General features: G+C 43.1%; 3 protein-coding genes across 3 annotated transcripts; all 3 read left to right on the forward strand.

Moving 5' to 3' along the window:
* The first annotated feature begins 10,748 nt into the window (after positions 1 to 10,748).
* LOC132566419 (pepsin B-like) lies at positions 10,749 to 18,049 on the forward strand. Its single transcript, XM_060231431.1, has 9 exons — positions 10,749 to 10,849; positions 12,947 to 13,100; positions 13,218 to 13,335; positions 13,785 to 13,903; positions 14,840 to 15,036; positions 15,875 to 15,997; positions 16,101 to 16,245; positions 17,087 to 17,185; positions 17,796 to 18,049. Exons 1-9 carry the CDS (start codon positions 10,794 to 10,796, stop codon positions 17,946 to 17,948), a joined length of 1,164 nt encoding a protein of 387 aa, XP_060087414.1. The 5' UTR covers positions 10,749 to 10,793; the 3' UTR covers positions 17,949 to 18,049.
* A 10,409-nt stretch (positions 18,050 to 28,458) lies between these two features.
* On the forward strand, positions 28,459 to 39,908 carry LOC132567597 (gastricsin-like). Its single transcript, XM_060233274.1, has 9 exons — positions 28,459 to 28,603; positions 30,105 to 30,255; positions 31,749 to 31,866; positions 32,251 to 32,369; positions 33,419 to 33,618; positions 35,235 to 35,357; positions 38,315 to 38,462; positions 39,262 to 39,360; positions 39,556 to 39,908. The coding sequence occupies exons 1-9, from the start codon at positions 28,527 to 28,529 to the stop codon at positions 39,706 to 39,708; spliced, it is 1,188 nt and encodes a 395-aa protein (XP_060089257.1). The 5' UTR covers positions 28,459 to 28,526; the 3' UTR covers positions 39,709 to 39,908.
* A 14,324-nt stretch (positions 39,909 to 54,232) lies between these two features.
* On the forward strand, positions 54,233 to 175,619 carry TFEB (transcription factor EB). Its single transcript, XM_060231432.1, has 9 exons — positions 54,233 to 54,481; positions 159,234 to 159,470; positions 159,727 to 159,975; positions 160,868 to 160,948; positions 165,815 to 165,935; positions 166,064 to 166,120; positions 169,256 to 169,331; positions 171,285 to 171,432; positions 174,138 to 175,619. The coding sequence occupies exons 2-9, from the start codon at positions 159,273 to 159,275 to the stop codon at positions 174,585 to 174,587; spliced, it is 1,380 nt and encodes a 459-aa protein (XP_060087415.1). The 5' UTR covers positions 54,233 to 54,481; positions 159,234 to 159,272; the 3' UTR covers positions 174,588 to 175,619.
* Positions 175,620 to 288,358: the final 112,739 nt, after the last annotated feature.

A 288,358-nucleotide genomic window follows, 5' to 3' on the forward strand; every position in this document is an offset into this window, starting at 1 on the left:
CAAGGATCAAAATAAAAATCTTTACAGATGCAAAAGTGGGAGGAGGATACCAATTACCAGATTTAAAATTATATCATGAAGCAGTTTGTCTAGTGTGGATAAAAGAATGGGTGATGCTGATAAACAAAAAACTTTTAGCGTTGGAAGGTCATGGAAATAAATTTGGCTGGCACGCTTATATGTACTATGGGGGAAAAAAGATGGATTTTTTTTCTCTCACCATTATATAAGAAATAATTTGCTAAATACTTGGATTAAATATAAGAAGTATGGGGATGAGAGAAAACCATTATGGATAGTGCCAGCAGAAGTAATAAAAATAACAGCTGAGACAGGTGAAGAAAAGTGGTTGTCATATAATCAACTATTAAAAATACAAAGTGGCAAAATAGAACTGAAAACTGCTGAAGAGTTGAATAATAAATATGATTGGTTCCAAATGCAACAAATAAAGAGCTTGGTGGATAACGATATCAAAACTGAAGGAATAAGAAGAGAGAAAACAGAAATGGAAAAAGTTCTTCTTGAAGACAATGAAAAATTAATCTCAAAATTATATAAATTACTTTTAAAATGGTCTACGGAAGATGAAGTAGTGAAATCTCAAATAATTAAGTGGGCAATTAATGTAAATAAAGAAATACAGATGGAAACTTGGGAATATTTGTGGAAGTATTCTATAAAGCTTTTGACGTGTCATAGTATTAAAGAGAACTGTTTTAAAATTATGTATAGGTGGTATATGACTCCTAAATAGTTGGCAAAGATGAATTATAAGATGCCAGATAGATGTTGGAAATGGAAAAAAACATGAAGGTTCTTTCTACCATATGTGGTGGACTTGTGAAAGAGCAAAAAAGTATTGGCAGATGATTTAACAAGAAATTTCTAGGATCTTGGGATACAGATTTAAGAAAGTTGCAGAGACTTTTCTGTTGGGATTACAAATGGAAAAATTTCCAAAAGAAGATAGAACTATAATCTGGTACTTGCTTTCAGCTGCTAGGACACTGTATGCGCAGTTGTGGAAGCAAGAAAAAATACCAGAAAAATGGGATTGGATTGTAAAAGTTATGACATGGAGTGGAATGGACAAATCAACAATAATGTTAAGAAACTATGACTCAGAAGTTTTTAAGATGGAGTGGAAAAAGTTTAGAAGATATGTAGAAAAAGAGTGGGAAATAAAAGGACATTGGACAATTTTTGATAATGATTAAGTCTTAGAAGGAAGAAGAATATTAATCTTTGTTTTTATTAGTTAAAGGTACCTTTAAATATTAGTATTTTAAGTAAATAACACCGGTGGGGGTGAAGTAATGGGGGGAGCGGTGGTTAGAAAGTAATATATGGGATAGATAAAAAGAAGTTATTAACGATGCAAGAAAGAGATATTGTTACCATATATTACTAAATAAAATTGTTTTAAACCTAGACTTTATCAGCCATCTTCAGGTTGGTAATCCTCACACAGCAGGTGAATTGATGATGAAATTGGCTAAGGAAAATTCTAATTTGGATTCAGATAGAGCCCCGTGGCACAGAGTGTTAAAGCTGCAGTATTGCAGTCTTAAGCTCTGCTTACGGCCTGAGATTGATCTTGGTGGAAGCTGATTTCAGGTAGCTGCCTCAAGGTTACTCAGCCTTCCATCATTCCTAGGTTGGTCGAATGAGTACCCAGTTTGCTGGGGGGGAAATGCAAAAGATACACTTTACTTTGCAACAGCGCTCAATGCAGCAGGCTTAAACAGCTGCTATAAGAATGGCTTTTCAGCTCTATTCACAAAGGTCTTTCAACTTAATAGTTGACACTTTATATGCATTAAATTTGATTCATCAACTTCCTGGTGCATGTATCACTTTACAAATTGACTCAAATTTGATTGGCTATATTTTTAACCTTGCAGTTTTTAATTTCTTGCTGTGAGTTACTTTTTTCATTGCTCACTATTCGAAGCCATTCTAGTCTTCCTGGCTTAAGAACATAAGAACATAAGAGAAGCCATGTTGGATCAGGCCAACGGCCCATCAAGTCCAACACTCTGTGTCACACAGTGGCAAAAATTTTTATATACACACATACACTGTGGCTAATAGCCACTGATGGACCTGTGCTCCATATTTTTATCTAAACCCTTCTTGAAGGTGGCTATACTTGTGGCCGCCACCACCTCCTGTGGCAGTGAATTCCACATGTTAATCACCCTTTGGGTGAAGAAGTACTTCCTTTTATCCGTTTTAACCTTTCTGCTCAGCAATTTCATCGAATGCCCACGAGTTCTTGTATTGTGAGAAAGGGAGAAAAGTACTTCTTTCTCTACTTTCTCCATCCCATGCATTATCTTGTAAACCTCTATCATGTCACCCCGCAGTCGACGTTTCTCCAAGCTAAAGAGTTCCAAGCGTTTTAACCTTTCTTCATAGGGAAAGTAATCCAGCCCTTTAATCATTCTAGTTGCCCTTCTCTGGACTTTCTCCAATGCTATAATATCCTTTTTGAGGTGCGGCGACCAGAACTGCACACAGTACTCCAAATGAGACCGCGCCATCGATTTATACAGGGGCATTATGATACTGGCTGATTTGTTTTCAATTCCCTTCCTAATAATTCCCAGCATGGCGTTAGCCTTTTTTATTGCAAACGCACACTGTCTTGACATTTTCAGTGAGTTATCTACCACGACCCCAAGATCTCTCTCTTGGTCAGTCTCTGCCAGTTCACACCCCATCAACTTGTATTTGTAGCTGGGATTCTTGGCCCCAATGTGCATTACTTTGCACTTGGCCACATTGAACCGCATCTGCCACGTTGACGCCCACTCACCCAGCCTCAACAGATCCCTTTGGAGTTCCTCACAATCCTCTCTGGTTCTCACCACCCTGAACAATTTAGTGTCATCCGCAAACTTGGCCACTTCACTGCTCACTCCCAACTCTAAATCATTTATGAACAAGTTAAAGAGCATGGGACCCAGTACCGAGCCCTGCGGCACCCCACTGCTTACCGTCCTCCACTGCGAAGACTGCCCATTTATACTCACTCTCTGCTTCCTATTACTCAGCCAGTTTTTGATCCACAAGAGGACCTGTCCTTTTACTCCATGACTCTCAAGCTTTCTAAGGAGCCTTTGATGAGGAACTTTATCAAAAGCTTTCTGGAAGTCAAGGTAAACATCTATCGGGTCTCCTTTGTCAACATATTTGTTCACCCCCTCAAAGAATTGTAACAGGTTAGTGAGGCAAGATCTTCCCTTGCAGAACCCATGCTGAGTCTTCCTCAATAACCCGTGTTCATCAATGTGCCTACTCATTCTGTCCTTGATAATGGTTTCTACCAACTTTCCCGGTAGAGCCAGTTTGGTGTAGTGGTTAAGTGTGCGGACTCTTATCTGGGAGAACCGGGTTTGATTCCCCACTCCTCCACTTACACCTGCTAGCATGGCCTTGGGTCAGCCATAGCTCTGGCAGAGGTTGTCCTTGAAAGGGCAGCTGCGGTGAGAGCCCTCTCCAGCCCCACCCACCTCACAGGGTGTCTGTTGTGGGGGAGGAAGGTAAAGGAGATTGTGAGCCGCTCTGAGACTCTTCGGAGTGGAGGGCGGGATAGAAATCCAATATCTATCTATCTTCTTCTTCTTCTTCTTCTTCTATTGAAGTCAGACTGACTGGCCTGTAATTTCCCGGGTCTCCTCTGGAACCTTTTTTAAAGATGGGGGTGACATTTGCTACCTTCCAGTCCTCAGGAACGGAGGCAGATTTCAATGAAAGATTACAGATTTTTGTTAGAAGATCCACAAGTTCAACTTTGAGTTCTTTCAGAACTCTCGGATGTATGCCATCCGGACCCGGTGACTTATTAGTTTTTAATTTGTCTATCAGTTGTAGGACCTCCTCTTTTGTCACCTCAATCTGACTCAGGTCTTTCAATACCCCTTCCAAAATTAGTGGTTCTGGGGCGGGCAAAAAGTTCTCATCTTCCACAGTGAAGACGGAGGCAAAAAATTCATTTAGCTTCTCAGCCATTTCCCTATCCTCCTTCAGTAATCCTTTTACCCCATGGTCATCCAAGGGCCCCACTGCCTCCCTGGCTGGTTTCCTACTTCTAATATATTTGAAGAAAGTTTTATTGTTGGTCTTTATGTTTTTGCAATATGCTCCTCATAGTCCCTTTTTGCCTGCCTGATCACAGTCTTGCATTTGATTTGCCACAGCCTGTGTTCCCTTTTACTAATCTCACTTGGACTGGTTTTCCACCGCTTAAAGGAGTCCTTCTTACCTTTTACAGCTTCCATTACTTTGTTTGTTAACCACGCAGGCCTTTTCTTATGCCTGTTTGTGCCTTTCCTAACTTGTGGTATGTATTTTATCTGAGCTTCTAGGATTATAGTTTTAAATAGTCTCCAAGCTTCCCCAAGGGTTTTGACCGTATGTACCTTTCCTTTCAGTTTCCTCCTCACACGCCTCCTCATCTCAGTGTATTTACCCCTTTTAAAGTTAAACGTGGTTGTGGTGGTCTTTTTGGACAACTCCCTATTTATACAAACGGTGAAATCAATAACATTATGGTCACTGCTCCCACGTGGTGCAATCACTTTTACATCTCTCACCAAGTCTTGGGAATTACTTAGGACCAAATCCAGGATCGCCCCACCCCTGGTAGGTTCTGAGACCATCTGCTCCATAGCACAGTCATTGAGAGCATCAAGAAACTCAATCTCTTTCTCTCAACCAGAACACATATTGACCCAATCAATCTGTGGGTAGTTAAAATCACCTATTACGACACAGTTTTTATGTTTAGCTGCTATCTTTAAACCTTCCATCATAGTATAACCGTCCTCTCTCTTTTGATTTGGTGGGCGATAACAAACTCCCATAGTTAAATTTCCTTTTGGGCCCTCTATTTCAACCCAAAGCATTTCTAAAAGTGAATCTAATTCTCTGACCTCAGTCTTACTGGACCATATATCCTCTCTGACATACAGAGCCACCCCACCTCCAACCCTTCCCTCCCTATCCTTCCGATATAGCTTATATCCAGAAATCACCGTGTCCCACTGATTCTCCTCATTCCACCAAGTTTCTGAAATTCCCACAATGTCTATGTTTTCTCCCAACACTAAACATTCCAATTCACCAATTTTACTTCGAACACTTCTAGCATTTGCATACAAACATCTATAATTTCCCAGGCGAGCTAGGCCCGCCACCTTCCTCCTGCCACCTCGAGACTCTGGCAGACAGCCCATATTGTTTGTCACCTTCACAGTGGACAACTCTGGTCCGTTACCCGGTAGAAAAATAGCAGCTAACCCTTCATCTCTTTGAGACGAGTCCTCCCGAACCAGAGACATTTCATCTCCTGTCGGCTTTCCCCCAAGATTTAGTTTAAGAATATGTAAACCGTCAAGAGAAGAATATACCTTGCAAGCCAATCATGCATATGTATTAGTAAAGCAATTGGAACAACACACCCCTTTAATACAATCGATTCCAGAGAGTGATGGTGAGGGGTTAGAATGTTTTTGATACCCCTTAAAAACAGAAGATGAAGGAAGGGTCAACGGTCTGGCACACCAACCTCGATCCGACTTCATCTATAGACTCAGAAGGCAGTTTTTAAAAAAAAAAAAAACAGAAAAGAATGGGATGAAGGAAGGATCAACGGTCTGGCACACCAACCTTGATCCGGCTTCATCTATAGACTTAGAAGGCAGCCTTAAGCCTTTATGTACTTTGCCCTATGCAAGAGTGCTGAGGGCCTTGGAATATTCTGCCCTTTCACCTCATTCCTGGAATGCACATTTGGGGTAACAAGCTAAGGTAAACATCAGTCTCTTTGCTCTGCATGCTCCTAGTAAATGATTGTGCAAAGCAAATAGCAAATAGCAAGCCTTTATTGGCATAAAACAGATTTAGCAGTAAAATAGCAATATAAATAATATAAAATCCTAGATTATAAAGTACATAGGGAGCTAAAATACATAAAATAAGTAAAATATATGAGTCGAGTTTAGCCAAATTAAATAATTAAAAGATAAAATGTGGTCATTCCAGAACCATTCTCTGTCGTATTTCCATGGCCTGTTGGAGAAATCTAACCACCATTAAAGTTGCCTCAGCACAAGTGTCATTTAAAAGTTTGTGGACTTTGCCTGAATCAGCACAGCCCAACATATCTGCTAAGATATCTTTCAAGTATATACAACGAATATCATCATAAAGAGGACAGTTCAGTAGTACATGGGAAATAGTTTCAATACACTTGGAATTACAAAGACAGTGTCTATTAGAGTACTCAATCCTGTTAAATCTACCAAATAGGATAGCAGATGGTAATGCATTACATCTCGTTAACGAGAATGCACGCCGTTGCTGTGGAGCTTGCAAAGAGGAGAAATACTATGCTAATTTCCCTACTGAAAGAGAAAGTTCGAAATTCAGCAGGGAGCAGGACTTGTTGGCCAGGCTATATAACGTTTGCATTTCAATATCTAGAATTCTGAGCTTAAGTTCAAAAAAGCTTCTTTTAAGGATAGCATAAGAAGTGAATCTAAATCAATGCCCATAGATTTTATTTTCCTCTCAATAAATACTAGCCAATTTGACAAATTAGATTCTGAGAGCAGTTGATATAAAGGCTCTCTGAGTCAGAGTGGAAATGTAGCCGAAGCCAGTATTTAAGTGACATTAGCCATGCTTGTGTTTCCACATGATTCGTCCGTTTCTAAACACAAAACTGCATATGGTACGCACTTTGGGAATCTCAGAATTTTCCATAGGAATTTTGATTGGACACCTTCAATGTTATTATCCAAGGCTGTGATCCACACTGAGACCCCATATAAAAGCTGCGGTATCACTTTAGCCTTAAAGATTTTTAGCGCGGCTGGGATAAACTGATTGCCTTTGCTGTAAAAGAAGTGCTGGATAGCTGCAACACTAACATTGACTGACTTAATTATACAGTTACAAAGATTAGTCCAAAGTGTGTTATATTGAAAATGAATTCCTAAGTATTCATAGTATTTTACTTGTTCTATCTTTTTGCCGCCTATTGACCATTTAGTTGGTTTCCAAGATTTGGAAAAAACAACACTTTTAGATTTGTCATAGTTCAATAGGAGCTTATTGTTGTTAAGTAAGGTGATACAGCAAACAAGCAAACGCTTTAATCCAATTCTGGAACAAGATAGTAAGACTGTATCGTCCGCATATAACAGTAAGGGAACATGTCTGGCACCAAGTTTTGGACTATGATGGTCAGTATCTGACAAAAAGGAAACAAGATCATTAAGAAAGAGGTTAAACAAAAAGGGGGCCAACACACAACTCGATGCTTGTTCCCAGTAACAGAGGGTGCTTTTATCTTTCAGGTCAGCGCAAATTCCTCAGCTTCTGTTGTGATCAAAAAAATATCTCTCATCCAAAGGAATCTTCCCTACGTGCGTCTTCAAGAATGAAATCATTCTACCCCTGATTCATCGAAAGAAATATCTAAATGATTGTGTATAGAAGAATGTATAAAATAAACGACGACCACTGTCAGAGAGACACAGAGACAGACTGGTGCGATGAACCTCAACCCTGAGTGGTGTGACATTCCTACACCCTACGAAGGCATCCCCCAATGCTGCCCCTCAAAAATGCTGCTCCCATCTGCTCCCTGCTCCTCTGAGAAACTGACGCAGACCAGGGCAGACCCACAAAATGGCCTCCCCTCAAAATCCTTCTAAAATGGCCACCCTTCCTTGGAGAAGAAAGGGAACCAAATATGGCTGCCGCCCCACACAACAAGGAGGGGAAGGATCGGCACTGGTTCCCACTGGAGTTGTTGGTAAGGCCGGGGAAAACTGGCAGTCTTATGTGGGGCAAACTTGGCCATGGGGAACTTGGGGTCCTGCCTTGTCTGCTGGCCAGGGCATTCCTGCTATGAATGCTGGGGTGGCCGCCCCTTCTGGGTCAGGCTCATTCTCAAATTGGGCCTGGCGAAATGGACAATGTGGCCCTTGTGGGGCTTGGCTGGGTGCGGGGCAGCAAGGTATGGCAGGCTCCTTTATAGGTAACTGGGGCGCCCCTTCACCTTATGGGATGGTCCCTTTTACTGCATTGCCCTTCAGGGATGTAGCCTTGCCTTTGGGGGACCATCTGATCCCTGCAACTAGGGAAAAATTTTTAAAGAGGGAATACGTAGACATTTTTTCTCTCCTTTTCCTTTTCCTGGTTTGGCGCAGTGCGTGGGACCCTGAAGCTATTGAGAGGGCACGCTACAAGGCTAATAAGGAAATCAGGAAGGCATTGGAAAGGGGATTGGGCCACTATTTACCTCATCCGGACATTTCTATGGAATTTCCTGACCTTTACAGAGGGGATGGAGTACATCTCTCAGAAAAGGGTAATATGCTTTTCCTGAGAGATATTCGGCAAGGGTTGCAGGTGGCCTTGGATCTCCCGGTGGGTGCTAAGCCCTAAGTAGAGACTTGGCCTTAGTAGTGGCAGGTTTTTAGGGGTTTAGGGTACTATGTGGCTAGGGGAGGACCATAAAGCATCCCCCCCTTTTGGGGAATTAGGGGTCTGGCATGATCAACCTTGGGGTTTGGTGACCCGTGGTGGGGAGAATGCAGACTGTCCTGGAGGCTCGACTAGAGGGGGCCTTCCATTGAGACGTGCGTCTGGTGGTTGGACCCTCTGGGATGTGCCTCCCTGCTGGGTCAGCCTGTCGAGAGCTGTGGCACACAGCTCCAGCTGGGGGGCTGGGTCTCTCGCCTGTGAATGGCAGGGGAGCCATCTGTGAGACCCCCTAGCCCTAACCAGGCTGCAGTTTGGGTGCCCTTTCTGTTTGCTATAATGATTAATAAAGTGGCCCAGTATTTATACCAATGCTTGGTGTTCATCTCTTTATTCCAATTTGCGGGGCAATTGGACTCCTGCAACCTGCAGCAACGCTGCTAGGCTGCTTGGAGAGGTTTGCTGCCCTGGAGGGAAGAGATGGTGGTGGCCCATTGGGGCATGCTTTTTAGGGGGTGGGGCCTGTCCATCGTAATGGCCAGACCTCCGCTCCCTTTCAGTCCTGGATCTGATCGGCCCTCCCGCCTGCCCTGTTTGCTATGTGAGCGTTTGCTGGTTGCCTCATTTTGGGGGACCGGGTAGGAATTTTTTACTCCCCAGCTGATTGGCAGTTGCTGGGGTGTGTTTTTCTCCTACCCTACATAGCGGAGCAGTGGATTGTGGATTTGGCTATGGGAAGGTGCTGTTTAATAGGTGGTCACTTTAGTTGGCAAGTTTTTAGGAGCTTAGGGTACTATGCGGCTAGGGGAGGACCATGAAGCATTCCCCTTTTGGGGAATTAGGGGTCTGGCATCAACCTTGGGGTTTGGTGACCTGGGGTGGGGAGAATGCAGACCATCCTGAAGGCTTGACTAGAGGGGGCCTTCCATTGAGACGTGTGTCTGGGGTGTGCCTCCCTGCTGGGTCAGCCTGGCAGGAGCTGTGGCACCCAGCTCTGGCTGGGGGACTGGGTCTCTCACCTGCGAATGGCAGGGGAGCGGTCTGTGAGACCCCTAGCCCTGACCAGGCCACAGTTTGGGTGCCCTTGCCATTTGCTATAATGATTAATAAAGTGGCCCAGTATTTATACCAATGCTTGGTGTCCGTCTCTTTATTCCTCTACATGGGGCTGCCCCTGTGCCGAACCCGGAAGTTGCAGCTAGTGCAGAATGCTGTTGCCCAGCTGTTATTAGGGCTCCCCAGGTGGGAGCACATTCAGCTGGGGCTCTGGGGACTGCACTGGCTGCCAATAATATACCGGGTTCAGTACAAGGTGCTGGTTATTACCTTTAAAGCCCTATATGGCCTAGGACCTGCCTACCTTAGGGACCGTCTCTCCCCACATGTTCCCCAGAGAGTGCTTAGATCTGGTTCTCAAAATCTACCAACAATCCCCGGGCCGAAGAAGGCCCGTCTGAAGTCAACCAGGGACAGGGCCTTTTCGATTACAGCCCCTTGCTGGTGGAACCAGCTACCGGAAGAGGTGAGGGCCCGGCAGGACCTTGGGCAGTTCCGCAGGGCCTGTAAGACAGTCCTCTTCCGGTTGGCATATAACTGGCCGGTACCTGAAAAACCGCAAAGGAAGGTTGTAGGATAGCACATTGGTCGATCATTTTCTTGTTTTAACTGCTGTAAACTATTTAATGTATTTTAATATTAATTAATCTTATTGTTAGAATTTTATGTTGTGAATCGCCCTGAGCTGCCTCGGTGGGGAGGGAGGGATATAAATTGAATAAAATGAAATGAAAAAAATGAAAAATTCCGACTTGGGGGGCAAAGAGCAATCTGAGATGCTCATGATTTTATGTAGCACTTAGTGGAATCAGAGCAGAGGCTATCCAGCTTGACATAAAAACTCAACATAGCAAGTTATTTTTCATTTATTTTTGGAAAAGAAATAGGTTTTCTAGCAAACCTTACTGGTTTGGATCATTGACATTTACCACTGGTTTTCTTTGCTATTACCAAAGTTCTGTTCCCAAGCTAATCTGTATTTCTCCCTTTAAAAAATCAAGGGCAGAGATTACATTTAAAATGTTTTCTAACAAAAGAAATTGACTTTCTATGATCTATAAGAAAACAGAAGTGTAGATATTGGGTGTACATAATGATACGGAGATTAAAAGCAAACAGATATGGCAGCAGATAACAGTTGTCCTCATTATAAAAGCAAGAACGGCAGGCATAACTGTGGGCTGGATTTGTGGATTCTCTTGAAGATCACATTTGTGCTGACACCAACCACCATGAAGTGGCTCATCCTAGTGTTGGTTTCTCTACACCTGTCAGAGGGACTGGAGAGGTGACTATTGACATTATAGTTGTGAATGAGGTGGAAGTACCTCTGGTAGATAACTTAGGATGCACTTTGTCAGCCAATATTTTATGGTAAAACAATGTTATAGTAGTTCTTAGTACCTCTATACTATGTAGTCCTTTAATAAATGGGGGACAATTTGCTCCCAATTTATAGTGGTGGCTCTCTCTGTTTTATGGTGATGACATGGTTTTACTCGAACAAAACAGAACTGTGCTCCAGTAATTTCTGGGAAAATGTACATATGGTTTGCAAAGAGAAATTAAATGTAGGTCATGATTTAGGCTTCTTTATAAATGAAAAATGGATGGCCACAAAATTGATTTTGTGGGTCCCATCCCATGAGGGTCAATATTGGGGCTAGTGCAATTTAATTTGCTCATAAATGATCTGGAAATGGGGGTAAGCAATGGAGTGGCCAGGTTTGTAGATGATACAAAATTATTCAAGATGGTGAAAACTAAGGCTGACCATGAAGAGCTCTAAGGATCTCCACAGACTGAGTGGGCAACAACTGGGCAAATTGTAAGTGTAAACTAAGGTGCCTTGGAACCTCCCCCCCCCCTTAATATCAAATAGGGTTTGAACCTGCTGGGACTGAAAGGATAAGCAACCTTGGGGTTGTAGTAACTAGCTCAGTAAAACTGTCAATCCAGTGTGCTGTAGTAGTGAAGAAGGTAAACTTTGTGCTGAGATTATTAGGAAAGGAATTGAAAACAGAACAGCCAAAAGTATAATACCCTGTATAGATCTATGGGGTGGCCTTGTTTGGAATATTGTGTGCAGTTCTGATTACCATATCTCAAAAAGAATTTTACAGAGCTGGAAAAAGTACAGAAGATGGCAATCAGCATGATTAAGGGGTTTCTTATGAGGAAAGGCTAAAGAATCTGGGACTTTTTTGCTTACAAAAGAGACAACTAAGTGAGGAAATGATATAAAATAAAATTTCCTGTTTATAAAATTATGAATGGGGTAGAGAGAGCGAACAGAGAGAATGTTTTCACTTTGCATATTGTGCTTCTTCTCTAGTTTTTTTAAAAATGGACCTGGGCTGGATACTGAAAATTATCAACTATTTAAATGGTTCAAAATAAATTTTTAGATTATTAATGCTCTTGCTAAGAAAGGTGTCAGTGGCAATACATCTGAAATTAATTTCTATCATGATCAATGTTAGGCATATTGCAATATTCAATATGACATTATTAAGAATGTAGTTCACAGAGAATGAGAAGATGCCCAGGTTATGCCAGAAGGAAATTTATGTGTGTCCTATACCCTAATTGTGGCTGGCTTGGATCCAGAAAATGCTGGGTTTTTCCCCAGTGAATTTTTGTTGAACTAAATAATTTTTGAGAGCTAAAATTATTCTAAAAATTAAATTATTAATCTAAAATTTCAAGAATGAAAATTTCTGCTTTTTATTTTACATTTATGCAGCAACTTCCTCAGACAAACTATCATGCAAATCTGATATCTCTAATTCTCCAGAGAGCATTTAGTATAGACAGGCTTCAGAACAGGGTTCACAAATACAGTATTCCACGGAATGAAAGAATCTGGCCTAATATGCAAATGAGCTCCTTCTGGGCCTTTTCTACAAAAAAAAAAGCACTGATCACATGGTTGCAACACTAAGCAAAACGGTAAAAGTACATCAAAACCCCAAACATAATGAACAGGAGTACTGACAGACACTCACACAAGATTAAATATATACACACTTTAAAAACAAAAACAGCCATTTATTCTAAAAATGTTGATCTCCATTTATCCGTTTGTTCAGAACAGGAAGCTGAACTGCAGAGCTGATTTGAATGAAGTTTTCTTTTATTATATAGTTATTATATCATGCAATATCACTGCAATACACATTTATTGACTAACCCATATATTCAAGCTTTTTATATTTGTTACTTGGCTAGACATGTTCTTGACTCAAACAAAAAGTGATGTGCTGGGTTATTGACAGTGCTGGGTAATTAACAGAAAAGACAGACAACAAGACAGACATAGGCAACAGATGGAAAAGGCAACAAGGACGCTGATGATACCCTGAGCTCTCCTCAATTTTTGCAGAATCATTCTGAAAAAAGGGAAATCCATTCGGGAGAAGATGAAAGAGGAAGGTGTGCTAGAAGAATTTCTGAAGAACTACCATGTTGATCCGGCAGCAAAGTACCACCTCAATGAATATAATGTTGCTTATGAACCAATAACCAACTATTTGAATGTGAGTATTAAAACATTAAAAATGCTGAAATAGGTAGACTAATGGTCTGATTAGCTTTAAAGAACTTTCATGTGTTCATGTGAAATCGTTAATCTTACCAAATCTTTAATTTGCCAGTCATTCTACTTTGGAGAGATCAGTATTGGAACCCCTCCACAGAGCTTCCTGGTTCTCATGGACACTGGCTCTTCTAATCTCTGGGTTCCATCAGTATACTGTAATACTCAGGCTTGTGGTAAGTACTCCTCTCTGCTGAGATTTCTCTGTTTTGTTTTGTTTTGCTTTAGGGATCAGATTAATTGATTTTGTTTAGAAAAGTCTCAGCATTATAAAAATATAAACAAGAATGTAATAATAAAGTGCTTCAACTCGTGTTGAAACTCTGAAGGTACTCTTGTGGTCCAACAATGGCAACCTCCTGATCTAAACACAATTGAAAAGGAAACTTGCTGAGTTTTGTGTATGTGCACCACCATCTCTCCCTTCTTCTATCCTTCTACCAGTTCAGAGTGATCAAGTGTTGGTGTGCCTCACCAACAAAAACTTTGGAGTGAGAAGTTTGGACTATAGCAAAATCAGACCTGCTGTTAACTGAACATTGCAGTAGAGGGATATATACTGCACACTGTCTTTCATTGCCATATGGAGACCAATCTGTGGTACTTTTTTTCTATTTTATTCCAGGTAACCACCACAGGTTCAACCCTAGTCAGTCCTCTACATATTCCAACAATGGACAGACCTACACTTTGTCATATGGGAGTGGTAGCTTGACAGTTATGCTAGGCTACGACACAGTACAAGTAAGTGATCTTTGTACCACACAGTCACTCATCTTTAAATGTGTTGCATTCTGGACATCTTCAAACTTGTGATCAAGTTAAGTGTATCATGAATGTTTTGGGACACGAAGGCCCCTGTATACAGTCCAGCATTGCAGTTTGAACTCACTTGAGACAAAAGTAGAAATTCTAGGACGTAGAACACAAATTTGTGATGTGAGACTATGTATTGCCTAGAGAATAATAACCTAGATGCATTACCTAGAGACTGGTGTATTCCCCCCCCCCACACACACACACAGGTGTAAGAAAAGGAGTTCCAAAACAGGAGTGAAAAAGCAGCTTATTGAAGGTGATTTTTTTAAAAAGAACAGCAATAAAAGGGGAAATTATTTAAAAGCCTTTTCTCATCTGCTCCTCTTCAAAATTATGCATAGCCCCCAAAGCTGGTTTTGGCTTTTGTAAAAAACAGAAAAATAAGCAGGTATAATTTAAACCTGAGACATGCTGCTCAGAACCAGTTTTTCCAGCACACTCTCTTTAGGAATCTGTCACACTTACAAATCTCAGTTACGGCTGTACACAAGTAGCTCACAGTAGGTGAGAGGAAAATCTATACAATGACTTCAATCAAGCCCCTTACATGCCTGATAGTTAAGAAGAGTGGCCCCTAAACTTGGGGGAGCTGAAGTTCCATAGCTATTCTGTAAGCTCAGACATGCCATATGTTTTCAGTCCACTCAGCTGGGTCACAGTTGATGCATTCACACACACTAAATAATGTGCTTTGCAACCCAATTTTTACTGTATAAGAGCAGCAAAATCCACTTGCAACCAGTTGTCGTGTGAATGCACCCAGTGTTTCATTCAATGTTGTTTCTCAAGTCATGTGATGTTACTGATGTTTCATTATCAGGCTTCAAACTGCAGGTGAAATCCATGTTCTTCTTTTCCTAGGTCCAGAATATCATAGTCCAGAACCAGGAATTTGGCCTGAGTGAAAGTGAGCCCACCAGTCCATTTTACTATGCTAGTTTTGATGGGATTTTGGGGATGGCTTACCCTGCCATGTCTATGGGGGGCTACACTATCATGCAGCAGATGCTGAGACAAGGGCAGCTGTCTGAATCAATCTTCAGCTTCTACTTCTCCCGGTAAGATCCAGCAACCCATATTTTTTGCCCTTGGGTATATTCCAAATCATGTAAATTATTACTCTGTGGGTAACTCGGTGGTAGAGCACCTTCTAGGCATGCAGAAGGTCCCAGGTTCACTCCCCAGTATCTCCAGCTAAAAGGATCATGTGGCAGATGATGGGAAGGAGCTCTGCCTGCAACCCTGGAGAATATTATCTGAACAGACAATAACCACCCTCAATGACAAAGGGCCCGATAAGGCAGCTTCATGTGTTCTCTCTGGTTCCATCTTTACAATTACAAATATAATTTAGAATAATATTCCAGATGTGGATTGGAAAAACTCACTCCCTACATGTCAATAAAACTTGGTTGGTCTTAGTGCTACTGGACGCCAACTTTGTTCTATTGCTTCAGACCAACATGGCTGCCCACCTGTAATATTCACAACAGCAGGTAATTTCTAATAAAACAATGGTCTTAATATTTCTAATGAGTAAGAAAACCTTCGTTTGAACAGCTGAATAACTTGTTTAGGTCAGAGGGCTGTCTGTAAATGAGTCAAGGCTTGCCATTAAGATCAATGAGAGAAAAGGATGAGCTGAAGGTCATTAATAATAAGTTGGAGCAGATTGAGCTGGGAGCATTGGTCATTTTCTTTCTTTGGGCCTTGAAGTAGTTATTCCTGTGTACCAATATGGCCATGTCAATCTACTTCTTCACTTTATTGCTTTGGAATTGTAGTTTTTAGAATGTTTTACTTAAGTTTTAAGAATGTCCTTCAACTGTGAATGAGACTTCAATTAATAAAAAGCTGAATAAATAACCTTGCCTGTTTTTGACATTGTCTCCCCAGCCAACCCACTGTTCAGTATGGAGGGGAACTAATCTTGGGAGGTGTTGACACTAAACTGTTCTCTGGGCAAATTTCCTGGGCACCTGTTACCCGCGAGGTTTACTGGCAGATTGGTATTGAGGAGTAAGTGTATTAAAAATTCCCAACTTATCTATACTGGTCTGTGCTTTTGAGTGTTTGTCTCTTGTTGCTTGGTGACAGACATTCTTTGCTCTTGTTCCTATAGGTTTGCCATTGGAAACCAGGCTACTGGGTGGTGTAGCCAGGGCTGCCAGGCAATTGTGGACACTGGTACTTTTCTGCTTGCTGTCCCAAAGCAGTACATGGGGAATTTCCTGCAGGCTGTAGGAGCTCAACAATACAATGGGGAGGTAGGTGGCAGAAGAAATCCTGGAGGATTGCTGAGGGCACCTCTAAATAGTTTGGATCCAAAGCAGTACAAGCAGAGCTCAGCCAAAGGAAGCAAGCTTTCCCTCTGCTAGTGAACCCCCTCCCTCCAATGCTGCTGTCAAGGGATTCGTAGGAACGCTGCTGAGTGTGTTGTGAGGGTTCTATAATAAGAAATGAATATTAGTACCAGGGCTTTTTTTTGCGCAGGAACACACAGGAAAGCAGTTCTGGATGGAGTTGTGTGAGAGGTGTGATCTAATATGCAAATGAGTTCCTGCTGGGCTCTTCCCACAAGAACACCCTATGCAAAACAATGATACCATCTGAGGGTGTGACCTAATAAGCAAATGAGTTCCTGTTGGGCTTTTTCTACAAAAAAGAGCCCTGATTAGGATTCCCAGCTCCTCTGAGGGGAAAAAATATGGTCTGAATATAAGCTACTGTTTTTGCAGTTCAGATGAGGGAGAAAATCCCATCTGCAAGCTTAGCTGAGTGAAGTTACACCAAAGATAAAGGCTGTTTTCATCAACTGAATATAGGCATCATCATCATACTGTGTCCCCCCCCCCCCCGCCAATAATCATCTGACTGACTTCTTTTGGAAACACTGCTGTTCTGCTCTAACAGAAGTTCTAATGTTCCAATATCTATGGACAGGACATGGCACTGGGAAAAATAATAAGGCTCCTGATTTCAGAACTGCACTGAAATGAACTGAAAATGTTTCATCACTCTGTTTGCTGGTGAAGACATGATCTGGTTAACTTCTCCTCTAGCCCACTCATGGAGCTAACCTCATTTGTATATTTCTTTTCTCACTAGTATGTTGTCAACTGCAACAATGTACAGAGCATGCCCACCATCACCTTTGTCATTAATGGATCCCAGTTCCCACTACCTCCATCTGCCTATGTAGCCAACGTACGTATACAGTACTGGTTAATATTATTTTCCCAATGCATGCTTTATGCCAGGTTCTTTGAGGATCCAAATCTAGATTATAGCACCTTTACTTTAGGTAACCCAGTCCTGGATCATGAATCTTTTTGGAATCTGAATTATTCGTCTAGATCTGCAAGTACATAAGTCTTCTAGACACTTCTGTTCCAGCCTTTATTAGTAACACAACCTAGTATTTTAGTATTAATAATCACATGGTCAGGAATGGTGAAGCAAAGAAGAATCCCACAATATTATCACTTCTCAATGTGGAGATTCTTTTCAACGGACTGGCACCCTCTGTTGTTCCTATTTGCAGTACCCTGGTTTCTGGACCTGCACAGGCTGAAGATGAGCACCAAAGGGGGTTGTTGTCACATGCATGCTAATACAGGTTTAACTGCAACCAGTATATCCTTTCAGAGAGATCCTGGGCAGCTATAGTCACAGGCTATGGTGTTAGGGGAACTGCAGATAAACAGTTGCATTTCTGTCATGATTTAATCAGAACCTGATCCCAGACTTCTTACAAAAAGTTTTGTGTTTTCCTCCAGGAGAACTGCAACTTAAGCTGTTTTCTTTTCTTTCACAGAACAATGGCTATTGCTCCATTCAAATTGAGGCTACATATTTGCCTTCCCCAACAGGGCAGCCTCTATGGATCCTGGGTGATGTCTTCCTGAAGGAGTATTATTCTGTCTATGACATGGCCAATAATAGAGTGGGCTTTGCACCATCAGCCTAGATGGAACAAAACCTATTTTTTGCCAACACCCAATGCTGCTGTTCTTTTGGGCTTTGATAGAATCATTCAAAATTAATCTTTTAAAAAGGAAGCATTTTTTTCCAAATTCCTATACTGTATGCCTAGACTTATATGTAATCAATTTCCTATTGCTACAGATTAATAAAATTTAGTATGCCATGGTTGCTTGTGTGTGTTGGCATTGGCTGGGTGAAGACCTTGAGATTCATTTTAGGAAGTGACTAGGATTGACTGAGTTGGGTGATTTTATTCTGACCTCAGTGGGGTGCAATGCCATAGAGCCCGCTCTCCGAAGCATCCGTTTTCTCCAGGGGAAAGAAGCAAACATTCCATTTCAATGCACAGTGGGAGATATGTGCCAATGGGCTTTCTTGGGCACTACCTTTTTCTCAGCAAGCATCCTCTGTGTTAGATAAGGTTACATCTCATATATGCCTAAACAGCTCTCTCTCCTTAGGTCCTGGGAGCTAAGCAGGGTCGGCCACAGTTAGTACTTGGATTCCCATGGAGACCCCCAAGGAAGATGGGGGCTGCTTTGCAGAGGAAGGCAATGGCAAACCACCTCTGCTCATCTCTAGCCTTGAAAACCATATATTGTCTTGGGGTGGCCATTTGTTGGAGATGACTTGATGGCATACAATGATGATGATGATAGTTGTGGTGGTGGTTATGATGATGATGATGTTTGTTACCAAACTGCTGCATCCAACTGCCATGCCTCCAAGAACATTAGTTGCATTACCAAGTGTTGGAAATAATCTCTCCCACTGCACTAAAGGAGTCAGGAAGAAAGCACAGAGTGGTGCATTTTCTCAGGATTGCAGCCATTTGGTAATATCCCAATGTTCAAATTAAATAAGTTTAACATTGTCACCATTTTTTAAAAGTTACTAATCACCATAGTGTACACATCCTACAGGGAGATATGCTTTTGCACATTGTTCCAAAGTATAGGATGCAAAATCTATTTATCTTGGGGATATAGTTTAACTGGTTTACACTTCTTTGTGGGCACATCTCCCAAACATATACTATCCTACTTTCTGATCGGTTCAAACTAAGCCTGCTTCTAGCCCTGAACTTCTAAACAATGGCATGAACAGATAATTCACATAAATGCTATGCAGTCACCCAAGTTCTGGCTCCTCTGTTACAGCAGAAACAGTTGTTAATCTGATAATTAATTTGCACCTTACACAAGAAGCATATTCCTTTAAATAGACCCCTGTATATCAGAAGACCTTGGCAGCCAATTCATTATCCCTTTATTACTTTTGAGGTGCTCACCATTTTTTTTACAAAATATTGATACGATTTAAAGAAAGATGTTCTCAAAATATCCCCTCATATTTTAAAAGATTCCCCATACTTTCCCAAGATGTGTCTCAGAAATAGATGCATGTTGGAAATTAGCTCCACATCATCAGCTGCATGTAACACTACAAAAAATGTGCAATTCTTTTAAAATGATGGGGAAAAAGAGAAAGGGAGTTCTTTTTTTAATTTCAAAATTTTTATTAAACTTATAATCAATATAAACATGTTTATACAAACAATGCACTTATTCAAGGCTTCAAAAAGGAAAAGTAAACAAACTAAAATTAAGAACAATGTTATGCATTTTGCATTGCTTAACTTAAAGGTATACACATTTCAATACTTATTGCTTGATTACTAGTACTTTTGCTTATGCAACTTATAATTTCCTGTACTTAGGCAGTTAACATTGTACAAAACAGGCATTAAAAGTAAATCATTTTTTCAAATAAAGCATTTCTAGGCAGAATGTTTTCTTCTGAAAGATATGAAACTACTGGGTAGAAAGGGAGTTCTTTCACCACATTATTCACAGAGACACTGAAGGAAAAGTTGCCAACTTCGTAGCATTGTAGTCACTTCTCTGTTGGTTGGAATTTTCTTAGATATGTAGACTATATCTATCTTAGTGTACAAAGTTTTTAACAATGATACATTGATAATACAATATTGTTTAGACTAGCAGAAACAATTTCTATGCATTAAACTGAATGCTGCCATAACATCAATCGAAGGTATATCTAACAGTGGTTTAAAGGTTTTATATATAATCAGACAGAATAACATAAAACACTAACCTATTTGGCTGTTGGCTTTCTGGTAGCCAATCTGATCTTCTGTTACAATTTGATTATGGTCAGCCTAGTTTTCCAATTTATTGAGTGAGAATCAACAGTAGATTTTTGGGAAATTGAGGAATAAACTGAACATGCTAGTTGCAGTGGTGGTAATGGTGGTTCTACTGAAGAATGAGCCTCCTGTAGTACATAAGAAGAAATTATTATGTAGAGAAAAGAAAGAGAAAGCACTCTACTCTTCAAGAAACTGGGATCAGTGGAACCACCTGGCAGGGGAGTAGCTAGGGCTTTGGGGGCCTGGGGCCCAAGATTTATGTGGGCCCCCCTATGTGTGTGCACGCCGCCAGAAACAGGATATGATGTCACTTCCGGTGATGTCACTTCCGCAGGATGGCCACCACTTGCGAGGGAGCCCTGCTGGAAACAGGAAGTGATGGAGGTGGAGGTGGAAAGAAAGCAATTTCAACTTTAAATGCGTTCTCCGAGCTGGCCGATGGGGGGGGTGGCTTTAAGAGCCACGCAATGTGTGCGAAAGAGCCAACATATCATGTATATGTTTTAAACACCTGCAACGATGAAGGTTCCAGACCAAAATCCCGGCAGACTTGCGCAATGGCAGATCTACTGGCTGGCTGCGCCAGCGGGGCCAGAGAGACCGGCTCCGCGGTCGGGAGGCACCGGTGCCACGGCCACTCCCGCCCGGGCTCCCGCTCTATGACCTCGGCGGCCGGCAGCAGCGCAGGCCCCTTGCGTGCCGCGTGGAGCGCAGCAGCGTGCTCCCCAGGCTGCCTCACCGGAGGCAAGGACCAGCTCGCCCTAGCAACTGGCGGCGCCTCCTCGTGGCGCGCAGGGCAGGGAGGCCCTTGGGCTCGCAGGCGGGCGGAGAGAGCCCCCCTGTTGGAGCGGCGCAGCATGGCCCCGGCAGCCGCCCGCCTCGGCCCCGGCTGCCTCCGGCGCTAGGCGGCGGCGGCGCCCAGCTCCTCTCCTCGCCTATGATCGCCAGCATGAACGTGGCGCTCCAGTGCATTACACAATGTCCCATTATCTATCTATCTGTCTCTCTCACTCTCTCTATCACTCACTCTCTCACTCACACGCACACATCTAAACTGAAAAGACCAAAATGGTGCAGTCTTTTCTAGTAGGGAAAACTCTTTGGCTTAGGTGGGAAAAATGGACCTAGTACTGGGTTCTTTTTGAAAGGGAAACAATCTTCCTTTTTTGCAATGGCCAGGACTTCCTTCCGTCCAGAACATTTGATGTGGCTAGGGAAAGCTGACCCTCCCTTCCCTCTAACTCCATTCCAGCCTCTCTTTGGCTTCCTCTTCCCCCATTTTTCCCGTCCGGGGTGAAGGGGGAATTGACCCTGTCACTGCCGGGTAGGCATGAATCAAAGAGATTCAAAGAGCCGGTGGGAAGGGTAGCCTGACCCTTCCTACTGGGCGGCGTGCCCTGCCCCCCACTCGGTTGCCCCTGCTAAAGCTCAGCCATGTAATAGGCTTCTAATGAAGCGGGCGAGAGGGGGGGGGGAAGGAGGGCTAGAAGCGCGATCTGTTTGGTTTAAAGTCACACCTCCGGGAGGTTTCCTTCACTACCGGGTTGGGAGAGGGAAAGGGAGAATACGAGCATACGGTTTGTGTGTGTGTGTGTGTGCAGGGGACTAATGTTTCGATTGGTTCACAGGGAGAGAGGAGTCACAGATCATCTCGGTAGCAATGTGAGTGGCGGCGGCGGGGATGCCAGGTAGCCGGCTTCTGAGGGGTCCTTTGGCATTGCCAAGGGGCCCCCCAGACCCTCCAGACCTGGGGCGACCCGCCCCCCTCCGCCCCCCCTCCCTACACCACTGGCACCTGGGGATATACTGGGATTCTGCCTCTGAATCAATCACCTATTTTATGGAGAGCACAACTAATTTGACCTTAAATATATTGCTGTGAGTTTAGTGTCTGATCAATATGAACAGGTTTGGCCTAAATGACAGGAACTAGGGATTGACAAAAAATGTTAAGAATTTTATGTATTAACTATATAGTGTGTGAAGAAATACTGAAAGCTAAGGCAGAACAAGCACCACTTCAAACTGTAGAACCTTGAATCTCATTCAAAACAGTAGACTATAAATGAAAGTACATAGTGATCTGTGGCACTTAGCAAGAATACTTTGAAAATTTGTTTGCTTGTGCAGGCTATTGACTAATGCAGATTTGGATCAAAACTGCAGAATACAGATTAAAATAGTTTTCTCTTTTTCGCTGAAAGATTTTTGTCATTTTATTATGTGAGCATTATTGATTTACTGACAAGTGTACCTCACTTTTTAAAAGTTGAATAATGGATTATAAATATTTCATTTATTTATTTAAAGCATTTTAATGCCGCCTTTCCACCCAAATTAGGTTCCCCAAAGTGGCAAATGATCAAAAACATTAAACTAGTTTTAATACATAACTATTAAAAACAACAGTTAAACAATAAACAGGAAGGAGGGTCAGAAAACACCAGACAAATAGAGAAGTCTTCACACACCAGTGAAAGACAATGTTAGAGAGGGACAGGCAAATCTTCCTGGGGATGGGCATTTTGAAGGCCCTATATGGGGTTACCATGCATTCAGATGATGGGGGCGCCTGAAGCAGGACCCCTGAAGATGACCGTAGTGGTTGTGTAGGTTCATACAAGTGTCCCTTAAGGTATGCTGGTCCCAAGCCACACAGAGCATTAAAGGTCAACACCAGCATCTTGAAGCAGCAGCCAACATACATGGAATAAGACTATTGTGATATGGTTCCTATGACCCATTGCAGTGAACATTCTGGTTGCAGTATCTGAATCAGTTGCAGCTTCTGTACACTCTTCAAGCAGCCCCATACAGAGCAAAATGCAGTAGTCTGATCTAGATATTCTCAGGGCATGCACCACAGTGGAAAGATCTTTTTTACACAGGAAAGGGGATAATCACTTGATTATCAGACAGGTAACCTGGGCCCAGAAACACCCAAAGTGATTGACTTGTTTCTTCAGAGGAAGTGCAACCCCTTCCAGAACAAGAGACACCTCAATTCCTGGCTCAGTCCTTCCTAGGCTTCCCAACCCTCCCGCTCTGGCGGGAGTCCCCTGGGTTTGCAGTCTCATCTCCCAGTCTTCAAGGAGTGGGAAGCGGGGGGGGTGGGGGGTGGAGGGGGGGGGAGAACATACCTGTAGGCTTCATTATAGAGCTCCTGAGCCTTTTGTAAAATGTCTGCCCCTTTAAGGCTGGGCAGGGAGCAGGAAGGGCTTGGGAGAACAGCCCCGCCCTTTCTTTTGCTTTCACTTTCACAGCAAGAGTTCTCCGGAAGAAGATCTGGTAAGTGTGTGTGTGTGTGTGAGAGAGAGAGAGGGAGGGGGCAGGGGATTCCCTGGTTTGGAGGCCCTCCCCCCTTTTAGAAAGCGTGGGGGGGAGGGAAATGTCTACTGGGCATTCTATTATTCCCTATGGAGAACGATTCCCATAGGGAATAATAGGGGATTCATCTGTTGGTATTGGGGGCTCTGGGGGGGCTATTTTTTGAGGTAGAGGCACCAAATTTTTAGTATAACATCTAGTGCCTCTCCCCAAAATACCCCCCAAGTTTCAAAACGATTGGACCAGAGGGTCCAATTCTATGAGCCCCAAAAGATGGTGCCCCTATACTTCATTATTTCCTATGGAAGAAAGGAATTTTAAAAGGTGTGCTGTCCCTTTAAATGTGATGGCCAGAACTCCCTTGGAGTTCAATTATGCTTGTCACATCCTTGTTCTTGGCTCCACCCCCAATGTCTCCTGGCTCCACCCCAAAGTCTCCTGGCTCCACCCCCAAAGTCCCCAGATTTTTCTTTAATTGGACTTGGCAACCCTAGTCCTTCCACCCACCCACAGTACCTCCATTTTGTCAGGATTACGTTTCAGTTTCTTAGCCCTCACCTATTCCAGAAATCTTCTAGGCCCCAGTTCATCACAGTCTCTCTTAGATGTGCTGGAAGCATGAAATACAAGTGTGTATCAGCAACATATTGGTGACAACCCAACCAAAATCTCTGGATGCTATCTTTCTTTGGCTTCATGTAGATACTAAAAAGCATTTATTAAATAATGCATGTTCTAAGCAAATTATTGATGAATACAGTGTTTCTTCAACCATTTCTGCCACTTTAGTGTAAATAAATGGAGATTATAAATCAGGCAATGATGCAAATAATGGCTCACCAGCACTGTTTCTCTGATCAGGAAACTAGCCAGAGTGGGGGTGGAGAGATTAAGCTGCTTTTCCACACATACCACAGTCCTGTTGGCAGAGTAATTAACACAGCAACAGTGATTAAAGAGTAGATAAAGGTTTACTTAGGAACGAACATACTTGATAGGTAAGAGGAGATACAGAGATAGGTTCCTAACTACATCTCTAGCTGAAAGAGAGGAGACTGAAAAGTCAAACTTCTGAGGAGGAGGAAATTACCCTGAGTAGCAATCTGGAGACAAACAAGGAATTATACTTAATAGGAGATAAAAAGTGTTGTCCTCGCTATCCTACCTAATTGTCTTCTTGCTGCCCACTTCAGTATCTAGTTTTATTCTTTGTGTACCAGACATTGCATTTTCCAATCTGAATGGGGCCTCTCTGTGCCTGAAACTCAAAAATAATGTCTGTCAGCTTAACCTAGGAATGGAAATGGGGAATGCATTATGTGTTGTAGGCCTTCAGTTTCACATTTGCAAGAATTTTAACCTTCATCTTCCATATTCAAGCAAGAGAACTGGTGCAGAGGGAGAATGGCTTGTAATTCTTTCTAAGACCTCTATGCATTTCTCATAGCTTCATCAGAGACTATCATAGTCTAAATACCTCTGACAGCAACAGTGTTTGAGACAGTGTCTGATATTTTACAGATCTTCCTCATGCATATTATGTGAAACGCATAGAAGCCTCAGAATGAATTAAAATTAATTCTCCCACTATATCATTTTTTTCTCTTTCTCTGGTTTTGTTTTCTCCATGGTTTGTATGGTGCTCCTTTTCTTGCTTCCGTATTCAGACCTAGCACTTGAGCAGTGTGCTTTACACATGGAAAAAAAAGCAACAGAAGCCTCCCACGTATGAAACAGATGACCTTGAAGGAAGCAAACCAGAAAATTTTTGGTCAGACTTTTCTTCGAAAATCACAGGGAGGTCTTTCCATTGTTTATCCAGCTGATGACTGATAGTGTTCATTGCTTACTACAATGGATAACTCCCCCCTTTCCTTGGTTCTGTGTGACACTAGGATTGATAAGGACAATTTGCCAGAATTGATATACTCCATAATTATATAACAGGAAGGACTTATAATGGTGTTTCCTGCAGCACATACTTCTTAACAGTTTTCCCCTAATTTAATGGCTAAAAGCCATTGAAACTTTTTAAAAAGCTATCCAAATTTGCACAGCTATCTCCATTGTAGCAGTTAATTTCTTAAATTAAATGTGCACTGTGTTAAATAACATTTATTTTTGTCTCTTCTGAACCTACTGCTGACCAGTTTAATTTGGTGACCCTTTAGTTCTAGTGTTTTGAAAGATGGAGGGGGGAAATCTATTCACAACATTCATAATGTTATGATTAATTTCAGTTTTAATCTTCTTGTTCTAAACTTTCAGGATACACAACTTTTAGCTTTTCCTCATTGGAAGGTGCTCCAGTTCCTTTTTTTAAAAGTATCACACTATCCTTTTTGTGGTGACTAGAATTGTATTCCACATGCTTTTGCAATATAGATTTTATATTACGTCATTATGATACTGACATAATGATACATAATGATTTTATATTATGACATTATGATAATTTTATCTTAATCTATTTCCTGATAATTTGATTTCCAAGTTTGCCTTTTCACAGATGCTGCACACAGACTTGAACAGTGAGCTTCACCAGAACTCCAATTGACCCCATAGGTATAAATATGAAATTAGGGATTTTTGTTCCAATTTGGCTCTTTTTAGACTCACATTGGGTGCATTCACACCACACCAAATAACACTTTTTGCAACTGGATTTTTACTGTGTAAGAATAGCAAGGATCCAGTTACAAAACACATTATTTGGTGTAGTGTGAATGCATCCATTGTAAGGAAAGCCCCCTACTTTTCATACATATGGACATCGTGATCACCAGTATGGTTGCCAGGGTGCATGGAGTTTTGACTCTCACACATCTGCTCTAAGAAGTGGACTTTGCTTACAGTTTCTAAGGCTTATGTGGATACTATAAGCCTCAGCTTTGCAGCAGCATTCTACAAATGAGCTGCCAGCTACTCCTTGTGTGCCCAGTCTTGGCCACTGCAGTGGCAGAAGCCACACCACCATGAACTGTACAGGCAAGCAGTTTCTAGCCTGTTTTCCATGAACCAAGGGCTAACACCACTCGTAGCCATCTTCCTGCCAGACTGGACTTCATTCCTTCATAGTGGAAGGCTCACGTACGCACCCTGTGTCACCCTTGGCTCGCAAGCAACCCATCTGCCCCATGAATGGATTAACAGCTCAACTAATGTTCCTGATTGCCGGGCAATACCCTAAACAATAACTCCTGCCCAGAAGATGATGAGAAAAGAGGAAGAACATCTCCTCCATCAACCAAGTCTTTTGTCTTACCCGGGTGATACCTAGGTCAATATTTGATTCCCTATTGTCACCTTCCCAGATAAGCCCACTTAATCCCAAGTACCTAGCCATTTCCATACTGACACCCTTGGAGCCGCCTTAGGCCATATTGCAACTTGGAAATTTCCAGGTTCACAGGACCAAGGTGAAGTTCATTGGTTAAAGCTGACACCCAATTGGATGTCACCAAAGGACTCACCATTGGCTCTGCTAATGTCCAGCCTTCATGGTCATCACAGAGCCTCCCATCTCTCCTCCCCGTCACCTCCCATCCCCTAAGGGGTCTAAGGGAGTCTATTTAACCTCTGACCCAACTCCACTCATGTGTGCATCTAACAGTATCCCAGTTCCGCTGTCTAGATCCATCCCCAATTCTGGCCACAGTTTTGGGTCCATTTCCCCTGTCCTCTTATGTCGCCATTGGAACCTTCCTCGAAGACTACGATGGTAAATATTACCCTGTGTGTCTACCCTTATATGTTCCCCTATCAATCTATCTGTGTTTCTTAGACCTGTGTGAATGTGTGATTGTTTTGTATTTTTATCTTGTGTGGAAGAACTATTATTCTAAATAAATCACAATTGGTTTTATTAAATTAGAGTCCTTTTATTGAGCATTACCCTCTGGATGGTTGAGCCTGGTATATATTGGTAAAAAAGATTCCTAGTGAGCCAGGTGCCCACCTAACTAATTCCCCAACCTCGTTTTGAGGGCATTTTGGCTAACACCATATGCTCTTACTGGCTACTTTACTCGTCATTACTGATGTCAGATCATTTATGAATAAATAAAATAGAATGGGTTGCTATTTATTTATTATTTGTTTATTAAGTTAGATTTTTAAAGTGCCCTCCCCTGGGGAACAGGGCTCAGGGTGGTGTACATTCATATAAAACATATAATAAAATCATATTTAAAACCCACAGTATATTATACAGCAGTAATAACCTATAACCAGTAAGATGGCAATAGAACTGCCAGAATATGTGCTGCCTCATGGGGTGGGGGAGGCAGGAGGAGCAGGAGTGCCAGGCCAGATCTCTCAAATCCTTGAGATAACCCACTACTTATTCCCCTCCATTACAGCAAAACTTGAGTCCAGTTAAGACCAACGAAGTTTAATGCCAGCTTAGAATTAAACTTTGCTGTCTTAAGTTACCACTGGACTCAAACTTTGTTCTGTTGCTTCAGACCAACACAGCTACTCACCTGAATCCCCTCCATTAGGAAATCTGTCCATTTCATTCCTGCATTGTTCCCCCTCTTTTAACCATAGGGGGGGGGCTGTTTTGAGAACTATTCCTTCCAAGAATCCATGTATTCACAATGAACAAATTCCCCCCTCAATTATCTGCTGCTTAGGCTGGTACTACTAGACAGCAATAGCATGAAAGATCTACTGTAATATAGATTGTGGATATCACCCTTTTTGTTTAATGTTAAACAAAGCTGTGGTTTAATAGGTTTTTGTTCACTGGATTATTATTTTTTAAATAACTTTGGGGCTGAGGTGAAGAATAGTGTTTTTATCTTTCCATATCCTGATAATACCACTATGAGTACATTTATTATTCCTTATCAAATCTTAATAATCTCATATAAATAATTTTAATAAAAGGTCAATGGAATGATAAAACCTTTCTTAGCATACTTAAGAGCACTGATAATGTAATGTAAACTGATAAGGTTTGGGGTGCTAGCTTCTAAGGTATAAAAAGCAGGAGCTCCAAAAAAGAGACTACAGACCAGCTTCTGCTGTGGTATACAAAGCTCAGTCAGGTGCTGTATGCAGGGAAAACCAAGGACCATGCAGTGGTTGATCTTAGCATTGGTTTGCTTCCACCTCTCAGAGGGCCTAATAACGTGAGTAGTCTTCAGCAATGATGAGTATGATAGCTATTTAAACATATTAGCAACATGCAGCTATTTTAGTCACTGGCATGTCAGGATGCATCCTGACCAACTCTGGCAGGCCATTTCACAAAGTGGGAACCACAAGAGAGTGCACGTGTATGGGCAGTGGCAGATCTCTCCCATCTGCAGGCTCATTTTTTCAACTGTGGGCTTTCTGCTTTCTCATTTTACTGACTGCTAAGTTGCTGTTTCTTAGGGGCTTTGTTCTTCCTCCCTCTAGTGATCAATTCGATATCACACAGCTTTTTCCCCAGAATAAAAACCTGCAGTTTAAATCTGCAGGGAGATATGCTGGGGGAAAAGCTATGTGATATTGAATTGATCACTAGAGGGAGCCAAACATGTGTCAAACGGGGTGGGGGGGACGACCCAAGAAACAGGAATTTTGCAATGTGTAAAATGAGAATGTGGACAAGCCCATTAACAGAGACAGCATAGAAGAAAAAAGAAAGAGAAAGAATCCAGAATAGGATTAAGCAGGTTTGTACAACCAGCAAAATGTTTTGTTTCAGTTGGCATATAGTGAGATCTTCACAAAGTACAACATACAGCACACAGCCAAGTGAACCTCATTTTTGCAGCTTGTCAATTGTGTAGCTAGTCCAATAGACATGTCATCATGAATTGCTGCAATGAAATCATTGATCTATCAAGGCCAGTATCAGCTACATTGACTCGCACTGGCTGTCATCTGTCACATCATGTATTATATAATCCTTTTCACTAGATGTTGGGGATTGATTTTGGGATCCTCTGCATGCACTAAACCCTAGACACTAAAGCCATAACTCTTCCTTGTCCGGGAGAAAGATGCAGGAATAGATAATGTCACCAGTCACCTTTTACCTGCATTAGAAGACAAAACAATATCACTCTGTACATCTTCACACATATTGTAGTGCAATTTTGTTGAAGTGCCACAAATGTATCTTGGAAGGGGGAAAAGAGGGGGGATGACACTGGGAGAAATGCAAGAATGCAGTAGGTTGAGACTGTGTGAAGATATGGTATTTGCAAGAATTTATAGTGAATGCAAGACTAGTGTCTCCCCCCACCCAGTATGCCATTAAAAAGAAAGGGATCACCTTACATTCACATACAAGTTACATTTATGTCCAGTAATAATTTTTTTGTGTGTGTGTGTGTGTATAACATTTTTAGGTGTCATCTTACATTCTGGGTTGTTTTTCTTACAAATCAATATCAGAAAACTATCAGAAAAATCTAATTGATATACTAGAGTCATTTTGGAGAAAACAGCTAGTGTAGGACCCATTCTTCCTTTGCAAATTTGAAAAAAAAATGTTAGCCCTCAGTCACGAACCATTGGGTGCAAATATGAAAAAGACTGATTTTTGTCCCATTTGTGTGGTAATTGTTATTAACCAAGGGATATTTAAATGCTACTCTCTTTATAATTTACACTCTTCTCTCCCCCCATCCCATCTAGTTTACCTCTGAAGAAGGGAAAGTCCATTCGAGAGGTGATGAAGGAGAAGGGTGTGCTGGAAGATTACCTGAAGCATCACAAATTTGACCCAGCCAAGAAGTATCATTTCAATGAATACAATGTTGCTTTTGAACCAATGGCATACATGGATGTGAGGCTTTCTTCTTTTTCTTTCCCCTTACAAGTCTGTATTTTCTCCACCAAAAGAGAACTTTGATGCACTTTTTTCTTTGCTCTGCATGTAATCTAGGGTTGCCAAGCCCATTTCAAGAAATATCTGGGGACTTTGGGGGTGGCACCAGGAGACTTCGGGGGTGGAGCCAGGAGCAAGGTTGTGACAAGCATAATTGAACTCCAAAGGGAGTTTTGGCCATCACATTTAAAGGGACTGCACACCTTTTAAATGCCTTCCCTCCATTGCAAATAATGAAGGATAGGGGCACCTTCTTTTGGGACTCATAGAATTGGACCCCCTGGTTCAATCCTTTTGTAACTTGGTGGGTATTTTGGGGAGAGGCACTGGATGTTATGTTGAAGATTTGGTGCCCCTACGTCAAATAACAGCCCCCCTCCCAAACCCCAGATACCTGCAGATCAATTCTCCATTATACCCTATGGAAATTAGTCTCCATAGGGAATAATGGAGTGCCCAGCAAACATTCCCCCCCCGCTTTCTGATGACCCTGAAGTGGGGGGGGGAGGGCCTCCAAACCAGGGGATCCCCTGCCCCCATCTGGGGACTGGCAACCCTAATGTAGGGTGTTTTTACACTGACAGTTTGTGACTCTCTATCACCACATTTGAAACTCACTTTTTACATTACCTAATGTTCTCATAACTGTTTTGCATCATTGCTGCCTGAAGCATCTACATTTGTTTCGGTGAGATGTGTTTTGGAGCTGCTGTTGCAACGTTTTTCTCGACAGTTTTGATCTGGTCTTTTCTCTACAGGCATTTCAAACTTGTTTTGTAGAAGCTTTCAGGCGTTTTAAAAGACTCCTCCAAAAGCCACAAGGTGCAGTAATTTGCATGAGAACTGACAGCACTTGAAATTTTTGCATATCATTGCTTGCCTCATCTAGTAATTTAAATTTGTATTGTTTTTGCAGTGTTGACATGATTTCCAAGCAATCGTATACATTTAACTAAGCACTGGTATTCCGGCTTCCCTCTGATCAGAGACCCCCCCCCCCCCCAATTGAAACACTTAAATGTAAAAGGAAAATAATTAAAGCGGAACAGTGGCAGGCGATTTGAAGCCTCTAAAACTCTGGATCAAACTGAATGTAAAAACACCCGTAATCTTAAAAATCAGGACAATCTGGTTTGGGTCTTTCTGTGTATCCTTCTACATTCCTGACTCCAGGGCTTTTTTTGAGCAGGAATGCACAGGAACACAGTTCTGGCTGGCTTGGCATCAGGGGTGTGTGGCCTGATATGCAAATGAATTCCCGCTGGGCTTTTTCTACAGAAACGTCCTACATGAAACAATGGTGACATCAGGGTGTGTGGCCTAAAATGCAAATGAGTGCCTGCTGGCCTTTTTCTACCAAAAAAGCCCTGCCTGACTCAATTCTTTCAGATCCGTGGGTCAGCTTTCACTAACATCCTTCTAAAATTCAGATTGCAACATTCTTTTCCTAGGCATCATACTATGGCGAAATCAGCATTGGAACACCACCTCAGAATTTTTTGGTGCTATTTGATACTGGCTCTTCCAACTTGTGGGTACCATCTGTCTACTGCCAGAGCCAAGCTTGCAGTGAGTAATCACTTTCCAAGGGTTTAAGACTAGTTTAAATGGCAACTTTGCTGTGATTAGATGGAGACTGGGCTTCAAAAAAGCCCTGCTACAGAGAAACTGAATTTCTCTGCATTTTGCTATTTGCTTGCTTTAGAACAAAACAGGAAGTGTAGAGAGAAACAGGAAGTGCAGGAAAACCATACAGTTCAGTACAAAATTTTTGTATGATGAAAGAACTCTGTTTCCCATGTGACTTGCATCACCTACACAATTCTTCCTGTCTTTTCATTTGGACAAGCTTCTAAATGATCTTACATCTGCATTGTGACTTGCAGGGGTCAGTTGCACTAAATGAAATATCTGTGCAGACTTCACATTATTTGATATTATTTTCCTCCCTAGGCAACCATGCAAGATTCAACCCCAGCCAGTCTTCCACCTACTCCACCAATGGGCAGACATTCAGCCTGCAATATGGCAGTGGCAGCCTCACTGGATTCTTTGGCTATGACACTCTGACAGTAAGTGCTGCTTTGGTCTATATTGAGAATTAATTAATACCTCCAACTAATCATCACCAAGACCTTATTATCGGAAATTCCTTGTGAACAGTTCTTGGCTGGAACCCAAGTTGTTGCTTCTCTTGATTGTTTTGGCAGACACAAAACATGGAATCATATTATCTGCCATCTGTTGAAAGCTGTCAAATAACAAATGCATAGCATATCTATCACATACCAAACTGTGTTGATTGCCAGCCCTAAACTATTGCCAGCTATTAAATGCAATTGCATACCAACTCTCAGGGCTAGCAGGAACTCCTTTGCATATTAGGCCACACACCCCTGATGAAGCCAATCCTCCAAGATCTTACAGGGCTCTTACAGGGCCTACTGTAAGCTCCAGGAGGATTGGCTATGTCGGGAATATAGCCTAATATACAAAGGAGTTCCTGCTACAAAAAATACCATGCCAACTCTCAAATACCATATACTATTACATTTCACTACTAAAAGCTGCATATGAAGATCGTTTGTCTAAGTACCATTGCTTGGATGTAAGTCCAATTGAAGTCAGATGGATTCACTTGGAGTAAACACTGGTAGACTTGGATTGTAAATAACATCACTCATTAACAATCCAGTATAGCCCTGCACTAAATTCTATGGTTTTCATCTATCAAGTGCAATCAGATGTTAAATACCATTTCATGTCTGCTTTTAATGAAAACTTTCAAATGTTACAATATGCCAATAGTCAAATATCAAATATTTAAATCAAATATCATAAGATGTGAAACACATACACGCACACACAAATTCAGTAAATATTCATGCATTTACAGAATACCTTGTAACAACATTTGCAACTTTGAAGATAATTTGGGGAATCAAGATTGTTTTACACAAGCAAAGTACACAATGATTGTTTTACACAATGATTGTTTTACACAAGCAAAACCACAATGTTGGCAGCAAACTGTTGCCCGTATTCAGCATCTGGTATCAGTCTGTTGTTTTGTATCCTGTGTCCATTCTATGTGACAGACTATCTTCTTGGTCTCCTTTAGCTCCAGAACATTGTTGTCACAAACCAGGAGTTTGGCCTGAGTGAAAACGAGCCTGGCACCAACTTCATTTATGCCCAGTTTGATGGCATTCTGGGAATGGCCTACCCTTCTCTGGCAGTAGGGGGCGCTACCACTGCTTTGCAGGCAATGTTGCAGGAAAACTTGCTGACCCAGCCAGTCTTCAGCTTCTATCTGAGCAAGTAAGAGATTTAACTATGCTTTCCTCCAGCTTTATTGCTTCTCCCCTTGTTTCTCATATATCATAGTCACAAAAGTATCAGTATCATGTTATTTTTCTAATTCACTGTTTTCTATTTTATTTATTTAAAATGTTTCTTAGCCACCTTTCTACCTTACAGAATTCAAGGCAGCTTACAATGTAAACAAGCACAAAAATGCATTAAAACACAATTTAAAATCACAATGTAAGAACATAGCAGATAATTGAGAAGTCAAAGGTGTGACCATTCCATAATTAGAACAAGCAAGATCATCATCATCATCATCATCATCATCATCATCATCATCATCATCATCATCATCATCATCTTCTTCTTCTTCTCCTCCTCCTCTTCCTCCTCCTTCATCATCATCATCATCTGCGTGTGTGTGGGAGGGGGTTGTGTGTATGTCATGCATATGATTCTTTGCATCTGCACATACCTCTACCCCCATGCTATTGAAAATTGCAATAATTCCTTGAGCACAGAGATACCACAAATTAGCAGTAACTGATAATGCACAAAGTGCTGGTGGAAATCCTGTTTCACTGTTTCCTTTCTTAGCCCCTGTAACAGCACCCTTCTGTAAGGACAGGCACACACTCCTGGAGGAACACCACCAGCAATGGCTACTGACCTGCAGAGCATGAGCAAAGGGATGATATCCTATAGACAAGGACCTCCATTTAAATACTTGGGGTGGAGGCCAAGATCACTCAGCTCACTCTAGAACTCTTCCTAACTAGTGTGTCTGTGGCATAAAAAATCAGTATGGACCCCTATGCCTGTGCTTTTTTGTGCTGTGCAGCCCAGTCCAGCAATGGACAGCTGTTTCTCTTGGTATTCAGTTGATGAAGCAGGAATGACCTAGGGGATGTGGGAATGGATGCACTAACCTAATTCTGTGTTTAAAAACCCAGATTAACTTTTATTTAATTGACTCAAATGAGAATTTTAATCTACTGCTCTTTGTGTCAGATCAATAAGAAAACAGGCAACAATCCACAAATTTCATTATTATCAAAGTAAACTGTGAATAGCAAAATATTATCAATAGTATATCAAACTGCATTTTAATACATATGGAACAACGCATTCAGAATATTCAGTTTTTGTGAACACATGAAATTTATCAAGAGTTGATGTCTTTAAAAGATTGGAACAATAGAAGTGCCTGCTGAAAATTTCTCTCCAAGGTCAACTGGATGGCTTTGTATTTCTGAAACTTGGTCTACTTTCTTACTTTGTTTGTTTGTTTCCCACCCAAAGTAGCTTACAACATTCTCCCCTTCTCCTTGTAATAACCTTGTGAGGTAGGTTAGGCTGAGATTTGTAGTGACCCAAAGTCACCCAGCAAACTTCCCTGGTAGAATGGGGATTTGAATGAGATTCAATCTAGTTCAGCATTCTAACCACTACACACACTGGCTTTGTTTTAGCAATCACATGACAATGGGCTTTTTTTTGTATAAAAAGCCCAGTAGGAACTTATTTGCATATTGGGCCACATCCCCCTGACACCAAGACAGCTGGAACTGCGTTCCTGCTCAAAAAAAGCCCTATGTGAAATCTAATTCTCTCTCTTGTGTTTGCAGCCAACCAAGCTCTCAATATGGTGGTGAGGTTGTCTTTGGAGGAGTAGACACTCGCCTTTACTCTGGACAGATCTATTGGGCTCCTGTTACCCAAGAACTTTACTGGCAGATTGGAATTCAAGAGTAAGTTGCATTGTTGATAAATTTTTATGGAAACCCATTAAAACTGTTAAAGACTTTCCCAATCTACTCATAATCTCTGAACATCTGAACAAGGGGTCTGCTTCACTTTGGGGGTATCTGACAGATATCCTGCTTGGCAGGTTGGGTAGAGTAAAATCATTAAGTCTGGTGTAAGGAACACTTCTCCAATTTGTCTTCTAAATCAGGGGTGGCCAAACTGTGGCTCAGGAGCCATATATGGCTCTTTCACACATATTGTGTGGCTCTCAAAGCGGCTTGGAGAATGCATTTATAGTTAAAAGTTGCTTTTTTTTCCACCTCTCCAACCCTCCTCCATCTATTTGCCTTCCTTCCTTCCTCTCTCAAACATCTGACATTCATGTCTTGTGACTCTCAAACAGCTGACGTTTATCCTATGTGGCTCTTACGTTAAGCAAGTTTGGCCACCCCTGTTCTAAATTATTCCATTTTTCCTTGCAATTTTTCCAAAGTAGTCATACTTGGACCTTTGGATATTGAGGTCTGATAACATGTACTTCTCTGTGCACTGAGGATTTCTGAGAGTAATGGAGTGGGTAAAAAGCACATTGAGGTAGAGCTCTGGGCCCATATATCACACATGCACTGCCATTTGTAGTTACTATGCTAAGGATAGTGTGAACTGGCCAGCCAGCTATTACTGTACTGATAAATGTCTTATCTGGTTGGAAGGATGGAATGATCAGATCATTATCTGAATAAAACAGGCATGTAGAAGCATCTTAAAAGACTACCAAAAGGTATTCCAGCATAACTGCACACTCCAGTTCCTCCAATTCATGAAAGCTTGTGCTGGAATACATTTTTAAAGTCTTTTAAGTGCCACTGGCCCCCAGTTTTATTTTGCTGCTACAGAGTATCATGGCTACCAGTGGCGGACTGGGTCTAAAAATATTGGTTGCCAGGAGACAAAGGGGGCCCACCCACAACTCTAAGGTGATCATTTAATTTTTGTAAGAAATAAAATTTTCAAAAAAAAAAAAACAGAAGTGGGAAAAAGGTACAATTAAAACTTTTGTGAAATAAATGTATATATATATGTTTAGTAATTACAGTGTACACGTATTGTACATTTGACTGGCAATATGCAGCAGATATTAAATGTAAATACAGATTGCATTTTCTCCAGGGGAGCTGATCTCTGCCAGTTGGAGATCAGTTGGAAAAGTGGGAGGCTGGCAACCCTAAATACAATATAAATTTTAGTTGCATTACAGTAATAATATCAGAACTTCTATTATATTTTCAAGCTACTAAAAGGACGTTAATGTTTTTAACATATTGTCTATTGTTTAAGGGGGGGGGCACTTCATCAGGGACCCACTTGCCATTGGGCAAGCTGACACCCTGGCCAGTCCACCACTGATGGCTACCCATCTAGAAAGATCAGTATCTGCTGAATGCTGAATTGAGTCTAAAGTCCTCCTTCTTTAAGTATGGGGGCAGTCAAATTGGTCCACCTGACATTCTTTTCATATTTGCCAGTGTTCAAATAAATATATTAGCTACCAACATGCTTCTTGGCTTGGTTTAAAGTGCTGCATGGCCTAGGGGCCTCCAAGCGTCTCTCTGAATGAATCCAATTGCCAATTCTACTTGGTGTGACCATCACAAAAGACTGCTGCCAATCAACTTGAGAGCTTCTGTTGTTGTTGTCCCTGCCCTTGGAATGGAAATCCAGAGGCTGTGTGGAGGATTCCATCCCTTCCAGCCTTCTGGAAAGCATGTAAGGCTGCATTTCCTGAGAGGTTTTCTCTGATTCTTCATTTGGCTTGTTGAAATGGTCTAAAATAGATGTCTTGGGATTTGTACTGTGTACTGTTAGGATGTGTGCTATGGATGATGGATACATATACATGTCACTGGCCAATTTTATTGGCCTTTGTATTTGTTGATTTTTCTGTGTCAAGTTGCTTATTAGGATTGCCAGGTCTGTGTTGGAAAATACCTGGAGGCTTTGGGGGTGGAGCCAGGAGAGGCTGCCATTTGGGGAGAGAAGGAGCCTCAGCAGGACACAATGCCATAGAGTCCACCCTTCAAAGCAGCCATTTTCTCCAGGGGAGCTGATCTCTCCAGCTGGAGATCAGTTGTAAAAGCGGATCTCCAGGTCCCACCTGGAGGCTGGCAACCTGGCTGTTCCAAGGAAAGGTTAGAAAGTTTTAAATAGATGAATAAAATACCATCTGCAGTCTAAAACAAATGGGTGTCCCTCAGGGAAGCATTTCTTAGTATAAGTGTATAAAACCATATTGTAAAACCAAGAGGACAAACCATGGATTCCCTGTACAGTCTTAGGCTAGGCACCAAGTTCTTCCGTTTCCATGGCTTCTTGATCTCATGTCAGTGTTGCTGTGAATTTTAATAGGGCCAAGATAACATGTCCCCCAATAGCATAAAATAGCATTGGGGATTAGATCATTTAGTGTATGTTATATATATTTTTCTTGCATTCAGCTCAGTGAGAATTAAATAGATATTATTGTGCCTATGTCCTTACATTGTTAGTTGTATTCCCATGTTAGTTATATTTTGGCTTCAAATTGACACACTACTGTACTGTGCTACTAGTTACTCACTGAATGAATACTGATGTATGAGTAAACCATATTACCCAAATGGCAGATGGGGAAGATTAATAAGTGTGACTGGTTTGCATGAATCAGCACTAGGTTTGAAAGGGTGTCACCATTTAATAATCTCATACTTATGGGATATAATATCTATCACCTATCTATTAATCAATCATCTATCATCTTTATTTGGACTTCTGCCTGCATCACAGTGGAAGGTAGTGAGATGGAGACATCATCTTCATAGAGATAAGTCCTTAAAAACCACACTTGGACCCACTAAGTACCATGTCTTTTTCCATAGGGTTCAGTGAAAACCTTACACAAATTTTCTATGTTTCCCCTCAGGTTCTCTATTGGGGGACAAGCTACTGGGTGGTGCAGCCAAGGTTGCCAGGCTATTGTGGACACTGGAACATCCCTTCTCACTGTTCCTCAGCAGTTCATAAGTAGTTTCCTGAATGCTGTGGGTGGTCAGCAAGATCAGTATGGAGAGGTAAGTACCTGTAAAATCAGGGCTACCAAATCTTGTAGAGTATGTGAACACTTCTGGATTCTGAGAACAGGTAGTGGGCAGAACTATAAAATAGTTGTCAAATTGGGGCAAGGGCACGCTCAATCACAAAATGGCTGCCACAAGTTTATAAAATGGTTGGAGATCCTAAGCAAAGTGTTCTTCTGTGATGGAGGCAGCTGCTTCCAAATGCAGACACAAAGCAACTCCTGCTTAAACAATGTAGAAGAAAGCCAGGGTTGGCTCTTTGCTCTGGGAAGAAACACTTTGAGGAAAGAAGAAACTGGTACCAGGAAATAGTTTGTTTAGTTTCAGTTTGCCAGGAAATACATGAGGGTGTACCCAGATGCCCATGAGTGCCGTGTTGGGGATGACTGTTTAAAAGATAGCATGGTGAACTGGGGAAGACTGATACTGATGTGGCAGTGTGTACAGCTGGTCACAGAACCACAAACAACCCTGGAATTGATGACTCCTGAATACACTGTTGTGGTCAAATAATTAAATGAGCTCTATACAGTCCCAACTCTCTACTGCCCTGCGTAGAGTTGCTGACTCCAGGTTGGGAAATTCCTGGAAAACTGGTGGTGGTGGGGAGCCTGGGAAATGTTAATTTTTGAAGGGGATGGGGTAGGGATGTCATGCCACAGAGTCCACTCTTCAGAGCAGTCATTTACTCCAGCAGAACTGACCTCTGTGGCCTGGAGATCAGTTGAAATTCTAGGAGAACTCCAGAGCCCACCTGGAGGTTGACACCCCTAATCCTGACTTCTTTTTACAGTATATGGTTGACTGCAGCTCTGTCCAGAATCTGCCCACCATCTCCTTCACCATCAATGGAATTTCTTTCCCTCTGCCTCCCACTGCCTACATCCTCAATGTACGTATTATGGCTTTGAATATCATCAATCTGAATTCTTTCAGCATAAGAACTGTAGAGGGGAGAGCTAGAGTTATGAGAATATGAGAGAGAAAGAGACAGCAATATCCACATATGAATTTTACTGTAGTTTTTACCTCATTGTGTTTTCATCTTTCTGAGTACCACTCAACAGCCTTCTTTATTGTTTCACAGAACAATGGCTACTGCACAGTTGGGATTGAGCCCACTTATCTGCCCTCCCAAAATGGACAACCTCTCTGGATCCTGGGTGATGTCTTCCTCAGGCAGTACTATTCTGTCTATGACATGGGCAACAACAGAATTGGCTTTGCTACTGCTGCTTAAGCTGACAGGAATGGTTTAGTGCCTTCCCCTGTCCCCATTACAATTTGTCCCCACCTTTCTTTTAAGATTCTTGTGTCCCATTGATTTTGAACTCTCTGGTCTCTGGAACATGTTTTTTCTTCTCTAATTATTAGCTGGTGTTACAATGATGCTTGCTGTGGATTGGATAATAAATAATTACAACTGTGCCAAAGTCTCCTCAGTTGTTTTGCTATCAAAACAGGGCATTAAAGATTTGATGCTGGAATTTGTGCTCTTTAGGATACATAATAGTTAATTATTATTTGATTTTTAAACATTCTTTCTATGCTCCAGTGAGCTCAAAGCAGTGCACATAATTTGCTGTCTACCATGTTATCCTCATACTCTCTCTCTCTCTCTCTCTCTCTCTCTCTCTCTCTCGGCTTGGCTTCGCGAACGAAGATTTAAGAAGGGTGCAATAGTCCACGTCTGCTGCAAGCTCGCTGGTGGCTGACAAGACCAATGCGGGACAGGCAGGTCCGGCCACAGTGGCTGCAGGGAAAGAACCCTGAGAAATAACTGGCTAAGGGAATGACTAGCCTTTGGTCACCTAGCAAGTTTCATGGCAGAGTGGGGATCTGAATCACTGTCTCAGTTCAGCACTAGCAGTTACACAATAGCAGCTCTGTCTTTCATGATAGCTCAGAACAAAGGACATTCCTATTCCTTCCCCATTTTATTCTCAAAATACTGTGAGGCCATTAGGCTGAAAGAGAGTGACTAGCCCAAGATCACCTAGTGAGCTTCATGGCAGTCTAGATTTGTAGTCTGGTCTCAAATGTTTGTAGTTCAATAGTCTAAACCTTTGTATGGCCTAAGGAGAGATCTCTTAGTTGGAGCATAGTAACAAAAGGTGCAGGGGACCTATAAAAAGCAAAAGGGGAGAGAAAAGGTTTTCTCTTTCATTAGCAGAATAATTTAGAAAAAAGGTATCTTGGAGAAAAAAGGAGCCCCATGATGCAGGGTGGTAAAGCTGCAGTACTGCGGTCTGAACTCTCTGCTCACGACCTGAATTCGATTCCGGCGGAAGCTGGATTCAAGTAGCCAGCTCAAGGTTGACTCAGCCTTCCATTCTTCTGAGGTCGGTAAAATGAGTACCCAGCTTCCTGGGGGGAAAGTGTAGATGACTGGGGAAGGCAATGGCAAACCACCCTGTTAAAAAAGTCTGCTGTGAAAACGTCGTGATGCGACATCACCCCAGAATCGAAAACGACTGCTGCTTGCACAGGGGATCTTGGATCTATAGATAAGCCACATGGAGAAACTGCACAAGGGCACATGCTTTGATTTATGAATTTTCTGTTCTTCTGCGGCCAGTGAAGTTGTCAATGTGTGCAAGGCTGGCCCTAGACTGTCCTGCACCCTAGCAAAGCTAATTTCTGGCACCCCCCCCCCCACTGATAACGTCACTGAGTCACATGGGGGGTGCCCAATTTGGCACCCCAAAAGGCTGGCACCCTAGGCAGTTGCCTAGTTTGCCTACTGGCTGAGCTGGCCCTGAGTGTGTGTGTGTGTGTGAGAATTATTTTATAGAATCACAGAACTGGAAATGACCAAAAGCTTAATACACCAAGGGCAACCCCATCCATCTACTTTTATAGATAAACCTACACAATCCAGATTATAATAATGTCACAAATGAGAGACCACATCCACTGAAGATGTGCTGACAGAGCAATAGGGATATCTATTGTAAATGACCCAGATTACATAGTACAGATGACAGCATGCACACACCCTGGATCACCAGATAGCCTGGCCTGTTGTAGTCACTGTTTTCCCCACTCCCCTGGAAATTCACTGTTCAAGCATAAAGTTTACCTGGAGACTTAAAACCATGTGCACTTTTCCCTGTACATACATGTTTTAATGCTGGTTTTTTGACTAAGAAGATTGTGATGTGAAGATATTCCAGATTTTTTTTTTCTTGGATCAGCTCTCCCAAGTATAGGCTGTGGTGGAGTTTCCCTGGGGAGGGAAGAACAAGATCTACTCCAACAATGCTTTCACAGACAATGAAAAGGTTAGGAGTGTTAACTCAGTTTACATCCACATTCTGGATGGGCTTGCACATTTAAATGGAAATAAGAATATATGACTTACCAAAAACAATGCAATTTGATAGCATCTGAACATTATGTTTATGGTATCTTGAACCAGCAAATTATACATGTACCGGTTTGTGCGTGAATATATGCTTAGCTTGACTGTGAAGGGGAGGGGAGCAATTGGTAATCTTAACACATAAAATAACATGACGATCTGCATTGTAATATTGCCACCTAGTGGGTCTTGGTTTTTTTACCTGCACAGAAATGTGCATACATTCTAAAGATGATGCTGATACCAGGTCCAGCAAGTTGTGTCTGGTTATCTGGAACCTGTGGCCTAAACCCAAACATATTTCTTTCTTATCATGGCAAACAGCCAATTCAAGCTTTTGCAATGACTGGAATGTGTGTATGTATGTGTGTGCTGACCAGTGTTCCCTCTAAGCTGAGTTAGCGTAAGCTAGCTCACAGATTTTTTAGCCTCTAGCTCACACATTTTTGTCTTAGATCAAGAAAAATGGCCCCAGAACAAGCTAATTTATGCAGTGGCTCACAACTTTAATATCAGTAACTCAAAAAGTAGATTTTTTGCTCACAAGACTCTGCAGCTCAGAGGGAACATTGGTGCTGACTACAGTTATAAGGCATGGAGAAAAGCACATTCTCCTAATGTTGGCAGGCACATTCCTTTACTGCACATATTCCACAGCAGGATCCAGGACCTGCATTAACAGCATTCAACAGAAGCTCACAAAACTTCTGATTTAATGTACTAGTCTAAAATTACAGACATCATCCAAGAATTTCAGCCACCATTTTCAACAATTCTTACACATGGCAGGCTGCCAAAGTATGAATAAGCCTTCCATGAACATTCCTAGGCATTCCTACCCAATCATTTGAAATTTAAGAATTTAAACAATGCCATGATGCCTCTTAGGTGAAGGTTCTTCTGTGATTTCAGTAAGCAGTACTGAAGTTTTTATAGTTTATTATAGATTTATGTTCCTATTTGTGGATTTCATTAGAGACCTGTAAAAACTACTACACTTCTTGATTAGTCATTTGTTTTACTGGTACACACAGATATGATGTCCAAGGATAATGATTTGTTGAAATAGTCTGCCGGACCCATTACCCATTCAGAAATGAGGAGGTGCTTTATAACAACCTTGGAATTTACAACAGGATGCTTGCCTGCATCAAATAATTGTAAGTTGTCTGAAGGAAATCAGTGTTAACTGGCTGAACTGAGATTCTGACTTTTTGGGTCCCCACCATACATTTGATTTTTCTGAGCTTTTAACTGAGATGCTGTATACTGATATTGTATTTTAAAACAATGCAGCATATTTTCATATACTTTCATCAGCTTCTCAAAATATACATACCCTGGGCGTCTTGGTGGAGATTTGGACTATCATAGTAGGAATGCATGGGCCAACCTCAGGTGCAGCACTGCCAGTATTCTGACTTATATGCAGGGCAATTCTAACTTCTTAAGTAACCTACAGGCCACTGACAGAAGAAGAAGACTTATACCCCACCCTTCTCTCTGAATCAGAGACTCAGTGCGGCTTACAATCTCCTATATCTTCTCCCCACACAACATACACCCTGTGAGGTAGGTGGGGCTGAGAGGGCTCTTACAGCAGCTGCCCTGTCAAGGACAACTCCTGAGATAGCTATGGCTAACCCAAGGCCATTCCAGCAGCTTCAAGTGGAGGATTGGGGAATCAAACCCGGTTCTCCCAGATAACAGTCTGCACACTTAACCACTACACCAGACTGGCTCTCAAACAGACTCCAACAAAATACCACCCTGGTAGCAGCAATGCATAAGCTACACAGGAACATCCTGCTCAACACTAAAAAGGACTACAAGCCAACAGAAATATTATTCATGATGATACTACAGCACAGCTGGCCCCAAACGTTGCCACTTTGTCACCCACAATTACTTCTAATCTGGGGACACTGTGTTTTAATGTTAATAACACTGTTGTGGAGCTCCACATGTTCATGACTGATTTTGAAGCTGTTACCATTCTTCAGCACTGGGACTTCAAAGGAAAAGCTTCTGCACGAAATTGCTGAATTATAATTTAGTCAGAAGTATGTGTATGTTAACTAAGATTTGAACACTAATGTAACTAGTGTTAAATTAGATTAGGTGAAACAGGAAGAGTGTGTTATCACCAACTACAGCTATGATAAATGGTTACTCTGTTTAATTTGTCTAAACACAAGTTTTACATAGAAATTCTACAGGTGATATCTCCTGCATTTCAATTACTCTGTTCACCAGGCTTTCCCCTGTCCATATAATAGAGTCCAGTAGCACCTTTAAGACCAACGAAGTTTTATTCAAGGTGTAAGCTTTCCTATGTACACACACACTTCTTCAGATACAACGAAATGGGAGAAAACCATTGATACTTATAGACAGGGTTGCGGGGGACAAATTAGCATATAATATGATGTAGACATTTTGAGACAGAGACAACAAGCTAAGTGCACAGGGTCAACAGCTGTATGGATCCAAATAAGGGGAAAACATTTGAAGCAATAAGATATGTCAAAGTAGGAGATAAGTGTGTTTGAGAATATTTTTAATTGTGGGAAAGTTAACTTTATGATGCCCATCTGCCTCCCCTCAAACGTGAAGGTAGCAATTGCTATATGTTGTTGGGTCCAGTGATTGTGTTGTCTGGGTGTATGTGGCAGCAAAGTTGGCATCTGGGTTTATTGCAAGCTGTAGTACCAGTGTCCATGTTCAAATTAAATGTTGCATTATTGTGGGTGAGGAGTTGTTTGAGACTGGGGAGTTGCCTGTGTGCAAAAAAAAGTTTGCCCTCAGTACTTGTGAAAGAGTACTTTCACAATGACATTGTCCAGTGGAGGCTGTAAGTAACTGATTATGCATTGAACTATTTTGAGTTGAGAGCTGTATGTGACCACTAAAAAAAGGTAAAGGTAGTTCCCTGTGCAAGCACCAGTTGTTTCCAACTCTGTATTACAACGTTTTCACAGCAGACTTTTTACAGGGTGGGTACTCATTTTACCAGCCTCAGAAGGATGGAAGGCTAGCGGTGTTCTATTATTGTCTTTTTTTAGTCTGTCTTGTAATGGGTTTTCTCTGGGTAATAATAATAATAATAATAATAATAATAATAATAATAATAATAATAATAATAATAATAATAAGTTTTTATTTACACCCCGCCCTCCCCACCAAGGCAGGCTCAGAGCGGCTTACAAAGCATGATATAATATCATGATATAAAAATAAACAGATAATAAAATCAGTAAACAATGACATAAATACAATATATAAACTAATATAAAACAATACAGCGGTGCTACAATCTCTGTTTGTCCAAGATAGCTTAATATTAGTTCTGGTTCCATCTTAAAAGGCTAGTTGGAAGAGGGCGGTTTTGCAGATCCCATAGGGCCCGCACCTCCTCCGGCAGCTGATTCCATCATTGGGGTGCTTTTATAGAGAAGGCCTGCTCCCTAGTTGTTTTTAGTTTGGCCTCCTTAGGCCCAGGGATTTCCAAAATATTTTGTGAGCTGGAGCGCAGTGCTCTCTGGGGAACATATGGAGAGAGGCGGTCCCTAAGGTAGGCAGGTCCTCGGCCATATAGGGCTTTAAAGGTAATAACCAGCACCTTGTAATGAACCCGGTATACAATTGGCAGCCAGTGCAGTTCTCGCAGCCTAGGCCGCACATGTTCCCACCGAGGTAGTCTCACTAGCAGCCTGGCTGCTGCATTCTGACTAGCTGCAGTTTCCAAGTTCGGTAAAGGGGCAGCCCCATATAGAGGGCATTACAGTAGTCCAATCTTGAGGTGACCGTCGCATGAATCACTGTTGCCAGGTCGCCTTGTTCCAAGAAGGGGGCCAACTGCCTCGCCCGTCTAAGATGAAAAAAGGCGGATTTGGCAGTGGCAGCTATCTGGGCCTCCATTGTCAGGGAAGACTCCAGTAGCACTCCCAAGCTCCTGACCTCACGCACTGGTACCAATGGCACCCCGTCAAAAGCTGGAAGGGAGATCCCTCCTTCTGGACTGCTGCGACCTAGGCAAAGGACCTCTGTCTTCACTGGATTCAATTTCAGCCCGCTCAGCTTGATCCAATCAGCCACGGCTTGCAATGCCTGGTCCAGATTCTCAGGGACGTCGGCAGCTCGGCCGCCCATCAATAGATAGAGCTGGGTGTCATCGGCATACTGGTGACAACCCAGCCCATATCCCTGGCAATCTGCGCAAGGGGGTGCATGTAGATGTTAAATAACATCGGAGAGAGAACCGCCCCCTGGGGCACCCCACAATTAAGTGGGTGCCTCTGGGACAGCTCTCCCCCTATCGCCACCCTTTGTCCCCGACCTTCAAGGAAAGAGGAAAGCCACTGTATCCCTGAATCCCTGCGTCGGCGAGGCAGCAGGTCAGCAGCCGGTGAGCGACCATATCGAACGCCGCCGATAGGTCTAGCAACAGCAGTACCGCCACACCACCTCGATCCAGATGTCGCCGGAGATCATCCATGAGGGCGACCAGCACTGTCTCCGTCCCGTGGCCCGGGCGGAAGCCGGACTGAAAAGGATCTAAGGTGGAAGCGTCATCCAGAAAACTCTGCAACTGCAATGCCACAGCCCTCTCTATAACTTTGCCCCAAAAGGGCAAATTTGAGACCGGCCGGTAATGCGCCAATTTGGCCGGATCTGATGTAACCTTTTTCAGGGTACCATTCTGACTTTGTTAATCTTTTTCCTGACTTCATCAGGTGGATACTTTAGTTCAAAAAAAGGTTTGTTGTAGATTTCCCAGGTGCGAATCTCTGTCTATATGACTGGAGCAGACGCAGCTGTAGTGTAGAACCTGGCTGTATACAATGGATCATTTGGCATGTTTAGGATGGTGGCTGGAGGTATGTAGGTATATTTGTTGGCCAGTAAGTTTCCGGTATAAGGTAGTGTGTATGTGTTCATTGTGTATTTTTACAATAGTGTCCAGGGAATGTATTTCTTGCATAGATTGGTTCATATATCCATATAGTTCATGGATCTGATGAAGTGGACTCTGGCCCGTAGCAATTTATATGTAGAGCTTTGGGAATTTAAGCTGTTGGGCGGAGCAATGCAACTACTTAATTTGCATGTTGATAGAAGTATATATTGCTAGTTTGTTCATTATAATCTTGGTGGGTTGTGGAGTATGAAGGTTGGTCATTCCTGAATTGTGAGGGGGGGGAAGAGGGCAGGGGGAGGAAGTTTTTTAGAAATGCTTGTGTTTACTCCAAGTGACTGTGTTATTGCTGAAAAGCCTCAGCTGAAGAAGCAGTAGGTAGGAGCTGCAAAGAAAGCAAAAGGATTCTCATTCAGGAACTTGCTTCTCATCTGCTCCTTCCATATTGCTAAACTAATTTCTTCTAGTGTGGGCCTTCTGTCCTAGTCTCTGTTTGCTGGGATAACATCTGAGGGAGGAGGTTGGGCCCCAAACTGTCTCTTTGAATCAAAGATGATTTCTTTTAATGTGTTTCCTCCTACTCCCTGCTGGCTGAAATAATTTCCAGGGAGGTTAATGGTCCTCAGAACTTCACTTCAGGTTGGGGGCTTGGTTTCAAGAAACTGTGGTAGCCACCCCTGATTGTGCTGCATTCTACAAGAAAATAGCACTTACAGCACATTGACTACCAGACTGAGGGAACTATCATCTCCCAAAACAATTTTTTGCCAAGGACTGTACTTTCAAAACATTTGCTGAGAGCTGCAGTCTGAACTAAATCTCAACTTGATAGGCTATCACTTATCTTCAGCCTCTGGATATTTGGGTTGGGAAGGAAGTCTAGAGGTGGGAGCACCATATCCAACGGTGCACATGTATTTCTTTCTGTTACAATAAATACAGTATTTTTTAAATTTAAGCAGGGTGTTTGTGTAGAAGGGGGAGCAATAAGAAAATAGATCCTTGACCTTGAAGTTGCCCTTGGTTCCAACACCTGGATCACATACACCACAATAAATCTGTTAGGCTTTAAAGTGCCACAAGTCTCCTTCCTTTATTTTTCACTGTAGTTAGAAATATCACTTTTTATAATCATTTGACTTTAGCAGTTGGGGGGCGTATTACTGTGGTAACAATTCCTAATTCACACATGATCTCAATAATTACCTTCCTACCTCTTTGTGCTTAGTTCTCACATACAGGGGGAAACATCAAGAATCCAGTAGTACCTTAGACTAACAAAATATGTAGCAGGCAATGAGCTTTCATGAGTCACTGCTCATGTCTTCAGATAAAGTATGGAAATGGGTAGAAGAAGAAGATATTGGATTTATATCCTGCCCTCCACTCCGAAGAGTCTCAGAGCGGCTCACAATCTCCTTTACCTTCCTCCCTCACAACAGACACCCTGTGAGGTGGGTGGGACTGAGAGGGCTCTCACAGCAGCTGCCCTTTCAAGGACAACCTCTGCCAGAGCTATGGCTGACCCAAGGCCATGCTAGCAGGTGCAAGTGGAGGAGTGGGGAATCAAACCTGGTTCTCCCAGATAAGAGTCCACGCACTTAACCACTACACCAAACTGGGTAAAAATGTGTCATCCGTCTTCCCTTGTTTTCTTTTAGCATCTCCTCCATAACTTCAGCCATTCCTTTTTAAAGCCAGTTAGTAATGGCCATAGTGAAGCATTCTGTGTTTTCTTTTCATAAATGCTTGCATAGGTGCATTTGGTAACCTCATCCTATTCAAATGTTAAAGTAAGCTTTTAAAGAAATACAATTAATAGGGATGGCTCTTCTTTGAATGGTTTACATCTGTAACGTACTGAGACAGGAGACGTTGGTAGGGCAACATGCTTTAATGGAGGCACGTTACAAGAGAGAGAACACGCGGGCCGGGTCCCGCTTATATACAACTCCGGGAACCTCCTTCCAGACAGGCCAGTCCAATCCTGGCCTGTTGAACTTCCTGCCACAGCTGGTGATTGGCTGGGTGTTCGTGCCCTGCGCTGAGCCGCCCGGGGACAGCCCGGTCTCTCCGCGCAGGGTCGCGCTGGCTGGTTTTATGTCATTGCGTTATTGCGTTGTATCGTTATCTCGGTACACTACAACATCCTCAGGTTTTTAACTTAAAATTTGCCCAGCACTGTGTTTCACACAGCAGCCAACCAGTTGCCATAGAGGGCCAACAAATAGGGCATAGAGGCCAAGGCCCTCCCTTGAAGTTGCCTCTGAATGCCAATGCTGCCAGGCAGCAGCAGGGAAGGGCCTCAGCCTATATGCCCTGTTTGTTGGCCCTCCATGGTAACTGGTTGGCTGTACCAGATGGAGCAATAGACTGATCCAACTAGGCTATTCTTATATTTCTACCCACAGTGCATCCAGTCTTAACAGTTATAAACAGTAATTTCTAGGCCAGGCTTCCCTGTGGACACTTTTAGAATTCTCAGACCAGGGAGTAAGTGTTATCACAAAATGGCTACCCTGCAATGCAGGGAATAACTACAGAACTTTGGACAGTAGAAAGTCAAGCATCCTACAAGCAATGTAGCCATTTCCAAATGGTGCTTTCTGTTATGCACAAGGATGATGCCACCTGGGCTATTCTGAAGCAATACATCAATAAAGTGGGAAAAAAGTCAAGGATGTTCCTTTACTTTAAGTGAGATATATTTTGTTGAAGAAATAGGCGGGCACCAGGAAATCAACTGGAGAACACAATGGTTTAAGTCAGTTTGTAATGTTGTCCTAACACAAAATGCAGATAACTCCTTCTACCCATTTACATCTCATATTTTAAATTTGTTAGTTTTTAATCTCATAATCCATGCTTTTGGGACTTTCACATTAGCAACCCTTTCTGGGGGTGTGAGGCTGGTAATATAGTGATTTTTTAAAAGTAATCTTTGCATCAATAAGGCCTCAGATTTAGTGGGAGCTCACAGGAGTGCAGCTCCTGAACCTTTCTGAGAGTTCCTCCTTCTCCTCCTGAGAGTTCCACCTCCTTGTCCATTGACTAGTATGTGCAGCTGCATAACAATCCCTGGATGAGCTCCACCACCTATTTTTCTACAAAAGAAACCCTGGCATCAATTATATTCAAAAGTATCAATACATCTGTTTCTCAACATGGCAGATCTATGGATACTTAAGTCCAGAGATTGGAGCCACAGACTGACAAGTAGGGTTGCCAAGTCCAATTCAAGAAACATCTGGGGACTTTGGGGATGGAGCCAGGAGACACTGGGGACGGAGCCAGGAGCAAGGGTGTGACAAGCATAATTGAACTCCAAGGGAGTTCTGGCCATCACATTTAAAGGGACAGCACACCTTTTTAAATGCCTTCCTTCCATAGGAAATGAAGGATAGGGGCACCTTCTTTTGGGGCTCATAGAATTGAACCCCCTGGTCCAATCATTTTGAAACTTGGGGAGTATTTTGGGGAGAGGCACTAGATGCTATAGAGAAAATTTGATGCCTCTACCTAAAAAATCAGCCCCCCCCCCAGAGCCCCCGATACCTCCAGATTAATTCTCCACATAGGGAATAATGAAGTGCCCAGCAGACATTTCCTCCCCCCCACCTTTTCTGGAGAATCTGAAGTGAGGGATTGACATATCTACTCACGAGTTGCCAGCGGCGTCACTAGGGCGGGGCCAAGGGGGCCATCGGCCCTCCCCCAGAGCATTCTCATTGGCCCCAGGCACTGACCCATGACCCCCCCCCCCCAACAAGAAGGGGCTGGCCCTGGGACTAAAACGCTGCTGCTGTGTGGGCTGGCCGGGATTCTGAAACCGGGGCCGCGCTGCCGCCTCTACCACAAGGGGATCAGCATTCTGTTCAGCGGGGGTGAGTGGGCGGGCTGGCTGAGCTTCCCAGCTCACGCTGCCGCCGAGTTGCTTGCTTTCTGTGCATGGGGGGGGGGGGGGGGCTGGGCTTCCAAAACTCCAACGGTGCCTCTGCTGAGTGAGTCCTGCCTGTTTTCTGTGTGCCTGGGGGGTGGGGGGGCGGAGGGGCTTCCCAAACCGGTGCCGTGTTGCTGAGTTGCTTGCTTTCTGTGCATGGGGGGGGGGTGGGTGGGCTTCCAAAACTCCAACGGGGTTGGATTACGGGGGCTGGTCACGTGACCAGAGGTGGCTGGTCATGTGACCAGAGGGTGGATGAGGGAGGGGCCATGTGAAGTGGGTGGGGTTGTGTGCGGAGGGGGTGATGCAGCCCTCCAAAAGGGGTGATGCCCAATGGGGGGGTGACTTGAATCAGTTACACCCCAGGGTGCAACCCACCCTAGTGACGCCTCTGCGAGTTGCTGCCAACTTCTTCAAAGTAACACAAACACACCTTTCCAATCGGAGAGTGAAGCCTCCAGAGGTTGAAAGTCACATGGTGGCTGTGGGGGTGGGGCTTCCCCCTGCCAGCCAGCTGACTGGGGACGGGAAGGAGCCTGGGAAAGTGGAAGAACCCCTGCTGGGATCTGGGGATTGGCAAGCCTACTGACAAGATAGGTCTTTTTACACATCTAAAAAAAGTCTCAGGTTTTCAGGAAAATCTGAATATGTATATATAGGGGTGAAAAACCTCCAAAATAATAGAAGCACAGCCTGTGGCATTTTAATGTCACAGAGAGATTAAAATGTGGAATTTAGTGCTAGATGATGTAGTGATTGACTGCATGAATAGACAGCTTTAAAAGGATGATAGGTCTATCAGTGGCTTTAAAAGGATGATAGGTCTATCAGTGGCTACCAGTCATGGTGACTGAGGGGAACCTCCACATTCAGAGGCACTAAATCCCATAACTAGGAGATAACATCAGAGGAAGGTTTTGGCCTCTATGCCCTGCTGTTGGGCCTCCAGAGGAACTGGTTGATCATTGTATGAGACAGAGTGCTAGACTGGATATACCACTGATCTGGTCCAACAGGGCTCTTAGGTTTTTATGTAGATTTAAGATATAGATGCCCTCTGAGATATGGCTATTTGTTGCCAGGCCACCAAAATAGTACTCCCAGCTTTCAAAGTTTGGTTTCTGCCACTTTTCTTTCTGCTTTTCAGGGCTGTTTCAGCCCTTGAACGGGAACTCACTGGGGATGGCAGCAACCACCATGTGACTTGCTACAACTCACCTTGCATGACAGACTCACCTATGCCCAGCTAGTTGCTACTGTTCAACAGCAGCAAGGTACAGTGGTTAGAGTTTCAGACTAGGATTTGGGGGACCCTGGATCAAATCCAACTCTGCTATGAAGCTTGTAGTGTCCTGGGGACAGTTACACATTCTCAGCCCAGCCCAACCCACCTAACAGAGAGTTGTGTGCTGATAAAACGGAGGTGTACAGAATGGTGTAAGTTGCTTTGGGGCCCCACAGGGGAGAAAAGCAGGGTATAAATGAAGTAAATAACATAAATTAACCTAAAGCTGGGAAGGTGCAGATAAACGGTAGGTTGATTAGTGGAAAGGAGAGAAGGAAGCAAGGAAAAGTGATGATATGGAAGTTGCCAGGAGGAGGGCAAAAAGAAAAAGCATGGGGACAGATTTATTTATCATATTGCAGAGTTACACACGGGAAGCATAAAATACCTAATCAAGTTGATACAATGGGTATGCAGACCAATTCAGCAATGCCCTTAAATACAAATATATAAATCTTCAATCAATTGCCTCTGCGAGGTGCACCCTGGATGATGTTAACTTTTTGCCTGTAAGACAATTGTAGGATCTTCTGGCTATACTACACACATGGAAACAATAAAACAACCCAACAGTCCTTCTCAGGATTACTTGACAAGTCAGGGGTGTCGAACTCATTTGTTATGAGGGCCAGATCTGACATAAATGAGACCTTGTTGGGCCAGGCCATGTCAGGTTGGGTTGAGCCATGTCAGGCCAAGCCATGTGTGTACCTATTTAAGATTAGGCAGCAGAGATACAAATTTTATAGAGAACGCAGACAAACACAACTTAAAACATGCTTAAAACATTAGAAGATATTGGATTTATATCCCGCCCTCCACTCTGAAGAGTCTCAGAGCAGCTCACAATCTCCTTTACCTTCCTCCCCCACAACAGACACCCTGTGAGGTGGGTGCGGCTGGAGAGGGCTCTCACAGCAGCTGCCCTTTCAAGGACAACCTCTGCCAGAGCTATGGCTGACCCAAGGCCATTCCAGCAGGTGCAAGTGGAGGAGTGGGGAATCAAACCCGGTTCTCCCAGATAAGAGTCCGCACACTTAACCACTACACCAAACCGGCTCTTCGGTCTTAAAGATGCTTTCTTTGTATTTCTCTCATGGGAACCAGGGAACTGGGCAAAGGAAGCTCTGGGGGGGAGCCTCATCCAATAGAAGTAAAAGAGGCTTGGCTCAGCAGCTCTGCTGTGCGATTGAGAGAGCCTGGCGAAGCAAGCTATTCCTCCCCAAGGGAGCAGACTCAGCCAATGGAGAAAATAGAGAGTTTGCTCTGTAGTTCCTGCGCGATTAAGCAAGCCTTGCAAAGCAAACTATGACGCAGAAGGTAGCAAGAGAGAGGGAGAAAGAAACAGATGACAGCCAGTTGCTCGGGGGCCTGATAGGAGCCCTCTGGGTGCCTGATTCGGCCTCCAAACTGCATGTTTGACACCCCTGTGAAAATGGGTATAGGACACTGCACCCAAATCTGCCAAATGGTCACAGAGAAACAGGGAGCTTGAGCCCCCCCCCCCCCACAAGTCCTTGCAGGATGCCCAGTGCACAGCTTGACCCAGCCTAGTGACTTGCACCACACATCTGGGCCACAGTTTTCCCAGGTAGAGGCTGCTGGCGGAGGGAAGGAGATAAAGCTGAAGAATGGGAAGGTTGGTTGGTAGGTGGGAAGGAGCGAAAGAACCAGGAAAAGGGGAGAGGCTATTGGGACTTTCAGGGAACAGAAGAAAAAAAATGGAACCCCCTCCCCTCCGTCTCTCTTATTCCAAAAAAGGCAAGCAATGTGCTTTGATTTACACTTTAAAAAAACACCATATGTAGGATTGCCAACTGGAGATCTCGGGGTGGAGCCTGAGAAGGGTGGGGTTTGCGGACCTTTGGAGGGAATAATAATGTCACAGATCCCACTTTTCAAATAGGCTATTTCCTCCAGGGAACAGATCTTTTTTGTCTGGACATCAGGTCCCGACTTTACTGGAGGATGGCAACCCGTAGCGGATACTACAATATTTAAAACAAGACTAGAAAGGGAAAGATAAAAATCAGGGTAAAATATGGCAAAAGCAGAGGAATAGCAAAAACTGCAGCGCCCATAAATATCGACACTCTATGCGCCTTCCTGAAGTAACAGCTTCCAACCTGCTGGTGTGAGACGAGCCGCGACTAAACCGATGGGGCCCTTGGAACTACATTTCCCAGCAGACGAAATAGGCAAAGGAGAAGGGGTGTGGCTTGAAATAGTGGAGTGCTGCCCTCTTTTGGGTACACCTAGGAAGTTGAAGAGGGAGAAGGTGACAGTAAATGAGGGGGAGGTAGAGCTGTCCGTAGCTTACCAGGGGTTGGGGAAATAGACGCGCCCCAGGCAACGGACAGGGGAGTAAGTGTGACAAGTGGACTATCTGGTGACAAGAGACAGCGCGACAGGAAAAGGCGAGGCAAAGAGAGGTCACCGAAGTTGGATCAAGTTTACTAAGTGGCTTTGGTGGTTTCCCTCTAAGTGGTCTGACCTTCACGGGAGGGTAAGTACGGAAAGATCGGGGACACTCGCTTACAGTAGGCTTTGGGAGAACGGCACTGTCTCAAGACGACGCTTAGTAAAGCTGGTGGGTCTGTTCTACCGAGGGTAGCAACTCCTGTTTCGCGGGTGAAGAGGTGAGAGAAAGGCCGGGAGGGGACTACATGAGCGGAACCCCATTTAACGCGTAGGAGCTTCTACGCAAAGCAGGTGAAGGAGGGCAAGAAGAGCCAAGCCAGCGCGTATAGCCGCGGGGAGACAGCTATAAGAATTAGGCCCGGGGGCGGGGGGAGAGCACCGTGAGGTCAACTAACAAGGGATAGGAAAAACTCCGATCGCCAGAAAGATTTGTGCGCAAGACTTTTTGTTTGTTTGCTTGCAGCATAGTGAGGGGGGGGGGGGGTGGAATAGGAAAAACGCTGGATTCTGATTTAAATTTTCCCCGAAGAACGTTAGTGATCATAGGAAGGAAAGAAAAGAGGTGCGTTGCCTAAAGAACTCTCCGGGACCAGCAGCCAGGCGGCAAAACAACTGGGCGCACTGGGAAGACACAGGAGCGTTGTTGCGCTTGTGAGTTGCCGACGGGGTCTTTCTTGCCTTTCCTCCCTCCCTCCGCAGTCTCAGCAGTGCTGGTTAGCGATTAGAGGGGAGTCGAGGAGCGCTCTTATGTAACTGTTACTACTCTAGAGAGCGGGGAGGCTGAGCTGGGGAACTGCCGGGTCAAGCGGGGTTGCGCTGGGGTTAGATGTCCTGCGTTTTTTGCACCCGGCGGGGAGGTGTGTTTAGTCTTGTTTATGAAACCGTCGTCCTCACGTTTAGAACACGAGCCAGAGAATCCGAACTAGTGGTGCTCGCCTGCTGCCGCGGCAGGACGGAAGTTCCTGGTGACAAGCGGGCAAAAGATTCTCATTAGCTTTAATTGGTTATTGTTGTTGATTGGAGTCTCGGGGCGCTCCCACGTGCGTGCCATTAGGAGAGGGCGGAAAGAAATGCCGGTCGCGTTACCCAGCCGGCCCGCGGCGCTGTTTTGTAGTCAGGATTGAAATTCAGCACCCAAAGTGCAAGGGCGATGGCGTCACATGTCCGTCTTGGAGGCCTGAGACTAGCTCAGAGTTGAGGATGGACTGAACGCCTTTGCCCTTTACAGAAGAAAAGTTGAGTTTTTCCTGGTCCAGCTCTTATGTCTGTAAGAGCAGCCCAACACGAAGACCTTGAAGCCAATGAAGCTTTGCTTATCGTAGACAATGTAGTTGTACTAAAAGCGTCACTCGCAGGTTTCGTTTTTGTTTCAGTCAGGAAGACAGCAGGCGAGTCTGTTGAAAACTTTAAGAAAAGAAGCAGAGCAGCTGCAACTTTTCTCACCTCTGCAATGTTGTTGTTAACCATTCAGTTGTGTGTTCAACTCTTGGCGATTCCATGGGCCAGCTCTCTCCACATTTTCCAATAGTGTACTGTTTGTGTTGTTCCACGCTCAGGCTGGTATCAACTTTTATGGTGTCTAGCCGTCTTTGGTGGCCAATCAAGGCATAATTGCTTTTCCTTGTGAGTTCTTCTGCATGACATTGTCAAAATAAGTCAGTCGCAGTTTTGTGATTTTTCCTTCCAGTGCCATGTCTGGTTTTATGCACTTCAGTACTTGCTTATTTGTCACCTTTGCTTTCCAAGAATATGCAGGAGCTTTCTCCAGCCCCGCAGCTCAGTTGAGTCGATTTTTCTCCTGTCGTGCTGCTTTGTGGTCCAACTTTCACAGACATAGGTAACTATGGGGAACCCAATAGCACAAACTACCTAATCAGCTTTTGGTTGTTAGACTGATGTCTTTGTGCATCCATATTTGATTTATGCTCGACATTACTGTGCGACCCAGTGTTATTAGATGTTTTATTTCTGAACTGCACTTTGGTTGATCAGTGATCCTAAGGAAGTGAATTCTTCCACACATTCAATCTCTTCATTGTCATCTGTTATTTTGATGTTTTTATTCTTCTCAGTGTTCGTGATCCTGGTCTTTTTGATGTTTAGGAAGAGGCCAGACTTCTCGCTTTCTTTGATTTTCTTGATCAGATATTCCAGGCCTTCTTTAGTTTCCAAGAGGAAGGTTGTGTCGTCAGCATATCAAAGATAGTTGATATCCCTTCCTCCAATCTTTACCCCAGTTTGACTCTTCCAGCTCTAACTTCCTCATGATTGTTTCAGCATACGTTTTAAATAGGAATGGTGAAATAATGCAATACTTTGGTCTTAAGTACTATGATGTTAACAAGTTGTATCTCCTGAGATTCTACATAACTATTAAATGTTTACAGATTTGCACAACATAAATGCTTCAGCTATCAACCGGAGATGCCATAGTTTAGTATTCAGCAGACATGTCTTCATTTTAGGAATTCCATCTTTATGTTGACCTTGCTACTGCACCTTTAACAATCGGAGACCCAGCATGGTGTTGTGCACAGTATTGTACTAGGATCAGGGAGAGACAGGTTTGAATCCTCAGTTTATCAGGGAAGCTAACTGGTTGGCTTAAGGCCAGTTGCTGTCACCCTAACCCAGGGGTGTCAAACTCATTCTTTATGGGGTCTGGATCTGACATAAATGAGACCTTGTTGGGCCGGACCATGTGTGTTGTAAATTGTAATTCCAGGTAGCAGAGATATAAACTTTATAAAGGACATAGACAAACACAGACATTTAAAAAACTTCAAAATCATGATTAATACATTAGCACTTGTTGGTCTTAATGGTGCTTTCTTTGTATCTCTCCCGTACAATCCAGGGAACTGGGCAAAGAAAGCTCTGATTTGTTCCTTCCTTCCCCAGGGGTCCAGGAGGGGGAGGAGCCTTAGCTAATAGAAGGAAGAGAGGCTTGGATCAGTAACTGTTGTGCTGGGAAAACAAGCTATCCCTCCCCCTCCCTTCCTCCTCAAGGAAGGAGCCTCAGCCAATGGAGAAAATAGATTCTATGCTCTGTAGCTCCTGTGCAATTGAGCAAGCCTGGCAAAGCAAGCTGTGATGCAGAAGGAAGCAAGAGAGAGGGAGAAGGAAGCAAATGACAGTCAGTTGCCCATGGACCTTATTCTGTCCCCGGGCTGCATGTTTGAGACACCTCTGCCCTAACCTAACTGGTTGTTGTGAGAATAAAGAGGAGGTGGAGGATGATATAAATTCCTTTGGGTTCCAGCTGGAGAGCAAGGTGAGTTAAAAATACAGTTGCCATATCACTAGTAAAGGAAGCACTGCCAGGGTCAAGACTTAAAAGTTACAATCAGGGCTCTTTGTTTGAGCAGGAATGCACAGGAACACGGTTTCAACTAGCTTAATGTCATTTGCCTAATATGCAAATGAGTTCCTGCTGAGCTTTTCCTTCAAAAAAAGTCTTGGTTACAATGAAACTCAAACCGTGAGTGTGTGAGACAGTGAGAGAATGTAAGTGAGGTTGTACCTTAATGTTTCTTAAAAGACAAAATTATTTAATGTAGTTTCTCAGTTGTCACAATAGCTAGTGAGTCTGCAGCTGTTGTTTGCTGTACTATTCTTTAACAGAATTTTATCTCTGTTATTGAATCATATTACCTGTCAAATTCTTACAATGAGAAAATGTGAACAGAAGTGAGTCAAGAGAGATTTTCCTGGGTAGTTGAGGCTGCCTTCCCCCCTGGCTCTGTGCCTATAACAGCAGCCTAACGGGTGGAAGTTAAGCTGGTGAAACTTTTCCTGTGATGGACATAATGAGGGGAGAAAGCTCTCCCTGTTTAATTTCTGCTTCTTAGGATGTTGTTGGAGGCACAGAAGGAAGGCTAGTACAAACATGAAATTCCTAATCTTAAAACATGTTTACTGAATAAACCATAGCAGCTCCGGTGACAGCAGAAGTGTCTGTGCTGTGTAATCCTCCAATTCTGCAGACAACTACCTTGTTCTCTCTTTAATTGTTTGAAATGATTTTTGAGGACTTTTTTTTTTAAAGATGCTTTATCATTCTGGGTCCTGGTAATTTTTGTCATGGTTCGAGATAGAAAATGGAACAGGTAGCAGATGTGTGGACATTCCTTTTCTCGCTGTTAATTTCCTGTATGATATTTGTTTGGCTTCCTTTCATCTCCAGCAAAGGGGGCAGGGGTCTGAGTGGGGCTGTGCTGGCAGGTCCCTGCCTGCTTTTTCTCGGTCTTCTCTCTGTTTAAGTTGCTAGATATATTATTATGAGTGACTGGCAAGCAGATCTTGTAAATAATGGGAGCAGTCTGACCTTTCTCTGTAGCCTTTTTTCCTTAGACATGAACTCAAGCAGAGCTTTCTCCTTGAATTAGAAGTTACATTAACCTGGGTCTGTGCTGTAGACTAAAAGGACCTAAGTGCAAGTTTAAGGATTGCTAGGTCTGGATGTTGATAGCTGGGGCCTTTTTTGTTTTTTATTTACTTCATTTATGCCATGTCTTTATTCCCAGGGGGACCTAAAACAAGCTTCTATTGTTTTCTGTTCTTCATTTTATGGTTATAACAACCCTTTGAGCAGGCCTCAGATTCAGTGGGAGCTCACAGGAGCATAGCTCCTGAACCTTTCTGAGAGTTCCACTTCCTCCTTCTGAGAGTTCCACCTCATTGTCCATTGAATAGTATGTGCAGCTGCATAACAATCCCTGGATGAGCTCCACCACCTATTTTTCTACAAAATGGCCCCTGCCTATGAGGTAGGTTTACACTGAAGGCGTGTGACTGGCCCAAGGTCACCCAGCAAGCTTCTGTGGTAGAATGGGGATGTGATCTGAACCTGAGTCTCCCAAATCCTAGGCTGGCACTCTAGCCACTGTGCCCCACTGGCTCTCATATAAATCTTATATTTTGAATATATATTATAAAAACAATATTTTTTAAATGTGTGGGATTCCTGGTGCAGAATTTAGGAAAGCTTCAAAGAACATATGAATAGCCTTGCTGGGTCAGATAAAGGTTGGGATACATTGTTTCCCACAGTGTCCAACCAGATGTTTCCAGCAAGCCTGGCAAACTTGAAGGCAGCAGCCCTCTCCTATTGCTGTCCTCAAAACTGATATTCATAGATATACTATTCCTGAATATGAATGTTCTGTTTAATAATTCTACCTAAAAGCCCTTTTAAAGGTCTCCTAGCCTGGTAGGTATCACCCCATCTTGTGGCAGTGAGTTCCATACACTAATGATGTGTATTGCTTAAAAAAATTATTGTATCTTCTCTGAATTTATTGCCCATGTATTTCAGTTCCACATTTTAAAGAATTGTGCAGAAATGAAGTGTCAAAGGGTCCAGACAAATAGGTGTGAAAAAACCTCAGCTTGAGACCCTGGAGAGCCGCTGCCAGTTTGAGTAGACAGTACTGACTTTGATGGACTGAGGGTCTGATTCAGTATAAGCCAGCTTCATATGTTCATATGTCATTGGCTGTAGCTTTCCATGAAATTGTGCTGCAGTGGCTAGAAAAGCTGCACCTGATTTTTCAGGTGGCCTGATCGTTCTGTCCTTTCACCTTCACAGTGACCAGAAAGGTATCATAAGAAGGTGGTTTCCCTAAAATGTACAAGACTCTTTTGCCTTTTAAGCAATCAGGAAGTGCACGGTGTACAGGAAGGTTGTTCTATGAAATTTTAAGCAGCGACCCTTCCTCAGGTGAAGGCCAGTAGAAATAGCATAAAATACTCCTTGTGTGTGAACATTCCTTTAGGGAGTTTTCATAATTTTTTTTTTTAATTAGGCTCTGAATTTTGTACATCCTTAAAGAGAATGTAAGGCAGTCTGTAAGATGTTTAAAAATGCCACAGGCAATATTTTCCTGTATGTACACACAGTGCACAAGTGGTTCAAAGGCACTATTACAGTCATGTGACACATGCCATAATGATACAGGAACCCCATCAGTGAGTGGGTCTGCCAGTGCTAGAAATCTAGATGCATCTTGAGCTCATAAAAGCCATGAAAGCAGCTGAATAAACACATCTTATTGAGATGTCTGTGCATTCTCTCTTGTTGGCAGGAGGGAAGGAAAAAACATGTATGTGAGGTGACTGATTAGCAGAAAACATGTGACTGTGGCAGCCATTCATTCCGAGCTACTGCAAGTGGGGTGGGAAGGTGGGAGGAGGAAGAGAAGACGCTGAGTCATTCAGTTAAGTGAGATTGTTAGAGGTTCATTAGATGCTGTAAAATACCAATTTTCAGTGTCCAGGATATGGTTTTCAATTCAGTGCTAGGAAATTCCTGGAGATTCTTGGGGTGGAGACTGGGGAGGGAGCTCAGTGGAACATAGTGCCATGGAGCCCAGCCTTTAAAAGCAGGCATTTTCTCCAGGAGAACTGATCTCTGTGTCAGTTGTAATTCTGGGGAGAGTCCGGGCCCTACATGAAAGTTGGCAACCTTAGCCAAGAATATATTGTCAACCTTGGAGCTATTGACTCTGTAGCCCAATCTCCATTTTGATATAGTCAGAATAAATCAGTATGTGTCCACTTTATGCTGTGGGGATGTGAAGGCTACCATATATTGGAGAGCATGCCTTGATTCCATGCACAAAGCAATTCAAATGTTTCATGTTGGTCAGATTTTCACACTCATTGTGCTTCTGGAAGGGTTTTGTGTTTTTTGGTGGGGTAGGATTACAATGTTTGGGGATTGAAGTGAGCTCAGTTTACAGCTGAGCACACCAGCACTCAAACTATTTTCTAAAGTTTTGCGATGACCAAGGGAACATTTTTTTCCGGGTCTGATTAATCATGTATTGCAGATATGTCAAAATAGTGCCCTTTATCTGAGAAGATCACAGTTCCATAAAAGGCAATGGGGACTGTTTTGTTTCAGAATTTCTCAGTCCTGTGGAATATGAAACAGACAGCATAGTTTCCCGGTATCTGCAGATTTGATAGGCAGTCCTAGTATGTGCAGATACTTAATTGCTGTGCTGTATCAGGGATGCTTTCCAACTGATGTTGGACCAACCAGTGCCAAGAATTGTCCTTATCAGCAGGAAGTGGCAGGAGGGTGTGAATCTAGGGTTTTTTTTCCCCTTTCCACATGTCTTTGTTTTCAGTCTGTGGCAGTATGCAGTATGCAGCATGTGCAATGTGGTGTTTGAAACTGGGCCTTGCCTTCCATCCCAGGATTTATGGGGTAAACATGTATTGCTCTCTAGATAGGCTACAAAGAGAGAAATCCTCTCAACAATCCAAAGGCTCAAGAGCAAAGACATGCATGTTCATGTGTGAGCTGTACCTCTGGCTGCATTACTAAAAAAAATCTGTTAATGGCAGTAAGCTGTATTAGGAAAACATATTAAATACAGCAGGAAACACAAGGCAATGGGACTGCAACAAAAAGGGGGCATCCTCGGGGGGGGGATTATATGGTCTTCCCAACAGTGGCTGGAAGCAGTGTTCCCTCTAAGCTGAATTAGTGTGAGCTAGCTCACAGTTTTTTAGCTTCCAGCTCACACATTTTTGTCTTAACTCTGGAAGGATGGCCCCAGAGCAAACTAATTTATGCAGCAGCCAAATTGCTCACTCATAACTTCAATACCAGCAGCTCACAAAGTAGAACGTTTGCTCACAAGACTCCACTACTTAGAGGGTTGGAAACCTGATGTTCCTTTATCATTATGGTGGTGATGGAATGTGCCATTGAACTGCAACCAACTGATGACGACTCTATAGGGCTTTCAAGGCAAGACACATTCAGAGGTGGTTTGCCATTGAATGCCTCTGCATAGCGACCCTGGACTTCCTATTTATCATAGTGGTTGTGCCTAATTGGAACTGAAATATCAGAAGTGACCTTTGTGTAGCTCTGCACCCTGGCTTGAAATAATGGAGCACTATTATTATTCAATTGGCAGATGAATAACTTTTCTGATACCTGGCCTAGAGTGATGGTAGTCTGCCTTATAGAGAACTTCTTTGTGGCAATATTTTGGAATTCTGGAATATCATGGAATGCTATCTTAAGGAATGCATATGGGTGTGTTGTGACGTATATATAACAAACGGGGCTTAGTGTGTGACACATGCATTTGATCATTTGGAAAGATTATAGTTTTATGGGTAAATTGAGTTGTTTTAAAAACTGAACATGAGACCAGTGAGATGCAACACTTTCATCTACTGTATATATAGAGATGTGTGGTATTATTGCAGTGATTCAGACATGTAGCCCTTTTGAAGTCTGCTGTCATGGCAGTGGCCTCTGTGGTGCTGCAGTTGCACAAACTGTATGAACCTTCAATAACCGATGTTGTGCAGGCTTTGGTGCAGCCCTTCCTGGCCTTTGTTCATTGCTTTAATGGCATTAACTGAGTTTTCCAGAGTTGCCTAGCAGCTACGGCTGTGTGGAGTATGTTTGGCAAGAAGCCTATTAGGTAAACTGCTGACTGAGACATGAATGTTATGTTTTGAAGTAAGTGACTCTAAGCCCTGTTGTAAGACACTGAAACAGTAGCACACGACACACAGATGATGGCAGGACAAACTTTCTCTCAGGTGAGGCTTATTGATTGTTTATGAAGGCATTTGTAGAGGCACCACTGGTACATGTCACTGTTGACAAAGCAGGTGCATGTGGACCTCCCAATTATGATAGTAATCAGTATGAATTGGAGTGCCCATGCTTAGAGATTAATCTGAGGTCCACCTCAGATGAGCCACTAAAATGCTTGATTATGCAATCAAAATGTGGAGGTTATCAAAGGAATTTTATCCTGAGATGACAAAACTCTGCTTACCTGTGGAAAGAATTTCAGGGTGTGTTAGGTGCAGGCTAATGCTCTTGGATCCTAACAGGCCAGTGAGGGCCTCTTTACCTGTTTAAAAAGGCAGTAGAAGCATATCTGTCCTGCTTTGCACTGCTCTTTGTAATTTGCAAAAAGGGAACTTGCACATGCCTCCTGTGAGGAAATCTGCTTCAGATGCAGGTGGAGTATAGTCATCTCCCCAGTGGGGAGCTATAGTTTGACTTTCCTTCATGATGAAAGAGAGTTGAACAAAATACCTTTGATGACTAAGATGTTAATTGTAGGTGTATATAAATGGCCTCCCAACTATCAAATGAAAAGCAGATGTGAGCGACTGGTCATTTCATCACAGCGAGTGACACAGTTACAGTTGAGTCCAGTAATATCGTAAAGACCAATGAGTTTCAGGGTGTAAGCTTTCAAGAGTCAGAACTCCCTTTGTCAGACAAAGAAGTGTGCTCTAACTTTTGAAACTGCTGACTGAAACCCTTGGCCTGCTACTGGACTCCAGTCCAACTGTCTTACTGCAGACCAACACAGGTACCCTCTGAAACTATCAACAGTGTGTGGTGCTTAACCTTTTCACCATATATGATTTTGCCAAAGCTGGAAAAGATTTTCAAACAGGCAGTTTTTATTAGACAACGGTCCATGTGGAAAGGGCTAAGCATTCTCCCTCTGCCACTCCCAAATTAAATTTGCTGCTTATTGTGGTTGCTTTTTATTACCCAAAACAAAACTATCAATCTGAAGTATGTGCCCTAGGGTTGCCAATCTATAGGTGGGTCTTACAGATTTCCCAGAATTACAATTGATTTCCAGACTGTGGAGTTCAGTTCCCCTGGAGAAAATGGCTGCTTTGTAGGGTGGATTCCATAGCGCTACCCTGTTGAGATTCCCCACCTTCCCAGACTCTGCCCTCATCAGGTTTTACCCCCATGTCCCAAGGAATTTCCCAGTCTGGAATTGACAGCCCTAGCCATGAGACAATCTAGTTTGGCTTTTAGCTTTCCAGTGGTTAATTTTATTTTTGTTACACTTTCAACGTGCACAGTGTTTTACAATATCCCAGTTATGAGGCAGGCTGATTAGAGAGACTGACCCTTTGATAATTATAGCCGAGTAGACATTTGAACATGGGTTTCCCACATCCAGTCCAGCACTAGATTTATGCATTGTACTGGCTCCCAAAATGATGATTCTACTGTGACCATAAAATGAAGAACAGAGCAATAACACGTGAACTCTGCTCTATAAATAAGATTCCCAAGTGCATAGACAACTATTTCCCCATTCTTTTTCAGTAAAAACTCTGTGTCTCCTTTCTGACTTATAGCAAATGCAAGGGGTGGATGTTCTAGCACAACTGTGTTGATTGCCCCAAACTTGTCTGTTTCCTTACCATCTGCTGGAAGCAGAGCAGCCTCTTTGACTTACCTGATGGAGAGTGTTTGCAAACATTCAACAGTAGCCACTTTAACCAGCACCACTTAGTTACTGGATGTTTGTTTTGTTCTTTCAAGGAGCCCACTGTGGCAGATATAGATCATTTTTAAAATCCAGGCTTGTTGGAAGAAGGTAAGGATCAGAACAATAAATCATTGGTGACATACTTTTTATCTTAAGACACTGTCCAAGTGATTTACAGTACCATCACAAGTACAAGTCCACCCTTCTATGTCCATTGAATAGCATAACTCTGCTTAGGATGACACCTAGTTAAGGCATTTGCCTGATGTTCTGTATTAGTGGCACATCATTTGGCAGAGCTTGGACAACACAAGCTTTTTCTGTATCAGTGCAATCCACTGCACAGTACTTTCTTCTTGGGTGAGCGTATTGAGGATTTCTAGTCTTGTAAGGCTCCTTAATCCAAAAAGTGCAAGAGAATTGTCTGGCTGGTGGTGATTTCCTGAGCATGAGTCATTGAGTTTTGGTGGCCGCTTCTAGATAAGATCCCAGTGTGCTTTTGTGTTGGGAAATTCAAGGGGAACTTCACAGCTTCATACTACTTTGTGGTGTCCTTAAACATTTTTTTTAATGGCTGAGAGACAGAAATACATGCAGGGGTTCAAGCCAGCTGAGCTCTCTCAACTGAGTTGGGGGGCAAATTTAGACAGGCAGCATTATTGTACATAGAAGACTAATTGTTACCCGTCACCATATTTCGTCCTTAGTACCTGACTGTAATCAGATTGTAACAATCCACACAATTGAGATGCTGCAACAATTCCAGGAAGATGTTAGCAAAACAATCCAGACCAGTTACAGAAGAAATGATATGTGTGTATGTGCTACAGACATACAAGTTTATGAGATAGTAGGTCATGGATGAAAAATTATTCTTGACCGTATATATATGGTGATCAGCCAAACTGTGAAAGTAGAGTTCCATAGAACAAAGACAAGGAAAAACTTTCCAATTTCCCATTGCCACAGTCTCAAGTATCTCTGATTGGCAAAGGGGAGTAGAAACTTGGAAACCTCGGTATCGTTTGTTCCATTCTTTATTTCATTTGTATCTTACCTTTCTCTCTAGTGGGGATCCGAAGTGCCTTATACTGTTGTGTCCTCCATTATAACATCACAACAACCCTTTGAGGTAGGTTAGGCTGAGAGTTTGTGACTCACCCAAGGTCACCCAACAAGCTTCCATGGCAGGATGGGGATATGGACTTGGATTGTTTGACATTCTTAACTGCTGTGCCACACTAGCTCTTATTTGAACCTTGGTTTCTGGGATAGATAGCCTAGTGTTGTGGGAGGATCTTGTATTCCCTGACATAACTCATGCGCACCTGCTTTTTAGGAAGATTCCTAATTAGATATAAGGAGATTTATTTATTTGATTTCTATCCTGTCTTTCTCACCATTGGGGATGCAAAGCTGCTAACATCCTGTTCTTCTGCCCTGTTTTATCCTGACTGGCTAGGTTGAGAGTGTGTGATTGGCCCATGGTCACTCAGCAAGCTTCCATGGTAGAGCAAGGATTCAAACCTTGGTTCCCAGATACTAGTTTGATCCTCTAACCACTACATCATTCTGGTCCAAAATGCTGCAGCCAGTTTATTGTTGGGGCTGGGATATAGGCATCATATCATGTCTGTGCTGAAAGATCTGCACTGACTGTCCATTTGTTTTTGGGCACAAATCAGAGTGATAGTTCTTACCTTTTAAGGAATTATATGTCTTGGGGCTGGGGTGCTTGTTACAGTGTCTGGCCCACCAGTTATGGTCCTCTTCCCAATTCCTACTTCCTTTGCTCCTGTCTTCAAAGGTGACGTGAGTGGCTACCACAGACAGGGCTTCTTCAGCAGTGGCATATTACCTTTGGGATACTTACCACCTTGAGATTCTCCTGATGTCTAGTTTAGGCCCCAGGCCAAAATATCTCTCCTCATACAGGCTTTTACTTGGAGGATTTCAGCTGTTTCTGTGGCTTGTTTCTATCATTTTAGAGGAGGTGGTGGTGGCTACAAGCATAGCCAGCTTCAAGAGGGGGTTAGATAAAAATATGGAGCAAAGGTCCATCAGTGGCTCTTAGCCACAGTGTGTGTGTGTGTGTGTATGTGTGTGTGTGTGTGTGTATATATATATATATATATATATATATATATATATATATATATATATATATATATATATATATTTTTGGCCACTGTGTGACACAGAGTGTTGGACTGGATGGGCCATTGGCCTGATCCAGCATGGCTTCTCTTATGTTCTTATGTTCTTAGACTGCTTCTGTAATACTGATAGGTTTAATTTTTAATTATTTTATTGTATTTGCTTTGTGAGTTGTTTCAAACAGGTCTTTAGGGAAGGCTGCATGTGAATTTTCTGAATAAAGAGATTCCCACCATTTATTCTTACTTGATTCTCAGATAGAAGATTCTGTTCCACGTGGAGATATCCAAAGGGCTCAGCATTCCCGAGTCTATCCTATCAATGCAGAAACATAAGGTCTGATGTATCCTCTGTCACAAATCAACAGCAGAATAAGGTTTAGATATCTAAAGTTAGATATCTGAAGAAGTATGCTGTGATGGACTGGATAGAACTCTCAGTGAATGACGGCTGGAGAAACTCACTGTGATTGGCTGACAGTCCCTAGTTGTAACAACAGTAACAGTTGAGAGGGAAAGTAAGAGAGAAATCTCTTCACTCTGAGACAGAGCTGGAGTTGGAATTAGAGCTCTAGTCAGTGAGAGAGCTCTTGGGTGGTTTCACACAGAAGATTTGTCCCAATTTAGCCCTGCCTCCCATTCGGATTAAAAGTGCACAATCACACGAGCACATATGCCCTCCAAGCTACACCCATACTCACCCCCCTAGACACCTCCTATCCTCATTAAAAAGCTACCTAGATTTTCCCAGTAACATCCCCCTGAATCGGATGTAGGTCACATAATCAGCTGCTGTCTGAATGCCCTGGGGCCACTCATAAGCAGAAGAGCTGTGTGATTCTGCCAAGCCATTTCCAGCAGGATCAGGGTTCCCTCCCCTCACCCCTCCCTGAGGTGCACTTCTCCAATTGAGCGCACACAGGCCTTTTTTAAAGGGACAACCCTTTCCACAGTGGGCCCATGGTTGAACCAGGCTAGCAGTGTGAATGGACAACCACTGAACACTGCCAGGATCCTGCTGCTTCAGCAGCAGCTGTCTAATTGCCCAGAAATGGTGCAAACTTTAGAGGATTTTTTCTGAACGCGATACAATCGTGTCAATTTCACAGTGTGAAACCAGCCCTAGTCTGTGAGAGGAAATCTAAAGGAACTAGCAGGTGCTCTTTTGGGAAGCTCTTGAGTTTGTGGCAGAGAGTGTCACAAGGCAGAGCCAAGTTCAGAGGCTCTGCTGAGTGGTTCTGATCCCAAGACTAACGGGCAGACTCCATTTGTGTGAGAGAACAGAAACACACTGTGAGAGGGACTAAGGTCCCTGTCAGTTTGGAATCCCAGAAGACAGACTGATATCCCAGCAGAGAAAAGGGGACTTGGCAAAAGAGTTTGAGGTGCAAGAGTGAAGGGCCTTAAAGGTGCCAAAGTCCAAGGTTATGGCTCTTCCTGAGAAGAGGATAACTAGTCTCCCAGGGAGAAAGGGTCTGAGATGGGAGGTCTGACACAGCCGCAATCAGTTCCTCAGAGAGAGCTAGTGTGAATATCTAAAAATCAAAACCTTTACCAGCAAGGTTAATTTTAAGAAGTGTTGTCCAGTTGAGGAAAACACTGGGCATTTTATAAAATAACAACTTGCCTACAAAAGGTGTTCCTGTACTGTTTTTCTGCCTGCTCATAAATTCTAATCTTAAAAAACCCTTTATCCTCCCTTTCCAGCCAATCTGTTTAAAAATAAATCTTATTCTGTTTTTATTATATAAACAACAAAACCAGTGCCATTATTTTGTTTCTGACAAGTAAAATTTTGGTTCACCTGAGGTACTCGGCAAGGTGTGACAGGAATAAAAGTGCCCCCCTTTGCCCCTCTGGCCCTGGCTCATCACATATGCATGCACATGAAAGCTCTTACCTTGAATAAAAGTTTGTTGGTCTTAAAGGTGCCACTGGACTCTGAACTTTATTGTATTACTTCAGACCAACACAGCTGCCCACCTGGATCAACCCAGTAAATGGCAGTTTGAGTTAGGAAGCAGCCCCTGAATTACAAAATAGCGTTAATTTATTTCTTGGAGAAATGGGTTTCTGTAAATGTTATTGTTACAGGATTGGATTCTGTAACAAACATTTCAAATCCATTATGTAGGTGCCATTTGAGAATTATAGTGAGGGAGGTTGATTTCTTGCTTTATATAGCACAAAGTGCTATTTTTGGAGAAGAGAAACAACAGTAGAAGTTAAAAAATAGGAGATGGTCAGTCTCTCTCTCTCTCTTTCTTAAGCTGCAAAGAGATCAGGCTGCTTCTCTTAACTTGGTGTTTATTTCAGCTCCTGAAGATCTTACTGCAGTTAATGAAACTGCTAGCATCTTGTTTAGTGTTTGTCACCTTGGATTATATAAAAATATTTTTGGGATAATTCTCTCCCTCTCCCCCCCCCCCACACCAGTTTGGCCCCTGACTGACTTTTGTAATGTGTTCAAGTCATGTGAACAATAATCAGGTTTGTTTGGAAACTCTCCTGTGCTTTGCCTTGTTCGTTCTGTTTGTAATACTGGAATAATAGTACCTGCTTTGTAGTAATAATAATAATAATAATTTTTAATTTATATCCCGCCCTCCCCACCGAAGCAGGCTCAGGGTGGCTTTACTGTAAACATGACTGAATAGATTCAGGGATGCAGCATCATATGGTAGTCAGGTGGCTATCAGTCTACTTGTGTCTTGGTGGTTACCTGCAACCTGATTTAGAGGGGATTTCTCCTTTCTGTGGAGTGGTTTCCCCCTACAGTCTTCAAGCTGGATAATGAAGTATGGCAGGAGCATATGCACAATACAGTTTAAGAACATAAGAACATAAGAGAAGCCATGTTGGATCAGGCCAACGGCCCATCAAGTCCAACACTCTGTGTCACACAGTGGCAAAAAATGTTATATACACACATACACTGTGGCTAATAGCCACTGATGGACCTGTGCTCCATACACTGTGGCTAATAGCCACTGATGGACCTGTGCTCCATACACTGTGGCTAATAGCCACTGATGGACCTGTGCTCCATATTTTTATCTAAACCCCTCTTGAAGGTGGCTATACTTGTGGCCGCCACCACCTCCTGTGGCAGTGAATTCCACATGTTAATCACCCTTTGGGTGAAGAAGTACTTCCTTTTATCCGTCTTAACCTGTCTGCTCAGCAATTTCATCGAATGCCCACGAGTTCTTGTATTGTGAGAAAGGGAGAAAAGTACTTCTTTCTCTACTTTCTCCATTCCATGCATTATCTTGTAAACCTCTATCATGTCACCCCGCAGTCGACGTTTCTCCAAGCTAAAGAGTCCCAAGCGTTTCAACCTTTCTTCATAGGGAAAGTGCTCCAGCCCTTTAATCATTCTAGTTGCCCTTCTCTGCACCTTCTCTAAAGCTATAATATCCTTTTTGAGGTGCGGCGACCAGAACTGCACACAGTACTCCAAATGAGACCGCACCATCGATTTATACAGGGGCATTATGATACTGGCTGATTTGTTTTCAATTCCCTTCCTAATAATTCCCAGCATGGCATTGGCCTTTTTTATTGCAAACGCACACTGTCTTGACACTTTCAGTGAGTTATCTATCATGACCCCAAGATCTCTCTCTTGATCAGTCTCTGCCAGTTCACACCCCATCAACTTGTATTTGTAGCTGGGATTCTTAGCCCCAATGTGCATTACTTTGCACTTGGCCACATTGAACCGCATCTGCCACGTTGACGCCCACTCACCCAGCCTCAACAGATCCCTTTGGAGTTCCTCACAATCCTCTCTGGTTCTCACCACCCTGAACAATTTAGTGTCATCCGCAAACTTGGCCACTTCACTGCTCACTCCGAACTCTAAATCATTTATGAACAAGTTAAAAAGCATGGGACCCAGTACCGAGCCCTGCGGCACCCCACTGCTTACCGTCCTCCACTGCGAAGACTGCCCATTTATACTCACTCTCTGCTTCCTATTACTCAGCCAGTTTTTGATCCACAAGAGGACCTGTCCTTTTACTCCATGATTCTCAAGCTTTCTAAGGAGCCTTTGATGAGGAACTTTATCAAAAGCTTTCTGGAAGTCAAGGTAAACAACATCTATCGGGTCTCCTTTGTCCACATGTTTGTTCACCCCCTCAAAGAAATGCAACAGGTTAGTGAGGCAAGATCTTCCCTTGCAGAACCCATGCTGAGTCTTCCTCAATAACCCGTGTTCATCAATGTGCCTACTCATTCTGTCCTTGATAATGGTTTCTACCAACTTTCCCGGTATTGAAGTCAGACTGACTGGCCTGTAGTTTCCCGGATCTCCTCTGGAACCTTTTTTAAAGATGGGGGTGACATTTGCTACCTTCCAGTCCTCAGGAATGGAGGCAGATTTCAATGAAAGATTACAGATTTTTGTTAGAAGATCCACAAGTTCAACTTTGAGTTCCTTCAGAACTCTCGGATGTATGCCATCCGGACCCGGTGACTTATTAGTTTTTAATTTGTCTATCAGTTGTAGGACCTCCTCATTTGTCACCTCAATCTGACTCAGGTCTTTCAACACCCCTTCCAAAATTAGTGGTTCTGGGGCGGGCAAAAAGTTCTCATCTTCTACAGTGAAGACGGAGGCAAAAAATTCATTTAGCTTTTCAGCCATTTCCCTATCCTCCTTCAGTAATCCTTTTACCCCATGGTCATCCAAGGGCCCCACTGCCTCCCTGGCTGGTTTCCTACTTCTAATATATTTGAAGAAAGTTTTATTGTTGGTCTTTATGTTTTTTGCAATATGCTCCTCATAGTCCCTTTTTGCCTGCCTGATCACAGTCTTGCATTTGATTTGCCACTGCCTGTGTTCCCTTTTATTAATCTCACTTGGACTGGTTTTCCACCGCTTAAAGGAGTCCTTCTTACCTTTTACAGCTTCCATTACTTTATTTGTTAACCACGCAGGCCTTTTCTTATGCCTGTTTGTGCCTTTCCTAACTTGTGGTATGTATTTTATCTGAGCTTCTAGGATTATAGTTTTAAATAGCGTCCAAGCTTTCTCAAGGGTTTTGACCATATGTACCTTTCCTTTCAGTTTCTTCCTCACATGCCTCCTCATCTCAGTGTATTTACCCCTTTTAAAGTTAAACGTGGTTGTGGTGGTCTTTTGGGGCAACTCCCTATTTATACAAACGGTGAAATCAATAACATTATGGTCACTGCTCCCAAGCGGCGCAATCACTTTTACATCTCTCACCAAGTCTTGGGCATTACTTAGGACCAAATCCAGGATCGCCCCACCCCTGGTAGGTTCTGAGACCATCTGCTCCATAGCACAGTCATTGAGAGCATCAAGAAACTCAATCTCTTTCTCTCGACCAGAACACATATTGACCCAATCAATCTGCGGGTAGTTAAAATCACCTATTACAACACAGTTTTTACGTTTAGCCGCTATCTTTAAGCCTTCCATCATATTATAATCGTCCTCTCTCTTTTGATTTGGTGGGCGATAACAAACTCCCATAGTTAAATTTCCTTTTGGGCCCTCTATTTCAACCCAAAGCATTTCTAAAAGTGAATCTAATTCTCTGATCTCAGCCTTACTGGACCGTATATCCTCTCTGACATACAGAGCCACCCCACCTCCAACCCTTCCCTCCCTATCCTTCCGATATAGCTTATATCCAGGAATCACCGTGTCCCACTGATTCTCCTCATTCCACCAAGTTTTGTGCTGCACGTAGTATAAAGGAGCTGTAACACTGCACAATGGGAAATGGTATACATAATGGAAAGGTCATGCTGCGCATGGGCTGCATCACTCATAAGCCTGAAGCCTTTTCCTGAAATCATTCCAGTTTGTTTAATTTATAGTTTGCCCAGCAACATGGGAAGGAAGGTCAACAGATACACTCTTTATTGTAGTAGTTTATTCTCTCCATAGTTACCACCAAGTTTTCATGACTTAACACTGTAATCCTTTGCAAATTTGCTGTGGTCCAAGCCCACTGATTTCAGTAACCTGAGGCTGGAATACCCCTGCATAAGATTGCAGATAGTGGTCCACATTACATTTTTGGGTGTACATATTTGAGGGGTCATTAAAATAAGTGTGATAGTGAAAAACAGTTGTTTGAAAATACAGTATTGTTCAGAGGTCCAGAGATGCCCAGGCCACTTGCAGCTTTTGAGGCTTCTTCGCCTCAGAACTCCTGTGGAATTAACAAGGCCTGTTTTAAGAATATATATATTCTTAATATATATATATATGTGTGTGTGTGTGTGTTCCTAAAACAGGCCTTGTTAATTCCACATATACACCCCCACCCACATACTGTATGTTGCTTTACAGTAGGCACTGACTGTGTAAACCCCAAGAGAGATTATTGAAAGGCATATATTACAGTAAACAAAATTTTAAATACCATGTAGCATTTAAATGTGTTAATTCTCTGTTTTATGGCATTTGAGATCATTGGCCTGAATTCTCAGGAGCGGACCATAGACCTCATTGTGAAAGGTTTATTTAAAGCTACTTTAGAATGCAATCCTTTGCTATCTCCCACAGAAGTCAGTGGGAGTTATTCTGATGCAACAAGGGTGAGATTTCATCAGCAGAACAGAAGTTCCATATAGGAATTTGTGATATGATCTTTGAAAGGAAAGGGGGGGCTCTGTTAATAAAATTAGTTCTCTTTGCTGTACATTGAGAAATGAGATTGAAGCTCAGAACTGTAGCTTGAAGTCTGATTTTTTAAAAATAGTTACTAGGCATGCTCAATTAGCCCAAGAGCCCTGATTAATTTTTGGTTCCTAATGTTATGTTGTGAGAGAAGACCCACTAGGATTCTTAGGAGAAGGGAATCTGTTTCCTTGCTGCCTTACCTCTACCAGCCCCCCCCCCCCAACCAGTTGGGTTTCCCCTCACTTTTGTGGGTTCCTGCCCACCACCAGCCAGCTGACCAGTGTGTAGTTTATTCTCTCCATAAATACCCCAAAATGCAGTGTGATGATGATATCACTCTGTTGGGCAAAACTCTGTGGTAAATTTGGGCTCAAACAATATAAAAAGGTAATCCCCTGTGCAAGCACCAGTTGTTTCTGATGCTGGTGTGATATTGTTTTCACAACATTTTCAAACGGGGTGGTTTGACATTGACTTTCCCAGTCATCTACACTTTCCCCCCAGCAAGCTGGGTACTCATTTTACCAACTTCGGAGGGATGGAAGGCTGAGTCAGCCTTGAGCTGGCTACCTGAACCCAGCTTCCGCCGGGATTCAACTCAGGTCATGAGTAGAGCTTGGACTGCAGTACTGCAGTTTACCACTATAGTTTTGTCAAACAACTAGAGCACTGGTAGCTTGATGATATCACTTTGTTGCACATGTGGCACAATCCATTTTGCCACATGTTCAGCAAAAGCTCCTAGGAAGGTAAGGTAAGGTAAATTTATTTTTGTATCCCGCCCTCCCCTTCCAAAGGCAGGCTCAGGGCGGCTCACAGACATGGAACAACCATGATTTCAATAAAATACAATCAATACAATACAATAAGACAAATTAAAATACAATTAAATTACCATTATAAGTTAGGATAAAATTAGATAAAACAGCTGTTATATGTTAATAATTAATAATTAAGGTGCTACAATTCACAGTCACAGTAAGATGGTTAGATGGCTAGAAGTCAGTTTAGCCGGGTTCTATCTTGAAAGCGAGCTGAAAGAGGGTGGTTTTGCAAGCCCTGCGGAACTGGTTCAGGTCCCGCAGGGCTCGCACCACCTCTGGAAGTTGATTCCACCATCGGGGGGCCATTACTGAGAAGGCTTGCTCCCTCGTTGTTTTCAATCTAGCCTCTCTTGGACCAGGGATTTTTAAAAGATTTTGAGAACTAGATCTCAGTGCTCTCTGGGGAACATATGGGGCGAGGCGGTCCCTAAGGTAGGCAGGTCCTTGGCCATAAAGGGCTTTAAAGGTAATAACCAGCACCTTATAACGAACACGGTACACAACCGGCAGCCAGTGCAGCTCCTGTAGCCCAGGCTGCATGTGTTCCCACCGAGGTAGTCCCACTAACAGCCTGGCCGCCGCGTTCTGCACTAACTGCAGTTTCTGCGTTCGGTATAAGGGCAGCCCCATGTAGAGGGCGTTACAGTAGTCTAGCCTCGAGGTGACCATTGCGTGGATCACAGTTGCCAGGTCGCTACGCTCCAGGAAGGAAGGCCCGAAGATCCCCCCCACCAGGAAAAAGGTAGGATCTGGCAACCCTCCAGCCTTTCCCAGCTTTCTTCCCCTTTCTTTGGCTGACGTTCGCCACAACTTTATACATGATGCTTTGGGTTAGTATGCCAATATTTCAAAGGGTTGCTATTTAATTAGCGTTTTAAGTGATATCTCTCCCCTGCAAATCTGGTTTAAAGAACCACAAATTGCAGTAGTGGCTGTTGGTTTTTGTGGATTTTTCAGTTGGCACTCAGTTCAGCCATTCCCATGTCATCCTATTGTGAGAGCCAGTTTGGTGTAGTGGTTAAGTGTATGGACTCTTATCCATACACTCCTCTTATCCCCACTCCTCCACTTGCACCTGCTGGAATGGCCTTGGGTCAGCCATAGCTCTGGCAGAGGTTGTCCTTGAAAGGGCAGCTGCTGTGAGAGCCCTCTCAACCCCACCCACCTCACAAGGTGTCTGTTGTGGGGGGAAGATAAAGGAGATTGTGAGCCACTCTGAGATTCAGAGTGGAGGGCGGGATATAAATCCAATTTCATCATCATCATTTTTGTAGTAATGCATAGCTCAGTTTTGAGTCATTTTAAGATTCAAATCCCCATTCTGCCATGGAAACTTGTGCAGTGATCTTGGGCTAGTTACACGGTATCTCAGCCTAACCTACTTTACATGGTAGTTATGAAAATAAAAGGAAGACAAAGAGAATGATGTAGGCCACTTTGGATTCCCATTGGGGAGAAAGTATAAATAACTATATATTTAGTGAGTATAAATGAAGTATAAATTAATGTAAATAAATGTTTGCCTTTTTTTACTTATGTTGCAAGATTTTAAAATTATTATTGACCGGATTATTTAATGTAAGCTAATGTAAACCCAAGCATTAGGCCACAGTAGAAATTAGAAAACCTATAGAGTAAACCTTCTTAATACTAAATCCGTAGCACGTTACTTCAGAACTGTAAGTTTAGTAGCAGGTAATGGATGCTATTTCATAGGTTTAAAAATGTTGATGTGGATAGTTGTAGAGTAGGGTTACCGAGTCCAATTCAAGAAATATCTGGGGACTTTGGGGGTGGAGCCAGGAGCAAGGTTGTGACAAGCATAATTGAACTCCAAAGGGTGTTCTGGCCATCACATTTAAAAGGACTGCACACCTTTTAGATGCAGTCCCTCCACTGGAAATAGTGAAGAATAGGGGCATCTTCTTTTGGGGCTCATAGAATTGCACTCCCTGGTCCAATCCTTTTGAAACTTAGAGGGTATTTTGAGGAGAGATATTGGATGCTAAGCTGCAGATTTGGTGCCTTTTTCTCAAAGAACAGCTGCCCCCCCCCTTGAGCCCCAGATACCTGCAGATCAGTTCTCCATTATACCTGATGGGAATCAGTCTCCATAGGGAATAATGGAGTATCCCTCGGACATTTCCCTCCCTCCCTGCTTTCTAATGAGGGGACGGCCTCCAAACCAGGGTATCTCCTGCCCTCACCTTGGGATTGGTAACCCTATTGTAGAGCCCCCAGCTCTATTTCTTCAAATAAGTCTACATTCTCTTTTTCCCTGTCTCTGGAATTTGGCTCTCTTATTAGGAGTCAGCACAGTGAATGGTGTTGAGAAGTAATTAAGCCAAAATCATCATAATAACCACATGCCATGCAAGAGAGGAGAAGGAGATCCTGTTAGTAAATCTAGGCTACAAATTGTAGTGCCTAGATAGCATTAAGAATCAACATGCTTGAGGCCCCATAGAGGGGCCCTTCAGGCATGTCATTCTCCTGTCAGAAGGCTCTGTGGAGTTCAAAAACTTGCTTTGTGTTATCACCAAATCAATGTAGTCAAAGCTAACTCCCAGTCTGCTATTGTTTGGTTTTTATGGGCCAGGATAGCCTCAGTGCTGGAAAAGAAGCTAGGTCAAGTTTGCTTTGTTGGGTGAGAAAATTCCCCAGCTTCCTAAATCAACAAAAATAATGTAAGTGCAACTCTTTCCTCCCGTGACATAGGTACTATGTTTAACTGTTTCAGGAAGACATTTGACACAGGATGGATGAAGCTGTTTTTGGCATTGTGGGTGGCAAAAGGAAAACCATCCCTGTTTTTCCCTACAGCTGATTTTGGTTTTCCCTTGCAAATGGGAATGCCTATTTAAATATTATCTATAAACAGTAGTATCCTGAAAAAAAAAATTGCTGTTGCATTGATAGATGCAAGTATAAACTGGGAGTAGATTTGTTCTGTGGATGTGATGAAGTAATTTGTGGGGGTATGAAGTGTCCTTGGAAGCTTCATTCTCAGACAATTTTCTCTTTGCTTCTAGGAATAATTCTAATCTGCAAGGAATTTGGTGATTGCCTTGATTCTCTTTTTTACAATTGCTGTTGAGCCTCTTGGGCTATTAGATATACCAGGAGAGTTTGTGGTAGACTACTGCCCAGGGCTGATGATTAGGTAGGGCTGTCAAGCTCCTGCTGGGGGTGGGGGATACCCCAGTTTGGGGAACCACAACCCACCAGCACAGAGCAGGCTGCTGGGGAGATCCCCACCTCCAAAGGGCTCTGTTGTCACACAAAATGCCCTGCATGATGATGTCACCCGGAAGTGACGACATTGCTCCAGGCACGTCGTGCCAGGGATGCTCTAGAATTTATGTGGCTCCATAACGAAGTGACTCCATAAACAGCTCTCTAAAGACTTGAGAAGTAAAAAAGACTCTCTTAGGAATTGGAAGGAGGGCCTTATAACCAAGGATGAATATAAACAAATCACCAGTGCTTGTAGAGAAAAAGTTAGGAAAGCTAAAGCTCAGTATGAGCTTAGGCTGGCCAAAGGGTTCTTATGTTCAGAGTAAGAAAAAGAGCAAGGACATGGTAGGCTCATTGCGAGGGCAAGAAAGTGGAATTGTAATGAGAGGGCAGAACTGCTTAATTTCCTACTTTTCCTCAGTCTTCTCTTCTGAGGGAAATGGTGCTCAACGTGGCAAAAACAGAACATAAAAGGAGGGTATGAAGTTCCAACCTAGAATCAGCATAGGGGTAGGGTTGCCAAGTCCAATTAAAGAAAAATCTGGGGACTTTGGGGGCGGAGCCAGGAGACTTTGGGGGGTGGGGCCAGGAGACATTGGGGGTGGAGCCAGGAACAAGGATGTGACAAGCATAATTGAACTCCAAGGGAGTTCTGGCCATCACATTTAAAGGGACAGCTCACCTTTTTAAATGCCTTTCTTCCATAGGAAATAATTAAGGATAGGGGCACCGTCTTTTGGGGCTCATAGAATTGGACCCTCTGGTCCAATCATTTTGAAACTTGGGGGGCATTTTGGGGAGATGCACTAGATGCTATACTAAAAATCTGGTGCCTCTACCTCAAAAAATAGCCCCCCCAGAGCCCCCAATACCCACGGATCAATTCCCTATTATTCCCTATGGGAATCGTTCTCCATAGGGAATAACAGAGTGCCTAGTAGACATTTCCCTCCCCCCCACGCTTTCTAAAGGGGGGGAGGGCCTCCATACCAGGGAATCCCCCCTCCCTGCCCCCTCCCTCTCTCACACACACAAATACTTACTGGGTCTTCTTCCGGAGAACTCTACCTGCTGTGAAAACGAAAGCAAAGAAAGGGAGGGGCCGTTCTCCAAAGCCCTTCCTGTTTCCTGCTTCCTGCCCAGCCTTAAAGGGGAAGACATTTTACAAACTGCTCAGGAACTAACAGCATGAAGCCTACAGGTATGTTCTCCCCCCCTCCCCCCCCGCTTCCCAATTTTTGGAGAGCGGGAGATGAAGCTGGGAACCCAGAAGTCTCCCGCCAGAGCGGGCGGTTTGGGAAGCCTACATAGGGGTAGTACATAAACACCTAGTTTCTTTGAATGAAACCAAGTTCTCAGGGCAAGATAGAATCATAGAGTTGGAAGGGGCCTCCAGGGTCATCTAGTCCACCCCCCTGCACAATGCAGGAAACCCACAAATACCTACCCCAAATTCACAGGATCTTCATTGCTGTTAGATGGCCATCTAGCCTCTGTTTAAAAACCTCCAAGGAAGGGGAGCCCACCACTTCCCGAGGAAGCCTGTTCCACTGAGGAATCGCTCTAATGGTCAGGAAGTTCTTCCTAAAGTTGAGCCAGAAACTCTTCTGATTTAATTTCAACCCATTGGTTCTGGTCCTACCTTCCGGGGCCACAGAAAACAATTCCACACCATCCTCTATATATGACAGCCCTTCAAGTACTTGAAGATGGTGATCATATCACCTCTCAGCCGCCTCCTCTCCAGGCTAAACATCCCCATCTCCTTCAACTTTTCATCATAGGACTTGGTCTCCAGACCCCTCACCATCTTCGTTGTCCTCGTCTGGACGTGTTCCGGCTTGTCTATATCCTTCATAAAATGTGGTGCCCAAAATTGAACACAATTGTTTTTGAGAAATCTTGGAGAACAGGAGAGGTGCTGGAAGATTGGAGGTGGGTGAATGTTGTCTCCATCTTCAAGAAGGGGGGGGGGAAGGGATCTGGGTAACTACTGACCTGTCAGCTTGATGTCTATACCTGGAAAAGTTCTAGAACAAATCATTAAACAGTCGGTCCTGGAACATTTAGAAAGAATGGATGTGATTACTTAGAGCCAGCATGGGTTTCCCAAGAACAAGTCATGTCAGACTAACCTGATCTCTCTTTTTTGAGAAAGCGACTCCCTTGCTGGATCAGGGGAATGCTGTAGACGTCGTTTATATTGATTTCAGTAAGGCTTTTGATAAGGTTCCACATACTATTGTTGACAAGTTGGTAAAATGTGGTTTGGATCCTGTTACCGGTAGGTGAATCTGTAACTGGTTGAGAGATAGCACCTGAAGAGTGCTTGTGAATGGTTCCTCATCTTCTTGGAGAGGAGTGACAAGTGGAGTACCTCAAGGATTTGTCCTGGAACCTGTTTTGTTCAACATCTTTATAAATGATTTGAATGAAGGAATAGAGGGAATGCTTATTAAATTTGCAGAAGATACTAATTTGGGAGGGGTTGCAAACACAGAAGAAGACAAACAGGATACAGGATGACCTTGACAGGCTGGAAAACTGGGCTAAAATCAATAAAATGAATTTTAACAGGGATAAATGTAAAGTTCTGCATTTAGGTAAGAAAAATCCAATGCATGGGGGAGACTTGTCTTAGCAGTAGTATGTGCGGAAAGGATCTAGGGGTCTTAGTGGATCATAGGCTGAACGCAAGTCAAGAGTGTGATGCGGTGGCTAAAAAGGCAAATGCAATTTTGGACTGTATCAACAGAAGTATAGTGTCCAGATCACATGATATGATGGTATTGCTTTACTCTGCTCTGGAAAGACCTCACCTGTATTGTGTTCAGTTTTGGGCACCACATTTTCAAGATATAGACAAGCTGGAAGGGGTCCAGTCAGTCTGACTTCAATACCTGGAAAGTTGGTAGAAACCATTATCAAGGACAGAATGAGTAGGCACATTGATGAACACGGGTTATTGAAGAAGACTCAGCATGGGTTCTGCAAGGGAAGATCTTGCCTCGCTAACCTGTTACATTTCTTTGAGGGGGTGAACAAACATGTGGACAAAGGAGACCCGATAGATGTTGTTTACCTTGACTTCCAGAAAGCTTTTGATAAAGTTCCTCATCAAAGGCTCCTTAGAAAGCTTGAGAGTCATGGAATAAAAGGACAGGTCCTCTTGTGGATCAAAAACTGGCTGAGTAATAGGAAGCAGAGAGTGAGTATAAATGGGCAGTCTTCGCAGTGGAGGACGGTAAGCAGTGGGGTGCCGCAGGGCTCGGTACTGGGTCCCATGCTCTTTAACTTGTTCATAAATGATTTAGAGTTGGGAGTGAGCAGTGAAGTGGCCAAATTTGCGGATGACACTGAATTGTTCAGGGTGGTGAGAACCAGAAAGGATTGTGAGGAACTCCAAAGGGATCTGTTGAGGCTGGGTGAGTGGGCGTCAACGTGGCAGATGCGGTTCAATGTGGCCAAGTGCAAAGTAATGCACATTGGGGCCAAGAATCCCAGCTACAAATACAAGTTGATGGGGTGTGAACTGGCAGAGACTGACCAAGAGAGAGATCTTGGGATCGTGGTAGATAACTCACTGAAAATGTCAAGACAGTGTGCGTTTGCAATAAAAAAGGCCAGCGCAATGCTGGGAATTATTAGGAAGGGAATTGAAAACAAATCAGCCAGTATCATAATGCCCCTGTATAAATCGATGGTGCGGTCTCATTTGGAGTACTGTGTGCAGTTCTGGTCGCCGCACCTCAAAAAGGATATTATAGCATTGGAGAAAGTCCAGAGAAGGGCAACTAGAATGATTAAAGGGCTGGAGCACTTTCCCTATGAAGAAAGGTTGAAACGCTTGGGACTCTTTAGCTTGGAGAAACGTCGACTGCGGGGTGACATGATAGAGGTTTACAAGATAATGCATGGGATGGAGAAAGTAGAGAAAGAAGTACTTTTCTCCCTTTCTCACAATACAAGAACTCGTGGGCATTCGATGAAATTGCTGAGCAGACAGGTTAAAACGGATAAAAGGAAGTACTTCTTCACCCAAAGGGTGATTAACATGTGGAATTCACTGCCACAGGAGGTGGTGGCGGCCACAAGTATAGCCACCTTCAAGAGGGGTTTAGATAAAAATATGGAGCAGAGGTACATCAGTGGCTATTAGCCACAGTGTGTGTGTATATATAAAATTTTTTTGCCACTGTGTGACACAGAGTGTTGGACTGGATGGGCCGTTGGCCTGATCCAACATGGCTTCTCTTATGTTCTTATGGTGAGGGGTCTGGAGACCAAGTCCCATGAAGAAAGGTTGAATGAGCTGGGGATGTTTATCCTGGAGAGGAGGCGGCTGAAAGGTGATATGATCACCATCTTCAAGTACTTGAAGGGCTGTCATATAGAGGATGGTGTGGAATTGTTTTCTGTGGCCCCGAAATGTAGGACCAGAACCAATGGGTTGAAATTAAATCAAAAGAGTTTCTGGCTCAATATTAGGAAGAACTTCCTGACTGTTAGAGCGATTCCTCAGTGGAACAGGCTTCATCGGGAAGTGGTGGACACTCCTTAAACAGAGGCTAGATGGCCATCGGCAGCAATGAAGATCCTGTGAATTTTGGTGGAGGTGTTTGTGAGTTTCCTGCATTGTGCAGGGGGTTGGACTAGATGACCCTAGAAGTCCTTTCCAACTCTATGATTCATGATAAAACTCTGGGGTACTATTGGAGCCTTCCCTAACAGTGGAAGCTCAGATAGCAGCCACTGCCAAGTCCGCATTTTTTCATATTAGGCAGGCGAGGCAGCTAGCCCCTTTCCTGGAGCATGACAATCTAGCAACGGTGATTCATGCCACGGTCACCTCGAGGTTGGACTACTGTAATGCCCTCTACATGGGCCTGCCTCTGTGCCGAACCCGAAAGTGGCAGACGATGGAACTTCAAATCAACCAGACTCCATTTGATACAAAGTTTAAGGCTTTATTTGAGAGTTCATAGTTTCTGAGCATGGAAAGATTGGAACTGATACAATCTTGCAGGTGAGGAATTACTTTAAGGAATTGCACATCAGAGGTTTCTAAACAATCCTACATTCCCATTCATACTAAGCCTAAAGTGATACATTTCACACAGTTACTTTCCTTTATCTCCGAGTGGTCCTTGATCTCACAGGGATGGCCAAACCGCCTTCCCCGGAGGTATTTTATCTTCAAAGGGAAGTTGCTTTTGTTAGTTCCAGGGACAGGAATTCACACCATTCTTAGTAACAACTATGCTTCTACTTTGATATGCGAGGTCCCTTCCCATGGTTAGTAGCAGAGGCTAGAAAATGGAGTCAGTTAAGCTAAGCATTTCATTTCAGTTAACTAAGCTAAATATTTCTCAGAGTAATTTTCCAGTGTCTGACAAGTTAGCGCAGAATGCCGCCGCCCGGCTGTTATTAGGGCTCCCAAGATGGGAGCACATTTGGCCGGGGCTCCAGGATCTACACTGGCTGCCAATAATATACTGAGTCCGGTACAAGGTACTGATTATTACCTTTAAAGTCCTATATGGCCTAGGACCTGCCTACCTTAGGGACCGTCTCTCCCCACATGTTCCCCAGAGAGTACTGAGATTGAGCTCTCAAAATCTGCTTGTAATCCCCGGGCCAAAGGAGGCCCGTCGGAAATCCACCAGGGACAGGGCCTTTTCGGTATTGGCTCCTGGCTGGTGTAACCAGCTGCCGGAAGAGGTGAGGGCCCTGCGGGACCTTGGGCAATTCCGCAGGGCCTGTAAGACAGCCCTCTTCCGGCTGGCCTATAACTAACTGACATTGGAAACTTTATGGAAGGTTGTAGTGTAGCACTTTGGCAGATCGTTTGTTCTATAGGTTTTACTATTTTATTTTAAATTGTTGCAAACTGATGTATTTTAAAACTAAACTCTATGTTCGATTTTATATGTTGAAAGTGCCCTGAGCTGCTTCGGTGGGAAGGGCGGGATATAAACTGAAAACTATTGTTTAACACAAATTCTAGAGCATTCGCAGCGCAACATGCCGGGCATGATGACATCACTTCTGGGTAATGTCATTGCACTGTGCATGCTTTGCATGCTTGAGAGGAATTTCCCACCGCAGTGGTGGAAGGACTTGGCAACCCTATGATTAGGGATTCCAGGCCTGATCATCTGCTGACCATGGAGTTTTTGACATAGAGAGGAATGATATCATTCCTTGGTTTTCTCAGAAGTGATCCCCCCCCCCACTCCTCTGAGTACTGGCAGGAAATGCCAGCTGACTCCACTGGGGTCTGGCAACCTTGCCAGGTGTAAGCAGATCCAAGCCTCAGTGTCTCCATCTGCACTTCAGGGGCTGCTTCTCTCTGATCTCTTCCCTCTGACAGTTAGAGCAGTTCCTCAGTAGAACAGACTTCTACGGGAGGTGGTGGGTTCTCCCTCCTTGGAGGTTCTTAAACAAAGGTTAGATGGCCATCTGATAGCAATTCTGATCCTGTGAGGGGGAGCCAGTATTTGTGAATTTCTTGCATTTTGCAGGGGGTCGGACTAGATAACCTGGGCGTCCCTTCAAACTCTGTGACCCTTTGCCAGCAACTATAATGGTTATTGAGTTGCTCATTGCCTGTGGGTTGTAACAGTGGGTGAGCTGATGGCCGCTGCAGTACTGGCTCACAGGCCTGTGGGATCTACACAGCTTGGTTTGCTCCTAGACCATTTAAACATTCTAGTGTATCCCTGCTCTTAGAGGCTCTGCTTTTATTCTTTTTGTGAGCTAGTCCTAGTATAATCACTTTGGTGATAAAGTACTTACTTTAATCTTGCTTTTCTAGATCAAGCAAAGTTCTGTGTCAACCAACATTTTGTTTAGAAGCCATTCCAACCAGATTCCTTGGGACATTTACCCAACCCCGTAGCCAGGATTTGAAGAATTGGGGGCCCCTGTTTTTTTTCAGGGAGCACATAGTGGCCCCAACCTTCTTGGTCTTCTCTCCTACCACCACTGAGGAGGAAAGCTGCCAGCTCACTGCCATACAGCCTCCCCCCTCCCCACAGCTGCCTCAAGGTGATCCCTTTCCACCCCTCTTCCAGTAGCTCTGGTGGGGAGCCACTCAGAGGTTTAGATACGTGCCGCACAGTCTCCTGCCCTTACCTGTAGCATGATCCAGCTAGGCAAGCCCGGCAAGACAGGGGGTGGGGGGTGGAAGGTGCCACCAAGTCGCATCTGACTTCTGGGGCTACAAGACCTCCAATTCGGATTTCTTCCTGTCGGGGGAAGCACAGCTCCCACCCTCGCTCGTGTGGCCAGCAAGACCAGGCCAGAAAACCCCTGCAAGCAAACATCACCTCTCCACTGATCCTCAGCCCTGGACTGCAGCCGGGACCTCCACTTGTGTGCGCCAGTCTACCCTGCCTGTCTGCAATGTAGCCATCCGCCCCCTATCCCTGCTGCCCCACCTGAGGGCCAGAACAGCCTCCTCTTGCAGGTGCCCTCTAGCCCAACGTCAGCCCCATGTGGAGCTTAACTTTCAGAATTGGGGGCTGAAAGTGCCCCGTTGTTTCTGCTTGCGGGGGGGTCAGAGATTTCTTCCAGCTCCTAAGCAAGCAGAAGCAACACAGAGCTTAACTTTCAGTCCTGGGCAGTTGCCAAGTGCCCAGTTGTTTCTGCTTGCTGGGGGGTGGTGGTGGTGGTGGTGGTCAGAGATTTCTTCCAGCCCCTAAGCAAGCAGAAGCAAGGTGGAGCTTAATTTTCAGTCCTGGGCTCTGAAAGTGTCCTGTTTCTGCTTGCTGAGGGGTCAGAGAATTCTTCCAGCCCCTAAGCAAGCAGAAGCAACAGGGAGATTAACTTCCAGTCCTGGGCTCCGAAAGTGCCCTGTTGTTTCTGCTTGCTAAGGGGTCAGCGATTTCTTCCGGCCTCTAAGCAATCAGAAGCAACTGTGTATGATCAAGTCCCCTAAGCAAGCAGAAGCAATGGTGTATGAGGACAGCAGAATGGAGAAGGATGCAGCCGAGGCACTGGAGACTGGTTAGGGGCCCCAAGTCAGGGCGCCCTGCCTAGCAGTCAGGGGGCTGTGCCCCCACAGATCTCGTAGCTACGGACCTGCATTTACCTCATTTTTAAAGCCATGTAAGCTAAGTGGTCATTATCACATCTTACCACAGTGAATTACTATGTTTTGTGCAAAGAAGTAATTTCTTCAATGAGGTTCATTGTGTGACTTTAAGCACTGATACTAGGAGAGGGCTGTTTTTCCTTGTTAGTTTGCTTATTTGATGGGTATTTGAGGAAAATGCAGGTGTGGAAGAGGGCGGCTTGATCTTTTTTTTTTTTTAACTTTAAACATTTTATTAAGGCATAAAAGTAGCTTACAATCCATAGCGCAAGAAGTTTACCGTCAAGATTAACAGAAATAACATCATAAGCTTAATAGACAGAATACAGAGCAAAAACAACCTTTAAAAACAAAATACAAACTGAAGGTAATAGTAATTATAATTATAATAACACAGTATTTGAAAATAAAATAAGATCAGGGAAAGGAAAAAGGAAGATATAATACACTTTAAATAACTTGAAATTAACTTGTTAAGAGAATTTTATAGCAAAAGGAAATCCTTATACATTTTATTTTTAGAATAAGAGTTAGCATAAAATGGATCGGTGTCAAGCTTTTCTAGAATGGGAAGCCAAGTTGCCAGATATTTAGTGTAGGCTTGGTATGGGTCTTTGTGGTCTATGGCTGCCTGAATTTTATCCATTACAATGTGTTCCCAGACTTTAAGTAGCCAGTTGTCAAGTGTCAAATTCAATGAGTTTTTCCAAGACTGCGCAATCATGGTTTTAGCAGCTGTCAGGAGTTTAACTATCAAGGATTTTTTAGAAGATGAAAGACGGGTATCGGACCAATGATTGAGAAGTATCCTTGTTGGTTCATCTGGGATCAAGACCCCAGTTAGGGAGGAGAGATGGGCACAAATTGAGGTCCAGAATGGTCTGATTTTGGGGCAGTCCCACCAGCAGTGAAAATAAGAGGCTTTGAGCCCACAGTTTCTCCAGCAGTCTGAAGAGCCTAACTGGGTCATATGGGAGAACTGGTTAGGAGTAAGGTACCAACGTGCTATCAATTTAAAGTTTTGTTGAGATATATTTATAATGGTAGATTGTAGGGCATCACTAGCCCATATAGAGTCCCATTGGTCAGGAGAAAGGATGATGCCACAGTCTTTATGCCATTGGGTGGTGTAAGAGGGTAAGGTTGCTTCGAGTTTAGACAATAGGATTCGATACAGCCGTGAAATGAGACTTTTAGGCGTTCTCTCTTCGTGAAAATGAAGAACCAGATGTTCGTAGTCAGATGAAGGGCGAGAAAATGAAGAGATCACTTTAGGGTCCTGAAGAAAGTGCCTGATTTGAAAGTATTCAAACCAAGGTGCTGGCTTAGTCAAAACTTGGTCTAGATCATTTTTAGGTAGAAGTTGTTTAGAAGATGAAAGAAGATTAAAGAAAAAAACTTTTGAGGAGTCTCTCCAGACCTTGAAAGAAAAGGGTAGTTGGGCAGAAAGGAAATATTTTTGTCCTATAAAAGATGAGATAGTAGAGAGTCCTGGAGCCAGAAAATGACGCTCCGAATCCCATACTGACAAGAGCGCCCTGAGGAATGGGTTCATGAATTGCCACGGTGGGCGTTCATTTTTCTTGAGCCATAATAGTTCGTAGTATTTCAGTGGGGTAAAGTGAGCTTCCTCTATGGGCGTCCATGGCGGCAGGGGATGTTGGTACAATATTTTGGTCATCTGGGATAAAATAGTAGTTTTATAATACTTTGCAATGTCGGGAACTGCTAGGCCACCTTTTTGTCTTGATCGACATAAAGTTGAAACTTTGATTCTAGGCTTTTTATATTTCCAGATAAAGGAGGTCAGTATTTGTTGCCAGGATTTTAAGGTAGGCTGAGAGATCTCAATAGGAAGAGCCCGAAAAAGATATAAAAACTTGGGAAAAATAAAGGATTTAATTACATGGATTCTTTCCATCCAGGATAGTTGCAACTTATCCCATGGCTTGAGCGTGGTACTAATCTCAGAAGCCGTGGCCGTGTAGTTAGTTTTTAATAGGCCAGCTATATTTAAGGGGATTTTCAGCCCCAAATAGGACCAGGAATCAGAGACCCAATGAAAGGGGTAGTTTGCAACTATGTCTTTTTTAGAAGTATCGGAAATTTTAATCGGGTAAAGAATTGATTTCGAGTGGTTAACTGAAAGACCTGAAAGTTTACTATAATCAGACAGGAGAGAGGAAACGGCTTTAATAGACTGTAGTGGATTTGTAATATATAAGACTATATCGTCGGCAAATAAACTTATTTTAAAAGTAGAATTTTGGACAGAGATACCAGAGATCTCTGAAGAAAGCCGTATCAAATTTGCAAAGGGCTCTGTGACAATGGCGAATAGCAGTGGTGATAGGGGGCACCCTTGACGAGTCCCTCTTTCTAGGATAAGTGAAGGGGACTGTTGACCATTGATTTGTATAAACGCGGATGGACAGGAATACAAAGAATCTATAACCGTTCTGAACCTAGGTCCGAAACCCATATGATGTAAGACTTTTTTAAGGAAGAGAGGTTCTACACTATCGAAGGCCTTCTCTATATCTAAGGCAAGAATGCAGGAGTCGTATGGCTGAAAAGTGCAATATTGAATTAAGTTAATTGTTTGTCTAGTATTGTCCGTGATATCGCGATTCGGAATAAATCCTGATTGGTTGGTGTGAATATAGAGCCCTATGATTGTGTACAATCTAGCAGTCAAAATGGAAGTAAATATTTTATAATCGTTATTTAGTAAAGAAATGGGGCGGTAAGATTTAACATTTAATGGGTCTTTGTCTTTTTTGGGAATCATAACTATTTTCGCCTGGGACCAGGAGGGAGGCATACTGCCGGAGTCCAGAACAAGATTGCAAACAGTGGTAAGGTGAGGTACCAGGGAAAGATTGAATTTTTTATAAAATTCTGAAGGTAGTCCATCTCTACCTGGGGTTTTATTGATTTTGGAGGCCTTAATGGCGTCAACGACTTCAAGGGAAGAAATTGGAGAATCTAAAAAGGCTTGGTGTTCGTGGGAGAGTTGGGTAAGGATCTTCTGGTTTTGAAAAAAGTGGTCTATTAGGTGAGAAGGAGGATTGGACGAGGTATATAGCTGTTGGAAAAACTGATGGAAGGTGTCCAAGATTTTTTTATTTGATGAGTGTATTTTGCCAGAGTTGCCTCTAAGACATTTAATCTGTCTCTCACCTAGCTCTTTCCTGAGTTTCCACGAGAGTAGCTTCAACGAACGGGGGTGGTTATACCAATATTTTTGTTTCACGAATAGTAGATTTTTTCGAATATTAGATGTTTCCAATAAGTCTAGTTTCTGTCTTTCGAGAACAAGTTTTTGGTAAATTTTATTAGAGCAGGTTTGCTTGTGTTTTTGTTCCAAGTGTTTAATATTGTCTAAAATAAGTTGTTTCAGTTCTAATTTTCTTTTTTTATAGGCCGAATGCAGGGAGATACACTTGCCTCGCAGAACAGCTTTCATTGCGTCCCACACAATTTCTTTGGAAACCCCACAATCCAAATTGTTTTTGAAATAAAGATTAATCTCTTGCTCTAATTGTGTACAAAATTCTTGGTTCAGAAGGAGTGATTTATTTAATGTCCAATTAAATGAAGGCCTGTCCTGAGAACCAACATGCAGTGTGCACTCCAACCAGGCGTGGTCGGAAAGTGTCCTGAGGCCAATATTGGTGTAAGAAACCTGGTTCAATAAGGAGGGAGAAATAAGAAAATAATCAATCCTTGTAAAGGTATTGTGTAATGCCGAGAAGTAGGTGTAGTCCTTAACCCCCGGGTTATGCAGTCTCCAAACGTCACATAGGTTAAAATTATGAAGGACAGATTGCATAGGTGCTGGGGAAGAAGTCGGGGGAGAGTGTGGCTTAAAGGATCTGTCCCACCTGGGGTCTATGATTTGGTTAAAGTCCCCCCCTATAATGACTGCCCCTTCTTGGAAAAGGGCAAGTTTAGAAAGCGTGTCTTTTATAAAGGTAATTTGTGAGGAGTTGGGAGCATATAGAGAAACCAGAGTGAAAGGAGAGTCATTAAGTGTACCTTTTATAAAGATATAACGTCCTTGGGGATCGACTTCTTGAGCCGACAAAACAAACCGGGTATTTTTTGAAAGTAGAATGGCGACTCCGCGTGATTTAGAAGAACCAGGAGCTACGTACTGTGTATGGAACCACTTAGATCGAAGTATGGTGGAGCTTGCCGACTTAATGTGGGTTTCTTGTAGGAAAAGAAGATCAGGTTGTAATTTGGTCAAAGCGGAAGAAAGCCGCTTGGCTTTAATAATGTTGTTAAGGCCTCTGCAGTTGAGAGAAATTAACTTTAAGTCAGACATAATTTAGATACATTAAAGTAAAAAAAAACATTGTTAAGATCCATATAACGCCTGTAGAACCCGGACTGGGGCTCTGTATAACAATGATGAGAAGAAGTAGAAAAAACAAGTAGCAATGACCAGATTTCCCTTGTTCTCACAACACAGAATAAACAAAGAAAGAACATTGGGGTGGGAGTACCAGGATTGGTGACCTGACTGCAAAAATCTAGGTTCCCAACGACAACCATATTTGTCCGAACCAAATTGAACAAACACAAACCACTTTTCCGTATAAATGTAAAAATTTCCAAAAACCCAAACACCGCTAAAGGGATCCACTGAGTTCGTGGGTCATGGCCAGAGTATACCAGAACATACCAGTGCTGGTCAAAAAGCACCGTCTGAAAAGGGCCATAAATAAACACCAGTAAAAGGTACCTTTTCCCCTTAAAAAAACAAATCAACAATATTAACAACATAAATCTTACTAAACTGTTCATTGTTTCCAACCAGGAAACAATGCAACTTTACTCAGTATATAAGAAATATACAATCTAATATGGAGGGAGCAAAAAGAAGGAACATCCCGGCTGTTCCCTTAACAATGTGACATAATAAGAGGAAAGAAAGACCCCGCTCCCTTAAACCAGAACAAGATGGCATGGGTAGTGCAAATACAACTGTTCAGAAGCAGGAGATGGAAGTAGCAGGAGGTGAACTGAACGTCCGTGGAGAAGTCAGCGTCGTCTTCTTGGCTTGAAAGAAAACGGTGGGTTGGTTGAACGAGATGAAGCAGCCCCACTTGAGTCAGGAGATGAAGGAGAGTCAATGTTTAGTTGTTTAAGAAGATCACAGCCGGAGGTGAAATCAGAAGCTGTTAGCCGAAGGCCCTGGTGAACAACCAGTATCTGGATAGGAGAAGCCCAGCGGAAGCGTATTTTGTGTTCAAATAGTGAGTTTAGAATCGGCTTCATTTCTTTTCTATGCTGCAGGGTTTCCGGTGAAAGATCAGCTAGAACCAGGATCTTTTTTCCCTTGTAGAGTAGACCCTCTTCAGATCAGGCTCTCTGTAAAATCAGGGTTTTGGTCCTGGAGTCTGGAACTGTGGCGAGTATGTCTCTTGAAAAGTCTTTTGACTTGGGCTGTAATGCCCCCAGACGGTAGGCAGAATCAATAAGAGGGGCGACTCCATCTTGGAGGTGGAGGGCTGAAGCAAGCCATGAGGCAATGAAGATTTTTACCTCCTGGTTCTCTTCCGCCTGTTCTGGCAGGCCTCTAAATTTCAGGTTAGCAGCCCTTAATCTGTTATCCAGGTAAAGCACCTTCTCATGGAGCCATAGGTCTGAGCTTTGCAGGGCTTGTACAGCCTCGTGGGCCACCGTAGCCATTTCCAGCGCTGAGTCTGCAGTTTGAGTGACTGCTGAAAGCGTTTCATTAATTTTTTTTAGTTCTAATTGTAAGGGGGTAATAGCTTTGCTGATCTTCTCCCCCATTGTGACCCCTATTGAGTCCTCCAAGCGTGAAATCGCCGCTTGAAATGTTTGAGTTGTTAATAAAGAGCCCTCTTCCTGAGCGGGGCCGGGGGAAGGGCTGGACGCCATTTCAGAGAGAGGTAAGGGCCCTGGGCTCGTTGGAAGAAAGTTTAGTACCTGCTGCGTCGGTGTGGCTTTCGCAGGAGTTTTCTTGGCTGCCTTGGTGTTCCCTGCAGTTCGTTTGCCCATGCCAGGTGAAAGAAATAGTTGGGAACGGGAGCAGGAGAAGCGGGAAGGGACTGTGAGCCGGGAGCTGCCGCTTCAAGCGTCCGCCATCTTCCGTGTCGCCCCAGCAGCCTTGATCTTTGATGATGAAATTATTTGTGGGTTGCAGCACTACTAAAGTTAGCTACCAGCCAGCTATATTTACATTGCTTGAAAGAGAGGATTAGAACCAAGGTCTCCAGAATAAGAAGTACAAATGGTTACCATCCAACTGGGATGTTGACATTCTGTGTTGTTCAGTTCATATAATATTTGATGTGACAGCCAGCTTGATGTGATTTAGACTTGGCAATATACTTCAAATGAATAAGCGCATCTCTCTACTCAGCCCTTTTCTTCTCCCTAAACAAGGTATTGGGTGTAAATATTTGTACTGAAATCTGATCTGTGCGTTGCCCCTGGGAGTGAGAGGCATGTGCTGGGCCAACTTTGTTTTCATGGATGATGCTGTCAGCTCTAGCAACTAGGTGGTTCCAGAAAGGCTAACTGCACCAAGATGTTCTGCTGAATTATAACTATATCATTTGTGTGAATTGACATTTTGTAATTTTATAGCTCTGAAGATAGGGCCTAGGGAGAGAACAAATGGGGTTGTGATGAGAGCAACAGTCGAGGTCTTCTTGAGAAGTCAAGTCACAGTCTGTCCTTTTCACTTGTTTATTATTGGGCCTGGAGGACAGCTGCAGCCCCCGTACACAAGAGAGGGTAATACAACCTCGGTATAATTACACATTGGTCGCCCTCCCAGCTGGGAACTGCAGATTTATAAATATTCTCCTCCTGCCTGTATTATGTACCTTCTGAATAACTGGAGAGGGGAGCAAAGCAGGCTGTAATTTCAGGGGGACAGATATCACCTAAGTGAGGTCTTTTTTGTTTTGTTTTGGATGAGTGAGATTCATATACATGATTTTGTATTTAATACTAAAGGACATTGTGGGTGTTCTTTGGAGAGGTGTGGTTTGTTTTTAGCTTTTGTAAGCAAAGATTAAGCTGCAATACATAATGTTTAAGAGAGGTCAAAATGATAAAACATGTAATTAATTATGTTGGTTAGCCTAGATTATTTGTCTGATATGAAATTGTTATCATAGCACAAGTTTGAAAAAACTGGTTTGAAGCCTGTAGTCATTATATCAACAATTTTCCATGTTGTTTCAACACTTACCGTAACTGTACTTTTGGGGTTGTGGGGTGGAAAATATCATGAAACCCATGAAGGATTGTCATGTGTGGGGCATGCTTGCACATTCCTTCTGTGGCATTGGCACATGTTTGAAAACAGTGTTCAGTGGCAACATCCAGTGTACATACCTGATGATTAACAAATTTTGTGTTACTTCCTGTACAAAAGTGCTTTCTGTAGTACTTGGTATTATGTTGGGAGCAATTCTATGGTCTGGAGAAGGAGAAATGCCCATCTGCCTTCCTTACTAAAATTATTTTGAACGTGGGTGTATGAACAAACCAATCATTTGGCCTTTGTGTTTCATTGTTTCTTCCTCTTTCCCCTTTAGTAGCAGAATCAAGATATTTAATCTGTGGTGGGTAGAATTCAGTAATGCTTGGAGGAGTTCAGGAAAATGTCATTGCTGTTCTATGATGAGAAATGAGGTATTTCCATTCTTCTGAGTTCTTGGGGGCAGAAACGGGAATCTGGTGTTGAATTAGGGTTGCCAGTCTCCAGGTGGGGCCTGGAGATCTCCTGCTTTTACAGCTGATCTCCAGCTGGCAGAAATCAGCTCCCCTGGAGAAAATGGCTGTTTTGAAGGGTGGACTATAGCATTGTACCATGCTGAGGCCCCTTCCCTCCCCAAACCGTGCCATCTCCCAGATCCACCCCCAAAGTCTCCAGGTATTTTCCAGCACAAACCTGGCCAACCCTATGTTGAATAGATGAGCAAGTGGTGCTAGTGCTTCCTAGTGGAGTTTCATGTAATCTTTCCATTGTATTTGTTCCCAGAACCCATTGCAGAAGTTTCTCTGATGTAAGGCTATGGGAACAGATAGCACTCTACACTTTTTTGTGGCCAAAAACCAGTGTGTGTGTGTTTGTGCCTGTGTGTGCCTATGTGCATCATAAAAATTATTGAAGACAATAGTATTTAGCAAACAGTTCCTTATAGCTCATAATGAACATCTCATAATATGCAGTGTGTGTTAATAAAGTTTCCTGATGAAGCATAACTGGCATAACTGAAATGTCTAGGGATGTTTTGGTCAAGTACTAATACATCTTAATGGTTTTGCCTTTAGGTATTTTTAATGTTTTCTGGTATCATCAGATTTAGGGAGCTAATATGAGGAATGTGATAAAATTGATTTTTCCCATTCTCCTTGCATGGTGGTCTCCTTCAGTAGGTGATAAGGACCAACTCTGAAGCCTGGTTGGTCATTGAAAGTTCTCACCTGAGTTACACCTCCCCTCCATCCCCACCCTAGGTTTGTTTGATGGATTTTGAAAGCTGGGATCAGGAAGCTAGAACCACAGCAGTTCTAACTGGATGGAAGGCACTGTAAATGCTGAACTTGCCCCAAGGGTGGAGACAGAAGCAATCTCCTCTTGCTTAGAGCTGCTCTGGTACTGTAAGCTTTTAACTGACTACCATGTGCTTCAAACACAAGCACTCTCAGTTTGCAAAGGCAGTTGGAAGTCTGAGAATTGCAACTAACGCAATAGTTCACTGTAGCACCCACTTTAACTCCTCATGCTGTTTGTGAAACTCCCCTGTCCCCTAGGAGGTTTAGAGGTCAGGACACTGCAGAAGAAGGGGTGGTAGAAGTCCCATTCTGCAAGTTTTGTGTTTTTTGCAGTTTGCTAGATACAAGCCAGTGTATTTATTATAGAGTGAGAATTGTGATATATAAATGAATCTGATTAATGTTATGTGTTTAGTGGTAATATGGATTATTGATGAAAGCTGAGAAACCACTGTGGGGGGAGGTTCCATGAGGACCACAGAGAAAGTACTTTGCTTTGGACTTCGTTGGTGTTCCACAGATCATTGTGGCCATTGAGAGAGAGACTGAGCTCAGGGCACCAGCCACGTTGTTTGGAAATGTGGCCTCTCTTTATTGTTCTAAAGAGAGACTGATTTTTTTTTTAAACTTCCAAGGGTATTGGTGTACTTTGCACTCTTTTGGAGCTTTGGTTTTATTCATGCAGCTACTTTAGCTGTCATGGTGTGGATGGAGGTTTCTGCCAGATAGGGACATAGTAAATATGGCTGTCATGGATTACTGCAGGCATTGTTGGGAATTAGGCAATCCTTTTGTTCAGCAAACTGCTGAATAATCTGCTGAGGCTGCTGCTGTCCCAGACACCTCTGCACCAAACTACTACAGTTTGTACCAATGAACTAATCTGTACCAATGAGCTAATCTGGCCCCTCTAGAAAGTGAGCTGTTTTAACAGTTTCCTAAATGTCTTTCAAGTAACCTTTGTGCTGTGTTCTTTCCCAGTGTTTTACCTCTTATCTGCACCAGGGCATGACTTGATTTATATTTCACATAGGAGTGCTACATGTTTGTATGAGTGGCCAGAGGTGTTTGATAGTTCTGCTGATGTAGTTTAACATTGGGAATGCAAACCCAAGAGATTTGATGTTTTCCTAGCAATTATACTTACAGAGTTACTTGAAATGTTATATTTGTATAGTTCTAGCTGTGTGAAAATTCTACCACAACTTCAGGAGAGTGCTGGATGTGTTCTGTTTTCCAGTTAAATATAAACCTATGCTAATTGAATATTCTTCCTTTTTACAAAGTCATTAAAATGTGGTTTTTGCTTTAGCTAAAACATAACATTTTGATTATTTTTTTTTAAAATGCTTCTATAATACACTGCATATTGATAAAGCATTAACTATCTACGAGTGTTTCTGTGGTAAGCTGCAGTATTGCAGTCCAAGCTCTGTTCACAACCCAAGTTCTATCCTGGCGAAAGCTGGGTTCAAGTAGCTGGCTCAAGGTGGACTCAGCCTTCCATCCTTCTAAGGAGTACTCAGCTTGCTGGCGGTCAAGTTTAGAGACTGGGGAAGGCAATGGCAAATCACCCGTAAAAAGTCTGCCATGAAAATGTGATGCAACCCCACCCCAGAGTCGAAAACGACTGGTGCTTGCACAGGGCACTACCTTTTTTCAAATCTGGAGGGTAGCTACCCTAAACTTTCATGGTTTAGAGCCCACTTCTTTGGATTATATTACATTCCACGTTCATAATTGGTGCTTAAATCAGTGTTGAACTTTCTGTTAGGTAGAAGGTTGCTGTAGCTTTCAGCATCAGGCAGTGCTCCTTTGGGTTCCTTGAAATCTTTTATACAGAAGGTTGAGATGAAGGCCATTAACAGTTGACAGACTTTTTGGAAAGATGGAGAATCCACTTCCAAGCTTCCCTTCCTGAGACAGAACTTCAGGAGAGTGCTGGATGTGTTCTGGGTTGCACATTTAGTTTACCTGGGAGGCCCAATAGCTAACTCTCCACACAAACCCAAGTAGGGTGATGAACTTTTGATTTAAACAGGTTGTTTTATACACTTTTTCTCTGCCGGACCCTCCAGGGCATGGTCTATATATGTAATCAGGAAAGTATGCTGGTCCTTGGGCATTGCAAGGGGCAGACTGGGCTACACAAGGTATAGTGGTGAAAGCAGTTCCTCCACTGCAGTGACACCATGTTGCTCTGTCATCATCACCTGAAAACATAGGTCTTGTAAGCGTGCCTGTGTAGATTCCCAGCACATACAATAATCCATAATACAGTCCATCAGTATCTCACAGCTCCAAATAAAGTCTGGCTTGTTCAGGAGAGCAGAATCCTTAACAGCCAGGGGTGTGGCCTGGAGACAATGGATGGCAGAGTCAGAGGGAAGGGGCATGGTGAGTCAAGGCTAACCCTAGGGTTGCCAAGTCTAACTCAGAAAATATCTAGGGACTTTGGAGGTGGAGCCAGGAGACTTTCACACTCCCTAAAATAAATAAGTAAAAATACAGAAGTGCAGTCCCCCTGATTACAGTCTCCATTTCTTCAGCCCCAAGCTGCTGCGCATCCCATGTGTACTCTCCCTCTCTCCCTCTCTCTCTCTCTCTCTCACACACACATGCCAAAATAAACAGTTTGCAATCCCACACTTGTGTGGTCTCACTGGGGCAATTTACTCACAAGTTGCTGAAGGTTCAAGTTCTATCAGACTAACAGGGAAACCAAAGGTTCTAGTTTATCCTTTACTACGTAAATGAGCTCTGAAAAGATTGTAAAACAAACAGAGGTTCTAGGCTGCTTTCACAGCTACTGGAAGCAGCCATATTGTTCTGCTGGCTCATTCTGCCCCCATTCAGCCTGGCTCTTACATATTTAAAGGCACAAACACACTGTCTAAAAAGTAAGCCTTTCCAAGGGTCGTCTTAAGCTTTTCAAAGTGGAAAGGCGCATGGTGGCTGTGGGGGCAGGTCTTCCCCCCACTGGCCGGCTGACTGGGGGTGGGAAGGAGCCTGCAAAACTGGGAGATCCCCCACTGGAACTTGGGGATTGGCAAGCCTTGCTAACAAAATCCATGCTATAAATATGCTTTGAGTACCTGGCTTACTAGAAGGGCATCTAGAACAGATAAACAGAGAAGAAAAGCCATATTGTAGACTACAGGAGACAAGTCACACTTGTGCACCCAATGCATTCCTAAGAACACTTTCTTGGGAATAAGTCCTAATGAATAAAATGGCATTTGCTTCTGAACAGACTGGTTTATTTAAAAATGTTTTATGCCACCTCTCCAGGGGTGCGGTCACACTTACATTAAATCCATCAGCAACCCATCTTTAAAGCGCCGTTATTTCGTATGTCAGATAATCCGCCGCATCCTGTTTCCCGATCAGACAGCATGGAGTTCCGATGGCGTGCCGTGTTGATCCCGTCCCCTGCTCGATCACACAGCGCCCTCCCGGAACTTCTTTCAGATGGCGGCAATCCGCATTAGCGCAGGCGCAGTGCTGGGCGCTAACAGGAGGGTTTGCGGGGTTTCCGGCTATTAAACCTCTTTTTTTTTGTTTCCCCGCTGCTCTATCGATATATCGATATATCGATATATCGTTGTGTCGAAATGGAATTTTTGAGCTCTTGCTTGGTGGCCGTCCGGTCGCCGCTGCGCTCCGACACCTCCGCGTCTCCCGGCACGTAGGGAGGGATCGGCGGGTGGGCGCCCCCCAGCAGCCTGGGCCGGAGGCTGGAACACATCCCCATGGTGGCAGCCAAAGGTTCTCACGTTCCCCGGGCCGGACACGCGACTCGCACGCACACCCGGCTAGAAGGGAGGAGGGGAACGTGATGTTGCAAACTGCTGTTTAGAAAAGCGCACGTGAAACATAACATCGATGACAGGGAGGAGGAGAAGTGAAGGAAGGTCGCCGCGCCTCTCGGTCCCCCTTTGGAGAAGACTCTGCAGCCGGAGGCAGGAGCGCGGGGTGGTCGCCGCCAGCCCAGGGAAGTCCCGGCCCTCCCCGAGGGCGGCTTTTAAAGTGAAACCATCTCCTCCTCGGAGCGGCCAAAGCTGCCCGCTTTCCTTGGGCTCCGAGAGAATCGTCTTCCTCCCTTCCATATTTCGATATATCGATATATCGCTATTACGCAATAAACTAAATTTTTTTTTTAAAAAAAGGCCGGGCTTGCACGTTTCAGAAGGCCCCCCCCCTTCCTTCGATGGCGCAGTGATATGCATTTGCTTGTGGCGGGAAGCTGGAAGCGGGAAGCGCTGTTGCAACTCAGCAACGATTGCCCGTCCAGACGCTCCAGAGCGCCCAGGAAGCGCTCAGGAAACGTCTTGTTCCGGATTAAAAGCAGTGGCAAATTAATCCGCGAGCAAGGCGCATCAGCGTGGGACGGGCACGGGCTAAGCACGCTTCACAGATGTGCATGTGTGAACGTCCCGGTAAAATCCGACATACATGCGGGCTCAACTCATGCCTGTAGCGGGGTTTTTTGGACGTCTGACCGCACCCCAGGAAACCTTTCTGAGGTGGCTTACAAAATGAAACGTAATAAAAACATTGAAAGTTATTAATTAAATCCAGAATTAAAAAGCCCAACTACAGCATAAAAATAGATGATTGAGTAGTTTAAAATGAGTTTTCAGATGGAAAGCAAATTATAAAATAGTGTTCATAGATCAACCCCTTGATTAAAAGCTGGATAAAAAGAATAGTTTTGGCCTGCTGTTTGAAAGGCAGCAATGCAGACACCAGGTGAGAGTCATGCGGAAAGGCATGCTTCATTTCTTAACACACTGTGGAAACAAGCCTTTCCCCTTTGCCATGTGGGAGAAGGCACAGCTGTAGAGAAGGCTCTTGGAAGAAATCCCTAGTATGCAGGGCGTGTTCTTCTACCTGCAGCAAGAGTTCTTTGCTCTTCGCCAACTGCTTCAAATCCTGGTTGGTGGTAGCACTCACAGTTTCCACTTCTGGGGTTCAAACTTTTTGCCCCGTAGCATGCATGTGCTTTTGTTGCAGTTGAAAAGGAAGACAGGAGGAGGAAGGTGGTGGTGAGAGCTGAACCTATTTATTTGGTGTTTGGTCCAGCAGTGAATACATAAGCAGTTTTATTTTTAAAAGTGTGTATAAAGATTGGGATTTTCCATTGATGTGGTGAACTCATGAGAGCATTCAGGAAGTCATGGGTGTCCCTGGCATATTGGGGAGCATGACCTAATGTGTATATGTTGGTCACACAGTTTTAACCATGGCTGTTAAAAGAAAACAGTGCTGCTGGCTTTTACTCAATTTGGAGGCAACTAGGACAAATATCTGACTTTTACACAGAAAAGGTTGGCAGCTAGCCAAGTGTTAATTTAACACACACAGAGGTTTCTTTTCCTCATCAATCCTAACACGTACTCTATAAACCTCTATAGCATGCTTAGATTTGGGGACAGATTAATTTATATAAAACATTTATTAGTCACCCTTCTACCTTATGGAAACTCAAGTGTCAATAATAATAAAATGAAATAAAATACATTAAACCCTTACTAGTTAAAATCAATAATTTAAAGCTGCTGAGAGGCAGAAGAACTAATCAAACACCAGCATTAATAAAGCTCTCTTCAGATCAAGAGTAAGTGGGTCAGTGTTTCATAACTGTGGGGCTGCCACTGAAAAGGCCATCTCTTGTATACCCTCTCTTGTTTATTGTCAATGGGACAGTCAAGAGGGCTGTATTCTTAGTTCCTAGGCATGAATGTATGGGAGAAGATGGTCCTTCAGATATCCTAGACCCAAGCCATGTAGGGCTTTAAAGGTCAAAACCAACACCTTGAACTGGGCTTGGAGGTGTAATTGCTGTAGTATGGTAGTAATGTAGTATGCTGTAATTACTGTAGTATGGGGAGATGTGATCCCAACAGCTGGCCACAACCAGCATCCTGGCTGCAGTATCTGAACACTCTTCAAGGGTAACCCCAAGTAGAGTACATTGCAGTAGTGTGGTCTAGATAAAACTAAGGCATGGATCATTGTGTCTAGATCAGACTGTGCCAGAATGGGTGCAACTGGCACACCAGCTGAATCTAGATAAAAGGCTCCGTGCTACAGCTGCCATCTGATTTTAAGGTGACTGCTGTGTTGAGCAGCACTCCCAACATTCAAAGCTGGCTTTTCAATGGGAGCATAACCCCATCCAAGTCAGTGGAGGTCTCAAGTCCTTAGCATCCCTTTCTACTAACCCAGAGAATCTCTGTCTTGTATGCATTAAGTTTCATTTTTGCTGTCATCCAGCTCCTTACTGACCCCAAGCAATGGTTTAGAAGATCAACAGCTTCCTCACAATTAGGTGGAAAAGAAAGGTAGAGCTGGGTATTATCTGCATACTGGTGATACTACAGCTCACACTTCCCGATGACTTCTCCCAATGATTTCATGTAGATATTAAATAATATGGGGTATTAAGATTCCTGTGGCCATGGGGAAGAGCAGCACCACCTTCTGTGATCAACCTCCCAGATAGGACATAAACATTGCAACTCCTTAGTCTGATAGTATCAAGCACTGCTGAGAGATCCAGCAGAAGCAGCAGGGTTACAGATGAGTAGATTTCTGAGCAGATGGGGCAATATGGGGAATGTCCTGTGAAGATGGGAAGTTCAAAAACTAGGGTAGGAATATACTCACAACTTAAAGTGGCTGTTCTGTATTGATAGTGTTTTACAAGTGATGTATAATAGAGCATGTCTCCCAGTAACATTCAAAACATCTCTGGAATAAATTGAAGCAAATATACCTTGTAAAGCATTTTAAGGGGTCATGAAATCTCAAAGGGCATTGCGTAGAAAATTATGCTGGCCTTTCCTTGGCAAGTAGGTCCTTACGCTTTGTTTGAGGGCCTTTACCGTTCAGGATCTACCACCCACCCAGAGCAGTAATTTTTTTCACTGTACTAAATATCTGGGCAGCTTCTGACTGTGGCATTTCAAGCATGGAAGAGAAAACATTTGGCCTCTGACCCAGGTGCTTGTTAACAACACAACAGCCTATATTGCAGAAAGGCCCAGATTAAAACAGTCTTGGTGATTCAGTTGCTCATTGGCTTCCTCTGTCCTTATTTGAAACATTTTTCCAATCTGCAGAGGCTGTGGCATTACTGCTGTAACTAATAATGGGCTGCTTCTCCGTTTTTAGGCTGTGGGATGCCATCTATATTGCTGTAGGTTGTTATCTTCTATCCATTGGCATGGCTGAAATAACAAAGGCAGAATTTATAAAGCCAGGGGCTAAAGATATAGAAAAGTAGGTATCTGTCTCCGCTATCCCTTGATTTCCCAGTAATTTTTAGACTGTTCTGGGAACTCTTAGAGAAGGATGCCTAGTAGGTTTTTACAATGAAAAGGCCCTTTGGGACTTCCGGGGGAGGAAAATGTTGAGCTGAGCTGCTTCTCATAACGGGAGCAGGCTGGAGCTTCTAGTGGAAGGCAATTCAATGCCTACTGCCTACTTTTCTCAGTTAGAGATTAGTCCAAGATATGCACAGGGAACTTTAAGGAGATTTACCTTGGCTGAAAGGGAGTCCCGGGGGGGGGGGGCTTCTTTGAGGATTTGAGGGGACTCCGGGAAGAGTTGCATTTTCATCATCTGCAGAAGCTTTCAGAGTCATTTATTTGACATAAGCTCGACAGGATCCTAACCTTCTTGGACTTTGCTAAACATCTAAAGCTTTGAAAGACCGGTGAGAACTTGGATAATTGGAAGAGAAGGTACAGATTACTATCTTTCATTCTGGAACTTTTTACAGCTTAATCGAGTAAATTTAAAAGGTGGGAAAGGAAAATCTAGAAAGTCTGGAAGAAGAGGGAAGGAAGAGATGAAATTTGGACTTTATAAATATAAAGGACAGTGTTAAAAAGAGCTAAAAAGTGGAAAGGAATTTATTGTTTAGTCTACTTGCAGTTTTGAAAAAAGAGCAATAATCGTCACAGACCTGCAGCACATTCAAGCAAGACAGGAAGTACGTCAAGTATCGTGAGATCTTTTTACCAGTGTGAATGAGACTTCGTGGCAACAAAAGCAGGAAGTAGCGGAAGGAATACCTACTCTAGGAATATATACCATTGAGAAACATCGGCAGCCATTGCTGGGAGGTCAAAATAAAAACAATGTTTTTTAAAGAATTCGGGACAATAAAAATTGTTGGAGTTAACTGAGAGGAGGGTAAGAAGATAAATACTATTGGTCATATTATTTGTGTGGACTTTGGACGTTTTTAAAAGGGGGAAAAATTGGAAGGAGTAGTAAAAAGTTGCTGTCGCCATTTTGGAAGATTTAAAAACTTTAAAAATAAATATCTTGACTTTGGAAGCTCCGAGGACGGCGAAATTGGGCTTGTTGTAAAGGGCAAGTCCTACTCTTTTGAATCTGATAGTTGAATTTGAAATTGGTGACGTCCAAATTTTTGCTGTTTTTAAATGTCTGAACACAAGCAGCCCCCGTTCAAGGGCTACTTCATTGGAAAAAATGCAAGACCAACTAGAGGCAATGGAGGCCAGAATGATGAAAGGGGTGAGAGAGATGATTGCAGAGATTATTGCAGAGATTAGAAAAGACATGGAAGATTTCAGAAAGGAAACTGAGGAAACATCTAAGAAAGTGCAGGAGGTAGAAGGCAGAATGAATGTATATGATTCCACCTTGTTGAAAATGCAAGAAAAAGTGACAATCCATGACTGTGAATTGATGGAGACTCAGATACGTCTGAGAGGAATACCTGAAAAGGAGGACGGTGATTTAAAGGAATTTATAATAACAATAATTGCAGAATTTTTAGAGGAAAACCCTGAAGAGACTAAAAACATGTATGACTATATGTATAGAGTGAACTCACTTTATGCCAAGAAAAATAACTTACCAAGAGATGTTGTCATAAGATTTATGACAAAGGAAATGGTGGGAAGAATCATGAATAAAAATTTTTTATAGTGGGAGGCAGTAGAGTGAGAATCATGAAGGAGTTGCCAAGGCAAGTGATAAATGATAGAAGAACATATAAAAAGCTGACAGAAAAATTGAGAGACAATGGAATGAGGCTTAGATGGATAATACCTGAAGGTTTGAGTTTTGAACTCCAGGGAAAAAGAATCACAATTACAAATGCACAGGATATATGTAGATTTTTTCAAGAAAATAAAGAATTTGCACCATGATGGACTACAAATTACTGTCTTGGATGTTAATGGACTAAATTCACCACAAAAAAGAAGAGCAACATTTCATTGGATTAAGAAACAAAATTGTAATATAATTTGTATGCAAAAAGTGCATATTAAACAAAAGGATTATAAATTTTTATGGAACAAACAATTGGGAGTGGAATTTTTTTCATTGGCTGAACAAAAGAAAAGGGGAGTGGTTTTTTTATATTAAACAAGAATTGGAGCCAGAATTAGTGTTTAAAGATAAAGATGGAAGATTTGTAGCAGTAGAGATAATATTAAATGGAAAAAAACCATTGTTATTGGGATTGTATGCACCTAATGGCGCAAAGGATGTTTTTTTTTAAAAGACATTATACAACAGCTTGATGAACTGACTTATGACCAAGTTTTGTTAATGGGAGATTTTAATTGAACAGTTAAGAACTCATTGGATAGGTCTGGAGGGAAAAAAAATAACAGCAAAGAAGGAAAATTGCCAAAGTCTTTTTTTGAATTGGTCAGACAAGAAAATTTGGAAGATATATGGAGGAAATTTAACCCTGAATTTCGGGACTATACTTTTTATTCAGCAAGACACAAAACTTATTCCAGAATTGACATGCTGTGGGGCACTAAAATTTAGGTCTTATAACAAGGAAAATAGAGATTTTACCCAAAATTGGGGCTGATCATAACCCAATAATGTGGATTACAAAATTGTCTAAGAAGTTGAGAAGATGGAGATTGAATGAAGATTTGCTACAGAATAAAGAAATAGTGACATATCTAGAAAATGAAACGAAAGCTTTCTTTCAAATGAATGACAAAGAGGATATAGAATTTCAGACTGTCTGGGATGCCTATAAAGCAGTAATGAGAGGAATATTGATTACTTTGAATAATAAAGATTAGAGAGCAAAAGAAAAACAGTTGTTGGACATTCAAAATGAAATAAAGAAAAAAGAAGGGGAGTTGAGAAAAAGGCCAGGGAAAAAGAAACTTATAAGGAAAATTACAATATTACAAACGCAAATGAGACATTTGTTAAATAAAGAATTGGAATGGAATTTGAAAAGACTGCAGCAGAAATCTTTTGAGGGAGCAAATAAACCTGGAAAGTATTTGGCTTGGCAACTGAAGAAGAGAGAGAAAATAAAATTATTAATAAAATTGTGGTAGGTGGAAGAGAGGTGGTTACCCAAGAGGGAATAAAAAGAGCATTTTTAAGTACTATGCCAAGTTGTTTAAAGGTGTTATAATAAAGAAAGAAAAGATGGATGAGTATTTACAAAAGATAAAAATAGAACCCTTAACTGAAAATATGCGAAAAGTTTTGAATGATCCAATTGAAAAAATAGAAGTTAAAGCAGCAATTAATGCAATGAAAAATGGAAAAGCACCTGGGCCAGATGGATATACGGTTAAATATTTTAAAACCTTTAAAGGTGAGTTAACACCGAAATTGCAGAAGTTGATGAACATGATAAGAACAAAAGGGAAAATACCAAACACATAGAAGGAAGCTGTTATTTCGTTGATACCTAAGGAAGATAGAGATGTCACGAATGTAAAAAATTATACACCAATTTCGCTATTAAATAATGACTATGAAATATATACAAGAATCTTGGCAGAACGGCTTAAACAACATTTGATAAATTTTATAAAGGAAGATCAAGCGGGGTTTCTTCCCAAAAGGCAAATAAGAGACAATATCAGAACTGTTGTAAATATTGTAGAATATTATGAAAGACATCCAGAAAAGGAAGTAGCATTATTCTTTGCGGATGCAGAGAAAGCATTTGACAATTTAAATTGGGACTTTATGTTTTCAGTAATGGAGAAAATGGAGCTGGGAGAAAGCTTTATAAGAATGATAAAGGCAATATACACTGAACAACGTGCAAGGCTATGTATAAATGCAGATCTTACAGAAGATATGATTATCAGCAAAGGTACAAAACAAGGTTGTCCTCTTTCCCCATTGTTGTTTATAGTGACTCTTGAAATATTACTGATGTAGATTCAAGAAGAAAAAGAAATAGAAGGATTAAAAATAAAAGGATTTACTTACAAATACAGAGCATTTGCAGATGATATAATGTTTATAAATGAAAACCCCATACAAGTCACACCTTTGTTGTTAGACAAAATACAAGAATATGGGGAGTTGGCGGGACTTTGTATTAATAAAGAAAAAATCAAAACTTCTATGCAAAAATATGCAAATAAATAAGCAACAAGAATTCCAGAGACTATTTAGGTGTGGAGATAACAATGAAGAATATTGATTTGTTTAAAAATAATTATGAGAAGCTATGGCGTAAAATGGATGAAGATATGTTAAAATGGAATAAACTTAATTTGTCACTGCTGGGTAGAATAGCTGTAATTAAAATGAATATTCTACCAAGAATAATGTATTTGTTTCAAACTATTCCCATTGTGAAAGATAGTAAACAATTTGATAAATGGCGAAGGAAATTTTCAGAATTTGTGTGGGCTGGGAAGAAACCAAGGATTAAAATGAAAATTTTGACAGATGCAAAAGAGAGAGGTGGATTTCAGCTACCGAATTTAAAATTATATCAGGAAGCAGTTTGTTTAGTGTGGATAAAAGAGTGGATAACGCTGTTAAACAAAAAACTCTTAGTGGTGGAAGGTCACGGAAATAAATTTGGCTGGCATGTTTATTTGTATTATGGAAAAAAGAAGATGGACGGTTTTTTCTCTCACCATTATATAAGAAATAATTTGCTAAATACATGGATGAAATATAAGAAATATGGAGATGAGAGAAGACCATTATGGATAGTGCCAGCTGAAGTAATAAAAATGGCTGAGATAGGTGAAGAAAAGTGTTTGTCATATAATCAATTATTAAAAATACAAAGTGGCAAAATAGAATTGAAAACTGCTGAAGAGTTGAATAATAAATATGATTGGTTCCAAATGCAACAAATAAAGAGCTTGGTGGATAACGATATCAAAACTGAAGGAATAAGAAAAGAACAAACAGAAATGGAAAAAGTTCTGCTTGGAGATAATGAAAAATTAATTTCAAAAATATATAAATTACTTTTGAAATGGTCTATGGAGGATGAAGTAGTGAAATCTCAAATGATTAAATGGGCAATTAATGTAAATAAAGAAATACAGATGGAAACTTGGGAATACTTGTGGAAGAATTCTATGAAGCTCTCGACGTGTCATAGTATTTAAGAGAACTGTTTTAAAATGATGTATAGATGGTATATGACTCCTAAAAAATTGGCAAAGATGAACAATAAGATGCCAGACAGATGTTGGAAATGTAAAAAACATGAAGGTTCTTTCTACCATATGTGGTGGACTTGTGAAAAAGCAAAAAAGTATTGGCAGATGATTCAGTAAGAAATTTCTAAGATCTTGGGATATGAATTTAAGAAGGTTGCAGAGACTTTTCTATTGGGATTACAAATGGAAAAATTTCCAAAAGAAGATAGAACTGTAATTTGGTACTTGCTTTCAGCTGCTAGGACATTATATGCGCAGTTGTGGAAGCAAGAAAAAATACCAGAGAAATGGGATTGGATTATAAAAGTTATGACAAGGAGTGAAATGGACAAATTAACAAGAATATTAAGAGACTGTGATTTAGAAGTTTTTAAGACGGAGTGGAAAAAGTTTAGAAGATATGTAGAAAAAGAGTGGAAAATAAAAGGAGATTGGACAATTTTTGATAATGATCAAGTTTTAAAAAGAAGAAGAATATAAATTTTTGTTTTAATAGTTAAGGGTACCTTTAAATATTTGCATTTTAAGTAAATAACACCGGCGGGGGTCAAGTAATGGGGGGAGGGATGAGTAGAAAGTAATATATGGGGTAGATAAAAGAAGTTTTTAAAGATGTAAGAAATAGATATATTACCATATGTTACCAATACAATTGTTTTAACCCACAATGAAAGGCCCTTTAAGTACTCCCCCCACCCATACTGTTGTCCAACCCACCAGCTAAGCTAGCTTCTCTTCTGAAGCCCTGCTCTGTGTGTCCCTAGTTGTAGAAGTTGTTGATGTCCAGAGATAGCTTTTTTCCAGTGGTGACACATTTCCTTTGGAATTCTCTCCCCTTTGTGGCTCATTTAGAATTGCCTGCACTGCTTCAGCAAATGCTGGAGATTTAGGGGAGTGATACTAGGGGAGGGTGGAGTATAAGAAGCATGTGATGTCACTTCTGGGTGGTGCTGTAGGATTTCCTCCAACTTCTGCAGCTTTTACCAGAGAAATTGAGGGAATCATTGGAGTGACGGTGGCTCAGTGGTAGAGCATCTGCTTGGGAAGCAGAAGGTCCCAGGTTCAATCCCTGGCATCTCCAAAAAAGACCCTGGAGAGCTGCTGCCAGTCTGAGAAGACAATACTGACTTTGATGGACCAAGGGTCTGATTCAGTATAAGGCAGCGTCATATGTTCATATGAGTGTCATCTAGGAGTGATATCACACCCAACCCCAGCTCCACTCTCCCCAAGTTCCAATCCCAACATCTGGGTGATGCATCAGGAACTTCTCCCCATTTCTTTGCTTATTGTAACAGAGATGGAGGAAATTCATAGAGTATCAGAAGTGATCATTTATGGCCATTTTTTTCTCCAGCTCAATTTATCAAGTGTGGGGAATTCAGGCAGGAGGTGGGAATTTGCCTGCCACTGATGGGCAGATAGTAAGCCTAGGCTCATCTGAAGCTTACCTTATTTTCTTTTTGGTGCCAGGTCAAAGTATTTCCTTTTAACTAGGGATTTTAACAGATCTTTTTAATTTTTTTTTTTTAATTATGATATGTTCTAGCCTGAGGCCTATTTTACAAATATCATTTTTATGGGGAGGGATGGTGGTTCAGTGGTAGAACATCTGCTTGGGAAGCAGAGGGTCCCAGGTTCAATCCCTGGTGTCTCCAAAAAAGGGTCCAGGCAAATAGGTGTGAAAAACCTCAGCTTGAGACCCTGGAGAGCTGCTGCCAGTCTGAGTAGACAATACTGACTTTGATGGACCAAGGGTCTGATTCAGTGTAAGGCAGCTTCGTATGTCCATATGCTGTTTGTATGCCCTCACTTGTTTTTAATGGCTTGCTTACTATTGATCATTTTAATGGTATTATTTTTATATTCACTGACAGCATATCAGACTTTAATGAGGTGTCTCAAAGCAAGATTCTGGAGAAGGCAGTGTATATATTTTCTAAATAAAGGAAGGGGAGAAAAAGTGTCTCTGAAAGATTGCCTACCACTACTTTTAATTCTATGCAGTATGAGGCCATAGAGGAATATTGTATGAGGCCCAACAGACTTGTCCAGTACCCCTTGTGAACTGAAGTGACCCTAGAATGCTGCAGCCTTATCTTCCACAGACACATAGATGTTCTTTAGCAGGTATCTATGCAGAGATACTCCTGAATAATAGCAAGGCGAAGACAGAAAGGCAGGATATAAATTTTGTAAAATAAGTAAGTCTGAGAACAAGCATTGCTGTTCTATTCACTGTTGTGTATAGATAATGTCTGTAGCATTTTGGAGTGCTAGTGTATAATTAATTTGAATACAGTGCTATGTCGTATTTCAAATGAGCATCTGGGAGGACTAGTCTAGTCTTTTTTCTGGTGTATAATAGTTTTTCACATGGAGGGAATGTTTAGTGTGGAGAAGTGCATAAGAAAGAAAGCCCACTTTTATTCTAAAGCATCCAAAGGACTGTCATATGAACCTATCTGATAACTTCAGTCATCTTCAGATTTGTGGCCAAAGACTTCTTTGTTTTGTTTGGTGTTCTTTCATTAACTCTTAGTGGCCATTCTCCCTCTTTGTGTATTTTTAACGTATTTATAGATTTATGTATTTATGTTTTATGTATTTATAATGTGCTTTATTTAATTATTTTAAATATTCTATATATTTGTATTATAAAGCCTTTTAAATATTTGAAATGTTTTAATGTTTGCTACCTTGGGGACCCTGTATCGGATGGAAGGACAGCATAGAAATGTTTCAAATAAATACTGAAGTGGTGAAATAGTATGACGAAAATGCTCTCTGAGCTCTTGATGTTCTATAAGAAAGACATGTTTATAAATATTTTAATTAATTTTAGAAGCACTGATATGAAGAGACCTTAATCCTAGGCTATCATAGAAAACAATAGATTTTACTTACTTTGTTCTTTCATTTGCTCTAACCTTCTGGCTGCAAATAAAAGGATTGCTAATCAAATCTCTTAACTGTCCCTAAAGTAAGACAGATACTCAGGCAGGTGTAGACTACGCTGATACAAGGAATATTGTTCATAGTGACATATCTGTCAATGTAGTGCATATTAAAGGAAATAACAGTCAGAGTGCATTGGTCTGGATTCCGATTTTTAAAATTTCATTATAATTAAAATGTAGGGTTTATTTGAAACTCATACTCGTGTTAAAAGGAATCTTGGTGCAAGTGGAATAATGATTCATCTGCATTTCTAAGTATGATTGCATATACTGAAACATTATAGAACTGAAGTGGTCCAGCAAGCCTGCAGGTGTCTACAGTGGGATTTGTTGTCATTTTTGAAATAGGAGTGTAATAGTAATTTCTTATTCATCACTTTTAAATTTAGTCTCATTTCTCTGTTAAAGGAAGAGCTCAAGAAGCAACTTTCAGTACAGGCTTCTACATACTGTAGAGTAAAACATGAAAGCTCTTGTTGCTAGCATCAAAGAATTTCACGACCTTGTACTTATTTTCCTTTGAATGCTGAGTATTGCAGCCTAGTCCCAGGAGTTTGTCTGACCCCTGGTTTGAGCTTGCTCACAACCTGCCTATATTTTGGGGCTGCTTTGTATCTTATATGAAACAGCGAGTGGCAGATGTCGAGTATCAGCTCTGTAAGCAGAAACCTCTGTTTCTGAAGCACGCGGTGGTCTTGCATCTTCCCTTTCCTAAGAGTTCCCTGTTTACAGGTATGAGAAGCAGTAGCAAGCATAGTCATGCACATATTTTCACATCTCTTTTTCAGTGCTTTTTGTAACATGCAATTGGATTTTATAACATACAGTTTGATTAGATTGTCCATCCTGGTTGTGGAGTATGTTTGCTGGAACGTTGACTTCTTTCATGGGGTACTTTCAGTAGAGCAGGCAATTTCAGGTTTCCTGCTTCTGTAGAAGTTTTGCCTGCAGCCCATTACCCATACTCAGTTTTGATGGAGCAGAGTCTTTTATGAGGCTGTTTTGTCACACATCTTGCTTATGAATGTACTTTTGCTTGCTAATTGCTTATTTTTCAATGCCAGGTAGCATTGTGTTGATCTTATTTACCATATCAGTGTGTGTACATGCACACTACTATAGTAATATGAAAGTAATGGCCCACTTATGTGTTTGCTTAGCAGGTTCTTCTTCTTCCTGATGCCCTCTACAATAATTTCCTTGCTCACATTGACCCCGGAGCAAGTTTGTTTTACAAAGTGTGCATTTAACCTGGACACAGACTGGGATTGAGGGAATAGGCTGTTCAGAACAGCTCTCTTCTCTTGCCTAGCCCTGCCTATTTAGCCTGGCTGCATATAGGAGAACTCCCTCCTGAGCCGAGGAATTCTTTTCTTGTGATGCAGACTTTAGAAACACTGCCAAGAGCTGAGAATAGCCCAAGTGTCACCAGAAATCCACCTGACGCCTTTTCCTCAGCAAGGGTTTCTGAGATATTGTTCTGTGTTTCTTCACTTAAGCAGGACCATGCCAATATCAGATCCTTATAGGGCACTGGCAACCTCAAGAGTGGGGATGGAAAGGGGTTGGTTGCCTTGCCTTTTGCTGGCGCTGTAAAGTATTATTTCTCTTTTTGGATGAGTCTTGATTGTAGCTGACAGCTAACTTCTTACAGAGTGACCATAATCAAACAAATCCTGAATTGAACAGGGTATCTTGGAAGGATACTATGATTCAGTAGATTCCTCACCAGTTTTGCAGATTTCTCTAGCATAAGATGATCGCTTCCAGGGTTTTTTTTTTTTTTTGCAGAAGCCCAGTAGAAACTCATTTGCATATTAGGCCACACCCCGGTGTCACCAGTATTTTTAAAGAAAAAGCCCAGTAGTATCATAATGCCCCTGTATAAATCGATGATGCGGTCTCATTTGGAATACTGTGTACAATTCTGGTCACCGCACCTCAAAAAGGATATTATAGCATTGGAAAAAGTCCAGAAAAGGGCAACTAGAATGATTAAAGGTTTGGAACACTTTCCCTGTGAAGAAAAGTTAAAATGCTTGTGGCTCTTTAGCTTGGAGAAATGTCAACTGCGGGGTGACATGATAGAGGTTTACAAGATTATGCATGGGATGGAGAAAGTAGAGAAAGAAGTACTTTTCTCCCTTTCTCACAATACAAGAACTCGTGGGCATTCAATGAAGTTGCTGAGTAGTCAGGTTAAAATGGATCAAAGGAAGTACTTCTTCACCCAAAGGGTGATTAATGTGTGGAATTCACTGCCACAGGATGTGGTGGCGGCTACAAGCATAGCCAGCTTCAAGAGCGGATTGGATAAAAATATGGAGCAGAGGTCCATCAGTGGCGCTGTGTGTGTGTGTGTGTATATATATATATATATAATACACATACACACACACATATTGGCCACTGTATGACACAGAGTGTTGGACTGGATGGGCCATTGGCCTGATCCAACATGGCTTCTCTTATGTTCTTATGTTCTTAATTCACATAATAGGCCACACCTCTTGATGTCAAGCCAGTTGAAACTGCTTTCCTGTGCATTCCTGCTCAAAAAAAGCCCTGATTGCTTTACAGAAACAACAGGCAAACGATTAGCCTCTTTGCAGGTTGTCCATGCATAGTCCGATAGTGGTTGGGGTTTGAACAGGGCTGAAATAGACCTCCATGAAAGTTGAAAGCTTTCCTGAAGGGAATGGAGGTTTATGTTTGAGAACAAACACCTTCTGTGTTTTGCAGGGTTATTTAAAGCCTCTGATAAGTGAAGAGCTAAAGATAGGCCCCTCAGCTGGCCCTGGGAAAACATTGCAGTGGGAGGCCTGCTGTGGGTACTCACTGAATCCCAAATACAAAAGAGGAAAATGTGGGTAATAGCTGACAAGGAGTGTGTGTATTGCATTTCTTCCTGGCTTTGATGCCAGCTGAGCAGGCAGCCTTAAACAGGAGCCTTGTTGATTCCATATCTTGGGTTGTGTTTGAAACCAAGCTTCCTGGTATTTCTGGTTGTGAACATGAGGCTCCTGGCACTGGGCAGCTCTTAGTGCCAGGAGGCTCCTGTATCTCTTCTCCCCAGAAAGTCCCTCATACATACATCCTTCTCACTTCAAGAGCTTGAATGTGAGGAAGGCTGCTGCCAACTGTAGTTTGTGTAGTTATGGCACTGTACTGTAACTCTGTCTATATGCATAAAAATTCTCTCCTCTGTCTTAGGTATGGAGATGATGGTGATCCCAATTAACAGTGAAACTAAAATAGTACAAAGCAAACAAATTAACATGTTTTAAACATGTGCCTTTGTACCCTATTAGTAAGTAGTTTTCAACTGTTCAGTTTTTGGGGTTTTTTTAGAAACTGGACTTTTATCAAGTGTGCAGGGATCTTTTCCAAGACAGTCAGACAAAGCCTCCTCTGCATTAAATTTAGACAACTCAGACTGGGTTGTCATGCAGTGATCAGTTTGTGTCTATAGGATTTCCAGTATAGATATGATGTTTGCCATGTGTGATATTTTACTATGCCTTGAAAGTGTCACTGTGGGTTGTCACGGTGTGATGAGATTGGTGGTTCTATATAGTCAAATATTGCACTCAGATGGCTTACTTTCATGCAAAATGGACTTTGATCTCCTAGCTGGCTGTATAAATAAGGTTTTAATGTCTTTCCTCACCAGGCTAAAAAACTATTCTCTCCCCTCCCCCTCCCAATTTTGCACATTCCTAGTGTCCTCAGGGGCTACTATAGGATTGTAGATGCTGGAAGTGTGCCAATGTGTTGGAATTGTTTTATAGAATATTTGTATTTTTATTTATGCTTTGTATTTATGTTGTTAACCTTCCCAAGGCCCAGTTGCTGGGGAAGGCATGGGATAACAACTTAATAAATAAATAACCTACAATAAAAGGAAGATTTATGGTGGCATCTCTAGATCAGCTTTTCCCCATATATAGAGACTGCAGGAGGCCTTGATTCAGATTGAGTGGATTAGCACTTTGCACCATTCCCCCAACCTTAAACAGCCCAGCAGAGCTGCTGTTTGCTCTGTGGGAGCTGCAGTTCAAATGCAGGAAAATAGTGTGTGAGGGGAAGGTGAAACACGTTCCCCTGTGTGGCAGAATTGTGGCCTTTTATGGCTGCTGTTAACGAAGTAAAAATGTACTAGCAGATAGTAGATATTTCAGCATCTCTTCTGGTTGGCTCTCCCTTTGAGGCAGTCGGACATCTTGTGGGTGATTTCCCATCCTACTTGTAGGGAGGCAGGAACAATTTTTTAACTTCCTGTTCCTTCTGGGAGTTACCCATTCCCTTCAGTTTGTTTCCTGCCTCAGTAGGGAGAGCATCTATTCAGACTGCGTCCAGTCTTTCTGCTTATTCGTCTGTTTTTTATTTCTTATATCTTCTTATACCTTAAAAAAAAGTTTTCCTCTTTCTTCTAGTCTTTCTCTTTGTTCTAATCTATTGCCCTCTCTCCTTTTCCCGCCCGCCATTTTTTGCCTGCTCCACTGAGGCACAGTTCCTGGAGCATAGGCCTTTAGACTCTTAGCCCACGTCTTCATGCCTCAGAGCAGCGACAAGTTCCTCTCAGAAGGGGAACAGGAACCTCTAGAAGCAGGAGGGAGAATGGAGCCGGCACAAACCGATCGCAGTCTGCTCAGGTTTCTGCGTTGGCAAAAACGCCATTTAGCGGCCGGTCTGTAAAGCGTGCCAAAATGAAGGCCAGGAGAAGAGGAGTGAGTTCCTGAAGCAGCAAGCCATGGCGAATGCTTCGAGCGGTGAGAGTGGCATTTTGGTGGGGTGGAGGCTTCAAGCGCATGCAGCGGCGAGCACAACTGGCGCTACACGTGACTCCTGAGTAGACCAAATGAGCAGGCAATTAATAAATGATCAACAGGCTCTTATTCCCATCCTCATGACCCACGATTTTCTCGTGTCCTTAAAAGAGGACTTTAAAGGAGAATTATTGGAGCTGTGGAAAACCAAGGGAAAGAGACATCATCATTCTTCCTCCTCCTCGCATTTGGCCTCACCTCAAAAGAGGGCTAAGGACAAAAGTAGGCAGGCCTGGCCCACCAAAGCATCACAGAAGCAGGGGAACCCATGTAGATCTAGGTCCCCAATTAGACATGAGGAACTAGCAGATAAGCTAAGTGAAAGGGAGGAGGGAAAATTTTCCACAGAGGACGATGAGGCAGACATAGAAGTACCAGAACCAGCACGCAGGTTTTTCAGTGCTGATGATTACCAGTACCTTCTGTCCAAGACTCTGGCAGCCCTAGATCTCCATAATGACCCAGATTTGGATGAGGAAAATGGTAGTACATCAAAAAGAAAGTATAAAGAGGGAGATAGTGAGTTTTCCCCCAAGCAAGTGGCATCTGAAAAAGCTTACCCTTTTCCATCATATTTTGAAAGACAAATGAGGGCAGAATGGAAAAGGCCTTGTGCCAATAAGCAATACCCTGGTTTTCTGAGAAAGTTTTATCATTTGTATTCATTTACAAATGAATTTTTACAGATTCCCTTAGTTGATGCTCTAATTTTAGCTCTACAAACCTCTGGGCTAGTTTCTGAAGACGGCCATGGCACGCTAAGGGATCATTTGGATAAGAAGTCTGAGTTTGCACTTAAAAGAGTGCATGAAGCTTGCTCTATGATTCTTAAGGCCTCTGCCATAGGGTCGATGGTGGCTAGAGCATCCATTGTATGGATGAAAAAGCTAATTACAAAGATTCCCAAAGAAGACACACGCACTATCGACGGTGCACAGAGGATTCTCAAGGCAGTTTCTTTTCTGACAGACTCAACACTCGACTCCTTAGTTTTTGCTTCCACAGCAGCAAGACATTCCTTATGGCTTCGTGCTTGGTCCACAGACTATTGTTCTGAAAACACAGTGATGGCATATCCTTTTCAAGGAGGTATGCTGTTTGGTGATGCTCTGGATAAAATTTTGGTGGAAACCAAACATAAAAAGAAGGCAATGCCTAGGTTTCTACGCAGGCAAGACAGAAGATCCTCTAATCAATTGTCCTTTTGTACCCAACATACCTTATTGTGCTTTTGTCAAGACACTAAAAGAGGATCCTGGAACCAACCTAGACAGCAGTTCAGAAGGTCATCCTTTGGCAACAGATTCAACAAACCAGGCAAGCAACAGGACAGATCCGACAGATCAAAAGATCACAAAGCGTGACTATGCTGCCCTTCCCGTCGGAGCCAGACTGCTACATTTTCAGCATCATTGGCAGAAGGAGTCAGCAGACAAGTGGTGCAAGGAAATAGTCTCTGACGGTTACAAATTGGAGTTCCTGTCATTTCCGCCTCCCTGTTTCATATGTTCTCCAGAACACAGGAATTCTCAAAAGAAGTCAAAGACATTGCAAGCAATACAACACCTGCTATCAATCAGAGCCACAGAGCCGGTACCAGCGGAAGAGAAGGGCACCGGAGTGTATTCTGTTTTCTTCACCGTGCCAAAGAAGTCAGGTGACTAGATTCTGATTCATCCATACCACGACAACATCCTGATTCGGGCCCCGTCAATGACAAGAGCCCAACCAGACATATCTGTGACAGTTGAATGCCTACAGGATTTTGGCTTCATAGTAAATGCTCAGAAGAGTTGCCTACAGCCTCAACAGCGCATGGAACACCTGGGGGTAGTTACGGATACCACATCGAACCATCTGTATCTCCCAAGAAGAAAAGCTATGAAGATAATAGAGTCGACAAAAGCAATCTTGAAAGCCAAACAGTCTTCATTTGGCAGCACTGCAGGGATTGATGGTCTCATGCATAGACACAATTCAATGGGGGAGATTCCACATCAGGCAATTACAAGCATTCCTATGGTCTTACCAGAGTCACATATCAAAGAAGACCAACATGTCGCTCAAGATTCCACTACAGGTGAAGATGAGCTTGAGATGGTGGACCAAACTCTCCAGTCTGCTCCAAAGGAAAGTATTCTGGATCAAAGAAACATTCCAACTGTTCACGGATGCCAGCCTCTCAGGATGGGGTGCGACACTCCAGAACTTGCCAGTTCAAGGCCTGTGGTCTCCGCGGGAGGTGGAACTTCCGATAAACATGCCAGCACTGAGGGTGATCAGGCTGGCCCTCCTTCACTTTGTCCCTCAACTGAGCAACTGTCATGTCCTTATTTGAATGGACAACGTATCAGCAAAATCGTATGTCAACAAACAGGGGGTTTCCAAATCCAGAGCTCTCCACAAGGGAGCATGCAAGCTCTTCATATGGGCCCAATCCAACATAGCATCGATCAAGGCGGAGCACATAAAAGGCACATCAAACATTCAAGCAGACTGGTTGAGTCGACAGACGATCAATCAGGGAGAATAGGCCTTGAGCCAGAGAGTGTTCCAGGACATTGTGACGCATTTTGGAGTTCCAACTGTAGACTTATTTGCGTCCCCACTCAACAACAAACTGAAACGATTCTACTCCCATTACTTCCAGCCGAGGGCAGAAGCCATGGATGCGCTGACGACACCTTGGCCAAAGGAGCTACTATTTGCCTTCCCTCATCTGCCTCTGGTTCCAAGACTCATCAGAAAGATAAGAATGCAAAGAGCAGAGATAGTGGTGGTAGCACCTTATTGGCCCAGGAGACCTTAGTTTGCGGATCTACAAGAGCTATCGATTCGACAACCACTGGTGTTGGAAGCCTGTTCAGATATGCTACATCAAGGACCGATTCTCCACCCACGTCCAGAGTGGTTTCACTTGACCACATGGAGACTGAGAGGTCAAAACTCCTATGGCAAGGTTATTCAAGCCAGCTTATCTCAACCATGTTAGCATCTAGAAAACCATTTACACAAAGGTTGTATAATGTGGCCTCAATCTTTTGGGAGATGGTGCCAAAGGAAACATCTTGACCTGCTGAAGCCAAAGATCAACGTTGTCTTATCTTTCCTGCAAAATGGTTTATCCATGGGTCTTAAGGCAGCTGCCCTATGGAGGCAAATTGTGGCACTTTCATCAGTCCTTCCCAATCAGAATGGAGAACCAATATCTAGACACCCTCACGTTCACCGCTTTCTGAGGGGCGCTACCCTGTCTTTGTCACTGTAAGTTCATAGGTTTCCTACATGGAAATTAAATACTGTATTGTCAGCCTTGACCAAAACACCATTTGAGCCTATTATGGAAGTACCATTAGCGTTTCTGAGGATGAAAGTTATTTTTCTAGTGGCCATTACCTCCGCCAGAAGAGTCGGAATTGAGTGCGTTGTCCATGAAATTTAACCTTTGTGTTTTTCATGAAGATAAAGTCCTATATATGGACCCAACTTTCCTACCAAAGGTAGTTTCTAAGTTCCATAGAGCACAGGAGATAAACCTTCCTTCTTTTTGTCCGAATCCAAAACATCCAAAAGAAGTTATCAGGCATATCCTGGATGTGTGTAGGGCGCTAAAAGCCTTCCTTCACAAGACGGAGTAAATAAGAAAGATGGAGTCATTATTTATAAATATCTCGCCCCCGCACATAGGTAAAAAGATGTCTGCATCAGCTATTAGTAAGGTCATTTAACGTTGCAAAGCAGAAGCATACAAAGAGCATTCCAGTTCTGGCTGGCGGTACAGCTCATTCGGTCAGGACCGCAGCCACAAATGCAGCACTAGCAAATAGTGCATCGGTAGAAGAAATCTGTAAGGCTGCAACATGGTCATCAGTATCGATATTTATAAGACATTACAAAATAAACCACTATGACTCTGCAGATGCAGCATTTGGCTGCAAGGTTCTGCAGAATGTTCTGGGGGACACCGGCAGCCATTTCCCTCCTTCACGTTAGGGACATTGCTTTAGGATGTACCACAAGATGTCCGATTGCCTCAGAGGGAGAACGACCATTGGATACTCACCATGAAGTATCCTTCTCCTCTGAGGACAGGAGGACATCTTGGTCCTCCCGAATTGCTGCCGGTTCCCCACAGGAATTCTATGTATTTTTCACAAGGCAGAATTAGGTGAATTTATCAGTTTTTTCATGTCCAGCAGTCATGGCATTGGGTGCGTCAATGTCCTTCCTTATTCTGTTACAATGTTACTTGTTGAGAGTTAATGTTCTTTCATATTAGTGTTTTTTCTAATTATTTCTTCCAGTTCTATAGTTAACTGCTTGCGGCGTTGCCGAACTAAAGAGAATGGGTGACTCCCAGCAGGAACAGGAAGTTAAAAAATTGTTCCTGCCTCCCTACAAGTCACTCACAAGATGTCCTCCTGTCCTTAGAGGAGAAGGACCCTTCACGGTGAGTATCCAATGGTTATTTGCAGACTATTCATCTGTCATCTTGCATTATTCTGAAAAAAGTAATTAAGCAGTAATTCCTTAATTAAGATAACAGTATTGATACCTAAAAATTTGCAGTAGAATAGGTGACATCTGCCTTTTATGCTAGTTTTGTTTTCAGTGTCATGTCATATAGAATTCTTCAAGGCACCATCTTGTCCCCTGTGTTTATCAGCATCTACATGAAACTGCTGGGTGAGGTCATCCAATGATTTAGCCAGGGTTGTTTCCAATATGTGGATGACATTTGGCCCTTGTGATTTTTGCTGATCCAGGGAGGCTGTAAAAACCCTGCAGTGGTGCCTGGAGGCAGTTTTGGAGGGATGTGGGCTAATAAATGAACACACTAATAAAACAGAAGTGATATCATCACTCCAGGGATATCACGCTGGGTCAAGGCTGTTGGGGGCAGGGCTTCCTCCAACAGCTATCCTGTGGTGGCCAGGATCCTCCATTCCCCTAGGGGGCTGGCAGCTCCTTAGGGGCAACTAGACTAGTAGAATTTCCTGCATCAGGCATAGGAGAGAGTAAACATCAGGCATAGGAGAGAGTAGACATTTGAGTAGTTGCTCCTTTGCTTCTATCTGTTAACTCCTTCTGTGCCAGAGGGGAGAGGATGCAACTTGTACAGCAGTGCTTTCCTGTGGAATTCTTAGAAAGGCATGCTGGCAGATGGAGATGGCCTCTTTGTGTCAAGTCCTGAATCTTGATGATCAATGGAAGATCGCATGCCACTTTTCTTAACAGAAGTTGAGTACCTGCCCAAATTCTGGCATGGCTAGCTAGAACCTATCCCACCAACACTTATATAATAAGTCATGTGGCAGGGAAAGAATTACTAAAAGGCCATATTAGAGTTCAGGAAATAAGGGAAGTAATAAAAGAAATAAAAAAGGCAAATCGCCAGGGGTAGATGGTTTCACAGGCGAATTTTATAAAGAAATGATGGAGATTGTTGCACCCGAAATTCAGGTAGTCTTTAACAAAGTTTTGAAAGGGAAGAATGCCCCAGATACGTGGAGGGAAACAGAAATAATATTCCTAAAACCTCAGAAGGATCCGGAAGAAGTAGGTTCATATAGACCTATAAGCCTCTTCAACCAAGATTATAAGATCTTTGCAAAAATATTGGCAAATAGATTACAGAAAGTCATTCCGACAATCATAAAAGGGGATCAATATGGGTTTATTAAAGGTAGAAATATAGCACATCCCATTAGAAATATTCTCAATGTCTTATACCATGGGCAGCAGAAGAAAATAGGGTTACTAAAATTGGATGTTTATAAAGCCTTTGACACTCTTTCTCATGAGTATTTATGGCAAATATTAAAGAAAATAGGGAAAGGGTTCTTACAGGCAACTCAGGAGATTTATAAAGAAGGAATTGCGAAAGTAAGAGTAAATAATGAACACTCACAAGCATTTCTCATACAAGGAGGAGTAAGACAAGGTTGCCCACTATCTCCACTCTTATTTATAATAGCAATAGAACAATGAGCGAAACGGATTAGAAATTCGGGAAGAATAGAGGGCTACAGAATAGGTAACGAAGAAATGAAGCTCAGTCTATTTGCAGATGACATTATAGTATTCATGACAAACCCTAAAGAGAGAGTTACAGAGGTTAAGATTATTCTAGAGGACTTCGAAAAGTGCTCAGGGCTAGGGGTCAGCATGGTAAAATCAGAAATCATATATTTTAATGTAAATAAAGAAGAAAAGCAAGTGATAAATAGGAGTACGAACATAGGATTGGGGGTTAAGAAATTTAAATATTTAGGTATAGTTTTGCAAAAAATATGGATAAAAAGATAAAGGATAATTATGATAAAATATGGAAAAAAATAGAGAGAGACATGAAAAGATAGAAAAATAAAATGTTGGAGATATCATCTAGAATAAGGAGTGCTAAAATGTTTTGGGTACCAAAGTTAACATACCTATTTCAAACGTTGCCTCTGGGAACAATGAAAAATAAAATTGAACAATGGAACAGAGCATTAAAAGAGTGGATATTTGACAGTAAAAAATGCAGGTTCCATAAGAGAATAATTTATAGTCATAAATAAGACTTTGGATGGGGAATCCCGGACCTAAACAATTATTATGAAGCTTTTCAACTAAAATCATTATTAGAAATAGGTGAGGAAAAGACTGAGAAGTGGGTTAACTTTGAGAATGAAACTAATAATAATATAGGTAGATTAGGCATTTTTTCTAAAGTTACGAATAAAGACTTAAAATTAACAATAGGCCCTAGAAGAGCATCATTAGAAGTTTGGAAGAAATGGCAACCCTATTGGTTAGGAAAAGTTTCTAGATGGGCACTCCTCGAAACTGTTAACGAGGAAGTGCAAGAAATTAATTGGTGGGAAATGTTAAATCTTAAAGGTTATCACAGAGTGGGGGATATGTTTAGAAGTGGAAATCTTAAACCCTTACAGGAAGTAACAGAAGAGATAGGTAAACAATATTGGTTAAAAATAGCTGGGCTATATAAGGCAGTAAAAACGATTAGTGAAAATGAAGAACTTTGGATACATGCACCAATGGAAGTAATCTACAAAGAAATGGCAAAGCAGAAAAAGGGTTTGGTAGGGAAAATATATAGAAAGATGATAATAAGGATAAAATAACAGAATACTTACAAAGGAGATGGAGCCATGAAGGTCAGATATCAGAGAGGATGGCGGATAAAATTATGAATAGAAGAAATCAAAATAACCAAATTTAAAGAACTTGAATATAAATTCCTTACAAAATGGTATAAGACACCATCACAGCTAGCTAACATGATTACAGGGTTAAGCCCATTATGCTGGCACTGTAAACTCTCTAAAGGTTGGTGTGCACACATGTGGAGGGAATGTTCGGAAGTAAAGACCTTTTGGAAGGAAATTATCAAAATTATTAGAAAAGTATACAGTATAGCACTAAGTATAGATTTTAATCTAATGTTGTTAAGTACAATAGGAGGCCCGATAATCGATAGGAGTATTCAAAATTTAGTTAAGGCTATGATACTGATGGGGAAAGCGGTTATAGCTTTGGGTTGGAAAGACAAAAGTAAATGGACAGTAGAAATCTGGCACAACTATTTGTTTGAATTTATACAGTCAGACATCGTGGCATCAATCAACAAAGAGACAACATGGGAAAGGAAATCTAATGAAATTAAGACCAGATGGAAGACCTACCTAGATTGGATATTGAAAGAAGGAAGAAAAGACATTCAGTGGAAGATTAAGACTTTGTGCCCATGGCTGGGGTGAAAAGACTAAGAGTAAAGGAAGGGAGGGAGGGAGGGAGGGAGAGATTGAAGTGTATATAGCTACAAATATTTGTTGTAACAGACTAAATGGAATAATAAAAAAAGAAAAAAATAAGTCATGTGGCATACATGCTACAGATTCATTATAATTTTTCTAAGCATTTGCTGCATTTCCTGGGTTCTTGTGATCTTTCTTAGATAGAATGACCTTCTCAGGCACCCACAGCATCCCCCTCTGGTATTTGAGCAAGTATCAAAGAGCATGTGCCCACCTTCTAAAGGGTTTTAGAGGGAGGTGCTAATTCTTTTCTTCCTGTCCTCAAGTTGAGCCTTTGTATTGGCTGCTTGCTCATTCAGGTGACCAGGTGCATCCCACTTCTGCTCAAAGGGGCAGGGACAAATATCTCATCCTGAGGTCTGTGTGCATTTCCTAACACCATTCATCAGGGTGGCTGTTGGTGAAAAAATGGACTCCTGTGCTTGGCAACTATAAGCCATGCCAGCCTGATTCCAGAGCAGAGTGAACAGGCATGTAAATTTATGTTGGATAATAAGTTCAGTTTCAAATATATTAGATAACCTTTTATTGCTTTCCTTTGCCCAGCTGCTGTTTAAAATACATTTTGCTTTATGCCAAAAACTCACTATTCTCTTTGCTGAACATACTCAGTTTAAATTGTAGCCCAGCTGCTGCAGCATTTCAGGTCCCTAGTGCCTGCCTCACTGCTGTGTCCATTTGTGCAGAGCTCCCATTTTCTTCGTACTGGCATTGGGGCAAACTCTCTCCTTGCTTTGACTTTGTTTATGCAAGTTTCCTGTCAGTTGGAATGGCTTTTTTTCATGAAAGTTAGTAGCTGGGGGGGGGGAGTTGTACCTTTCGACTTTTTCTGTTCTGAATGCAATAGTTTAATAAAGACTTTTAAAATTCTGCTGTAGTTCTGTATATACCTCAATCACCTGCTGTCCTAGTTGCTCTGAAAAAGGACTAATCACTGAGGGAAACAAATTACCAGAAATGGAAGTGGAGATGATTTACAAAACCTCACTGATCCAAAGGTGAAGTGGAGAGGGTGGCAGAGGGGGCAAGGAAGAGGGAGGGCAGTCTGATATCTGACAGGGCTTCTTGGCTGGTCCTGCCCACTGCTGGCACTCCTCCTTTCTCAACAGCTTATCTGGCTCATTCAGCTGTAGAGTCTTCGAAGATTCTCTCACCATTCCCTTTGGATTCTCCTGGCAGCAGGTGTTTCTCAGCAAAGTAATTGCTGTGGTTAATTCATAGCAATCTAGTATGTCCTGTACTTAAAACATCCCTGACACATGCCATCCAGTATTGGGAGCATTTGAAGGAAGATTTGATTTAGAGCTGGGTGAATTTTGATTATACAAAAGTAAAAATGTTCTTCAGTCAGAACTAGATATTAAGCAGCATCTACATCCCCAAGAAGACTCTCAACTACTTCTCCAAGGCAAAAGGGGTTGGGTGGGATTTGTGGCAAGTAAGCAAGAGGAAGGGTTCATGTCTTCCTTCAGCTGTAATTCTGGATTCACGTGTGTGCACGCAGCAAATGGAAGTGCCACAGCATAACCATCACTTAGGTAAAACTGTTTCCCAGACACATCTCGCGTGCTTGAGTTCAAGCAAGCAATGTGATCCCTGCAAATATGAATTATAAAGAGGTGACAATAAATATAGGCAGTGGGTACAAAAACAAAGCTGATATACAATGCACACATTTTGAAGTTTGTCCTGTAGTTAAAAAAGATTTCTATGAAATTGATGGGGTCCAGCTGATGCTTGCTCAAGTCAGTAAAGAACTTTTGGGTTATATTAGATCCAGCATTATTGCTGGTGAAACACATTAATGCAGCTGTAAAAAATGTGTTCATTCACCATGTAGTCCAGATGACATCCCTTGGAACTTGGAAACTCCAGTTGGTACATAACAACCCAGCTCAATTACCCATAGGGCATTAGGCGGAACATGCACATCACACCTGTTCTACTGACATTCCATTCATTGCCAATCAGTTACTGGGTTCAGGTCAAGGTTTTGGTTTTCACCTACAAAGTTATCACCTTCATGGCCTTGGACCTACATTCCTGCAATATCCCCTCTCCTGCTATGCCCTGCGGACATGTTACTTTCCCTCCTTGTTGTCTGTAAAATTACTGTTACCTTATTTATATGAAACTGTTGCATGTACTGCACCCATATTGAATTGCTACCTTTTTTGCTAATTGTAGCAGGAAAAAATTAAGTGGCTGTCATCATTAAATCCAGGGTTATTGGGTCTTTGGAAGCATAATGGTTTAAGGAAGACTGAAATTCAATTGTAGGTGTATCTTCTAGTTTGGACATCAGTTGATTCAGAACCTGCCTTTCTGTTTCTCACCAACATCAGGAAAAGTGTTCAAAAGCACTTCAGTAGCTTACTGTTACAGCCAGATATTGGATTGGAGGTTGCTGGATTGTGCTTCCCTTGGGGAGTCCTGGGTAGAATGAGGAGAAGAAGAAACACAATAGAATCTAGTTTTGTAAAACATTCCTTGTATTTATAGTGCCATACTTGAAAAATAAGATTTCAGTACATACCCTGAATTTTTCTTAGTTTTGAAGGCCCTGAAAAAGTCTGTGAGGGTTTGAATTCAGGTTGGAAATCATGATTCCATGTTTCTGAGACATCACTGTTGGTACTTTGAGCTACTGAAACAAATGTATACAGATGTATTCTGGGGACCATCTTAAAAAATCAGAATGGAGAGCTAGAACTGAAGCATCTGTACAGTCAGCATTTGGGATTGACAACCAAGTTTTGGCCCTTTCCGACAAAGGTCTAGTGATGTGTCAGCTGAAGCTGTAGGCACAAGTATGGGGACGAGGAACTGTGACTGAGCATTCAGACAGCTTTGAGAGGAAAAATGGAGGCTTGCTGGCAGCTCCTAACTCATGGTGCTAAGGTTGTTTGTTTAACCTTCTTGGTAAGGTCTTGGTCATATTAAGAGAATGAGCTAAGCAGCCCTGCAGTTTTGCAACTTCCTCTCCCCGGTGCTTCGGAGCACTAAATTAAGTGAGGCCCTGAAAAATGAGGAAATGAAGGGTGTGAGAACTGGAGAGTGAGAGCTTGTTTGGTGAAGAGGAGATACTACAAGTCACCCCCTTTCTTTGGCAGTTGTGAAATTCTTCCTGGCTGTCTCAGCACTAAGGTAACAAACAGTGTGAATAATGCACCCATAATTTGGGTTAGGGAACAACTTGGGTGGTGGCACCATTGGGGGGAGGGTGTTAATAACCAAAGGACCTGATGGTACATGACATACTTGTGTGACTGCTCTGCATATGAGCATGTAGTTCCATCGTTTCTTACAAAAGAGGTTGAGAGATCTGTTTTAAGAAGAGTATTGAAGGTGCTAGACTTCTTTTTTAAAGTGATGGACAGGAAAAACCAAGAATTTAAGCAAATCAGATAAGCTCTAAAATATTTTTATCTGATCAAGGGGAAGTGGCCTAGAATAAATAGTTGTCTTTTGCTTAATAAAGGGGAGGGACGGTAGCTCAGTGGTAGAGCATCTGCTTGGTAAGCAGAAGGTCCCAGGTTCAATCCCTGGCATCTCCAAAAAAGGGTCCAGGCAAATTGGTGTGAAAAATCTCAGCTTGAGACCCTGGAGAGCCGCTGCCAGTCTGAGAAGACAATACTGACTTCGATGGACCAAGGGTCTGATTCAGTATAAGGCAGCTTCATATGTTCAAAGATGAGGTTATGTTTATGGTCTCTTTTGCTTGCCAGAAACAGTGATAAAAATTAGTCAGTTATGTGCAGTGCACTGATGGCTTGTACATTGGCCATGCCCACTAAAATACCAGATATGTCTTCCCTAAATTGAAAACATTCTCTGATAAATTTTTTTCAAAAAGCACTTTGAATTAAAACTTGCAAGCTTTAATAGTTTTGTCTGATGGTCTCTGTGACTCAGTCAGACCAACCAAGGATACCTAAACAAGTCCTGTCTTCATAAATCCCCACTGAGTAAGTGCACAAAATGGAGAACTTCAAATTCAGATTTTGCCACCCCAGTGACTTTTGAGTTAGGAAATTCAATTATATGAACCAGCACATTGCTTAAAAAAAAAACGGATGGAATTGCCTTTTACCCTGCAAAGATTCTGGAGTCTTTTACCATATCTAAGAACAAAAATATAAATAAACCTGGCTAAAATCTACCGGCCTGTCCTAGATGGGGGCTGAACTAATGCAGCTTGAAGATGCTTCTAGGTTTGTGAATACAGATTGATGTTCTTGTCTCATCTGTGGTGATTATCGGGTGCCTGCAGCCCACCGCGCAGCGGCTGGGCTGCAAAGGCACGAGTTTGCCTCCCTGGACGGGGAGAGACAGAGGGCGCCCGTTCTGGCGCGCAGGCTGGGAAGCGAGGTCTGGCTGATTGACAGCTAGACCTGCACTCCTCTCAGTCTGCGTCGGGCGCGTCTTCAGCCCTCCCTCCCGCCCTGTATGTTATGTAGGCTTTTGCTGGTTGCCTCTTTGAGGGGCCGGGTAGGAATTTTTTCGCACCCTGGCTGATTGGCACTGCTCAGGTTGTGTTTTTCGCCTACCCTACATAGCATTGCAGTGAATTTGGCTATTGGGAGGTGCTGTTAAATAGACGGTCACTTTAGTGGCAGGTTTTTGGGGTTTAGGGCACTATGCGGCCCCGGGGAGGACTGTGAAGCATCCCCCTTTTGGGGACTTTGGGGTCTGGCATGATCAACCCTGGGGTTTGAAGACCCGGGTGGAGAATGCAGACTGCCGGGAGACTCAGCTAGAGGGTGCTTTCTGGCGAGACGCGCGTCTGGGTTTGGGCCCTCTGGTGCGGGCCTCCCTGCTGGGCCTGCCCGGAGGGAGCTGAGGCCCTCAGCTCTGGCCGGGGGGCTGGGTCTCTCACCCGATATGGCAGGGGAGCGGTCGCGATGACCCCTAGCCCTGGCCAGGCCGCCTCTGGTGGGGTACCCTTGCTGTTAATTAATAAAGTGGCCCAATTTTATTCCAACACTTGGTGTCTGTCTCGTTATTTCGTCCTTGGGGGGCAAACACCTTTTGCAAACTACAGTCATTCCCCAGAAATCAGAATCTAACCATGATTATCCATGGCTTGGTCATTCAGATCAGGTTGGATCAGTACGGTACATATGCATTTCATGTGGCTCTGCCTCTGTATGCATGTAAATTTGTTTGTGTAAAATGCAGTTGCACAGACTATAGGGATTATTATCTTCCCAATACTTAAGGAATCACACTGGCTGCCCATTTGTTTCTGGCATGATTCACAGCACCTGATTCACAGCAATGTACAAGCCTCTAAGACCCTAAACATTCTTGGGCCAGGGTACCTGAAGCACTGCCTGCTCACATATGAACCTGCCCATTGGTTAGGATCTTCCTTGGAGGTTCTGCTTCCACTGGCTGAGGTGAGGCAGGTGTCCAGTGAAGAGAAGGCCTCACCTTTGAATCTCCTTCTCTATGGCCATTTGTTGATGCTGAGCTTGTTAAGCTTTCAGTGGATAAGCAAAGACTTCCTATTCTCCCTCACACACACACACACACACACACACACACACACACACACACTGAGATTTGTAGACAGTTGCTTTGGGGGTGAGAGGTGGAATGGAACCTGCTCTGCGGTCACTTCTTTGGTCTCTGATTGTAAATGATGATTTTATTGCTTTATTAGATTCTGTAGAGTGTGTTTCCTTTTCTGAGAGCCAGTTTGGTATAATGGTTAAGTGTGCAGACGCTTATTTTGGAGAACCGGGTTTGATTTCTCACTCCTACACATGGAGCTGCTGGAGTGACCCCGGGTCAGTCATAATAACTCTCTCGGAGCTATTCTGCTCAAGAGCAGTTCTTGGAGAGCCCCCTCATAAGAAAAGCCATGTTGGATCAGACCAATGGCACATCCAGTCCAACACTCTGTGTCACACAGTAGCCAAAAAACCAGGCACCATCAGGGGGACCACGACACTAGAAGCCCTCACATTGTTGCCCCCACCCCTAGCACCAAGAATACAGAGCATCACTGCCCCATACAGAGAGTTCTATCAATACCCTGTGGCTAATAGCCATTGATATTAACCTCACTTGGCTTTCTACCACTTAAAGGAATCATTCTTACTTTTTAGTTTCCATTACTTTGTTTGTTAACCATGCAGGCTTTTTAAAATACCTATTTGTGCCTTTCCTGACTTGTGGTATAGATTTCATCTGAGCTTCTAGGATTGTAGTTTTAAATAACCTCCAAGCTTCCCCAAGGGTTTTGACTGTATTTACCTTTCCTTTCACTTTCCTCTTCACATGCCTTCTCATCTCAGGGAATTTACTTCTTTTAAAGCTAAAAGTGGTTGAGTTGGTCTTTTTGGGCAACTCCCTATTTATACAAATAGTGAAATCAACAACATTATGGTCACTGCTCCCAAGTGGTGTAATCACTTTTACATCTCTCACCAGGTCTTGGGCATTACTTAGGGCCAAGTTCAGGATTGCCTCTCCTCTGGTAGGTTCTGTGACCATCTGCTCCATAGCACAATCATTGAGAGTGTCTAGAAACTCAGTCTCTTTCTCCCGACTGGAACATATATTGACCCAATATATTGACTCAATCAATCTCAGCCCTACCCACCTGGCAGGGTGTTTTTTGTGGGGAGGGAAAGGGAAAGGAAATTGTAAGCCATTCTAAGACTCCTTCAGGTAGTGAAAGGTGGGATATAAATCCAATCTCCTCCTCTTCCTCCTCCAAAATGTTTCTGGTGCTGCTAATAGTTTTTTAACTTTTGTAAGCCACTTTAGGAAGGTGTGGGAAATATAAATTTTAAATTTATATATGATCTCTCTCTAGAAGTGAATTCTAAAACCTCAGGACACAGGGAGTCACATTGTGTAAGGAAAAAACCCACTAGAGCAGCCCGTAAAGACAGAAGTTGACAGTCCCTTCCATTCCATCAACATAAAAGCCAGGTCCAGGAGTCCCTTGTTTGTTTATGTCATGCTCTGCCTTGGCAAAATTCTTGCTTCAGAAAAATTATACTAATTAGCATTTAGTGTGCATAGCAGGCTTGGCTGCACTATGTTCAGACTGCCTTTCAGTGTACCAGAGGCCGTTGTGTTGGTCTTGGCGTAAGCCTGGGAATGCTGCCCTCCAGGATGCTTTCTCCTTGCTTGCTGCTTACTGTCATTTTGAAAAAAACCAAGAAGAAATGGAGGGGAAATCACATGCAGTTGTTTTTATTTCTTTGTTCTGTATTTCCTTTTCTGATGACTTTTTGCATGTCAAAGAAGCATCACAAGGCAAAGGGCAAGGATCAGATTCTTCTCTCCCCCACTCTCTGAGGCACTCTATGTTTATTGGTCCCTTCTGGGACCTTTGAGCTGGTAAAGAATTTTGACATAGGTTTGATGCTGAAATTGATTTTTCCATTCATAAAACAGCACTGTCAACTATAAAGCAAACACTGCCCAGGAACAGATGGGAAGGGGGGCATGGCTCTGAGTTGGAGTCCCATTGTGCAGAATCTCTCTTTCACTGTGGGTGTGGATATAATAACAGCAGTGGAGGACGGGGATTATGAAATTTATTCTGCAAAAACTGAAGAGTCTGTGGGCGGAAAACCTCTTCCATCCTACTGGACCCTTTCATTTTTTTTAACCTGCATTCTTATGCTGAGTGACAAATATAATAGAATTCCTGGAAGGAATCACTTAAATCCCTTGAAGTCCAAATAGTTAATTATTTATAAAACCTAGCAAACAACTAGTTGGAAACTCTAGTTTATTTAAAATACTTCTGCCCCCTTTTCTCCTGATCAGTGAGACTCAAAAAAGCGACCACCTCCCAGGGAAGAATGAATTTTCAGATTGGCAATGCCACCTTCTTGAGTATGGCAAGGGATTTGTAACCTAACCCACCCTTGAATGGTTTGCATGTGATATAAATAGCAGCTGTTCTGTTAGAAGTTTATTTTTATATTACTCTACAAAGATATTTTTGCAGCAATTAGCTCCCATGTGTCAAAGATCTGGATAGTAGAAAATTCAGAATACCTTGCAATGAATTCAGAACTGTATGCTATGTAGGAAAGAGGTAGAAGTGCATTTATTATAAACAGCCATTGAATATCTCTTATGCTAATTATTAACTTCTAAGTAAGGGCAGCAGGGTTCAGTGATAAACTAGCCTCAAAAAACCTTTTAACTTGCCAAGCTGTAACTTCAACGTATACCTTGCCATTTCTGTGCAGCTGATCTGATGTAATAGGAGGTTCAGCCCATTGCTAGATTTATGAACTGTGAATGAAAATGACTCCTAGCATCTAAGATGCTGTTCTGGTCACTTGAATTTTCCCCGCTTTTCAATTGGTGGTGTCATTTGCCCCTGTGTGATATGCTATCCTGTTAGAATTCTCCACTTACACCTACAGTGATGACCACCCAACTGCTTTGCGTTCTCTTTGAACAGGTGTGAACTGTTCCTCAATGTGTAAAGCTGCTGGGAACTGACACTTTGATATTTAAATGTCCCTGTGGGAGTTAGTGGTGAAATATTCCTGCTTCTGCTTAAAGATGATTTCAGTCCTGATTCTCCCACCCTTTCTGTAAATAAATCAGCCCCCCTTCAAATAACACCCTCCTTTCCAGAATGTGGATTCACAAGAAAATCTAGGCAAATAAGCAATGAATATTTCATCAAAGATCAGTCATCTGAAATAGGCCCTGCTTATGATGGTTGTAAGAGCCCCGTGGCACAGAGTGGTCAAGCTGCAGTACTTCAGTTGGAGCCCTCTCCTCACAACCTGAGTTTGATTCCAGCGGAAGCTGGTTCAGGTAGCTGGCTCCAGGTTGACTCAGCCTTCCATCCTTCCGAGGTTGTTAAAATGAGTACCCAGCTTGCTGGGGGGAAAGTGTAGATTTCTGAGGAAGGCAATAATTTCCATCTAAAGTTACTTGCTCTGTGTGAATTAGGGATGTGCAATTTGGATATATTTGAGCTGAATATATATCTGAAAAATACCAATAACGTATTTTTCAGATACATTCAGGACTTTGAGTGGTATCTGGGATTTTCTGGGATACTTGGAAAATCCCAGAAATAATTTAGTTTAACAGGGAATATGAGGAACTGGCATTTGAATGCTCCCAGCACTGCCTCTCCCCCTTCTAGAGCATCTGTTTTCCTTGGCTTGGTATCAGCTTGCCAGGTTGATATGTCTTAGATGATATCCTTTTCAGTTCTTTTTGTTGACTTTGTAAAGTTGTCTTCTTTGCTTGAGTTGCTTCTTGTCAGTTATGCTTTTTGTGGTGGATTTTCAGGTTAGACATTGTTATAAGCTCTCTCAGGTTGTCCATTGGATAGATTCTCTGATTTTACAGTTGCTAGGCTTGAAACTGCTTTCCTATATGGTTTGGCTTGGGTGATTCTTAGGTTGTTCGTTGGCATGGATTCTCAGATTTTACTTTTTTAAAAGAAAACTTTTCCTCTAAAGGAATCAGTGGAGGATGGGCGAGGGTACCTAATTCAGGGCTCATAGAACTGGACCTCTTGGTTCAGCTCACTTCAAAATTAAAGGTTATGTAGGGGACAGGCAACAGCAGCTGTGCTGCAATTTTGGTGCCAGTAGCTTTAAAAACAGCCCTCTAGAAAGATTCCCCATAGGTAATAATGCAGCCAGAAAATATCAGAATCCCTCCCCCCAAAACCCATGTTCTCTCTCCTCCCCCCCCCCGCCCCCCAAAACCCCATGATCTGAATACCTGGGAAACCAGGAATACCCAGATCCAAAAACAACCATTTTTTTTAAAGCTGAATGTTCCCAATGTGAATGCTAGCTAGTAAGAAGTCACACTGAAAGGGTGTGTGAAGGAATGCTTCTCTTGATAGCTGGTTATTGACAAAATGCTTCTTGTAGATATTTGTACCATCTGATGTTTGGTGAATGACTCCTGGATCCAAGGCTTCCTGCATTGTGTAGGGCATTGGACTAGATGATCCTGGAGGTCCCTTCCAAATCTTTTATTCTATGAGTTAATTAGTCCCTACTGTGGAACCATTCCCTGCCTAATTTTCTAGAGAGGGAATATTTGTAGGGATTCTAGCATAATAAAACAGCCATAATGTGAAGAATTAGGTTACCATTTGACATAGTCTTGATTTGCAGAATATTTTATCTTCTTTCTGGTCCTTGCTGGGCCCTATAACTAACAGGAATCAGTGCAGTTCTAAAAACCAGTTTCCTAGACTGAGACTGGGGTACAGATGACTGAGCTGTCTCCAAGAGACTTGCCACACTCCTGGTTACTCAACAGCTACCATGTGGGAAAGTTCTATTACTTTTCTACCATTTTCTCCCACTTTTCTACCATGTGGAAAAGTTCTATTACTCACTGGGTGAGTGGGCGTCAATGTGGCAGATGAGGTTCAATGTGGCCAAGTGCAAATACAAGTTGATGGGGTGTGAACTGGCAGAGACTGACCAAGAGAGAGATTTTGGGGTCACTGTAGATAACTCACTGAAAATGTCAAGACAGTGTGTGATTGCAATAAAAAAAGGCCAATGCCATGCTGGGAATTATTAGGAAGGGAACTGATAACAAATCAGCCAGTATCATAATGCCCCTGTATAAATCGATGGTGTGGTCTCATTTGGAATACTGTGTACAATTCTGGTCACCGCACCTCAAAAAGGATATTATAGCATTGGAAAAAGTCCAGAAAAGGGCAACCAGAATGATTAAAGGTTTGGAACACTTTCCCTATGAAGAAAGTTTAAAACACTTGGGGCTCTTTAGCTTGGAGAAACGTCGACTGCGGGGTGACATGATAGAGGTCTACAAGATTATGCATAGGATGGAGAAAGTAGAGAAAGAAGTACTTTTCTCCCTTTCTCACAATACAAGAACTCGTGGGCATTCAATGAAATTGCTGAGCAGTAGGGTTAGAACGGATAAAAGGAAGTACTTCTTCACCCAAAGGGTGATTAACATGTGGAATTCACTGCCACAGGATGTGGTGGTGGCTACAAGCATAGCCAGCTTCAGGAGGGGTTTGAATAAAAATATGGAGCAGAGGTCCATCAGTGGCTTAGACACAGCATATTATTGGAACTGTCTGAGGCAGTGATGCTCTGTATTCTTGGTGCTTTGGGGGGGGGGGGGCAAAGTGGAAGGGCTTCTAGCCCCACTTGTGAACCTCCTTTTTTTTGGCCACTGTGTGACACAGAGTGTTGGACTGGATGGGCCATTGGCCTGATCCAACATGGCTTCTCTTATGTTCTTATGTTTTCAGCACTGCTTTCAGCCATGGTGGCCAAATTCAGAATGGGGCCATGTTCTTTTATTGTCTGGTAGTAAAAGAGATAATTTTGGCAGCTACAGCTTTTCCTTATCTCGGCTTGGCTTCGCGAACGAAGATTTAAGAAGGGTGCAATAGTCCACGTCTGCTGCAGGCTCGCTGGTGGCTGACAAGACCAATGCGGGACAGGCAGGTCCGGCCACAGTGGCTGCAGGGAAAAGTCTGATTTAGGGTTGGTGCTGTAGCAGTGCGATTCTTCCTCAATCTCCTTTTGTCCTCAAGACCAGCTATGCGTGCGTTCTCAAAAGAAGAGACAGCCTGGTGGATGGTGTGCCTCCATGCTTTGCGATCTGAGGCTAGGTCAGACCACTGGTGATGGTTGATGCGACAGGTGCCAAGGGATTTCTTCAAGGAGTCCTTGTACCTCTTCTTTGGTGCCCCTCTATTTCGATGGCCGGTGGAGAGTTCGCCATACAGGGCAATCTTGGGAAGGCGGTGGTTTTCCATCCTAGAAATATGCCCTGCCCAGCGCAGCTGCGTCTTCAACAGCAGTGCCTCGATGCTGGTAACCTCCGCCCGCTTGAGAACTTCAGTGTCGGTCACAAAGTCACTCCAGTGGATGTTGAGGATGGTGCGAAGGCAGCGCTGATGAAAGCGCTCAAGGAGTCGCAGGTGATGACGGTATAAAACCCACGATTCGGAGCCGTAGATGAGGGTTGTCATCACAACCGCTTTGTAAACATTGATCTTTGTGCCTTTTTTCAGATGCTTGTTGCTCCACACTCTTTTGTGCAGTCGGCCAAAGGCACGGTTTGCCTTTGCCAGCCTGTTGTCAATCTCCTTGTCGATCTTAGCATCTGAGGAGATGATGCACCCCAGGTAGCTGAACTGCTGGACTGTCTTCAGAACTGATTCACCCACAGTGATGCAGGGAGGGTGATAATCTTCCTGGGGTGCAGGCTGGTGGAGAACTTCTGTCTTCTTCAGACTAACTTCTAGGCCGAATAGCTTGGTAGCCTCTGCAAAGCAGGACGTCATATGCTGCAGAGCTGATACCGAGTGGGAGACGAGTGCAGCATCATCAGCAAATAGTAGCTCTCAGATGAGTTTTTCCATTGTCTTGGAGTGGGCCTTTAGTCGCCTCAGGTTGAACAGGCTGCCATCGGTGCGATAGCGGATGTAGACACCATCGTCATCATCTAGATCTACTGCGGCTCTTTGAAGCATCATGCTAAAGAAGATCGTAAAGAGAGTTGGCGCGAGAACGCAGCCTTGCTTTACACCTGTGCCTATTGGGAAGGTCTCCGAGAGGTTGTTGCAGTGTCTGACTTGGCCTCGCTGGTCTTCGTGTAGCTGGATGATCATGCTGAGGAACCTTGGGGGACATCCTAGACGTTCCAAGATTTGCCACAGGCCTTTCCTGCTAACGGTATCGAAAGCTTTGGTAAGGTCGACAAAAGTCACATACAGAGCCTTGTTCTGTTCCCTGCATTTCTCGTGGAGCTGCCTGAGAACAAATACCATGTCGGTGGTGCTCCTGTTAGCTCTGAAGCCGCACTGGCTCTCTGGGAGGAGTTCTTCTGCAATGGCGGGCACCAGTCTGTTCAGCTTTTCCTTATACTGAAACACAGAAGGGATGTGCATTTCAGTAATTTGGTATATACAATCACCTGTTGCAGAAGTCATAAAAATTTATCTTTAACAGCATGAGAGGCAATAAATTTATCTTTACCAGCATGAAAGGATGAGAGGCAATAAACTGAAGCTCAATCCAGACAAAACTACAGTGCTGTTGGTTGCTGGAAAAGCTGCTCTTGGACTTGGGATCCAGCCTGTCCTGGAGGGCGCTTAGGGGTGCTATTGGACACTGGCCTACCTTTAGAAGCGCAGGTCTCCTCTGTGGCACATACCACCTTTTATCAGCTCTGGCTGCTTTGCCAGCCTTAGCTGTCCCTTGAAAAATAAAATACTGGCTGAACAGAACAGTGGATTATTTTAAGATTGACTTCAGTGCTCCCATATTCAGTGCTTAGGCTGCTGGGTGAGTCCCTCCCCACCCCCCCGCCGCCGAGGGTGGTGGCACTTCAATTATGAAAAAGAAAACCTTCCCCAGACATATTTGCCTCATAGTATCACTGCTGTTTTTTTAGGTGACTGGTTCAGACAATCATATTTCCCCTGATAGTTAAGTCATAATTGGTGGGGGGGGGGGCAGAGGGCTTTGTCTTCTTTGTTTGGGTTGGTTCTGTTTTCAATTTAACATCATTTCTTTCTGATGTTGCTGCTTTTTTGTTTTTTTAATATGTGATTTAGTATGGAAGAAGAAAAAGAAATATTTATACCCTGCCATTCTCTCTGAATCAAAGACTCAGAGCAGCTTACAATATCCTATATCTTCTCCCCTCACAACAGACATCCTTTGAGGTGGGTGAGGCTGAGAGGGCTCTCATAGCAGCTGCCCTTTCAAAGACAACTCCTGCAATAGCTATGGCTAACTCAAGGTCATTCCAGCAGCTGTAAGTGGAAGAGTGGGGAATCAAACCCGGTTCTCCCAGGTAAGATTCCGCACACTTAACCACTGCACCAAACTGGTGTAATGCTTTGCTGTTATTATTGCTTTGCTGTTAAGATTCATTACGAGCAAATTGTGAAAAGGTGGTAGTGGTATAAATGAGTTCAAATTAAGCAGTATGTATAAAACAAGGTTGAAGACCCGTAGAGTGATGCTACAAAGCTATTCTGAATGGGGATAAGAGGGTGTGAATTCGCTCATCACCCATTCCAGCATCACTGGGAAAGCCTTTGACCTGAGAAGTGGCATCACTCTTTCCTGTTGAAATTTCCTGGCCTTACTTTGCAAAGTGACCTTCTATAGGCCAAGGTGGCACACACTGGATCTTTGTGTGAAATACTGGCTACAGTAGTTGAAGTATTCAGTACTACATTGATAGCAAAGCTGTGTTTGTTTTCTTCCCTCAAGGAGTACCAGTGGTACCAACTTGCTATCTACTTTCTCATTATTGGGGAGCATATAGAAATATAGAAATAATCTACCAGGGAGCTATTCTGCTGGCAACTTTGATGGGAAAAGAGCATGTTCACTTTTGTCTGACAAATGCTGGAGAGAAAATTTTGTCATGAGGTATTTCTTCTAACTGCAGCCTTCATTGCTGTGAAGCAGGTTGAGGCCCAACGTCTCTTCCATCCAAAGCAGGTGTGCTCCTCAGCCATAGCACTAAGCATTTACAACTAGATGGGTGTGTTTGAAATACTCTGGGACAGTGTTTCCCATTTGCAGGGTTGTGACCTGGTACCGGGCTATGGAAGCCATACTACTGGGTCACGAGAAAAGCCAAAGCTAGCCCCGCCCCCAGCAAAGTATGACCTCTGCTCTGCTTCCTTCCTCCCCCCTTCTCTCTGTTGTGCAGAGAAAAGGTAGCCTTGAAGACTGACACAGGCTGCAAAGCCTGCTTTCCATTTGGCTTCCTTCCCCCGTCTCTCTGTTGTGCAGATAAAAGCTAGCCTTAAAGACTGACGCAGGCTGCAAAGCCTGAGCTCTGTTTGGCTTCCTTCCTTCCCCCATCTCTCTGTTGTGCAGAGAAAAGCTAGCCTTGAAGACTGACACAGGCTGCAAAGTCTGAGCTCTGTTTGGCTTCCTTCTTTCCCCATTCTCTGTGTTGTGCAGAGAGGAGCTGGGCTGCCTCTCCTTTCTTCTCCTCCCCATCCCAGTGTTTGAGAGAAAAACTGGTGTCCACGGGCACTTTAGACCCATGAAGTGTTCTTCAAGGTATGAGCTTTCCTGTGCCTTGCAGTATGTTCTTTTGGGGAGATTTTCCTGCGAAGCCTGGGCAGCAAAGAAGGGTGTGTGTGTTTTTCAGCTGGAAGGGGTGGGGAGTGGGCATTCCTGTAGCTATTTTTTTTTACCAAACGACCCCTGGGCAGAATTGCTGCTGGCTGAGGTCATCTGATGATGAGGAAGGCTTTTTTTTCTTTGCCCCTCTTTCTTTCTTTCTTTCTTTCTTTCTTTCTTTCTTTCTTTCTTTCTTTCTTTCTTTCTTTCTTTCTTTCTTTCTTTCTTTCTTTCTTTCTTTCTTTCTTTCTTTCTTTCTTTCTTTCTTTCTTTCTTTCTTTCTTTCTTTCCCTGCAAGTGATTCTCTGTCTGTATTCTTGGTGCTGGGAGGGGGGGAAGCAACAGTTGGAGGGCTTCTAGTGCCTTCTAGTGCCCTGGCCCCACTGGTGGACATTCTGGAAGTGACACCACAGGAAAAGGTGGAGTTTTGGTTCAGTGTGCCCCAGAAGTGACATCGCTTGGCCCTTGACACCATAGGAAATGACATAATTCCTGTCTCCCGGCTCTACCCCAAAGTCTCCTGGCTCCACCCCCAAATTTTAGTGGGTCACGAAGGAGAAGTGTAAAAATAACGAGGCCACGGGAAAGAAAAGTTTAGAAAACCCTGCTCTGGGAGTAAAGACAAGAGAGTGAGAGCGAGTAGCATTTGGAAGAGCTAGGCTTCAGCCCCTAAATCCCTAAGGGAGAACACTAGTTTGCTTCATGGGAGGGATTGTGCATGGAAATCTATGCAGGGTAAATTCTGCCTTTCTTTCTTTCTTTCTTTCTTTCTTTCTTTCTTTCTTTCTTTCTTTCTTTCTTTCTTTCTTTCTTTCTTTCTTTCTTTCTTTCTTTCTTTCTTTCTTTCTTTCTTTCTTTCTTTCTTTCTTTCTTTCTTTCTTTCTTCCTCCCTCCCTCCCTCCCTCCCTCCCTCCCTCCCTCCCATTTCTTTCTTTCCCTTTCTCTTCCTTCCTCCCCCTCTCCCCCTCCCTGTCCCCCTCCCCCTCTCCCTCTCTCTGAAGCCTGAGTGCTGGGCATTGTGAAGGACTGTGCTGGGATATGTGGGTACCTTTAAAGGTCTGCTGGGAGCAGCTGCAGTTTTCACATGAAGGGAGGGAGGGAGGGGTGGGAGCCAGCTACCACCAGCTCAGTTTGCATGTGATTATTTCAGATGATGGGGCCTAATATGCTAATGAGTGTGTGACCTAATATGCTAATATTAGGGGATGTGGTCTAATATGCCTCGATCTAGGCATTTGCCTGGGGTGGCAGGCTGGGGTGTGTGTCTCTGTGTTGCTGAATTAGGCTCTCCCCACATGAATTCAAATTTAAAAAACAATTATTTGCATTAATTTTGCCGGCCTGCATCATTCTCCCTCAGCGGAGCACTGTTTTTTAAGTTGATAATTTTGTATGGCCCGTGAATGATGTTACAAATATCCAAATGGCCCTTGGCAGAAAAAAGGTTCCCCACCCTGATTTACTGAGTGGTGATTTACTGCATATGATGTGAAACATGGGAAGTCAGGCATCTTTAATGTTTGCCAGCATTGTAAAAGATGTTTATTACTCATTGTCACCCAATAAGAAAACTAGGAGAGCTGGGAAAGGATAGGATGCTGCAGATGATCAGCTTGCAACATGGTTGCACAGCTACCACTTAATTAGTAAATGGCAATAAACGTCTGTCTGTTGGACATGGTAAATTGATATTTTCTCAGCTAAATGTTAGAGGCACATGAAATGTATCCATTAAATGTTTTAGTTTCCCATATCTGTGTCCTGCTCAAAATATTGCTCTTGGTGTCCAATGAGCCACTACAATGTGTACTTAACCCTCTCAAGGAAAAAAAGCCAGCTATACTACTTCAGCATACAACAAAAAGCAATGGAAACCTGATAGCTCTCTGTGAGGGAGCCAGGGTCAGTGGGCAAAGGGGACCACTTTGAATCCTGTCACACCTTTACCCAGTACCTCAAGAGAACCAAAATTAACCTTGTCAGAAATAAATGATGGCACAGATAGCATTTTAAGATCAAAACAAATAATAGGTTTTATTATTTACAGATAGGCTGGGAAGGAAGGAAATAAAATCAGAGGTTTGTATATTAAAATCATGGAAAATCAAATTAGAAAACTCAAGAACACTCCTTATGTTGGCAGGCTATTGTTATTATATAAAAACAAATAGTGTTTCCCTCAACTGGATAACACTCTGTACATATAGATCTTTCTGAAGATGGAGTTGGCTTTTAATACCTCCACATACTATCTCATTCCGAGAGAAGACTGACTGAACTTGTGTAAGAATTTCCCACCACAGACCCTTTCCCCTAGCAGACTAGGTATCCTCTTGTCTGAAGAGCTATATCCTTGACACCCTTGAGGACACTGAGACCTCATACACTTGTGTCAAGCCCCCTACCACAGCTATGATCTCTGTCTGACTTCTGGGATTTTACACAGACACAGGAACCTTTTGTCCCTCTCACAATGTGTGTTATTCAGTGGGCCATGTTCCTGGGAAAGTAGCTTTAGGGCCCTGTTCACACAGCGTGTTGAGTCTGTGTTAAACTGACCCAGTTCTCTTCCGAATATCTTTGTTCTGGATATTATTGATCAGACTGCCATACTACAATTCGAATCACTCCACGGTGAAACCGTCTTCTGCCGTCCACACGACAGCACCATGCAGTTCTTTTTTTTTTGTTTCCCTGTAGAAAAGCCAAAAGAAGCAAGACAAGCAGTGCCAGTTTTGAGTACCTCAAGGTCAGTTTGGTGTAGTGGTTAAGTGCGTGGACTCTGGGAGAACTGGGTTTGATTCCCCACTCCTCCACTTGCACCTGCTGGAATGGCCTTGGGTTAGCCATAGCTCTTGTGTAGGAGTTGTCCTTGAAAGGGCAGCTGCTGTGAGAGCTCTCTCAGCCCCACCCACCTCACAGGGTGTCTGTTGTGGGGGAAGGAGTTAAAGGAGATTGTAAGCCACTCTTAGACTCTGATTCAGGGAGAAGGGTGGGGTATAAATCTGCAGTTGTCTTCTTCTTTCTTCTTCTTTCTATGGCTCAGTGGTCCAGCTATTGGTTGTTGGAGGGGTGTCACTTTTGCTTTATCCCACAGGCTGTCTGATTCATTTCCTGCAAGATAAAAGCTTAAGTTTTTTTGACAGTGCTATTCAGCTCTCATTGGAAGGCTTTTGCTATAAGATGCAGCATTGCAGTTTATACTCGCAATGAATGATTTGGCAACCTGTTAACAAGCTTTGCTAGATTCAGACAATGAATTGAATTGCAAGGGCTTTGCCTTGAACAGTATGGTTATGATGCTGTCTGTACAATTAGATCTTGTAGTGGCTATTATGAGGGCTGGGGAATCACTCATCTGATGTGTCTCGCAGACTTGTCTACCTCTGGTATGGGACCTCTGGAGTTCAACTTCATTTATGAACAGAGATAGATCTTTGCAGAGGTGTGGTAGATAGAAGACCATTGTGGTCTTTTGGTTATCATCACCCCCATCCCTTGTCACAGATCCATGACTGCCTCAGTCAGCCTTACCAATTCACTTAGTGGGGAAGAAAAACTCAGTCTAGCAGTTTCTGGTACCAGTCAGCCTCCCTGGAAGAATAGCAGAATGTCTTGTCAGTGTGCCAGAAAAGATTGATATCCACAATTATGTTGCACAGACTCTTTGTTCACATATGTAAAATCTGGTATCTGATGAACATCCCTAAGGCTGTTGTTCTTTGGTCACATCATGAGAAGACACAAGACTTGCTGGAAAAGACAATAATGCTAGGAAAGTTTTAAGGCAGAAGGAAAAGAGGAAAGCCCAACATGAGATGGGTTGAGTCTATTAAAGAAGCCACAGCCCTCAGATGGAAAGACCTGAGCAAGGCTGTTAACATTGGGACGTTTGGAAGGCCATTAATTCATAGCCCCCCCCCCCCCATTAAACTGGAAATAGCTTGGTGGCACATAACACACAATGACCATCATTGCACTTTTACCCTACTGAGACTTCACCAGTTGGAAGTCTCCTGGTACATCCCTCAAAGAGTATTACACTCTATGGATCAACATCTGCTAGTGATCCCCAGCTCAGTCTACTTAGCCTCAGTCAGAGACAGAGCCTTCTCACTCTGGCACTGGCCTTGAGGGGACACTGTCCCAGCAGAGATCTGGGCCTTGCGGGGCTTAATGTAGTTTCTCAGGGCTTGCAAAATGGAGATGTTCTGCCAGGCCTATGGTTGAGACAGTGGAGTTCTATTACCATTGATCTTCCCCGGCACATTATATTGTTTTCTACTTGTTTGTCCACCTCTCATAGTATCAGCTACTACCATCCACTGTGCACATATGTGGAGTTGACTCAGAAATAGTGGTATTAATTGGTGCCATAAATTGTATTGTATTGTCTTTTAACAATTATTAATAATATGTCTAATTATTTTAGTGTATTGTATTTTATCATATTGCTGTAACCTGAGCTTTGCATTGCAGGGGAGGGCAGGCTAGAAACAAACAAATAAATGTGAGCACTGCGCTGTTTGTGCCGTACTGCAGCAATTAGAAACGGGAAGGTGATGCTGTATTTATCATACTGTGTTTAAGCTGTCATTTAAGGCATGCGTTTAAGGTTTTATTTTCTAGGAATTATAGTATTTAAAAAGAAACCCAGACTAGAGCCATGCTCTATTGGATACTGCACTATTGTTGGATTATTCACAATTATTCACTTCTTGATTGTCTTGTCCACACAGCAAAATCCAGGAGGTGAATGATTAGAAGGCATTTATTTGCATTTATTTATATCCCACTTTTCTCCTCAGTTACAACATTTCCCCTTCATCCATTCTCTCACAACAGTAACCTGTGAAGTAGGGCACAATGAAAGTTTGTGATGAGCCCAAGGTCACCCAGTAAGCTTCCACAGAAGAAGTAGGTATGGAAACCCAGATTGCCCAGAGTCCTAGTCTGCCACTTTGTCCATTACACTATACTACTCTCAGTGGAGAGAATGGCACCATAGAATGGCACAATGTCTAGGAGTGCATTAATCCAGTCATTAACATGTAAAGTCAAAGCCCTACAAAACCTTCATTTTCTTTTGTAAGGTATTAGGTAGGCCTTTTACTATTTCATAGCCTTTTTAATACTTCTGCACAGAATACAAATGACAACCCACAGCTATATACACAGAATACCAGCTGGTCTTGATTCAGGGAGATCTGGGTTCAAATGTCCCCTTGGCATGACTTCGAGTAGGTGCCCTTGATCAACTTGATATCTTGCAAACAACAAGATAACCCTATATTTAGTTCTGAGCTACTTGAAAGGAGGGTAGTATACAAATATGATTTATAACTATTTATTACATTATTTTGATCAGCTGCCAGAACAATTGTCACCCAGCATTTCAAACCCTTCTTTTGCCCTGTCAGAGAAGTTTTGGGGTTGGAAATAGATGCATCATTGCTCCCTCACTCTGGATAATGCCACTACTAAGAGAGCCAGTTTGGTGTAGTGGTTAAGTGCCCAGATTCTTATCTGGGAGAACCAGGTTTGATTCCCCACTCCTCCACTTGCAGCTGCTGGAATGGCTTTGAATTAGCCATAGCTCTCGTAGGAGTTGTCCTTGAAAGGGCAGCTTCTGGGAGAGCTCTTTCAACCCACCCACCTCACAGGGTGTTTGCTGTGGGGGAAGGGGGTAAAGGAGATTGTAAACTGCTCTGAGACTCTGATTCAGAGAGAAGGGTGGGGTATAAATCCATGGTCATCGTCGTCTTTTTCTTCCTGCACGTTAGCAAAGAAGAAGGGATCAGTGCTCATCCCAGGGTTAAGATGCAGCTGGAGCACACTGTGGCTGATCCTGATAAAGGAATAATAGGGACCCATAGCTCATTTTATTTTCAGATTTTTGAATTTTATGTATCAAGGAACCCAAATGCAAACTGTATCACATGTTAATGAAACCTTTTAAAAATTTATAATCCTTTCTGTCATTGTCCAAAGCTCAAAATATTGTATAATGAAAAGGTGCAAAACCAGAGGTATTCATCCAGAAAGTGTTGTAGCCTATGAGAAAGTTACTACAGAAATCAATGAACCAATTCACAGCAACCACTTAAAGTTAACATTTAAGGTAAATGTAATCCCCTGTGCAAGCATCAGTCGTTTTCGATTCTGGGATGATGTTGCTTTCACAATGTTTTCATGGCAGACTTTTTACAGGGTGGTTTGCCATTGCCTTCCCCAGTCATTTACACTTTACCCCCAGCAAGCTGGGTACTCATTTTACTGACCTCGGAAGGATGGAAGGCTAAGATGCTGTAAATGGCACCCCAAGGTCAAACTAGCATTTCGTTGTTTGTTAGAAGTTGGAGTGTTGTGGTAGGCAAATACTTCTGGAATCTTCTCAAAGACATAATTATTTATGTTCTAGGAATACATTTGATGGGGGAACTGCTGTTGAAACCAGTGTGGTATAGTGGTTAGAGAGCTGGAGGGAGGAGACCCAATTTCAATTGCTATTTATACTGTTATAAGGTTTGATGTTTTAAGGTTTTAAATGTTTTGACTGTTTTAACTGCTTATATATTTAAATGTTAATTTAATTTTTGTTTTATTATCTGTTGTGAGCCACCCTGAGCCATCTTTGTGGGAAGGGCGGCAAATAAATAAATAAATAAATAAATAAATAAATAAATAAATAAATAAATAAATAAATAAATAAATAAATAAATAAATACCCCGCTCAACCATGCAGCTTGCATGGTGGCCTTGGGCCAGTCACACTCTCTCTCTCTCTCAGTCTAGCCTATTTTTCAGAGTTGTTGTGAAGATAAAATGGAGGGAAAAAAGGAACTATGTGTGTTGCTCCAAGTTCCTTGGAGAAAAGGTGAGGTACTTACCATAGATCTAAGCCTGTGGCTTGTACGGATGGCAGGAATTCCATGTGTTTGCACACACACCTTCACTTCTCAGGAGGAAGGTAATTTGTGTGGATAGAATAAAGTCAAGGAATATTGTTCAAAAGGAAAATGAGAGGGAAATACTAAGGACTTATTTTATTGCCTCCCTAAAGTTCCCATGGTCAATGGCAAAGCTTGCTAACTTTCTTATAGTGCACTTTTGTATAGTTAATCCAACCGAAGCCCTTTGAGTGGATCACATTGTTGGTGCTGGTTTTCACCCCCACCTCATCTTCCTCGCCTCTTCCCCCACCCATCCTGTGAGTGAGTCAAAGTGAAAGCAGAAGCTGATGAACGTTGCTTAGGGTGAAGCCAAGCAGAGCCAGCAGGGCTATTTTAAAACTGTCTTGGTTTCCAGTTCTCCCTGTCCTTTGTGCAGGACCTGAACTTGCTTTGTTGTGCTTGGTCTGGGTTCAGTTTCATCCTGAGTTGATGAATGCAGATATTTCCCAAGGGGATAACCTGCAGGAATAGTCTGTGCACGCGACATTGGTTGTTTCTCCTAAAGTAGAAGGAGGGAGAGAATCACAGTAGTGAAGACAAAATAGATAAATAAATGGCTGAGATCAGTGAAGAATTACAAGATGCTATCTATATGTGTAAATGTAGAAGACAGGCATGTTAGCAGGGCTGCTGTTGATGTCTGGATTTAGGGATTACTGTGGAAGGCAATAATTATGGTGCCTTTTGTTCTATGTGTACCTGAGATACTCCAGGGAGGGACAAGTGGCTCAGTGCTAGCGCATCTGCTTGGTATGTAGAACATTCCAAGTTCAATCCCTAATATTGCTAGTTAAAAGATCAGGTAGTGGGTGATAAGCCTCAACCTGAGAGCCACTACCAGTCTGAGTAGACACACTGACCCTGATGGATTGATAATCTGATTCAGAATAAGGTACCTTGTGTGCCTTTCAGATACATGTGAAACTGTAAACCATGAACACTTGTAGGCCATAGAATGGTTTCAGGTGATCAATGAGACTGCAACAAAGATAAATTCCACAGGGGTTGCTATGTTAGTCTGTTGGAGCAACCACTATCAAGAGTCAGTTGTACTTAAAGACTAATGGATTTACTGTGGCATAAAAATTGTACTAGAACGCCATTTATCAAATGCATGAATTATAATCCACCATTGGCAGATATGTATGAGGTACAGAGAAAAAAACAGTAAGCAAGGAGACCAAAGAACATGGCATGAAATGCAACACATTTATTAAAACCTCAACTTTATACAAGATGAGAATTGGACTCTCTGTTTACCTTTTCTTTCTCTTTGTGAATGTGTGTGTATAATATACACACATATAACACTCTCCTTTTGAATATTTTGAATATTTCATGAGGATCAGGCACCCTCCCATAAGCATAATTTTATTATTGAATTGTAGGCTTTGACAAAATGTGGAATATTTTGGTAGTGACTGATGGGAGGAGTGGAACATCTGGGGGCGGGATAGTGAGCACCAAGAGCCACTGGGAGGCAGAATAGGGAATAATGTACTCTGCAAAGAATCATGCACTGTGATGGCACACATTGAATGCAAAACATCAAAATATTGGCAGTGCTGCCCAAAGCGTTAACTATCCATGGTTGCATAGTTCAACCATCCATGGGTATGTGTGAGTGAGTGATAGAGAGATAGGGAAAGAGAGAGATACTGTGTGTGTGATCATGCCAAGGGAAGCATCCTTTGTGTACATTCACCAATTTGAATCTTTTAACAGGGAGGGGAGATCAGATATTCTGATTTTGTAAATTCCAAGTTAGGTTTCCAATCCTCCTCTGTATCATTTGTTTTATTGGGGGTGGGGGAAAGGATTAAAAGGGGAGGGATTTGCAGCTTGCTGTTTTATCTTTGGTTTTAGCTGGGGATGTTTTAACTATTATTGTAATCTGCCTTGAATCAACAGGAAAGGCTGGATATTAGGGTTGCCAATCTCCAGGTGATGCCTGGTGCTCTCCCAGAATTAAAACTGGTTTCTGGGTTACAAAGGTCAATCCCCTGAAGAAAATGGTTGCTTTGGAAGGTGGACTTTATGACATACCCCACTGAAATCTCTCCCCTCCCCTCCCCTGCCCTGCCCTGCCCAAGAAAACCTGCGCTTCCCATGTTCCACCCTCAAAATCCCTGGGAATTTCCCATCCTAGAGCTGGCAACTCAACCTTATGGGAATATGAATGCTATAAATAAATAAGTCTGCATCATAGTTCTGTAACCTGTATACCCTCTAGAACAGTGGTCCCCAACCTTTTTGGCCCTGGGGACCGGCCCCAGGGCTGGCCTGCCGACCACGGCCCCCAGGGCTGGCAGGTTGGGGGCACCCAATTCACCGCCCTCCCATGGCATTTCCTCCTCCCTTCTTCATCCCCTGAGCAGCCTCGCCACCTCCTCCTCCTGTTTTCATCCCCGTTTCCTCCTCTCTCCTTCACCCCCCTGCGCAGCCTTCCCCCCCCCCCCGTTTTCTCCATTTTAAGACTGAGGAAGGGGCCATGAAGTGCCTCCCAGGCTGACATCCCCCTGCCAATCAGCTGATGGGTGGGAAAGCCGCTGCTGCAGCAGCAGCAAGCGATGCTGCCCTTGCCTCCTTCCCTTCTCCGGCCTTCAAATGGTGAAAATGGGGGGAAGAGAAGGCGCTGCGTGGGGGTGGCGAGGCTGCGTGGCCCATTTCAAACATGCTGCAGCCTGCTACTGGTCCCCGGCCCTGGGGTTGGGGACCCTGCTCTAGAGCTATGCTAATAGAACAAAGCTTGTATTTGTTTAAGGCATAAGCTATTGACCTGGTGCCTACCTATGCATCTTGGTGTGGCCGTGTTGCCAAAGCAGCACTAGTTTGATGCTCTTCCTGGCACCAGTCTGGTTAGAGGGCAAAGATCAGGAGGTGATTGTGGCTATTTAAGGGAAAGATCTCAAAGTCCTTGAAAAGAGAGCTGGGAAGAGTGGGTTTCCTTTAACCAAAATGACTACCTCCCAACTTCAAAGCAGAGCTGGGACACACTCACTTGAGGGCTGATTACTGGGTTGCCAACCTTCAGGTGGTAACTGGAGATCTCCTGTTGTTAAAAAATCTCCTGGTGGTAGAGGTTTAGAGCATTTCCCTTGGGAGCCACCACCACCTCCTGATTCTTGATTCCTTATCAGTTTGGCGCCAAGAGGAACAACAAATGGTGGGACTGCTTCAGTAATGCTTACCACACAGCAAGGAACACAGGTAGGAATTATGGCAGTCACTTATCTCTTAACACAAATACAAGCTGTATTGTAACTGTATAAATACAAATAAGCTTCTTGTGAACAGGTTTGCTGAACAGAATTATTTGCTGTAATTCATCTTCCTGTCGGTCTTTCCAAATGCTAGAAATACTGAAAGAAAATATAGGATGGGCCTAGGCCAAGTGAAAGAAAGGAAAATTACGTCTCAAGAAAAAGTTTAAACTTGGGGATTCCTGAGTAGTAGTAGTAGCTTTAGAACTAGCTGGCAAATCAAAAAATAACAAGCCCTTGGGCCCAGAGGCATTCACCAAATGGACAGTTTTCACAAGTTTAAGTGAAAAAAAGGCACATACTGCATGTCAAATGTAAAAGGCGTGTTTGTGTATTCTAATCCAGTTCTTCTTATATGCATTTAGATGTATTTGAAATTAAAGAGTTGGAAAGAATACATGTCACTAGATGCATGGGACTGGAAAGTTAGAGGTGAAAACTTGGCTGCAGAATTTGAACTGATTAATTGGTTAGATTAATTAAATTGAATATGGAGGCCCAAATCATGCAACATTGCCAAACTGGTGTTCTTTCATCTGCACCAGGCACATCAATTGGCCCATTTCCTATTGCACCCCGACCTAGCCACAGTAATCTGTGCAACAGTCACCTCCAGATTAGACTGGCCTGCCTTTGAGATTGACCCAGAAGTTCCAGCTGATCCAAAACGTGGTGGTGCAAGCCCTGACAGGAATGTATGGATGGCATATATACAACCTGTGCTGCACCAGCTACACTGGCTTCCAATGGAATACCAAGTCAAGTTCAAGCTTTTAGTATTGACCTATAAGGCCTAGTGATCAGGGACCACATATCTATGAGACCATCTGCTCTGTTATGTTCCCAGAGGGGCATTGAACTCTCAGAATAATAACTAGCTAGTGATCCCTGGCCCTAAAGATGCCCTGATGTCCTCAACAAAGGCCAGGGCCTTTTTGGTCCTGACCACAGCCTGGTGAAATTCTCTGCCAAATTCCATCAGGGCCCTGCAGGACCTTATGCAGCCCTACATGGCCTGCAAGGCAGAGTTGTTCCAGCAGGCTTTTGATTGAGGACAGCAATGGTTTCCATCTTAGCCGGCACCTTCTGTTCTTTTGCGTCATGCTTGCTTGCCCTCTACCTCCCTGCCCATGAAGGTTGGCAGTCTGTAACTGGAATAATGAATAAGTAATAATACTCACCATCTGTTCTTAAAATGTATTTTAACTATTGTTTATTGTTTTATCTGGTTATGTACATTACCATGCAGTAGCAGGGATTAGGCGTCACAAATCCAATGTATTAAATAATTTAAAACATTTGGACTGATTTAAAAGGCCTCTCTGCTGATCAGGTAATTGGATATTTTTAAAGCATTAGTGCAACCTGGAGAAGCTCTGCTGGATGGCATTGTGCAGGTGCAATGGTGACATAAAAGCTTGTGTTGTTGCCATCAGTGTCACAGAGTAGGGACAATAATGAGCTCTCACCTGTGTTTGGTACATTTACTTAGCATTTTTCTCACGTGCCCCTACTGTACGTGTGACCATCTCACCATCTAAAGCTCCTCAGTAAATTAAGGGGAATTCTGGACTCCATGGAAAGAGAGAGGACCCTCAGGGGCAGTCATGACCTCAGCCTGGGTCATCTCTGTATTCCACAGGTCAGACAGGGTTGCAAAAGGTGCACCAACCTTGATGATAGGAAAATCCCCAAACGATATCAGGAATCCTTCTGACCACCCTAACTGTCCATCACCCTTAAATGTCTTGTATCCCCATATATAATAGAAAAATGAAGTACACTTTTATGCAAATCTGAGGATAATTCAGGGGCTTAAAATATTTCAAATCAGGTAACAGCTGTATGAAAAATCTGTGAACCAGTAATGACTGATTTTAAGTATAAAGAGTATGCAATAATGATTAGTATGAGTACGAAATGTTATGGATCATTTTCGTCTCACCAAGAAAATGCCAAGACATGGAGGTCAGCAGCAAGCAAGTTTTATTCGGAATACATGTCTGCAGGCATGAAGAGAAGGCACCCAGGGTGCGGTCTCTGAAGTCTGTGTCGCAGCACAGCTCAATTTAAGGCTCGCGATGCTATGCCCCTCTCTGTCCCTCTGGCCTATCCTGGCCGACGCAGAAGGCTCACATTCTACCTATTACCGACGCCGATTGTTCACCATATCCTTATATGGGCATATCTTGTCCCTGTCTTTGCACATGGCTAATGATCGCGGAAGAAGGAAATAAACTATATACAGCTATCATGGCACTTTTACGGCCAGGTATTTTCCCTTGGGTGTGGTGCACAAAAGACCTAACTGTTCCCACAACAGAAATGAGACAAGGGGATCTGAGTGTTAGCTCACAGTAGGGCTTCTTCTTTAAATAAGCCAGCACATGGGACCTCAATTGCAGGCAAACTATGCTGTGTGTGTGTGGGGAGGGGGGGGTCCATCCTTCACCTGTGACATGTGGGCTTTTTTCTCACTTAAAATGACCCCATGAGGCTGTTGTTTGCCTCCCAGGGACAAATGTATATGCCCTTTATCAGGCACTGTGTATTTACCTCAGTGTGCAAAGTAGGCTTCCCAACCCCCCCGCCCTGCCAGGGGACCCCTGGATTAGCAGCCTAATCCCCCGCTATCTAAAAATCTGATTGCGGGGGTGGGGGGGTTGCAACGGTGTCGTGTCTCTTTCCCTGCTTGGCTTCAGGCTTCTCCCTTCCTCCGGCTCACAAAGACCCGCCCACCGCCGGCCTGCTATTCGCTCCAGTCCGGCCTCCCTTCGCGAGGTGCATGCTGGGACTTGTAGTCCTTGCATCCTCTCACGTCTGCTGAGCATTATTCTCTATGTGGAGATTGATTCTCATAGGGTATAATGGGGAATTGATCTGGAGGTTTCGGGGGCTCTGGGGGAGCTGTTTTTTGAGGTAGAGGCACCAAATTTTCAATATAGTATCTAGTGACTCTCCGCAAAGTATCTCCCAAGTTTCAAAATGATTGGACCAGGGGGTCCCATTCTTTGAGCCCCAAAAGAAGGTGCCTCTATCCTTCATTATTTCCTATGGAAGGAAAACATTTAAAAAGGTGTGCGGTTCCTTTAAATGTGATGGCCAGAACTCCCTTGGAGTTCAATTATGCTTGTCACAGCCTTGTTCCTGTCTCCGCCCTGATGTCTCCTGGCTCCACCCCCAAAGTCCCCAGATATTTCTTGAATTGGACTTGGCAACCCTAGTGCAAAGTAGCAGCTGCTCAGAGTATTTCAGATTAGGAGAACAGCAAGGCAGAATCCCCTTTCTCCACATCCCTTGGTCCCAGTTTGAACTGGTATGCCCACACACTGTCTCTTTTAAAAGGACAAAGAAACCACTGGGGAGATTCATACACAGAACTCCTAGTGATGTGTGCTTGGGCCTGAAATTCATCAGGATGAGATGCAGATGGCTGAATTATGTCTCCTTTCCATGGCTTTTGCTGGGGAAAAAATCTAGTGTTAATACACCAAAATGTGTATAAAAGTTACAATACAAGTGATGTTTAAATGAACCAAAGTAATTGTTTTGTGGAACAATATTACAGGTCATACTTAGATTTTCTCACATGTAATGAGCATGCCTTGCAAAATCACTTTGTGAACATATTCATGATAACAGCTATAATACTACAAATTGTTGCACATGCTAAGTCTCATGAGGTATGGGATGGGTTAAATCTGAATTAAGAATTAGAAAATCCCATTAGAAGTACCATACTCACTTGAAAATCCAATTGCTTCTTCAGGGTGCTTTGAAATAAACATAGGCATTTGCCACTATGAATCTCAAATCTTAAAATACTCCCCCCCCCCCCCGGTGAAACAACTGATATGCCATTGTGTGATATTGAAAAGCATGAGATCTACTTTGGAGGTTCTTGTTATGTGCTCCCATTTACTGATATGAGGAGAGCAGCCACAATGACCAGCTCCTTCTCTGGAATAGTAACTTGTTGAAACTTTTTCCTTGCTGCAGTACTGGTGCATTCCTTCTTATGCTTTAGACATCAGAGAAAGTTTTTCTTCACCTGAGTATTTTGAGTTTTGTTCAATATATTGTCATAGTTGAGTTGGTTAGCTCTTTTTCTCTAGTGAAATCGGATGATTTTATTTCCTGCTAAAGTATATGTTTTACATTTCTTACTATATTTGCTGTTTTGTCCTGTTTCAACTTTTCTTGTTGCTGTTTTTATAGTTTTAGTACCATTACTGCTACTGATTTTTTTACTGATTTTAATTGGTTATTTATTATTATTGTGGTTGAACAATTCAGCACAATATGGTGATAATGGTCCCGTTTATCCCAGGTAGACCAAAGAGTTCAGTTATTCCAGTAATCCAGAGCAGATAAATCTGGTCCAACAAACACATTTAGAAAGCTAAAATAGCAGAGCAGCTGTATAAGACTGTTCATCCGTCGCCATCTTGCCCCAACTCCAGATATACCCAGTGAGTTCATGACTGAAATGACATATAAGCGGGCAACTTTTACACTCATTTATCTATTTCTATATCACTCCTTAATTGGAGCAAAAGCCAAGATGGTCACAATGTACATGCTTATTTGTCTGCCAAGACTGATTATTTGTTGAACCTCTATCCCACTTTTCATTGTCTCAAAAAGTAGTTTTTATTTTTAAACTGGGTCAACAATTCCACATGTAATTGCAACGCAGAAATGTGATTTTTGAGGAGAAATGTCAGACCTGCATAGAGCAAATGAATAAAAGTTGTGTATCTGTTGCAGGAGAAGCCAGTGGGTTTTAGGGTTGCCAGGACCCCTCTGTTCACCAGCAGGGGATGGGGGTGTAGGGTTGTCAGATCCAGGCTGGGAAACTCTTTTAGATTTGGGGATGGAGCTTGGGAAGGCCAGAGACCTTAATGGGGTACAATGTCATGTACTCCACCCCCAGCAGCATCCATTTCTCCTGGGGAAAACTGTATTCTGGAGATGAACTCTAATCCCAGGGATCCCCAGGTTCCATCTGGAGGCTGGCATCCCTACCGGGTTTGATATCACTGATATCAAAATTTAAAAAACAGAGGGAAAACAAATTTTATTTATTAGTTTTTTTTAGTCACCAGTCACCTGAAGGTTCTCATGGTGACATACAGCAGTAAAACCAATAAGATGAAAACAACATAAAAACAAATTAATATAAAATATTAACGTTAAAATATTAAGATATGTGGCTATCACTATATTCAGGGCTTTTTTTGTAGCAGGAACTCCTTTGCATATTAGGCCAAACAGCCCAAACAGGTTACCCTCTAAGAGTGAACCTAAATAATTTAGCTTTGCATGTCTTGTGGAAACTAAACAAGTCCAGCAGGGTGCAGGTGTCATCCAAGAGTGCATTCCACAGGGTACGGGCCACAAAGGAGAACGCCTTTCCCCTGGTGACTGCTAGGCAACCCATCTTGGGGCCAGGCATCTGCAAGAGGCCTCTAGATGATGACCAAAGGGAGCATAGGTGGTTGTAAAGGAAAAAGTGGTCCTGTAGGAATGAGGGTCCCGGACCATTGAGGGCTTTGAAGGTTAACACCAACACCTTGAATTGGATCTGAAAATGCATGGTAGCCAATGCAGCTGCTGCAGAATTGGAGTAATGTGTGCTGACCATGATGTTCCAGTCAGTAACCTGGCAGCTGCATTTTTGACCACCTGCAGTTTCCAAAGTGTTTTCAAGGGTAGCTCCATGAAAAGTGAATTGCAGTAGTCTAGCCTGGAGGTGACCATTGCATGGATCAATGTAGCAAAGCCTGACCCAAACAATTAAGAAGCCAGCTGGCAGGCCTGGCATAGGTGAAAAAATTCTGGTCATACTACCATGGACACTTATTTATCCAATGATAGTGCAGAATCCAACCACACACAGAGGCTCTTTACAGACTCTACAGTTGTCAACTGGACACCATTGAGACTTGGGAGTGTCTCTCAGTCTTTCTCAGCCACATGACCTCGTTCTTGGACAGATTCAACTTCATGTAGCTCCCCCTTAACCATTGGACTACTGCATCCAGACATTGGGATAGTGCTGAGAGCACTGCTGGTGGCTGCTTTTTCAGCAGGTGGAAGAAGACTTCCTTGTACTGAGTTCAGAGTCTTCTATAATGAAAAGGAAGCCCATCTGTTGAAGGAAGGTTCTCTTGTAATGCACTGTGCTCTTCCCACGAATAAAACGAAGAGGGAGTCAGCTGTATGGATGATGTTGCCTGGAGAGTAGGTGGGCAAGGTCGGCGGTGGGAATGGAGGGGCTGCATCTTGTATGCGGGGAACCCCATCTCCCGCGGAAGAGACGCACCTCCCTCCCAACAGGCTTGCCTCTTCCCAGCCTCTGGGATTGACAATCAAGGTGGCGAAAGGGCACCGCTTTCTCTGGCCTGGGTTTTGGGGGTGACTGACTGCAGCCAAGAAGGGAAGGGATGGAGCTGAGCAAGAGATAGCGCCCAGTTTTCCCCACCCCTGTTCAACCCTTTCCTCTGCCGGGGATGTGGCTAGGTGGCTTGAGTAACCCTAAGCAGAGTTGCAGCAGTTTCCTAAGCAGCAGAAAAGAGCAAGAGACAGACTACCAGGGCTACCCATCTAAAACAGCCCATCTTGCTCAGTCTCTTGAGGCAACTGACTTCCGTAGGTTTAGGAAGGTGCAACTCTGCTTGAGATGGTGCTAGATTGTCACCCTCTGGTGGCAATCTTGGGGTAGTACAACCTCTCTGGTGCAGTGCTTAGATGATTGGATGGGGAGAGAAGCCTGCCATGAAGGGTTCTGGGAGACTGGAAGCCAGACTTTCTCTCTTAGCTTGACTTACATCACAGGGTTGTTGTGAGGATACAGTGGAAGAGGGGACAAGGACATATGCTGCTGCATTGTACTCCTTGGAGGCAGGGGAGGGTGAAAAAGAGAGGAATTCTTGATGCTTGGGGGGCACAGTGGGAGGGCTTCTAGTGCCCTGGCCCCACTGCTGGACCTCCTGATGGCACTTGTGGGGGGGGGGGTTGGCGACTGTGTGATACAGAGTGTTAGACTGGATGGGCCATTGGCCTGATCCAACATGACTTCTCTTATGTTCTTATGTAGCAGAAGAGAACCTTTGGATTCTACTCAGAAGTCGGTAAAGCTAAATAATTATAATACAAGTGAAGGTAATATTGTCAATCCAGAGACCTTAGCTGACTCTAGCTCACATTAGCTCAGCTTAGAAGCAACATTGGGCATAACTTAGTTGTGGCTCTTGACCTCCAGTTGGACCAATGCTATAAAGCAGGGGTGTCAAACCTGCAGCCTGGGGGCCTGATTAGGCTCCCAGATGGCTCCTATCAGGCCCCCGAGCAACGGGCTCTTGTCTGCTTCCTTCTCCCTTCTTGTCTGGCTCTCTTGCTTCGTTCTGCATCTCAGCTTGCTTTACAAGGCTTGCTCAATTGCACAGGAGCTACAGAGCAAAGCCTCCATTTTTTCCATTGGTTGAGGCTCCTCCTCCTCCTGGTCCCCTGAGGAAGGAAAGAGCTAGAACTTCCTTTGCCCAGTTCCCTGGATCCCATGGGAGAAATACAAAGAAAGCACCTTTAAGACCAACAGGTGCTAATGTTTTAAGCATGTTTTAATAATAATAAAAAAAAATCTTTAGTCATGTTTGTCTGTGTTCTCTTAAAAGTTTCTATCTCTGCTACTGAATCTTAAATAGGTACACACAGGGCCCTACCTGGCCCGACAAGGTCTCATTTATGTCATATCCAGCCCTCATAACAAATGAGTTCGACATCTCTGCTATAAAGAATAGTGGAAAGTTGAGCATATTCCATTTAGTCCCCTTGCTCAGCAAATGATGTTTACTTTGTATTACATCTATTGGAACTGAATCCTGGGCCTTGTGCTTATCTTCTCAATTTCTCAAAAGGGGTTTCACCAAGAAGTAGGCGTAACATGGTATACGAAGATCTCTCAATAGCATAATAATCCAGGCTTCCTAACAAGAGAGCCTGTAAGGTGGCCCCAGTGTGGTTTACCGTGTGTTTTGGAAATCAGCTCATGCTATCTCAACAGAATTTCTTTGTGGGCCTGCCCCTTTGGAGTACAGCTTTCTTTGGTTTTTATATCTCTTCACTATTTTGGCTGTGGCTACTGTTTCTTATATAGGAAATCTTGGAACTTAAGTTGGTTCTTTGATTCTTTACTTTCTGGACCATCTTTCATCCTCACAAATAGCAAATAAGGCCCTTATCATTTTTTCCATCTTCAAATCCACCTGCATTACATGCTGCGACATGGGATTACCTCTGTCCCTATTCAGCAAAGTTAAATGTATATCTCTTGTCACTTGAGTAGAAAATGAGAGCAGTGGGTTTCATTTCCTGGGTTACTGCAGGGCAAAGATTAATATAGAGGGAAAGGGGATTATTTACTTACTTTGACTTTAAATTCTTTTTTTAAAAAGTCAACCTGAGTAAACAAAGTGGATCACACCAGGGATGGTAACATAATTTTGTTAGCAATTTATTTTTTTAAAGAACTAAAAGTGTATGGGGAAAATTAAAAGAGTTTCAGAACATTGGCTCTCACTTAGGGTTGCCAACTCCAATTCAAGAAATATCTGGGGACTTTGGGGGTGGAGCCAGGAGACATCAGGGCGGAGACAGGAGACATTAGGGGTGGAGCCAAGATCAAGGCTGTGACAAGGATAATTGAACTCCAAAGGGAGTTCTGGCCATCACATTCAAAAGGGGTGGCACACCTTTTCAATTCCTTCCTTCCATAGGAAATAACGAAGGATAGGGGCCCCTTCTTTTGGGGCTCATAGAATTGGACCCCCTGGTCCAATCTTTTTGAAACTGGGGGGGGGGTATTTTGGGGAGTGGCAGTAGATGCTATACTGAAAATTTGGTGCCTCTACCCCAAACAACAGCCCCCCTAAAGCCCCAGATACCCGTGGATCAATTCTCCATGATTTTTCTATGGGAATAAATCTCCAAAGGGAATAATAGAGTTCCCAGCAGACATTTCCCTCCCCTCCCCCTGCTTTCTGATGACCCTGAAACGAGGGGAGGGCCTCCAAACCAGGGGATCCCCTGCCCCCACCTGGGGTTTGGCAACCCTAATCTTATAGCACAATGAAATGTATATATTATATGAAATAGTGAATTCAAAGCTATTTGCAATTACTCTATTAATCTATTTCCAAAATATTCAAGTCCTATGTCTCCAGTGATAGGAAAGCACTGGTTGGTTACTCAATCCACATCTCATTAAACAATTCCTCTCTACACAACAACCGTCCTTCAAACGGGTCCCCCACCAGGGCGGGAGGGTTGGGAAGCCTACTCTCGTTTCAAGAACTGTATTCTCTTCTCAACAGGGTTACTGAATTGTACTCTAACATAATAAAAATTTGCAGCTTCAGGGCATTTTGAGTGCATTTGTATGTTAATTTTTTCCTTTTTATTCTTCGTTGTAAAAAAGAAATCCTACATCAACAAGTTTAAGTTAGTGTGTATATAACTTGCCATCAAAAAGGCAGACTCACTTTTAGATGGCCCCTACTGGAAAATCCATTACTGATTTTGGCTTGATTGTAGTGTCGCTGGCATCTTGGCTGCATTGCTGTTTATTGGACTTAGCAACCTTGGGAACCATCCCTGCTTTGTGTTGATTTGTTCATTTATAATAACAAACACACACATCTCTGAAGTATTTTTATTTTGTCCCAGTTTCATTTTTTCCAAAGAAAATGGCAGCAGTCTCCTGGGAAATAGCTGGGATGAGATTGTTTTCTTTAAGGCAGGGCTTGTTACCACCTGCTCTTTCCTCCAGGTTCTGAAATCTTAAAAGGCAGATGGAGGGAGGGACGGAGGGACGGACGGACGATGCTTCTACACAGGTTATTTGTCTCAGGTTTAATGCTGTTGGGAAGCAGAGGTTTCTCCTACTTCCCTAGAGCATTATGGTGCATAGGTTTGTCGATTCACCCATTGTAGTGGGCAATCTCCTGCTGTTGCTCCAGTGAGGGGTGGGGTGGGGAGGTTGTGTCAGTATCATCCAGCTAAAGTCCAGGAGTGATGTCACTGATGCTCTAAGATTTCGCAGACTTCTATGGTTTTATCATAGAGAGTCAGAAAATCCTAGTCTGTTTGTGGCATCACTTCTGAGTTTTAACTGGGTGATATTGACATGTATACAACATCTGCCCCCAAAGCCTCCTGGGAGTTGCAGACATGCACTTGACAACTCTAGCTGGTTTGTGCACCTCACAGCATTTCTTAGCTTTTATTTGATGTTTACCATACTTGCTTAACTGTGAAGTTTTGAAAATGATTGTGACAAAGCTGTGTGGGTTGAAAAGTTCAGATTTTCCCAGTCCTGCCCAAATAGCAGCCATTTTCCCTGCCCTGGTCATTTCCTCTCCCACCCACCATAGGCCTCTTTCTAAAATGGCAATTGAACATTGTTGCATTGAGATAGCATAACAGCACCTCTGAATTCTTAGCTTTCTTTTTAAAAAAACGTTTCTAACTCTGTTGAGCAGGTATAAGGGGAAATGCATAGCTCTTCAATGAAAGGGGATATTTATATTTTTAATGAAAGCTGAGAATTCAGAATAACTGTAACACAGAATGTTATAATGATATTCAACTAACATATTAGAAAAAGTATTTAACTTGGCAGTGACTCAAATGTGTCTGCAAAGACAAATCAGTAAAGCACTGCCCCTTATGATTAAGCAGAACACTGAAGGCTTCTTTCTGATTTATGCAGTTTGCCTTTTCTAATTGTCATTGATTGCAATTAGCACTGGTACTCAGAATGCCTTACAATGAACAATTTACAGATGATTGACCTCTTAAAGAATCTCTAGATGTAGCAGTACAGCTTTAGTAGCATTTGTCCTGCCTACCTTAACTCCAGCTGAGCTTTTGTTTGGAAAAATGTCTCTGGAAATATCTATTTTGTAGTTTATGTGACACAGATCAGAACAAAAATAAAAGTAAGGATGACAGAAAATGTGTGTCCACCTGATAATCATCAAGAGTTGAGAGGTTTGTTCTTATTATTGTGGTTATAATCCCTTGTAACAAATAGCTCTCAGCGTCTGTGAAGTGCCAGTGGACTTGGTAATTAAGCACAGGTTGCAGTCGATGACAAGGCCTGTGCTATAAATGTGACCTTTTCAGTGTAACCCTATGGAGAGTTACTGAGAGCATGGATTTCAATGTGTTTAGACTCGGCAGACTGCTAGCTTTAGTGAGAGACCTCTGACTGCTTACCTGCATTTTTCACTGGTGCTTCTGAGGCTGGAGAGAGGAACATGGACATGGGGCATGCCAGCATGTGGCTTTTATCCCAGGTCATTACATTGAAGAGGGAGGGGGTTGATGCTGTAGGATTCACCCAAAGTGGCAAATCCTAGAATGTAGCTCCTGATGCAGTGATCTCTCACTTCTGCTTTTCACTACATGCTGGGATAAGACCTGTACAATTGTCCCTAATTTAGTCTGAAGTCATTTATAGGATTGCAGTGTTAGTCATCATCTTCATGGTGAATCCTTGAGATTAAATCCTTTTCTTTTCTAGGATTTTAAGTGTCCCTTGGGCAGAATCAAAGCGTGCGCCATGGCGTCACGCATTGGCCTGCGGATGCAGCTCATGCGAGAGCAAGTACAACAAGAGGAACAACGGGAGCGCATGCAGCAGGAGGCAATGATGCATTACATGCAGCAGCAGCAGCAAATGCCAATGACTCCAACCCCTGCCATCAACACACCAGTTAATTTCCAGTCCCCACCCTCTGTGCCTGGAGAAGTCTTAAAGGTACAGTTCCAGCCCTTTCTTATTTGTAATGGCTTGTTTAGTTTTCTTTGTATTGTCTTAGCATGAGCTGCTTTGAGCAGGTCTCTGTTAGAGTTGACATATTATTTTTTGAAATAAATATATAATAAAATTCCACTTGATGAAAGATCACTTTTCCCCTGCATGTCTATTCATCTGAAAATTGCTGTCACCCTTTAGATGACAGTTCTTTTTCTCTTCTCTCTCTACCCCACACTTTTGAATCGCTTGCTTTTAGGTTCAGTCCTTCCTGGAGAACCCTACCACGTATCACCTGCAAAGGTCACGAGACAAGAAGGTCCAAGAATACTTGTCAGAAACCTATGGGAACAAGTTTGCTCCTCTGCTCCGTGCTCCATCTCCCAAGCCTCCCCCTTCAGTCTCACCTGGCATCCGGCCAAGCCATGTCATGTCCTCTTCTACAGGAAACAGCACCCCAAACAGTCCAATGGCCATGCTTAACATTGGCTCTAACCCGGAGAGGGAGGTATGTATGTGGCTTCCTTGCATGGTGGCATTGGCTTTTCTGGGTGGATCTTACAGAATCACTAAATGGAGTGTGGATGCAGCCCTGCTAATACTAGTAAATTTCTAAAGGACCTCATGAAGGAAGCAGTAAGAACACATCTGGCAAGTCTGTTCTAGCCCAGGATCTGCATCCCCTCACAAATAATCCATAGAGCTATACTACATGACCAGCACACTCATGGTACAACTCTAATTAGACTGTACTGTATCAGACTGGAGATTCAGCTCTGAGTGTCGGAATGCTTTTCTGTATCAAGCACCCCATCCAATGCTAAATAAATAAAATGGCATGTGAGGGAGAAAGGAAACTAGGATGTTTGAGAGAAGGTTAGGCTAAAAGGTTACATTCTGACATGTTGTACCTCTCTCCATTTGTAGTAAATTTTGGCTTACAGAAGCACTATTTGGTTTGCCTGGTTGTCCAGCTTGGCTATTGGGAAGTAAGGGAATAAAGTTCACTGTCATGGAAGATGTATAATTAGGATCTCTCCCAGGAATTTTAAAGGCAAAAAGCAACTGCAAGGGTTGCGTAATTTGGATCAAGATGAGGATTTACTCCTTGCAAATTCATATGTTGGGGAAAGAGTTAAATCCTATACCGTATCCTTGGTCCATATTGTCCCCCATTCCTGCCATTCAACACACAATATCCTGACTACATGTGTCATATATAGATCAACTTTAAGATAAGATGAATGCTGCCTGTGGAGGCAACACTTTTTTCTTTTCCATCAGAAACCTGTAAGGATATATGAAGTTTAACATTCTTTAGAAGAGTGTGTTTCAAACAGCTGTGCATGCACCTGATTAGTTTTAAAACATTTTGTATAGAGTGTCCCCTTTCCTTTCAGATAGATGATGTTATTGAAGACATCATGCAGCTGACGACTACTGTGGGATGTATTAATCCAGAAATTCATGTGCCCAATACTGTGAGTTTCCCCCTTTTAGCCTCTTGCAGTCACTCTGGGGGGATTAATGGCAGAAGGAGATCCAAGAGACCACTATCTGGGCAGAAGGGTGGTGAAATTTCAGTGGAGCCTACATTCAAATGTTTCTAGAGGTGAAATTAGCCCCTACTTGGATGTCATTCCTTCCTTCTCATATGTATTATGGATTTGGGAGGGCTCTTTGGAATTACTTGCCCCTCACTTCCTATTGTAGGAAAAGATGGCAAAACCATCTGAAGAAGGGAGATAGCGAAACAGATGCAGGATATCCCTTTGCCTTAGCAGTGGAGCCTTACTAGCAGATACAGTGTGGGAGTTTGGGGAACATCCTACATTCCTGTAGCCATCATATTTCCTGTTTGGACATGTGTTTCTATGAGTATGAAGAAGAAGAATGGGGAAGATGCACTTCTTATTTCACTGGAGAGAGTTGGAAGAATAAGGGAAGAAGAAATACATGAGCTGACTCTAGGCAATGGATTGTTCTCCATTCTCTTAATGCTGTAGTCCCTCTGAAGAGTTCCAGCTGCATTTTCCAAATGATGGTGAATTTTGGCAAAAACAAATATTGCTATAATTCCTCCCTAGTGCTTCCCTGTGTACTTAACTGTCAAAATTGCTGTTTGCTTTGTTCAAATAGCACCCTCCTTGCTCAATTTGGCATTCATTGTTTCTAAATTGGAAGTGTGGGAAGCCAGCAAGGTGATACATTTAAGATGCTTTGAGATTATGTAAAAAAACAACCCAACACAGATCCCACCGTTGTGCAGATCATGTGCTGTTTCAGGGTTGCTGTCATAGTGCGTTCACATTGAAAACATGAAGCAGCATTATACTGAATCAAACCCTTGGTCCATCAAGGTCACTATTTTCTATTCAGGCAGAGGTCTTTCACTTGGTCTCCAATTTGAGATGCTGTGAATTGAACCTAGGACCTTCTGCATGTCAAGCAGCTGCTCTACCTCTGAGTCACAGTTGCAATTTAACAGCTGCTGTAAATACTAATATTCAGATAGGTGGCAGAAGATATGCATACACTTCTCTGAATATATCCTGCATGTAGGATAATAGCTGCCTTAGTAAGTCCAACTGTATGCCCATCATCTATACAAGAATTGTCCCATATGACTGGAAGTGGCTTTTTGGGTGTGGGTTGGCATGCTGCCTCAGATAATTTTAATTGTGCATATCAGGAATTGAACTTGGGGCCTTATATCTACAAAGCATTTGACATACTGAGTCACAGCAGCTGACCAGAGAAAAACAGGGTCTGATGGCTACCTGTGAATCCAATTTCATGAGCCTACTATAGATAAAGCAGGAATTTTTCCAGGGTATGAGTGATTAGTCTCCTTGGAGTTTTCTCAATTAAAGGAACTGTCGTGAGGAAAGCAAAGAGTATTTTGCTTAAGCAGTTTCACAAATATTGAGCACAAAGAGATGATAGCAAAAATAAAGAGATGATTATGATGATGATGAACGAGCTTATGATGATGAAGATGATATTATTATTGGGTTCATACCCTGCCCTTCACTATCCAAAGGAGTTTTAGAGTGGCTTCCAATCTCCTTTCCTCTCCCATCCCCACAACAGACACCCTGTGAGGTAGGTGAAGCTGAGAGAGCTCTCCCAGAACTGCTCTTGAGCAGAACAACCTTGAGAAAACTTGTGGCTGACCAAGGTCACATCAGCAGGTGTATGTGGAGGAGTGGGGAACCAAACTCGGTTCTCCCATATAAGAGTCTGTGCGCTTAACCACTACACCAAACTGATGTCAAGATGGGTGGGAAGTTTAGGTTTGCATCTTTCAGTCAGCTCAGCTGCAGCCCCACCCTGATGTGATCTTTCAGGAAGGTTCAGCAAAGCAGGTTTCAGTAATGGTTTCAGAATGTCATGACTCAGGGGGGTGGTCTTACCAAGTGCTGCCACCACTCTGGATTAAGGGGTTCCCTTGAGAAGGCCCAGAGTCCCCTCCCAAGTCCTTCAGGCCTCCTGTAGCTTAGGTCAAATAATAGGCATGAGGACCAGGCAGAGTGAACAACAAAAAGGTTTATTTTAAAGTCAGTGCTATATAAATTAACAAGGTGCATAAAACAGTAAAAGGGTGAAGGGAAAATAAACAAAAGTCCTAACGCATCTTAATTTACAGTCCCTAAACTACTAACCAGCACTCATCCCTTCCCTTGGGTGAGGGAGCTTCCCCTGCTCAAGCTCTTCAGGCACAGCCTGTCTCTAGCTCACCTTCCAGGGAAAGAACACCCACTTCCTGGGCTGGGCCTTTATATTCTCTTCCCAGGCCCCCCACCCCTCTCTGAGCCTGTTTCCCTCCAAACCCCTTGCTACCCAGTCAGAGGGACAGAGGGAATCCTGGGAGATGTAGGCTTTTCCCAGTAACTCCTAAGCAGGCTTCCCTGGGACCTGCAGGCCTCGCTAGGCCCAGGATCATGACACCCCCCCCCCCCCCCGCTAGACCAAATCATGGTCTGGCAATCTAGATCCCCATTGATGAGGTCTACCCAAAATGGGGTGGCCTTGGAAAACCAACCATAAAACATTAATACACTCAAATAGCAATAGGACCCCATTATACACGACACAAGTACAATCACTATCTCAGGAGCTTAGGGTTGGTGAGTTTGGCTGCCTGTAGCCACCTCCCTCCAGTTTCCAGAACCCAGGAAGCTACTTGAACTGCATCCATGATTTCTCTGCAGTAGCAGTTTGTATCTTCTCCTTCCTGTCAAGAGGGCACCAGGCCTCACAGAACCTTTCCTTGGAACTGCTCGCTTGAGTCCCACCACCCAACCATCCACCTTATATGGTGCAGCTGCCGGTGCAGCCTTTGCCTCCTCCTGGCAGGAACAGGTCACAAACCCAAGCCTACGAGATTGTTTTGCCTGTGGATCTCTCACTACCACATAGTGAGTGTTCCCCAGGTTTCAAAGTGTTCTCTCAAGCTGTCATCAGTAGTCTGAAAACTCAGGCCACCAACAAACAGTTTCCTCAGCTGTTGTGGTTCCTTAGAACCCTGTCCCTGTGAAAATCTTCTCTTCCTCCTGTCCTTGCAGACCACTTTGGGAGAGTGTTCAGGCTCCGTCGCTCCTTTGGCCAGCTTGCCTGCCTCTCTTTCCTGACATCAAAGCACCTGTTCAGCCAAATCCTCCCCTATAAACATAGCCACTGGTGTGTTTTCATACACAGCAACCTTCCATGTTCCAGTCCAACCCTCATACTGGATGGGTATCCTGGCCACTGGAAGAGTAACTCCTTCTGCTTCATTGATGCGCAGCACCTTCCTTCCTTCACCTGGGAGGGTATTGCAGCCTGGTACATTCGGGTCCACAAGAGAACGATGGGCAGAGGTCAAAAGGGAAGCAGTGTCTCGCCAGGCTACAACACTATGCCCATTCACAGTCACTTCCCTGCGGTGACACTGAGGAATATGCTCAGGGTCCGGTTTAGAAGAAGTGGGTCCAGGGCCCACTAGCATCATGTGGAATGCCACAGTAGTGGTAGACTTTGGGCACTGACTCCGAATATGTCCCAACTCACTGCAGAAATAACAGCAAGGTACTTTCCGATCTCCTGTTGACTGTTCCACACCAGCACCTGTAGAACTAGGAGGCTGTTGCTGGGACAGTTCATCCTTCACTTCAGTCTGCTCCTTGGCACCAGGGTCAGGCAGGAGCTTTGGGCTTTCTTTTGGGCGCCAATCACGACTGGCGCTGGGTCTCCACCCTCCATATGCCTCAGCCAGGCGGTCTGCCCACTGTCCAGCTTCTTTGATGGTGAAAGGACTCTTGTCAATCAGTGGCATCTAATGTGCTCAGGAATAAGAGTCAAGAACCGGTCAATGCACCTTCAGAAAATGTGGCTTCCTTAAGCCAGCAGCAAAAATAAAATCTATCAAGGCCAAATGACACTGCCTCACCAGGGTCCAAAACTAGTCCACCCCACCACTGCAGCCACCATGTCATGACTCAGGGGGGTCTCACCAAGTGCTGCCACCACTCTGGGTTAAGGGGTCCCCTTGAGAAGGCCCAGAGTCCCTTCCCAAGCCCTTCAGGCCTTCTGTAGCTTAGGCCAAATAATAGGTGTGAGGACCAGGCAAATAAAAAGGTTTATTTTAAAGTCAATGCTATATAAATTAACAAGGAGCATAAAACAGTAAAAGGGTGAAGGGAAAATAAACAAAAGTCCTAATAGGTCTTAACAGTCCCTAAACTACTAACCAGCACTCACCCCTTCCCTTGGGTGAGGGAACTTCCCTTGCTGTCTTTGGGACAACTCTACAAGTTCTTCAGGCACAGCCTACCTCTAGCTCAGCCTTCCAGAGAAAGAACTTCCTGGGCTGAGCCTTTGTATTCTCTTCCCAGGCCCCACCCCTCTCTGAGCCTATTTCCCTTGAAACCCCTTGTTACCCAGTCAGAGGGACAGAAGGGATCCTGGGAGATGTAGGCTTTTCCCAGTAACTCCTAAGCAGTCTTCCCTGGGACCTGCAGGCCTCGCTAGGCCCAGGATCATGACACAGAGGATTACCCATAAAGTGGACAAAATAAAGGCAATACCATGTAGATACTAAAAAACCAAAGCAAAAGCTCCTTATGGAAGCATTTTCAGCTACCATACATAGTACAGGATGCTTTGGAACAAGAGTGGTGTCCTTCATGGAGGCAGCCTAATTTATAAGAAGTCCTCTTGGTCGGTTAGAAGTCGTCACCACTCACAGAGGGGTTATCTGGATTCAGAGCTTTTACATCTGGCTGATGTTTGGCCTCTTATTCAATAATAGGATATTTGTTGTGCCATGATCCAGTAAATTTTGCTTTCCCTTCTTTATTTTCCAGCTACCTCTCTCCAGCAGCCATATGAATGTGTACAGCAGTGACCCCCAGTTGACATCATCTCTGGTTGGCATCACCAGCAGCTCCTGCCCTGCTGATCTCACCCAGAAGAGAGAGCTCACAGGTAATACTGGAAAGGTGTGACCAACTGGTTCCTGTCTGTTGATCTGTGGGATGTTTATGTGTGTACACATTGAATTTTGCTCTTGTTTCTGTTGGCCCACTGATTCAGTTGTATTTTTTGTTTCCTAGATGCTGAGAGTCGTGCTCTGGCAAAGGAACGTCAGAAAAAGGACAATCATAATCTGAGTAAGTGATACACGTCTTGAATTCCATCTCAAACTCTTGTCCAGAGGTCTCATCTTATTCTTTATAGGTTTCTGTTTTGTGAGTCAGTATACAGCATGCTGGTATACTTCTGATGCAACACCAGCATCAAAATTTCACTGCTTGGTTAAGACAGAGATCTAGCTTGCCCTGATACAGGGAAGGACCTCAAAGCTGCAAATGGAGATGGTACATGAAAGTACACAGAGCTGGCCTATACTTGTGGACCTCTTATCTTTCCTCCTGCTGTCTTTGTTCATTCAATCTGGCACAAATTGATAATATAGAAAAGCAAAGACATGGTAGGCCCATTGCAGGGATGGACAGGAAGGTGAAATTGTAACAGGTGATGAAGAGAGGGTAGAACTGCTCAATTCCTACTTTCCTCAGTCTTCTCTTGTGAAGGAAAAGGTGCTCAATGTGGCAAAAGTGGAACACATGATGAGGGTAGGGAGTTGCAGCCTAGGATCAGCACGGGGTAGTACATAAACAATTAGTTTCTTTAAATGAAAATTAAGCCCTCAGGGCCAGATGAATGACATCCAAGGGTACTAAAAGAACTTGTGGACGTAATTTCTGAGCCTCTGTCCATTATTTCTGAGAATTCTTGGAGAACAGGTGAGGTGCAAGAAGATTGGAGGCAGGCAAATGTTGTACCCATCTTCAAAGGAGAAAAGGAGGATCTAGGTAACTATTGGCCTGTCAGTTTTAAAACAAACCATAAAACAGTCAGTCCTTGAGCATTTAGAAAGGATGGCTGTGATTACAAGAGTCAGCATAGGTTTCTCAAGAACAAGTCATGTCAGACTAACCTTACCTTCTTTTTTGAGAAAGTGGTTTACCTTGCTGGATCAGGGGAAAGCTGTAGATACAGTTTATCTTGATTTCAGTAAGGCTTTTGATAAAGTTCCACATAATATTCTTATTGACAAATCAATAAAATGTGGTTTGGATTCTATTATTACTAGGTGAATCTATAACTGGTGGATAGTTTGCACCCAAAGAGTGCTTGTGAATGGTTCCTCATCCTCTTGGAGAGGAGTGACAAGTGGAGTGCCTCAAGAATCTGTCCTACTTGAAGGGCTGTCATATAGAAGATGGTGCAGAATTGTTTTCTGTTGCCTCAGAAGGTTAGACCAGAACCAGTGGATTGAAATTAAATCAAAAGAATTTCCACCTAAACATTAGGAAGACCTTCCTGACAAAGTGGTTCCTCAGGCTTCTCAGGAAGTGGTGGACTTTGGAGATTTTTAACTGAGTCTAGATGGGCATCTGACAGCAATGCTGATTCTTTGAACTTAGGCAGATAATTAGAGGGAGGGCAGGATGGGTTGAATCAGTGCTTAGTTCTCGTGGCTCTTTCTTACACTCCCAGCTAAATACTTTGGGGTCAGTCAGCAATTTTTCTCTAGCGGATTCTGGAGATTTTTTGCCAACTTCTGGGCTTGGAACGGGTGTCATTGGGTGTGTGTGTGTGTGTGTGTGTGCAGGGAGGTATTTGTGAATATCCTGCATTGTGCAGGGAATTGGACTAGATGACCCTAGTCCAATTTGATGAATCGAAGTATTTTTACCAGCTGGTTGTCTTTTAGCACCATTGCAGTATTCATTCTTGTAACTATGCTGCCTCAGTCTGGAGGAAATCTGCAATTGCACAGTTCTTAGATTTAATTAACATTCATGCAACACCCCTCCCCCACATTTAACAAAATTCCTAATGATGATGTGTGATGAGCAATCCTGCCCCCTTCCCCTCACCGCTGCTGCTGTCTTTGGGACAAGCAAAGAAAGTCATACTGATATTCTGAAGACTGCCCTTTTGGGACTGACCTAAACCTATGCTTTGACTGATCAGAGAGAAAGGCAGCTTCACTCAGATGGAGTCACATTCTAGCTGTATCTGAAGAAGTGAGCAATAACTCACCAAAGCTCATACTTTGCCACAAATGTTGTTAGTTTAAGGTGCACCAGGACTCTTGCTCTTTTCAACTTAATGATCTTTACTTGGCTACTCAACAAGATTCACTCAAAATAAAGTAACTCCCCTATGCAAAATGCTTTCCCCACCTCCTTTTCTTTCACACAGTGCTTGGTTAAATTGCTCTAAATGACCCTTAAGGATTTTCTCTTGACACCGCACGTGAATGGCACATTTTTCAATTAAATATTTTAAGAGTACTCAGTTTTTAACCCTTATGTTGCAAACTGGAACAGGCTGGGAAACAGATGAGGCCTGAGCTTTGACAGCTGGCTATTTCTTTCCTGAGAGGACACATGAAATTACAAACACTTCCATTTTGTATGTCTCTCATTTGGTAGCTTAAATTAATTCACATTCTTCTCCCGTTTACCTGCATTTACCTTTGTTGTCTCCTTTATTTCAAAATACTACTATGTTGTAAATTATTTGTAGCAGGATGTTTGTCTTTCTGTACTCTCTAATTCACATTGGATAAATAATCTTTTTTAATACTTGAAGCTCATATTTAATTTATTTATTATCTGAGAGCCACTGAATATCTCTTATTCAAACTTCTCTTCTACATTGTGACTATAGCCATGGGGTCATCTGTTTGGGAAAGATGCTGGGGGGAGGGGAATGAATCCAAGTCTCAGTGCTTTTCTTTCTTATGGATAATTCCTCCTCCCCCAGTTACAGATAAATAGAACTGGCAGCTGGCTATCTATTCTGAAGCAGTCCAGCGTTTGGAATAATCTCTGTAGGCAACTCCAGTTAATGGATTAGGTGCTGAGAACCTCATGTCCAGCACTCTTCCTTGCTGTACTAGAACTTAATATCTGGAAGAGATGGACAGCCAGATACTGTAGAGCTTGGCCAAAAGGCTTAGCTCAAGTGAAAGTCAAAACATAGATTCTTTCTTGAAGTTAAATTCCACAAGCAGGCAGAGGAAGTGGGATGTACACTAATAAATGTAGACCCAATTGAACCCAATGCAAAGGAGTTTTAAAGCATTGAAACTATTTGTGAAACACCCTCATATTGGGTTCAGTTGGATGTATTAAGTGACAATCACTGCATATCAGTACCTTCTGTGATAGCTGAAGAAATATCCTCATATCAAGTTCCTGATATTTTTCTTTCCCCCCACCTTCTAGTTGAAAGAAGACGAAGGTTCAACATTAATGATCGTATTAAGGAACTGGGAATGCTGATCCCTAAAGCTGGAGACTTGTAAGTTCTGGTAAAAGTTAAAGGGCGGGGGGAGATACTGTTACCTCCAATCTGCAGGATACCAAGCAGAGAAATGCATAATGGCAGATTTATTTCCTCAGAAAACGATATTTTCATTTCTGCTGCAAACCCTACCTCCAGCCCTTCACAATTTATGTTTTGTCTGAGAGCCAGTTTGGTGTAGTGGTTAAGTGTGCGGACTCTTATCTGGGAGAACCGGGTTTGATTCTCCACTCCTCCACTTGCACCTGCTGGAATGGCCTTGGGTCAGCCATAGCTCTGGCAGAGGTTGTCCTTGAAAGGGCAACTGCTGTGAGAGTCCTCTCAGCCCCACCCACCTCAAAGGGTGTCTGTTGTGGGGGAGGAAGGTAGAGATTGTGAGCTACTCTGAGATTCGGAGTGGAGGGGATTGTAGAACTTCTTTATTCACCAGCTTTTGTGGGCTTAGGTCTTGTAGGTTGACAATGTTTCTGGTAAACTGGAGCTAACTTAATGTTATGCTAGAGAATGTTTTAAGATAAAACTGTCCCAAAGAGCAGATTGGAATCAGGACACTTCTTTGGTTGCCAGTGTCAACCAACTTATTCTAGTCCTTTCAGAATAATCTTATATGGCTACCTAAAGAGCACTGTTCAAATCCTGAACATCTAGGTGAACTGAAGGCAAAAAACAGCATAGTCATTCAGCAAATCTTTGCCAAATGATGCATCAGCTGAGACAGAGGCTATATTGAAGTGTAACAGGACTACCTTTTACCTTTATATGAGAATAAATTGCTTTTGTGAACATATACAAATATTTATATGGATTCAGAGCAGTGGTCTACCTAGCTCAGTACTGCCCTGATTGGCCGTTCGCAGGTGGAGAACGTTCTTTTAAGTACTTGTAATCTGGATTGTTTAATTGGGAATGCAGTGACGGAACCTGAGGCTTTCTGTATACAGAGCAATGGCTCCATCACTGAGCCAAAGGCTATCTCCCCTCTCCCAGTAACAGTGATTTCTAGATCTTTATACATTTTAAAAACTTTAAAGTAACTGCAAGTCCCTACTGTTTAAGTTTGCTGCTCCGTTTTTTAAAAATTTAAAAAATCTGACAGCTAAACAAAACTAATATTCAGAATAGCAAAAAAGCTTTAAAATTGTCATTCACATTTTAAATACAACACTACCTTAAGCATCTTGCCAAAATGAGAAGTTGGTTTTAAAAATATGCAAAAATAAACAGATAAAAATATGTAGAGGAAGTTAATTTTAGAAAGCCTCTTTCATTCAGAACAGAAGACTTATATTCTCCCTACTCTCTGTAAATCACATAGGAAGAGTCAATTTATCATGTATGTTATCATTTGTCAAATTTTCCTGATCTGATCAGCATTTAGCCTGTTGCTTCAGCTTGTGTCCAGTAGGAAAGAGCTTTGTATATAAAGTATCAGGAATTGCTCTAGCAGTGACTGTTTCAGTCCAGCTCTGGCCATCATTCCCATAATTCATTGTTCCCCAATATCATCGAGGCATACTATGGGGCTGAATGGTAGCTCAGCTAACAAAATGAACATAACTTCTAATTAAGTTAGTTTTGTGGAGATGCTGCTATTTCATCAGTTCTTACATGATAATCCTCCATTGCCGCTGATGGTGGACAACCTTTTCTAGTGCCAACCTTGTATTTTCTCAGCCGGCATACCAGTTTAAAAGGCAAACAAGCTTTAATTTGTTCATTTATTTATTTACTTTGCTGGCACTTAGTTCAGTGTGCCGTGATTTCCTAATGGATTTCTTTGGCCTCCAGGAAATATAAATAAATGTATTAAATTACTGTGATCACTTTATAGCCACTTCCTTCATTTGCTTGGGATTTTTGAACATGAACTATTCTCTAAGCATTACTGTCCCAAGCGATTTTTAGAGTCTGAAGTAATCTTTAACACCTTGTTCCCTTGTTTTGCTTCAGGGATGTACGCTGGAACAAAGGGACAATCTTGAAAGCCTCTGTGGATTACATCAGAAGGATGCAGAAAGATCTTCAGAGGTCACGAGATCTTGAGAATCATTCTCGGCGCTTGGAAATGGCAAACAAACAACTCTGGCTCCGCATACAAGTGGGTCATCAAATTTTAGTGCTGTGTTCATGCATTCTCATTCTCTTTTGCATGCTAGTAGAAGCCATATTCTCTTTAGCTCCTCACAGAAAACATGCTAAGCTTCCATCCATCCTTTAGCCCATCCACCTCTACTTGGTAGCATTGTCTTGTAGCCTGACGTTTGGGTAAGAGATGAACTAGATTAACAGCCCTCACCACAAAGCAAATCTGTATGGTAGCTTTCACCACTTCACCAGTCACCAGCGGCAGCTGTATACTTTGCTGCTTTGCTACGCACAGCTCACTGCCCCTAATGTTTACTAGAGGACTTTCACTCTCTCATCTAGTTTGACCCTATGGTGATTTTTATGATCACATGAGTTGCTGAATGTAACACAACTTCTTTATTGCAACTAATTTCAGACTAACACAGAAGCTGGAATTAAGAAAAAGAGAACAGGCCAAGGGGGATGGAGTTTTCCTCCAACTCATAATCAGGTTCCAGTTAACTCTCTACTATCAATTTTACTATAGTAATATTGTCTAAAGACAGAGGATCCTGCAAACCACAAGTGGAAGGTGCTTGCAGTTGTGGATCTTTTCTTCCTCTCAGTTTGGTGTAGTGGCTAAGTACGTGGACTCTAATCTGGGTGAATTGGCTTTGATTCCTCACTCCTGCAACTTCTGGCATGACCTTGGGTCAGTCAGAAATTCTCTCAAGAGCAGTTCTAGAAAGAGCTCTCTCAGCTCGACCTACCCCACAGGGTGTCTTTTTGTGGGGAGGGGGAGACAAAGGAGCTGCTCTGAGATTCCCAAGTGAAGGGCAGGGTATAAATCCAGTCTCTTATTATTATTATTCCCCCAGCTTTTCTGCCTCCCCCAGCATAGTACATTTCTCCCATCTTCCCTTCTTCCCCCAGCAGCTTCTTATAGCTCTGAAAAGCTGATGTGGGAAGCCTAGAAAGTCTTGGAGACAAAATGCTACCAGACACATGAGGAGTGAAGAATTGCATGAAATTGCCCTACCTACTTCTTTTGCCAGGAGCATCACTGCAGGAGGATGAGTCAATGTCATGCAACTTCCCCCTCCCGCCAATGTTTTTTGCTCAGGAAGCTCCCTATCTTTCCCAGATCTGCTTTTTTGGACATCACACTAATAGCGTGGGAAGGGGTAAAGGGAAAAACCCAGGAGTGTGCTCATGGTCTGTAAGGGCCAACCCAGAGCTCCAATATAAGCTTGTCTTGCTGTAGCTGATGAAGACCTTTGGTTTTCATCAGCAATAATTGTGTTAGTCTTTTAAGTGTCACAAGGCTAATCTTTTTCGCTACAAGAGTCTGAATGTGAGATGGGTTGTAGGCAGCACTTTGCCAAAGATGGAGAATTGCTTAGATCGATGAGGCCAAATGAAGGAGGGAATGCCTCTTCTTGGGGGTCAGTGTGTACTGAGATAATTCTGATCTGGAAAGTGGGGGCAGGGGGAAGAGTCTGCATGTGACATTTTAAATCAAGACTGACCTATGTAAAATTGTTGTGCTTCGCATGAGACAGCTGGGCAACAAGTGCTGATGGCAAAGCAGGATATTCTGATGAAACTATTCATTTACTGTAAATTTCAGTTTAAAACTCATTGTGATAAAATTATTAAAAGTAACATAACTACAAGCAACAACTATACACATGAAATTGTCCTATACTGAGTCAGACCATTTATCTGTTGAGGTCAATCTTGTCTTCTTTGACTAGTAATGGCTCTCCAGGGTCTCAGCTCAAGGGTTTTACATCACCTCCTACCTGACTTTTAAAATAGGAGAAACCAAGAATTGGGCCTATAGATGAATCACTTTAGAAACTCAATTTTCAGCCATTGACATGCCAATCATATTCATGCTGTGCTCTGAAATGCCTGCCAGAATAAAAATATTCAAGTTCTCTTAGCAGTGAATATACAGGTGAGAATTTCTGTGTGGAAGAAAGTTCTATAAAGAAGGCACCATTACTGAGAAGGCCCCATCTTTCTTCAGACCAGTCTCATTTTAAATCAAGGAATCAAAGCAAGACTTCTTCATCAGCCAATTATTTATATGAATGGGCAGACTTAAATGGCAGGTGTTCTAGACTGGAAAGTGTTTAGGACTTTGAAGCTTAACAATGAGTCTTTGAATTACACTTTAAACAAGCCAGGAGTTAATGTAGTTCTTCAGCACTGGTGTAGTTTACTCCTGTTTGCACACATCTGCTAATAAGTGGGCCACAATATTCAGAACCAATTGAAATATCCCAAAGATCATCAGAAGTAGCCACACTTAGAGCCTATGATAGTAGTCCAGCTGGGAGGTTCCCAAGCATGTATCACAAAGGGCAGGTCACTATTTTTGTGCTGCAATACTTAGTGCTTTTATCGGACCACTTGCAAGGTCATTGCAGAGCTGCTGGAGTTGATGAGATTAGTGTTATTTATGAGACTTTTGCTTTTATTTATTTATTTTATTTACAAATTTTTATCCTACCTTTCTGCCCTCACAAGGGCCACCATGAGAACTAACAAATTAATCATAATATATAGTACTGTTCATAAAAACAATTAAGACATTGGTCAGGAAGGATGGACCACTCAAGAAATGCCAAATGAAACAAAAAAGGTATCACACACTGTTGGAAGATGGCAACAAATGTTTTTTCATAATAACTCTTTTTTGAAATGCGTGTGTGTCTTATCTTACAGGAGCTAGAGATGCAGGCTAGAGTCCACGGGCTGCCAGCCACTTCACCCTCTGGCATGAATGTGGCTGAATTAGCTCATCAGGTTGTAAAGCAAGAGGTCTCTGGGGAGGAGGGGACAACAACAGAGATCCAGCAGCAGCCAGCACTACATCCTGATCAGGAGGCTCAGCACCAACCTTCCTATGCTCCTCCCCGGTCCCCGTACCATCAGCTGGACTTCACTCACAACCTGAGCTTTGATGAGAACTCCAGAGGATTCCATGACACGCTGGACCCCAGCCAAAATGTATCCTTCCCCTCCTTGTCCAAGAAGGAGTTGGACTTGATGTTAATGGAAGATACCATGCTGCCTGTGGCGTCCAACCCCTTGTTCTCTGCTGTGTCTCCCGAGGCTTCAAAGGCTAGCAGTCGCAGAAGCAGCTTCAACATGGAGGATACAGACATGCTGTGATTGGAAATGTCCAAAGGAGAAAAGACTAGGAGTCAAATATTGTTGTGAAGATTCATATCTTTCTCTCTGCCTTATCCCTGCATATCTTGTCAAGGATTTGCAGGACTAAACAGAAATGGATCCTGAACAGGTGGCTGTTTGTGCCAGGGGGAGGGTGGGTGCCAGCCCAAGGATCAACGCCAGCTCTGGAATGTTAACCCTCCACAGTTTCCCTGCTGCCCCAGCTTGCCAAAAACTGAGCGGCCCTGCCTCACTTGCCATGGCCACAGGACAATCATGGTCTTGCAGTCCTATTTCAGCCTCTGTGATTCCTGCAGGTGCATCTCAGGTGCCTTCATGCCACATGCCCTGCAAAACCTCCATGAGTGTTTTGTCAACAGTGTAATCTTGGTGTTGATGATGATCAGACAAAAGCTTGTTCTCTTTGAAAAGCAGCTTTAACTGAGTATTGATGCTAATGTATTCTCACAAACCAATGTGTCTCTGAAGGATCTCTGTGCCCTTTGCTCTCCCCCCACCTCCTCAGATGCTGTCTCCAGGCAGTTGACAGCAATAGTTTGCTTACACTCCTGGGCCTCCTTTCCTCAATAGGGCAGAGATATCCAGTACACTCTGCAAGAGGGGGAGTGTGGTGCTACTGGCTAATGGTATATGATAAATTGCTTTGTATCAGTCCTATGGTGTGATGAAGTGAAAGTATTAGAACTCTCACAAAATATCTCCAAAGTTAGATGTTCAACTGGGGTGCAACAATCTTAATTAAATTATTTGCTGGCTTTCAAAATGCACGCCCCATTAAAGTATGTTTCAGACTCCTGGTCAGAGCTCAGGTTTTTAAGGTCTGATTTTGGATTTGACCCCTCTTTTGCTTTGTCTGCTTGCCTACAATGCAAGGCAGCCACATGTGTATGTGAGGGTGTACACCTAAAGGCTTTTTGGTTGTTGTTGTTTTTTGCTGGAGCAATTTGCCAAGCAAGAATTGTCAAACTGCTTTTTAAAAAATTTAAAATTAAGATTGGCAGCTGTAAAACATTTGAAACTTCTCTGTCTCTGCATGTTTCTCTTTCAGCTAGGATCGTGGTTTCTGTCCACATCACGTTTCCATATAAAGTACTGAAGCCACAGTCCATCTATGTAATGTGGAACCTTCTCCCTGCCAGCCCCTTGTATTCCCTCCTTTGAACTGGATGTTAGAACTATGCTGCTTATTTTTAGAAGCTTGCAAAATTCCATCTTTGCCCTAAGCTTCCCTTGTTCCTGAGAGAAACTCCTTGAATCCTTATACATTTTATTCCCTTCCTTTCTCCACGTAACTCAGGTCAGTGTATGTGTTCTTTCTCTGAACAGTTTAGACTGAGAGGCTCTGGCTTGCTCCAAGCAAATGAATGAGGGAGCTCTTAATTGATTAGTGAATTTCATGGTAGTGTGGGGATTTTTAATTGGGTTTCCCAGATTCCAGTTTTGCATCAGTTTATTTAACCTTGTTCAGTAAACCAGTGCAAACTTAGCAGTGGCCTATTATGAATTAGCTCAACTCTAAGGGCAGATTCATGCATCCAGTTGTGTTAAATATCTGCATTTGGGGGGATGTGTAGTTCTCTTTCACTACACATTCATGTGCATCTCCTATTTCTAATCAAAACACAAAGAAAAAGCAGCCACTTTTCTGTACTTTTTTAGTGGTTATCATAAATTGGTAATTTGCACATGTACCTATATTTGGCGATGGGGAAGACCAAGGCTATGCAACTCTTCTGCCCCTATTTGGGACTTGCACAATCCAAATGAAGGTAAGAGACCATGTAGCAGCTCCCACCCCCCTCCACTTTTGTTCACTACTGCTTGAAAGGAATAGTGTCTATCTGTTCAGAAAGCATGTAGTTCGGCTTACTTTTGTAATGTTGAGTGTTCAGGCACCTGGCATCTCCTAAATAATAGATCAGTAGATGGCAGACATGCAGGCTGGAACTTAGTCTTGAGTGGTTTGACAGTGACTGAATTTTATGACAGAGATCAGTCCTTCACTTTCTCAGGGCATTATGATAAGGACTCAAGAATGCTTCCAGGCAATCTTAGAAATGGTGAACTAAAAACCTGTGGTGGACTTGTCTTCTCTACAATTCTGCAGTCTGTTTGGTAGCTCAGGAAATTCCAAAAATGCTAAGGTGCCTCCTACCAGTCTTGAGTCTTGTGTATTTTGTGTATCTTGAGCCTGTGGTATCAGAGGAAATCCTCAGACCCACTGCCAGGTGCTTCACACATACATTGCCAGGAGCTTGGCTTCTTATTTTTTGACAAGAGCAGTAGCCTTAGTGCCTGAATGTAAGCAATCAAGGGACTGTTTTTAGAGATGGTGTTTCTGTTTAATTTTCAGTGATATTGGAGAAGACCATAGTCGGTCTTCTGTTATTGCACTTTGGGTCATTAGGCCTGGAAGATGCTGGATAGACCCTGGTTTGTACTAAGTAGTCCTCCTGGCCATTCCTGTTGAAATACCTTGATTCTAAATTTTCTAGTTAATCACTCTGTGATATATGATCTGTTTTTAAGATGCAAAAATAAGTATAGGGATCTGGTTGGCTTGTGATGTAACATCATTATTTTGCATTTGGGAAAATGTCATTTTGTTATTTTAAACTTGTTAGTCTATTTTAGTGTGTTTGAACTAACTTGCAGTGTGTGTATACATTAAGGCCTTGTTAATGCTATCTACAATCCATCTCTGAGCTTGGATCTGTGGAGAAAGGGAGAGGAATTTACCCTTTGATCCTGATCTGTTCAAGATGGTTATCCAAGGATTTAAACAACAGAAGAAATCCACAAGGGAGCTTATTTGAACTTCTCAGGTGAGAGCTCCTCCCTCTCTGAACCAGTTCTTGTTTGTAGAGATTTTGATTCCAGAACCAGATTTATTTACAAGAGAGCAATGAAATTGCTTATTCCTTTGAGACAAAACAGTATCTTCAGTCTGCCCTGAGACTATGACTTGTAGCTTCATTGGTTCTTTGTCACAATCAATCTAAACTTTGTTTATATCTATCACATTAGATTCTAGCAAGTCCTTTCCTCAGTTGCAGTGGTGTAGTCCCCCCCTTGCACATATAGTAGAAGCAGATAGGATAGCCTTTGTTGAAGGAGGGGAGGCTGAAGAGAAGAAGGACATGACTTTTTTAGGACCTTTTAAAAAGTTCACAAAATGGTATTTGACTTTATTTTTAAAAGTGTAGCAGTATGAGCACTCCAGTGTTGTGGCTATACAGTACAGCAATGTATAACCCCCAAATAATTAACAAAAATAATAATAATAAAAGTTTGCAATTGGTTTTTGCAGGACTGGAGGGGAGTGTTGTATTGCAACCACATTCTTCATAGTAGTCACACAAATAGTAGGTGTGCTATAGAGGAGGAGGTTTTGTCCAAGGTCGTTGGGGAATTTCATCAATGCTAGAATTCAGGTGAGAGCACATAATTATAAAAATGGGTATATCACAGCATTTTAGATTTAGGTAAAGCCATCTGCAGTGCTTTAGTTAAATTTTAGCAAGTTCATCCACAGGGGCTGTTTTAGTGTTTTCAGTGCCACTGCATTTTTGGATTACTTGAAATACCTATATTTCTGAGGGTATGGTCTGCAGTAGAATAAGTAGATTGGAGTCCAGAAGCACTTTAGAGACCAACAAGATTCTAGGGGTATGAGCTTTCGAAAGTCAAAACGCCCTTCGTCAACTTCTCCTCATCTGTATTCTGAATGTATTTCAACTCTTTTGTGCCAAGATCTCTCTTGTAATCTCATCCAATCACAGTTTTGTGGCACAATAATGCGTTTGGTTCCCCTATTCAATTCTGCATGATTTAGAAGATGGAGATTTAATACGATTAAACCAATGATGCTGTATCATCTTATGTGGAATTTTCATTCATGTGAACATCAAGAGCCTTAACTGACTGAAAAGCAGTAAGTGATGTAAGCATACTTGGAACTAGGCACATATTTAAAAATTCATTTAACAGATTTTTGGCCTTCAGCAGTCATAAATATCGCACTAACAAATGGCTCATGATTGTGCTAGTATTGGGGATGCCAAATGGATGGCACCTGTGACATTACTACAACTACACAATCCTATTCATGCTGTTTGTTAAAATGCAAATACTTTGATAGTCCATTCAGTTTCTTCCTCCTCCATTTTTATTACTTTTCCTTTTGAGGGCTGTTCATACCTGCTCTGTAGCAATGGAGTATATCTGTAGCTACATTAACAGAGTTATTCCACAATTGCAAAAGCTGTCTGCTTTCAGTAGGAGAGGATGTAGGGTTGCCAACCTCCAAGTGGGGCCTGAAGACCTCCCAGAATTACAACTGATCTCCAGACTACAGAGATCAGTTTTCCAGGAGAAAATGGCTGCTTTGGAAGGTGGACTCTGGCATTATACCTCATTGAAGTCTCTCTTCTCCCAAACTCCCATCTTCCCAGGCTTCTCCTGCAGACCTTAAGGAATTTCTCAGGCCAGAGTTGGCAGCTAGTGTATTACTCTAGTGGCACCAGATTGGAGCTTGCTTTGCTTCAGCACTTGCATTACCAAATGTCATTATACTCATCCAGGGAAGTACACGTAGGATAGATGTGCAGCCACCAGACAGAATCCTGTCTGATAGTTTTCATACTGTAGTGCCTGTTTTAAAATTGGCATAATGTTCCCTGTAGACTTCTCAGGAAGACTTTGTGAGAAGGGATCATATAATGTATTGACTGAGCAGTGACAGGCCAGATTTGAAAGTCTTGAACCTCTACTTGCTAGAGTTCTGTGCCAACAGATTTATATACTTCTTAGTATTACATTTTTGCACGTGACTAGAGGACTTTCTCCAAATCAGATGTAGACTTTTTTGTTTTTGAGGTACTATGTATGTGCCTTTGAGACAGAGAGGGTTGTTAACTTTTGTCAGTGGCTATACAGGTTACATTATCTGCAGCAATGTGCATAGTGCATAGTTGGAGTGTTGTTGTACATCTGTGAGGTCTCATGCACTTGGCCCCATGATGATGTCAAAATCCAAACAATTTAAGAGACCCTGGTGGACAGAAAGGAAACTATCAGAAAGGTGAGTGTAGTGCATGCTTTTCAGAGATGTTATAAAACAGCTTCTAAGAGGCGAATGTATATTTAGAAAGACTTTCTGTTGGTAGAGGGAATACACTGGAAGAAGGATCAGTTCTACTTAGTAGTTCAGGTATCTCCGGAAAGTTTTTATGAGGGTGGAAGGGACTTGCAATAAGCACATTGCTTAAAGTAGCCCCCTTTCTCAGTCCACTGCAAATATTACCTGTTAAAGCTACATGTTCATGATATGAGTCTGTGGTGATCATATGCATTATAGAGGGTGCTTAACTAATTACCAGACATGGTATAGGATGTAAATATAATATTTGCTCCAAAAAGCCACCATGGAATTTAAAACTGTGACAGATTTTTATATTCCTCACTTGTCTGAACAGAAAATGGTGGAATCCACAAAAAAAATAATTTAAAAACAGGCTTTGGAGTATTAATGTTCAATCTGTGTGTCACTGCATGTCCTCTTCAACCCAATATATTTCAGAGCCAGCAGACACTGAAAGGCATATGAATATGGAATTATTAGGAAATAAAAGCCATTTTTTTCTTTTTGAAAGCATCTAGCAAAAGGTTTGATGCCTTCATTTCTGTTTTTGAGCAACTTAAAGGAAGCTAATTTTCATAAAGCCTTGCGCTTAAAGCTCTTGTCTTCTCAATAGTAAGACTCTGGCCCTGTTCAGACGCAGAGTGTAATCAGATGTCACTGCTATTTCCTTCTGGATTTAAAGTGGCTGATCAGACAGCAACATCTGCCTCCCGGTATTAACTCGTGGTAGCCTCCTCCCCAGTCTTTCTTGGAACCAGATTATTTTGTTACCTGCTCCTTTGCGGTGTTTTTTGAGTTCTCCAGTTTCACCTCATAGTTTTCTCCGTCTGGATAGTTCTGCTGCAATATTAACCAACTTCCAGATGTCTGAAGGCTGTCCCAGAGCAAAAGGAGCCTCAGACATCCGGTTTACGGTTGCCATTTTTTTTTACTACTTAGCAATATGCACAAAACCGCATAACCACATAATGTTTTAACCTGTGTGCATATGCGCATAATGTGTGCATGCACATAATAGTGGAGGAAAAAACTGCATGGTGTCATCATGTGGACGGCAGAAGACGGTTTCACCGCGGAGTGATTCGAATTGCAGTATAGCAGTCTGGTCGATAATATCTGGAACAAAGATATTTGGAACAGAACCAGGTCAGTTTAACATGGAAACACGCTGTGTGAACAGGGCCTCTGTGTTTCACACAATACTTTAAACTAGTGCTCATACTTCTTGGAAGTTTTGAGGCAAAGATTGTATGCTCTTGTATCTTCATGCTATCTTATGCTATAGCGCAGCATGTTTTGTTGACTATATGGTGTTGTGTATATTGTATACACAATGAGATTTAAATCTTGACTGATGGAGTGTATATTATATCGAACTCCCAACTGGAATAGGTAGAAGGTACCACTTTACCAAAGCCTATTCCAGTGTGAGAAGTGAGGGGCTGACCCTGTTGTGAAAATTAGTCACAAATTTTAAAAGGATGTTTTTAATATATATATGCATATATATGCGCCAGGCTCTGATTCTGAAATGTTACTACTGTTTTATAAAGAAATGTATAAAATAATGGACTGGAACAGAGGAAAAAAATCATTAAAATTTATTTATTTACAATCTGTTGGTATTTATTTGGGGAATGGGCAGCTGTCAAGGACCCAATATCAGAGTCTAAGCTAGAGGTTTAAATATTGTCTACATAGCAATCCATCACTATGAGGCTTACCATGGTCCAAGCGACGACCCAGTCGAATCATGACGTTAGCATGGCTTCCCTCTTGTCTATGGCTTAATTATAATCCTTAGCCACCTGATCCCAGGGCCAGTGCTTGGGTTTTTGGTGCCCTAGGCGAGCTGCCCACTAGTGCCCCCCCCCAAAAAAATTTAAAACACAGAATTGTAGGAGAAATGAAAAAACTTGAAACTATTTACATTTTTAATTTACATTTTTTATTTTACATTTTTTTTAAAAAAAAAAGTGAGATTGAGCAATAAAAATTATGAGAATACTACTTTATCCTTTTAGCTGGAGGTGCCAGGGACAAGACATTCACATGACCATTTCTACTTGATCCCTTTTAGTTGGCGGTGCCAGTGACAAGATCTTGTGCATGCTCAAGGGGCTTTACTTTAACAGAGTAATGGCTCTGTTAAAGTAGAATAGGAAGGATGAATGGCAGCATACAACTTCGCCAGGAGCCAATTTTTAGAAACCTGAATTGGCTCTTCTTCAGCTTTTAGAATTTTTTATCCCTGCCACGCTCCAAGCACACTGCACAGCTGCCGTTCACTTTCGTGTTCTGGGTCTGTAACGGACCTGGGGAATTCAAAACCGGCCAGGCAGCGTCTGCACTTCATGGAGCCTGCTTTCCATTGGGGAAGGCAGACTCCAAGGAGCATACACACTGTGTGTGGGGAGAAGGGGGCACCTAGTGGCGCCCCCTAGACCAGGTGGTATCCTAGGCAGTAGGCACCCACCTACGTGGCCTACTCTCATGCACCAGCCATGCCTGATTCCATCAGATCTCAGAAGCTAAGCAGGGTCTGCCTTGGCTAGTATTTGGAGGGGCAACCTCCAAGTAATATCAGGGCTGTGATGCAGAGGCAGGCAATGGCAAACCACCTCTGAAACATCTCTTGCCTTAAAAACAAGTCTACTTCACCACCTAGTGGTGCATAACACAAAAGAGATAGAAATTCTGGCTGCCAGACAATCATAGGATCTCCTAGGTATTCTGTACACAATGCCATATGATAATAAGTAATTATTGCTGCACTCTAGGAGGACTGTCCCATTTCTCCTTTTGCAGTATTGCTTGACATGCCCCTTGTTGTGGCAAAAGTAGCACTCCACCTTTGGTTTAGAGGTTGTTCCCAGTTTGCCCTTCTTGTTGGGAATGGGACTCTGCCTGCTGAATTGACCATTCAGCTCAGGCCCACTTGAATGCTGCCCCTCTTTTCTCTCAGCTGTTGGCTTTCAAGATTTAAGTCCCTTCAGCTCAGAACGAGTCTTTGCCACAAGCTGTCTGCAAAGAGTGCCATATCATTTAGAGAGGTTAGATTGCGAGCTTGTACCAGGGTGGCAATGTTGGGTGGAAAAAAACTGCTCCCTGATTAGAATGCCTCTCAGCTGGGCATGAGCAAGGGCCTGAACAGCCTCAGTCCATAACTCTGAAGAGTCTGGTTAAATGCAACTTGAAAGCTGCATACATCTTCTTGGGCTTGGGGCTTGCTTTTTGGAGTTGCAGCCTTATTTGATCTTCTGACAGTCCAAATGTTTGCCTAACTAGTCTCTTAAAATGTTCGTAGTCCCAAGCCCTGGCCAGATGCTCCGCCATAAGGTCACTTAACTCACTACAGAATCCTCATGTAATCTCATTCAGGAACTTGGAAATCCATACATAAATTTTCAAAAAGGGCAAAGTTACTGCCAGTTTAGATCCTTTCAACATATATTTATAGTTTGGATTTTTGGCTCCAATGTGCATTACTTTGCAGTTGCCCATGTATGTTGAATCTCAATTGCCACATTGACACCTACTTGCCCAGCCCCAACAGATTCTTCTGGAGCTCCTCACACTCCTCCCAGTTCTCACTGTCCATAACTACTTAGTGTCATCTAGAAACTTTGCCACTTCACTGCTTACTCCCAAATCCAGATCATTAATGAACAAGTTAAAAAGCATCAGAACTAGTAACAAACCCCGTGGTACCCTACTGCTTACCACATTCCAGTCTCGGGAATAAAGGCAGATTTTAGTGATAGATTGTGTAGTTTTGTCATGAGATCCACAAGTTCACATTTGAGTTCTTTCAGAACTCTTGGCTGTATGCCATCTGGACCTGGTGATTTGTCAGTTTTTAATTTATCTGCCAGATGTATGACCTCCTCTGTAATCACCTCAATTTGACTCAGGAAATTCTGGAGTGGGCAAGCATCTCTCATCCTCCATAATGAAGACCAATGCAACATAGTTTGCATTGCATAGTTTTGTGATCTCACTGGGACAATTTAGTCACAAGCTGCTGAATGTAACCATCTGCTGTATTTCCACCAACTTCTGCAGACTAACACAGGAAAGCAAAAGGTTCTAGTTTACCCTTTACAATGCAAACAACTTCTAAAAGGAATGTAAAACAAATGGAGAACTGGGCTGCCTTCCCTTCCTTTCTCATAGCTTCACAGACTCTGGGAACAGCCACAGGGCTCTGCCTGCTCACTCCATCTCCATCCAGCCTTGCTTCTAGTGAAATTTAAAGACACACACACCTTCCAAGTTTCCAAGCTGCTTCTAAGCCAGGGGTGGCTTGGACCCATATTGACCCAATCAATGTGTAAATCCCCTATTATGACACAGTTGTTTCACCTAGCTGCATTCCTTAATTATTTTGCTCTAACCATTGATCTGGTAGGTGATAAACTCCCAGAGTTAAGCTTCCTTTTGGACACACTATTTCCTCCTATAGTACCTCTGTAATTTAATGTTTCTCGTACATTCTCAGTCTTACTGGACTGTGTACCCTCTCTGACATAAAGAGCTACTCCACCTCTGACCCTTCCCTCCCTATCCTTTTGATATAATTTATATCCAGGAATCGCTATATTCCACTGATTATCCTCATCCCATCAAGTTTCTGAAATGCCCACTATGTCTATGTTATCATCTGACACAAGTTTCAGTTCCATCATTTTACCTCGGATACTTCTAGCATTTCTATGTAAACATCTATAATTTCCCAGGCACATTAGGCCTGCAGTTTTTCTCCTGTAGCCTCTAGACTTTGCTAGGCATTCAATTTGTCACCAGTGCAAAGTCTCCTGTTACAGGGAAATGTTGAAGGGAATGACAGCATTATAAATGATTTATGGAAACCGGGAAAGACATGGAAAATTTTTCAGCCACTTTATCAGATATAGTAGGGTGGGGAAATGCATGCCTTTTGAAGTTGTGCATATAGGGCAGGATAAATTGTAATGTGTAGTAATCTGGAAGGTGCTGTTATGCTTATATTAAATTAGCATCTCTACACACTGATTTCTTATAGATATTTCTTATCAGAGCAGATTTTGGAACTATTTGTATTATTGCAAGCTTGGTTTTTGTGAATGAGTTTCCCTAATACAGGGGAAGATTTGAAGTGGCATGCCTGGGGCACATGACAAAGGAATGGGAACAACTGGTTGCTTCCCTGTAACTCATTTTCTCAAGTGATCATCTGTGTGGTCATGCAAATGGGTTCTGCATCTGCATGGACCCTGAATTCAGAATTTTCTAGAGCTAAACTTTTTGGTATATAATCTTTTTTCCTTCTAAACTCACACTTACTGCACATACCCAGGGGAGGGGAGGACAGGACTTATAACTTCCCTCTTCAGCTTTTTTTTTAAAAATAAAAATTGCAGCAAGTTTTAAATACCATCTGTTGCAGGGGTTGTGTGAGTGCACTGATGATTGATCAAGTATCAGTCACCAGGCTTAAGCAACCTGTTTTTCTTCTCCATGGTCTCCAGGCATCACACAACAATTAGGATCAGATTGGTAAACCAACTTATCTGGAGTAAACCCAGATGTAGTAATGCAAAGACAGCATGCAGCCATGCTTTTTTTCCACATGTTGCATCCTTCCAGGCCCTGATGCCAAGCCATACTGTCCCAAAAATGTGAAAGATTGAAACCAGGTAACTTCCCTGCAGAGTTTCTTGTACAGAAATTTCTCTACAAAAATTGTTGAATGCTGCTAAGGATCTGATGGAATGTGGTTTGACAGTTCTTGGCAAAGATTTACAAGCTATCATGTAGCACAACTAGATGATCCTCAATGTGGCTGAAATGGTGTGAAGAGACTCACTTTGGCTCTTGTTGGGCTAGAATAAGCAAAAAAAAGTTTCAGGGCTTTTTCCTGAAAGGAGCTTTCCTGTAACACCTTGAGAGTTAAGAGTTTTCTCTGCATCTGAAGTTAGTAGACATGTGAGGGAATACCATTGTCTATAGGAGGTGAATACGTTAAAGTGCTTCTGCTCCCATCATAGCAAATTGGGATAGAAGGCTTCCTTGTGTTCAGGATTTCCTCTGTCTGACTATCTGAGTGGGATAGTCCTGAATGATCCCCATGCAACCAATTTCTGTTTGTTCACATCTGAATGTTTATTCTTCTGCAATCCTGTGCCAGGGTGACATCTTGTCCAGACTTACCTGTTACAACTCCTAAGGGTAAACCAAGAATTTTTCTGCAATAAAGGAACAATTACAGTGCATATTAATCTCACCCATTTCTATTTTGCTGACCACTCAAGTGGAATTGAAGAGAAAAGGTACTAGAGATGGAGCCTTCAAGTGATAAGGAAAGCAGCTCCAATTGAATGATGCCCCCTTTTGCTGTGACAGTGTTGTCTATGAATTTATTTATTTATTTATTACGTTCGACTTATATCCCGCCCTCTCTGCAAGCAGACTCAGGGCGGCTCACAACATCTTGTCAATACAATTAAACCAATAAAACATATAAAACCATAATTTACATTTCGATTTTTAAAACCAGTTCTGTGGTGCTGCATCAGTACAATATAGGCGGCATTGAGTTTTCGAACAGCGATCACCAGCATTCTATATGATGTCCGGTGGCAGCCCTCTTTCAGTTAAGCATCGAAGGCCTGCTTAAACAATTCGGTTTTACAGGCCCTGTGAAACGCAGACAGATCCCACAGGGCCCTTATGGCCTCCGGAAGGGTGTTCCAAAGTTCTGGTGCTGCCACCGAAAAAGCCCTAGATCTTGTCACACATAACCTGGCTTCTTTTGGTCGAGGGGCGGACAGTAAGTTTTTTGCCCCTGAACGAAGTGCTCTCTGGGGGATATATGGAGAAAGGCGGTCCCGTAGATAGGCAGGTCCCTGACCATAAAGGGCTTTAAAGGTCAACTTCTGTAATGGGTTTGTATGAAGTAACTTCTGAAGGCAAAGAGGTCAACTTCTGACATAGCCCATTGGCAAATACAAATGGGTTTCAGGCAGGAGTTGTGAAGAGACCAGTCATGGGCAACAACTATATACCTCTGCAACTGAGGAGTTTGAAAACATGCTGTCTTTGCCGCAACATGGAGGGCAACAATGGGATGTGATACCTGATGCATCTCTCTCACTTCCACTGCTTAAATGGCAACATGGACTCATGGAGACAGCTAGTAGCCATGGTGTTAGTGGCCTCCTGAATCACATCCTGGCATTTCAAAAGAAAGGCATGGACAGTCTTGTCATTTTCAGGTAGCTGATGTGGAGCAACTTCTCAGGTCTTGATCATGCCTGACTGATGCAGTGTGAACTGCATCCCTACTTCATCCCTACTTCTGTGGAGACCCAAATGTTCAGGGCATTCGCTGCTGAAGATTTCGGAGGGATGGTTGTTGCAGACAGATGGTGGAGTATGATGAGCAAGTGCTGGCAAGTGAATAAAGGAGTTAATGAATGGGTGAATTAAATCTGTAATGGGTTTGTATAAAGTAACCACATTAGTTACATCACATTGTTGGGCTGCACCCGGAGTACTGTGTGCAATTCTGGAGGCATCAGTGGAAAACAGATGTGGGCAGAATGGAGCAGGTACAGAAGAAGTAATGAAGATGATCAGGGGCCTGGAGACCAAGCTCTGTGTGGAAAGGCGGAGGGACATAATAAAGGTACAGCAGAAAGGTACACAATAAAGGAGGGTAGCATGGAATGGAGCTGTGAGAAGCCAGTTTTCCGCATTTATGGAGTTTTCCTCAGAATGAAAAATTATTTTATTCCACAAATAATATTCTTACTGAAGAAAAGCAAAAGAAAAAAAATCCACAGAGAAACTTTGGGGAAGGTTTCTGATTGATACTACTGAGGGGGAAGTCATGACTACTACTCCAGGTCGTATTGTATGTGGTAAACATGGGCTTGGAATGAAGGGACGATTTCATGTCCCCAGTAAGTTCTGATCTAGGATCTGTATGAGCATGTACCCCATTTGTGAGAGACATAGAGATGATGAAGAGGAATGTGTTAATTATTGTAGGTATTACCTCAAATGGGTCTTAATTGTTAGGAAATGGTTCTGTTAGAAACCAGTGTTAGGAAATTGTTCTGTCCAAGCACCATCAAGGTTTAGAGGTGATGATCCATTGCCAGCTGAAGGGAGGGGCCAGGTATGCATGATTGTATGAAGAAACAGCAGGAAAATACAGAAGAAAACAGATACACAATTATGAGCTGACTCAAGTCCTTAAGGGGGCAGGATCTCTGTGTGAGTGTCTGATGTGGTGTAGTGAATGCCACTTCACCTCTACCTGTACTCTTATATTTGTATGCAAACAAATACTACCAAAAACATGGTTAAGACTCCAGGGTTCTCTCCTCCGAAGGGAACTAACACTGCCCCTAGAACTTCTCACCCCTCTGGGAAATGGGGAGAGCATATCTATGTAATAATTTATGCATTTTGAGTCAATTGTGTTTGAGAATTAAGAGCACAAGGTGGTGCTGTTGGCATGGCAGTCCTGCAGCTTTATAGCTCCCATCTAGTTCAGATCTATGGCTTACTTCTCAATTCCTAAATGAGTCAACTTGACGTTTCTTAGATGAAATTTAATTTTTGCCTTCTTTATAGTTTATGAAACTGTTGCAACTATAACTAGCCTTTCTACAGTCTTTCAAAACAATATGTTAAAACTATGTTGGGCATACTTTGATTAAGGGTGGTTATTGATAATTCACACATACAAGTCAAAATCTTAATGTGTATAGTTTAGGCATCAGTGTAGAGGATCAACAGACCAAACCTTTCAGTGCCTGCTGTAGCAGTGTCTACTGGCTCATGGCTGGTTTCTGGAGCTCTGTGGCAGCATACATCAATCTAGGGGCTATTTTTTTTTTAAAAAAAATCATGCTCTAGATGGCATTTCTTATACATCAAACAAAACTGCAGAAAGGAATTCCCCATCACAATTTAAATGACTAGGCTGAATCTGATGCACATCCAAGTGTAGATGCTGGCTATCCACACTGCAGTGCCTTGAACTGAAGATACAGAATATGTGTTTGGATTTGTATCGCAGTGAAAGCAATACAGCAGAGGCAGACAGCATCCAAAGTAGGAAGCACATCCAATTTTGGCAAGTGACTCTATTCAGCAAACAATCGACATAGGGCTGTTTCCAAAGATGGATCTCCTTACATGACAAAAAGTGTTTGTTGCTTTATTAATTTATTTAGATTATGCACGCAGTCTAGAAGAGAGGGCAAAACTATTTCCACCCTGTCTGAAAAAGGAGTTGGAATATTTTAGATGGAAGTCACATTATTATTAATTGTATAGCTGAACATGAACATTCTCTGATCTTGCATATGAGTTCCAGGACGAGAACAGAATACATAGATTATCCAAGTTTATGCTAGGCTTGAACTATTGCTAATTCCATTCATTAGCTGCTTGCCAGTCTGAAGCAGAGAGGCAGTCATTCAATTTGGTTGCTTAGATGCATCCAAATATGCCTGTTTGCATGATTATTTTCAGTTCTTCAGCAGATGCAGCTGACTTCACAGGTGCAAAAAGCAAATCTAAAATGTTGATCATTTAAAGGAGGCATCCAACTGAGGCATAAAGAGGGGATGAACAGTGAGGGATTCCATGTTTTACACAAGCTGAGCAAATAATGAACTCTTGAAACCCAAGACAATCAAGTTAAAAAACTTAAATATATATTTAAAAGGAGGAAGCAAAGCAGAGAGGAAAGTATAAGCAAGTATCAGCTAGGCATGCTTGGAACTTTTCTGTGAACATGCTTGCCAGGTCGGCACACCATGTTCAAATTCTCTCAGTTATACACATATCAGGCTCTTTATTGGATCACTTCAATATTCCTTGTTTAAGTTTGTCTTGAGTATTGCACTATCCCAAGAAACCTGCCAAGAAACTTTGTCCCATTCATGAATAAAATCACCTCGTTTATCAAAGAAGTGGTCATATGGTTCACAGTCCTGGTCAAAGATTGGAAACTGCTTTCCTATGTAGTTATTCCAGTGTAGACAAACAACCCAGGAACACAGTGTAAAAGGACAGAAACTAAACAGTCACTGGGATTAATGGCTACTATGTTTTATAATGAAGTTACATTACATATAGTTCTCCTTATATGCTAAGTAAATAACTAAGATATCACAACAAATAACATGATCCTGTAATGTAAATTAAGAAAAGTCCCGGTCTTGTAATCCTGCAGAACAGCTTCTGTAATGAACTGATGAGCATCCAGATGTAAGTCCGTTTTGTGGTTAGTTTAGTTTTTTTCATTTTATTTATTTGATTCGATTTATATCCTGCCCTCCCCGTCGAAGCAGGCTCAGGGCGGCTCACAGTATAAAACCACAACAAACAATTAAAATCCATACATATTATAAAATTACACATTCAATAATTAAAACAGTCAGAATAATTTGGTGCTAGTCTTTTTTGATGTTATATGATTTCAATAGCAACAGTATTTCTGCAATTTCCCTACGATACAAGGCTTAGCGTCGGTTGAAAACCAACCGGAAGAGAGTGGTTTTACAGGCCTTGCGGAACTGGGCAAGGTCCTGCATAGGGTTGCCAAGTCCAATTCAAGAAATATCTGGGGACTTTGGGGGTGGAGCCAGGAGACATTGGGGGTGGAGCCAGGAACAAGGGTGTGACAAGCATAATTGAACTCCAAGGGAGTTCTGGCCATCACATTTAAAGGGACAGCACACCTTTTTAAATGTCTTCCTTCCATAAGAAATAATGAAGGATAGGGGCACCTTCTTTTGGGGCTCATAGAATTAGACCCCCTGGTCCAATTGTTTTGAAACTTGGGGGGTACTTTGGGGAGAGGCATTAGATACTATACTGAAAATTTGGTGCCTGGGTCTCCATTGTCAAAGTCTAAATGCAAACCACTACACCACACTGGCTGTCAGCTTTCCCTCCTTCCCTCCCTTGTAGCCTTTCTTTGGAGAAAATCTGGCCAAGTTGCAAAAGTAATGTGGTAGCAAGTCACTCTGGTGAGTTATGTGGTGGCTGCTGCTAGGCTCTGCTAATTCTCACAAGTTGAACAGAGTCTGCTGTTGGACCTAGGTGAGTTGTATATAGGCTTGCCAATCCCCAGGTCCCAGTGGGGGTTCTTCTACTTTCCCAGGCTCCTTCCCACTCCCAGTCAGCTGGCCAGTGGGGGGAAGCCCCGCCCCCACAGCCACCATGTGCCTTTCCACCTCTGGAGATTTCAGACTCCACTTGGGAAGGCTTCATCTTGGGATGGTGTGTCTGTGTCTTTAAGGCTGAATGGGGGAGGGGAGAGCAGCAGGCAGAACAAAATGGCTGCTCCCTGTGGCTGTAAAAGCAGCCCAGACCCTCTGTTGGTTGCACAATCTTTTCAGAGGTCATTTGCATAGGAAAGGTAAACTTGAACCTTTGGTTGCTCTGTGTTACTTTGAAGAAGTTGGAAGTTCAGCAACTCATGAGCAATGTTCCCTCTAAGCTGTGGAGTCTTGAGAGGCAAAAGTGTATTTTGTGAGTTACTGGCATTAAAGTTGTGAGCTACTGCCATTAAAGTTATGCACTATTGCATAAATTAGTTTGCTGTAGGGCCATTATTCCTGAGCTGAGACAAAAATGAGTGAGCTGGAGGCTAAAAAATTGTCAGCTAGCTCACGCTAACTCAGCTTAGAGGAAACACAGCTCATAAGTAGAGATGCCAATCCACAGGTGGGAACAAATACAAAGAGAGAAGTCACTAGATCAATGTATAAGAAACAACCAAAATGTTAGTGACAAATTTACTAAACTTTGTGCAAAACAATGAAAAATTTATAATATCATATTACAAAAACACATAATTCATAAATACATCAGTAGAGTTCCAATGTACAGGAGGCTGACTAATTATCCTGCTTCGAAGTATTCTTCCAGCAAAGGTGCATTCTACATTCATTCCACACTGGGATTATACAACTCCCACAATATTTACAATATTCCATTGGAAGGTAACCTCACACTCTTCCTCCTTCAACATTTAACAGACTTTGTATATAATCTTCACAACAGACATAACGTCTTATCAGCTTCAATACAGCTCAAGGCATTGGCCATGCTGGCTGGGGCTGATGGGAGTTGTAGGCAAAAAACATCTGGAGAGCTACCGTTGGCCACCGCTGTTATACACAATCCCCAGTTGGGAACAGGCCCTCTCCTGCTTCAGAGTTGTCAGAAACCGTGGGGGGGGAGGAGAAGGAAATGTCTGCTGGGCACTTCGTTATTCCCTATGGAGATCGATTCCCATAGCGTATAATGGAGAATTGATCTGGGGGTATCTGGGGCACTGGAGGGGCTGTTTTTTGAAGTTGAGGCATAGCATCTGATGTCTCTCCTCAAAATGCTCTCCAGGTTTCAAAAAGATTGGACCAGGGGGTCCAATTCTATGAGTCCTAAAAGAAGGTGCCCCTATCCTTCATTATTTCTAATGCAGGGAAGGCATTTAAAAGGTGTGCAGTTCCTTTAAATGTGATGGCCAGAACTCCCTTTGAAGTTCAATTGTGCTTGTCACAACTTTGCTTATGGCTCCACCCCCAAAGTCCTCAGATATTTCTTGAATTGGACTTGGCAACCCTAGTTGTTTGGCATCAAATCATCCAGTAACCACCACCCCACCTGGATTAATTGCACAAATTGTATGGTACCAAGTTGCCCAGTGGTTGCTGCTGGGACTGGCCCCAATGAGTCCTCCATCCACAGCAGGAGAAAGGGGAGCAGAGGTAGATTGGGAGGTCAAAATAGCCCTGGAAAGGACACCCCTTTTAGTTACAAACCGAGGTGTGAAGGTTATAGTTACTTAGGAACTCCTACAGGGGCCACTGAGATACCCTTTCTTAAAAGTACAGGCACTGTTTTTATTACTGGGAGTTGGACGTCTATTTCGGATTTTTCCGAAAACCTGAAACTTTTCTGAGGTTGGTAAAAATATTTTGTCTGTTCATAGCTGCAGTCTCTTAAGTATCCACAGATGGAGCCATGTTGCAAATTAGATAACAGATGGACAGAAACAGGGCATTTTTTGAGCAGGAACGCAGTTCTGGCTGGCTTGGCATCAAGGGGCATGGCCTAACATGCAAATGAATTCTGCAGGGCTTTTTCTACAAAAAAGCCCTGTGTGAAACAAAGGTAACATCAGGGGGTGTGGCCTAATATGTAAATGAGTTCCTGCTGGGCTTTTTCTGCAACCCCCCCCCCCGGATAGAAGAATTTAAAAGTGAACTCTGGCAAGTTTAGTTTCTTACTTGATAGTGTAGAGCCTTGAATCATTCAATTTAATGTGGAGTCCAAACACCCTCTGCTTTAACATCATGTGGCTGCAGCTCATGTGCTTTCATCTGCATATGTGACATCGCCTTCTATCTTTAATGTGGCATAGTCTGCCTCATCACCAGGCTTGTCAGAACATAAGCTAATCACATCATTCCACATACCTCAGAGCTGGCAGCTGAAGTGGCTGTTGAGTAAAGAGTTGAGTGAGAACCCTTCTCAAGGCAGGGCTGAGCTGCCTGAAGACTCCTTCATTATACTCTGTAATTGACTTGGCAGTGGAGGATGGGTTCCTGGCAGTAGTTTTAAGTTTTAAACCTAATTGTTCCCAGAACCTATGGCGAACCTTCATATCATGGGTGGTACACACCATACATGTGCTGTCTCTCAGATTGCCCACCCCTTTATTTGAAGCACAGATAAGCGGGGGACTATCCCACCTGGACATCAAACCTTTTGTGGCTGGTTGAGATCAAGTGCATTCTGATTTCTTAAGAAGACCTAGAGAGAGGCGTTTTGAAATTAAACTATGATGCAGTAAGTATTAATGTATGTCATTCGCAGTTTGCACAATGGTTGCCTAGATTTGGTGATATGGCAATACTAGGTTTAAGTTCAAAAGGCATTTGAGGTCCTATAATAGGTGGTAGGGAAAAGTGATTAAAGGAAGGGAGACGGATATTGGCCTCATAGCTGCTTTGAAAAAAAAAAAGATTATGATTGTATGGTCAATTCCAGGTTCAGAGAGTTTGGAAACCTTTGCTAAGTGCTGAGGTGTCAGTGCCCCAAGAATGCCCACCACCAACCTCCAATGGTCACTACTGAGGAAGAGGCAGAGTAACTGCTGTTGCTTGCTCCCTTGCATGACAGTAAGGACTAGTTGCTACTGATGCAGCTCCTCCTTGGTGTTGTGTCACTGCTTCCACAGGTGTTGGCAGCATCACAGCCTTTTCTACTGCTGCTGTTATTTTTCCTTGCAGTTACCGTATTTTTCAGACCATAAGACGCACTCCCCCCCCCAAAAAAAAGTGGGGGGAAAAGTGTGTGCGTCTTATGGTCCAAAGGTATGTATCTTCGGGGGGCAGGGGGGGCGATCTGCTGCCTCTTCCTCCAATCCGGCGCTTCCCCCGTGCCTGCCTGCCTGGCTCCATCTTCTTCAGGCAAGCGCTGGGATCGCTCCACGTGGCCCCAGCGCTTCGCAAGCACCGGCTGCAAAGGGGGCAGCATGCTTCCTCCTTGCCTGTGTGCCTGCCTTCAGCTGTGATGTTTAAAGCAAGCGCTGGGATCGGAGGGGGGGGAGCGACCCCAGCGCTTGCTTTAAACATCACAGCTGAAGGCAGGCACACAGGCAAGGAGAAAGCACGCTGCCCTCTCCACAGCCGGCGCTCGCAAAGCGCAGCGTTTGCACAGGGGGCGGGTGCTTTCTACTTCCCTGTGTGCCTGCCTTCAGCTGTGATGTTTAAAGCAAGCGTTGGGATCGCTCCCTCCCCCCTCCGATCCTATCCTCCGGAGCGCCTTATGGTGCGAAAAATACGATAATTGCACAGGTGAGAAAATGACAAAGAGCTGCAGCAAAGAGAGGTGAGGGAGAAAGCAGCAGTGGCTTCTGCTCCTTGTACAGTGGTCCCTAAAGATCACTATGGCTGCCACCTCCTGCTCTCTTCCTCAATAGAGTGGTGATGCCTGATGAGGAGCTACTGGAGAGCATCTTGCAAAAGGCCCCACAAAGCATGGTAAATCAGAGGGTTTCCCCCCTCATGGTTAGCTGCTGATACACAAATGTTTTGCTATGAAAGGAATCCTCCATGTGGTTGCAATGAACTGAAATGTCATGTAGTTCCCTTGCCATGTGAATTGGTTTAGGATCAGGTAAAGGCCAGGTATGAAGAATGAAAATATATAGTTCTGAAAAATTTCACTGGTTTTTTAAAGGTCAACATAAATAAGATCAGCCTTCTAACCTAATATGAAACCTGGGGTAGCACAGATCCCACAAAAGCAAGAGTACACCCTTCAACCCAAACTTTCCTGATCGTTTAGCTGTTCCTATTTGGGTCCCTCTCGCATGATGCTCAGTGACACAGGTTTATGTGCCTAGGCCTTGTAACCATGGTGACACCTTTTCAGCTGCAGCCCTCTGATTAACTGCTGGCTTACTAATTAAACCCTCGGGGAAGGTGGCAGGGTGCATGTCTGACAAACAATTTAGACTCAAAACTACTTGAGGAACCATGTATGTGTTTCATACCCTTCACAGTCTGTGTATCTTTACTAGAAAAAAGGGAGATCCTTTTGGTTCAATTATGTGACAACAATATTCTTATTCCCATTATAGAAAATTATGCAATGACTACATCCAATTTTCATTTACAGGTACCATTTCACATCTACATTTTTTTGCAAAGGAAACTTTCCAGCCAATGGTATCCAATTCCCAATCTTTCTACCTTCCCTAGGATAATCTACTTCACAGTTTTTTATGGGACTACAGTAAATCTGCAACATTTGCATGCTCTTAACTGAATAGTTTGAAAATGTTGCCAATTATTAAGCTCCTATGATCTTCATCAGGCAAAGCTGTGCAGAGAAGAGATATAATAATAAAAACTGATGTAAATTGGGCCAATTCTGTCCTTCAGAACAAAGGAATAAAAGGATTAAAGATTACTTTTTTTTTTTTTTAAGGCAATTTTCGTTGTTTTAAACTTTCTTAGCAATCATTGTTGGAACTTTGAAGTTTTCTTCTGCAATTATGATAGCTAGATTTTTTTTAAAGAAAGCTAAATGTTGTTGGTTTTGTACAGATTGTCACAATTTCAGTCCTCTAAGCTTTTTTATTTCTCCCTCTTTGCCCTCAAAGCTCAGAAATCTAAAGGGAAACTAAACATGTCATTTAAAAAGAACAAAGACTTTCCAAAAATGTCATCAAATTCTCAAACTCTGAAAAACCCAGCTCATTATTTAACCATGATTAAAATTGCCTATACTAGTGTCCAATGAAGTAAGCAAAAGGCATCTATTGGTTTCTGTGGATGTTGGATTCTGGGGAAAATATTACATATATATAATACTTTTGCCACTTTTTGGGAGTAATCCTTACAGGGCAATTAGTTTGAAATTTCTGTTTTGAGAGGAAGGCTGCTTATGGTACTTGCAATGGAACTCAGAAACGGCTCAGCTGAATTCCCACTCTGCAAAAAACTCCCTTGGCAAACCTCATATATAGGTAATGTATTATACTAAGTTAATAGGGGCCATTTTAAATACCAGCATTGGAGAAGCATTTTCAACTTTGTATTTTTAATGCAAGTATGTTAGAGGATCTACTGGGATTCATGGGGCAGTTAAAATCTCAGTATTATTCTTGCACTTCATTTTGACTCGACAACAAACAATCTTATCAGCACAGCATGTGCAGATATGTGCACTTCACCAAAATTGCCACAATTCCAAAGTTTAAAATGATGTCATGTAATTTCACGATGGAAGCTCAATGGAGAGCTGATCCATCTCAGGATGCACATGTGGAGTAGATCTAGGGATGCCAGCCTCCATGTGGGACCTGGGGATCCTCCAGAATTACAGCTCCAGACTACACAGATCAATTTCCCTGGAGAAAAGTAATGCTTTGAAGGGGGGACTCTATGGAATTGTACCCCAATGAGGTTCCTGTCCTCCCCAGGCTATATGCACAAGTCTTTAGAAGTTTCCCATAGGGTTGCCAAGTCCAATTCAAGAAATATCTGGGAACTTTGGAGGCAGAGCCAGGAGACATTGGGGGTGGAGCCAGGAGCAAGGGTGTGACAAGCATAATTGAACTCCAAGGGTGTTCTGGCCATCACATTTAAAGGGACAGCACACCTTTTTAAATGCCTTCCTTCCACAGGAAATAATGAAGGATAGGGGCACCTTCCTTTGGGGCTCATAGAATTGGACCCCCTGGTCCAATTGTTTTGAAACTTGGGGGGTATTTTCAGGAGAGGCACTAGATCTAAACTGAAAATTTGGTGCCTCTGCCTCAAAACATAGCCCCCCCAGAGCCCCCGATACCTCCAGATCTATTCCCCATTATACCCTATGAGAATCGATCTCCACATAGGGAATGATGAAGTGCCCAGAAGTTTCCCTCCTCTCCCCGCCCCCCAGTTTCTGGTGACTCTGAAGCAGGGATTGGCATCTCTACTCATGAGTTGCTGCCACACAGACACACCATCCCAAGAGGAAGCCTTTCCAATTAGAGAGTGAAGCCTTCGGAGGTGGAAAGTCACATGGTAGCTGTGGGGGCGGGGCTTCCCCCCCGCCAGCCAGCTGACTGGCTGGGGGTGGGAAGGAGCCTGGGAAAGTGGAAGAACCCCCGCTGGGACCTGGGGATTGGCAAGCCTAGTTTGCCAACCTGGATATGGAAACCCTACCTCCCATCCCTTGCCGGTGGCCAGGAAGGACCTGACACCCTAGTTGTAGGTTTATTCAGAAATGCTGCAGAAACTTCTCAGACTGGTCAATGGCAACAATAGATTCACTGGGGTAGGGATAGGAAAAACTGGCTGGCAGGACTAATCTTGGAAACTTTATTAAAAGAAAAGAAGGATGGAAGAGAGAGAAAAAAAACAAAAGAGGGAGTTCAAACACGTTAAAAAAACCCAGTCATCCTGATTTGATTTATCTGGGGAGTGTGAACACTAAATAGAGAACAACGCCTGAAGTGTGAATTATTTCCTATATTAACACAGAGGAAAAACTGATAGCCTTTTCATGTCAGGAGAATAGCAAGGAGGGGAGGAGGGAAAGAATGACATTGTTCAATCTCAGGGTTTGCTCACTCTTTATCAGGCGGAGATCAAAATTTATTCCCAGGATGAGGCCTGCGGCCTGGCTGAGGCCCTAGAGATTTTTAAGGGCCTAATTAAGAAAACAGGATGAAAATGGTGAAATAAGAGGCCAATTTACTTCTTGCAGAATAGGGAGATCAAATCAACTTATGAGCAATTAATGTGCACAAGGAGAGAATAAAAGAATGCTGGGAGATGGTAGAGGGCCTCATTTTAATGACATGCTCTGGTGTTGGTATAGAGGATTACTCTGAAGGTCAGATGTAGATTGAAATGACCTTGCAGATTCTTAACCCTTCTTCCAATTAATAGAACCAACTCAGAAATGCAAAAGACCAGTCTAACAGTGCAAGCTTTCCTTTAGGATCAGAAGGAGGAAAAGGGGACGAAAGGAGGTTTCCTTCCGTTAAACAACAGCCATAAAAGAGGGAACTTAGAAGGGGGTGTTGATTAAAGAATACAAGTCACCCAGAGGGGGAAAATTTGTGTCTAAGCTCTAAGTGGGATATAAAAAGCCAAGCAAAGGTTGCTTGGGGTTGCAATTCTTATTAACTTTCCTGCAGAGTCTGCTGCACATACAAGATGCACTAAGATCCTCTGGCACACTGGCCTCTTCCCCAGAGATGCAAAAAAGAGCACAGTGAAGTTAAAAATCACCTTATTTCTTATGTAGATTGATGGAAGATCCTGGAATTTCAAGTAATGTCTGTGGCCAAATAAAAACAAATAAGGAAGGAAAGGTCCCTGTGCAAGCAACAGTCATTTCCGACTCTGGGGTGACGTTGCTTTCACGACGTTTTAATGGCAGACGGTTTACAGGGTGGTTTGCCATTGCCTCCCCCAGTCATCTACACTTTCTCCCCAGCAAGCTGGGTACTCATTTTACCGACCTCGGAAGGGTGGAAGGCTGAGTCAACCTTGAGCCAACTACCTGAAAACCCAGCTTCCGCCAGGGATTGAACTCAGGTCGTGAGCAGAGCTTAGGACTGCAGTACTGCAGCTTTACCACTCTGTGTCACAGGACTCCTAAAAACAAATAAAGCTGGTCCCTAATGACCAAAACATTTTATGTGGATATAAGACATTCCACTATATTAAATCCTCTTTTAGCCTACATTTTGTGAACAAATTCATTTGTGGTGGTACATTTCATTTAACTATACATGACACTTGTTTTTAAAGCTTTGTATCAAATGCAAAACAATTATGAGAAAGTTAAGCTGAGGAGTGTTTGGCTATTTGGCTGGTGTACTGACCACCTAACACACCAGCAGATACCCTGCTGGGCTTGTTGGAGGCAGCAGGCCTCAGATTCAGTGGGAGCTCATAGGAACATAGCTCCTGAACCTTTCTGAGAGTTCCACCTCCTCCTTCCCATCTTGTCCATTGAATAGTAGATGCAGCTGCATAACAATTCCTGGATGAGCTCCACCACCTATTTTTCTACAAAACGACCCCTGGGAGGCGGTATTGGGCTGGGCCTTGGAACACCCCAGACTATTAGTCTTGGGAGATTTCAATGTCCATGCTGCTGCTTCGTCTAAGGCCAGGGACCTAGTTTGTCCATGGCAGCACTGGGACTCTCCCAATTTGGATTGGCTCCTATGCACCAAGTAGATCACATGCTAGACCTTATTTTTGTGCAGAAATAAATGTGGATCTCATGACTGCAGATGTGGTCCTATGGTCCACTTTGCCCTGAAGGCCTGGTTGAGTGCTTCGAGCCCTCCCTGTTTAAGTAGAAAGGTAATTTATGCTCGCCTGCAGAGACAAATGGACTTAATTGGGTTCCAGAATGCTCTGTGGAATCTGTTGCTTCCTGGCGATTCACTGGATGAGCTGGTGGAAGGCTGGCATAACCAGCTCTCCGTGGCCATTGACAAAATCTCCCACAGTACCATCTCTGTTCTCATACCAAACAACCTCAATGGTATACTCTAGAGCTATGGAGGATGAAGCAAGAACTGAGACAGCTAGAGCAGGAGTGGTGGTGTGTTTGTGACAAAGCTACAAGAATGTCTTATAGGTGATTTATGAAAACCTATGAGGTGGCAGTGAAGGCCGCTAAGAAGAACTTCTATGTGGCCTCCATTGCATCTGCAATCTCTTGCCTGGCCCAATTATTTAGATTGATTCTGTCTCTTAACTACTCTGCCACAAGGCAAACAAAATGATAAGAAATTGATCATTAGCTGTGAGGTACTCATAAGCTATTTTGCAGACAAAGTCTCATCACTCCACCAGGATCTCTCAGCCATATTTGATTAGTAAGACAGGGTTTCCCAAACTTTTCTTTCCCATGGCCCGGTTATTTTTATACTTCTTCTTCATGGCCCACTGAAATTCGGGGATGGAGCCAGGAGATTTTGGGGGTGGAGCCGGGAGACAGGAATTATGTCATTTCCTGTGGTGTCACTTCCAGGTCAAGGGCCAAGTGATGTCACTTCCAGGGCACACTGAACCAAAACTCCATCAAAACCAAAACTCTACCTTTTCTGTGATGTCACTTCCATGGTACTCCCCCAAACTTGCCTCTTCTTCTGAAGTAACTTCGTTTTCAGAAAAATCTCTCTGAAACTCATGCTGAGCCAAAATGGGGGTGGAAAGCGGGTGGTCTGCAATTTTTTCATACATTCCCAGGGTCCTCTCTTTCCACCCTCACACCTGCATGCACCTATCTGTGTGTTCTTCTCCAGCTTGCAAGCACTCCTAATGCCCATGTTCAATTGCCTGCACCACCTACACACCCCTTCCTCAACAGCACTGGCCAGTGTATGCAGTTGGAAGTGCGGTTGCCATTGCCAAAAGGAATGCCAGTGCTGTGTACCACCCACACTGGGCCCTGGCAACTGCTGTACCACAAAATATGCTGACACATTTAGTAGGCCTTTCCTTGAGCTGCTACTACTGGAACCCTTCCTCAAGCTACAACCAAGCTTGCTTGGTTTCAAGAAAATCTTTTGACAGCTATTTTTCATACTTTTCCTTGACTGAAACACTGGGAAATTGCTGTGAAAAGTAGCAGAGAATTGTACTGCAATTAATGAATTAATTTCAAGTTATATAAAGTTCATACAAGCTTTTCTGCAATTATCCCAAAAAAGGATGTTTATGAGGGGCTTGCAGCTTTTTACTGGTTGTGTTTCCCATGCCTTTAAAAGCAACCTGTTGTGCAGATATTTAGCCAGTGAACTTCTTTCATTCTTTTTAATATCTACAGGAGGAGTTTAATTTTGGTGTCAGACAGCTGTTAAAAGCAGGACCAGTAAAATAGTGCCAAGTTCCATCACTTCCAGTGCTGTTGAGATATACAGCAGTAATCTCCAATAATCTCTTTCTGCCCCACACCTCTAACTCTCACTCACTCATACAGAAATCTCATAGAAAGGCCAGTTGGCTACATCTGGGGGTGCCAATTTTTCATTGACAGAGCTCCTATGTCTGCAACAACAGTATGATGAACAGAAAAGTTGCATCCAGTAAAAATGGAAGGAAAGAAAGAGAAAGAATGAAATGGAAAGAAAGGAAAAGAAAGACGTAAAAAGAAAAAAATATAAGAACATAAGAGAAGCCATGTTGGATCAGACAACTGGACCATCCAGTCCAAAATTCTCTCATAAAATGCCCAAAAAGCACCAGAATGTCCACCAGTGGGGCCAGGGCACTAGAAGCCCTTCCACTGTTGCTTCCCCCCACCCCCAGCACCAAGAATACAGACAGTGCATCCCTTGCAGAGGGAAAAAGAAAGAAGGGGGGACAAAGGGGGAAAAAGCCTTACCCACCATCAGATTACCCCAGTCAGCAATAATTCCGCCCAGGGGTCATTTGGAAAAAAAAATAGCTACTGGAATGCCCACTCCCCGCCCTTCCCAGCTGAAAAAAAATACACACCCCTTCTTTGCCACCCAGGCCTCCCGGGAAATCTCCCCAAAAGAACATACTGCAAGGCACATGAAAGCTCATACCTTGAAGAACACTTCATGGATCTAAAGTGCCAGTGGATGCCAACTTTTCTCTCAAACACTGGGAGAGGGGGAGAAGGAAGGCGAGGCAACCCAGCTCCTCTCTGCACAACACAGAGACGGGGGAAGGAAGGAAGCCAAACAGAGCTCAGGCTTTGCAGCCTGTGTCCGTCTTTAAGGCTAGCTTTTCTCTGCACAACACAGACAGGGGAAGGAAGGAAGCCAAATGGAACTCAGGCTTTGCAGCCTGTGTCAGTCTTCGAGGCTAGCTTTTCTCTGCACAACAGAGAGATGGTGGAAGGAAGCAGAGCAGAGGTCATGCTTTGCTGGGGGTGGGGCTAGCTTTGGCTTTTCTTGTGACCCGGTAGTGAGGCTTCCGTGGCCCAGTACCGAGTCCCGACCCTGCAAATGGGAAACAGTGCAGTAAGAGAACTGAAACCCCCTTGTCCATCTTTGTGTCCAGTTTTGGACCACTTCAGTTACCTCTCCAGGGAGGAAGTGGACAAGGTCCTGCCAGTTATGAAGCTCACCACTTGGCCCTTGACCTATGTCTGTCTCGTAGGGTTGCCAATCCCCAGGTGGGGGCAGGGGATCCCTTGGTTTGGAGGTCTTCCCCTTGCTTCAGGGTTATCAGAAAGTGGGGTGGGGTGAGGGAAATGTCTGCTGGACACTTCATTATACCCTATGGAGAATTAATCCGTGGGTATCTGGGGCTCTGAGGGGCTGTTATTTGTGGTAGAGGCACCAGATTTTCAGCATTATATCCAGTGCCTCTCCTAAAAACACTCCCAAAGTTTCAACAAGATTGGACCAGGGGGTCAAATTCTATGAGTCTCAAAAGAAGGTGTCCCATCCATTATTTCCAAATGGGGGGAAGGCATTTAAAAGATTTGTGGTCCCTTTAAAAGTGATTGCCAGAACTCCCTTCAAAGTTCAATTGCACTTGTCACACCCTTGTTCCTGGCTCCAACACCAAAGTTTCCTGGCTCCACCCCCAAAGTCCCAGAAATTTCTTGAGTCGGACCTGGCAACCCTATTATCTTGGCTGGTTAAGGCTTGTGGAGAGAAAGTTTGGGTCCCCCTAGGAGATATTATCAACCTATTCCTGGCTTTTAAGAACATAAGAGAAGCCATGTTGGATCAGGCCAATGGCCCATCCAGTCCAATACTCTGTGTTACATAGTGACCAAAAAAACCATCCTGGGGAGCTTGAAGGAGGCAGTGGTGCATCCGCTCCGAAAAGCCATCACTGGACCCTGTGGTTCTTGTCAACTACCGCCTGGTTTTGAATCTCTCATTTCTGGGTTAAGGTAGTAGAGACAGCAGTGGCTGAGCAGCTCCAAATCTTCTTAGATAATGCCTGCACCCTGGATCCATTCCAGTCTGGCTTCTGCCCTGGCCATAGGGTTGCCAAGTCCAATTCAAGAAATATCTGGAGACTTTGGGGGTGGAGCCAGGAGACATTGGGGGTGGAGCCAGGAGCAATGGTTTGACAAGCATAATTGAACTCCAAGGGAGTTCTGGCCATCACATTTAAAGGGACAGCATACCTTTTTAAATGCCTTCCTTCCATAGGAAATAATGAAGGATAGGGGCACCTTCTTTTGGGGCTCGTAGAATTGGACCCCCTGGTCCAATCGTTTTGAAACTTGGGGGGTATTTTGGGGAGAGGCACTAGATGGTATACTGAAAATTTGGTGCCTCTACCTCCAAAACCAGCTCCCCCAGAGCCCCCGATACCTCCAGATCAATTCCCCATTATACCCTATGAGAATTGATCTCCACATAGGGAATAATGAAGTGCCCAGCAGACATTTCCTCCCCACCCCCGGTTTCTGGCGACTCTGAAGCGAAGGATTGGCATCTCTACTCATGAGTTGCTGCCAATTTCTTCAAAGTAACACAGACACACCATCCCAAGAGGAAGCCTTTCCAATCGGAGAGTGAAGCCTCCGGAGATTGAAAGTCACATGGTGGCTGTGGGGGTGGGGCTTTCCTCCCCCCCCCACTGGCCAGCTGACTGGGGGTGGGAAGGAGCCTAGGAAAGTGGAAGAACCCCCGCTGGGACCTGGGGATTAGCAAACCTACCTGGCCATGGGTCAGATATTGCACTGGTTGCCTTATGGAACATGCTCCCACTTGAGATCAGGGCCTTCCAAAAGGTATTACAGTTCCACAGGGCCTGCAAGATGGAGATGTTCCACCAAGCCTTTAAATGAGGTGGCAGGTGTTAAACCACCTTGGCCTCCCCTGCTTTCTGGTACCTGTCCAGTGCCCAGATACTGCTTATTACTTATGGGGCTCTGTACTTTAGGGTACCTACCACTGATTAAAAATGATCATAAATCAGGCCAGCTACCATCACCTGTTAAAATGTTACAGGAGATGCTAAACTATTGTGTTTTAGTGCCATCTTGTTTAATTGTTTTATATTACTGGTTTTCAGGCCTCATTTTGGGGTGGAGCTCCCTGGAGCACAGCTCTGGAAGCTCTAATCAGGACCCCTAGCAAATGGCTGTGGTCTGCTTCCTTTTTCCATGCCTGCTTTGGTTGCCATTTTTTCCTCTTCCCTGTGATGAGGCAGCTGAGCAAAGCAGTCTCTTGATCTTTCACTCTTCCCCTCCTTCTTCTCAAAGGGAGGAGGAAGGAGGAGGAGCCTCAGCCAATGGAGGCGCTTGGTTCTTTAGCTCTGCTGTATGATTGAGGTTGCCAGGCACTCTCAATCACACTGCAGAGCTCCTGAGTCAAGCCTCGCTTCCTTCTGTTCACTGAGGCTCCTCCCCCTCCTCGTACCCTGGGAAGGGAGGAAAAGAGGGAGAGTTTCCTTTGCCTAGTTCCCTGGATCACTGGATTGCATGGAAGAGATACAAAGAAAGCACTTCTAAGACCAGCAATGTTTTATTCAAGGTATGAGCTTTTTTGATGATGATGATTTGTTTTTAACCCCTGTTTATACCTAGGCTGTTTTTGGAGATTATTTTGAGTAAAACTGAAATTAATTTATTCCTTTAAAAATTCTCCTTGGCAAACACCAATGTGAAATATTGTCCTGATATTCTAAGTATTTGAATATTTGCCAAATGATCCATGAATATTTGACAATAATAGGTGATTTCAACATTTGGTTATCTGACTGATAGTTTTGTAGTTGGCATCCAATGGAATTTAGCAGTAGGCATAGCCAATAAGCAGACTTCCAAAACATTTGGCAAGCCTAGGGTTGCCAAGTCCAATTCAAAAAATATCTGGGGACTTTGGGGGTTAAGCCAGGAGACATTGGAATGGAGCCAGGAGAAAGGTTGTGACAAGTATGACTGAACTCCAAAGGGAGTTCTGGCCATCACATATAAAGGAACTTTATTCTTTTTAAATGGCTTCCATCAATTAAAAATACTTGAGGATAGGGGCACCTTCTTTTGGGGCTCATAGAATTGGACCCCTCAGTCTAATATTTTTGAAACTTGGAGGGTCTTTTGAGGAGAGGGGTTGGATGCTATGCTGCAAATTTGGTGCATCTACTTTTAAAAAAGCAGGCCCCCCTGGAGCTCCAGATACCCATGGACCAATTCTCCATTATTCTCTATGGGAATTGGTCTCCATAGGGAATAATGAGTGCCCAGCAGACATCCCCACCTCCTGCTTTCTGATGACCCTGAAGTGGAGGGAGGGTCTCCCAACTGGGGGATCCCCTGCCCCCACCTGGGAATTAGGCAACCAAAAAAGAGTCACATGGGATATGGAGCTGGAAAACAAGCATGAGCACCGTATGGAACAGACTTCTATATTGATCCAAACTCCAAAAAATGATGCAGTTCAATAAAATTTCCCAATATCAAAGTGTCTCAAGTATCTTCATTTACTAGAAAAGTGTGACTACTGTCACCAAATACATGTGGATATTCAATCCGTCATATGCACCATAAATCAATGAAGGATGACTGTAAGTGGATCCTCTTTCAGCACATTACAGCCTCCATCAAAACCAAAAGCTGACAGGCAAAACCGGTCTAAGTCCCTGTTTCGCTGCAAGCTTTATCCAAGCCTTAACTTGTTCCTATGACAAAATACATAATAACACTTTAATTAGAAAATACACCAAGAGTTATCACATCTCATAAAATATTAAAACAATACAGCCATACTCACAATTATAACATTTTCTCTTCCACTCTCATAAACTGTATTTCTCTTGCACTTCCAACAATCACTTTTCTAACACATTCCACCAACAGTTACACTACACCTGGAGGGTTGCTATTTAGTATCAATTCAAACCACACAATATTAAAGTTATAGCATCCTAATAGTACCCAACTTGACACAACAGCAGTATTCTTTACAAGAAAAATGACAAATCCCAGGGTGTGTTCTTTCCTGGAGAGGCTGCAGGTAGAAAGCTTCTCTGTCTAGAGAGGCTGCAGATAGGGAAGGAGGGCTCTGGAACAGGCAGCAGGAAAAGATCCCTTACCCAAGGGGGTAAGTTTTGGTATTGGGACCGTATAGTTAAACTGTATAGTTAAACAGTAGGGACTGTATAGTTAAATGCATCAGGGCTTTTGTTTCTTTGCAGCAACCTTTACTGTTTCATGTTTTCTATAGCACTAAATCTTTATCACCCACTTATTGTTTTAGAGCACTAATAATAAACTTCTTTTGCTGTTATACTGCCTTGGTTCTCATGTCTCCTTGGTCGCAGTTAAGAGCTATTTATTAATAAGGAAGACAAGGGTGATTGGGTGCTCTGGGTCCTCCCATGCAGACCCCTACCAGAGTGGTGGCAGCCAGTAGAAGACCCTGCTAGGCTCCTGCTGTGTGATAGGGTATAATAGAGAATTGATCCGCGGGTATCTAGGGCTCCAGAGGGACTGTTTTTTGAGGTAGAGGCACCAAATTTTCAGCATAGCAACCGGTGCCTCTCCTCAACACAATTCCCATGTTTCAAAAACATTGGACCAGGTGCTCCTACCCTACCCTCCATTATTTCCTATGGAAGGAAGGCATTTAAAAGGTGTGCAATTCCTTTAAATGTGATGGCCAGAACTCCCTTTGGAGTTCAATTATGCTTGTCACAACTTTGCTTCTTGTTCCTCCCCAATGTCTCCTGACTCCACCCCCAAAGTCCCCAGATATTTCTTGAATTGGACTTCGCAACCCTACTTCAAGGGATTCCTATGCTTGAACTCTGAGGCTTAGGATGAGGGAGAAGACACCAATTAAAGGTTTGGAGGGGCATTCACGAATGGTGAGAGTAGCACCTACAGATAACCTACTGATAACCTACTCCAAGGAGCATTTTCTACATCCAAGCTAGCTACAGAACATCTTCATAACTACACCAGACTATTAGGAAGTTCTAGAGCATTCTGTAGGGTTTACAGTAAGTTCGTATGGTGCTTGATGTCCTCACTGTCCACTGTCAAGTTTGATTTAAATATGCTCATTGCTGAGCTGTAGCTAGGCACTGCAGAGGGCAATCAGTAGTGGTTAGCAATTATGTCTTTCAGAGAAGCTTTTCCATGATTACTAATATTCTCACTGAGGAGTTCCCAAAGGGAGCCCCAGTCTCACTGTTGTATCATATTTAACAGTAGTTCGTGACTGGTGTGCAATACATCTTAATATCTGATAAGTCTTGATAGCTGACGTAACAGTATATTAATAGTAGTCTGGTAGTTATAAATAACCTTTAATGGTAATTAGAATCTGACTATCAAAAGATTTAGAAGATTTAATATTTGTACCCAGCCTAATCAAAGCCATTATGAAATTCAGATGTTTTATATTGAGGTAACAATTTCAGTTCCAAGATGTAAATTTGAATGATGGAATGGGATTTGTTTCATGTATCATTTGGACAAAGAAAACAAAATAATATATGTTTAATGTTTAATTCAATTTATATCCCACCCTCCCCACCAAGGTGGGCTCAGGACAGCTTATATTCGAGTCATAGCATGCTATGATCACTGTCATAAAACAAAACAATTTAAATAGATAAATTAAAACCCATAAATTAAAACAATATACTGTTTGGTGCTAACACATTAGATGTTCCTCATCGTTCCAGGATGGCGTTTATTCCAGAAATCTCCTACGATAGGTTGAAGGCCTGCCGGAAAAGAGTGGTCTCACAGATCTTGCGGAACTGGGTGAGGTCCTGCAAGGCCCTAACCTCTTCCGGCAGTTGATTCCACCAGGACGGAGCTGCCACTGAAAAGACCCAATCCCTGGTGGTCACTAATCTCGCCTCCCTCAGCCCAGGAATCACTAGGAGATGTTGGGAAGGACACCACAGCATAAACACTATGTTTGCAAACTTTATTCTGTAGACTGAGTCAGTGCATTTAATAGAGTCCACCATGATATTTTGGCTAGTAAGCTGATTAAAATGTGGGTTAGATGATAGTAACAGTAGGGGGATTCATAGAGTACATACAAATTGCACCTCCTCAGTCTGGAGGAAGATCTTGAGGGTTGCAGGGCTGTCCTGGGCCTTATTGCTCAACATTTTTATCAGCAACTATGATGAAGGGGTGGAGGGAATCCTCATCTAATTTGTAGATGACAGAAACATGGGAGTGATTGGAAAGACTTTTAAATAGGGTTGCCAGGTCAGACTCAAGAAATATCTGGGGATTTTGGGGGTGGAGCCAGGAGCAAGGGTGTAACAAGCATGATTGAACTCCAAAGGGAATTCTGGCAATCAATTTTAAATGCCTTCCTTCTATTTGGAAATAATGGATAGGGCGCCTTCTTTTTGGGCTCATAGACTTGGATCCCCTTGTCCAATCTTTTTGAAATTTGGGGGACGTTTTTAGGAGAGCCACCAGATGGTATGCTGAACATTTGGTGTCTGTAGCCCAAAAAACACCCTCCAGAGCCCCAGATATCCACCTAACAATTCTCCATCATACCCTATGGCAGGGGTGTCGAACTCATTTGTTATGAGGGCTGGATTTGACATAAATGAGACCTTGTCAGGCCGAGCCATGTGTATCATAAAATGTAATACCAGGCAGCAGACATATCAACTTTATAAAGGGCACAGATACACAATTAAAGAATTTTTTTTTTGCTTAAAATAAAACATGCTTAAAATATTAGCCCGCTTGCAATATTTTGTTTTACAGTCTCTGATAAATGTCACCTCTTGCTATGAATTATTGCATCAAAAACTGCAGACAATGTCTGTGCTGTACCAGTCTTGAATATGTGTTGTTCACGTGTGCACATCTGTAAGTTGAAAACCTACTTTTGATTCATTGACATACATTACAGACATCTCATGGTCAATGCTTTGAGCCTAAGACCCAGAGGAACATGAAGTAGCTGGGCATTGTGAGCTTTTGTACAGAAGTTGCTTCATGTACTAGTCAAGAACATGTGAAGGCACCATGGCACAAACTGAGAGCTATGTGCTTGTTTTCAAAATTATAATTTCCCCCAGAATAATTACTACAACTAAAAAAAAAAAAATACAACTCCCCCCCGCCCCACAAAACAACTACAAGAACAGAGAGACAGCCATGTACAGTGGTCAGTGTCAGCCCCCAATCAAAGGAAAATTTTAAAGAAAAAATAAGGAAAATTTGCTGGGTAAACGTGGGATGGAACCAACTCTCAGCCTAATGCTGATATTTCTCTTCTAAATAGCTCACATGCTTTCCTATTGAGAAAGACTGGAGGGCATGAGTACAGTGAAAAAGAGCAGGGGAAACCAGTTACAAGCCTAACAAAACTCTCTCTCTCTCTCTGTGTAGCAAGGCAAAAAGCTCACACCTTCATTAAAACGTTGCTAGTCTTAAAAGCATTCTTTGTAGCTCTCCTGATGGTGGGGACTGGGCAAAGGAAGCTCTGGATTTTTCTTTCCTTCCACAGGGCAGGAGGAGGGGGATGAGCCTCAGCCATTCATTAGAAGGAAGAGAGGCTTGTCTCAGAAGCTCTGCAGGGTAATTAATTACGGAATAAACAATTTTTATTAGTAACATATGGTAGCAAAACTGTATCTACAACTTATAAAAACTTAAAGTAAAAGAAAAAACTTTCTACCCCATATCTTACTTTTCCCCCACCCCTCCCCCCGTTACTTGACCCCCGCCAGTGTTATTTACTTAAAGGAGACAAATATTAAAGGTACCCTTAACTGTTAAGAAAAACCCAAAAGTTATATTCTTATTTTAAAAACCTTAATCATTATCAAAGATTGTCCAATGTTCTTTTATTTTCCACTCTTTTTCTACGTATCTCCTGAATTTCTTCCACTCCAACTTAAAAATTTCCAAATCATAGTCTCTTAATTTTCTTGTTAATTTGTCCATTTCACTCCATGACATAACTTTTGTAATCCAATCCCATTTCTCTGGTATTTTTTCTTGCTTCCACAGCTGCGCATACAATGTCCTAGCAGCTGAGAGCAAGTACCAAGTACAGGGTAATTAATTGAGCCTGGCAAACTTAATCAACCAGCAGAGCTACAGAGCCAATCTCCCTCATTGGCTGAGGCTGCTCCTCCCTCCTTCTCCCTTTGGGAAAAGGGAGGGGGCAAGGGAAAGGCTGCTTTGCTGCTCCAGCCTGTCCAGGGAGAAATACAAAATGGCAACCGAAAAAAGCAGGCAAGGGAAAATGAAGCAGATGACAGCCAGTCGCTGGAGGGCCTGATTGGAGCCCTCTGCAGGCCTAATCCGGCCCACGGGCCATATGTTTGACACCCCTGTCATATGGGAAATCAGTCTCCATAGGGTATAATGGAGTGCCCAGCAGCCATTTCCCTCTTCCCTTCCCACTTTTTGATAAGCCTGTAGAGCAGAGGTGTCAAACTTGAGGGCCAAATTTGTCTTAAGTGAGACCTTGTCAGGGCGGGCCATGTGTGTACCTATTTATGATTAGGTAGCAGAGATATAAACTTTATACAGACAAACACAAAGATTAAAAAAAACCTTGAAACATCCTTAAAATATTAGCACTTGGTCTTAAAGGTGCTTTCTTTGTATTTCTCCAATGGGACCCAGGAACTAGGCAAAGCAAGCTCTGGCTCTTTCCTTCCTTTCCCAGGGGACCAGGAGAGGGAGGCGCCTCAGCCAATAGAAGGAAGAGAGGCTTGGCTCAGTAGCTCTGCTCTGCCTGGCAAAGCAAGTTCTCCCCCCCCCCATTCCTCCCCAGGGAGGAGCCTCAGCCAATGGAGAAAATACAGCTTTGCTTTGTCGCTCCTTTGCTATTGACCAAGCCTGGCAAAGCAAGCTGTGATGCAGAAGGAAGCAAGATGACAGCCAGTTGCTTGGGGGTCTGATAGGAGCCCTCTGGGAGCCTGATTCGTGTATGACACCTCTACATGTAGAGGACAGAGTGCCTCCAAACTGGGGGATCCCCTGCCCCCATCTGGACATTGACAACTCTACCTTTGAAGGCAGAAATAAAATTCAAAATTATCTTGGTAGCCTGGAAAGCTGGCTTGAAACCAATATAATGACATTCCATAGAGACATATATAAGCTGGACATTCAGAGAAGCTTTCTAATGCTAGGAACCATTAGTCAATTGAACCAATTACTTGGGTTGAGACTTTCTCTTGCTGGAGATCTTTAAGCACAGGCTGGACAGTCACCTGTCAGGAAAACTCTGGCTTTGGACTTCTAAATGGAAATGCCAATAAGGCCCCTTCCAACTTAATAATTCAATACAATTTTTCAGCACTGATCACTTTCATGAGGTACTTCCTGGAGAGCCCGTTTGGTGTAGAGTCAGTTTGGTGTAGTGGTTAAGTGTGTGGAGTCTTATCTGGGAGAACCAGGTTTGATTCCCCATTCCTCCACTTACAGCTGCTGAAATGGCCTTGGGTTAGCCATAGCTCTCGTAGGAGTTGTCCTTGAAAGGGCAGCTGCTGTGAGAGCCCTCTCAGCCCCACCCACCTCAGGGTGTCTGTTGTGGGGGGAGAAGATATAGAAGATTGTAAGCTGCTCTGAGTCTCTGATTCAGAGAGAAGGGTAGGATATAAATCTGCACTTCTTCTTCCTGCATCCATGTGTAGCGGGAAAAGCTCATACATTACCAAAGAGTGGATTGGGTATAAGGATTGTGCAAAAGGATATATAAGGCCTGTGAGCCTCTGTGATTTTGCTCAGACTCTCGGGTCTGCAGCCCGTGTACAGGGCCCATGTGCACGTTAAATAAAGAAAGCTGTTTTCCTGACTTCGCCTCACGCTGCCTCTGTTATTGATCCGGCTGAAATTGGTAATGTATGAGCTTTTCCCGCTACACATGCAGGAAACAGCTTTGTATGTATCATTTAAACAGCAACCTCTCCCTCTATGAGCCTACACATCTTTTAAAATCAGGAGGGGTCTTGCTTTGAGATCTCCTTATTGGATATTTAGCAGAGTGACACAGTGGAAATAAATCTGCCTCAGACACCTGTGTGTTTAGTTTTTAATTAAAACTTTACTAAAATTAGGGAAGAGTTATATGGGAAGGAAAAAACAATAACAGGCTAACTCATCTTTCTAGTCCTAACTCCATCTTGGTTCCTTTCTTTGACTAGAGTCTTGTCCTTCTGTGTGTGAGAACAAAGGAGAAGTTTTCTCCAAAGCTGCACAAAGACATGTACCATCTTCCAATATATTGACCAATTAGCCAATAGTCAATCTTAAAGTAGTCTTATTAAGAATAATACCACGCCCTTTCTGTCAGGAACATTCTACTTGACAATTGATTGGTTGTAAGTTAACTGGCTATTAGCATACAGAAAAAACAGCTTAACTCTTTCATGACAACAGGATCACACTTACAAAACCCAGCATTCCTTTATGTTGTATGGCATCAAAATGGCAATGCCTTGTTGAGCTTTCTCCAAATGTTTCTTTAGGTAAATTTCTCAGCATATTGCTGGTGGTATTATTTATTTATTTAATACAATTTTTAGACTGCTGATGGCAGTGTACATTAGTAAAAAAAAATAACATTCTCATACCAAATTCCAATTCACAGCCAAGAACAAAATACAGTAAATTAAGCTATTAAAATGGCATTAAGACTACCAAATGTGCCACCGCATCGGGACGGGGGAGGGGGGAAGGCAGGAAATCGGGAGTGCCATATAGCTGGAAACTGTTGCTGTATTAGTTTGTGTTTGACATTATAAATTGTTTTTACTTAAGGAAACCTTTGGTCATGTTTTCTGATAGTGCTTACTGTTTCCAGGTTTTAATTATTGAAAAATTCAGATGCTGTTTTATTTATGTATTTTTTTTAAGCAAGTGATAGACTTACAATGATTTCTGGGAGGCATTACATTACATTACATCCCCCATTATTTCCTCTTTCTTTTCCTTGAAAGTTCCCATAGCCTCTCCCATTTTCCTGTTTCTTTCTCTCCTTCCACCCACCAGCCTACCTGCCTTTAACTGCCTCCCTGACTTCAGCTTTCCCTCCTTCCCTCCCCACAAAGCCTCAGCCTGGGAAAATTATGGCCTAGTCCTATGCTGCTGGCTGCTGGACTAGGCCCAGTTGTGTGGTGGGGAGCCCTCAAGGAATTGTGGGGGCACTTCATTTTCACTTCTAATCCTCCTCCTACATTATTTCTTGTTTTCCTAGTCATGGAAACTCCCCCCCCCCCTCAAAATCCTCAGCCTTTCCAGCTTCCTTTCCTCTATTTAAGGTAGGGTTGCCAGGTCTTATCTGGCATCCAATGGGGGACTCTCAGGTCCATTCTGGGATGTTCCTGTGTATACATAGGGTATAATGGAGAATTGATCTGTGGGTATCTGGGACTCGGGGGGCTGTTTTTTGAGGTAGAGGCACCAAATTTTCAGCATAGCATCTGAAAACCCCAAGTTAAAAAAAAAATTGGACCAGAGGGTCCAATTTTATAAGCTCCCAAAGAAGGTGCCCCTATCCTTCATTATTTCCAATGGAGGGAAAGCATTAAAAGAAGCATGGTCCCTTTAAATATGATAACCAAAACTCCCTGCAGAGTTCAATTGTGCTTGTCACAGCCTTGGACCTGGCTTCACTCTCAAAGTCCCTAGGAAAGCCATGCCTGTGTGAATCATGTAAACCACAAAGTATCAAGTCAATTGTTGCTCGGCCTGGCTTTGATGAATCCTCTCCCAAAGACCAAAACAGCCCTTATAAGGTCCCTGTCCACTCCCCCTTCCTTTTTCTGGCAAAAACCAAAGCCTGGAGACTGGCAAAATTGTTCTGGTTGTTTAGCAACACCCAGAAGGGCCACCACTGAAAGGGCATTTGTTTCTTAAAGTTGTAGGAATTACTTCTGTTTTTTTATTTCAAGTTTTTCTGCAAGCCTGAGACTTTTTTCAGATTTGTGGAACGATCTGACCTGTCTGGATTTAAGTATCTACAGATTTAACAATGTTGAGAATTAACTAAATTGACAAGTGGGGTCTAGGGTTGTCAGGCCCACCTCAGGAAATATCTGGTGACTTTGGGGGTGGAGCCAGGAGACTTTCTCATTCCAAATAAATAAATAAATAAATAAAGATACAGCAGTGCATTCCCCCTGAATACAGTCTTCATTTCCTTCTCTTTTTTGTCTTTTTTGTTCCCTAGCAGATGCTAACTGAAATTGAACACACACACACACAAAATGACAGTGAACACACACATCCAATATAAACAGTTTGCATGCCCACACTTTTGTGATCTTCTTGGGCCAGTGGTGTAGATAGCTTTACTCACTGGAGTTGCTGAATGTAACAATCTGCTGTATTTCAACCAATTTAAGGAGGGAGAGGTTTAGCGGGAGGAGTTTTCCTTTATCCCATAATCAGGTTCTAGTTAACTAATTACTAGCCTTTGTTAAAACTATCTCTTCTCAAACAACTTCTGAAAGGAATATAGTTACTGGTCTCAGTTTAAAGTACTGGCTATCACTTGCAATGCACCTCATGGCTTTGGACCCTCATATTTGTATTCTCACTCATAGTTGCACTTTTTCACTAGCAACCCCCAGTCATTTGGAGTGGGCAACCCCCAGTCATTTGGAGTAGGAACTTTAGGAAATGATACGAGGCTGGATTATTTAAAATGGACTTTGGAAATTGACCTGCTATTGTGCTGAATGTTTGAAATTACTGTTCTTGATTTTAGAGTGTTAAATGTGTTTTAATGTGTTAATGTTTATGACTGTATCTGCACACCTGGAAACTTCTTTGAGTGTTATGTCAGAAAAGCAGAATATAAACCTTTAAAATGCATATTTTCTGTGTTTCACATTGCTTTTACTTTGAGAATACAATATATCATTGCAACATTGACTAACTGTCTGGTGTATAGTTTAAAACCGTTTATTTAGATTTGTAGTGCACTCTGTTTCAAGCTCTCACCTTCACAAACTGGAAAAAATGACTGAAGAGCATTATCATTTTAAATTTTATTTTCCTGATGAAAAATGGCTGCTTGCAACTTCAGCAGTAGCATGTTGGAAATTGGATCTGCTTGGAAGTCATTGATATTCTCTAGGCCAGGGGTGTCAAACTGTGGCCTATGGGCCAAAACCAGCCCATCGAAGTCCTCAATCCGGCCCGCGAAGAGAACATGCCCCCCCCCACTCCCCCCCAGGGAGCGGACAAGGCGCAGATTGCAATACTGCTCTGCTGAGCAGTGAGAACGGGAAGGGCCCAAGGCTCAGAAAACAACTGCCCGGACACGGTTTTGCCTTACTCTCTGGCAGCGGTGAGAACAACTTTTTGCTTTGCTTCCTGTCCCCGCCCCCCACCTCTTCCCTGAACCCCACACGTCTCTGTTTTTGTGAAGCTAAGTCTTGAGTCCACTGACACTAAAGTAGCCATTTACTTGCAGATATGAATTGGCTCTCCTTCCTGCTCCCCTCCCCACCCCCTTTCCCTCCCAGGCATCCCTGTGTGTGTTTGAGACAGAGAGAAAGAGAGAAGCTAAGCCTTGAGTCCACCACACCGGCACTAAAGCAGCCGTTTACTTGCAGATATGAACCGGCTCTTCTTCCTCCTCCCCTCTCCCCCCCTTTCCCTCCCCAGCATCTGTGTGTGTGTGTGAGACAGAGATAGAGAGGGAGAGAGAAGCTAAGTTTTGAGTCCAAAGCAGATGTTTTTCCTCCTCCCTTCTTCCCCCCTGCCTGCCTATTTCCCTCCCCAGCGTGTGTGTCTCTGTGTGTGTGTGTGTGAGAGAGAGAGACAAGCTAAGGTTTGAGTCCACTGGCAGGCACTAAAGATGACATTTAGTTGCCGATATGGGCCAGCTCTCCTTCCTCCTCCCCTCGCCCCCTGCCTCTTTCCCTCCCCAGCATCTGTGTGTGTGTGTGTGTGTGTGAGAGAGAGAGAGAGAGAGAGAGGCTAAGTTTTCAGTCCACCTGCACTACAGAGGATGTTTACTTGCAGATATGAGCCAGCTCTCCTTCCTATTTCCCTCCCCCCGCCTCTTCCCTTCCCAGGCACCTGTGTGTGTGTTTTGAATCCACGCCACTGGCACCTAAGTTTTGAGTCCACTGTCACCTAAAAACGTTTCTTTCAAGGTATGGGCTTTCCTGTGGCTTGTTCCTCTCTGTGTCTTTCTTGGGCTTGTTATGCTGCAGTTCTGAGTGCAACTGGGTCTGCCTCCCCCTCCCCCTAGCCTTGCTACTGAGCTTCTCTTTCTCTGTGTGAAGCAAACCATAGAGGTGGGTTAGGTTGAGAGTGTCTGTTCAGACCAAGTTCACCCAGCACATTTCCTTTTATACACTGGGTATTTTGATCCTAAGCCTCCCAAATAAAAGGCTGACCGCTATACATTGCTGTCTCTCTGTTAATGCACTGCCTCATAGGAGTTGTAGTTATTTTTTTGAGGAAGACTCTAGTTTTGTAGACAAACACTCCAGTTTAGTTATGTAGATTCCCCATTCTAGTCAGCATGAGGGCATCAGCAACAAATATTGCAAGAGTGTTAAATGTTTTATGCAAGTTTGTATTTAAAATTAAAAAGCAGGAGTCATGAGTGTGGGGGTGAATTTCCTGCATTGTTCAGGGAGTTGGACTAGATGACTCTGGAGGTTCCTTCCAACTCTATCATCCTGTGATTCTATAAAATATGTATTTGTGTCTGTCTATGTCTTTTATAAACTTTATACCTCTGCTACATGGGATTACATTGTACAACACCCATAGCCCGGCCCGACAAGGTCTCATTTATGTCAGACCTGGCCCTCATAACAAATGAGTTTGACACCCCTGCTTTAGGCAATAGAAAGAAGCTATGGAGGTGTTGCAACCTACAGGTACAGCTTCTGCTTGGCATACAGAAGGTCCCAGGTTCAGTCCTCAGCATCTGCAAGTAAAGGGATTCAGGTAGTAGCTGAAATGAAAGATCTCTACCTAAGACTCTGTAGAGCTACTACCAGTCAGAGGCAGTACTGACTCTGATGGATCAAGGCTCTGACTCAGTATGAGGCAGCTTCATGTGTTCAGGCTCTCAATTTGTGTCTCTATCAAAGCCTTGAAGTTCATATACTGGGGATCTAACATTCCAGGGGACTATTTGTTATTACAAGAAAAGGAGCTGGGATTTTATCTGTGATGCTAATCTAATGCTTCATTGGACATTCTTAAAAAGAAAACTTTGTTAACCAGTTATTATTTTTTCAGATTATTAAAGATTTTTAATGTATTTATTGTCTTACTATTTTTCATCATCTGATTGATTAGTCCATTAAATATTGCATTGTTGAGCTATTTATTAACAATAAGGTTTTCTCTAATTTAATAACTCAGATAGAGAAATAATTTATTGTTGGGAACCACATTGTGAACACACTGGCTCTGATTTAGAGATGAGTATGCTTATGACTTGTATATATTGCTGAGAATGCATCTCTCCGATCACACCAATCACCTGCTCAGTGTCTCCCTCCAAACAGGGTATCAGCACTATCAAAGAACACAGTCATGCTGTGTATGCTGTCCCTATTCCAGGAAAGTGAATGGTTCATGCTGCATTGAGTGCATTTACAACTTCTGATCCAGCAAGGAGTATAAGAGGTAGGCCGTTTTCGCACTGACCTTAATCGGCAGCGACGTCCCTCTTCACCGCACAGGATCTGCTCGGATTTTGCACCAATTGCTGCGGAGCACCCGGAAGAGCCGCAAAGTCCCGCGGCTTTTGCGGCGCAAATGGAAACCGCCAAAAACCAGTTTCCATTTGTGCCGCAAAAGCCGCGGGACTTTGCGGCACTTCTGGGTTCTCCGCAGCAATTGGTGCGAAATCCGCGCAGATCCTGCGCGGTGAAGAGGGACGTCGCTGCCGATTAAGGTCAGTGCGAAAACGCCCGTAGTCTCTTTCGTTGCAGATGAGCTGTTCTGGCTAAATCAGTGGTGACTGGGCTCTCTCGAGAGAACTATGGAAACAGCAGAGGCAATGAAAATAGGGTTGCCAATCCCTAGTTTGGAGCCCCCCACTTTAGGGTTATCAGAAAGTGGGGGCAGGGAGGGAAATGTCTGCTGGGCATGCCATTATACCCTATGGAAACTGATTCCCATAGGGTATAATGGAGAACTGATCTGTGGGTATCTGGGCTCTGGGGGGCTGTTTTTTGAGGCAGAGGCACCAAATTTCCAGCATATCATCTGGTGCCTCTCCTCAAAACACCCCTAAGTTTCAAAAAGATTGGACCAGGAAGTCCAATTCTATGAGCCCCAAAAGAAGGTGTCCCATCCTTCATTATTTCAAATGGAGGGAAGGCATTTAAAATGTGTGTGGTCCCTTTAAATGTGAATGCCATAACTCTCTTCAGAGTTCAATCATGCTTGTCACACCCTTGCTCCTGGCTCCACCCCCAAAGTCTCCTGGCTCCATCCCCAAAGCTGGACCTGTCAACGCTAATTGAAAGTGCTGCAGCACCCATGAAGGAAAACCCCTGCCACAGGAGTTCCTAAGGGATATTCCAAAAGCAAATATTAAAATGACTAAGCTACTATGGATAATAATAAGCTACTATGGCATAGTAAAATACATCATTGATAGGCTTGCTGGATATGTTTTCTTTCCTTGAAACAAAAAGCTTTGTTGCATTGTCAGGTTTTTCTGCGTTGTAAATTGGTTAATGATATTTTAAGATGTGTGATCTTGATCCTCCCTGCTTTCTCACTCAGCTACTCTTTGAAAAGGATGCTTTGAAAAAGGATGCTCTTTGAAAAGGAGCCAGTTTGGTGTAGTGCAGGGGTGGCCAATGGTAGCTCTCCAGATGTTTTTTGCCTACAACTCCCATCAGCCCCAGCCAGCATGGCCAATGGCTGGGGCTGATGGGAGTTGTAAGCAAAAAACATCTGGAGAGCTACCGTTGGCCACCCCTGGTGTAGTGGTTAAGTGTGTGAACTCTTATCTGGAAGAACTGGGTTTGATTCTCCACTCCTCCACTTGCAGCTGCTGAAATGGCCTTGGGTCATCCATAGCTCTCACAGAGTTGTCCTTGAAAGGGCAGCTGCTGTGAGAGCCCTCTCAGCCCCACCTACCTCACAGGGTGTCTGTTAAGGAGAAGGAGATAAAGGAGATTGTAAGCAGATCTGAGACTCTGATTCAGAGAGAAGGGCAGGGTATAAATCTGCAGTCTTCTTCTTCTTCATATGCAGGCACAACAGCAATGGCAGATCCCATCCTTATCGCATTTATTCAGCAACCTTAAGAGTATAAATTATCGGGAAAGACACTTTCTTGAAAAGTTTATTACAGCAGCCAGACTCATTTATGCTAGTCATCAGAAACAGAATACATCACCTGATTTTTCAGAATAGTTCAATAAAATTAAATATACTTGTTATACTGAAGTTTACTTTATTTTAGAAAGCCTATTCTATAATTTGGTTTGAATTATTGTGAACCAATTATTAATAAATTTCATGTTACAATGTAATGTATTTCTTCACTTGTTTTTATGTATTTTATTTGTATAAATAAAAAAGCAAAAATAATGTTGGGAATCACTCTTGAAAGTTTATACCCTGTAACTCATGTTGGTCTATGGTGCTACTGCACTTAAATCTAACTTCTTGAGCACACTGACTTTGGATAATTCTTATAAGCATACCCTTTGGATAATTCTCAGAATGAAAATTGTCATGCTGTCTTGTGGAAACTGTTGGCTTTTGTTGTGGTTAATGTGCTCCCCCCCAATGGAAAGATTAAATGCAAGAACAATGATTGCATGCCACATGTAACAAAAAGGGGTCTAACAGCCTTTCAAAACCTGCTTTGGAAGATGGCAAGTTTGGGTCCACAAGAGATGGCAAAAGGCAGGGCTGGATCTTGGGGTGGGGGGCAGAGGGGGTGCTTGCCCCAGGCGCCAATGGTGGGGGCACCAAATTGGGTATGGAGTCCATTGTATTCTATGGAACCACAAGATAGAATGGCCCATAAGGGGGCATCATTTTTTAATTCCCCCCCCCCTCAAAAAACATGTAGATCCAGTTCTGGAAGAAGGACAGGCTACACAACCCTCCCATATGTCTCAATCACCTCTCCCCCCCCGCATGATGTCCCCCCATATGAAACCCCAGGAACTAAAAAGTTGCTGTGGAGTGAAATTTGGTGGGATAGACAATGGATGTTCCCCTTTCTTTCACTACTTTCCCATTTAAAATGTGCCTCTAGGCAATGGTAATTACAAACATTGAGTGTGATATCTAGTTCTGCCCTAATTACAGAATAAAATACACTTTGGGCTTCAAAGTGTTACTACAATAATGTTGCTACATGCTACAGAACCCCCCATACCTTTAGCTCAAGCAAGCTTTATGGAGGGCAGCTGAAAGTTTCAGCTGATTGTTTTCTAGAGAAATTATAAGAAAAAATGGTCTTTCTTGCAAGGCAAGGACAATCACAACTGCTTCAATTTTATTATAGTCCTTAACAGGAGGGTTTCTTGTCATGGAGCCAGGATAGGATAACAAATTGACATGGGCAGATGTCAAGTTAAGTTTTTCTTGGGAGAAAGATTCTGCCCCTTTTGTAAGAAGCTTGAGTTTTGGGTAGGAAGCTTGTATGGAATACAAGTGGCCACCAGAGAGAGCCAGATAGTTACTGGAAAAAATTCATACAGGGTGTAGTGCCATGATTAATTCTTAACTATGGAGTTGAACTGAATGGTTATTGCTACATATGTACCAGACAGATCTAGGATATTTGCATTAGAAACAATTTGGGCATTAAATTCTATTCAGCTACAAGATTTCCAGTTGCAAAAATTAAAAGTATTTTATTTCATGATTGATGCAATCTACTGGAAGATCTCCTGCATAAGCCATACTGAAATGAACACTTGTTCAAAAGAACTTCTTGGTCAGTTGCGAAAGGGGGAGTGTTGCTTTTCCACAACTTGCATCACAGTCCAAGCTATGAAACTGGAGTTCTGCCTACTCCATATTGTATCCACTTTTTCTTTAGGGCAGGAGTCACCAACCCTCTGAACTTGGGGGCACTTCTGGAATTCTGATATGGGGTTAAATGCAAGGGAGAGCAAAGGTAGTTTTTAAAAAATACACTGGGAGAGAGGGGTGAGAGAATAAAAACTCTGTGATGGAAGCTGCTGCTGAAACAACATTATTTTAATCTGCATAGCCAGTCAGAAGCCTGATTGATCAAGATTCCCTCCTATTTTCTAAAAGCACTTGGTGGGCTCCATGCAAGTTGTTGGTGGGTGCTATGGTGTCAATGAGCATCAAGTTAGGAACACTTGCTTTAGGGATACTCACTACACCCTTCTTTAGCGCTATATCAGTAGGGAAATTCAGATTGTTCCACTAAGTTTAGCATTCCAGACCCATTACTGCCCAAGCTCAGCTTATGATTAATAACAATGTACTGGCACAGGTTGGGCTGGGGGGGGGAGGGGTGGGCTCCCTCTTGGGTATCCTGCCCCCCCAGGGAAAGTGTATGCGCAATACATAGCCTCTCCTTTCCCGGTGTAGTGAACGCCGCGTGGTCACTGTCCGGCTATGCCTGGCAGATGGTCACTGCAATGGCCTCTCCTGCATTACTGCATCCGTGGCAACACCTTCCCGCTGGTCCCCCCCCCATTTCTCACAGAGTTTGCCACGTCATGGTGCGACCGAATGTCCGGTGGTATAACCGAATGGACAGGCTAGGCTCACCAACCTCGCCAGCCAAGAGAAGGAAAACTCTAACATCAAACCCGGGCAGATAGAGCTCGTTAATGTAACACCTACCACCTGGAGGACTCGCTGCTGGCGTCCCGGCTTACTGGGCCATGGCAGATGACCGCGTGGTGAAAGGGTGGAGCCAGTACTGTGCACACTGTGCTTCACCTAAAAATTCCTCTGCGCAGGCCTGAAGGGCATATCCACATCCACAATGCACAACACACCAAGTCCTACAGCGATGGGCAAGGGGCGAAACGGCAGGTGGAAGATGCCACTGGAAGCCGCAGTCCCGATCCTGCATGTAGGCGGTTCAGGGTATTGGTCGCCTGATGCTGACCCAGAGACGAAAGCATTTTTCGGCAGCACCCTGAATGACCAAGCAGCCTTATCTAGGGACAGCACTGCTTGCTCCACCCGGAGAGGGGCCTAGAAAAGGTGGCCTAAACAAAGCTCGTCTCCCCCACCCCAGTTGGCTAGCCGCGGTCAACGGGCATCCTTACTTGCGGTCAAAAAATAACAACAAAGAAAAGGCATGCACCTGCCTCACAAAGTGTGCAAAGACTAAAGCTTGCGTGTTGGAACATCAGAACCATGCTTGACACAGTAGACAGTAGTCGCCCTGAACGACGCTCTGCTCTAGTTGCCCACGAACTTCTCAGGTTGAATATTGACATAGCAGCTCTCAGTGAGGTCCATTTCCCTGAGGAAGGTAGTCTTCAAGAACATGGTGCTGGCTATACCCTCTACTGGTCGGGTAAGTCAAAGGCTGGCGTTGGCTTCATGGTCAGGAACTCCATTGCCTCCAAACTCGAAAACCTGCCAACAGGTCACTCAGATCGCATCATGTCCATGCGCCTCCCACTTCAAAACAAGCAGCATGCAACACTCTTCAGTGTGTACGCCCCAACCCTTCAAGCAGATCCTGCAGAAAAGAACAAGTTCTATGCTGATCTACACAACCTCGTACGGAAGACCCCTACAGAGGACAAGGTGATCATCCTTGGCGACTTCAATGCCAGAGTAGGTAAAGACTCGGAAGCCTGGAAAGGAGTACTTGGCAAACACGGCATTGGCAACTGCAATGATAACGGGCACCTCCTGCTAGAATTCTGCACGGAGCACCAGCTCACCATCACCAACACTATCTTTCATCAGAAGAACAGCCTGAAGACAACCTGGATGCACTCACGGTCCAAGCACTGGCACCTTATCGACTACATTCTGGTGCGCCAGAGAGACCTTCGAGATGTCTTACACACCCGAGTAATGCCCAGTGTGGAATGTCATACGGATCATCGTCTTGTATGCTGCAATTTCCGTCTTCACTTTAAACCCACACCCAGGAGAGGAGGCATCCCTCGGAGGAAGCTTCAGGTTGGCAGCCTTCAGTCAGCCGAAGTTAAAGCTGCCTTCCAGGCAAAACTCCAGTCAAGAATTGAGGACCCCAGTTGCTCCACAGACCCTTCTCCAGAAGCACTCTGGGAACACCTAAAAACTACCATCCTGTCGATCTCTGAAGAAGTCCTTGGGTTCTCCACAAGGAAGAACAAGGACTGGTTTGAAGAGAACAATCAAGAGATCCAAGAATTACTAGCGAAAAAGAGATCTGCCTACCAAGCACATCTTGCTCAGCCCTCCTGTCCCGGGAAAAAAGCAATCTTTCGCGCTGCATGTAGCAACCTCCAGTGCAAGCTTCGAGACATTCAGAACGAGTGGTGGACCAAGCTTGCTGAGAGAACCCAGCTGTGTGCAGACACTGGTGATTTAAGAGGGTTCTACGAAGCCCTGAAGGCAGTATATGGCCCATCATATCAGGCTCAGAGTCCCTTGCGTAGTGCAGACGGCCAAGTGCTCCTCACAGACAAGTATGGATGAACCGGTGGTCGGAGTATTTTCAGGTTCTCTTCAGTGCCAACCGCGTAGTTCAAGATTCAGCAATCCACCTCACCCCACTTCAACCAGTGAAAACAGAGTTGGATGAGATCCCCACCCGAGAAGAGACTGTTAAAGCCATCAAGCAACTGAAAAGTGACAAGGCAGCAGGAGTTGATGGAATCCCACCAGAGATCTGGAAGCATGGGGGCACAGTACTACATAGCACACTTCACAAAGTACTTGTCACCTGCTGGGAACAAGGCAAACTACCACAGGACTTTCACGATGCAATCATCATCACTCTACACAAGAACAAAGGGGAAAAGTCAGACTGCTCCAACTACTGGGGGATAACCCTGCTCTCCATCGCAGGCAAAATCCTTGCCAGAATACTCCTGAACAGACTGGTGCCCACCATTGCAGAAGAACTCCTCCCAGAGAGCCAGTGCGGCTTCAGAGCTAACAGGAGCACCACCGACATGGTATTTGTTCTCAGGCAGCTCCAAGAGAAATGCAGGGAACAGAACAAGGGTCTATATGTGACTTTTGTCGACCTTACCAAAGCTTTCGATACCGTTAGCAGGAAAGGCCTGTGGCAAATCTTGGAACGTTTAGGATGTCCCCCAAGGTTCCTCAGCATGATCATCCAGCTACATGAAGACCAGCGAGGCCAAGTCAGACACTGCAACGACCTCTCGGAGCCCTTCCCAATAGGCACAGGTGTAAAGCAAGGCTGCGTTCTCGCGCCAACTCTATTTGTGATCGTCTTTACCATGATGCTTCAAAGAGCCGCAGTAGATCTAGATGATGATGATGGTGTCTACATCTGCTATCGCACCGATGGCAGCCTGTTCAACCTGAGGCGACTAAAGGCTCACTCCAAGACAATGGAAAAATTTATCCGAGAGCTACTGTTTGCTGATGATGCTGCACTCGTCTTCCACTCGGTATCAGCTCTGCAGCATATGACGTCCTGCTTTGCAGAGGCTGCCAAGCCATTCGGCCTAGAAGTTAGTCTGAAGAAGACAGAAGTTCTCCACCAGCCTGCACCCCAGGAAGGTTATCACCCTCCCTGCATCACTGTGGGTGAATCAGTTCTGAAGACGGTCCAGCAGTTCAGCTACCTTGGGTGCATTATCTCCTCAGATGCCAAGATCAACAAGGAGATTGACAACAGGCTGGCAAAGGCAAACCGTGCATTTGGCCGACTGCACAAAAGAGTGTGGAGCAACAAGCATCTGAAAAAAGGCACAAAGACAAATGTTTACAAAGCGGTTGTGATGACAACCCTCATCTACGGCTCCGAATCGTGGGTTTTATACTGTCATCACCTGCGACTCCTTGAGCGCTTTCATCAGCGCTGCCTTCGCACCATCCTCAACATCCACTGGAGTGACTTTGTGACCAACACTGAAGTCCTCAAGAGGGCGGAGGTTACAAGCATCGAAGCACTGCTGTTGAAGACGCAGCTGCGCTAGGCAGGGCATATTTCTAGGATGGAAAACCACCGCCTTCCCAAGATTGCTCTGTATGGCGAACTTTCCACTGGCCATCGAAATAGAGGGGCACCAAAGAAGAGGTACAAGGACTCCTTGAAGAAATCCCTTGGCACCTGTCGCATCAACCATCACAAGTGGTCTGACCTAGCCTCAGATCGCAAAGCATGGAGGCACACCATCCACCAGGCTGTCTCTTCCTTTGGGAACGCACGCATAGCTGGTCTTGAGGACAAAAGGAGATTGAGGAAGAATCGCACTGCTACAGCACCAACCCCAAATCAGACTTTTCCCTGCAGTCACTGTGGCTGGACCTGCCTGTCCCGCATTGGTCTTGTCAGCCACCAGCGAGCCTGTAGCAGATGTGGACTACTGCACCCTTCTTAAATCTGCGTTCGCAAAGTCAAGCCGAGAGAGAGAGACTGGCACAGGTATGGTTGATATAATGGTCTGCCATTGCCTGAGACCTAGACATTGCTAGTAATTTTGGACAAGGAGTAATGTCATAATTGGTGTAAGGCTAATTCATATTTCAATTTTGACTCTAGTAGCACCACAGAGACAAACAAGATTTTCAGGGTAGGAGCTCTCAAGAGTCAAAGCTTCCTTTGTAAGAGAACTTTGACTTTTGAAAATCTTGTTGGTTCTGTTAGGTGCTACTGGACTTTAACTGTTTTACTGGAGACGGACATGGCTACCCTCTGAAAATCCCTACGTTAAATATATAATATCGAATAAAATGGTAACTTACTAAAATAAAAGCAGCTACTGATAAAACAAGCTATGGAAGATCAGACAATCATTTTAGAGGTTACTGGAAAAAACAAAACAAGTCACTGAAAAGCCATAGATATGGACAAGTTCTCCGGATGAGGTGCCACCATTGAGAAGGTTTGTCTTTTGTAGTCATTCACTTTACCCCCAAAGATGAGTGTGTCCAGAGACAGGACATAACAAGTGGGCAGGTTTATATAGGAGTAGTGGTTGTTTCAGATACCCACGTCACACTTAGTCCTTTATAGGTCCAAACCAGTGTTTTGATATGTATCTTGAAACAAACTGCTAATCAGTTAAGTTGTTTAAGCATTGGAAAGGTATGCTCACTCCTACTTGTTTCAGCAAACAATCCCATATCTGTTTTCTGAAACAGATGAAGTTTCCATACAATCTTCTTAAGTACAGAAAGCCAGTTGCAGTAACCTAACCTTGATGTTTCCAGAACATGAACAAATATGGTCAGATCACGGGCTGCAATTGGTTAAAGATAATTGGTGCCAGTGATGACCCTTGGCTATCTATCTGAAGGGCAAATCCCAGTTCTTCAGCCAGTTAAATCATCATCCAGCATCACTTCAGTCTTGTATGGTCTGAGCTCCAGCTTATTGTTTTTCATCCATCCTGTCAATCATTCCAGGCACCTGCCTAGAGGCAAAATAATTAAGGAGACAGATTTGACCTGCTTCTGTTGGTGAGACTGTGCAAGCTTTAAGCAGCAGCAAACTTTTTTGAGAACTGTTAGAAAAGACTTCTGAAGTCTCAACAACAGCAACACCAGTAAAAAGTATTTGGGATGAAGGACAAGTGGTAAGGAAGACCCTGTGCCAGATGTGAAGCAAGATGTAGGACCAGGTTTTATTACTCAGAATAAATCCTTGATCTGGATAACCCAGGCTAGCCCGATCACATCAAATCTCAGAAGCTAAGCAGCCAACAGCAAATTAGTATTTGGATGGGAGACCTCCAAGGAATACCAGGGTCATGACGTAAATGCAAGCAACAGCAAACCACCTCTGAATGCCTCTTGCCTTGGAAACCCTACAAGGTCACCATAAGTCAGCTGTGACTTGATGGCACTTTCCATCACCACCAAGCAAATATTCTGGATATTTACTCTTGTAATATGAAGGAGAAACTTTAATTTCTGTATCATGTAGAAATTAGCAATGGCTGCACATTTCGCATGCACAAACTACAACACAGGGCAATCATAAAGGCACTGTCCTGAGAGTAACCCTCACTGGATAGAGTAGGATTCTGAGTAGCCCTGCATAGGAGTCACATCATCTGGCCCTCATTTGCCTTGTTATGGGTTTGCTTGATAGGTGCATAAATAGCATGAGGAACACTGCCACTGTAATATTAATGGAGCAAATCATACCGCAGATGAACAAAGGTACCAAAATAAAAGTTGTCTGTGCATGTATTCAGTCACCTTTTAAAATCTGAAATGTATGTGATGTTCTGATTTTAAAATGTCTCAAATATGGTTCCTGAATGAGAAATGTGATAACAACATTGAGATATGTTCACTCCAAACACCAAAAAGAGAACTTTTCCAAATAACTTACACTGATTTATTTAAAACATTTCTCCCTGTTCCATTCTACTCTGTTTAATAAGAAAGTAAATAAAATATTTACTTTCTGGAGTGGTCTACTTCTCCTATGGGCCTACAGCAGCCCAGCTTTCATATGGAAGGTAGCTTAGTGAAATTACCTCCACATGGAAATCCTGCTGCTTTGCTATGCAGAAGAACCATCAGCCTAGGATTCTGCTATGCACCCGCTGTCATACTTCTGGAGCACAGAGCCTCCATCTGATGGGAGAGGGATAGTGTAGCCCAGGTAGCCTCTCCCATATTCCTGCTGGCCATCTCACTGAGCAGAGAGAGGGGATTTTAAAATCCCCATGAATTTTAAAATGAAACTTCGTCATAATTTTTCTTTATTCTAGTTATGTCACCCCAGTTGTCAACAGGTGGCATCAAGAATATATGCACATCATCTGAAGAAGAATACAAAAAGCTTCCATTTGTTTATTTGATGCTGGGCTACTGTCTCACAGAAACAGAGTGTTGCTGTTGTCAGCTTTACTCCTCATGGATTCTAGATTCATTTTACAGTAATGATACAACAGGAAAGAAGCCACACTGTATGTTATAGCAATAAAGCCAGGCTACTGAAGATGGAGGACCTTTCTTCTTTAGAAACAAACAAACTTTGTTTCTGGAGTAAGGCTACAGTGGGCTAATGCAATTGATTGTATAGAACATATCAATATTGCCTCATTCTAGAAACTATTATTTATTACTTCTTTTGCATCTCTTATCTCTCCTGAATGCCAGTTCTCTACTCTTTTTCCTGGTTTGCTTATCTATATTATTATTTATTACATTAAATTTATGAATCAGCCAATCCCTAATATTGTACGGCTCTGGGTGATACACAACATAATAAAAACATTAACAACTATAAAAATGCATAATAGTATTAGTACATCAGTCTAAAAAGATCAAACAGTGAGAATTACACTTTTCTATTACATACAAATCAAGCAAAGTATGGCTACTACTACCCAGAAATTGCCTCCAAACTATTGTTTGAAAAGGTCTTGCAAACATAATTTGGAGACAGATCCTGGTTTGTGCTAAAGATAGTTTGCCCAACTTAGACACAGTAAAATATTTAAAAAATTTATTACCCACCTTTCTACCAAATAGGAACTCAAGGTGGCTTACAATGTAAATCATAATACAACTAAATACATTTAAAAACCCACTGGTTAAAATCAATAATTTAAAACTGTTGGTAGGCAGAAGAATGCTATCATGAATAAAACTGTCTTCAGTTGCTTTCTGAAGATTGAGAGTGAGGGGGGCAGACATACTTCCCTGGGGAGGTTGTTCCATAATCATAGGGCTCCACTGAAGTATGCCAGTAAATATGTTTAAGCAAATAAGGATGAGGGCATGTGCAGCCTACAAAACCACCATTTGGGAGATCACTAATATCTACAGAGCTATACTATATTGAAGTAGTTTAGAATAACACATAAAAAGGACTATGGACTATACCACTGTATATAGGACATATCTGTTTGGTATATATACCAATGCATTTTTCTATGAATGTAACACAATTTTTGTATATTGTATCTAATGGTGTAATATCATTTTTTTCTGAATTATATTTACATTCTGAATCATGTCTAATATTTTGCATTTGTTTCAGATTTCTGTAATCCTAGTCTTAGTATAGTGCCTATTAGATATCTCATTTTATTGATCACATCAATTTACACTATGTAATTTGACTACAGTCTCAGTGAGAAATGTGGGCTATAAACAAATAAATAGCTGTTGTCTGCCTGGAAAAATAAGAAACTTCCAAGGACTCTTTTGATTTAGCTTGGATAGTATTCCAATTACAAAGTGTAGATTGTTTTTCTGTCCTACACACTCTTCTGGAGAGCCAGTTTGGTGTAGTGGTTAAGTGTGCGGACTCTTATCTGGGAAAACCTGGTTTGATTCCCCACTCCTCCACTTGCACCTGCTAGCATGGCCTTGGGTCAGACATAGCTCTGGCAGAGGTTGTCCTTGAAAGGGCAGCTGCTGTTAGAGCCCTCTCCAGCCCCACCCACCTCACAGGGTGTCTGTTGTGGGGGAGGAAGGTAAAGGAGATTGTGAGCTGCTCTGAGACTCTTCGGAGTGGAGGGCGGGATATAAATCCAATATCATCATCATCATCATCTTCTTCTTCTTCTTTTTGAAGAAAGTAAAGGTTATTGTGCTGCTAAGCAATGAGTCTCCTTACTGCCCTCTCTCAAGTGCATAAACCTTGGTTGGCTACATCACCAAGAACTACAATGGTTGAGTTGAGATGAGGTTTCTTGCTGGAGATTATAGCACAAGTGAGGAATATGCAATAATGAGATTAGATCAGCTCTATTTGCACTTAGATCTCCTTGGGTAATAAAAAGAGAGACCAAAAGAAATCACAAAGAGCTGGTCTTCCTCCAGCATTGAAGTGCTTCCAAGGATTTGGAGAGGGGGAGAAGAGATTAATCTCTCAGGTGTCAACACATGGCTTTGGCAGATCTGTGCCCAGAACACATTTGGAATGTTGCTTTTCCACTAGTAAGCCTTTAAAGGGCATTATACCTCTGCTTGTTGCAGGCCTTGTAGACAGTTTAATTGTAACTGGGATTATTGGAGAGACAGGAATTTCCAGTAGAGTCTTTTGCCCCCCAATCAGTAAAGACAATTAAAAATTCTGAGTCATCATGCAACAATCCAGGGGCATCTCTGCTGCTGTGTTAGTGGGAAAGTTAGGCTGCCGGGGATCTCAGATTCAGTGGAATACTGGAGACAGGTGATATAACACTACTTTTGAGCTAAACATTAGTTTTGAGGTGCAAACTGGAATTTTTCTGTGACACTGACACATAAAGGTGAAAGCTGTTGTATTTCTATTTCTATGAATATAAACCAGTGTGATTGAGTGAAAGTCTTGAGACAGAGTCAGCCATTACTTTTGGCAACAATGGTTTAAGTAAAAAGAAATGTGGGTAATCCTCAAGCAAGTTTACCTTGACTGCAAGCTTTTTACAAAACATTAAACTGAACCAGAGAATTGTTTCCTATTTCTTTTATCTTCTGCAATACTTGAAGGCATATCTGGTTTTATTTAAATATATCTTCCTGTTTAAGTAATTGTTATGCTTGAATTCTCCAAGACTTCTCCAAATGTCTCTCAATACTTGAGGCTAACCTGTCATATAAGGAATGAGAATGAACAGTGTGATTGAAATCTTTTCCTGTTTTTGTTTGCCAGGATTCTGTGTTTATCTGTGTATAAAAATAAGGTAACATGGTGACATCAGCTTCAAGTGGGAAAAGAGGGTTATTTTATTCTTCATAAGTTAAAAACTCACATTGGTTCTGGTGGGTAGCTTGTTGGTCTGAAGCAGCAGAACAAAATTTGAGTCCAAAGGCACCTTTAAGACCAACAAAATTTTATTCAGGTTTAAGTACACAAAAGCTTATATCTTGAATAAAACTTTCTTGGTTTTAAAGGTACCCCTGGACACAAATTTTGTTTCACATTGATTCTGCAAGTGACTACGGTATGCATCATCTTCTGTCTCTGCTGCTGCTGTGACGTGGTAAAATTAACAGATGTTGCTTCGTTTTAATATCTTGAGCTCCTCTGAAAGCACCTGTCATCCAGACAATACTGTGCAATGTCTTCCATGTATGCAACAGAAGCTCCTGGTAAAATGTGTCGAGCTACTTTTGAAAAGTAAGAGAATTTAAAAAAAAAAAGATTTGCAATGCATCACAAAGAACTGGCATGAGGGCAAGATACAGAATGTGTGCTGGGCAAGTATAATCCAGTCCCCTGTATATACCTGCAAGGACTCTCTAGATTAGAAATGGGGGAAAAATCCAGGGTAACCGGTTCTCATGTGATACACCTGGATCTTCCTACAGTTCTTGGTGTTAACTTTGCTATTAGTTTGCAGAGAAATGCTGAAACCACTAGAGATCAACAAAAAATGTATTAATTTAAATGTTTGTTACCCTGCTGCACCATCTGTTCAACATGCTTCTTGGACTTATTAGCAACAACATAATAAAAACAAGCAATAAAACAATGTTTAGAAGTTCTGCATAAAAAAATGTGACAACTCCCCAAAGTCTGTCCAAACAACTGAATTTCGTGTTTTGGTCAAAAAGCCAGGAAGAGATACTTTAATTTTCACAACCTGCTCTGACACTGGCCTGGTGCTGGAATCATAAACAGCTCAGTGACTCAGTTGTTCTGCTAGACACATTAATGGCTGCTAAAAGGCTTCTAGGATAATTTACATGGAACTTTGAGGCTAGGAAAGCAACATAATTAGTTTTAGGTTCTACTCGGTGGCCCCTTGCTAATTTTTTGGTAGCCCCATGCTAGTAAAATGAGACCTATGTTGGAAAAGGCAATGTCTGGTGTACAAAGAAGAGAAGAAGACCCTGCAGGGGGCAGCAAGAAGATATTGAGAGAGAATAGTGAGGTCAGCACCTTCTCTCCTATTAAGTGTCATCTGTCTGTTTCCAGATTACTACTCTTAGGGTAATTTTCTGCTTCTTCTTGGAAGTGCCACACTCATTCTTACCCTCTCTCTCAGCTAGAGAGGTACTTAGGAACCTAGCTCTGAGTCAATCTCCCCTCTTGCCTAACAAGTATATTAATTCCTAAATAAATCTTTATCTAATTTTTAATCAGATTGCATACTGTTGCTGTGTTAATTACTCTGTCAACAAACTGAGAATCCAACATGCTTGTCTCTAAAGGCAAACTCTGGACCTGATCATCTTTGTTCTTTGCACATCTGGGACAATGATGATTTCTTGTGGTCTTGAAACACAAGTTCTTTCCCCCATTTCCATTATCATGTTCATGGGAAACTGAATAACCTAGGAACGTGGACCAGGAAACTCAAGATTTAGTTCTAGGGAGTCTAGGTTTGGTTTCCATTTTTTAAAAGTATAAAATCTCCCCACTTTGAACAGTATCCTCCACTTTCCTTTCCCCCTTTTCAAGAGCCATTTCAGACCTCTCACAGTTTTCATTTCATGCCTCTCTCTCTCTCTCCTTTTTAAGGGGGCACTGAAATTTATACAATATTTAAGTAGCATAGCGGAGTCCTGGAAGATATTATTAATGTAAAAGGGACAGGCTGGAAATGCACTTGAACCTGGTTACAATTAGAGGGTGATTTTTCTAAAGGTCAATGAATTCAGATAATATCCACAGGGGGGAAAAGAAATTTAATACCTTTTTAGTGAATTAATTAATTATAATATTATATCGGCTTGGGGTTCTTTTCCAGAGTGATTAAGGGAACGATCTGTCTTCGGAGAGGCTGGGGGAGTCAGCAAGTGAGCGAGAGACTGACAGAGTGAGGGAGCAAGGGGGAGAGAGACACTTTAATGCAAGAATAATGGAGCCTTTTCTTTCCTTTAAAAACTTACTGTATTTCAAGGCCACGCGCTCCCTGCCTTCCTGGGCCTGCTTCTCACTGCTCTTTGCCTAGGCATTTCCATTATGTTTGCACCAAAGCCCATAGAGAGCAAAGGCCATTATTCCTTTAGGATGTGGGTCAGAAATGGAATGCAGAGGAGATATAAGTGTGTATATGTGTGGCAGACAAAGCATCTGCTAAAATCTTTGTATCAAGTCCCTAGCTTTGTTGACTAGTAGGGCTGTAAAATTATCAATCATCCATCTTTTAACTAATTCATTATATTAGAATAAATTTGCATATTAACAAAAGTTCAATATAATTTTTTAAAGATAGCTGAACAAAGCTACTGATCATTGTTAGAGCCATCTTTAGCATTGTCTTCTTCATTTATTACTGTAACACAGTAGGCCAAAAATTACACTTACTTCTTAGCCTTACCTGTTCTTTGTCTGACATTTTCATTTATTAACCTAGCAATTAAACTGATTAAGGCTGCTGCAATCATAAACATATTTACTAGAAAGTAACTCTAATGGAACTCAATAGGTTTATTTCCGAGTGTACTTGTTCAGGACTGAACCATCATTCCTATCTATTTTAGTTTTGCCTGGGCCTTTATGTACTATGTAGCTCTGCCAATGGACTACTGAAAAGTCCTCTCTGACACAGCAGCTTTTTAAAATTTTACAACCCTATTATGTAAGTGCAATCCCCTATCTTCATAAAGAACCCCGTTCTATCAGCAGATGAATGGCTGTACTGATTCATGTGACCCGTTAATCAGTTTACAACTTCATCTTAATTCCTAAGGTCCCGTTTGGACAATTGTCTCTGCATGTGCTGGCTGTAGGAAAAACTGGCCAGTATTAGCCTTTAGCTGATGGATCATCCAATGTTATCTCTATTTTCCTTAATATGTGGACTGCCATGACTGTCCTCTGCTTCCAGCCTTTGGAGAGAGATGTGTGTTCCATTTGGTGCCAGAAATACCTTTAACCAATTACTGATTTTATATGATTCAATGGAGGCTGCCAGATTTTCCCCCTTCATCCCAGGAGGCTGATACCAGTTTTACCCAGCACTTCCTAATCTAATCAAGCCTGTTTGCCCATCCTGCCAATGGTAAGAGACCTTAACCCCATTATTTTATTTTTCTCCCCCAGTTTTTTGCCTTTTTCAATCCTATTGTGAAGAACTTGAAAACCTGCACAATCCTCCCTCATCCCAATACATTCTGTGGGTTAAAAGGGAAGCAGTGGAGCAGGAGGAAATTGGTAGCCTATAGGACTCCTCTTGTTCATGCATCTTGTTTTCTGTTTTGCCTACCAATAATATAAAGGAGGCTATGATGCCTTCCTGTTTAAGAAACCCTTTTACAAGTTTTCTGAATGATCCATCATACATCAACATTGGCCCTTTCTTTTTCCATGTTGTTTCAGAGAGAGGAACAGGTCCTGAGGTATGGCTGTGATGGGGAATCCTTGTTTGGTGAGCATATTTTACTTCAATTTCTTCTTCTTTAAATGAAAGCCAGAAGTATTTTTATAGAGGACTGTAAGATCCACAGATAATGCATTAAGCCTTTATTATTATTTTATTATCTCTTGCATGCAATGGCTTTAAGCACCCCCACAAGCCCAGCAAAATGCTTAAGACCCAAGCGCTTTGCTCCATGATGTTCTCTGGCATTAGTTTATCCACTGCCCAAGCCCAGGCTGAAATTTACACTCTCAGCTAATCCACCCAGCCAGTGAAATTAATTATAACCTCGTACATTAAAAATTAACATAACCTTTCTGGATATATATATACTTCTAAGCAGAGGAGCATACTGGATTCCCTCAGCTACTGTAATTGGAGCTGTTTTTTCCTACCCCCCCCCCCCTTTCAAGAAAAAAAAGATGTGGACATTTGAACTCATTAATCATGGATCCTTGGAAGCTGGTAAAGTTTAAGAGCCCATAATTGCATTTTGTCCTGAAACTGTCTGTCTGTGAGGGTAAAGTGGGGGTGTGTCTTATTTCTCATGAATATTCAAATAAGCACATAGAAGAGGGGACAATTCTGGTATTTAATCAGTTGCCTTGCCAGGAGACCACCTGTCAAAGAGAGGCTCTCTTCAGGTTACACAATTGTATGTCTCTTGGCGTAGAACACCATGTTATGTTATGTGTAGTTCCATGATCATATTGCCTGATGAATTTTATGTAAACACAAGCACAGGAGCTGCTATTTAAAGGGAAGACTAATGCAACAGGAAAAAGACTTTTAAACTCTTTCCCCCTCATGCCTTTTTCTCACCCAAAATTGTCTCTCCTAAGGTGCTTTCACTTCCGCTGGATACATTTTTACAGGTATCTTTATCCCCCCCCCCCCCCAAACTGTGAACTTTTGGCAGGAAAATGGCACCAAGGTAAATGGCCACCTTCCCATCCTTAGAATCATAACTTCTGTGCTCTCTGATTTTAAAAAAATCCAGAAAAACTTTCACAAAACCATACAAATTATAGTTCTCACCTCATGAGAATCTGTAATTGAGGATTCCCCCCCCCCCCACACACTGTTTAGTGAAGAGTAAATTAGCTGTCTTGTATTATTACTACACATAAAAATGCTTGGAATATGTACAGTTATTTGGTCCAAGGTCCCTGCTCACAAACTTTTCCACATTTGTCATGGGAACTCCAGCACAATCTAAATGGCAGCAACAAGTGATGGTGTCTTCTTGTCATAGAATGGTTTCTCTAGACAATATCCAAGCCTTATTTATACTCAACATATATTTATGAGACAGTAGCATTTTCTCCAGAACTCTTTTATGTGCAAGATCTCAAAAGAAAGAACTGAGATTTATCTCACTGTGCTCTTCCAAGAATCCCACATGTTCCGAGGGAGAGGGTATAGGTGTAAAAAAAATTAATACCTTTGAAAATTCACAGGCAATCTTTGCTCCCAAAAGGTCACAGTCTAATAATTAAAGAGGTTGGGAATATAGGGACAACTCTGCAGCGCATGTGCAATTTAGGCACAAATTAACAAAAAGAGGCCCCTCAGTAGTTTCGGAAAAAAAAGTATAAATATGAGCTGGCTAGAGGTCTCACAGATGTGGAGATGAATGTGTGAAATATTGTCTCAAGATGGAAGTGTGAAAATCTGGCAAATGTTTGGGTCTTTGGCAGAAAGGCAGGAACTACCGTGAAACCTCTTTTCAATTTTAATACTTTCAGCCGCACCCTGTTTCCTTTATGGTCTCCCAAGCCCCATTCCTGACATTGCTTTTGTCTTTCATTCCCTTCTGTGCCCTGTTTCTCTTCACAATAGTATTTTTCTTTTTTTTACAGATACCATGTATGAAGCTGGTTAGCCATCTGCATTGATCCACAATGTGGAACACACTAACAAGTTTCCTGCCTTCTGCTTGCTTCTTGAGTCTTAATAAAATAGACAAAAGGAACAGAAAAATAGCATGGTTGGGGTCACTGATGACCAGGGCCTTTAAAATAGAAAAAGCCCAGCAATAACTCATTTGCATATTAGGCCACACCCTCTGACAGCACCAGAAGTGACATCACTTGTTCAGTAAGCTACTTTCTGCATATTGACACAGAACAGTTCAGTGCCATCAGCTACATTTCATGGATGCACAGCCTAATGAAAGACCTTGTTTCATCACCCTCCCACCCAACACGGCCAGAGAGAGAGCCATGTGTGGCAGAGTGAGCAGCTTCTCCTGGGAGGGGACACTTATGGGCAGCTCCATGTCTCTCGCTCTCTTTGCAAGCCTGTTGGAGGCTGGAGGCGGCAGAGAGGATGGAGTGCACAGTCTGGGAGCACATGGCTGCCTAGTGCCTTCCCTCTGTTGGAGACCTTTTTTTGAGCCGGAGCCCTGGCCAAGCCTGCCAGAACTGCAATTTTTGTGTGTTCCTGCTCACAGCCTACCTAGCAAAGCACTAAGCTCATCCTATGCAGCCATTTCACAATCATGCACCCTCATCTTGGCCATAGACACTGACTTCCTTATGCCTCTGAGCTTGCCAAACTTTCACTTTTGAAGGATGAAGTCCTCTTTTTTCTTTGGAAATTAAAAACATACAGGGTCTCTTTCCCCAACTCAAAGAGGTGATCCTGTCCCTCCATGGCAACAATTTTGGAATTATCCCATTGCCCAGCAGCCTTTTCCTGGTGGCATTCTCAAAATTTCAGAAGTGCCTATAGGCTTATCCATGTAGGGGACTGTTGTTTTATATTCCCTTCCTGAATAAAAGGAAAAGAGTGATAGTGTGTTTTGTGTGTGTGTGTGCGCATGCAATTCTGAAAAGAAAGATTAGCAATATGACAATAGGAGAAATGCTATGCTGTGATCTCTAATGTGTCCTGGTACGTTAGCAGGTATCATTTTGTAGAAGTTCATTTCTCAACATTTAAAAAACTTGTCCCCAATCTGAGAAAAGACAAGACACAAGAGTCTATGAGTATATTATTCTAAGTACACACACTTTCTCTTGGTTTGGCACTCACACACAGTCATGGATGAGACTCCCCACTTTACCCTTAAGCAAGATTTTTTTTTTTTACTAAAAATCTAAATAACATTTGATACCCACCTGAATAGATCAAAATCTGTGCGTATTTCTGAAGCATGGGAGTGGGTTGTATTTAACAAGAGGACTAAAATGTTTGTGTAATATGACACTTTAAGAGTCTATGAAAGGAGGTTTAGAACTTTTCACGCTGACAATAATTAAGCCAAAATAATTTCAGAGGAAAAAAAATAACCATCTCTCTGGACTGAAATTGGCTTTTGGATAGGAAAGAAACAGGCAGGGATCACAAAAGCAGTCCAAGGTCCTCTTGGGGTAAGTCCTGTCGATCTTCTGACACTTAAGGATAACCGTGATCACTTCAGCCTCACTGCTTCAGCTAAAGAATGCACAGCTGGGGACAGCATGGTCTTTCTGACTTCTCTGCTGGGTTAGGTGTAACAGAATGCATTAGCTAGTACTTTGGGTTTCCTTATCTTCATTTCTTCTTCTTAAGAGACAAAGCCCACCATCTTTTCCTTAGGCAAGCCTTTCTTCCCTACCCACGCCTGGCCTCCACCTCCCCCTGCCTGTATGGTTGTGCCAGAGAGCCTGCTCGCTCCCATTGTGCTATCTTTGGGTCCTAAATTAAAATTTATGACATCTTGAAATGAGCAGTGAGGGTAATTTTGCTTCTGAGTGAAGATGCTAATGAGTCTCCTTAATGGCGTGAATAAGGAGTTGACGGGTCGTGTGTCACTTTGCGCAGCCCGCGCCGGTGGTGTAATGGCCACAGTAAGTGTCTGTAATTATACCCTGTCTCGCTGTATTTTGGCAGCCGTTGTGGGAGAACAGGCGGCTCAGTCACATACACGAGAGGAGGGGGAAAGAGGGGGAACAAATTCCTTGCACACTTCTCTGCATCTCCAGGGCCAGTCCTTGCTTCTTGCACTCCCCCCGCCCCATGCAGCAGGCTTTCTGGACTTAACCCACAGAATGAGTCAGTCTTGGAAACATCCCCTGGCTTCTCTTCTGACTCACCTCCTGGCTGCATGGACGATGGGATGCCTTATAAAAGTGCCATAACATCTGTTGGCCCCCTCCTCCACTTCTCCATACTGCAAGAGGATGGTTAATCTCATTATCCCATAGAGCAGAAGCCACTGATTTAAAGGGACTGCAAAGTCACCCAGTACTGAGATGGAACACCAAAGCCCTGTGCAGAAATGAACAGCAATGGCTCAAAGTTGGTACTTTTTTTGCATTCTTCTCCCTGAGTCTCCTTCCTCTTCCCATTGTTACCAAAAATAGTACTTTCATCTCCCCTGTGCTGTGTTCCCAATATACCCAGAGAAAAGTGTGGGCATTTTTTACAAATGATTCTGTAGTCAGCTTTTGCATTTCCTTTGTATCTGAATCAACTGAAAAAGCTATATGGAGCATAAAGTACATTCAGTTTTAAAATAATTCTATTCTGCTTTCTATCTCACATGATCTACTCTCTCCAGTTGCACATTCCAGGCTATTAGGCATTACTGTGTCTTGTAGAAACAATCCCCATCTATTCCTTTTTTTCACAAAGCCTAATACAGTACCATTCCCTCTGCTTCATTATTATGGATAGAACTTTGTTTAACCTGATTAGATTCCATGACTAGTCTCTACTCATTCCTTTGAGAGAGATTTCTTCTGCCACTACAGTTCACTGGCAGGGTGCTGCCTTTCTGCAGACCAATTTAAATGTGATAATGACCCTCAGAGTGCTTGCTTGTATAGGCATTCCATGTGTCCAACATTACTTTTAAATACACTGACATATGCACATGGCATCTGCACATCCACAAACCCACAGGGCCCACAGATGGCTGGTATGCCAATGCTGCATGTGAACGGGTCAATACATGAAGCAAGAGTGTTTGAACATCATGCTGACTGCATGGAGCAATTACACAACAAACTGCTTTCTGGAAGCCTCTTGGTTCCCATTGTCATTTGTAAACTGGGCCCAAGTAATGTACTTGCTGAGAGTCTCAGAGGGAAAAGCAGCTTGCTCCTTTCAATGAATACTGTCTGCCTTAAAATCTGTCCACTTCTTTTTCCCCTCAGAGGACATCCTGCTTGGGAAAGCTAATCATGCATTGGCAGCGGAGAAGCAGCAGTGCTAAAAGTCACTTAATTAAGAGGATGGGACATATTGCAGCTTTGTAATACACAGAAGTTAATAATGTAAGATGGCTGTATCTTTAAAAGTGGTAGCAGAAGGCAGGATCAATATTACTAGCAAGCAAACTTAAACACAAGTTCTGGACAGCACAGTCTTGGGTGCTTCTCCCCCTTTAAGTGAGCAGCAAAGCACTTTGATTTTTCAGCTTAGGTACCAAAACATTTAATGCCAGCATAAATAGAATAGGGAATTTCAACAGGTGCAGCTTTGCAGCACTGTGATATGATGAGCTGAACCTACTGGAAGTTCCATTTCCATGCAGCTCCAAAAGCTTCATTGCATATGGGCACCTGATTTCTGTAGCAGAGGACTGTAAGTTACTGTAACAGTGAGCTAGGCAGGCTAAGCCATTCAAGCACTTGATCATTTCCTCAACTCTTTCCTGTTTAAGAGAGCTCCATTCTGATTTAACAAGCACAAACTGCAGGCCAGCCAAAGTATTTATTTTCCCCTTCCCTGCTTCCTCATTACATGGCACATCCTGATAGCAGCATCTTAAGGCCAAACAAATATATAAGGGTGGGGGAGAGAAAGAGATGACTCTTCCATTGTGAAAGTGGACTCCAGCTCTACACATAAGTGCAGGAGAGGATACTTTAGCTCACCAGCAGGTCAGCCATAACACCAGCTGAGGATCCCTTGGGTTTGGGGGAGCATTTAAAGTTCAGGCTCATTTGTTCTATATATCGTCATTGTTGTCCGATGTGAACTGAAAGTGTGCCCTATAACAGTGGTCCCCAATCTTCTTGGCCCCGGGGACTGACCTGCCGACCACAGCCCCAGGGCTGGCAGTGGGGCACCCAATTCGGCCTCCCCCGCAGTGTTTCCTCCTCCTTCCTTTGCCCCCCCACGCAGCCTCGTCACCTCCTCCTCCCGTTTTCCTCCTCCCTCCTTCACCACCCTGCGCACAGCCTCACCACCTCCTCCTCCCATTTTTCTTCCCCGTTTCCTCCTTCACTACTGCTGTCTGCGCAGCCTCGCCACCTCCCCCCTCTATTTTCCTCCTTCCTCCACCATCTGCGCAGCCTTGCCGCCTCCCCTCCCCCCTCCATTTTCTTCCTTCCTCCGCCATCCGCGCAGCCTCGCTGCCTCCCCCCCTCATTTTCCTCCTTCGCTGCCGCCGTCCATGCAGCCTAGCCACCTCCCCCCCTCCATTTTCCTCCTTCACTGCTGCTGTCTGTACAGCCTAGCCGCCTCCTCCTTCCCCCATTTTCACCATTTTAATGCCCCTCCCAGCCTTAAAATGGTGAAATGGGGGGGGGGAATAGGGGGGCAGCAAGGCTGCGGGGGGGGCAGCGAGGCCCATCTCAAACAGGCCACAGCTCGGTAGTGGTCCCCGGCCCAGGGGTCGGGGACCCCTGCTCTAGAAAACGCCTATCCCTCTCCACAGCAGTGCACAGTGGGAGAAAAAGAAGAGGAGATTGGATTTATACCCTGCCCTTCACTCAGAGCAGCTTACAATATCCTTTCCCTTCTTCTCCCCACAACAGACATCCTGTGAGGTAGGTGGGGCTGAAAGAGCTCTCCCAAAACTGTTACTGAGAGGAACAGCTCTAAGATAGTTATGACAAGGTTATACCAGCAGGTGCTGCTGGAGGAGTGGGGAATCAAACCCAGTTCTCCCAGATTAGAGTCCGTGCACTTAACAACTACGCCAGACTGGCTCTGCCTGGTAATGGGTGAGCAAACTGTCCATCATTACTCAACTTCTACAGAAACCACTGCTTAGCTTCTAAGGAACCCCTGGGCTCCACAGTTTGAAAACCACTACTCTAGAACAATTATCCAATAGCTTTAGTAGATCAGTAGGTATGTAGATATTGGCTGAACAACGAACAAACTGTATTTCACTGCTGTTACTCAATAATAGGTTTGCATGGCTTGGTTATAACCAATGTCTGCCAGTTCCTCCCTCCTCAGAATAGTGGTGTAGAATGGTTCCCCTTATGCATCATCTTTAACTCTTTTCAATTGTCCCATACAAAACTCCTCAGATTCAAACCTCTCCCTAAACCCATCACACACCATCACGTCTATGGATAATTCCATCAATCCTAAAGATAATTTCATCTGGCCGAGCCTTCGTGAATTTAGCAAAAATATTTCTAGGGGCCTCGAAAACGAAGGTATGATTTTTGTTTCTTCCTGCTCGCCAAACCAATTTTCCCAAGATGACTGACTGAGATCCTCTTCCTCGTCTTCAATTCCAAATACTTCTCCATTATCGGACATTAAGATAATCTCATGGAACATGGCTGGTTGGTGGAATAAATCCAAAGATGCAGAATTTATTAGTTACCTTAAGAACTTTGATGTCATCTTACTCCAAGAGACTTGGTCCCAAAGTTCGATTCATCTTGAAGGTTATAAGTCCTATTCGCTCCCAACCTTTAAAACCAACTCAAGAGGCCGTTTTCAAATGGGTTTGTTTATATTTGTGTCTCTTCTTCATAATTCTGTAGGCATCCCACTATAGGCTGGAAGCGTTATGGAACAAGCTATCAAGCTTGTTTATGGGAATCTTTCTATGATTTTGGTAAACATATATATTCCTCCTGCCCTAGATAAATCGGCCCTTTTACATCATTGGGAACGTTTGAATGTAATTGTGAGTGAATTGGAAACAAAATTTCCCTCTTTTGAAATAATAATAGCAGGAGATTTTAATGCAAGAGTGGGCAATGATGATAAAATCTTTTTTTAAGGCCCTTAACCTCAATCTAGATAATACCTTAACACCTTTTTTTTCCTATATGAGGCAATCTAAAGATAGCTATTCAAATTTGGCAGGCATTTGTTTTGCCAAATTTTGTATCCAACACAATAGGGTCTGGTTAAATGGTTTGGAAAGATTTTCTCATTCGGGGGATTTTACATTCATTTCTAAGAAAAGTTGCAGTATAATTGATTATATTACTGTCCCTTTCTCACTAGAATTTTATATAAAAGATTTCTGTATAGGTGATCTCATTATTAGTGATCACCTTCCACTTATCCTGACCCTTCATACAGAGTCTTCCCCAGACTCTTCCCTTAATCCCTCTATACACTAGTTGGAATCTACATCCTTACCAAAAATCTGCTGGAATAGTCAGACTAAACAAGCAGCTCAGTTACTTTTAAATTCTCATTCCCTTTTGAACCTTAGAAGGGTTTTAACCACCGCAACGAATTCTTCAGTGCTAACAATAGCCTATGATTCTCTAGTATCTAAAATTCTTAAAACTCTGTTGCGCAACACCTACAAATGTTACCGCAACTCTGGGTCTTTGTCTTTACCACCAGAGTACTTTAATCTTAAAAATCAGCTGTCCCAGGTTATTATAAGCAAAAAGAATGATTATGCTAAACTTCAATGGGAGGAGCTATACCAGGCCATAATCTTAAAGAACTCTAAAAAATTCTGGTCTATTGTATCAGGTGCCCATAGAGTTGATGCCCCTTCTATGTCTGCCATTTCCCCCAATGTCTGGTACCAATATTTCTTCTCTATGTTCTCCCAAAGTAAACTATACACTTCTAGACCTTTCGAACTTTCTCAGGTAGATCTTCCGGAGTGGCCCTCTGTGACTCCTGATGAAGTTAAAGATCTAATTTTGCAATTGAAATCAGGTAAAGCTGCAGGACCAGATGTTATTCCCTCTGAAATCCTAAAGTTAGATCCAGATTGGTGGGCTACTCCGCTCGCATCTCTCTTTACTAGTATTGACAGAACAGGCATAATTCCTAAAGCCTGGCTTAATTCAATAGTGGTTCCAATTTATAAAACAGGAGATCCTGCCATTCCAAATAATTACAGGCCGATTAGTCTCCTATCCACCATTGGTAAATTATATTCTAAGTATCTGCTGAGGAAACTTGAACAATGGATGACACGAGAAAAAAATCTTGGTCCGGAACAGCTGGGTTTTTGTAAAGGCAAAACTACTCTCGATCATTGTAATACTTTGTCCCATCTAATTTCCAAATACACCATTGGGAAAAAGATGAAATTGTATGTAGCCTTTTTAGACTTAAAGGGAGCATTTGATTCAATTGACAGAGACCTGTTGTGGGATAAACTGGAACAAACAAGTATTGATAAAAGACTCCTTATGCTCATTAAAAAATTATATACTTCCAACTTTTGTCAAGTCAAATGCTCTTTATCAGGCAATCTTACGTCAAAAATCCCGTTAAGAAAGGGGGTTAAACAAGGTTGTGTGTTTGTCCCCTTTTTGTTTAACCTCTTTCTTAATGATCTTGCTCCCTTTTTGTCAGATACTGACCATCATAGTCCAAAACTTGGTGCCAGACATGTTCCCTTACTGTTGGGAGGGACAGTGGCTCAGTGGTAGAGCATCTGCTTGGGAAGCAGAAGGTCCCAGGTTCAATCCCTGGCATCTCCAAAAAAGGGTCCAAGCAAATAGGTGTGAAAAACCTCAGCTTGAGACCCTGGAGAGCTGCTGCCAGTCTGAGAAGACAATACTGACTTTGATGGACCAAGGGTCTGATTCAGTATAAGGCAGCTTCATATGTTCATATATGTTCATATGCTATATGCGGACGATACAGTCTTACTATCTTGTTCCGGAATTGGATTAAAGTGCTTGCTTGTTCGCTGTATCACCTTACTTAACAACAATAAACTCCTATTGAACTATGACAAATCTAAAATTGTTGTTTTTTCCAAATCTTGGAAACCAACTAAATGGTCAATAGGCGGCAAAGAGATAGAACAAGTAAAATACTACAAATACCTAGGAATTCATTTTCAATATAACACACTTTGGACTAATCATAACTGTATAATTAAGTCAGTCAATGTTAGTGTTGCAGCTATCCAGCGCTTCTTTTACAGCAAAGGCAATCAGTTTATCCCAGCTGCGCTACAAAATTTTAAGGCTAAAGTGATACCGCAGCTTTTATATGGGGTCCCAGTGTGGATCACAGCCTTGGATAATAACATTGAAGGTGTCCAATCAAAATTCCTACGGAAAATTCTGGGATTCCCAAAGTGCGTACCATATGCAGTTTTGTGTTTAGAAACAGCGACGAATCTTGTGGAAACACAAGCATGGCTAATGTCACTTAAATACTGGCTACGGCTACATTTCCACTCTGACTCAGAGAGCCTTTTATATCAACTGCTCTCAGAATCTAATTTGTCAAATTGGCTAGTATTTATTGAGAGGAAAATTAAATCTATGGGCATTGATTTAGATTCACTTCTTATGCTATCCTTAAAAGATGCATTTTTGAAACTTAAGCTCAGAATTCTAGATATTGAAATGCAAACGTTATATAGCCTGGCCAACAAGTCTTGCTCCCCGCTGAATTTCGAACTTCCTCTCTCAGTAGGGAAATTAGCGTCATATTTCTCCTCTCTACAAGCTCCACAGCAATGGCATGTGATCTCGTTAATGAGATGTAATGCATTACCATCTGCTATCCTATTTGGTAGATTTAACAGGATTGAGTACTCTAATAGACACTGTCTTTGTAATCCCACGTGTATTGAAACTATTTCCCATGTATTATTGAACTGTCCTCTTTATGATGATATTCATTGTATATACTTGAAAGATATCTTAGCAGATATTTTGGGCTGTGCTGATTCAGGCAAAGTTCACAAACTTTTAAATGACACTTGCTCTGAGGTAACTTTAATGGTGGCTAGATTTCTTCAACAGGCCATGGAAATACGACAGAGAATGGTTCTGGAATGACCACATTTTATTTGTTTTAATTATTTAATTTGGCTAAACTCGACTCATATATATTTTACTTATTTTATGTATATTAGCTCCCTATGTACTCTATAATCTAGGATTTTATATTATTTATATTGCTATTTTACTGCTAAATCTGTTTTACGCCAATAAAGGCTTGCTGTTGCTGTTGCTGTTGTTGCATCACACACCTTAACAGAGACCATGGGGGAAAGTCTTGTCCAAGATCAGATGGTAAGCTTGTGAAAGAAAGTCCTTCAACACAATAAATTCAGGGTTTACTGTTAATTCCTTTATAGAGACTGGGAATGAGGGAAATGATTTGTGCAGATCAGACAATGTGGCTATCTGATGAAATGTCAGAAAGGGCTTGAGTACCTAAAATTTATACTTCACCTGTCTCCCTAAGGGAGGCCCTAAGTGACTTACACCTTTCTCCTTTCCTCCAGTTTTTGCTTACAATAACCCTGAAAAGAAGGTTAAGCTGACTATGAAAGGCCTAAGAAAGCTTCTATAGCAGAGTGGGGATTCAAACCTGGTACTCCCAGATCTTAGTCCAACACTCCTAACCATGGCACAATGCTGGCTCTTCTCAATAGTTCTATGACAATAGTTGTACAAAAGGGATCATTTAGAATGGAGTCGGTTTCTTTGGCATCCCTGAAACTCTAAATGACTTGAATATGTGTAGCATATACTTCCCTCACCAATAATTAAACATCATCAGTATTAATTTAACCAAGTTTAGGGTGAAATGGCATCCAGTTTTATGTGTGTGATTTATAGCATTATATTTCAAAAAACTAAATGCTGAGGTTTAAGTGGGAATGTTGAAAAACAAAAGGAAAGGATGAGGGTTTGGACAGAACAGAGAGAGGGGACTCAGAAAAATTTGTTAATATGCTCTGAACCTTGAGGGTAAACAGAATTTGTTGAGGGGATGCTTTGGGAAAGACAAAAAAAAATGCAGTATGAAATGTGACACGGCAAGCTAGGGCTTTGGTGGTAGATAAGGAGATGGCCAGAAGGTACATTCAGATCTCTACAATATGGCTGCAATCACACATACTAAATAATGCACTTTCAATCCACTATCGATGCACTCTCCAACTGGATTATACTGTGTGAACTGACAAAATCCAGTTGGAAAGTGCATTGAAAGTGGATTGAAAGTGCATTATTTCGTGTGTGTGATCACAACCTAGAAATGCCTCTTCCCGCCAGTTTGCCCCCTATACCATGAGGATGCCAAATTTTGCTAGAAGGAGGCCTATGATTGCCTCCATACAGGACTCCTTACTGCTGCTTTGCCATCTCATGAGTCACCTCGAATAAGCAGCAGCTGTACATACAGCACCAAGTAAACATCTACCCCCTGTAGAATAAGATCTCTACTGAACAGTGTTCATCACTTGCTATAGGACTGTAGCTATTTACATCACATTGTGACTCGTCCCAAGAAACAAGAATGGTACTTAGTGTGTAAAAGGCAACAATATGGCCACAGCTGCTCTAACAGTGCAAGGAGAGGTGTCAGTCAGGTCCGAAAACTACTCCAACTACAGTGCCTGTACTGACTTCCTAAGGGAAGTGAATCAATTCTTCGCTGGACTCTAAAACACACAAAGAAGGGATGACTACATATGTGCCATCTTAAAAAGAGAATGCAAACCGGCTCTTAATACCAGTGACTAAGTGCTGAATCAGCACATCCAATTTACCTATTCCCTCCATAAAAATAATCTGCACATACCCTGAAGTAGTACCAGTGCTTCCACTATCTCTTCTTCCTGCAGACCCAAGTAAACAGCCACTTGGTGATTCCCATTAACAGAAATTATAGCCAAGCCTTCCTTAACATATGCACTAATCTGCCACTCCTGGGCAGCTGAGGCTCCTCTCACATCAGTGACACACAGCGCTCCACTTGTCTCAGCATATGACAAAATCTGGGCATCCCCATCCCCTCATCCAAGTTCCACAAATGGAAATGCTATCAAAACAACCACCAAATGAAGCTCTCATTCTATTAATTCCCTCTGCCGTGGGAAGATGCCAAAGGAGCTGTGCTGAGAAGATCAGGCACATCAGAGAGCAGGCTTCCTGCAGAATCAATAAAAGTGTCTATTACAGAGATACAAGCAGCAGTGTTTTAGAGGACAATATCAATAAACTCTGGAGAGCTGTTAATACACTCAAATCAGAGGTTGGCAAGCAGATTGCTTCCCTGCGTTGGGGAGATCACGGCCATTGAAATATTGAAGTACTTGCATATAAACTGCTCTTTCAAGTATTTTTGACAAGGGTACTAATTAAATCTTAATTGACACTGCACTAATTAGCTTCTTAATTACATGAAACCACATAATTAGCAGCACACTCTGCACTAATTGTTAATTAGGAAAACCAGGCCTCCCTCCCACTCCCCCTGTTGTCTCTTTTAACTAAAGAGCCTCTTGTATAAGAGAAGCTCTAGGAACAATAGGGCTGGTAAATCCCTCTACAGAAGGCATGGTGGTGGTAGATGCTTGGATTGTCACTGCTGCCTCTGTTGCAAGAGCCCCGCTGCAGTTGCTACTCTGAAGGCTGAAGGTTTAGGAAGATGGGCTCAGAAGGCTCATCGTGACTGCACAGAACCCCCAGCAGCTGGCCAGGGAAGGTGTTTCAACCACTTGCCAAGGGCGAATCAATTCTTAATAGCTTCGTCTTATGCAATGATGACATAACAGACATCCACCATCTGGAAAGTTGGCCAGTTAACCAGTCCTGTGCCAGCTCAGTCTCTCTGGTTGCCCACTTTCATTAACCATTTCTAAACCAAAATAGCCCTTCTGTCTCTCTCTCCTAGCCCTTGCTCATTCCCTATTTCACCCATCACATGCCAGATTTTTCCTTTTGCCTGAATTATTCGGTTTGAGGGTGGGATTAACCAGTTTCTTTCATAGATAAATCCAACTGTGGCAAAAAATCAGGAATACAACTCCATGTTTTGACTTCTTCAGAACAACATTTGCATGTGATAGCATCCAATCACATGTATATGCTAAACCTTTTACTAGTGAGCCCATTTTGAGAAGGGCAGGATAGAAATGTAAATTAACAAATAATAGTTGTGTCTTTTTATCTCCCAATATAATTTATTGGAGCTACAGCAGTTTAGTAGAACAGACTGTAGGGCTTCAAAGGCTTTAAGTAGTGAAGTAGCAGAAGAATGAATTTTGGAAAATACAGTCTGTCATGTTAGAGTTTAGTGATGGTGGTAGGGCTTTTATTAAAATCCCACATGAACAGTCATACATTTTATTAAGTACCTGTGTTTCTTTTTCTTGTTCAAAGGCCACACAAGCAAAAAGATTTAGTGGACTGTTCAGCCAAAAGGAATAACTTCTTTCAAAATATAGGCCAAATCTGCATCTCCCATAATTCTCCATATTTTGCCTGCCCCCCCCAACTGATATTTTTTTCTAACACATTAGCCCCAAGCAAAGGATTTTTACCAAATAGCAGGTTTAAACAGGTTTAACAATACTGGGGCTCAGATGCAAGTAAATATAATCCAACATGTTAACAGAACAACTTTTAAAATAAGAGGTATAAAAACACTTGACTTGGGAAAAATGTGTGTGTGTGTGCAATATTTCATCTACAGTATGTTTGAATAGATAACAAATGTTTTCCATGCTAAGAAAACTGTTCCTCCATTACAGTCTTCTGTTCAACATAGAATATGTCCGATTCTTATCCAAAGCATTTTGCCTCATCTGAATCATCTCCTGTTTCTCAGTAGCTCTCTGAAGATCTGGCATCTCAAACTGTGCTGCAGCGCTCCAAGATTTCAAAACAACTATTTCAAAATGGTCTTGTTATAGCAAGAAAACAGTATTATTGACTGTGAATGATCAATTTTTCTCTTATTTAGTATACATTTGTGCTCTGCATAGAAATATGTCAGCAGATGTGTTTGATCACTGCTGTATCTATCCACATAGGTCTGATAATTAAAAATATCATTTCATATATCTGATGCGGAGGGCTTTTGGCTACAAAACCTATGCCACATTCAAATTATTAATCTTGAAGATACCACAAGGTTCTGCTTTTGCTACAACAGCCCTTCTGGTGCACAGCTGAGCCTCAGGCAAGGAGGTTTGAACGGCAATGGATGCAAGAAGCTGACTATGATATTTGGTCCTGAAAAAAGACAAAGGGGAGGTGGAAATACCCCCAAATACTTTTCCCCACTGGAGTTGTGGTTTTGTGTTCCTTGGCATTTTCACGGTTGTGTATTCTATGGCATCTGGGCCATTTTTTTTTTCAAACGAAGTCCTCAGAATTAAGGGATGCTTCGGTTGGGGGGGGGGGGGAAGGAAAGGAAGTCCCTCACATTAAGTGAAAATTCTGGAAATTGTAACATGTTAACAGAAGCCATCAGTTACGCTCATATAACCCATACAAAATCCTTCTAATGCATGTTATGATCCAAAAATCCAGAATACATTGTTCTTCAATGAAGTTAGGACAAGTGCATGTATTTTCAAACATAAGTACACTTCCAAATGAAAAATAATATGAGAGTCAGGAATGCTGTCTCCGTCCACTCTCTGGACATATCAATTCCTAAAGCAACAGTGATGACTTCTGAATAATTTTCAATGTGGTAAGGACATCAATGTATAATAATATCTGCACGCTACATGTTACTATATCCTTTCTCACTGAGACTCAAAGCAGATTACATAATATAGATCAGGGGTGGCCAACGGTAGCTCTCCAGATGTTTTTTGCCTACAACTCCCATCAGCCCCAGCTAGCATGGCCAATGATTGGGGCTGATGGGAATTGTAGGCAAAAAACATCTGGAGAGCTACTGTTGGCCACCCCTGGTATAGATCAATACAGTCAACAGGATGGCACATCCAACAAAGAATGCAATAGGATTTGGATTGCAGAAATCTGAAACAGGTCTGAAAGAAAGCATAGGCATTAACATGACATTTTAAACAATGCAGAAATTGCATAGTAGTGTCATCCTCTGAGCAACAGGCAATATGTACTATACATAGTATAGTCCGCAGTCCTTATACCTTTACCAAGGCATCTTTCTGAGCCATTTTGTTACAGTACAGCCTCATTACTGTGTAGAAGAGCCCTCCTGAATAATTCCATTTTGAATTGTTTGCAGAAATCCAGGAGGGTAGGACTTTTTCTGACCTCAACTGGCAAGCCATTCCATATGGTGGGTGCTGCAACAGAGAATGCATGTGTATGGGCAGTTATTGATTTTTCCCATTTGCAGAGTGGCCCCTGCAGAAGAGCCTGGTCAGATTAGCAAAGCTGTCATGACAGAGCATGGGGGAAGAAGCAGTCTCACAGATATAAGGGACCAAGCCCATGAAAGGATTTGTATTTGACAGCCAATGCCCTATTCTACTTCCACTATTTTACATACACCAGCTTGTGTTTTAGGTTGAATCCTATGATGGCTAAGCAACTTTACTTCTGCATCACTGAATGTTGCACTCTGGAGTCGCTCCTGCCTTTGGAAAACCTTCTTTCAACCTAAGAGCTAACTTACATTGTCTCTAATGAAGTTGCTTTCCCTTTCACCTGCTGCTTCTGACCCTGCAGCCCCAGGCTTTGCAAATTCAGAACTCCACAGCAAAGGTTTTGAAAGTCCCTCTTTCTTGGACTCCCTCTCCTTCTTTCAAAGGCTGGTTTTTCCAGGAAATATAAAAGTGGCTTAACACCTGCAGTACAGTTCAGTTTTCACAAGAACCTAAAAGAATGCAATGCTGGAACAGGACTGCAGTTGAGCAGGGAAGGCTTCCCTCCCCCTTTTTGAAAAATGAGGTGATGAGGATAAAGAAAATATCGAGGTTTTTCAAAAGGAAGAGGAGGGGAAAAATAAGAAGCAAAGGAAATTATTCGCATTTGACAAATCTTTCTAATTAGGGGCCAATTATATCCTCAGATTCCTAATTGGGATTCTGGCAGTTTTTCAGGCTTGTAGGGTAATTACAGGCTGGTAATTCTATTAAGAGGGAAATTTGGGAGAAATACCTTATCATAACATTTAGCTTTTGCCATCTGTGCTGACATGCTGTGGCGAGGTGGAAATGGGGAGTTTTCCATTGGGGCTTGATCTTTCCTTGTATGACAGGCTCACTTATTGAGTTGAACCTGCAGCTGACATAAAATGGCTTCCATCTACAGCACTGAAATAAAAGAGGCCTGTGTGGTTGAACATATGAACATATGAAGCTGCCTTATACTGAATCAGACCTTTGGTCCATCAAAGTCAGTATTGTCTTCTCAGACTGGCAGCGGCTCTCCAGGGTCTCAAGCTGAGGTTTTTCATACCTATTACCGTGACCCTTTTTAGTTGGAGATGCCAGGGATTGAACCTGGGACCTTCTGCTTCCCAAGCAGATGCTCTACCACTGAGCCACTGTCCCTCCCCGATAGATGTATGCAACCACCCCAGAAAACCAGAAATTTCTAACAATATTGATAGGAGACTTTAAATAAAAAGAGTATTTTGCAAGCTTAATCTGAGGGTCAAAATGACTGGCTATTCAGAATCTTTCCCTGGTGATTCCTATGGCCAGCTTTTCAGCAAAATTTAACATGGAAGCTAAGAATGTGTTTAATACCTGTGTCTCAGTTTTCCACCTACAAAATGGAAAATACTTAGCCATTCCCTAGTACTTGAAAATTACTTTCTGCCATGAGTGATCCACTTCCCCATAAGAACAACAAAACTTCATAAGGTGTTGAATTCCAAACTGTATGTAATTGAGATGGCTTTATGGTCTGTATCCCTCCAGTATTTCATCAGTCAGAATACTGACTTAAAGAACACTGAATATTTCCGAGTTACTAGAATATAATAAGAGGGCAGATGCTTGGATTCTTCCAGATGAGAGCATGAAAACACACCTCAGCCAGGATGGCAATAGAAAGCCCATAATGGAAAAGAATAGTTTCAACATGGCTTGGTTCCATGTCACTTGCTTTCCTGCTGCTTTCACCCCCAATTCTCCCTCTTGCAGCACAAGGAGGCCTACTTCCAGCCCACAACTTCTCTTGAAAGGGCATTCCCATTTCCATATGCAAAAGATGATGAAGGACTTTAAAAGGCTGAGGGAGAAGAGACTTGCAGAGGTTTGGTCTGCCATTTTGAATGTAGAGCTTTGCTTCCTTGCTCCATGGTGGCTATGTGTAAACATCCATATATACTCTTCTTCAGCAGCTACCCCATTGTTTGCTCTCTATTCGAGAGAAAATGCAATTTATATTTTCTTGAGTAAAGAAACAAAAGCTGGACAAGGTGAGCAACTGGTATTCAAAAGTATACTGCCTTTGAAAATGGAGGTTCCAGTTAGCCATCACAGCTAAAAGCCATTGATAAATTTGTTTCCAATGGATTTGTTCAATCTTCTTTTGAACCTGCCTAAGTCAATGACCATCACAACATGCTGTGGTAGCAAATGCATATTTTGTGGATTCTGAATTTACTGCCAATAAATTTCAGTGGGTGCCCTTTGCTCTAGTATTGTGAGAGAAGGAGAAAAATTTCCATATACTTAGTCCATTCCATGTGTAACTCCTCAAACTTTGTCTCTAAAGCTAAAAAGCCCCCAAACCTTTGTTCCTACGGAAGGTGCTCCAATACTTTAATAATTTTTGACTGAAAATATATGAACTATCTCAAAATTGTGGATGACAATGAAATGTTTATTTTTCAGTCTTCCTATGTAGAATTTTTTTAAAACTCCAAGGAATACAGAAAGCTTCAAATAGTCTAGTATTCAGTCAAAGAACTGTTGGAGGCATTTATATTTAGCACCTCTCTTTATAAGAGCACATGAACCCCAGCTTAGGCAATTCCACATGAAGTTTTTGTGTTTGTGAATCAATACTTCAGGATCACACTAGAAGCACAGGAAAGAGGTCCTTCAAAATGGAGATGCCTTTATTTTTTCCTCCTTCCCTCCCTCCTTTTTTAGAATGGTGGGGGGACAATGACAATGTGATTCTACCAGCCTACCCAACTACCTGCTGGAAGGTTGGTGAAACCTGGCTTACCAAGAAGATGCATACTGGTGATGTAATACTGTAAAATGGATATGATAGCCAATGTGGTCTAGGGGTTAGAATGTCAGACAGGTGACAGCATTCAAATCTCAGTTCAGCCATGAAATTATTAGGTGTCTTTCAGGCAGACTCCACCAGTTCTGCCAACCTCACAGGTTTGATCTGAAGATCTCAAAATCCCGTAAAGGAAAAGATTTTAAAAAGTGACATTATTAAGTTTGAAATGTCTGCCCCCTGTCCTCCAAAAGAGCAGTATTAGGATAGAATCTAATTCCTGCTATGCCACAGAGACTCCAAGTGACGCTAAAATTGCCACCCTCTTTCAGTCTAATAAAGATGGTTACTTCTGAACGAAGATGGATACTTAAAATCCTCCTTCCAAAGTTGAGTACACCAAGAGGGGCAACCAGGATGAATATACAAGAGCTCAAACAGATGGTGGCAGAAACCCCACCCGATGCCCTTCGAATTATAATTCAAGGCAATTATTTTTCTCAGCTGCATTGGGGACTAATTCCCTCCCAAAGTCTCCCAGTAAACATTTTCCCAGTGCTATCAAATTTGCTACACAAAGGCAAGACGGGGCTGCAGCTTATCTCGGCTGAGTATTATTCCTCTATCTTTCACTATGTAAACCTACTCGCCTGCCGATAAGAGGCCTTGCACAAAGGATCAAAGGAAGCAAGGCTCTTATGGAAAGGAGGGGTTTTTTCATGTTATTATAAATTTGCAGACACAGAAAGAGCTGCTTTCCATCCCAATAACCCAGATTAAAATAATTACTCCAGACAGGTTTCATTAGCAAAAACCCCCAGCACTTGGGACAAGAGCCCCTATGTTAGCTGCTTGGCTTAGAATGACTTCTCTGCACAGGGCCCTGAGTCTTAGGCCCACTTTTTAAAGTCAAATAGCACTGAAGGAAAAGAAAACCCAACTAGAGTCTACAGTGGTTTATAAATAGAATAAAGAAATAGCATCTGTCTCCCTAGAAGGGTACAGCCTACATAAAAGAAGGGGGTTGTTACTACTACCTGCTATGTGGAATGAATTGAGATGTTATGATATTAAAAGTGGTATAATCCTTTTCTCAAATGACATTGGCTTCAGTCCTGTGACTGGCTTTGCAGAGGACAGCTACCTGGAGACACTGTTGTGGAGCCACCATTGTTCATAGTGTATATGTTGCCTTTTTATCTCGTTTTTTGTGTGCTTTGCATTGAAACAATCGGTTAAACTATTGTTGGGTGTTTGTAAACTTTGCCCCAGGAGAACTAAAACTAATCTCACACTCATTCAATTTGTGCTGGATATGTATAGCTTGGTTGCTGGCTGCACATGCAGGCTGGGTGGGCTGCAAGCAGGGGGAAATGGTGGGGAGCCATCCTGGGGCTCCTAAAGGCATGGGGGCCCATAGGCCAGTGCCTACTTGGCCTAATTGTTAATCCGGCTCTGACTGGAACATATGCTTGAGAAACAGCACATTCTGTCCTTCCATTCCAGAGCCATATGGAACCAGTTTGGAACAATTTTAAAATTATTCTCCTTGTATCCCATAACATAATGTTTCCATATCTGATTATTCTGTTGAGGCTCTGACCATTTCTGGAATAGGGAGGTGGCCCAGGCTGCTGACACAATCACCTCTTTCCCTGGACAGAGACAAGCAGTCTCTCTGGTTCACTGGGGATCTGAATGAAATGGGAGTACAGCTAGAGTGATGCTGGCAGAAAACTCAGAGCAAGACTGATTGAACACAACACAGAACCTATATTAGAGCCAGTTCTGTGGCTGTGATGATCACAAAAACAGGTGCAATCACATTACACCTGCATGTGACTATCCAACTGAGCTGTTTTGTGTGCTTTGGGGACTTTTACATCATAGCCCCAAGGATTTTGACTCTGGCCACATGACAGCTCACTGTGATCAAAATGCCACTTACTTTGCAAACAAAATTACTCAGATCTGCTCTGGGTTAGATGAAGGCATGCGCAGTTCCAGCTGATGCATCGACTGTCCATTCCTGGGTCAGTCAGATCTAGCCACAGTGATCCATGTCTTAGTTACATCTAGACTGATTACTGCAGTGCCATCTACTTGGGGTCACCCTTGAAGAGTGTTTAGAAGCTGCAGTTAGTGCAGAATATTGTGACTAGACTGCTTGTTGTGGCCAGTTATTAGGAGCATATGTCCCCAATACTGCCTCAATCACACTGACTACTGAGCTGCTCCCTATCACAATTCAAGGTTTTGATTTTGCCTTTTAAAGTTCTTCATGGCTTGGGACTGGGATAGCTGAAGGATTGTCTTCTCCCATATGTTCCTGCCTTGGAATTAAGATCATAAGAAGATGCCCTCCTGACTGTCCCACTAATTAATTATATTCATTGGTGGGTATATGAGAGAGGGCCTTTTCTGTGACAGCCCCACAACTATGGAACAACCTCCTTAGGGAGGTGTGACTGGCCCCCTAATGGTTGATATTCAGTAGGCAGTTGAAGACAGATTTACTTAGGACTGCATTTTGATTGATTTAGCTTTTATTATTGGCAGTGTTAATTGAAGTTTTAAACTATGACTTTAATGGGTTTTATAATAGTTGTTTTATAGCATTTTGTATGTTGTTTTATTTATACTGTAAGCCACTTTGAGTTCTGCAAAGGAGAAAGATGGCTAATAAAGTTATAGATGACAGACAGACAGACAGACAGACAGACAGACAGACAGACAGACAGACAGACAGACAGACAGATAGATAGATAGATAGATAGATAGATAGATAGATAGATAGATAGATAGATAGATAGATAGATAGATAGATAGATAGGAAGAAATTTCCTTTGAGAGAGGAAATTCAATAGAGTAACTGCTGCTTGAAATCCAGTATATTAACAACTTAATTGGATTATATGGTCTTAGAGGACTCACCTGCAATTAGGAAAAAAAGAAACAGATTCCCCACTTCAGTGATGCTTTCTCCCTCCCCCATTATGGCTGTATAGGTATCAGGTTATTGATGCTGGATCAAGACTCTTGGAAGCAAGATGGAGGAAGTAACTCTTGCTGCTCTGCTGGAATAATTGTTCATACATAGCCTTAAAAGAGAGGCATTTTTCTGTCTGCTCAGCTATGCCCTTGATTCAAGAAGTACAGACTAATGAAGCATTTTTGTGCAGGCGTCACTGCCTGGTGGGATGGTATTCTGTCAGCTCCCCAGTTCCAGCTGCAGCCATATCCTCAAGATCTCTATAGTGACTGTTAAAGCCCTCTGTGTTATGAAAAGCAATGAATGAAGCTTTGTTTGGGCAGGGGGTATATTTCAGTGCAGGAAAGACATGCAGTTTGCTTGAGCAGAATAAAACTGAAGGATTTATCTATATGCCAGGCAAAAGCAAGGAGAAGGATCAGTAACATGCCAGCAGAGCTGCTGGCATTGATTTATATAGCTTAATCATTACTAGATCAGCTTGTCAGTGTTTGTGCCAAAAGCACAATCACATGGCAAGGAAATGGCAAGTGGTGGTCATTTCAAGGTGGATACTATGATCCCAAAGAAATGGATCTGTTCACTAGTCCCATTGCGTTATCCACTGGGATCCCACATATTGTGTTTTCAGATAGGCCACTGTGCCTCCAGCTAAGCTTCTGCAATTTCAGTATGCTCTGGGCACCACAAAATGCCCCTTACTTTTCATTAACAAGTGTGTCCTAAGCCACCAGCTGTTGCTCTCTGAAATTCATTTTTGGGAGTTTTTCTCTTTTTCTTTCTTCTTATCTCTCATTTACTCTCAGGCTGAGATTTGCACACAGTAGGACATACAGTCAGAAATCAAAGTGAATTGTCAGTTCAAAATGTTAGAGAAACCCTGTGATAGAGATAGTCAGGACTTTTTTGGTAGAAAAAGCCCAGCAGGAACTCATTTTCATATTAAGCCATACACCCTGATGTCACCATTGTTTCAAATAGGGGCTTTTGTAGAAAAAACCCAGCAGGAAGTCATATACTTATTAGGCCACACCCCCTGACACCAAGCCAGCCGGAACTGCATTCTTGTGCATTCCTGCTCAAAAAAAACCTGGAGATAGTGAGATGCATGTTTATGTTCTCTCCAATGATGTGCATATTTCTTACGATACGATGACAGTTGGGGTCAGCTGACCCAGTCAGTAAGCTGAGAATGCCTGAATGGATGTGCATTGTCATTATACATATAGGTAGACATGTCTCTCTCTCTCTCGGCTTGACTTCGTGAACGAAGATTTAAGAAAGGTGCAGTAGTCCACGTCTGCTGCAGGCTCGCTGGTGGCTGACAAGACCAATGCGGGACAGGCAGGTCCGGCCACAGTGGCTGCAGGGAAAAGTCTGATTTGGGGTTGGTGCTGTAGCAGTACGATTCTTCCTCAATCTCCTTTTGTCCTCAAGACCAGCTATGCGTGCGTTCTCAAAGGAAGAGACAGCCTGGTGGATGGTGTGCCTCCATGCTTTGCGATCTGAGGCTAGGTCAGACCACTGGTGATGGTTAATGCAACAGGTACCAAGGGATTTCTTCAAGGAGTCCTTGTACCTCTTCTTTGGTGCCCCTCTATTTCGATGGCCAGTGGAAAGTTCGCCATACAGGGCAATCTTGGGAAGGCAGTGGTTTTCCATCCTGGAGATATGCCCTGCCCAGCGCAGCTGCGTCTTCAACAACAATGCCTCGATGCTTGTAACCTCCGCCCGCTTGAGGACTTCAGTGTTGGTCACAAAGTCACTCCAGTGGATGTTGAGGATGGTGCGAAGGCAGCGCTGATGAAAGCGCTCAAGGAGTCACAGGTGATGACGGTATAATACCCACGATTCGGAGCCATAGATGAGGGTTGTCATCACAACCGCTTTGTAAACCTTGATCTTTGTGCCTTTTTTCAGATGCTTGTTGCTCCACACTCTTTTATGCAGTCGGCCAAATGCACGGTTTGCCTTTGCCAGTCTATTGTCAATCTCCTTGTCGATCTTGGCATCTGAGGAGATGATGGACCCCAGGTAGCTGAACTGCTGGACTGTCTTCAAAACTGATTCACCCACAGTGATGCAAGGAGGGTGATAATCTTCCTGGGGTGCAGGCTGGTGGAGAACTTCTGTCTTCTTCAGACTAACTTCTAGGCCGAATAGCTTGGCAGCCTCTGCAAAGCAGGACGTCATATGCTGCAGAGCTAATACCGAGTGGGAGACAAGTGCAGCATCATCAGCAAACAGTAGCTCTTGGATAAGTTTTTCCATTGTCTTGGAGTGGGCCTTTAGTCGCCTCAGGTTGAACAGGCTGCCATCGGTGCGATAGCGGATGTAGACACCATCGTCATCATCTAAATCTACTGCGGCTCTTTGAAGCATCATGCTAAAGAAGATCGTAAAGAGAGTTGGCACGAGAACACAGCCTTGCTTTACACCTGTGCCTATTGGGAAGGGCTCCGAGAGATCGTTGCAATGTCTGACTTGGCCTCACTGGTCTTCATGTAGCTGGATGACCATACTGAGGAACCTTGGGGGACATCCTAAATGTTCCAAGATTTGCCACAGGCCGTTCCTGCTAACGGTATCAAAAGCTTTGGTAAGATCGACAAAAGTCACATATAGACCCTTGTTCTGTTCCCTGCATTTCTCTTGGAGCTGCCTGAGAACAAATACCATGTCTGTGCTGCTCCTGTTAGCTCTGAAGCTACACTTGCTCTCTGGGAGGAGTTCTTCTGCAATGGTGGGCACCAGTCTGTTCAGGAGTATTCTAGCAAGGATTTTGCCTGCGATGGAGAGCAGGGTTATCCCCCAGTAGTTGGAGCAGTCTGACTTTTCCCCTTTGTTCTTGTGTAGAGTGATGATGATTGCATTGCGAAAGTCCTGTGGTAGTTTGCCTTGTTCCCAGCAGGTGACAAGTACTTTGTGAAGTGTGCTATGTAGTACTATGCCCCCATGCTTCCAGATCTCTGGTGGGATTCCATCAACTCCCGCTGCCTTGCCACTTTTCAGTTGCTTGATGGCTTTAACAGTCTCTTCTCGGGTGGGGATCTCATCCAACTCTGTTTTCACTGGTTGAAGTGGGGTGAGGTGGATTGCCCAATCTTGAACCACGCGATTGGCACTGAAGAGAACCTGAAAATACTCCGACCACCGGTTCAGTATGGATGCTTTGTCTGTGAGGAGCACTTGGCCATCTGCACTACGCAAGGGACTCTGAGCCTGATATGATGGACCATATACTGCCTTCAGGGCTTCGTAGAACCCTCTTAAATCACCAGTGTCTGCACACAGCTGGGTTCTCTCTGCAAGCTTGGTCCACCACTCGTTCTGAATTTCTCGAAGCTTGCGCTGGAGGTTGTTACATATAGCACGAAAGGTTGCTTTTTTCCCGGGACAGGAGGGCTGAGTAAGATGTGCTTGGTAGGCAGATCTCTTTTTCACCAGTAATTCTTGGATCTCTTGATTGTTCTCGTCAAACCAGTCCTTGTTCTTCCTTGTGGAGAACCCAAGGACTTCTTCAGAGGTCAACAGGGTGCTTCTGAAAAAGGATCTGTGAGGCAACTGGGGTCCTCAATTCTTGACTGGAGTTTTGCCTGGAAGGCAGCTTTAACTTCGGCTGACTGAAGGCTGCCAACCTGAAACTTCCTCCGGGGGATACCGCCTCTCCTGGGTGTAGATTTAAAGTGAAGACGGAGATTGCAGCGTACAAGACGATGATCCGTATGACATTCTGCACTGGGCATTACTCGGGTGTGTAAGACATCCCGAAGGTCTCTCTGGCGCACCAGAATGTAGTCAATAAGGTGCCAATGCTTGGACCGTGGGTGCATCCAGGTTGACTTCAGACTGTTTTTCTGCTGGAAGATAGTGTTATAATGGTGAGCTGATGCTCTGTGCAGAATTCTACCAGGAGGCGCCCGTTGTCATTGCAGTTGCCAATGCCGTGTTTGCCAAGTACTCCTTTCCAGGCTTCCGAGTCTTTACCTACTCTGGCATTGAAGTCGCCAAGGATGATCACCTTGTCCTCTGTTGGGGTCTTCTGTACGAGGTTACGTAGATCTGCAGAATCTGCTTGAAGGGTTGGGGCATACACACTGAAGAGTGTTGCATGCTGCTTGTTTTGAAGTGGGAGGCACATAGACATGATGCGATCTGAGTGACCTGTTGGCAGGTTTTTGAGTTTAGAGGCAATGGAGTTCCTGATCATAAAGTCAACGCCAGAAAGGCGGCTCTCAGCCTTTAACTTACCCGACCAGTAGAGGGTATAGCCAGCACCGTGTTCTTGAAGACTACCTTCCTCAGGGAAACGGACCTCACTGAGAGCTCCTATGTCAATATTCAACCTGAGAAGTTCATGGGCAACTAGAGCAGAGCGTCGTTCAGGGCGACCACTGTCTACTGTGTCAAGCATGGTTCTGATGTTCCAACACGCAAGCTTTAGTCTTTGCACACTTTGTGAGGCAGGTGCATGCCTTTTCTTTGTTGTTATTTTTCGACCGCAAGTAAGGATGCCCGTTGACCGCGGCTAGCCAACTGGGAGGGAGGAGACGAGCTTTGTTTAGGCAACCTTTTCTAGGCCCCTCTCCATACGGAGCAAGCAGTGCTGTCCCTAGATAAGGCTGCTTGGTCATTCAGGGTGCTGCCGAAAAATGCTTTTGTCTCCGGGTCAGCATCAGGCGACCAATACCCTGAACCGCCTACCTGTAGGATCGGGACTGCAGCTTCCAGTGGCACCTTCCACCTGCCGGTTTGCCCCTTGCGCATCGCTGCAGGACTTGGTATGTTGTGGGTTGTGGATGTGGATATGCCCTTCAGGCCTGCGCAGAGGAATTTTTAGGTGAAGTGCAGTGTGCACCGTACTGGCTCCACCCTTTCACCATGGGGTCATCTGCCATGGCCCAGTAAGCCGGGACGCCGGCAGCGAGTCCTCCAGGTGGTAGAGCTCTGTCTGCCCGGGCTTGATGTTAGAGTTTTCCTTCTCTTGGCTGGCAAGGTTGGTGAGCCCAACCTGCCCATCCGGTTATACCGCCGGACATTCGATCGCACCATGACGTGACAAACTCTGTGAAAACGGGGGGGACCAGCGAGAAGGTGTTGCCACAGATGCAGTAATGTAGGAGAGGCCATTGCAGTGACCATCTGCCAGGCATAGCCAGACAGTGATCACGCAGCGTTCACTACACCGGGAAAGGAGAGGCTATGTATTGCGCATGCACTTTTCCTGGGGGGGCAGGACACCCAGAGGGAGCCCAACCCCCAACCCCCCCAGGTAGACATGTAAGCATGTAGTAACTGCTTTGTTACTTGCTGAATTTTTGAAAATCAAAACCCAATAGGGTTGTGCAACAGCTGTTTCCTAAAACATATGGCAAGCCACTTTCTGTTTTGATGAACTTGACCCAATGTTTACATCCTCCCATTTATAATGCATCCTCAGGGCTACAGGGACATCCCATCATTTGTCTGCACAAACTGGTACCAACGGATAAAGCATTAACACTGAACAGGATTCACATGACTGTTTTCCCCATTGAAAGATTCCTTTTGCAAGCAGCCTGCAGTAGAATTCACGGAAGATTATCTTCATGTTATCATTTTAACTTGAAATCCAGTGAGCCCACATGCATGCCACATACTTGAGTTTTGAAGCTTAGCACTCAGTGCACTGAATGTGTACCATAGGTGGAGAACTATTTGTAAGGTGATGATCTATTTTAGATTTCCAGCATGAATTGTGTGTGTTTAATGTAATCAAGTTGCAGCTGATTTATGGCAACCCCAAAAGGTTTTCAAGGCAAGTGATTAAGCAGAGGTAGTTTGCCATTGCCTTCCTTTACAAAAGCTTCCTTGGTGCTCTCCCATTCAAGTACCAACCCTGCTTAGCTTCTGAGATCTGATGAGACTGAGCTCTATTATTCCATTCCACACACATTCCCAGCATGAATTAGCTGCAATGAAACAGATTTTTAAGCCACCCTTCATCTAGTACGGCTGCCTATGCAATCAAGGACTGTGTCAGGACAGCAGAGTGCTTGTGGGCTTTGCAACTGGTGATGAAAAAGATGTCATTTAACTCTTGTAACAACATCAGTGGGTGCATTCACACTACCCTAACTGATGCATTTTGCAACTGAATTTTCACTGTGTATGAATAGCAAAAACCCAGTTGCAAAATGAATTATTTAGTTTAGTGTGAATGCACCCAGTGAATTTGAGATCTATCTAGATCCTTCATCTGTACATGGATCTTTCTCTAAGGACTTTGGTGAGCAATGGACAGCCAGTTCTGACCTTTCTACCATCCTGTAGATGTGCTGATCCAACCCATCAGCAGAATGGACTCCTTGGATGTGATGAGAGCAGTAGGAAGCATGAATAAAGAAGGCAGGAAGCCGTGGGGACAACAGGGATGCAAAATAGTAAAAGCATGATGAATCTTTTCTGCCTTCTTGGGAACAAGTTAGACAGAGGGACATAGCAAGTGACAGAAGGAATATCCAAACTGCTCTTTCAACATCCCCTCTGTGTTTTCAGCAAGGGCATGACTTCTTCTTAAGCATGAGCCAAGAGACAATGAGGTGGGGGGAAAGCAAGATAGGAGAGAGCACAAAAGACCCTTCTGCCCATTGTAGCATAATCGGTTTCCTATTAATCTGGTGTTATTATTATTATTATTGTTATTATTATTAAACATCTCTCTTCTCCCAAATCATCTCTGAGCTGCAGCAATGTCCCCAGTAATAGCTCCATAAATTTCAGCCATAAAAAGTAATGGAGGGAGACAAATGAGATAATTAGGAATAAATCTTAGCAAGGTCTCTATTCATCAACATCCCCCGGAACTGGCCAATATTCCAAATCATTAGCAAAGACCATAATTAACAAAGAACCCAGGCTTCCAATGTTAATAAAGCTTTCCCGACTCTATATTATCAGGTAGCGGCTGACGAATCGGCCCTGTTAATATTATGGCCTTTGTTAAAGATCTCTCTCTCGTTCACTGTTTTTTTAAAAAAGCTAAAAAACTCATGTCAGGTTTTTTCCCCTCTTCTGCTAAATTTTAATTAGATTTTGCATGTGCATCTGTAGAGGGCGAGTGTAGGGACAAAAGGACAAGGGTTTCCTTTTATACTCAGCAATGCTGGCAAAAAGAAGAATTGTAACTGCTGGCTCCCTCCACCCTTTCTGCTTCTATTCAGCAGTACAAACCTCTCCTCCGGGTGCCTTTTCAATCAGAGACCAGGATTCATCCTGGAGCATTCCAGAAGAGGGTTTCAAAAGGGCTCAAAATCAGTTTTCAAGGACTTGGTTCACATTTAAATACCACTATAAAGTCATGTGCTTCAAAAGTGCTGATCATCCAGTCATTCCATTGTGGCTTGTCTAGAAAACTTTTCAGAGAAACTCAGCATGGTGGGAAAACAGTTGATTTCTGTCTGTTGATACATATTATTCCCATGGAGGGATATTTCTGGGCTGCCTTTGTACATATGATACATTTTGGGGGGAGGAGGGAGCACAAGCATCTTATGTTATCTTGGTAGACTTTTGTTTGCTTGTTTGCTTTTTGTTTTTTCAGGAGTTATAGGATGTCCAGCTGCAAGTGGAAATGTGTCTGGTACCGCTGCCAGCCTTGGGAAGCCCAGTGCACATTAGACCAGGCTATGTGCTTTCCCTTTTACAGCCTCATGTATTTGACACAAAACCCACTTGCAGTTGTAAGTGACTTGGAGAAATTGGATATGAATTCTGTATTCCAGGTGGTTGGGCATGTGCATGTTGTTAAAACAGCCTTTTTTTTTGGTGAGAGATACTTGTGTAACTCTACCTACCTCTAAAGCACACAAGCAGTGATGTCTTAAAATCTGATCACCATCAGAAGTATTAGCTCAAAACATTACCTTTACATGTTTGGCATGCTGCTTCCTATGATGACCAACGATACTTTGGAGGAAAAACTAAAAACCTCTGTTGGGGTACATGACAAAACTGCAGTGACAACCACTTCATCTTTGATGATCCTGTAGGAGATAGTGGCTCATTATGCACACATATCTTACTGCAGATTTTTCTTGACTTCAGATTTCTGTGCCCACCTTGTGCACCATTCTTCTCCCTCCAATATATTTATTCTGCAGCTACAATTTTTAAAATGCACTTTTCTATATCAGGGTGGAATGTCACTCATGACACGTGGGAGGTGGCATCAAAAGTTTTTTTTTTAATTTATGCAATAGCCCTATTGCAATTGCACAGTAGCATCCAGCAAGCACCTTCCGTTTAAATCCTCATGTTTCAGGTTTTGTGCATGCATTTGTTAGCTTTTTGAATGAAAGGTGGGGCTTTTTAAAGGAAAAAAACCAGCAGGAACTCATTAGCATATTAGGCCACACCTCCTGGCATCACTGGAAGTGCCATCATCCAGCCACGCCCACCTTATAGAGTTTCTTGTGATTGATGGTGGAAGTTCTAGAGAGAGTAAAGTACACTGTTCAGAATTCCAGCTTCACCTCACTAGACTCTAGCCATCCTGGCTGGTCCTAAACAGGCTGGCCCATTTAATTTTGCTGTTTCAAAAATGCTTTTTGGGAGTGAGCCTTATAGAGAATAGACTGTGTGCTTTGGTAACTTCATACTTTATCCAGGCACTATGGGGAATGGTTACTCAGCTCCAGGAGGGTCGCTTCAGCTCCTGGCAGCTCACACAGTTGTGATGTTGCGGGTGGGACTTCTCAGAATGCATATACTTGTCCTATTGGGCCAGGCCTTACATCTTAACTTGTTTGGGCAGGACAGGAAGGGGGCTATAGTCTAAGCCTTAAGCTGTGCCAGAGAACACAGGGACTCAGTACCATAACCCAGTTTCAATGATAGAAGCATATTAGTAATTATGGAAAATGTGAGGAAGAAATATGCACCTGAGCATGTGAAAAGTGCTCTTCTCTCTTTCTGCAGTAACCACAACTAGCTTTTGTAAATTAACAATGATAAACAAGTGTTTGATGCTGCACAGAGTCAGAAACCATGTAAGCAAGGGATGCCAGCCTCCAAGTCAGGTTTGGAGAGCTCCTGCTTGTTACAGGTGATCTCCAGCTGGCAGAGATCAGCTCCCTTGGAGAAAATAGTACTGTAAATACAAAATAATCACCGGAGTAAGACATTTTAGAAAGATAACAAGGTATCTATATCACAAGAAGTCAAAGTTAAACAAATAATATACATGCAGCTACAAAAAGTCCATCCACAAATGATAGCTTCCATTTCCACAGGTTTCTGTCTCTTAAAGGGCCAACAGTCTCACTTTAAATTCCAAGCTGCAGCTTCTGTAGATAACAAAGCATCATATCTTTTCTTCACTGCAATAGGCAGTGAAGAAAAGATATGATGCTTTGTTTGTTCAACTGATATTTACACTGGAAATATTGCATACTTATAAGAGAGAGAGTAGAGAAAGGCTTCAAAACCACCAGCAAGTTTTAGATGCGGCGAGTTGTCTCCTCTTTTGGATTTATTTTGCTGTGAGCATTCTGTCTCTTTTAAATGCTATTTAAGTCTTTATGACTCAAAATAAATTTGACAAACTTTCTTATCTGCAGAAGCTGCAGCTTGGAATTTAAAGTGAGACTGTTGGCCCTTTAAGAGACAGAAACCTGCAGAACAATAGAAGCTATCATTTGTGGATGGACTCTTTGTAGCTGCATGTATATTATTTGTTTAACTTTGACTTCTTGTAATATAGATACCTTGTTATCTTTTTAAAAGTGTTGTCTTGCTCCTGTGATTATTTTGTATTTACAGTTCTATTTGCACACGGGTTTGATTCTGCATACTACCCTTGGAGAAAATGGCTGCTTTGAAGGATGGACTCTATGGCATTGTACCTTGCCTAAGTCCCTCCCCTTCCCAAACCCTGCCATCTCCTGGGTTCACCCCCAAAGTTTCCAGATATTTTCCAACACAGACCTGGCAACCCTAATAAAGCCTGTTGTCTTTATTTATATGCAGGGGTCATTTTGTGGAAAAAAAGGTGGTGGAGCTCATCCAGGATTGTTATGCAGCTGCACCTTCTATTCAATGGACAATGTGGGAAGGAGGAGGTGGAACTTTCAAAAAGGTTCAGGAGCTGTGCTCCTGTGAGCGTCCGCTGAATCTGAGGCCTGTTTATATATATATATTTATACTCTATTTTTCTACTCAATGGGGACCCTGAGCAATTTACACTGTTTCCCCCTCATCCATTTTATCCTTACAACCACCACCCTGTGAGGTAGATTAGGCTGAGAAGGAGTGACTGGCCCAAGTCCATGGCAGAGTTAGGATTCAAACTTGGCTTTTGCAAATCCTAGCCTAGTCTAATGACTACATCACACTGACTTTTCCCTTTTCCCTATCTCTACATAATAGCACATCTGGAGTTGTTAACCTCCAAGTGGGGACTGGAGTTCTCCCAAAAACAAAGCTAACAACATTTAAGGGCATACACACAGCTCGCAGGGATCACATATTGAAAGAGACACTTTAGCAGGATCTGTACTCAGTATCATTCCTTGCCTTTGCCATGTGAAGATGGCCAGGTGCAACTTGAGGGCTTGTTCAATGTGCTTGCCTTCCACAGATGGAGGCACCTTGCAAATTGGCTGGCGTGCTCAATCCTCTGCACCAGTCAGGGAAGTGTTTGTTCTGGTCAGCACCTTCCAATGATTCTGCTTTCCAGCTTCCAACTTAAAAACAGTTCATCCAGCATTGACATGAGATTCCCCCCCAGCATGAGTCAGAGACACAAGCACCATCTACCCTCCCCTCGGCGACCCTGGCTTCACCTTGCAAGAATCCCTGCTGCTGCACATGCACCACAACCACCCTTAACTCTCCTGTCCTCACATGGGTGCTGCATCACACAAGCACCAACCTGCTTACCTTGTCCATTCCTCCTGAATTTCCTTTGCTGCAGTGAAGGCAACCACGGGCAGCCCAGGAGGGGGGACTGGCTAGTGCTGCCTTGGGATGCCCATCTACCTTGCCCACCCAGCTTGAGTTCTGACACTTCCCTCACACACAGACCCAGTGCTGGGGGGGGGGGGGCTTCCCAGCATTCCTTTCCATCTGGGAAGCCGCCACCACCACACAGCTCAGCCCTGCAACCTCAGCCAGCGACTCAGGCTCCAGGAAGCCACCGCTGCAGCTCATCTTGACCCTGCAAACCCAGCCAGTGACCAGGGCTCTGGGAAGCTGCTGCAGCAGCGCAGCTCAGCCCCACAAGCCTGACCAGTGACCGAGGCTCTGGGAAGCCACCACTGTAGCCTGGCTACAAAAGGTGGTGGCGGTGGGGAGGCCAGAGTGGTGGCACTGGCAGGGGGTTGGTGTTGCAGCAGGATGGTAGCTCACCCAGCCACCATTGCCTCTTTCCCTTTCTGTTTTCCTCCCTCACTGGCACTTCATACCTGCTCTGAGCAAAGGAGGCCAGGGAAGGGAAGAGCCTTGCCTTCCAGGGCTTTTTTTTTTTTTTTTAGCCAGAGCACTGGCCAAGCCAGCCAAAACAGAATCCTGGTGTGTTCTGGCTCAAAAGAAAGAAAGAAAGCCCTGATGAAAGGGAACAGAAAAGAACACAGGCAAAAGAGGGAGGAAAAGACTGTTGAAATTTACTAGACTTTTTTCTGAAACTGACAAGCAGTGGAGAAGCCCTGCTTTCCATATTGCTAAGCACTAGGGGATTCTCTGCTGTGTTATTGACCACTATGAAAAATGGAAAAGAGTCACATGATCTCATAATATGGGAGGACATGTTGTATGTACAGAATGCAATTTGTATGGAGGAGGAGTTTTCTGGCAAAAGCTCTGGAGAGATGTTTAATCTTGTGCCATTAAACTGAAAATATTGGGGAGGGGTATTTTCACTGATGGCCTAGTGCAGCTGCATAGTAATGCTAATTTCCTGCCCTTCCTCGCAAATTTGCATGGTTTTCTCTTTGTGATTCTCTAATTTGATCCTGCACACTGGTCATGACTTTGGCAATTTTTAAAAACTTGTCCTGTACAGATTCCACTCTTCCTCCAAATTGATTGGTCCCAAACGATTCTTATGTTTTGTGGTTCAAAGAAGGGCTTTGTGGCTCAGCTGCCATTTTAATGTTAGACTTCCAGAGATTCCAAAATAGTACCTCTGCAACTTTGTTCACTAACGTATAAAGGGGGAAAATGTTTTCAATGCTTTAGGTTTCCCATCCTAGTGTCTCTCTCTTTACATCTCATGTCAATTTTACTCCATGCTGACAATTCCCACCCTTTATTTTATTTGCATGCAGCACAGAAATCTCCTCTCTCTCTCTTTTTTTTGCACTAGGGATGCTGCCTTTTGCCTCCTCCTTTCAAGTCAATGCCACCAGGGAACTGAACCTCATGCAGATCCCCCTATTGTTTTAGTTTTTTAATTCAGTGATCTGAGAGTAGCAATAGTCTCATATTGCCAGACTCATGCTGCTTGTAAAAAATATATATATTTAAAATGAAGGAAAAATGGAGCTTGTACACTGATGAAGGGGAGAGGGTGGCAGAAGGTGCAGAGTGAGCAGAACAACCTCAATGTGGGCAGGGAGTGACCTTCAAAGATTGCCAAAGGGTACAGGAAAAATCCAAGAGGATGTATACTTTTGAATTAACTTTTGCTTGTAAGCAAAACAAAGGAAAAACCAGCAGAAAAGCAATCTCAGGAAACCCAGGGAAGCAGCAACCAGAAAGTGAACTGAGTGCTGAAGGGAGGAAAATCAATGCAGAAACACAATGCAGGAGCACATACAGCCTGGGCTGTGGACACTGCAGTAGCTGCCAGTGGTATACCAGATTTGCTACAAGGGTGCTGGTCATTACCTTTAAAGCCCTATATAGCCGAGGACCTGCTTACTTTAGCAACCATCTCTCCACACATGATCCTCAGAGGGTACTTAGATTGGGAACACAAAACTTGTTATCGATCCCCGGGCCAAGAGAGGCAAGACTGAAAACAACGTGAGAAAGAGCCTTCTCAGTTGCCGCTCCTCATTGGTAGAACCAAATGCCTGAGGAGATCAGAGCCTTGCGGGACCTTGCCCAGTTCCGCAAGGCTTGTAAAACGACACTGTTTCAGTTAGCATTTAACTGAAATGCTGACCACCACCAGGATGCTAGATCAAATGGATGCTAAGATCATTGAATGCCATCTTAAATCTGTATTGAAATTAGCACCAAATTATTTTAAACTGTTTAATGCTTTTAATGTAATTTTTTTTATTGTGAGTTATGTGTTGTGAGCTGCGCTGAGCCTGCTTCGACAGGGTGGGAGGGATATAAATTCAATTTTGAAAAAGAAAACCCGATGGACATGTGTGGCGAAAGCGAGGGAAAACACCTGTGTATGATAGGCCAATGACCATCAGCCATCTCCAAATCTGATCTGGATTAATTCATTTTATAACATTTGTTAATCACCTTTTGGCTGTGAGGCTCTTAAGGAAACTTATAAACAGTAAACTGGTTTCTCTACTAAACCGACATAGAGTTAACAGCACTTAAACCCATTAAGTTCAATGGCCTTAAGTGTGCTTAACTTTGTGATGAATTGTAGCCTACAGCAGTGATAAAAACAGTAATATAAAAATGTAGGTAGCAACAGCAGGCATTATGATCCATTTAAAATGCCCAGGAGAATAAAAGAATCTTTAATCTGAGCCAGAATGCTAATAATGAGGTAGCCTGGCGAGCTGCTTTAATTTAAAATTTAAAATATGCAATAAATGAATATTAATTAAAATGTAAAACCAACAGTTTTCTTACCAATTACACATGTTGTGAAAGGGATTCATATTTGCAAGTGAAAATCCAAAAATATTTGGAAATATTCACACTGTTTCAGATATTTAACTGATGCCCATCTCAGGAGGAATGAAAGCAAGGGTGGCCAAACTGTAACTCAGGAGCCACATGTGGTTCTTTCGCACATGTTGTGTGGATCTTGAAGCCCCCATCACATCGTTGGCTGGCTTGGAAAAAGCATTTGTCTCTTTTAATCACTTCTCCAAGCCAAGCTAGCCGATGGCTTGGAGAATGCATTTAAAGTTAAAGTTACTTTCTTTCCATCTCCCTCCCTCCCTCCCTCCCTTCCTTGTGGTTCTCAAACATGTGATGTTCATGTCTTGTGGCTTTCAAACATCTGATGTTTTTTCTATTCAGCTCTTACACTGAGCAAGTTTGGCCACCCCTGAATGAAAGTTTTGTCAAATCAAGGGGTATCTGTTCATTTTGTTAGCTGCAGATCCTTTTGTCATTTACAAAAACAACAATAAATAGGTTCCTAAAGTCACATTGCAAAAATAGTTGTTTATTTATTTATATTTTGACTTATATCCCTTTGACCTATATATATATGTTCTGAAATCATACCATTTTATCAGCATGAGATATTGCTACAACTTATCTCAGAATTTTTAAATGTATATCAATTTGAACTCAAAGAAGTCTGGAATGTGCACACTCTAAAGACAAAACTAGATGAGATGATGTCCCTAGGTTTGCCCTGGGAATGGACCCCTATTTTTTACTTGGGGAATGCCATTTAAAAGCAATATGGGGACTTAATTCTGGTTGAAATCACAGTAGTACTGGGGAAGGAGGGGCTCTGCCTCCTGCCTCACTCACCCCATGCCATTTTTCTTACCTGAAACTGTCAAGTCTGATGTTTCAATAACGAGACCTTTTTGATAAAAGTTTCTAGTTTATTGTAACATGTTGTTAGACTATAGAGTTAAATTGAAAGACTGGCGAGTACACAATCAAGGCAAGCATTTAAGGTATACATCAAAGGGATTCTTGAGGGAGGGGTACTCTATGCAGGGCACATTCACACATTGCTGTTACTATTTCGTTCTCAGGCCTGGCCGGCCTTGGCCGTCTTCTTGGCACCAATTCTCCCCACGCTCTCCTGAGAAGGCACCACTATCTTGTTCCCATATTCCCATTTCAAAGCAGTACTACATAACAAAAGGAGGGAGGGGGGAAAGGAGAGATCAAGCTAGCAGCATCAGTATACAGTATGGTTTTTACCCAGGATCCTTTTCCTGAACCAAAGATGCATTTTATAAAAATTACAGCAGACTTGACATACTGTCCCCCTAAGCCCCCTCCACCGCTCGTGGTTGCGGAAGAGACTTGGTCGGGTCACAGTCCCGGGCTTCTTGAGTGATGAGGCAGCGGTCGACCGGCAATTTGGCGAGGCCCCCTGAAGGGGGAGGGTGCCAACTGGACGGCCCGGGGTCCCGACGAAGCAAGCTGCAATGAAACACAGGGTGGATTTTACCCAGGGCGGGCGGCAGGTCCAGTTCCACAGTCACTGGGTTGATCACCCGTTTAACTCTGAAGGGCCCTAGGAATTTGTATGCTAGCTTCCGGGAGGGTTGAGTGAGGGGTAGATTATTGGTCGACAGAAACACAGAGTCCCCCACTCGGAACTCCCCCGTCGGGGCATGAGATTTATTGTATTGCTTTTTGTAAGTCTCTTTGGCTGCCTCAAGGTTTTCTTTGATGCTCGGCCAGCTGTTACTCGGCCCTTGCCACCATTGCTCAAGTGCTGAGGGGTTTTCCTGGTTACTTCCCCCTGACAACAGAGGGATCGGCTTCCCCTCGTAACCAAACACCGTAGAGAAGGGGGAGGCTTTAGTGGAGCTCTGCATGCTGTTGTTATAGCAATACTCAGCGAAGGGCAGCAGATCCACCCAGTCAGACTGGCGCTGGTTCACAAAGCACCTTAAGTATTGTTCTAGCACCCCATTAACCCTCTCCGTCTGTCCGTCCGTCTGGGGGTGGTAGGCTGAGCTCAGTCCCTGTTCCATTCCTACTAATTTACAGAACTCCCACCAGAAGGTGGCAACGAACTGCAGCCCGCCGTCGCTAATGAATGTAGTTTTATCACGTGATCGAAAAAGAGGGCCGCCAGTTTCTTTGCTGTGGGTAATTGGGGGCAGGGGATGAAGTGGGCTTGTTTGGAAAAAGTGTCCACGACCACCAGAATGACTGTTTTCCCTCGAGAGGGAGGCAGCTCCACTATAAAGTCCATGGACACTACAGCCCAGGGTCGTTTGGCGGTTTCGAGCGGCTGTAAAAGCCCGGGAGGCTTTCCCCCCCTCCGTTTGGCCATTATGCACACCGGGCAGCTGGTGACAAACCCGGAAACGTCCTTCCGGAGCCAGGGCCACCAGAATTGACGGTTTGTCAGGTGCAGGGTTTTTACATAGCCAAAATGCCCCGCTAGTTTTGAACAATGACAGAATTGCAATACTTCCCTCCTCAGACACTCTGGAATGTACAGTTTATCACCTTTGTACCACAGTCCGTCTTTTCCCTTCTGCACCCCCTCGGGTCACTCACCTCCCTCCTTCTCAGTTTCCAGAGGAATGCGCTCCCGACTGATCCCCTCCAACTCTCTCTTCTTTTGGGAACGGGTGGTGACCATGGCCGCCACTTGGGACGGCGAGATTAGTGAGTCCACCACTTCCTCCTTCTGGCTCTCGTGCTGCGGGAGCCGCGAGAGCGCATCTGCCAAGAAATTCTTTGTCCCAGGAATGTGTCTCAGGGTGAAATCGAACTTGGAGAAGAACCCTGCCCACCTAATTTACTTTTCGCTCAGTTTGCGCTTCCCTGTCAGCGCCTCTAGGTTTTTGTGGTCGGTCCACACTTCAAATGGCACCTTGGCCCCCTCTAGCCAGGATCTCCAGGTTTTCAAAGCGAACATGACAGCGAACGCCTCTTTGTCCCAGACCGACCAATTGCGCTGTTCGTCTGAGAATTTCCTGGAGATGTAGGCGCAGGGTCGTAGTTTCCCTTCCCCATCCCGCTGCATGAGAATGGCTCCTACGGCCACATCGGAAGTGTCGCATTGAACGATGAAGGCCTTTTGCTCGTCTGGGTGGCTTAGGACGGGTTCGCTCGTGAACAGGCGCTTCAGTTGGTTGAATGCTCTCTGACACTCGGGCGTCCAATTCAGCCCGGCCCCCGGCCGTTTGGCCTCTGGACCCTTGCCTTTGGTTTTTAACAGGTCGGTCAGGGGCAGAGCGATTTGGGCAAACCCCTCTATGAATTGCCTGTAGAAATTTGCGAACCCGAGGAACGATTGGAGCTGTCTACGTGTCCTCGGGGGAGCCCACTCTAGCACAGCTTGGACCTTTGCCGGATCCATGGCCAACCCACGTTCGGACACCCGAAACCCCAGATAATCCAGCTCCGTTTGGTGGAACTCACATTTGGACAATTTAGCATACAGTTGGTGCTTCAGCAATGTGCTGAGAACCTCCCTTACCAATTTTACATGTGATTGTTCATCCTGCGAGTAAGTAATGATGTCATCCAGGTACACCCCCCCCCCTTGTACAAATACTTTCTCAACACATCATTGATAAAGTTCATGAACACCCCCGGGGCGCCTTGCAGCCCAAACGGCATCACCAAGTATTCAAACTGTCCCATCGGGGTGTTGAATGCTGTTTTCCACTCGTCCCCCTCCTTGATGCGCACTCTGAAGTAAGCGTCCCGCAAGTCTAGCTTGGTGGAAATTCCCCCCCCCCCCCCGCCACCGTGCTCAATAAGTCCCGGATGAGGGGGATGGGGTAAGCGTTCGACATGGATATCGCGTTAATCCCGCGAAAATCTGTGCAAAGTCTAAGCAAGCCATCCTTCTTCTTCCGAAAAAGTACTGGGGCGGCGTGGTGGGCCGTGGCGGGTCGGATGAACCCCCTCGCCAGGTTCTGGTCTAGGAACTTGCGGAGTTCCTTTTTCTCAGCCCACCCCATCTGGTACAATTTGGCTCTGGGCAAGGTTTCCCCCGGGATCAGTTCTATGGCACAATCCGTGCTCCCGTGGGGGGGCAATTGGTTGGCTTCCTTCTCGCTAAACACTTCCATCAGGTCGCGGTAAACCTTTGGGATTGGGTGCACTTCCTCCACTGTCACACATGCTCTCTCCCTAGCGACGGGCGCTCTTGGGCCCCACGCCATGTTCCACAAATGTCCTTTGCACCCGGGGTCCAGGAACCTGATGGTTTGTGCCCTCCATCGGGTTAGAGGCTCATGCTTTTCTAGCCAGCCCACCCCCAGTACCACCGGGTACGAGCACGAAGGGGCAATCACAAAAAACTCCTGGTCCCAGTTTTCCTCGATTCCCATGGGGCAGGGTTGCGTCTCGCGCGTGCAGGGCTCTCCGCACATCACAGACCCATCCATTTGCTCAAACAGCATGGGGTGGGGCAGCTGCGAGCTTTCTAGACCCAAAGCCTCCACCACCTTAGGGGAGATTAGTTCTCTGTTACACCCCGAGTCTATGAGGACTCGTATTTGTAAGAACCTCCGTAACTTGGGGTTCAGCAGTTTTACAGTCACAAAATACAACCTCCCCGTCACTCTCACCGTCAGCAGCGCCTCGTCTTGATCGACCTGCTGGTGGGCACCCTTCAGAGCAGCAGGTCGGGCTCGTTTCCCGCCGGCTCCTCCACCCAGGCGAGGTTGGCCAGCTCCGCGGACAGAAGCACCTCTTCCTCTTGCAGCTCTTTTTGCACTGCCACCGTGCTGTTCTTCGCCGCATCCTTAGGGCGGCTGGGGGTCTTCTTGGCGGTGGGGGTGACCGGCTTGGGGGGCGCCGGTAGGGCCCGCAGTGGCGAAGGGTGTGGGCAGTTGGAGGCCAGGTGGTTCGGGTCCCCGCACCTGAAGCACCTGCGGGGGCCCACCAGCACCGCCACGGTTGGTTTCTTCCCTTTGGGCGGCTCAGCCTTCGCGGGCCCCCCTCTCGCTTGGGCCTTCCCCGACTGGTGTTGGCGCAGCATGGCCACTTGCTTAAGGTTGTTCTCCACTTCCCCCGCCAGCTGGATCCATCCCACCAATGTGGTCGGTCGGGCTTGGGTGAGGGCCCGATCCAGGATACTTGCATTCAGTCCATTTGTGAACTGCTCAATTTTCATCACCTTGTTCCACCCCCAGACTCGGGCGACGTTGGCTTGAAAGTCGGCCGCATACTCGCGTATGGGTCGGGCCCCCTGCTGCATGTCCCGCAGAGCCGCCAGCGCCCGGGATTCCTGCAGCGGGTCCTCATATTGGGTCAGTAGGGCTTGCAAGAAGGTATGCACGTCGTCCAGGATTGGGCTCCTGGTCTCGCACAGGCTCACATACCATCTCTTGGCCGCTCCTCTCAGTTTTGAGCCCAGATAGTCGACTCGGCTGAATTCGTCAGGGAAGGAATGACCCCAGTAATGCATGTAGCTGTTTGCCTGGATCCCGAAGTAGTTCACCTCCTCTGGGTCCCCATCGAAGGTGGCATTTAGTTCCCTTCCCACGTTCCGCGGCACCGCTAGAGGGGCCAGGGGCGGGGGAGCCGGTGCTGGGGTGGCACTTGCTCTCGCTGGGGCCGGCGCTGGCTGACTCAGGCGGCCCCGAGTCTCCGCTTGGGCAGCCACTGGTCTCCAGGAGGTCGCTCCCCCAGAGCTCTCCCCAGTTGAATTGTCAGGTTGCGGACTTCATTCCGCAGACCCCCGAGGGCTCCGTTGATCTCCCTGCAGACCATCGAGCGGAACATCTGATAGTCCTCGTACGGGTCCTTGGACTTCGGCTCCCCACTCTCGGCTCCCTGGCGCCCGGCCCCGTCGCCCTCGTCCTCTCCAACCTGGACGATGATGATGCTGTCCGCCTCGCCCGTCTCCCCAGAGCCCGGGTTCGCGGCTTCCACTCTGGCCACCTGAATCGGCCTGATGTGGCGGTTCAGGATGGCCTCCTGATTGGGACCTGATCCATGATGGTGGTCGAGGTCCTCGGTTGGTACTGCTGGGGGCGATAACACCAGTTGGAACTCGGGGGGAGGCTCTGCTGCTCTTCTCGGGTCTACGACGTGCAAAGGGGTAGCAGCTCCCTCCAGTCCCGTATCGGGTGGGAGTTCTCCGTTGTCCGGAATCTGGTCTGCCATCGGGCTTTTCAAGTTGCCGGAAAGGTTGAACTCCAAAAAAGCAGTCTTTCAAAATGTCAAGTCTGATGTTTCAATAACGAGACCTTTTTGATAAAAGTTTCTAGTTTATTGTAACATGTTGTTAGACTATAGAGTTAAATTGAAAGACTGGCGAGTACACAATCAAGGCAAGCATTTAAGGTATACATCAAAGGGATTCTTGAGGGAGGGGTACTCTATGCAGGGCACATTCACACATTGCTGTTACTATTTCGTTCTCAGGCCTGGCCGGCCTTGGCCGTCTTCTTGGCACCAATTCCCCCCACGCTCTCCTGAGAAGGCACCACTATCTTGTTCCCATATTCCCATTTCAAAGCAGTACTACATAACAAAAGGAGGGAGGGGGAAAAGGAAAGATCAAGCTAGCAGCATCGGTATACAGTATGGTTTTTACCCAGGATCCTTTTCCTGAACCAAAGATGCATTTTATAAAAATTACAGCAGACTTGACAGAAACAGCATTATTTGCTGAAATGCCCCTGCTGACTCCATTCCAAGTAAGAAAAGCATGGGGGGTAAGAGCCATTCCTCCCCTCACTCCACAATGGTCCCAACCGGAATCAGGCCCCTGTGGCACTCTTAAATGGTATTCTGTGACTCTAAAAATTAGAGGCACATTCCTGAGGCAAACCTGGAAATGCCATCTTGTCTAGTTTGGCCCTTAGGACACCTAAGACCCCTTTTGACATACCAGCATACTCCATTTCCATTTGTTCTCATGATTTTCAATTATGTATGATGAATTTTCACAGGTGTGAATTTCTATATGTGCACACAGCGTACATGTACTGTAATGTTACAAGCAATCACAAATTCCTAATTCGTGTTGAATCATCCTACATGATGTCACCATTGTACCCCAACTTAAGAACATAAGAACAACTCTGTTGGATCAGACCAATAGTCCATCCAGTCCACCATCCAGTCTCACATGGCAGCCAACCAGTTCCTCTGGATGGTCGACAACAAAGCATAGAGGCTGGGGCCTCTCCTGATGTTGCTTCCTGGCTTTGGGATTCAGAAGATTAGTGCCTCTGAATATGGAGGTTCCACTCAGTTGCCATGGCTAGTAGGCATTGACAGGCATCCTCCATGAGTCTATCTAATACTGTTTTAAACCTGTTTATTCCTGTGGCCATCACTACATCCTCTGGCAATTAAATGCACATTTTAATCACTCTCTATGTAAAGTAGCACCTCCTTTTTTCTGTCCTGAACTGACTGCCCATCAGTTTCATTGGATGCCCTCAAGTTCTAGAATTTTGGGAGAGAGAATTTGATTTTTAGCCCGCCCTTCCCATAGAACAGGCTCAGGGCAGGTTACATCATAAAAACAATCAACAATAAAAAACAGTAAAAGACCAATTTAAAATATATAAAATCTAAAACTGCAGAGTGACAATAGAGTTCTGCCACAAGGAACTCAGTCAACAGGCTGTTCTCAGCTCCTTCGTCAATCACCACAACTAAACTCCTTCAGAACTCCTCCAGAACGAAACTGTGAGGCAATTTCCCCCACTGCTAGCCTCCTTTCAACTGACATATTCCATATCCAGGGATGTGGCTCAGCCAATCAGAGTGAGCTGTTCCCTGCTCACCCAGGCTAATTGCTTTAGTCCATTATACCCTCCTCTGTACCTTTTTCAGCTCTGCAATGTCCTTTTGGAGATATGGTGACCCGAACTATAGGGGTGTCAAATATCCAGCCCAGGGGCCACATCAGGCCCCCAGAGGGCTCCTTTCAGGCCTCTGAGCAATTGGCTGTCATCTGCTTCCTTCTCCCTCTCTCTTGCTTCCTTCTGCATAACTGCTTGCTTTGAAAGCCTCACTCAATTGCATAAGAGTTACAGAGCAAAACCTCTATTTTCTCCATTGGCTGAGACTCATCCCTTGGGAGGAAGGGGGGAAGGAAAGCTTGCTTTACCAGGCTCTCTTAATTGCACAGCAGAGCTACTGAGCCAAGCCTCTCTTCCTTCTATTGGCTAAGGCTCCTCCTCCTCTTCATGCCCTGGGGAAAGAAGGAAAGAGCCAGAGCTTCCTTTGTCCAGTTCCCTGGATCCCATGGGAGAGATACAAAGAAAGCACCTTTAAGACCCAAGAGTGCTGATGTTTTAAGCATGTTTTATTTTAAGGTTTGTTGTTTTTTTTAAAAACCCATCTTTGTGTTTTTCTGTGTCCTTTACAAAGTTTGTATCTCTGCTACCAGTCATTACCTTTATTAACATGCATGGTCTGGCCTGACAAGGTCTCATTTATGTCAGATCCAGCCCTCATAAATGTATTTATTTATTTATCAGATTTATATCCCGCTCTCCCCCAACAGGCTCAGGGTGACTAACAACAGTTTAAAAACATTAGCAGTTTACAAACATATTAAAAATTAGATCTATAAAAACATTTCCATATATATTAAAAATCCGAGATGGCAAGCTTCTGTTTTCCATTATATTAATTCAGTGAGATTGTCGGTGCTGAAGGTAATAGCCACCTCCCCCTAACCATTAAAGGCTAGTTTGAAAAGTTCGGTTTTACAGGCCCTGTGGAAATGTGGCAGATCCCACAGAGCCCTGATGTTTTTGGGGAGGACATTCCACAAAGTGGGGGCTATTACTGAGAACACTCTGGCTCTAGTGCTGGTCAATCAAGCTTCTTTTGGTTCAGGGATCTTAAGGAGATTTTGCGACCCTGAACGTAGTGCTCTCTGGGGTACGTATGGGGAAAGGTGGTTCCGAAGGTAGGCAGGTCCCAGGCCATATAGGACTTTAAAGGTTATAATCAGCACCTTGAAGCAACTCTGGAACGCCACAGGCAACCAACATAATGCTTTCAGCACAGGCTGAATGTGCTCCCGTACAGGTAGCTCCATTAACAACCTGGCTGCTGCATTTTGCACCAGTTGCAGCCTCTGAAGTTGAGTCAAGGGCAGCCCCATGTAAAGGGCATTACTGTAATCTGTTCTCGAGGTGACCGTTGCATGGATCACTGTTGCCAAGTCGCTGCGCTCCAGGTATGGAACCAACTGCCTTATCTGCATAAGATGGTAGAATGCGGATTTGGCAGTGGCTGCTACCTGGGCCTCCATTGTCAGCAGAGGCTCCAGGAGCACTCCCAAGCTCTGAGTTTGACACCCCTACTATACACGGTATTCCAAACGAGGCAGCACCATAGATCTATACAGGGGCATTAAAATATTGACTGTTTTATTCTCAGTCCCTTTCCTAATAATCACTAACATAGAGTATACCTAAATAGACAGCCGTGTTGGTCTGAAGTAGTAGAACAAAATAGGAGTCAATTGCACTTTTAGGACCAACTTACCATATTTTTCGGACTATTAGACGCACCGGAGGATATGACGCACCTTCCTCCTGGGGGACGATCTGCTGCCTCTTCCTCCGATCCGGCGCTTCCCCCGCTCCTGCTTGCCTGGCTCCATCTTCTTCAGGCAAGCGTGGGATCGCTCCACGTGGCCCCAGCGCTTCGCAAGCGCCGGCTGCAGAGGGGGCAGCGTGCTTCCTACTTCCCTATGTGCCTGCCTTCAGCTGTGATGTTTAAAGCAAGCGCTGGGATAGAAGGGGACTTTGCCTGACCCGGCCCCAGCCGTGAAATTGTGAGCTGTTCGCTTTGGCTGGTGATGGAACGAATGGAGGGGCTACGTGGTGCAAAAGGGGTCATCTTGGGAAATGATTTGAAGACTGCAAGCAAGTAAGAAGATAGAGAGAAGAAGATAGTCAAGAAAGTGGGACAGAAGAAGAATTAATTTTATTTGGTTTATGTTAATTATAGTTTTGTGTGCTGAATGGAAGAAATTGATTGACTTGATTATTTGAATGGTAATTAATTAATAAGTTGGTGGGAACATTATTAATGGAGTGATATATTGGTGGTATCTAAATTAATTAATAGAATTGATTTAAAGATCAGGTTAACTGATTATTAGATCAGGCTAAGAGGTAAATATAAGCAAGGTAGATGTTATTTGTCTTCAAGAGACTCATATAAAGCAGAAAGACCAACATCTCCTTGAAGATAAGAGATTAGGGAAGGCTATTATAATCTCGAAAAGAAGAAAAAAGAAGAGAGGCCTGGTTACTTATGTTAAGGAGGATATTAGTGCTAAATTATTATTTTCTTCAGAAGATGCCAGATATCAAGGAATTGAAATAGTAAAAGGCAATCAGAAATTCTTATTAATAAATGTTTATGCTCCAAATGAAAAACAGGGAACTTTTTTTAAAGAACTCCACCAGACTTTATGTGATTATGGACAGGAATATGATAATTTGTGCCTTATTGGTGACTATAACGCGGTATATAGCCCAAACATGGATAGGAAAACTTATAAAAAGTTGAAACACAAAGGTAATAAAAGTAATGTTTTATCAGATGACTTTTTAAAAATGGCAGATGAACTTACATGGGTTGATGCTTGGCGTATACTCTCTCTCTCGGCTTCACTTCGCGAACGAAGATTTAAGAAAGGTGCAGTAGTCCACGTCTGCTGCAGGCTCGCTGGTGGCTGACAAGACCAATGCGGGACAGGCAGATCCGGCCACAGTGGCTGCAGGGAAAAGTCTGATTTGGGGTTGGTGCTGTAGCAGTACGATTCTTCCTCAATCTCCTTTTGTCCTCAAGACCAGCTATGCGTGCGTTCTCAAAGGAAGAGACAGCCTGGTGGATGGTGTGCCTCCATGCTTTGCGATCTGAGGCTAGGTCAGACCACTGGTGATGGTTAATGCAACAGATACCAAGGGTTTTCTTCAAGGAGTCCTTGTACCTCTTCTTTGGTGCCCCTCTATTTCGATGGCTGGTGGAAAGTTCGCCATACAGGGCAATCTTGGGAAGGCGGGGGTTTTCCATCTTGGAGATATGCCCTGCCCAGCGCAGCTGCATATTCAACAGCAATGCCTCAATGCTTGTAACCTCAGCCTGCTTGAGGACTTCAGTGTTGGTCACAAAGTCACTCCAGTGGATGTTGAGGATGGTGCGAAGGCAGCGCTGATGAAAGCGCTCAAGGAGTCACAGGTGATGACGGTATAAAACCCACAATTCGGAGCCGTAGATGAGGGTTGTCATCACAACCGCTTTGTAAACATTGATCTTTGTGCCTTTTTTCAAATGCTTGTTGCTCCACACCCTTTTATGCAGTCGGCCAAATGCACGGTTTGCCTTTGCCAATCTATTGTCAATCTCCTTGTCGATCTTGGCGTCTGAGGAGATGATGGACCCCAGGTAGCTGAACTGCTGGACTGTCTTCAAAACTGATTCACCCACAGTGATGCAAGGAGGGTGATGATCTTCCTGGGGTGCAGGCTGGTGGAGAATTTCTATCTTCTTCAGACTAACTTCTAGGCCGAATAGCTTGGCAGCCTCTGCAAAGCAGGACGTCATATGCTGCAGAGCTAATACCGAGTGGGAGACAAGTGCAGCATCATCAGCAAACAGTAGCTCTCGGATAAGTTTTTCCATTGTCTTGGAGTGGGCCTTTAGTCGCCTCAGGTTGAACAGGCTGCCATCGGTGCGATAGCGGATGTAGACACCATCGTCATCATCTAAATCTACTGCGGCTCTTTGAAGCATCATGCTAAAGAAGATCGTAAAGAAAGTTGGTGCGAGAACACAGCCTTGATTTACACCTGTGCCTATTGGGAAGGGCTCCGAGAGATCGTTGCAGTGTCTAACTTGGCCTCGCTGGTCTTCATGTAGCTGGATGACCATACTGAGGAACCTTGGGGGACATCCTAGAAGTTCCAAGATTTGCCACAGGCCGTTCCTGCTAACGGTATCAAAAGCTTTGGTAAGGTCAACAAAAGTCACATATAGACCCTTGTTCTGTTCCCTGCATTTCTCTTGGAGCTGCCTGAGAACAAATACCATGTCTGTGGTGCTCCTGTTAGCTCTGAAGCCACACTGGCTCTCTGGGAGGAGTTCTTCTGCAATGATGGGCACCAGTCTGTTCAGGAGTATTCTAGCAAGGATTTTGCCTGCGATGGAGAGCAGGGTTATCCCCCGGTACTTGGAGCAGTCTGACTTTTCCCCTTTGTTCTTATGTAGAGTAATAATGATTGCATTGCGAAAGTCCTGTGGTAGTTTGCCTTGTTCCCAGCAGGTGACAAGTACTTTGTGAAGTGTGCTATGTAGTACTATGCCCCCATGCCTCCAGATCTCTGGTGGGATTCCATCAACTCCCGCTGCCTTGCCACTTTTCAGTTGCTTGATGGCTTTAACAGTCTCTTCTCGGGTGGGGATCTCATCCAACTCTGTTTTCACTGGTTGAAGTGGGGTGAGGTGGATTGCTGAATCTGAACTACGCGATTGGCACTGAAGAGAACCTGAAAATACTCCGACCACCGGTTCATCCATACTTGTCTGTGAGGAGCACTTGGCCGTCTGCACTACGCAAGGGACTCTGAACCTGATATGATGGACCATATACTGCCTTCAGGGCTTCTGCACACAGCTGGGTTCTCTCTGCAAGCTTGGTCCACCACTCGTTCTGAATGTCTCGAAGCTTAGGCTGGAGGTTGCTACATACAGCGCGAAAGGTTGCTTTTTTCCCGGGACAGGAGGGCTGAGTAAGATGTGCTTGGTAGGCAGATCTCTTTTTCGCCAGTAATTCTTGGATCTCTTGATTGTTCTCGTCAGGCCAGTCCTTGTTCCTCCTTGTGGAGAACCCGAGGACTTCTTCAGAGGTCAAAAGGATCGTAGTTTTTAGGTGTTCCCAGAGTGCTTCTGGAGAAGGATCTGTGAGGCAACTGGGGTCCTCAATTCTTTTCTGAAGTTTTGCCTGGAAGGCAGCTTTAACTTCGGCTGACTGAAGGCTGCCAACCTGGAACTTCCTCCGGGGGATACCGCCTCTCCTGGGTGTGGATTTAAAGTGAAGATGGAGATTGCAGCGTACAAGACAATGATCCGTATGGCATTCTGCACTGGGCATTACTCGGGTGTGTAAGACATCTCGAAGGTCTCTCTGGCGCACCAGAATGTAGTCAATAAGGTGCCAATGCTTGGACTGTGGGTGCATCCAGGTTGTCTTCAGACTGTTCTTCTGCTGGAAGATAGTGTTGGTGATGGTGAGCTGATGCTCCGTGCAGAATTCTAGCAGGAGGCGCCCGTTATCATTACAGTTGCCAATGCCGTGTTTGCCAAGTACTCCTTTTCAGGCTTCCGAGTCTTTAACTACTCTGGCATTGAAGTCGCCAAGGATGATCACCTTGTCCTCTGTAGGGGTCTTCCATACGAGGTAGCGTAGATCAGCATAGAACTTGTTCTTTTCTGCAGAATCTGCTTGAAGGGTTGGGGCATACACACTGAAGAGTGTTGCATGCTGCTTGTTTTGAAGTGGGAGGCGCATAGACATGATGCGATCTGAGTGACCTGTTGGCAGGTTTTTGAGTTTAGTGGCAATGGAATTCCTGACCATGAAGCCAACGCCAGAAAGGCGGCTCTCAGCCTTTGACTTACCCGACCAGTAGAGGGTATAGCCAGCACCGTGTTCTTGAAGACTACCTTCTTCAGGGAAATGGACCTCACTGAGAGCTGCTATGTCGATATTCAACCTGAGAAGTTCGTGGGCAACTAGAGCAGAGCGTCGTTCAGGGCGACCACTGTCTACTGTGTCAAGCATGATTCTGATGTTCCAACATGCAAGCTTTAGTCTTTGCACACTTTGTGAGGCAGGTGCATGCCTTTTCTTTGTTGTTATTTTTCGACCGCAAGTAAGGATGCCGTTGACCGCGGCTAGCCAACTGGGGGGGGAGGAGACGATCTTTATTTAGGCCACCTTTTCTAGGCCCCTCTCCATACGGAGCAAGCAGTGCTGTCCCTAAATAAGGCTGCTTTGTCGTTCAGGGTGCTGCCGAAAAATGCTTTTGTCTCCGGGTCAGCATCAGGCAACCAATACCCTGAACCGCCTGCATGCAGGATCAGGACTGCAGCTTCCAGTGGCATCTTCCACCTGCGGTTCGCCCCTTGCCCATTCCTGCAGGACTTGGTATGTTGTTGGTTGTGGATGTGGATACCCTTCAGGCCTGCGCAGAGGAATTTTTAGGTGAAGCGCAGTGTGTGCAGTACTGGCTCCACCCTTTCACCATGGGGTCATCTGCCATGGCCCAGTAAGCCAGGATGCCGGCAGCGAGTCCTCCAGGTGGTAGATGTTACATTATCTAGCTCTGTCTGCCCGCGCTTGATGTTAGAGTTTTCCTTCTCTTGGCTGGTGGGGTTGGTGAGCCCAGCCTGCCCATCCGGTTATACCGCCGGACATATGGTCGCACCATGACGTGGCAAACTCTGTGAAAATGGGGGGGGGGCAGCGAGAAGGTGTTGCCACGGATGCAGTAATGTAGGAGAGGCCATTGCAGTGACCATCTGCCAGGCATAGCCAGACAGTGACCACGCAGCGTTCACTACACCGGGAAAGGAGAGGTGATGTATTGCGCATGCACTTTCCCTGGGGGGGCAGGACACCCGCAGGGAGCCCACCTTTCCACCCCCTCTTGGTGTACACTAAACCCAGTTCAAAGGGATTATATGTTCTTTTCACACAGACATAAATCATGGTCACATATAGATATGTGTTGGATGTCGGTAGAATTATTGAAATCTTTGGAAGAAATTGAAATTTTACCAAACACATTTGCCGACCACAATCCAATTCTGTTGAGATTTAAAGGTGAAAGAAGAAGAATGGGATGGAGGATGAACCCCAGATTAATAGATAATAAAAAGTTTATTCAATATGCAACACAGGAGATGAAGTCATTTTTTCAGATTAATACACAGAAGGATACATCCCCAAAATTAATATGGGAAATGAGTAAAGCTTTTTATAGAGGTCTCGTCATAAACTTTACAGCTTACGAGAATCGTGAAAAAAATAGAAATATGAAGGAATTGACAAAAAGATTAGAACAGAAGGAGAAACGATTAAAGGAAAATCCAAGTGTAGAGGAGTGCAGAAATGAAATTAGGATGCTGCAACATAAAGTACACTTGATTTACTTGGAAGAACTGGAAAGGAAAATACGGTTTGCGAGACAATTTTTTGAAAAAGCAAACAAAACAGGAAGATGGCTTGCTTATAGGATTAGGAAGGAAAGAGAAAAGAGGATAATAAAAGTATTGAAGGATATAGAGGGGAGGAGAATGTTTCAGATAGGTGAAAACAAACAAATAGTTAAAGACTTTTATACTCAACTATATAGCAAACAGGTAATCGAGGAGAAAAAACAAGAGGAGTATTTATTAACAAGAGCTATGCCAATATTGAGTGTGGATCAAAAGAAAATACTGAACAGTCCAATTATGAGCTGGACGAGGTTTGGAACAATTTGAAGAAAAATAAGTCACCAGGACCAGATGGTCTCCCGGCAGAATACTATATTGGTTTAAAAGATTGTTTAATAGCCCCATTTAAAAATATGGTAGAACACGTTTGGACTACTGCAGAGATTCCAGAATCTTGGAGACAAGCAAATATAGCTCTTATTCTAAAAGAACATGGTGATCCTGAAGAAATAAAGAATTACAGACCTATATCTCTCCTTAATGTGGACTATAAAATATATGCGGCAATTCTTGCTAATAGATTGAAGAAGATCTTAAATGTTTTGATTCATTCGGACCAATCGGTTTTTTTACCGAAAAACATATGAAAAATAATATTAGAATTATTATTGATATTTTGGAGTATTTTGAAGTGAATTCAGATAAACGATTGTCGTTGGTTCTTCTGGATGCTGAAAAGGCCTTCGACAACTTGAACTGGAATTTTATGATACTACAACTCAAGTTAATGGACTTCGGAGAAGAATTTATAAAGACGATACAGGTGATATATAAAAATCAGAAAGCTAGAATAATACTAAACGGAGAAACTACAGAAGAATTTAATTTATTTAAAGGCACCAGACAAGGATGCCCGTTATCCCCGCTTCTTTTTATTTTATCATTAGAGGTGCTAAACAACACTATTAGGGAAAATTCAGAAATAAAAGGTCTTAAAATAAGAGGAAAAGATTATAAGCTATTAGCATATGCAGATGACATGATATTGATTCTTCAAAATCCAGTGGAATCTATTGAAGAGGTGTTAAAAGATTTAAAAGAATATGGTCAGGTAGCTGGTTTGAAAATAAATGATCTGAAGTCAAAATTACTGACAAAAATATGTCGGATCAGGAAGTTAAAAACTTAGAAAATAAGGCTGGTTTTAAAAGAGAAAAGAAAGTAAAATATTTGGGGGTAATTTTAACAGATAAATATAGTGACATTTATGAAAATAATTATCTAACGCTGCTAAAAGAACTCGAGAGTCTTTTAAAAAGTGGGAGAGGCTGCAATTATCATTCATGGGATGGATAGCTGTTGTTAAGATGACTATTCTCCCAAAAGTTATGTTTTTGTTCCAGACAGTTATTTTAAGTTTAAGAAAAGATTTTTTTGATAAAATTGAATAAGATTGTGATGCATTTTGTATGGCTAGGTTAGAAGCCAAGGATTAAACGGAAAATTCTTTGGGATAGAAAAGAAAACGGTGGGTTGGTCCTCCCAGATTGGGAGACCTATTATATGGTGAATGCTATGGTATGGTTGAAGGACTGGGTGGGCCTAGAGAACAAAAGAGTTGTAGTGTTAGAAGGGCACGACCTTAAGTCGGGATGGCATCCTAACATGTGGTATATTGAAAAAGAGCAAAAATATTTTACAAATCACCTACTTCGTAAATCCATCTACCATACATGGTTAAAGATCAAGAGAATGTTATATCATAAGACTCCTAGGTGGATATTTCCAGGTGAAGCCTCTATGCAACCACAATTATTTGATTTCACAAAAGTTGTGAGGTACCAAGACCTATTGAAGGAGGATGACACTTTAAGGACAAAGGAGGAAATGGAGCCACTGGGGAAAAAATGGATTGGTGGTTAAATATGCAAATTAGTGCAAAATATAGTAAAGATAAACTTAAGGGTTTTACTAAAGGGAATTTTGATAAGCTATTAATGTCCAAAGAAAATAAATTAATTAAAAATTTTTATAACTATCTGATGCAGCTGAAACTGGAGGATGAGGTAGTTAAAGAGGTGATGATAAAATGGGCACAAAATTTGAGGAGGCCCGTTGAGCTGGAGCAGTGATTGCAAATATGGAAAATAAATTATAAAATTAAAGCGGTAAACTTCAGAGAGAATCTTTTTAAAATGTTTCATAGATGGCATATAACGCCGATTCAGTTGGCAAAAATTAATCCCAATCTTTCTCCTAAATGTTGGAAGTGTGAACAAAAAAATGGTACTTTTTTTCATTTATGGTGGATGTGTAGAGTGGCGAAAAATTATTGGGTTGAAATTTATGAATTTTTGAAGATTTTTTAAAAGTTGATTGTCAGTTCAAACCAGAAGTTATGCTGCTGTCAATGATCAGGAAAGAGATCTCTAAGGAGGATATTTACCTGCTAAGTTATGCTTTGGCTGCTGCAAGAATTTTATATGCTAAATATTGGAGACAAACGAAACGCCCAAGATTGGAGGAAGTGATAGAAAAGGTTTTTCAGGCAGCAGACGCTGATATTTTGTCTGCAATTATGAATGGCAAATCTAAAGCACAGGCAACTAAAAAATGGGAAAAGTTGGATTAATAGTAGAGTAGGGAAAGATGGAGAAGAGGGA

This window comes from Heteronotia binoei, chromosome 2, assembly GCF_032191835.1.
Source record: "Heteronotia binoei isolate CCM8104 ecotype False Entrance Well chromosome 2, APGP_CSIRO_Hbin_v1, whole genome shotgun sequence".
NCBI classification, from domain to species: Eukaryota; Metazoa; Chordata; class Lepidosauria; order Squamata; family Gekkonidae; genus Heteronotia; species Heteronotia binoei.

Coding starts and splice junctions, on each gene's coding strand:
- LOC132567597 (XM_060233274.1), top strand. CDS start 28,527: ATGCAGGGAAAACCAAGGACCATGCAGTGGTTGATCTTAGCATTGGTT. Junction 38,463..39,261: donor AGCAAGATCAGTATGGAGAG/GTAAGTACCTGT, acceptor TTCTTTTTACAG/TATATGGTTGACTGCAGCTC. Junction 39,361..39,555: donor CCACTGCCTACATCCTCAAT/GTACGTATTATG, acceptor ATTGTTTCACAG/AACAATGGCTACTGCACAGT.
- TFEB (XM_060231432.1), top strand. CDS start 159,273: ATGGCGTCACGCATTGGCCTGCGGATGCAGCTCATGCGAGAGCAAGTA. Junction 165,936..166,063: donor CCAGAAGAGAGAGCTCACAG/GTAATACTGGAA, acceptor TTTGTTTCCTAG/ATGCTGAGAGTCGTGCTCTG. Junction 166,121..169,255: donor AAAGGACAATCATAATCTGA/GTAAGTGATACA, acceptor CCCACCTTCTAG/TTGAAAGAAGACGAAGGTTC.
- LOC132566419 (XM_060231431.1), top strand. CDS start 10,794: ATGAAGTGGCTCATCCTAGTGTTGGTTTCTCTACACCTGTCAGAGGGA. Junction 15,037..15,874: donor TTCAGCTTCTACTTCTCCCG/GTAAGATCCAGC, acceptor TTGTCTCCCCAG/CCAACCCACTGTTCAGTATG. Junction 17,186..17,795: donor CATCTGCCTATGTAGCCAAC/GTACGTATACAG, acceptor TTTCTTTCACAG/AACAATGGCTATTGCTCCAT.